We start from the raw sequence: 288,358 nt of genomic DNA, 5'->3' as shown, positions 1-288,358 counted from the left end.
CCCACTTTTACTCTGGAGATCTACGCAACTTCAAAGAGCACGTCATTGGCTTTAGAAAAACATTTAAGTCAATTAAATAACATTTTACTCTACAAAGTTTCTCAATCTGTGTTTGAGTCATTTCAGGCAATCGCAACGAAATAATTCAGGAAATTGGTTTGACGCATAAAATTGACTTATTTCTGCAACTTCTAACATGTCTTTTTTTTCTAATTAAACCAACAAAAATATTTCTTTGAGTGGGAGACGATGAAGAAATGACACATAAAACTCCCTTTTCTAAAACCACAACAGGCTCAGTCCGGCCGGTGTCATATGAGAATAACTGGTAGGTTAATGGACGATTAAGGGGAAGGCAGAGGCCAGACGTGGTGATTCATGGTTGAAGCTCAAACTATTATCCCGTCCGTTAATAACGTCGTTATGTAGCGTTCAAAATCGGGTTCAAAGGAAGCGAGTCCTTTTAAGAGTGTTTCAAACCCAATTTGCACCATAATTGGTTCCGAAGGCAAGAAAAGCGACCCTGCCTCTGTAAAGCGCACTCTGATAATATTCACGCGTCACAAAGATGCACTGAAAGTAATATCTGGAACACTTGCTATCATTGGGTAATGATTAACGAAGGGTTATTTCGCTATTAACGTGTAATGGGTTATATGGCCAAACTAACACCTCTTACCTGTAACTCACCGCTTATCATTTCTAGTGAAGGCGGAGGGTGAGCAGAGTTCTCCAGGTTTGAATTAAACAGCCAGCCCAGTTCAATCTTACTTTCTGCGTCGGTTGTATTTGGATTATTAGGAGTGTATTCCGTTCGTCAGACTAAAGTTTGGACCTATTGGGTGCGAACTATTTAAAATTTTCTCATTCTAAAAAGGTGTAGGGAAATTATAAAATATTATTATTTCTAAAATCTTGTGAAGAAATTAGCGGGTTTCCCAGACTTTTGCCTCGGGGGGAAATATTTATATATTTCCTTAACTAACCTTATTAATTGTCTTTCTCCTTCAACGTTTGCATCCCAGCGGGTGCAACCTGCTAAATATTACAACCCCCATACAAAGTTTATTTTCAGGATTTTTGACAATGTTCCATATTTGCCGTTAAAACTGTATTTGTCTCATTACTTTAATGTAAATCTTTGTTCGCCTGTACGTGAAACATGCAAAATACCAGAAACGGCACGAACAGCGTTTTAGCGACCGGAAAGTCAGCGATAGCTGAACGAATCTTAACTGAGCATCACCGTGAGATACAGGTTTTATTCTGAAGACAGCGTCTGACACAAATGTGTTTTCGATTAGTCGATTACCCAGCCTCTATTAGATTAAGTGTTTGAAAACAACCCTTCAAACAAATTCAAAGGACGGATGATGAACTCAAAACTACACATTTTTAAACCCTTTAACAGAATAAACACATTCCCCGCTTGAATCTGGAAACTTCAAAATATTCCGTCGCAATAGTCTCTGAACGTATAATTCAACCCTGAAATCGCAGTCTTCTGAACTGTTTTAAAAAAATGTTTGAGATAATTTCAGAAAACAAATCTAGGAGGGAAAAGTGCTTTCCCAGATTTTCAGGTCAATAACTTAATGCGAAGCGAGGCAATGTATTGACGCGAGCAGAAGCTGAATATTAAGTAAGAGCCTTTTTCACATTGAAACGATGCAGTCCCAATCAAAGTAGATCCCACTTTTTTTTTACAGATTGTAAACGTTTCGTGACCTGCATCATTAGTGATTTTGAGTTTATGAAAAAGCTTCAGGCTGATTTGTGAGCTAACCAGTAATTAATATTTAATCACAACCATCATCATGACCTTCTCCACCTTAAGGTGTGAAAAGGAATTTGAAACATTCTTTTCAAAGAGCAGTAATTGTGGAACAGAAAGTAAATACCAGACATTCTGCAACAATTTCAGTCAGGCACCCGGAGGTTTTGTTCGTTGTCGGGACAAGAACTGATAACACGATATTCTTCTTTTCATTCGTCAATTCTCTCTGCACTTTTTTTTAAAAATTAGAAACTTACCGTATTCATATCGACCCAGTCGCTAGTATTGTACACCTGTTCAGGAACAGTAATAGCACTATTGAAATACGTTTAAATATATATATAAACATTATTTATTTTAAAAATCAACAAATGTACACAAAAACTGTAATAACAGAACGAATCTGCTAAATATTAATTTAATATTCTTAACGTTTTAAATCTTGGTTATTTGTAGCATTTCACCATATCCAAAGTTTGTACCGTTTAGTACAATTTTTAAAATTGACAAAAATTTGCACTGTTTCTACTTGTGATGTTTAACTCAAATGATACGTCAAATATTTAATATGACCACCAACCCGAAGTAAATAGTATACCTCTTGTTTTAACAATTAAACCATTGAGAGGAAGTGTTCTCAAAGTAGTGAACACAAGGACTTTGGACCGCTTACGTTCATTAATAGCGGTTTCTCCGCTTCCTCCGGTGCCATCTCCTGGAAATTTGCGGCACTGCAGCCGCACTTAGCCACATCCTGAGGGGCTTAAAATACCCACAGCAAAATAGACCAGAGAAACTGCAACTGCTCCATTATGTTCCTGAATATACAAGTTATATTCCTCACAAATCAAAAATATTTATAGTTTTAAAAGCGCAACAAAGTAATCGAATTGAGGTGCTTTCCATTTTTATTTAACGCCGGATTTAGTTTGCTACCATTTACTAATTTAAAAAAAATAAAAATCGACAGTACCTTAAATAATTACCACATTCCCATTAAAAAATATTTATTTAGGAGGTACTGGCACTTATGAGGTTAGCTATCTAATGTAAATCCAGCAAATACATAAACTTTCACGGCTCTTTGACACTAATTTTAACTTCGTGTGACTTCCTGTTGTTAAAGCAGAATTAAAACTTATTGAAAAGATATCTGCTGACCCAGCTTCACAAGCATCGTTTCTGTTGGGAGCAGTTAAGATTGCCCTCGAGACTGGAGTGTGTTAAATCGGCACCATTTGGCTTAACTTAATTTGCAAAGAATAAATGAGAATATGGTAAAATGGGCAAAGTGTGAGAAAAGGGATTGACTTCCCACCTTTCCATAATGGCTGTTCAAACAAAACATCTGCAAAACCGCCTTACCCCCCCAGGGGGCAGTGCAGGGCTGAGTAGGGATTAATTGGAGTCCTGATTCAGATTATGCTTAGTTGAAACGAGATCCATTGATAACTATGCATCAATTGAACAAAACACTGTCTATTAAATCACTTGGAATTTACACTTTACTATTGTGCATAAATATTTCCACATTATGGACCACTTTCCCAGTATTATAAAGACCAAATGAGGTTTTCCTGTTTCCAAGTGATGTGTTCTCTTTTTTTAAAAAGTGGAATCCTACTGCCATTCCTGTGTCAGTGCACAGCAGTTTTAGGTGCACCTTGACAAAAAAAAGCTGGCAGTATAACTCGGCAGTCAGGCCCTGATCTGAATCCAAAGCGCACAGAAGTCAAATAGTCTTGAGATCCTTAACAAAACATAGCAAAAGCTGGAAACACTCAGCAGGTCAGTCAGCATCAGTTGAGAGAACGGATGAGTTAACTCTTCCAGTGTAGACCATTTGTCAGAACTCTTTGAATGAAGGGTCCATACCTGAAATGTTAACTTGTCTGCTCTCTCCACAGACACTGAGTATCTGCAACATTTTCTGTTTTTGATTCAGATTTAAACCATCTGCATTTTCTGTTTTTTGGTTGAGATCCATTGTCAAGAAGCCATCTGATACCAGTTTAATTTTACGCTAGGTGCACTCTAACTTCACGATAGTCCCAAACCTAATCCTAAAAGTGGGCAAGTGATCCAATGTATCTCCTAGACATCTTTAAAACTTTATTTTTAACATTTTAACTGTTAGGGGTTAGGAGAATGTAGATGTTCCCAACTGCACTCTTCTAACATTCCTCAGGGAATAGAATTCTATGCATCTGCTGAAGTACACATGCAATGAGCTCTTTTGTGGCTGATCGCAATACAACTCGCAGTCGACAGTATAACTCCAGTGTGCTCAATGACTATCACACTCCTCAGATACTGGACTGAGACTGATAGCTTCAGGGCTTCTAGAATTCTGAGGCCACTCAAGGCCAAATTCTGCATCAAGAAAATATAGTATAAAACCAGTTTACTTTAAAACAGTAAATGAGCCATGGGAGGCCTTCAAAGAGGAGATAGTTTGGGTATAGACTAGACACATTTCCCACGAGGGGGAAAGGAAGGGCATCCAAAGCTGGAGCTTCCTGGGTGATCAAATATAGAGACTAAAATGAAACAGAATAAGGAGGCTTAAGATAAATGCCAGTTTCATAATTCAGTAGAGAACCAAGCTGAATACAAGATGTGAAGAGGAGAACTGAAAAAGGAAATATGAGGGGGAAAGAGAATGTATGAGAATAGATTAGCGGGTAATATAAAAGGGAACCCAAAAGTCTTTTATAAACATATAAATAGTGAAGGGTTAGTCAAAGGAAGGGTGGGAGTGATTAAGGACCAAAAAGGAGATCTTCTTGTGGAGGCAGAGGGCACGGCCGAGGTACTAAATGAGTACTTTGCATCGGTCTTCACTAAAGAAAATTATGCTGCCAATGTCACAGCAAAGGAGGAGGTGGTAGAGAAATTGGGTAGGATAAAAATAGATAAAGAGGAGGTGCTTAAAAGGTTGGCAGCGCTCAAAGTAGAAAAGTCACTTGGTCCGAATGGGATGTATCCTAGGTTACTGAGGGAAGTAACACTGGAAATTACAGAGGGTTTGGTCACAATCTTCCAGTTTTCCTTAGATTTGGGAGTGGTGCCAGAGGACTGGAGGATTGCAAATGTTACACCCCTGTTCAAAAAAGGGGAGAGGGATAAACCCGACAACTACAGGCCAGTCAGCCTAACGTGGTGTTGGGGAAACTTTTAGAGACAATAATCCAGAAAAAAATTAATTGGCACTTGGAAAAATATGGGTTAATAAGTAAAAGCCAGCATGGATTTGTTAAAGGAAATCATGTTTGATTAACTTGGTTGAGTTCTTTAATGAAGTAACGGAGAGAGTTGAGGGTAATATGGTTGATGTGGTGTATATGGACTTTCAAAAGACATTTGATAAAGTACCACACAATAAACTGGTTAGAAAAATTGAAGCCCAAGTGATTAAAGGGGCAGTGGCTGCATTGATGCAAAATTGGCCAAGGGACAGAAAGCAGAGAGCAGTTGATTTTCAGACTGGAGGGGAGTGTACAGTTGTGTTCCCCAGGGGTCGGTGTTGGGACCACTGCTCTTTTTGATATATATTAATGACCTGGACTTGGGTATACAGGGCATAATTTCAAAGTCTGCAGGTGACATGAAACTTGGAAATGTAGTAAACAGTGAGGGGGATAGTTACAGACTTCAGGAGGACAGACAGACAAGTGAAATGGACAGACACATGGCAGATGAAATTTAACACAGAAGTGTGAAGTGATTCATTTTGGTAGGAAGAATGAGGAGAGGCTATAAACTAAATGGTACAATTTTAAAAGGGGTCCAGGAACAGAGAAACCTGGGGGTGTATGTACACAAATCTTTGAAGGTGGCAGGACAAGTTGAGAAGGCTGATAAAAAGCCATACAGGATCCTTGGCTTTATAATAGAGGCATAGAGTACAAGAGCAAGGAAGTTATGCTAAACCTTTATAAAACACTGGTTAGGCCTCAGCTGGAGTAGTGTGGCCAATTCTGGGCGACGAGGAAAAAAAAAATTATACACCAAGTTGTTATGATCCGGAATGCATTGCCTGTAAGGGTGGCGGAAGCAGATTCAATAATAACTTTCAAAAGGGAATTGGATAAATACTTGAAGGGGAAAATTTGCAGGGCTATGGAAACAGAGCAGGGAAGTGGGACTAATTGGATAGCTCTTTCAAAGAGTCGGCACAGGCATGATGGGCCAAATGGCCTCTTTCTGTGCTGTATCATTCTACGATTCCATGATTCTAGCTTCTGAGCCCCAGTATGTTGTATGGTGTATTCAGTAAAAACTGCCAATTTTCACCTAGCTGGGTGAGATGGCGAGGTACTCAGTGGCAGCTGGATGTAATAGCAGCAGATAAAAAATACCTGATGTATCAATACCAATACATGTTGTATGGAATCTAACTGGTATCAGGCAACATCAATTTTCTAATCCCTATACATTTACAATTCATTAATCTTCATGCATTTCACACCTTGATCAGTTTATCTACTAAATGAACTCTCAGTTTCTGAAAAGCCAGCTACGTAAGGAGGCCAGATCAATCAATCATAATCCCCGTCCAGTGTGCAAGGTGTGAAATGGCAATCAATGAGCTAAAATCAATGGGGATTAGAAAAGTGGTACTGCTGGAACTTTCAAAGAGAATCCATTACAGTAGAGAAAAATGAAAAAAACATGGCAGTGGTGAAATTCTGCAATTCGTTATGAAGCTGCTGCATGGTGGAGCCCCAGGGCCCAGAGTAGAACTGGACCCTTAATGTCTCATTTTTATAAATGTAAGGAATCTTACAACACCAGGTTATAGTCCAACAATTTTATTTTAAAATCACAAGCTTTCGGAGATTATCTCCTTCGTCAGGTGAGGAGTGAATGAGAGGTTCTCAAATCGCATATCTTAGGCTGGGACACCATCACACCAATCAAAGGTGTCGTTGGTGTTCAGACAGGTTAGCCACGGAAAACAGTAGGTCCCAGTATGCTGAATACACAATGTGTCAAATTATACAGACAGAGAGAAAGAGACCCGAAAGGCAGAGAGAGAGAGAGAGAATTTCCAGTTGTATTAAAAACAGATAACTTTTTTTCCCTGCTGGTGGGGTTACATGTAGCGTGACATGAACCCAAGATCCCGGTTGAGGCCGTCCTCGTGGGTGCGGAACTTGGCTATCAATTTCTGCTCGACGATTTTGTGTTGTCGTGTGTCTCGAAGGCCGCTTTGGAGAACGCTTACCCGAAGATCGGTGGCTGAATGTCCTTGACTGCTAAAGTGTTCCCCGACTGGGAGGGAACCCTCCTGTCTGGCGATTGTTGCACGGTGTCCGTTCATCCGTTGTCGCAGTGTCTGCATGGTCTTGGGTCCATGTCATGCTACACGTATTTTACGACGAAGGCCGCCTTGGAGAACGCAGAGGTTGCCGTGGCAGGGTTGTGTGGTGTCAACCTCTGCAAGACATGCCAGATCATCGACACAGATACCACCATCACACGAGAGGACACCACCCACCAGGTACATGGTTCATACTCCTGTGACTCGGCCAACGTTGTCTACCTCATACGTTGCAGGAAAGGATGCCCCGGAGCATGGTACATTGGCGAGACCATGCAGACACTGCGACAACGGATGAACGGACACCGTGCAACAATCGCCAGACAGGAGGGTTCCCTCCCAGTCGGGGAACACTTTAGCAGTCAAGGACATTCAGCCACCGATCTTCTGGTAAGCGTTCTCCAAGGCGGCCTTCGAGACACACGACAACGCAAAATCGTCGAGCAGAAATTGATAGCCAAGTTCCGCACCCATGAGGACGGCCTCAACCGGGATCTTGGGTTCATGTCACGCTACACGTAACCCCACCAGCAGGGAAAAAAAAGTTATCTGTTTTTAATACAACTGGAAATTCTCTCTCTCTCTCTGCCTTTCGGGTCTCTTTCTCTCTGTCTTTGTAATTTGACACATTGTGTATTCAGCATACTGGGATCTACTGTTTTCCGTGGCTAACCTGTCTGAACACCAACGACACCTTTGATTGGTGTGATGGTATCCCAGCCTAATATAAGATATGCGATTTGAGAACCTCTCATTCACTCCTCACCTGACGAAGGAGATAATCTCCGAAAGCTTGTGATTTTAAAATAAAATTGTTGGACTATAACCTGGTGTTGTAAGATTCCTTACATTTGTCCACCCCAGTCCATCACCGGCATCTCCACATCATCTCATTTTTATAGGCAGACTTCCAGAAAATCCAAACATATTGTGCCTCATATCCGATTTACCACTATGTAATGATAGTTCTATATGAAAACGCTACTAAATTAAGCAACCAGTAATATGTTCTGTTCTAAAACAGATTTCTCCATATTCCTGCAATTAAAAAATAGAAACCTGAGTATAAAAACAGAACCTATTGGAAACATACAGAAGGCCAATCAATATTTGAAAAGGAAAGAGGGATTAAGATAAGATAAAAAGTCTTGCCTGAAATGTTGGTTTATCTTTTTCAGATGTTGGATGATGTATTTCCATGCTGAGTGTCAGTATAACTCAGTGTTCACACTCTTACCTCTGAATCAGAGGTTCAAGCTTCATTCCAGGACATGAGTGCATTACCGAGGCTGACACTTCAGTGAGATACTGAAGGTGGTGGAAGGTGCAGTCTATCATCTGAGATTTTTAAACTAAAGCCTGTTCAGGTGGACGTAGAGATCCCAAGGAACTTTTTCGAAGAAGAATTCTCCCATGTCTAGGCCAATGTTCTTCTCTCAACCAACATAAGTGCAAAGATGCATAATCCTAGAATGACAAAGACATTAATTTGCTGTATTACTGAGTCACTAGGACTAGGTAATTTAATTCACACAGATTTAGATAAGTCAGTAACATAAGACTTCAACATCACTATATTTCACTCTTTATAAAAGCATATGTTTTGTTCTTGGGGTGGTGCATTCAGTAGTTGTTTATAAGTTACCTTAACTATTCTTCTTTGTTGCTTTAACTCACTGGAAGATTAATTATGTCCCATGTCAATCATTGATGTTCAATAACATAATCCAACTATTACTGAAGTTATGTGAGGCCCAACAACTGATGAATAATTGTCCATGGCATGATGATTTTGTCACGGAAAATTTAGAAAATCAATTTCCTGGTCATGTGGACAAATTTACGCAATGTTGTCATTTTTCTTTAAATTACATGAAAAGGAAAAATTCGCAGGGCTATGGGGAAAGAGCAGGGGGGTGAGGCTAATTGAGTAGCTCTTTAAAAGAGCCGGCACAAGCACAGTGGGCCGAATGGCCTCGTTCTGTGCTGGATGATTCTATGATTCCATTGAGAATCAGAAAAGTGAAAAGTAAGGGGATTGAGTATCATGTGGGTGAGCACACTATCGTATCACATCTGGAATCCAGGCTCAAATCCAGCCTGGAGTGATGGAATGAAAGTCTCCTTGCCCTTCTGGCTGTATAAATCCTGCATTTCATAATAGGAGAGCTCTTGGGCCAATTTCTCATAGGACTGGATCCATAGCACAAATTACCCGTAACTTGGCACTTAGTTGGCCGTTCAACATCACCCAACCAAATTATCTGGTCATTTATCACATTGCTGTTAAGAGACCTTGCTGTGTGCAAATTGGCAGCCACATTTCCAACATTACAACAGTGATTATACTTCACAAAAAAGTACTTAATTGGTTGTAAAGTGCTTCGGGATGTCCTGAGGTCATGAAAGGCACTACATAAATGCAAGTTCTTTCTTTCTTATTGCACAGTAAATACTAGTCTCAGATCTGCATAGTCGGATGCACAGCTCAGCAGACACGAGTTACCCTGTTGCAATGAGCTCAGAGCCAAAGCAGCTCCTCACTTGTACACTTGGATTCATGAGCGGGGCTCTGTTGTCTGGGTGGCTAATTTGTAACATTATAAGATTGATGGCAAGAGTGTTGCTTCTCGCCTAACATTAAAAAAGACAAGTTTAATATTGTTCCCAGGCATTCCAGTGGACTGTCCGGGGAGGTGTTAAACACGGACTGCACCAAGCTGGATTAATACTTCACTCCGAGCCAAACCCAGGTGAAGTGAAATTATCTACCAGATGTAGCCTCACACTTCCTGCTTTTATTGTGCTTGGGAGTTCAATTCAGACTAGACTCTTGTGTTATACCGTTACTCTCACACCAATACACATTGGAAACCACTTCACAGCAATATGAAAGGAGTCATATAATACGAACCTTATTCAGAGACCACAAGGATAGCTGATGTGTGAAAAGGAAAAAAAAAATCACACTTGGATGAAGATGCATGGTTGGAGCAGAGTGGAGAGGGCATTAATCTGCATTAGGCTCTGCTATACCCTTATCAAAAACCCGTGATGCTGACGATGTGTGCTAAACGTGGAACATGCTCCACTTCTCAACACTGACACCCTCATTTGGATGGTCACATCCATCATCAAATCATCAAGATATTACACTTAATTCAAATTCAATAGTAAATGATCAGTAATCGATTTCTGCAACATAGATTTGAGGGATTGGATGGTGCAGGGGTTTATGCTCTAACCTCTCGCCTCATGGGACCTGCACAAAATCAGGTTCAGATGGCAGGGATGCAAATCTCCTTTGTTTGCTGCCTGTAGGGGTTCTAAATTAGGCAGTCTTATCCAGTTATTGGTGGGCATGAAATTGCCCCTAATTTGCTTTAATAAGCACTGTGAGTCAAAAAAGTGATGTGTAAAATGGAAATTGTCACAGTGGCAGCTGTTCTTCTGAGATTGGGACTGAGCCACATTGCTGGGGCTGAATGCAGGGAGCTTTACTCTGCACCTATTTGTGCCATACCTGGTCCAGATCCCAAATTGAAGTGTTCGATTTTCCAGTGCTAACAACCTTCGCCTTGGTAATCAAAAAATTCACACATAAAAGGGCAATTTGGTCAACAAAAACTAACAAAATATGGATTTGACTATCTAATCTATTATCTCATCTAATTTACATCACCACTTACAGTAGGAAAGATATACCTATCATTATTGTAAATTAATCTTACATATTAAGGTTGCTGAAAAATTCCCATGAGATTGGACCCCTATGTAATCATAGAGGATTATAATCATTTCCAAAACATAATTTACAGTAATCATAACTAACCTGTGAATGAGCTTATGTAAAAGGATTAATGTTACTTCTTGATGGGAAATGATTTGAAATATGAACATAAGTGAATTAAAGTGTAATAAATAGAGATTCTAAAGTTACCACCCTTTTGATGTTGCTACACAATGGGGCCAGTTTTAAGGGCAACTGCTTGGCATAAACGGAACAGTAGCAGTTTGAAAATGACTTGGGGTCACTCAGCGCCCATTTACACTGGTGCTTTGACTGCTGCTATCTTGGGTAAGGTCCAGAGAAAGGCAGGAGGCTACTTGTGATATGCAAATCAAGGTCCTATAATGTACATAGGACCACGATTGTAATTTTGTGGTACAAATGAGCAGACTGTGCACGGCAGTATCTGCCTTCTCAGGTGGATGTAAAAGATCTCATGGCACTAATCAAAGAAGACAGGGGGTTTCTCAGGTGTCCTGGCCAATATTCATCCCTCAACCAACATTTCTAAAAAAAAACAGATTATCTTTTCACTTGCCTCATTGCTGTTTGTGAGACCTTGCTGTGTGCAAATTGGCTGCTGTGTTTCCCTGCATTATAACAGTGACTACACTTTAAAAGTACTTCACTGGCTGTGAACCTTTGGGACGTCCTGAGATCAAGACAGACACAAGATAAATGCAAGTTCTTTCTTCTTTTCATTGGAACAGCATGGAAGGCCAAAGACAGAGAGGTCACAGTGGGAGTGGGACGGAGAATTGAAGTTGACAGGGAGCTCAGGGCTGCACTTGCGGACAGGATGCAGGTGTTCAGCAAAGCAGTCATCTACCTTGCATTTGGTCTCCCTGATTTAGAGGAGACCGTTTTGTGAGCAGTGAATACAGTATAATAGATTGGAGGAAGTACACGTAAATTGCTGGGAGTGAGTTCAAATCTGTAATCTAATCTCAATGGTGGAGAGGACAATTATAAACCATTTGAGTTCTGGCCTTGTGGTTTGTGAGGTTATCTGAAACTTTCGTTTAGATTAATGCCTTGTAACCCACTCTCAAGTATCCATTATTCTCTAGTATGAATGAAGGCCAATTAAGTCCCTTTAAACATTCACTCCACTATAAATGACACATATAAATTAGATGCAAACTGATTCATATTTTGATAAATTTTAAGACAAGATTCCCCTGTGGGTCATTTGGATTGATTTCGACCCCAATACCTACCTGTTCCAGTAAGAATTTAGTTAATATGTAAATAGTGGTAAGGAGGCCAAACGAGCTCTCTGAATATCAGACAAGAACATATGGAATTTGGAATGGTGTAGCTGCTACAGGCCATTATCAATAATTGTAACTTTTCTGACTGATTTGGTACATCTGTACAAGACCATTCATTCACATAAAATGGATTCTGCTGTGACAGGATATATAGAGCTTGCACTGATGGCTAACAGATTTTTTTGTTGTTTTCAAGTCAGTTTCATCCTTTGTGCATAATATTTCTCTGTTGCAATTGGTGCTTTGTATTTTATGATGTTCAGTGCTGAGTGCAGATACAAACTAGATCTGGCTTAATCGCTTAGCTACTTACATCTGTTGTCTGGACAAATTAGATGCACTGACTCGAGAAACCTCCTTGACTCGAATCCAACCAGTTTTGGGAAAAATATAAATGAGCAAAAAAGTCACTAAATAATTAGACATTAAAATTATACCCAGGGTGGCAACTAGTAATAACCAACATGATTGTTTATAGGCATCAATAAATTTCTCCAAGTGGAATATCCTGGGAAGACTGGCTCAACTTTAACCATGGAAAAGAGAATTTAAAAGAAAAAGAATTTCACCATTAGTATATTCTTCTAAAAATCCAAAGATATCAAACATTAAGATGCATTTTTAGATTTATCTATTTCTGTTAATTTAAAAAAGTTATATTTTTGCTTAAACAGCGAGTATTTAAGACAACATCCACAAGCTGGCTGACAATGTGAGGGAGGTGAATTAGTGCAAATGCCGATACAGTTAACAGCTCAGGGTGCTTCAGCAATTGAGTGATTCCAAATTAATATGTTAACTTAAGTCTCTCCCACCCTGTCAGGACTCTGTAGTAAATGCACCACATGTGCATTACTCCCTGAAGCTTACCATACGCCTTTTTGCCTGGATATTGGTGTCCCAACCTTGAACTTATAATACCAGTCAAGTGACTCAGCCATGGCCAGTAACAGAAATCTAAATCAGAGGCTTTCAAATAGTGGTCTTACCCATAGGGGAATCCCAAGGTCATCAGATTTCTGTCTGTTTGCTGTGAATTTCTAAATTAGTTGACTGACTAACTATTGCTCACAAGCAGTTGCTCTGAGATGCTGGTGATACAACGGAGTGGCTTGCTAGGCAATTAAAAGTCACCCACACTGGTGTGGGACTGACGTTACATATAGGCCAGACTGACGAAGTATGGCAGGTTTCCTTCCCTAAAGGACATCAGTGAATCAGCTGGGCTTTTACAACAATCCAACAGCTTCATGGCTTTTTTTTTAAAGCAGCTTTTCTTGCAAATTCTCCAACTGCCACGGTGGGATATGGACTCATGTTCTTTGGATTATTAGTCCAAGCCTCTGGATTACTGGTCCAGTAACATAACCAGGGGGAATCAGGGGGAAAACTCTCCAGTGGCTGGAGTCATATCTAGCACAAAGGAAGATGGTAGTGGTTGTTGGAGGCCAATCATCTCAGCCCCAGGACATTGCTGCAGGAGTTCCTCAGGGCAGTGTCCTAGGCCCAACCATCTTCAGCTGCTTCATCAATGACCTTCCCTCCATCATAAGGTCAGAAATGGGGATGTTCGCTGATGACTGCACAGTGTTCAGTTCCATTCACAACCCCTCAAATAATGAAGCAGTCCGAGCCCGCATGCAGCAAGACCTGGACAACATCCAGGCTTGGGCTCATAAGTGGCAAGTAACATTCGCGCCAGACAAGTGCCAGGCAATGACCATCTCCAACAAGAGAGAGTCTAACCACCTCCCCTTGACATTCAACGGCATTACCATCGCCGAATCCCCCACCATCAACGTCCTGGGGGTCACCATTGACCAGAAACTTAACTGGACCAGCCATATAAATACTGTGGCTACAAGAGCAGGTCAGAGGCTGGGTATTCTGCGGCGAGTGACTCACCTCCTGACTCCCCAAAGCCTTTCCACCATCTACAAGGCACAAGTCAGGAGTGTGATGGAATACTCTCCACTTGCCTGGATGAGTGCAGCTCCAACAACACTCAAGAAGCTCGACACCATCCAAGATAAAGCAGCCCGCTTGATTGGCACCCCATCCACCACCCTAAACATTCACTCCCTTCACCACCGGCGCACTGTGGCTGCAGTGTGCACCTTTCACAGGATGCACTGCAGCAACTCGCCAAGGCTTCTTCGACAGCACCTCCCAAACCCGCGACCTCTACCACCTAGAAGGACAAGAGCAGCAGGCGCATGGGAACAACACCACCTGCACGTTCCCCTCCAAGTCACACACCATCCCGACTTGGAAATATATCGCCGTTCCTTCATTGTCGCTGGGTCAAAATCCTGGAACTCCCTTCCTAACAGCACTGTGGGAGAACCTTCACCACACGGACTGCAGCGGTTCAAGAAGGTGGCTCACCACCACCTTCTCGAGGGCAATTAGGGATGGGCAATAAATGCTGGCCTCGCCAGCGACGCCCTCATCCCGTGAACGAATAAAAAAAAAACACTGCACCACCAGTGGCGGTTATTATAATTTGTTTAGAATTATATTTACAATTTATAAAATTGGTTTTTTGTTTAGTTTTCACATTGAAACCTCTTACTGCCATATTTATTTTTCAAGACTCTAAAGCAGGTTCCAGGCAACTTGATATCATTTATCCTATTTAGTTAATGAATTTACCAAGTGCATTAATACACCAGAATAATCCCAAACATAACAGCTCTTGTATTACTGGCCATTGCTCATTTAATAGCATAAATATTTGTAGGTTAAAACACTTCAGGTTAAAACACCTCAGCTAGCTACAAGTAACCTGAATTTAACCCAGACTTGTCTAAATCATCTTACATTAAGCAGAGATATGTGACCCCATCATTGACCCCATGAATATACCAGGTGTTAAATATCCCTTATCATTGAGTTGAAGGAAAAACCCAGGTGTCATCCATAATTATAAGTTTGTTCTTGATTTTTATCTGTAAATGATACTGATGTCAAATCCTGACAGTTAGTGATGTTTGAATTTTTACTTGAGTAATGTGGTTGATGTAGATGTGCAAGTAAAGCACAGAGTCAGAGACAAGGGGCATGATTTTCAATGGAGGCGGGAAGGGAGCAGGAGCGGAGAAGATAACCGGACACGAAACCCGGGCGTTAAGTTGGCGTTTAATGAGGTCAATAAATTTTGCTTCCGGGCTTTGTGCCCAGTAGCCAGCCTGATTGACAGGGTGGCCGGCTGTCGGGCAGGAAGGCCGGGGATCGGAGAAGAGGGAGGATGGGATTGTGGGCCGTGGAGGACATGGGGCAGGGGGCTGACACCGGGAGAAGATCGGGTGGGTGGAGGGCTATGCCGGGAGGAGATCGGAGGTCGGTCGAAGAGGTTGCAAATCGAAGGTTGGGTGAAAAGTCGGCGGTGGGTGGGGGGAATCCAGCATCGGAGGGGGTCCACCATAGCGGGGGTCCAGCATCAGGAGGGTTCATCTTGGGGGTGGGGGGGAGCATCAGGGAGGGTTCGGCATCGGAAGGGGTCCACCATTTGTTGGGGGGGCAGCATCATGGGGATCCATCATTAGGGGAGGGGCCCAGCGACAGGGGGGTCCAGCATCGGGTGAGGAGGGGGTCCCAGCATCGGGTGAGGAGGGGGTTCCAGCGTTGTGGAAATCGACCGATTGCAGGGTCATGTCGCGCCAGGTGAGCTTGATAACCTGGAAAAGCACTCCTGCTCCTCCAGGCCCACAAGCAGTGCAATAAAGGCACTTACCTCATAGATCCGGCCCTTCCCGCCTGCTTTCACCTGACGTAAATTGGAAGCGATGGGAAACCCGAGCAGGTAAGGTTAAAGTTGTTTTACTTTTATAATACACAAATAATTAAGTACCTCAACTATTTCAATGAGGTACATTGCCCCTTTAAGTATCAGCCCACCGGCTTTAAGTGGGGGCGGGACTTCCGGGCGTCTGTTGCACGTGCACACCCAAACGCTCCTGGGTCAAACCCGGAAGTGGGCACGTTGGAGCCAGGATGCGGTCCCACTCTAAAAATCCACCATTTTTACATGCCCACCCGCCCCCAACACACCCGTTCTTGGGGGTTAAAATTACCCCCAAGGAAACTGCACAACGCTTCCTAAAAGTACGATGCCAAAATGCTTGGCGGTGGCTTCAGGAGCGAAAAAAAACAAATAAATTAAATGGCTGTCAGTAAGATGATGCCAGAATCTGCTCAGTGTTCGAGAGTACCACAGATTCTCAACAGTAACATCACCTGCTGGTGAAATATAGGAAAAACAAGGCTGGTAAAAAATTGCCTAACAGTCTGCAAAATAAAGTAAATTACTTGAAAGAAAGTGAAGAGGGAAAAGGTTTAGTGTCATACTTTTAAGTTGTATGTCATTTGTACTTTAGTTACTAAATGACATACAACTGTGACTTTTATTGATTAATAAAAAGATAAATGCAACACAAAATAAATAGGTTTATGACATCCTAAAGGTATTTTATTTCAAGATATATCCATAGGTGAATGAACTAACCAAGCTTTTACTGCCATTGACTGTGCCCGTACCTCTCCAAGTGTTCCGTGTATAGTTCTTGTTCTGTATTAGGTGACAGGAAAAAGCTTCCTTTACAATCTCACTTAGCTAAAGACTTAAAGTAATTGATTGAGAATTTATCCTCATTCTTTCTGAATACTTATTAGCCCTCATTTGCATTGTGTGTTATTTTTGTTTTATCGGGAATATTTAAGCACTGACACACTTTGGCAGCAGAAATTTAATCAATCGTACTTGTACCACTTGCTCTTAGTCCTTCTGCGACTAACCTTATCAAAATGACACACTTCGTAAGTCCATCCTGCGTAGGGTGTTTGAATAAGTCAATTCCGCCAGTACAGTACTGAACTGCAGAAAATGTTTGAAAATTACTGTACACTGTTACAGTAAAACTTATTTCTACTGTACATTAATATTTTAATAACCCAGTCACCTTTCAATTAAGATTATCTGAACACCAGAATTGTGCTGTTCACTTATCTGGAGGACTTATGCATAAAACAGAATGTTGCTTGGAGCTCAGCATGCCAATTTACCCTTTTAAAGGAATTAAAAAGAGGTTACATAAAGATCAGCATAGGCTGTAAATAAAGAATGAATATATCCTTCAATAATATTTCATTTAATTCCCTGTGACATTCAAAACAAAGATCCTACTTTCAGAGTTGTATGAATGTAAAATACTTAAGGTTGGAATATAAATTCTTCTCTTTAGCTCTGCATTATCTTCCTATGAACAGATATTACCAACACAAACTAAAGACTAGAAAATTTGGGTCATGAGGTTCCTGATGACAGATAATTATATTTCAACAAGCCATTAGAAAGAAGAGGCTGTTAGATTTCTGATAATGAAGTCCCCAATCTGCACAAGATGAGATCTTTTTATTTCTTTATGCAAAAGAAGGAAAGGTAGCACAGTGCCATGAGTGCATTACAAGAGAGTGAAACTAATGTCATCGTAAATCATACAGACAAATACTTTCTCAGGGTCATCCTAATCCTATTGAGTTGCTGCCTCGTAACAGACTTCTAGATATGTTCAAAATCTGGAGGTTTGGGAACACATTTATTTGCTATTTATTTCCAATTTTCCTTCCCTTTCTCCTGAAGGCATTAACTGTTGCCAGCTTATGTAAATTGGAGGGCATTGCAGACAAGCCAATCTCATTCTCATCTGACATCCACACACATGCACCTTCCATCAAGGGGTCCCTGAGTCGCAGTCGGGGGCAGTAATCTTGCCTGATTTAATTATTTTCTCTCTCCTTTGCTCAGGAGCGCTGGGCTCAATTGTAGTGCCCCAACTGTGACCAAGGCTGAGGCCAACTAACTGAGCAGTGACTGGAAATTGAACCATCTAGTCTGTTTGGGTTAGTGCTAAACCGAGCCAATGTGTCAACAGCAAAGCTGTTTGCAAATGGAAAATGTGTGTGTTATGTGTGTAAAATATATACGAACGCACAAACTTGCATTTATATAGCGCCTTTCATGTCCTCAGGATGTTCCAAAACGTTTTACAACCCATAAGTTACTTTGTAGTGTAGTTGCTATAATAGTATTTATCATTTTCCAAAAAATAATAATGAGCTAAGCAGCAACTTCCCCAGTGGCAGAGACCTATGAACATATCATGTGAATTAAACTCCTTTTGTACCATGGGGCTTGTACTGCACTACATGTTAAAGAAAATGGGTTTTGCATATTGGCAATAAAAATTGTTCCCCTCCCCCACCAAAAGCACATAAGTTAATCTATATGATTTAAACTGCAGCACTTTCATGAAAATCAGTTGTTTCAATACATAATATATTATTCAACTGCATAGCCAAGGGCTATAATTTGCATTCCTAACACAGCCATGTAACCTGCAGGAACGTGAATGTCCAAAGACTGCTTAAAGGAATGGCCTCGGTGGTGTTGGTAATTCTCATGCCTGGGCAAACACATTTTAGAAGGATTTAAGGATCTCTGTTGTTCATTCCTGTAGGAATATTCTTTGATGACTGTTTTACATTTTAACTTCAGAAATATGACTCACTCATATATTAAATTTCAGCATTATTTTTGAAATGATGAAATTACATCAGATATATTCAGTAATTTTTTTAACATTTTTTTCCTTTAATGCCAGATCCCTTGTCCGATACAGCCTATATCACTATAACAAATGCACACCTCAATATGGCTTCTTGGGTGTCTCTATATTTACTTGAAAAATAGTCAGTTTGCATTGGCACTATAGAGTGGCCAAAGTTAAAATTGCTTTTCTGGTTAAAATCACTTTTCTGGTTTTGAAGTACCATCTACTAAGTTACGTGTTGCAATCCCTTCGACCCACCATTGGCAGCTGTACTTTCAATTATCTAGGCTCTACGCTCTGAATTTCATTTACATATATTTATTTGACAGAGAACGCCTGGATGCCATAAAATCTGATTTTTCTTAAAATCAAGCAGTGTAACTTGTACAATTATCCTAAACCTCTCTGCCTCTCCATCTCCCTCTCTTTCTCTCAGATCCTTTTAAAACCCATCTCTTTGACCAAGCTTTTAGTCATCCCTCCTAATATCTGCTTCTTTGTCTGATTACTCTTTCTGAAGTGCCTTGGTATGTTTTTCTATGTTAAAGGCAATACCTAAGTGCAGATTATTGTTGTTGTTGTTGTTGTTCATTCAAAGATGACCCAGAAAAATACATACCAAAACAGGAAGCCAAGAATTGACAGGTAGGAGCAGAAGAAAAAGTAATTCCTACAAAAGAGAAATTGGTCCCACTGTTTACATAGAAATTGCAACATGGAAACAGGCCGTTTGGCCCATCCAGTCTGTGTTGGTGTTTATCCTTCACATGAGCAATAGCCTTATACCCATGTGCCTGCTCTGTTCCCATATCCCTTTATTCTCCTTTTCTTCAACCACCTATCTAACCTTGAATGTTGGCATTTAATCACATGGGAGAAAAGACAACCATATTCAAAGACTCAAGTTTTGGTAATTCTTTTTCTTTCAATAGTTTCAATTACATCAGGTGATTCATGGTTAAAAATATCAACCATACATAATATAAACCACCTGTAATATAGGCTAACATAATAGGGTGCCATATAGAATCATAGAATCATAGAAGTTACAACATGGAAACAGGCCCTTCGGCCCAACATGTCCATGTCGCCCAGTTTATACCACTAAGCTAGTCCCAATTGCCTGCACTTGGCCCATATCCCTCTATACCCATCTTACCCATGTAACTGTCCAAATGCTTTTTAAAAGACAAAATTGTACCCGCCTCTACTACTGCCTCTGGCAGCTCGTTCCAGACACTCACCACCCTTTGAGTGAAAAAATTGCCCCTCTGGACCCTTTTGTATCTCTCCCCTCTCACCTTAAATCTATGTCCCCTCGTTATAGACTCCCCTACCTTTGGGAAAAGATTTTGACTATCTACCTTATCTATGCCCCTCATTATTTTATAGACTTCTATAAGATCACCCCTTAACCTCCTACTCTCCAGGGAAAAAAGTCCCAGTCTGTCTAACCTCTCCCTATAAGTCAAACCATCAAGTCCCGGTAGCATCCTAGTAAATATGTTATTGCAACTCATATATTGCTATTGTGCACTTTTATTTGCATTCTAGAGAGTTTTAAAAATGATTGTTTAATTTTTATGCCATAATCTTTAATAAAAACTCCTCCGATAATGCAAAGTCCAACATCATCGGTTCATAAAAATGCTGTCCATATCTTTGCAGATGCTTAATCCACATTTTTATCCACCGTTCTTACAGAGGAGGAAGAGGACAAAGAAGATTTAGAAGATGACTGGATGAACTCCTCTGTCATCACAGATCCAACATCCAAGGAGTATAACAGTCAAGAAAGTAGGGACATGGAAGTTGTCACATCAATCACAAAATCCTCTACAGAGACTCTTCACATTAGGTGGGAATAACAGGATATAATATTGAGCAGAAATTTGGCAGCTAATATAACATCTTCCATTTGTTCTGGATGAGATGTTTAAGGCCTGAAAAGCCATTTAAAAAAAAGGCCAAATACAAATAAATATATAAAAGAGAAAGGACTTAGAGTTCCTGGCCTTTGTTCTACCAAGGCAGCTAAGCCATTAAATCTAGAGTCTCACACCACCAAGTCTCACTACATGCAAATAGTGCACACGTGTATGTCATCTAATGCGTTTACTTATTTTTCCTGAATTGTTTCTTCTAAGAAGATTCTTTGTAGCATCGGGTGACAATAGAATAAACCCAGTTTAATATGTTGTTCAGTAAGGACTTTTCAGCAACAAATAAAGTTTCAACTAGAAATGTATTTTAGTTCTATCTATAAGAATCAATATGTGTTACAGGGAATAAAATCTGGAAGGAAATTCTATCTGTTAAAAAAATCTAATTACCTGACAGAATCCAGTATTGACAACAATTCCTGCATTTAAATTTCTGCTTTCTACAGGTTCAATAAAGACATCACTTGGAGTTAGGTTTTCCACCCATGGATTGTTACTGGCCCTTGCAGTCTTCCCTTCTATGACAAGAACCACAGTGGAAAAAACTCAACAGGATCTTAAATAGTGAATGAGTTTGTACAAATAATAGGTTCCACGCATTATTACAGCACTCTCGCTGGTGATAAGGAGCACGAAAATGGATCCCTGCTATTTTGTGACTCGTCTTTGGACTTTATGGGGTAAATTTTCATCTTCATCACCTGGACGGTAATCCCACAGAGCAGATCACGTGCCCATTATGGAAATCACTGGAACGAAAATCGGGTGGGTTCTAGGACAGGTGGGCCATCCGCTCCGCCAAATTACCAACCAGCCGGTGAAGACAAAAAATTATTGCACTCTCTCTGTTCAGGAGACCTTTGAATAGTGTAGTTATGAGGATGAATTATTTGTGCAGAACTTCCCTCAGGAGACTAAGTAGGTTGGGTAGAGTTCATGATGAAGCAAATTGTATATGGGCTTGATGAGATGAATGGTTCGTCCATTGTTTTCTTATGTTCTTATCCAGCCCCTCATCTGCCTCCTAAAAATCCTTGCTGTGGGAGAACAATATGGGGCCTCCTTTGGACATAAAATTCATGATTCCAAAATGGAAAGCTATCCCACTGGGTATGGAATTCAATGCTGACATCCAGAGCAGATTCCTATTCAGGGCCACTTTTAACATTTGACACAAAACCGGCAATCGGTGGATGAAGTGCACTCATCCATTGTTGTGGCCATGAGGCCCAAACCATTTTAAGGCCCGGTCCTCATTTGCATGAATCTGGCGAACTTCACGCACCAAACCAACACTCCGATTTGAGTTTGCTGGTTGGAGAGGACAGAAAATCAGTTGGCACCTATATGGTGCCGGCCAACAGTCCGAGCCTGGAGGTGGGGAGGGTGATCTCGCGGTGATGGGGGGGACTCCGCGGGGGCACACGAGCTGACAGTGGGCTGGAGTACTTTTTATCAATTCTTTCTTAAAGTAGATCCTTAATATTCTGTAAAATCCAAACCAGTAAATTATTACGTTTGATGTACTTAGTCAGAGATTTCTTGGAACTCATGTGGCCCCATTTATCTAAAAATGTTTCTGAAGAAGACTTCATCAATTTATATTCTCTGAAATCTCACCATTCTAATCCACATAGAGATTACATAAACAAATCCCTAACCTGTTCCCTTTAATAACCTGTGCTTATTGTTTTAATCTCTAATGTTCCATGAAAGAGAGTTAATTAAAATCCATGAGTAAAGTTTAGTATTCATAAGGTGAGAGATGAAGTTACTGGAAGTATTAAATCAGTTAATGCAATAATAAAAATTCATGATAAGTTAACTTTCAACTTTGAAATCAATGGACCGAAAATTGAGTGAGTTCTATAAAGGGGTAATCATCTCCTCCAGGTTACTGCCCAGGTGACAATGCTGAAAGTTATCCCCAAATAGTCTACTGCATTACGACAGGGTAAATGTTTAAATTTGAGAAATCAGTGCCTGTCTTTTGTCTGTGTGAAGTTGAACATGTTCTGATTTGTATGTTGCCATGTGGGCTTGTCAATAATTATTGAACCTACCCCTCTGCTTGCTTAAAGAATAGTTGAGATGTCGAATTCTACTCAGGATATTATAGCATTACCTGTTCCTGTCACTGAATGTATGACAGTCTTGGTGATGTTAATATTAGCTGACGAAAACACAGAATTAATCAATAGCTTATTAGTGTCAAGGTGTACAAGTTGATGTTAATAAATCATTCAGATGCAAAGAGAGGGATCACTAGACCTATACACCGAGACACCATTAATTATCCAGATGCTTACTTCTGTAAGAGTTTGAAAAAGCATGTAATGAGAAGAGACCATTTGGCTCACCGACCCCTCCCCTTCCACATACCATGAGGCTGGTAAGAGATACTTCAAAGCCAGGCAGTGAGCAGCAGGATAGAACAAACATGCTCTCGTTTGCTTCTATCCCAGTGCATGCTGGTACTTTGTTTTCTCCCATCCCAGTGTATCCTAGCATTCCATTCCTCCACCCCCTCCCCACTGCCCATGATGGTATAGTGACCCCCCCACACCCTCCCCCAGTCCACGCGGGTACAGTGACCCTCCCCCTCCCCCAGTCCATGCTGGTACAGTGACCCTCCCTCCCCCTCCCCCAGTCCATGTGGGTACAGTGACCCTCCCCTCCCACAGTCCATGCTGGTACAGTGACCCTCCCCTCCCCCAATCCATGCGGGTACAGTGACCCTCCCTCCCCCTCCCCCAGTCCATGTGGGTACAGTGACCCTCCCCTCCCCCAGTCCATGCGGGTACAGTGACACCTCCCCCCCCCCAGTCCATGCTGGTACAGTGACCCTCCCCTCCCCCAGTCCATGGTGGTACAGTGACCCTCCCCTCCCCCAGTCCATGCGGGTACAGTGACACCTCCCCCCCCCCCCCCACCCATGCCGGTACAGTGACCCCCCCCCACCCTCCCCCAGTCCATGGTGGTATAGTGACCCTCCCCTCCCCCAGTCCATGGTGGTACAGTGACCCTCCCCCCCCCAATCCATGCGGGTACAGTGACCCTCCCTCCCCCTCCCCCAGTCCATGGTGGTACAGTGACCCTCCCCTCCCCCAATCCATGGTGGTACAGTGACCCTCCACTCCCCCAGTCCATGCGGGTGCAGTGACCCTCCACTCCCCCAGTCCATGCGGGTACAGTGACCCTCCCCCTCCCCCAGTCCATGCGGGTACAGTGACCCTCCCTCCCCCTCCCCCAGTCCATGGTGGTACAGTGACCCTCCCCTCCCCCAATCCATGGTGGTACAGTGACCCTCCACTCCCCCAGTCCATGCGGGTGCAGTGACCCTCCACTCCCCCAGTCCATGCGGGTACAGTGACCCTCCCCCTCCCCCAGTCCATGCGGGTACAGTGACCCTCCCCCAGTCCATGCGGGTACAGTGACCCTCCACTCCCCCAGTCCATGCGGGTACAGTGACCCTCCCCCAGTCCATGCGGGTACAGTGACCCTCCCCCAGTCCATGCGGGTACAGTGACCCTCCCCCAGTCCATGCGGGTACAGTGACCCTCCCCTCCCCCAGTCCATGCTGGCTTGGCGAGCTCTGATAGTGCGGGCAGCTGTTGACCAATGTATGCTGCCATTTCCAGCACATCAACAAAAATGTAAAGTGGAAATATGCCATATGCCCTCCACCACACCCCTGACTCTCTGATCCCCAAAGATTCTTAAGGAGAATTTCAGAATATTACTGAGCCTCACATCCCCTCCATCCTGGCCTGATGCCCTCCACAGATAAAATTCACACTCCCTGTGCTCTGCAGCACTGGAACTATTATGTTTTGTGAAGTATTTGACAATCTCAGTTCATACCTATCCCAATTACCTTCAACACAATTCCCGACCAGATACGTTCCAACCCCCTTTTCAAAGCAGTTAATCAACACAACCTCAAGTGTTGTTGCAGAGAGACTGTCCATACAGTCTACTCCTCTTAATTCAAATTACCTGACAATTCAAAATTCTTTTCAGCAATAAATTCCAACTTTGCTGTATTAGTTCAAGTTTTTGGATAATTCAAAGTTCTTAGTGCAAATAATGACTGAAATATCAGAAGTAAATTGCACATCTATTACTTGGGGAAAAAATCTCTTCTAAAGTTTTGTCTCACTTGAGGCACAGGATTTTTTAATCTGAATCTATCTCTAATGGATTCAAAAATTAGTTACTTGCAAAATAACAGCTTTTCGTGCACCTTTCAGTTCTGTTCTTACCATCCCAGCCTCTTTCCCTGCAATCTCAAAGCTATGTCTCCCTTACAAAACACAAAATTTCATTTAGCTTCATTGCAATCCCAACAGATATATTTATGGTGCTGATCATTCTCACCTTGATTAAAAATGAGGTATTATTTTGAATTTATCATAGGAGCAAATCTTCTTTGTTTTTAAAATTACTTGTCACTTTATTTTAACTGCTTTTTACAGTTTGGAACCAAGTCACTTTGATGCAGACTGACCAGCATTACTAATCTGCATCACAGGTCTGAGAGGTGAAGAACAAATAAGGACAAATTTATTTCTATTGTGGATTTTGAACTATGGGCACAAAACATTTTATTGAAGATGAAAGTGGAACTTTAATAGAAGGAAGGAAAATAACAGAGAGAATGTTTAATTGGAGCAGAAGAAAACTAAGAATAATTTGAGAAGTTACAGATATTTGCCAACAAAAATCCCAGAATATTTTAATTATCTACATTGAGGTAACTTTTCAAGGCAAATACTTTAGCCTATATACATTATCTGAAAGCGTTACAGATACAGTGTTACAAAGACAAACCAGTCGAGCAATCTTCTCAGACCTCCTTAAAATGAATCTAACCTCTACAAAAATGCTTCAAACATTATATTCTGCTGTTTTTTAAAAAAAAGTTATGTCATAATTTCTACCATATTATTGATACTAATAAGCATGGGCTCCAATGCAGGTATGGTTTTTATTAAGCTAATGGTACTCAGTAATGCTGTCTGATAGAGTCTTCTGTTACGCATTTCAGTTTGTAGTGTAACAATATATATCTTTCTCTAACACTACCACCTGTAAGGCTAATATGCTTACAATTTTTGATTATGCTACCCAAATCTGGTGTGTAAGTTTCCATACACCTCCAAGGAACAGTGATGTATCTCTCCCAAAAATACAACTAGTGGAATGGAATACATAACTCACCGCTACACTAGTTGGAGTCGGGCCACTTCCTCCTCTCATGAATTGGTCAGAGGAGGCGGAATAGACAAAGAAAGGGACAAATATACCCCACTGACAGCCAATGAGGATTCTAGTGCCCTCCACTGGACTACAGAAGAAAACAAAATGGCTACTCAGCACCAGACTGACAGAGGTTGGGTGTCCACACTAGGTAAGTTGGCATTTTTAAGTGAAATGAATTGGTTACAAATGCACCATACACATGGCATAACATCATGGGATGATGAATGCTTGGGCAGTCTTAACTTTTATAATGTTACGTCATTTTAAAAAAATATATGCTTACGCCCTGGTATAAACAATGCTATTGATGCAGGATGGATTCTTTGCACAAGTAGTGAATGGGGAGATAGACTACAGACATACTGTTAACAAGGTGTTAATGTATAGACAAACAAATGCATGAGAATGGAGATTGTGATGGAAGAAGAGGTTTGTGAATAAATGTGAGCCTGTATGTTTGAGAATAAAGTTTTGGTCAAAGTTAGAATCGTGAGAGACTGGCTTTGTTACACTGGGCAATAATTGTATGGTTGCCGAGATACATACATATGAAAGATGAATACCAACATTTATAATGGAAACTCTCCATGGAAATTCATTAGATAAAATCAAAATGAATGTTTCTGGCATTAAATGAATGAGCTATGTTGTAGCTGTTTGAGAAACATTCACAGTAGTTTTCCACAATTACTCTTTAACTGTATTTAGATATAAAAGTTTTGAGATGCCATGCATCATACTTCAGATATCACACTTTACACTTTGAATAAAACATTGACAAATTACAACAGCACATTCTCAAAAAAAGTATATAAAAAGAGAAAGGGAGCTAGTCATTCACCTCGAACTGACCTCAGGACATGTGTATTTACACCAATTGGACTTGTGGCCTTAAAGGAACAGACCAGGTCAAATATCTCCTATTTTAGCAGCGCAGCAATACATTACATGGTATCATGCTCCCATCCTTACAAAATACTGTAATCCTTTGACTGACAGTGAGCAATGCCTTGGGGAAACTGCTAGTATCTAAAAACATTCTGAAGTGCATACAAACATTCATTATAACAACAGCAAAACAACTTTCTATAAACCCCAATGCTCAATTTGGTATTTTAGTTGTGCAGAGAATTATTTGCATTCTGTGAAGGCCAATTATATTAAACTATGTATGGGTAAGGTGAAAAAATGACACAACATTATTAGCTTTTATTTACAACATCGCTGCTGGTGCTGGAAATTGCATGTAACATAACCAGGTTTTTTTGTCATTGTGATTTCCTTTTGGCAGGCAATGCACAGCAGAAAACAGAACATTTCTGTTGCAAGCACTTCCCTTGGTATGCAGGAACTCTTATCACAGCCGTTTCTTTCACATATTTGTATCCTAAGACATAGTTGTACTTCATAAATTTTACATGTGCAAATAATCAACGGTTCAAGTGATTACATAGTTTGGACTAAGTGTTCCCAATAAAGTGAATACAGATTAGACTAGAAACCTCTTGGTCACCGCTACACTATCCTGTCTAAATGGACAAATAGCATCACAGTGACCATTTTAAGTATTCATGGCACCAAAGGAAAAAGCTGGAGCTGCCAGGACAGTTTTGAAAGCAACAGCATCTATCTAACATCACCTTGTACTATTTTGTAGCACGAGTCAGGAAAGGAGGTGCAATAAAACATTCAGATAACATCCTATCAGTTAAAATCCATTTTCAATTTACAAGCTAACTAGATGTAATGAACATTAACCATCTTTAATGTGACCTTCCAGCTCATGTATTTAACTTCAGCTGCCCTTGTCAATTTCTTTTGCAATCCTTCACAGTACTTTTCTTCGAGGAAAGATCACCATCGTTACTTTGGGATTTGCTTTCCTAACAAGTTGTTGCACTTCAAAGTACAGTATTTTATTGTATGTGCTTTGGGATGTTTCTGCAAAATGTGATGAGGCATTATACAAAAAGCAAGTAGTATACATATATTGGTGGATCTTCCATGAAATTGCACAAGTGGAGTCAAGACCACGTGTAGTCTTCAGATGAAGTGGGTTTAGAGGGCAGGGAATAATTAGGCCAGGGCATGCAAGCGTATTCAGTTCCCATTCCCACTTTAATTTTAGATAATACTTTGATTTGACATTATTTTAAGTTAAACAACAAAATCTATGGCAACTTGGGAAGCAGAGAAGTATAATTGGTTGGAGCCTAGGAGTTGGATCTCATAAAACTGAATGACGACAGCACTACTATTGGTGGGAGGATATAATTAGTGTGACAAATTTTCCATAGGCAGTTTCATTCATAATGGAATGCATGCAGCCATATACTTTTTAATATTTTATATATTTTATAAATATATATATGTTCTAGAAACATTATCAGATTTTATATATAATAAGAGGATCTTATTAACACCTTTAAGTGGCATTGTCCTTCTGGACATGAAGAAAACTGAAGAGGAATACAAGGGCTAATTCTGTGCTCCCACAGGGGAGCTGCGCTTGCAGCAAGCATGGGTTGGAGAATCGGAGCTACAACGTTGTAGCCCTGTCTCCAACACACACATTCCCTTCAAGTGTAGTTTCCCCAATGGGAGTGCAGAATTATTCCTATAATGCACCTTGTTTTCAGTGTCTTTGATTAATGAACCTAACCACTGAAGCACAGTGGGCCATCAAGTGTAGTGATTCAAATATTTACTTTACCGTGGTGTGGTCTCTGTTAGTTACTAATATTTATTACCAAGTTATTACTAAAAAATGTATTTAAAAGAACTGGCTCAGATGGAATTCCTTCTCAGTCTATCTTGTGCCACTGTGCCATTGGAAAGCCATCAGCCAGGATTAGGCAGTGAAGATGGATAGATATTGTGGACTTTTGCTTTATTATCCTTGGAGAAATTTTGACTGAGTTTCCCCTCAGGCAATGAAACAGTGGTTTAGAGTTTGTGACGCGTACATTGTACGTAGTCTGTGGAAGGAATGACAGACTGATCATCTCCAGTTCCATGCTTTGTTGTAGTCTTAGTCTCATTGAAAGGTTGTGCTTAATGGACAAGATATGCACAGGAAGTGCAGCAAGACAGCAAATGTGACCAAGAGGGAAACAAGTTCTGCTGCTATGAGGTGACACCTCTGGTGTCCCAATTGTGAACTGAAGTTGTTCAATACGGCTCATGGATTCAAACATCAAGCAGCACTGGAACTCAAACCCACAAGCACGTAATTGTGAAGTGGGCCTCAACCTTGAGACTAGTGGGCCAGACATATTTTTTTCAACCTGATGGATGATGTGTCCCATAGTGGGGAAAACAGGCCATATGTTTGCATGGCTCTCATTGTTACCATTACCTTTTTGGTTACATATGGGTCTGTAACATGGCTCTTCAAACTGTAGGGATGAGGAGTCACAGATAAGGATGGAAAGCAGGGTGGAGTAAAATTAGATGTTTCTTCTCTTATTTACAGGGAAGTAAAGCATAATGAGAATGTTTAGACATTTGCTTAGAACTTTGTACTTCAATGTTAAATTTTTCCTTGGCTATGCATTTTAAAGGAAAGTCTTCACCGTAACTCTCTAAAATATGATCAAAAGTCAATCATACTTCTTTCCCTGCTGCTAATATTAAGAAGGGACTTCATGAGGTTCTTATTAAATCTGGCGCTCAAATGACAGAAATGCTGCCCTTAGCAGCATTTTGACATATTTAAAATTGAAATAAAAGTTAAGTTGAATCCTGCATATGTTTTAAATGCTCCCTGTATTTCATTTGCGTGCAGACTAGGTTTATGCCATAGAAACCACAGCTTCCTTTTGAGGGGAAATAAAAAAGTCCCGGAAGATTCAGTAAACATTGGCAGAGGTAGCTTGTTCAGACACTATAGCACAACTTCTCTTTTATATAACCAGCCACTCAAATGAACTACTGCATGAATTGGTATGGCATTTAATAATAATGAATTATTAATACAGATACCAACACCATATTTACAAGCACTTTCCAATGACTAAATATTTTATATTTTTCTTTGTTTTAATTGTTTCTCCTGCTTATAGCATTTTATCATTGAGACTGTAGTATGCTGATAAAAAAAAATTTAAAAATGAAAAGACAGAAATTTGTTTTAATTTATTCAGAAAACACTGCAGATAAGGTTGCCTGAATCAGCATAGCTCTCGAGGGCCGCCATTATACTACATTTGCTGGTCTGAGACTGGTATATGTACAGCGGGAGGCTCAGCCAGCAGAGCTGAGTTACTCTGCTGCAGCATCTCAACAACAACAACTTGCATTTATATAGCACCTTTAACGTAGTATAATGTCCCAAGGCACTTCACAGGAGAGTTATCAGACAAAATTTCACACCGGTGACCAAAAGCTTAGTCAAAGAGGTCGGCTTTAAGGACCGTTTTAAAGGAGAGAGAGGTGGAGAGCCGGAGAGGTTTAGGGAGGGAATTCCAGAGCTGAGGGCCTCGACAGCTGAAGGCACGGCCGCTAATGGTGGAGCAATGAAAATCGGGGATCCGCAAGAGGCCAGAATTGGCTCACTGAATGTCACTCTGTGAGTGAGAGAATCCACTTTCTTCCAACATTAAAATGTTCCACACTAAGTTTAAAACACTCTCAGGTGGTTCAGCAGAATGCCAGGGCACCTATTAAACTTGGCTTCACACCAAACTGGAGTTATACTGCACTCAGCGTGAAGCTGAAACAGTGTAAAATGGCTTCCCGCAGGTGGTCTCACGACTCTTTTTGCAGCAGGCTCAGGAGCCAGATCATTGACCTTTCATGCCAAAACGCACTTTAAATTGAAAGTGGTGCAGCGGTAAACGAAAATGACTAAGGGTTCAGTTATACTGCCACTGACTCACATTTTGGATGGGAGTCAATGTGAAAATGGCAGTACCACTTAGGCATTTGACACCCCAGTACATTAAAGCCAGGCGGTGTTAAATCCTCCATGAGGCAATCTCAGACTGCTTGGCCTTCACAGCGGGTGAAGTATAAATCCACTGTGGTGTGAAGCCTCTTTTATAAAGTGCTCAGGTGGTCCAGGGATCTCTTGGGGACTGCATAAACATAGCATGGAGTCTTTTTAATGTTGTGAGAAAGGAAACCCTGCCACTCACTCTTGCCTAAACATTAAAAAGTAGCCGCCAGAGAACTGTAACTGCAAGAAGTGTACATCTGTAGATGATCAAAGATAAAGCCATGCTGATTTTTAATATTCTCAATGACACGCAGCACTGAAAGGGTTACATTTTTCTTTTCCTATTTGTATTTTCCTTTATTTTGTAATCCTGCTCCCCCAGAGGCTAGTTTTTCCTTTTATTGCAGTTTCTGGTATTTGCTTTTTTTTGTTGCATAAAGGAATACCTGAGAACTGTTCAAACACTTTCCATGTGTTTTCCTTTATCTGCCAGTCCATAGTAAGGTCCCAGGAGATACAAATATAAGAAAGCATTAGGCTGTAAAGTTTTACTTTATTAAGCCAGGCGCACTGCACCATATACATACGGTATTCTCACTCTGGACTGACAATTGGTTCATGTGTAATAATAGGCTCTGGAAAATCAATAATGGCTGCAGAAATTATACTTAATTTCATAAAGTTCTTAAAGTGTGATGAGGAATGATTGCAGCGTTTAATAACAAGGTAAGTTGTTGCATTGTTCTTTGCTTGTTCTACTTGCCTAGCTGAATTTTCCGATCCAGTAGGCACTCAGCCTCTGTTTACTGTTTAAAAAGTCACAAAGCTTATTTTTGTGAATTTTATGTCAAAAAAGCAAAACAAAGAATTGAAATCCTCGTGGAGCTTTTATCTAATAATTGCAGTGGAGTGTGTCTGAGGGGTAATTATACTTTCTTTTTGAAGTGAAACTTTTTGTTGTAACACACCTGAAGCAGATCCTGAATTGCAACAATGATGCCGTTCAGCAGTACGTTTTATGGAATGGTAATAATGCATTTTTAAGACACAGGAGAATCCACCCTACTGTGGTCCATAGTCAAAATGTTTTGAACAGCTAATGAATCGCAGACCAGCTTCTGGGTAAGATTACTTTTGTTCAGACAATGAAAGGTACTTTAGGAATTAAATAACTATACAATTCACGTCTCTTCTAAAATAACATTCTGCAACATGCGAATTGAAATGCTCTTGGACACTGCGATTAGCTCTTTAATTTAACGATTAAGCTTCGACAACATTTGCAGGGGGAGAAAAAGCATTATTTTGTATTTACCCAGTTATGATGAAGAATAGGGAATATGATAACACATTGGAGAGATACTTAAAAAAAAGGCATGAATTTGTGGAATAGCAGACAGTTTAGTGCCCACAACATTTTTCAGAGTGTAATCACTTCAACAACCTTACAAGTCTTCAGTCATTATTGTATTTATTGAGAATCTTAGTCCAGTAATCAGAAAAAGCTGTTGTGAAGATATGTTTGAGATCATTGTGTTTTTTAAATAATAATGTTTTTTTAAAAAATTATTTTGTTAAAAGCTGCATTTATTTTGTAATGGGACATTTTACTTTTGGTGCAAAAAGAAGAATAATGCACACCAAATGATTGCTACTCTGGCAACAACTCATTCCGCCCGCCCTTTATACAGGTCTGTACTGGCATAAGTGTTAAATAAGTGTGACAATTTATACATCTGTTGTTCCAGATACATGCCTCAACAGCTAGTGTTGATCAATTGTTCTTCAAAGCAGCATTGTATTAAGGGCACATTTACACTGCAAGTTTAGTGTAGGTGCAAAGCGATTTCAACTCCACACCAATGCTAAGCTAGCAGCGTAAATCGGGAGTCAGAGCCTGACCCGACAAGTGTGACTCCCTGGAGGGGGTAATGTCACACTGTTTCAGTTCAACACCACATGAAGTGTAAATCCACTGGATCCCCATGTAAAACTACATGACCTTAATTTTAAATGGATAGAGAGCAGAGAATCTCCCCTCCCTGCCAACTAATCATTTGAATTTCTCACTTTTGGGAGACAACTCTACACATACATGTATTCAGGCACACAGAGAGCTCGCTCCTGCCCAGGACAGTTACAGTTCTCACCAGGCAGGATTCGACTCGTCCAAACAGAGTTCTTCCTGACTGGAAATCAAATCCAAATGCACCTCAATTTCAAACACATTTGTCCTTACTGAGTAAATTCTGCCAACCTTGATTAGGTTGCTGGACGCAACATTTCATGGTGAGAAATCTCCATCATGAAAGAGGAAGTAAAAGAATTAAGATTTTCGTTGCACAAACACATCTCCCAGTTGGTTCAATGTACGATTATACTGACAAGTCATGGAGAAATTGGAGGCCATGATTGTCCAATTTTTCAGTAGAAATTGGAAAGAAAGTGTGACAACTACAGCAGAGAAAGTGCAAGAATCATACAAATGAAAGTGTAACTGGTCATTTTTTCTAGAAGTCAGAAAAGAAAGTAAAAATGTTTGTTAAGTAGTCTAAGTAATTCCAATGTAACCATGCCTGTTCTTCAGATAAGTGTGTCCTGTGTGGAGTTCAATATGGTAAATGTTGAAGAATAATATTCTTGATCTGCTGTACATAAAAACACTGGATATCCATTATACACACTCTAAAGCTGGTGAGGAGAATTTTTTAAAAACTCCTCCATAATTAATGAGCGACTAACAGAATTGTTCTGTCAGAAATTGCAGATTCCATTGTCACACATTCCCACAGTTGCATTTGCAGGTCATTCACTTCGGAGAAAAGCTAGCATTCTCCCACTTTTTGTTAAAATACTTTAGACTCAGAAGATGAAATTCCTTTTTTAACTATTCGAAGCTTTCATTCTGTTCCAAAATATGCCACATGATAGATTGTGAAATCTTTCCAAAAAAAAAAGCTAAATTCAAACCGAAACAACATGGCCTTTCATTTCGCTACACCTTGTCATAAGGTTTAAAGTGTTGCAGTATGCTTCTCAGACCTATATAGGTGATCTATTACTTCACCGCAAAGACTTTGTGATGTTTTTCCCCTTCAAAACCACACCGTGTTTACCAGAAAAGTCCTAATATTGCTCTAACTTCTGACTGATGTAAAACTATATTTGAAGTTTATTTTTGTTTCTAACTTGCCTGAATATTTAACATAATTCTGACTTTCAAAATGCATCTGTTCTTCATTCATTGAATGCTGCACAGCTGTGAATTTCTGTACATTGCATAGTGAATGAAAGTAACAGTACAGGCTCAAATTGGCCTGTTTTGTTCAATATTCAAAATAACCTCTAATTTAAGAATAACAGCAAATATAACATATGTGGAGCAATGATCATGATTAGTGGGGTTCTGCAGTAACACAGAACTAAAATGGCTGAAACCCTGGACTTTCTAAGATGCAAGCAATGGCATATGGTGCAATTTCATAGAATCTTACAGTTTAGAAGCCATTCAGCCCATCATGCCTATGCCGGCTCTTTCACAGAGCTACCAATTAGTCCCGCCCCCTGCTCTTTCCTCATAACCCCACAATTTTTTCTTTTTCAAGTATATAGCCAATATCCCTTTTGAAAGTTACCATTGAATCTGCTTCCATCACCCTTTCAGGCAGTGCATTCCAGATCATAACTTGCTGCTTAAAAAAATTCTGCTCATCTCCCCTTTGGTTCTTTTATCTGGATACTGACCCAGCTGCCAGTGGAAATAGCTTTGCCTTATTTACTCAATCAAAACCCTTCATAATTTTAAATGCCTCTATTAAACCTCCCCCTAACCTTCTCTGCTCTAAGGAGAACAATCCCAGCTTCTCTGGTCTCTCCACATAACTGCAGGCAAATCTACAGAAAAATAGTGGGAGGTATTCGAAGAAGTATTTACATTGAATCTATGGCACAGAAACAGGCCATTCGGCCCAACTAGTCTATGCCAGCATTTATGCTCCACATGAGCCTCCTCCCTCCCTACTTCATCTACGCCTATCAGCATACCCTTCTATTCCTTTCCCCTTTATGTGGTTATCTAGCGTCCCCTTAAATTTAATACAATGCAAGACCAATGCATAACCCAAAAGAGCAAAAGTTCCACGTGTACAGTCAAGCAACCATATGAGATAAGAGCCTAAAACTAAAGGAAATGGCTTACACAAAGAAAATATGAAGAGCTGCAAAAAGGGAATACGAAAAAAACTTGGAAGTAATATAAAAGCTTACTTTTTTAACAAACTTTTCCACCCCATGATTTTTGTTTGACAAACCAGCCATTTCTTGCAACATTTCCTTGTTGATAATTTTGCTGAGTACAAGCAGAACTACATAGAGATAGGATCTGCATGAAGTCTGGTGCTTTCTGTATTTACAATTTGCCAGCGACTGGAGAGGCAAGTGGGATCTGAATATTTTAAGTGGCCAAAAGGCCAGAAATATTTGTTTCTTAAGGCTTTCAAGTTTGGATTATATTTTTCTGTATTTATTGACTTACCAGCACAATATTTCTATTGTTGTATATTAATAAAAAAAACAATTTTGCAATAATAACTGTTTTCTTTTACACAGCAGACACTGTATTGCAAGAGTTTGGATGGGGCTCCCCTGCGGCTGTGCCAATATTTGTGAGAGATTCCCACCAGAGTGTCAATATTTGTGAGAGGATTCTGCCGTGTGCAAATATTTGTGGGAGGTTCCTGGGAGTGTGCCAATATTGTGAGAAGTTCCAGGGAGTGTGTCAATATTTGTGAGAAGTTCCTGGGAGTGTGTCAGTAGTGTGAGAGGTTCCCGGGAGTGTGTCAATATTTGAGAGAGGTTCCCGAGAGTGTGGCAATATTTGAGAGAGGTTCCCGGGAGTGTGTCAATATTTGAGAGAGGTTCCCGGGAGTGTGTCAATATTTGAGAGGTTCCTGGGAATGGGTCAATTTTTGTAAGAGGTTCCCAGGAGTGTGTCAAGATTTGAGAGAGGTTCCTGGGAGTGTATCAATATTTGTGAGAGTTTTCTGGGAGTGTATCAATATTTGAGAGAGGTTCTTGGGATTGTGTCAATATTTGTGAGTGGTTCCCGGGAGTGTGTCAATATTTGTGAGTGGTTCCCGGGAGTGTGTCAATATTTGTGAGTGGTTCCCGGGAGTGTGTCAATATTTGTAAGAGGTTCCCAGGAGTGTGTCAATATTTGAGAGAGGTTCCCGGGAGTGTATCAATATTTGTGAGTGGTTCCCGGGAGTGTGTCAATATTTGTAAGAGGTTCCCAGGAGTGTGTCAATATTTGTAAGAGGTTCCCAGGAGTGTGTCAATATTTGAGAGAGGTTCCCGGGAGTGTATCAATATTTGTGAGTGGTTCCTGGGAGTGTGTCAATATTTGCAAGGCCCCCATACATAGATAGAGCATAAGAACATAAAAGATAGGAGTAGGCCATTTGGCCCCTCGAGTCTGCTCCACCATTCAATGAGATCATGGCTGATCTGATTCTGGCCTCAACTCCACTTTCCTGCCTGTTCCCCATAGGTTTGAAAACCATTGCCTTAAGGCATTCCCTGTTAGCTGCACTTTGTTAAATTGGCCAGTTATGAACCGGGTGCATTTGTTGAACATGGCCAAGCAAGTGGATAGAAAGAATGTTGCATGTGCACCAACTGAAAATAACTTACATTCAGAACTACACAAATGTCAATTTAAGTGCATCAGATGTGACTAATGGGCAAAATTAAGATTTTTTGAAAATGTAGAAATAATCCAAAACTTCCTTAGAAACAAATATTTAAGGACACTTAAACACTGGTTACCTAAACATGGAGTGACTTTGTGCTGTTTGTTAACACAGTTTGTTAAGGAGAGCTTTTTAAAAAAGTGTAGATTTTAATTACAAAAAGAACTACATACATTCCTACTTAGAGGGATGAGTTTTCAAACCCTACCAACAGACATAACTTAAAATTGCACCGAAGTGAACTTTTTGCGTCCCTAGTGGAATATGCCTACTCGTGGCTAATAAGGATATACTTAAACGATAAACCTAAGAATCCCAAGGTGATCAAGGCAATAAACAGCTCTGGTACACTGAATAAAATTCAAGACCGCTGGCTGAGGTGTTTATTCTGTGTACAGGAATTGTGTTTTTCTGAGAACACTTTGATCTTCCTAAGTTTAATAGCTGTTCAAATTTTGAGAGACACAGCAGTATAAAATAAAAGCCCTTGTAATTCTGATTGTTGTTTTCCAAAATCCTTGCAGTTGTTATTTTTTTTAATTCATCGTGACTAGCCACAAATTATGAATAGAAGTCACCATGATGAACTGTGTGATGTACTAATGATTGGCTGATGTAGAACCATTGCTGTACTGAAACCACCATTGAATCTCTGTTAAAATCAATGCAGCTGGTCATTGCTCAGTTTCATCTTATGCCAAAAGAATTGTTGGCGCAGTAATAAAGTTCAGATATACATAAGCATTGTTATTCCTCATTACTGAAACATATACCAGCGATGTTATGCTAGTCAGCTGACCGTTTTCTATTCATCTAACACTAGTTTCATTTATTAAAGATTTAAAACCAGCATTTACGGTTTCTTTAATGAAAGTTCTGAATTTTGTTTTGAACATATTAGACGTATTTTCAAGAGTGGCTGCATATTTGTTTGCCTGAGTGAGATTGCACAGGATAACAACTACATATTGACAAAATTTGGCAAACTGTTACAGCACAATGAAAAAGTCAAGTTCAATTCTGAGAAAACAAACTTTGGGAATGGTGATAATAAAAATCTCATTAAACAGATTATTAACAACTATTGCAAGTACATTGTGAACAATACATGTTATGATGCAACAGAATGCTCCTTCCACTTCATTGACCTTAGTCATAGTACAGTGGCTGTTGATGCTTAAAAACTGCACTAGCCTCACTCCAGATTGGCATCAGATTAACGTCTATTTTAGCTTAAAATGTAAGCGAAATGAGGATTCACTCAACTACCGCAACAATGGAGAGATAAACCATCAACGTGACCGACAGAATTAAGGCCAAGGACAAAAGTGCAAACTAAGAATGCATAAATCATCTCTGGTTCTGCAAAAATTGGCTCCCTCGCCATTAAATTCTCTGAAGGACATGAACCCATTGATTAGGAAAAAGCATTCTTAAGAGTTTAACTACAAAGGAAAACAAATACCACATTCCTGCACGCACAAAGAGGTACACCCTTGAATTTGTGAGCCTAGCCCTCAAAGAACAGCTGTAGAGGAGAGAAGACAATTGAAAGTATTCAAAAACACTGATAGGTATTCGGGCAGAGTAGGATCCCATACACCATCAGTATGTGTGAAATAGATGCATCTTGGGCACCCTTTGGACACAGAAATCATTCATCATATAGACCTGAGGATTAAATATTATTCATGGCAGTTGGGCACATTGTTGGGTATTTTAAATAAATAAAACATAAAATGTGATTTTACAATGTAAGTATAAAATCAATGTATAAAGGAACGCTGATGGATTGATATGGCATAGTACATATTAATGTCATGATATATGCACACCCACTTTCAGTCAAAAAGTAATTTGGGGCAGTGGGATTGTCAAGGCTGTGTTTGTTCTGTAACACACAATTTTCTGCGGTACATGGATGTGTTAGGAGCAGCTGTAGGAGTTTAAATCAGCAGGGTAATCTTGCATGGCAATATATTGGAGCGATGAAAAACCATAGCGCTCATGAGAGGGTGAACATGCAGCTAGTGGTATAATAGTGATAAGATTAATTTTTCAACTAAGAAGAAAATCAGAGTTCAAATCAGGTGAATGACATTTTGGGTGGATACATTTTGCCCCCCATTGGTGATTTTTAAATCAATTAATGTCTACTTCCAGTACAGTAATTAAGAGTTACAGATTCAGTCTGTTAGCGATTAGTCTATATAATTAGTGTCTTGTGAATAGACATAGCTGCTTGAACTCAAATCATTAACAGATCTGATAAACAAATATTGTGTTTAATTGCTTGAGCCAAAAGATATTTTAGATAGTTGTTTACATATATATAGTTAAGTCATGTTGGTTTTGACAAATTAGAATGAGGTGGGGAATTTTTGGTGCTCATCAAGTTAAAACAGGTCAATGCTGGAGTATGGAACAATTTTCTACCTTTTGCTACCAGTGTCAGTATCAGGTACTTCCAGGTACAGAATCCAATGTATGCAGGGTAAAGCTCACTCAATATTGCTCTAGCAATGTGCTTTAACCCTAATTTCCTGGTGTTCTGATCAAGATTTCTCCCTCAACCATTGGATTAACTGGTCATTCAAACTAATTGCTGCATGTGAGACCTTGCTCTGTGCAAAACGGTGACCATATTTGCCTATGCAACAGTCACTCCAGTTCAAAGCAATCCATTGCATGTGGTACTCGAAGAAGATTCCAAAGGACGTGAGAAGATGCTCTAAAAATGCAAGTCGTTCTATTAACCGTAAGGAGGTATGGCTGAGCTAGGCCAAAACTTTTTATTCCCCCCCCCCCCCCCACCATCCAAAGGTGGTGCATTCCCTTGCTGCAGAGCTCAATCTAATGATTTAGCTCATGAGGAAGAATAAACTGAAGTCACTTCAAGTGGGAAGCCAAACACTTCACCTCTTCCTGAAACTCCTGTTTAACAGGCAGTAGCTTTAACAGCAATACAAACTTTGAAAAATCACACTTAATTACTAACCAGTCTCAATCATACTAGTTAGTAAAATACAAGCAATATGCTAAAATCTTTTGTTTAAAAACAAAATGCTATTTTAGTTAATACTATACTTGTAAAAAAGAAATGCTGGTATGTAAAATATCATTTAGCTCAATTATATATTCTGAATTACACTCATGGGAGCTAAGTACGTTTGTATAAAAAATGCCAACAATTGAGTCTCTGAATGTCAGCAGTGGCTGTATCTGCAAACTCAATCTGTAGTTTTTTTTCAATTTTCCATTCCAGATATTAACAGAAAACTCATTGCCCAGATTAAGTGCGCTCAAACAGAAACAGTTCTGGTGAAAATTTTTTAAAACAGTACACAGAGAGACAAAAGTGAGAGCTTGGATAGATTAAGGAAAGATTTAGCTGTATACAGAAACAATAAAAAAAATGATATGGTTTGTTGAAAACCAAAGAACTTAAAAATTGTGCCAAACCACAGCAATAAGCTGGCTGTTCAGAATTTAATTTTTTTTAAATAGGAGTATCCCTTTTCAATGTCCAATTTCTCTAACAATTTCAAGTCTGCTTCATAAATTTATATTTAACCACAGAAAGATTAAATGTTCTCAGCAGACTGTAAATGGATTTTTGCAATACAGAACAACAGGAAACAATGATGGATGACAACATAGGTGGGCATTTTCAGAAGGATTTATATTAGTGAAGTCAATGGATGAAATAAATTTTTAGCCAAGGGATCCCTCACGCCTCAGCGAGTAGCTGAGCCATACAGACCAGGAAGGTCCCAGGTTTGATCCCCATTCAGTATTGAGTTAACTGATCTCAGCCGGGGCACTGCTATTTGCCTATTAGAGAGGAGTTAAGAAATCAATGAGAGTTCCTACTCGCAATCATATATTAAAAACTGGATAATCAGGTGGTGAAGGATAGACTACTAGAGCCTGGTCTTCAGTTGCTTCCAAGCCTTTATTCACAGAGCTCCACATTACACACCCAGCAACCCCTAGATAAGCTCCCTCCTATAAATGGATACAAGAGAGTCCCCAATTGATACCCACCACCTGAATATAATTAACACCAATTGATATAAATCACATAGATACAATTAACACTGCGATCCTTGCTCGTTTGGACATTGAGTGAAGAGGGGAATGGACTTGGCTGTAATCCCATACGAACTAATAGTGGCCACCATTCACAGTCATGGCTCATACGTGCATGGTGGCTACGTGAGAAAGAAACTGGATAGTGATCATCACCTACGGAACTGTACCCCAACAAGGAGTCTAGGCCTTCAGGAGAGGAAGGCAGGGGAGAAACTTTACAATGGAATAAAAAAAACAGAAAAAGAACCAGGATACAGGTAAATATATCAGGAATAGAAATACAGTAAATAGACATGCTGTGGGCAGCTGTATTTAAAAGTCCATTGAATTACCAACAGTATAAAAAGTCCAGTGGGCAGCATCAATAGATTGTCAGTGCGATTGACAATGGAGGATAAAAATCATTTGAAAAGTACAAAAAAATTAAGCACAGGAAACTGAAATCACTGAAACACTATTTGCTATGTGACAATTACAGACAAACAAATACTTTCATCAACTGAAATGGCAATCCTATTTAAAACAATCAGGACCTGTAACTTTCACCTATAAATGGTCAGTATGACAGACTTTAGACAAATAGAATCTGATTTACTGAAATTTCTGTCCATTTGCTTGACCTAATAGCCTGAAGTGGTTAATCAAAACATGCTCCCAATAATTATTCAATTCCCCCCCTCTAAAATATAACCATACAAAGTGCTGGGTAGCTACTGTACCTAAACATAAATATGCACTGTACAGTAAGGAATCCTTTTAAATTTAAGTATTAGAGGAAAAATATCTGTAAGCGTAAGTTTATATTAGTGACATACATTTACTAGTTACTAAGATTTATGTGTGGCACTGAATAGCCCTTCTTTCTTTTCTTCAAGGTTTACAGCCACCAAAGGAGCTAATAATGAACTGTAAGATGTGTGTTATCATGCCTTATGCCAAAGTATATCCTGTGGAGATAAAACACACAATTTATTATGTTGACCTTAGTCTTTTAACAGTTTTTCTTTCTTTCTTTTTTTGATGTGATAAATCATCCCAGGGAAGGTAGTTCTAAAACAAAGTAGCTTGTCTTATTCATTCGTACAATTTTTTTAAAATAAAAAGCATTTTGGCATGTGCAGGGACACAAATATGTTTAATTCTTCTCAGTGCTGGATTCTCTCTTCATCACAGCTCTATGTTGATACAGGTCCTTAAAATATTCAGTGCTTTGTGTTGTAAGAACATGGCAGCACAACTTTTTTTTCTAACAATTCAACCCTAAGCTCATGTGACACTAAATTCTTTGCGTAATTAAAAAATCTTTTCTTCAATTTTTATGTGTAAAATCTGTTGTTTAGATCAAAAGAGATGGACCATTATTGGTTTTATTACAAAGGCTGAGAGATCCCATATTACGTTGATTGCACCATTTGCAATGAACCTACAAGAAATTGCTGCTGCAATCCCAAGGAAATGAGAATCATGAAAACTGCCTTGCAAAGTATCATGTGTGCATAATAAGTATTCGAACAGCTACAGTTATTATTAACAATGCAAGATGTAGGGCTTTGATTGAGAAAACATTGCCTGGTATAAAAAATGTTAATATGAAGTAACAAGGGACGATTCTGGGTTGTAAATGATGATGGCTAACAAGGAAAAAAAATGCTTGCACATCAAAGTGATCTGCAGAAGAAGACAGTCATACTGTAATTAAAGGAAAAGTGAGCAAGATGTGAAGAAATCACTGGTGAACTGAGCACTTGTTATTTAACGTGGTGGAGACAGATGGGGTGAATTAGTTCAGTTTGACGTTGCCTGGTTAATGTCACTGAGAGAAAACCAGAGCCCTGCCATAAACTCTAATGAATGCATTAATAGATGCTTTCTGCCTCTCAAAGGAAAGGAATAATTTAAACAAAGTTATTAACACAGTCCACCTGGGCTTGTTGCTAGGTTTGTATTAATGGTTCCAGTTAAGCAATGTTTTCTTAACTCTTTCTGTGCAATTGTGTTGTCAACTTAAGGGGAAAAAAAGGAATGGAACTGGCATTCTTTAGTAAAATAAAGTATAATTTAAAGAGTAAAAATAGAGATTATTCTATAAATATATATAAAATGAGGTCTGGTGCGTTTACTGGACCTTGTAAACAGTACATGCAAATCTAATGATGGTGAAAAGGGGCCCAAATCAGCGCATTTACAATCACTTAAAAGCATCTGAACTTGGAATGTTGTGAGTTAACTGAAACCTAGTTTATTTCGCTCACTGCATAGGACAGAAAGCTTTTCTGTCACCAAGTCTGTATTCAGTATGTTAATTTTTTTTTAACCCTGGGACCACTTCAACTTTAATAAACATCTTTAAAAATATGCATCCCTTGAGAGGTACCATTAATTTCCCTAAAAAGCCCTCACACATGTAATTTTTCATTGTATGCAGGTGCTTCAAGAAAGGCAAGCACTTGTAATAAATGTCCCATAAAGAGTAAGTAGCACCTGAGAGGGGGTATCAGGTCAGTGCACCTGTCTTCAGATGGATCCCATGCACTTGTCCAGGATAACAAGAATGAACCACTTTAGTTCAGCACACCCTAAACTCCAAAAATGTTCAGTTTCCTTGATTCCACTCCAACTCTTAGGATCTCTGCATATTTTAGCACAGTAAGAACACAGCATCATTCCAATAGGTCAACAATTAGGCAGCACCTAATTACCTGATTAAATTATCAGCAAGCAGTTTCACATGCCTGGCAGTTTGCAAACCTTTACTTGGAGAAGATGACTAATGAAAGCTTTGAAACTATTTATTATTCAATTCTTAAATCTCTGGCATAGCACTGTTCTAATCAGTTCTGCAGAGTAAAACTGAGGCACGAAACAGCACGTCAAACAGTAAGCTGTTAAACTACATTTTTCTTTCTCCAGTCACTCAATCTACCCAGATCGCACACTAAGCGAGCAATTTTAATAAAAGCTCTCATACTCCTCAACACACTCTCATAGTTAGAAGTGGATTTTTAATTCCACATATTATCCACCCTTAAAAACAAATAAATCGAATTATGTGGCACATTATCTGACATACAGGAATTCTTCCATACATAATCACATGTTAAAGTGCACTGGTTTGGGTAAGGTTAGTGTATTGAGAAAATAAAAGGGCGATGGTTAGTTAGGGCACAGATCAGCCAGTGGTGAGTGGTAAAATGAGTGGATGTGTGCTCACCAGGACCACTTGTTGTTTCTCGTTTTAAGAATCATTAAGCACAGCAAAATCTTTTCCATCACAGCAATCATCGTAAATATGAGACACCCCACTTATATCAAGCTATTAGGGTTTATTATGTTTTCTTTTGTTTGGTCTGCTTTGCAAAACCTTCCCTGCTGCCCCACCTGCCCTGGAGTTCACACTGAGAACATCAGCGGGACCCATTCTCCAGTTTGCGCGCCAATTTCTGGAGCATTACAGACAAGAAAAAGGGATGGAGACCTGGGTTAAAGAATGCCCATAAAAACGGGACGTTAGATGTTGCTAGGCTGTGCCTCAAGCCGGGTAGCCAGCACTTTTCTCTTTGATGGGCAATAGTTGTTGGGACAGTAGGTAGGCCTTTGTTAAAAATTCTCAGGTACAGTGGGGCTGTACTCTGTGGTGGAGGTGGTTTTGCTGCTGACAGAAACATCAGCCAGCAAGGCAACATTCCCTTTCGGGTCTCCGGATGCACGCAACTTGCTCTCTTCCATTTGAATCCACACCAAAGCCAAGGCATTAGTCCCACCTGGACATTTAAATTAGTTAAACCTGGAAATACAGCCAGGTTCAGTGGAGTTCAAGTTGGGCACATGCAAAATGTGTGTAACTCAGTTCATATTGGTACAACTGGGGGAGTGAAGAAAATCAGCCCCATTGTGTACCGATGGTGAACAATGCACTTACAGTTCTCACACACTCAGTTAAATCATATTGTGCCACTTATTTCCCTCATGTTGAATTGCTAATGTCAGGCACATTGCGTGCTGATACCAGTTTGAGGCCTGTAGCCATCAACATTTATATGATAATGGTATTAAAGCATTTTCAGGATATGCCTTCAGATTTATACTTTTGAACCACTTTCATGCTGGCCTTTAGCTTGCACATGATTTACCCCAAGTAACTTTTTACTGGTTTGAGCTCAGTTTTTATTTCACGGATCATTTCACTTGGACAACAGATGACACACAATGAAGTTCGATTCTGTGAACTTCAACTTCTGTAGGATTAAACATTTGCAGCACACTTTGGTGACAGGGCTACTTGAAACAGCTATTTTGAATCTTTTTGTCCCTCAGTGCCAGAATTAATAATGGATAGGTTGGTCTTTATTGGGACTGGCATCTCTGAGCTGGTCTTGAATTGTGAAACCTACAATGAATACCGTTCCATTCAGTTACATTTTTGTCATGTTGCTTATTAATATGGCAATAATCATTAAAATCAAAGTTGAAAATCAGTTTGAAAAAGCTCATCTGGGTTATTTCTTGCATAAGAAAGAATATAAGAAAGAAAGAGTTAGCATTTATATAACTCCTTTCACAACCTCAGGATGTCCAAAAGTGCTTTACAGCCAATGAAGTATTTCTGAGCAAGGTCTCACAACAGCAATCTGATAATGATCAGAAAACCAGTTTTTTTGAAGTGGTGTTGGATGAGGGATAAATATTGGCCAGGACACTGGGGAGGACTCTCCTGCTCTTCTTCGAAATAGTGCTATGGGATCTTTTACGCCCTCCTGAGAGGGCAGACAGGGCCTCGGTTTAATGTCCTCGTATGAAAGACAGCACCTCCGACAGTGCAGCACTCCCTCAGAGTGTCAGCATAGATTTTTGTGCTCAGGTGCCTGGATGGAGCCAGAATCCACAACCTTCTGACTCAAGAGGCAAAAGTGTTACACTGAGCCAAGTCTGACACAATCTATCCCAAGATACCAACATTAACAGTTCTTGGCATAAGGTTTAAGGTTTAAGGTTTATCCACCATTGAGGGATCATTGTGCTGAAAATGGACCTTTCCAAACCTCCAAGCCTGTGAAATTCAAACAGAAGACACCAATGGAGTAAGAAATAGAGGCACAAATAGAAACGCAGTTGCCTGGGGCTTTATGGGCTGGATAGTCAGGGGTTGTGGGCTGCATTATGGTGTGGGAGCCATAGATACCTCACAACCAGAAAAAGCCCTTTGTAATTGTTTAAGCATTAAATAAACAGATCGTCTGAGGATTTTAAATAAGAAAATAAGAAATCTTACCTTTTGGAATTGCACTGGATTTTTTCAACTTAATATTTTGAATTATCTGCTCAATGTTTGGTTCATCGAATAATATCACAAAGTCAGGTGTTTAGTTTTTAAAACATTACCATAATATTTGGCACTGTGAAAACCACCACAGTACCGAAAGTCCCAAGCAACATTTATCATGAATTTATCATTTACCGTGAATTTTTATTTCACTGGCTGATCCAGAGACCTGTCTAGCACCCTCATAGTCTGCTCGATGTGGTCTCCCCACATGGCAGCTCCAATGCTGTAGGAAGTAGAGGGGAAGAAGCAAAAAGGAGAAGCCGGTAAGAAGGAGGGAAAGGAGGAAGTGAAAGGTATAAGGAGAGTAAAACACGTGAAGGAGGAGAGCCAAAAGTGGAAGAGAGAAAGAGATGAAAATGAGGGAGAACAGAGAAGTACAGAGAGAGAGGAGAATGAGAGAAGAGAGAGAGACAAAAGTGAGAAGAGTAAGGCAATAAAGTGGAGGACAGCAAGGGAAACAAAATTGCAAGGGGGAGGCAGCAACAGAAGTGGGAGGAAAGTGAGAGAGAAACAGAACTAGAACAGGAAAAAGATTTATTTTGCAGACTTACCACTACCAACGTTCTTAGCTAGAGGGATATGAAAGGCTGAAAGTTTACTGGTTGGGTCAAGACTGGAAAAAAATGAGCACCACTGAATCAAATAGTTTTGTTCAAATTAATTGTCAAGAATGACAAGTGACTTGATTGAAGGCTGTGGGTGGGTCTCCAGTACCACTGTCATAATGGGGCACAAATCACTCCCAAAATAATGGAGGAGCTCAACAGCACTCTCCGTTATTCGTGGCAAATTGAAGGAGCAAGTTCCGGCGTTCACATGTGCAGTGAAACGCAGAAATCCAGAACTCGCTCCTAGTGGTTCGCCGGCAATATGATAGCTTCGAATTAAAGGGCCATCGCACACTGCAATCAGAGAAATCATTGAAAAAGCACCAACTTGCTTATCCGCCCAGCTGGAAAGTAACTAATTATGCCACCAAACGGGTACGCTTAAAAATACAGGTCTAAACTAAGTCTTAATGACTGCCAAACAACTAAAAATTAACTTTTAAAAATGTGGAGTCTCATATTACTCCTTATTTTAATAGTAATTGGTCATTAATTCTTTTTTAAATTAAAAAATTAGAATTTTTTTTTACTTTTCCCTCTGTCCCTTTTATTTAATTCAATTATTTCTTTGGCTTTGACATAGAATTTGCAGCACAGAAACAGGCCATTCGGCCCAACTAGTCTGTGCTGGTGTACAATTACAGACAGAATACTAACTTTCAATGAATGAAATCTGCTTGTCTGCTTGAGAAATGCAACCTGATTCTGTGGGCATGACTTCTCTTCCTGACAGATTTTGTGGGCGCCTCTTCTCTCACAAACTGTTCCAGCCACGGCAACTTCACGCTGCTCAGAGGCTGGGTTGGCGCACAATTTTTTTAAAGTTCAAATTCAAGCAATTCGACGCCACAAAGCCCACAGTAAATAATTTTGTTAATTTAATTCGCAGGAGCGGTGGCACCGTTGCCTTGCCACTTTGCGCGATTTCTGGCCAAATATTGTTGGTGGCTGCACCTATAATTGAACAGGATCACAAACTAAGAGTAACGATCAACATCTGTAGGGAAGGCAAGGGCAGGGAATAGAAACAATTTAAAATCAGAACTGAAATCTTTATTATAATCACCATTTTTCTTTAACAAGATACTGTTATCTATTCCAAAAATTATCAAAGCAATTTTCAACATTTCTGTCAGTCGGCTTATTCCAGAGATTTTATTTTAGAATATGGGAAGGTTTGTTTTCTTTCCAATAATTTATTTATTATTGTGCTTTGCTGCAGATCCAGGATGGATAATCAAGTGCCTACGACTAATTTACGTTCTGTTGGCTACAATTCTAAACAGTCATCACAGGAACATTAAATACACTGTAGCTCTCGTAATTCTGCTGTAATGTCATAAGTCAAAAATGTTGCACAAACTGCTTGATTTGTTACAAGATGGTATTGAAGGCTCATCTTTCTAAACTTCACCCAAAATCATAAGTGTCGCCTTTAAACAAAAGTACTAGAATGCAGTATTATAAGGATTTCACAATCTCAGCAATAAAGGGGAAACAAAATCATACTCCCTTCGATGATTTGCTCTACAACTTTATGTGACCCATAAGGCAGTTTAGATACAAAGGACAATATTTGAAATGTGCATGAACTGGCATTAAGAACATTTTGCATAATCTTTCATCATTCTTGATATATACTTTGCTATTATTATACACGTGGAATTAAAAATCTTTATATCCTGAACGCAGAAACAGTCACACATTTGTGTAAATGACTGGGAATTGTACTAAACCAAGTTAGCTTTTCTCCTGTCAGCACCTGCATTACAGCATTCCAGAGTTTCATAAACTTGACTTTGGTGATGAAAGCTTCCCTCTCATGCTGGTCTGAAGTCTTCAAAAGTCAATTCTGAATGTGGCTCTTGATATGGCGAATAAGCATACTGATGTAGAAATAATAAGAAACACATTGGGTGGTATCCGGATGCTACATTTTACCACCTGATTGCTCCCCCCAGCTGGATATTTTCAGCTCCTTCTTCTGAGTTTTGAACGACCCAGTGTCGAATACACCAGGAAGTGCAGATATGAGGGTCATCATTGAGGAACAGTTCTTTTCATTTAGCTAGTAACTGTGCAGGAATAAAAGATAGGAACATGTATCATGTTCAAAATGCGAAGTCGCCTAGTGCTCGGGATAGTAAGGATCTGCATAGGAATAAGAATGACCTTTTTGAATACAAACACAATCCTTGAAAGAGAGATGTGAAATTAGTAGTAGATCCAAGAAACTACCAAGGAATGCCAGACAGTGATGATCAACCATAAGCCACAATTAGTAAAGCATGGCTGCGGGACTCACATATCAAGATGCAACAAGTCAAGTGGAAATGGTTAGAAACCAGTATCATTCATATGCACCTTAGGTAAGTAGGTTCAGGATATTTTTTTGAATTTAAACCTGTTCACAAGGAGAAACCTGTTCGTCATAAAAATATCAATAGGTTTTGAGTCATCATGTGTCATGTGAATTGTGTTCAACCCACTCATGACGACGGCAGCTGGCATTTACATACTGCTTTTAATGTGGAAAAAGTTCCACATTACAGAGGAAAACAAAAATGAATGGACACTAAGCCAGGGGTGACTGAATGTTTAGTTGAAGAGATGAGTTTTAAAAATATTCTTAAAGGCAGAGAGAGAAGTAGAGAGGTGAAGGGAGTTCTAGAGTGTTTGGCAAGGTAACTAAAGGGTCTGCCACCCATGTTGAGGCAACAGGATTAGGGAGAGGATACAGAGAAGACCAAAGAAGGACAAGAGGCTGGAGGAGGTTGCAGAGGTAGGATGGGGTGAGGCCATAGAGTGATTTGAAGATGAGGATGAAGATTTTATATTCAATGCATTGGGAGCCAGGGAGCAAGTGAAGGTCAGCAGGGATGGGAGTGAAGGATGAGCGGGATTTAGTGCGAGACAAGTTCTGTGTGGTGGAGTTTTGGATAAGTTGGAGACCAGGAAGTTGGCAAGGCGGGTGTTGGAGAAATCTATGGCTAATGAAAGCAAGAATGAGTGCTTTAGCAGTGATAGATGTGAGATGGTAATAGAGGTAGGTGATATTGCAAAAGTGGAAATAAACAGTCAGGAGAGAGTTTTAGCAGTGGTGGGTGTGAGGCAGTGATGGAGCAGGTAACATTGCAAAGGTGGAAGTAAATAATCTTGGTAATAGACAAGATATGGGGTGTGGAGCTCAGCTCTGGGTCGAACAGAATGCTGAGGTTCACACAGCTAGATTCAGTCTGCACAAACGGCTGGGGAGAGGGATAAAATGAGTAGAAAGGGACTTCAGTTTATAGTGGGGATTGAAAATAATGACTTAGTTCTTTCCACAAATGAATATCAGACTATCTGGCAGAACAAAGCTGGTTGTGGAGTTGGAGGAATGTGATGGAAGGGTAGAACTGCACGTCATCAGCATACAAGCTGATACTGTGCCTGTGGATGAGGTCACAAGAGGCAACACGTCGATGTGCAAGATCAAGGACATATCCTCAGGGATCTCTGAGGGTGACCATGCAGGGATGGGAAGAGAAGTCAATCCCAATGATGTACTGGCTGAACAACAGAGGAGGATGGCATGGTCCACCACATTATGTGGTGTGGTGCAGTCAATGAGAACAAGGAGAGATAATGCACTGAGCTTGCAGTCACAAATGATTGCATTTGTGATTTTGACCAGGATCCTTTGAGTACTGTGAACATGGCAGAAGCCAGATTGAAGGGATTTTAATACAGGAATTGTGGGAGATGTAAGCATGGAGCTGGGAGGCAATGATGCTATCAAAGACGTTGGAAAGTTTAGAGATGGGACAGTAGTTGGAGAGAATGGACAGGTCAAATGTGGGCTTTTTGAAGAGGGGGTGTTAATGCAGTTTTTAAAGCAAGAGGGATAGTACTTGAACAAAGGGAACCATTAACAATGATCAGCAAGCACAAGGACCAGAAAAGTTAACTGGGTGGTTAGGAGTTGGGTGGGGATGGGATCGAGGAAGCAAGAACTGGGTCTCATTTATGTTTTGCAGATTCCCTTCAATGGACATCTTTCCTTTTCAAGTTTTTGATCTCGCTCACATTTTATTTTTGTTGATTTTTCTAACTAATCCTACCATATAATTATGGTCGGTTCCAGTTTCACTCTGTTCAGTGTATGTAGCAGCATTTGAGTCAGTGTGCTCTCAAACCTCTCTGGCAGCCCGTTCAGCGGAGAATGGTGCAGAGCAGATCAAAGTTGTTTTATTTGGCACTGTTGCCACAAGTAAGTAACTAGCTGGGGCATAAACCTAGCCCCCTGGTTAGACAAAATCTCATCTACGAATCTGATTCAAATGAACATTTCTAATGATGCATCAGCCACACGTCTGCAGCCACTGACATGAGAACTACTATGCCTGGATACCTAGACACATAATCTACCGTGGTTAATATGTACTAATTCCCCGACTGGCTCCTGATAGACATGGGACCTACAATATCTCTGCCAATCCTCTTGAAATGTTCATTAATAATGGGTAGTGTTACAACGCTGACATTGATCACATATCCGATAAACTTCAGCCAACATATTGGGCCACTAAAAGTGCTGCCACAATCTGTCCCTCCTGTGTTTTATCCCTTGATGTTCTGAAAGAGGGATGTCACAGGTTACCTTTAATAAATCTGCAGTACCACTATCTCTTGAAACTCTTTTGGTTCCTATCCCTTGTCTGGCTTTGGTTTATATTTATGGACTAAAGACTTGTCCAAATAACTATCCCACCTTACTGGTTCAGATGGTGAGCTCATGACAGCTGGAATGACCTGAACTCATGCGCCCTCTAACATGAGGTTCGTCTGCCAGACCTCTGCCAGTTCACAGTGGTTTAGATCACCCAGATTCCTCTGGTTGATTGCCTGTTGCGAAAAATCACATGGGAGACTTCAGTCCCCTTGCATGCTGCTATATGGTCTGCCTTCAGTGTGTCAGCAGGAGCCTCCTCACCCCAGAACTTGACCGCTGCATCAATTGCTGCGTGAGCTGAGGTCACCACTGTGACAAGTATTACCACTACTTTGGTCTGGCTCAGCTCCACAGCCTTTTCTTGAATCTGAGTAACCACTCAAGCTTTCTCCCCCCCTTAATTATAATAACCATGATGTGCCCATCATTCAAATTGTTCCCCAGCAGACTCTTGAATTGTACGAGCATTGAAACTTCTATTTCTTTCACCTTTTACCACAAGAGGTACTATAATTGTAGTTTGGCCAGTGGCACTTCGGCTGACCTGATAAGGCCGTAAACGTGGGCTGAGTTAGCCTCCAAGTACTGGTCACTGCACATGAGGTAGGGTCGCACTAGTGGTAGTTTGCACCCTGTATTACCTAATCTGCAGTGGGCTACCTGTTCACAAAGACTGAGTATAGGAATGCTGTCATAATCTTTGTATCAGGTGTCAATGCACACTCAGAGGTGGGAGGAATCTGATCATTCATGTGATCACTGAGTTTCCAATTCTTGTGAAATCACAAAGTGATCAGCTTGCTCTCCTAACTGCCTCAGGGTCTTGCGCTCTGATCAAGCAACTATATCCTTCCATTATCTGCCACTTCCAGAAATCGATCCTTTAACATTAATTGACATAAACCCTTATAATCGGCTACATTCTCACTGTCTAGTTACAATTTTCAAACAGTTCTATGACTGATTCTCTAAGTACTTTATTGAGCTTTCTGCAACTGGTTAACTTTTTGCCTGTATTCTTGACCTGTTAGTTACGAGTAGTAAAAATAGCACTTTTATAATTTCAAGGCCTGCACTGTTCATCGGATCCACGCAAAGAAAATTCAGTGAGCACTTTGCTGCTAAGTGACAGTACGAGTCTCTCAGGCCAAACTTCTTTGTTCCAGTTATGGTAGTTTGCTCATGAAGTAATTCAAAAGCTCTTATGAGACATGTTGTCCCCTTTAAAATTTGGTGTCAGTTTGGGTTTAGTAAAATTATGACCAGATCATTTGTGCCCTTACTTAATGGGCTTGCTGTCATCACAGGGTTCTCTACCAGTTCAAGAGCATGTTGGTGCTGTGTCTCCACTTCCTCTGCCTCGAGTCTGTACCAGTGCTCCTTCTCATCGGCTACAGATTTGAAACCAGGCTAAAAGGAAATTTAAATATCTGTCTCTTAAATTCAAAGAGCTACCAATTAAACATATGTTCAAACAAAACCCACACGATACTTGTATTTTAATTGAATCGGATACCTAACCAGATACAACATCTGGGGCTATGGCGTATCAAAACAAGCTGGGCTATTTTTTGTGAGTGAACCTGGTTTTAACCCCATATGTACCATGACATAAAGAAAGAATACACCCTAGACAAAAATTACATCAAACAATAAGTATGGAATTCATTCTCGTGATTCATACTGTCAATAGAATCTTCAATGAAAATGGGGAGGTGATGAATGGAAACGTGAAGACAAAGTAACAACAGGAAAATAACATTTTAATACCAATTATTGTATTTTTGTTCTTTTTGGAAACTTAGTAACACACTTCCCATCCTCTATAAGGTTCAGATATTTTAGTTATTTGATTCTACAGCTTCTCAGACTGAACAATGTTTTACTACTGCAAAAAGAAAAAACACTGTAGAATATTTTAGTTCCAGTCATTTTCTGTTCACTATTTTTGTTCCAGACATAAAATGACTAAGCACAGATAGTAATTCAGGGAGGCTGGCACATGATAGTTATTCGAAGTGCCGTGGGACGTTTTTACAATGTTAAAGGCGCTATATAAATGCAAGTTGATGTTGTTATTCACCAGATGAGAGTTATGACAAGTGCAAAGAGCTTTGGATGTTCAGGCTCCTCCCACTTCATATGAATTTCAGAGGAAACGCTGATGTCATTTTGGCACAGACTTAAGTTTTAGTTTTAAACTTGAGGTGGAGTTAAATTTAAAACAAAACATAAATGGTGTGTGGCCATAGCAGCAGTGTTTACTGTCAAATTTTGCATTTTTTCTGTTAAATTTTAACTTTAGCGTCTTGATCTCATGTTGATAACCATTGGATAGGTGGGGTAAGGATTCAGATCAGGGTTGTAGGAAAAATATTTGTGTGCTACATTTAGTTAGTGACAGCATATGTTTCTGCAGAGTTTACAATGCAATATGTAGCTTGTGTGCGAGTTAAAAACTGAGACTACAACCCAAGCTATTTAAACCAAGTATGCAAACCACTTAAAAAAAGTACAGGCATTGGTAAATTCTTTTCATGTAGATGATGATATATCAGATGAGCTGCAACTCTGAAAGGAAAGGAAGTTTAAGAGTTTGTCTGTAAAGTTTGGTGGAGTGCTGAGAGATTACCTTTGGAACAGATAGACTCATGAGCAACCCAACCGTCACATAGAAGAAAAGGATAATATTGCATAGAAAATATTTCTGGACTTAGACTATGTAATCTCCTGATATTAATTAAAGTTCATAACCTAAATATTATTTTGCAATCTCTGTAAATTTGGATAAATTGCTACTGGGAGTTCAAAACATAACGAGAAGATTACAGTCTTGTAAATAATGTATGAAAAGAAAACATCACAGCTCGATGGAGCTCACTGCTAAAAAAAGTGTACACTTTTCACATGTTTATAATGGCTAAAAATGACACAGATAAAGCAAATGTCATTAGCTGGAAGAAAGTGTGAGATGGTTGGCTGAATTCCTTGATCATACTTGAACTGTAAATGCTTTTCAAGCCTGTCAAAACCATTCTGACTAAACTTGGCTCACTACACCTTTGTTTGGTAGTAGATAAGCAAGATGACTACGAAAAATAGTTTAATAGAAAAAATTATTTTTTCTTTGCTCATTACAATTAAATGTGTTTGGTCCTGAGATTAATTTAAAATGAAAAAAAACAATTTTTGTAACTAGTCCCTTGAGAAACTCATAACATATTGTGATTAAGAAATGTGAACAGCAGTGCAAGTCCCTGAAGAATGGCTTTTATGAAACATCTCTGCCAAATTCTAGGAAGCCGAGCTTACACTTGACCAGTAGTTTATTTAATGGTCCAACCTTTAAGAAATGTTTACCAATCTTACAAATATTATCTTCACAGATGTGACATGATAGAAAACATGTCTGCATTTTACAAGCTGCAAAGTACATCCAGTACCCAAACAGATAACTACAGCTTTAACATACGGTCAGAGACAGATTGGAACAAATACTGCTCGATGGATGAAATTTCACAACGCAGCAAAAAATGTTATCAGAAGTAATTGGCAGAAGTTATTGGAAATTCAAAAATCTTCACTTGTTTAAATTCTTTTGTTTGGACACTTGAAGCAGCTCTGGTGAGTATTTACACCACAGGGTTAGATAGATTTCAGATTGCTGAATACATTTGTGTTATTCTTTTAACTAGGATCAGGACTATTCTCCAATTCCCTGGTTTTAAACCCAAAAGTACCATGACAGAAAGAATCCCATGATACACAGGTAACTCAGGTGTGAAGACAATATTATTTGTCATTCCATGACCCTTTCTAGTTTTGTAATAAGTTGCCGAACTCCGTTTAACATCAATGGCTATTAGGGTTGCCAACTCTGGTTGGACCTATTCCTGGAGGTTTCATCCGATGACCTTCTGCCTCCAATCACCCGGTCCAGTCAAACAGCCTTCCCCATATTCCAATATTTTGATAACTAATAAACAAAATTGTTCAAAGAAAATGGAAAAAACACACAAGATTGTAATGCCCCTATGATTTGTCTACCGGATTGCTCACAGCAGCGTCCAGGAGATTAATCTTGAATTCCTGGAGATTCCAAGACAATCCTGGAGGGTTGGCTGTGTGGAGCCTGTGAACAGGGCCTGTCCAGGAGGTTAAATCAGCCCATCCCATTTTAACTACGGCAACATTTTTGTGTTGCCAAATCAGGGAAGTAGAAATTCTGACGAGCTCCATCATTCCCCAATGCTGCTGCTTTGGAGCCTATGCAGGACTCATGGGGGAGGGGGGAGCTTCTAAGGTGGCAGCAAAGACTTGTGGAGGGAGATGAAAACCATCTCACCCAAACTGGCCATGTGTTAAAACGCTTATCATGGCCTTCATAACCTTTATTAAAGTAAATTAAGGCATTTTAGTCACCGGACCATGATCATTTAACACTATTCTTGTGGCATTAACAGTGAGTCTAATCATGTGATGCACAACTCACTCATGGCTCCAGGGCTCATCGAGGATTCGCCACCATCCCCTTACAGTCAGATCGAGTTAATTCCATCCTCTCCACCCGGCTGCTGTTAAACTACAGCATTTCCACCGGATTAAGAACAAACGGTCTCCTAACCAAGAGAGGTACCGTTCCCAGGTCCATTGTTTCCCCACTGTAACTTCGACTCCATCTCACTGTAACCGGCTTGAAAGTTCAGGTTTCACAGTAACTGGGGCAGTCCAGTTGTCACCCTTACCGCACAAATGGCCTTTGGGGGTTCAAACGGCTGAGAGAATAATTAATTTAACTCTGGATTTATTGGTTTTCTCATCGCAGTGTTAACTGAAAACCAGTAAATTAACATCAAATCTAGGTTTTATTGAGAAATTGTACTTATCATAAAGAAGCACACATTGATCAATTGTGTGTAGATTGTGTGCAATAGTTATGAAAAATTAAAGTTAGCAAAAAGAGCTCAAAGTTAATTTGAAAGGGAGGGCTTGCTCGATTCAGTTGTTGGTCCATTAAAGTCCCGATGCCAGAATTGGAGACATTTTCACACTTCAAGAGCTTGACACTACATATAGCATGTTGCTAAATTATGTTTCAATAAATACTCCTACTCCACCATTCCCCAAAGTAAACAATCTGGTGACCAGCTGATATCAAAGTTATAATCAAAAGTGTTGCCAGTTGGCATTTAAATAAATAGAACAAATCACCCAGGTGTTTGAAAATACTCATCCCATGGTTTTGTTCAATAAATATACATTCCAAGAAACTTGAACTAAAACATGTTTTACTCATCACTGCGACTGCTTCGCAGTAAAATAAATGTCTTCCTTACAGTGCATTCCTATCAGCTCTTTGGAAACTCTCAAATGTAACTCTAGGCGGACATCTGAATAAATGAACTTTTCTTAGCAACTGATTTTTTTTTATTAATAAGCCTTGTGTTCACTGGCAAAAAGGTACATTTAAACTAAAGCACATCAACTAGAGAGAAGTAACAGATGGTTCTGCTCAAAACTATCAGAATTAATGGCCTTCTATACCCTTATAAATATTGGAAGCAGATGAGATCATTACCCATTAACTTTAATAAAGAAAACCTGTCTTATTTCAAACATGCATTAAAATACACGAACAAAAGCTTGTGGGAACAATTTTTCAGTTTGGATTTTAAAAAGTTTTAAAAGATTCATTAAGGTAAAAGTTGCGCCATCAATACATAACTAACAAGGTCTTATAAACTACAGTGTATGGTACAGATGTTATGGCTACAGCGACTAAGACAATTTGTCTGACTACGTTTCATAAAACATAACTAATTCTGAAATGAAAGACTCGGCATCACCCATTGTTTATGTTGTGGTCCAAGGAAATTTTCAATCATAAAACAAAGCACATTACACATGCAGAAAAATGAAACCATCTGAAAAGACATCTGATAGAAAGCCCTACCACAGCTGGATAATACTTGTGGTTTCTGTATCTGATGCAAGCACGTATACACGTAACTGCTAAACACCAACAGTCATTAACTATCAACTTGAAAAATCTTTCTGGATAATTAAAGGATTATTTGGAAGCGTGGTTTTTACGATGGGAATCTTTGTGGTCTCCAGGGATATCTATACGTATGTACACGTACCTCTACAACATCAAACATGTTAGATAATAGATCTCACTATTGGCTGCTAATTGGTGTTCCGAGGAAAGTCCTCAGTGAATCGTGTCGGCAGAAGTAGAACACCATATCCTGAAATCAGAAGCCTGCCTCAAAATTAACGTAGTCTAAAAGTTTGGGGAAAAAAGCACATACTAACCACAGTTTCAGCCTGGACACGAGTACCTTGCAGGTTAAAATGACCTGTAAACTAGTACCAGTTAAACGCAAAATACAGCAGATGCTGGAAATCTGGAACAAAACCAGAAAATGCTGGAAGTACTCAGCAGGTCAGTCAGCATCTGTGGGGAGAACGGACAAGTTAACGTTCCCCCCCCCCCCCCAATGGTCGGCACCCGAAATGTTAGCTTCTCTGTTATCTCCGCGGATGCTGACTGACTAGTGTGTCTTTCCGGCATTTTCTGGTTTTATTTTTCTAAACTGGTACCGTTCGGGTAAAAGTGACCTCTGCGCTTTGAATGTTAATTCATTTTCGACCATTTCTGTACCCCGAGTGCAATAGTTTACGGTTGTTGTCCGCAATAAAAAAAAACACATACACGCGCACACTAAACATTGAGATTGAAACTCCCATTTCTTGCAAGCACTTTAGGCATGAAAAATAACCACAGCCGTGCCTCGGAGTTCAGTAAGAACACTGAACCCTGACGTATGTGGAGTTTTCCTTTTGGAACTAAGCTTGGGTACTGTCTGGATACTGGTTGGAATGACAGAGAGGAGGCTTCGACGGACAAAAAAGGTGCTGGAGCAGCTTAACAGATGGGAGACAACAAAAGAACAAGGAGCAAAAATAATTCTAAACAAACGAGGGGATTTAAACATGAATCCCCACATTATTACAAACCACGAGGTTATATTCTATAAACAAATTGTAACCATTTAATTGAATAGACAAATCTAAACTATTCAGAGTCAGGACGCTTTTGGGCCAAGGAAAGCGTACGGCCAATGTTCCGATAAACAGAAGGGAAAGAGTGATATACGGAAAGAGTGTAAGTTTGTTTTATAACTTATCGGGTTACAGACAAATCTCCTCCTCCAGGTGGGTTATGGCTGCTGGAATCGCGGAGCAGACCGATAGCGCCAGTCATTTCTGATTTTAACATCTTACACAGAGTGGCTTTTGGTTACAGCTCGGTCTTTATACTTGATTATTGTAAACAATTTTACAACACCAAGTTATAGTCCAGCAATTTTATTTTAAATTCACAAGCTTTCGGAGGCTACCTCCTTCCTCAGGTGAACGATGTGGATTTATACTTGATGACATCCAGTTATCTGAGGACCCCTCCCAGGGAGCCAGTTGTCAACCAAATACCTATTCTGTAGAAGTTAACTCCAATTTACAGATTGGGCTGAAAGGGGGAATTAAAAGTAAATAAAAACATTTTTTTAAGAGAAAAGGGGTTAGAATATTTAGATTAAATCAAATTAGATGCAAAACAAAGCACAATTCAAGTCAAACTTGAGAGACTAAGAGCAGGGAAAAAGGGCGCCGTGACAATTGGAAGTGTTAAATGCTTAAAATCTTTTTTAAAAATTATCTTTGAAGTTCAGAGTTAATATTACAGTAATATAATTCCCAACATTTGAGTGACTTTATCAAAATATTACCGTCACAGCTTGTGAACGTACAAACTTCAGAAAAAGTCGGAGTTAAGGGTTAAAAATAAAAGACAACTGGAATTTACAAAATAAAAGTTTCAGTTCAAGCAGTGATTAAGTGATGCCATCACGAGCACATGCTCGATTTATGGGCAAATAAATCACTTTAAAAATATACTCCTGGCCGTTGGATATTCAGGGTTTGTTTCCTACATGATTTTTTACCCTGTATAATTACACATCAGAACATGTAACTTATCTTCATGCAGTTCTGTAGTTCATGTGACTATTAGCCAGTTCTACCTTCGTTACCAAAGGCCAGCTCACTCACGGGGTTAGTCACTTCGACTGATATGGAGTATCTTTCCACAAATAGAGATTTTAAAAATATCTTGTGCCTATTATATAAAATGATGGATGGTGAAGGGATGGATTACAGATGTCTACTTAAATACATGTGACCAATCAATTCTGGATATATATTTACACTTAGTATTTTAAAATACAGTTCTAATATTTCGTGTTTAAAAATATTTTTAGGTGTGACTTACCTGCAAACAGTGGATCAGTGTGCAACTATTAAGTAATGTAATCTATTTTAGATGAATACTGTGGCCTTTGATCAGTGCGATTTTGTAATATCCAATGGGTCCGCCCTTGAGGTTCTTTCGCGACAGAACATACATACACAATACTGAAGTTGGAAGGGCAATGCCGCCACATGTATTGGGGTCAGGTTATTTGCATCTCCAATGCCATTAGTTAACTGCAAAAGTGTGAACTTATATGTCAACGATTAACAGTGTATCGATTAACTACAGTATGAAATCAAATTTCTCTGGTAATTTGCAAGGGCTCTGCATCAAAACAGAGGATTACCAACAGAAACGCTGATCAACTAATTGTGTTTTGAACCAACCGTGTTCTGCCAAGTCTATGTAGGAGGATATAACTTTCTTTCATCAAGGTGGTTGTTCGTGGGTAACAAAATGTTCTCCTTTGTAAAATATTAACAACAGAAGGCACAAAGCTAGTGGAATTTATCACCTTCCATTCCTAAAATTCCAGCTTTGGTTTCTGCTTCCAGACTGAATTCAAGAAGGCGGGGGAAAAGGTAAGGGGGAGGGGAAGAGAGCGAGAGAGAATTTTATTAGCACCAATATTAAAAAGTAGACTTCAAAATAACAGCACGAGTAAGCAATAATAATCAGAATCATGAAATAGAAATAAAATCTGATGCAGAATTTTTGCAAATTTATTTTGTTTATTACTTTACCCGTTAAGTCCAATCATTACTTTCTCTTTCTGTGGAAAGTAGTTTTCAATCTGTATACATGCATATTCCTCTGTAACTAAAGATCTATTTTGTGCTCGACAAAGCCAGGATAAGTTTGGTAAGTTTGAATGAAAGTTTTCTACGATGAGTCATCCCACACTATACGGTCACAGTTTGAGCTGACAACGCACATTACAGGATGTGTACGGCACTCAGTCCCAACAGTCGAGCTAAATAGATGAATCGATCAATCTATGACCAAAAATCTACTCGAATTAGCAATCTGATTTTTATTTACATAGTTGGGGGGGGGGGGGGGGGGGAGGAAGAGGAAAGTTCTTCCCAAATTTATGGTTTACAGAGCCCTTCCCCTAGGGCATAAAAGAACCCTCAAAATACAGACCACAATCCATTATTTTCATGGAATTTAATTTTCTCCAGAAAACACACCTTGCAATCTATCCCACTACACTGGCATCAACACACACGGTCCAAAGGGATGTGGCTTATATCATGTGTATTCAATTTCACCTTTTGTTAGATTAAATGAAGGCGCCGTGGAGAGGCCATACAAATGGAATTATTCAGAAAATTCAAAATGCCCTGAGTTTTCTACACCATTAAAAAAAGTTGGTGTCTATAGATGCATAATCAGACTGTGAAAATAGGTCAGAAGTCCAGAAACTTGGGCTCCATGTAAAACATACTTAAAACTAAAATATCCAAGGAAAAGCACTTGCACCCAGAAATGTCCCACCAGACTATAGAAAAGTAACACAGGATTTATACCATATGGACTTCCAACTTTCACTCAAAGATTGCTAACCAGTATACCAAAATTGGATGAATCCATCGACTCATCCTTTCCTATAATTTTTCATTAAAAACTCAAGGCTCAGTGACAGAGTGTGAGTGTACTTTATTGGTAACAAGGGCATTCCATTGTATATGTTAGAACACTGGATATTCCATCCTGGAGCAGCACCTATATATTGCAGCCAGCATACAGTTCTGGAGCAGTACTTGTACACAGCACCCAATATACAAGTCAAATTTAGGTTGACTCCATTTGCTAAATGTCATGGAAACCACTTACTTCACACTTCTGTGCTTGTTAAATGCCTGTCTAATTATGTAAATTAGGACTTGAGGACATAATAGATTAACACTTCACTGCAATACTGAGGAGTGTTGCATTGTTAGAAGTGCCCCACTGCATTGAGACAATAAACCAAGGCCCTTTCTGCCTGTTGAGGTGGATGCAAAACAGTTCCGTTGATTAACTGGTCATTTGTCTCATTTGTGATTTATGGGAATATGTGCACAAATTGTGAGCGTCGTGTTTATCTACAAAATATTAGTAATTCAAAAGAAATTCATTGGCTAAGAAGTGCTTTAGGACTTTGAGGATGTGAAAGGTGCTATATGAATGCAATTTTTTTTTCTTTCTAATATGCCAGCATGAGCATGTATAATAAAAAGCCAGTTAAAACATATTTTATTTAACATGTTACATTATTAATACAGACTCAATAAACCAAATTGTAAACCTCCCTTTGTAAATACAGGAAATAAGTCTACAATAAATACAGGAAGATTTTATTTCTAAATATTTTAGAACAGTGGTTTTAATCTCCAACACAATTAAAAATAAAATTGAACCAATACAACTGTATAGCTGGGAGAAAGTTAAATGTTTTTCAATTTTTAAAAAAATGGTAACGTCAGGGTGGAAGTTCTGCAGCTTATATGCACAATATTACCATGTTCTAATTATTCAGAGCAAAAGGCAAATGGAAATGAATGAAGTGGAGATGGTTAGTGATACTGTCAATGCTTTTAGCTCTGTTCCGTACAGGAGTTCATCCTTGAATACACTATTGTTTCTCGAGTACCTTTCTGTAATCTTAGCTAAATTCACAGAGCTCCACTAGACATGTAGATGCAGCCAATATTAGTACAGAAATGGCAAATGCCTCGTATTTTTACAGAAATGACGACAGGATGCTTTACATTATCTCTCCAGAATAGACACAGAAGATAGAAGCACGCTTTCCTGGACTAAAGAGTTAAGCGCACACTCATGCAGGATTGAAGATCAGTTGTTCAAAGTCTTTGAAGCAGTTTGTTCATTTCAAACAGCGCCAATGAGTCAGAACACTTGTTTTACACCACAGGTTATGAGGTACTACGCTAAACAGGTTTTCCACACAAATGACAAACATGCAATTCTAAACACTGACATTATTAATCTGAACACCCAAGCCCTACCTGACATTAGGCAACATTTTGCACTGTTAATGATGAAAAATTTTAAAAGGAAAATTTATATACATAATTGCTATACATAAAGTGTGTAAACCTGCTAGCATATGTTGTTTTTGTTGATCAGCTGCCATTCATTAAAGCACTAGGTTCTTGTATCTGCTGCAAGTACAGTACTGAATGTTAATTTCTCCCAGTGTGGATCTCAAAGCCTAAAAGGAGGCTGCAGCAGTTGGGTTTATTGAGGTAAGGCTGGTAAATTAATGGCAGTGTTTAAAGAAAAGCTGCTACTTATCAAGCGCTTACAGTGTTACACAATCAAAAGTGTTTCATAGCATTAATTTAGAATCACAAACATGTTATAAACAATACAAAAGAGAGTTTCTGAAAGCAAAAACAAGAACAAGTTAAAAAAGAGCCCAATCATTTAAAAATGCAGTGCAAAGCAAATCAGTGCATTTACAAACCTACACTTTCACTCAGATTACAACCACAGAATCATACCTTATGCAACTGTAGAAAAACTGCAGGCAAATATTGCATTAGGATAGCACAGATGTCCCTTGTTAATGAGGAACCAAAAAGGAAGGCCAGTTCTAACTTTTGTTCACTGACTACAACATACTGTTTTCTCCTTAAAAAAAACAGCTTTAAAATATAGCAAGAGAATTTATAGGCTGGAAGGTTTTGCTGATGAAAATCAGAATCCCAACAACAGAAACTCTTCACAATTAGATCCACTTAAGCAAAATTGGAAATGGAGAAATAAATTGGAACAGAATACCAAAAACCCCTGAAGTTTTGTCTAATTCAGATCTGTTACCAAACTTGATGTATTTCAAGAGAAAAACCGATGGCCGTGATTTTTCTGGGAGAGAAATAATAGAAAACAACTACTGATTAAAAAGGGAAATGCAAATAAAACGGTGTAAGAGAGAATGTCTGTGCAGAAACATAGCTCAGCATGTCTAACATTTCCAGAATCCATGAAGTTCTCTAGTTCCCTTTCCTCTGATCTGAATTAAAAAAAGTTACTCCCACCTTGCTAAATTTTGTCTTAAATATCATTGTTAATTTCTCCCTGGGACAATAGAAGTTTGACTGATTAGAAGTAGGAAATAAAGATAAAACATCAGCTATCATGATATTTCAACACAATGTTATTTCCTTTTTAACTTTAAAAAATACATCTAATCCCTTAAAATGTCTTAAAACAAATGGCAAAATGTCTATTGACTGAAATGCTGCATAGTTTGTGGAAATGACTATTACCAATAGGATTTCTGAAGTGTGCAAAATTGTTTTGACAAAAAAAAGAGAAAGAAATAAGCTATGGCTCAAAAAAGCAGAAACATCCAGCCTCTGTTTAATAATTGTTAAAATGATTAACCATACTCAAGGCCAGAATATCGGCAATTAAAGGTCACATTAAACACTATTTACAAAATTCCATGTACAAAATCATTTTACCCTATGTTAAGTTGTAGGTAGACTGCTGGTTATTAGAAATACTGTCCTTTCCGTTATTACGAGAATACCATTTCAGTAGAAGGTAAAGGAAGCGAAATCTCCAACACTGCTTCTGATGGTACCTGTTCCAGTAGTTATCTGTCCCTTAGTTTACAACAGCTCCATTAAGTTTAGTCTTCAGGACAATGGTGACTGCTGGCATTTAGTGGGGCTTGGTGGAAGACGAGCAGCAGCACTGTGTTCTGTTCTAAAGCTGTAATCATACTGCAAAAAACAAAACTAATGAAAACTCGCCATTTAAAAAATTTTTCAAATACATAAATTGAATGACAAGATAAGATGAGAAAAATCATGAAATATTGATCAAAAATGATGAGTCAGTAAATAAAGTCAGGTTAAATTATAATTTTTTTACACAAAATATCAGATTTGCTGTTATATTGATAAATAGATTGTATATGAAGAAGACTATAGAAACTAGAAATGCTTACACTGAACTGAAGGCAGCTTTGAGATGATCTTACTGATTTATTATGATCCTGAATTGAATAGATAAACTTGGGTAATGTACAATATTAACACAAGCTCTAGGGTAAGGGGACGTGTGTTCAAGCTTAAGGCAGTAAAAGTTATAAAAACATTAGAAATAGGAGCAGAAGTAGGCCATATGGCCCCTCGAGCCTGCTTCGCCATTCAATAAGATCATGGCTGATCTTCGACCTCAACTCCACTTTCCCGCCCGATCCCCATATCCCTTGATTCCCCTAGAGTCCAAAAATCTATATCTCAGCCTTGAATATACTCAATGACTCAGCATCCTTTGGGGTACAGAATGCCAAAGATTCGCAACCCTCTGAGTAAAGAAATTCCTCCTCATCTCAGTCTTAAATGGCCGACCCCCCTCTAGTTCTGGACTCTACAGCCAGGGGAAACAACCTCTCAGCGTCTACCCTGTCAAGCTCCCTCAGAATCTTATATGTTTCAATATATCTTAACTTTTAACAGGTGGTGAATGTGTGGAATAACAAACTCAGAGAGGCAGTGCAAGCCAATGTAATAAATTTCACGAGGATGATGCATACATTTTTGGCAGACAAGACTATTAAGAGCAAAAATGGGGTTGGAAATCTGTGACCTTTGGGAAACAGGACTGCATAGGAGCAGAAGAAACTATGTTGCTAAGGACAGTGTGACATCTCGGCTATTGGTGGAGGGGAACTGTCAGTGAAGTACATCTAGGAGCTTGCTTGATTGCCTGAGTAGGAGAGAAATTTCTTGATTTTAAAGAAATTGGCCATTTTCCTTCTCCCCGTCATATTCCCCCAATGCATTAACATTACCAGCAATAAGGGAGGGTGGTGCACATTATTTGCATTGTCTAACAGATAGGGTGAGCATTGGTGAGATTTTCTCATTTTTTTTGTACGTAAAGGAAGAGCATCGCTTCAAAGTGAGAATATGCAAATATCTAAAGAGCTTTAAACAGGCCTATAGTTCAACCTCAGAGTTGTGATGAACATTTAAGAAAAACAGAAAAGAGACATGTGCAATACAACTTAGCAAAACTCAGAGTAATTTACAGAATAAATTGTTTGATTAGAATAAAATAGTTTACTTAAATCAATGATTCCGCTTCATCATTAAACAGTTTTACTTGACTCATGATCAGCTTTATAGCTCAAGTTAGTTTGTTCTGCTGAATTTTTGTTAAAATGTTGATTGTAAATGCAGGTAATTGTTTATAGAATATTGCAAGCTCATTCATGACTTTAATATACAAAAGGTGGTAGATAATCTATTTCAAAGCAAAAAAAAATAAGCTTATGAATGCCCCACCGGTCAGGATGATCAAGTTCATATGCGACAAGATCATATACTTACAATGTAACTCACTGACATAACCACACAAGGATTGGAGATACTTTGAACAGTGGTAATTCACTGGGAGAAGGAGGGGGCACTAGAGTAAACAGAATACAGGGTCATGCAGAAAGCTTGAACACTACTATTTCAACTGCAAGACCTGAATGTGAATCCAGATGAGAAGAAGAAACATCTCTTGTTTTTCTCCCTGGTGGTTGCAACTGAAATGACTCTGGGCAGTACAATTCCCAGTGGGTGTAAATGTACTAGAGAAAACTGGCCATAATTTATTACTAAAGCAGCAGTCTCAATTGGCTGTTTTGGGAAATGAAAGAGTGTCACACCGATGCAATGAGGTGCTTTATTGAGGTTGGGTTAACATACATTGTAAGAGCAATGTAGAGAGAACTTGACCTGGCATGTAATCTGCACCGTGTCTGATCTAGGAATGCTAGTTGCAACTGATGGGTGCATAAAGAGAGGAAATATTCTAATTCCCAGCACTTATACTCCAGATTTTGAGTGTACGAGATTCATAAAACTACATACATTCAAAAATATAGCTACTTGGCCTGTAATCAAACATTGTCTGAGTTATATGGCAGAGTCTATATTCCAATGGAATTGACAGAAATATGCTCTCCCATTAACATAACAAATACACACATCAAGATTTATAAAGATGGGACTTAAGGTTGAGTGGTTGAAGAAAATGTGGACAAGTTTATGCCAATGTGACTTAGATTCTCCTACGTATTTCCTTAATTTAAAGGCAATGAATGCAAGTGTAGGTAGAAGGGAGCCAAAAGGAAGAAACAAGCCTGGGGTTCTCATAACTCATACAAACCAGTTCTGCTTTAGATCATCATCTACACCTCTCAACTGAGTTACTGCTTGTAACTCCTCTCCACCGTGGCCATTATTTCACATTCACTGTTCTGTATGAAGTGCAGTTTTGTAGTCTCCCAGTACAAGTCGACTTGGAAAAGGACATTGCAAAGATGATGGGATAAACATAGTGAAAGAAGGAAATATTAAGGGGGTTAGCATCTTTGAAAGTAGATAAATCGCCAGGCCTGGATGAAATGTATCCCAGGCTGTTAAGAGAAGCAAGGGAGGAAATAGCAGAGGCACTGACCATTATTTTCAAATCTTCTCTGGCTACAGGCGTGGTGCCGGAGGATTGGAGAACTGTTAATGTTGTACTGTTGTTTAAAAAGGGAGAAAAGGATCGACCGAGTAATTATAGGCCAGTCAGTCTAACCTCAGTGGTAGGTAAATTATTGGAAACAATTCCGAGAGACGGTATAAATGGTCATTTAGAAAGGTACGGATTAATCAAGGACAAGATTTGTTAAGGGAAAGTCACGTCTGACTAACTTGATTGAATTTTATTTTACGAGGAGGTAACAAGGAGGGTTAATGAGGGTAGTGCTTTTGATGTAGTCTACAAGGATTTTAGCAAGGCTTTTGACAAGATCCCACATGGCAGACTGGTCAGAAAAGTTAAAGCCCACGGGATCCAAGGGAAAGTGGCAAGTTGGATCCAAAATTAGCTCAGTGGCAGGAAGCAAAGGGTAATGATCGATGAGTGTTTTTGTGACTGGAAGGCTGTTTCCAGTGGGGTTCCACAGGGTTCAGTACTAGATCCCTTGCTTTTTGTGGTATATATTAATGATTTAGACCTAAATGTAAAGGGCATGATTAAGAAGTTTGCAGATGATACAAAATTGGCCATGTGGTTGATAGTGAGGAGGAAAGCTGTAGACTGCAGGAAGATATCAATGGACTGGTCAGGTGGGCAGAAAAGTGGCAAATGGAATTCAATTTGGAGAAGTGTGAGGTAATGCATTTGGGGAAGGCAAACAAGGCAAGGGAGTACACAATAAATGGGAGGATACTGAGAGGTGTAGAAGAACAGAGGGACCTTGGAGTGCATGTCCACAGATCCCAGAAGGTAGTTAAAAGGGTATACTGGATATTTTCCTTTATTAGCCGAGGCACAGAATATAAGAGTAGGGGGGTTATGCTAGAACTGTGTAAAACACTAGTTAGGCCACAGCTTGAGTACTGCGTACAGTTCTGGTCACCATATTACAGGAAAGATGTGATTGCATTAGAGAGGGTACAGAGGAGATTTACGAGGACGTTGCCAGGACTGGAGAATTTTAGCTATGAGGAAAGGTTGGATAGGCTGGGGTTGTTTTCATTGGAGGAGGCGGAGGGGTGATTTAGTTGAGGTGTATAAAATTATGTGGTGCCTAGATAAAGCGGATAGGAAGGAGCTATTTCCCTTAGCAGAGGGGTGAGTGACCAAGGAGCATAGATTTAAAGTAATTGATAGAAGGATTAGATGGGAGCTGAGGAGAAATGTTTTCACCCAGAGGATGGTAGGGATCTGGAACTCATTGCCTGAAAGGATGGTTGAGCCAGAAACCCTCAACTCATTTAAAAAGTACTTGGATGTGCACTTAAAAGTGCCGTAACCTAAAGGGATACGGACCAAGTGCTGGAAAGTGGGATTAAGTTGGAAAGCTCTTTTTCGGCTGGCACGGACACGATGGGCCAAATAGCCTCCTTCTGTGCTGTAACTTTCTATGATTCTATGAAAGGCCTCTATGGCCAAGAAGCAGAAAAATGGATGAGGGAGAAGAACTAAAGAAAATCATTAAACAATTATATTCAATTGTTTTGATCAATTTTCTGCATTTAAACCTACCTATCTCATTATCTTAAAGCATCATAACAAACAGAACCAGATGCAGCAGAACACAATAGGGAATATTCTGGTTTGAAAGTGCTGAGATTTTTTGGTAAATGAGTATAAGCTGCCATCTGGTGGTACAAACATGAGGTGCAAGTCCTTTTTCAAGGCTGTAATAAAGGCTCATTTTCAAGAATTTGATTAGAGCAAAAAGCTTACATTTCCCCTCAGTCATGAAATTACATCATCAAAATTGTTCTAAAACCACTTTGGCTTTAAGGGAAACCATTAAATATTCATTACACTTTAATATGTAGAACAAAAAACAGTTTTATACTATAGTGGAATCCTTATTTTGAAATATCTAACACATTTTAAGTCTGAAAAGTCCCTTTTTAAGAAAACCTTCCCTACTTGGCATTGTATGTCAGCACTCTATTTATAATTCTATCAAATAGCATTCTTCTATATCATAACTATTGGAATGCATTCTTGCTTTAAATGCCATAGAAATAAAGCACATTCTTAACAGGTATGTTGCTTTTAAATTACTATTTCACAAATTAAAGTCTGAAAATCAGGAGAGTTTTCATTTTAAAAAAATTCCCTAGTTTTTTGTAACTCATCCCCAAAATAAATGAATCCCAATTACCAATATTTTGCCAAGACTGATTAATCTAACATTTTGTATTCTAACATTAAATCAATTTGACCTTTGTTAAAATACTTGAATCTCACATAAAAATACCTGACCATTTGAAATTAATTTTTAAAACAAAAAAAACAATTCAAATGGTTAACTGATGAATGAATGGCCAGCCCCATTTCAGTCACCATTTCTGAAGCTTGTGTGCAAAGATGAGATATCAGGTACCTAAAGCGCCAACTGGTTTGGGAAATGAATGGAGAGAGAATTCTCCAGTATAAATATTTTGGTTAAATGTGCAGGTTTCCTGAGGTCTTCAAATAAATTAGTAGCACAGCATACTTTTGAATGATCAATTGTGTCACTGTAATTTAATAACTAGCCATTTCAAACTATTTATCATAGAACTTACAGCATAGGAAAATACCATTTGGTACACTGTGCCTTCACAAGCTCAACTAGAGCCATCTACTCTAATTTCATTTCCCTGCCCTTTCTTCATTACCTTTTATATTCTTTCCTCGCAAATACTTATCCAATTCCCTTTTTAAACTATATTGTAGTCTCTGACTCAATAGTTACTTGAGGTAAAGAATTTCATGTTCCAATATCTCTCTATGTGGGGGGACAATCTTCTAACTTCTCCCTTCATTCTTCTCGTGACAATCATGTTTGTGTCCCTTGTTACCAATTCAATGTTCATAATCTTTCACTATTTACTCTCTCAAAACCTCCATTAGATCCCCCTTAATCTTCTGGTCCAATGAAAAAAGCTTCAGTTTTTAAAATCTTTCCTTCATAATTATAACCTCTCAGTCCTGATGAATCTTTGTTCTTCCACAGCTCTAATCCTATAATAAGATGCCCAAAATATTGTGCAATACTCCAACTGTAACCAAACCAACCTTGTACAAATTCAACATCACCTCCTTGCTTTGGTATTCAATGCCCCTATATATAAAAAAACACTGATTTTGTTTTTGCTTTTCCCATATGTTTCTCCTGCCTTTAAAGATATAGCCTAAATTGCTCTGTTCCATACTCTTAAGAATCCTGCTGTTTAGGGTATACTTCCTTCAGCTGTTCTCTAGCCCCAAAAATGCAGTACACTACATTTCTCTGCATTGAACTGTATTGGCAACCTACTTGCCCACTCTGCTAACAAGTTTGTGTCTTCTTGCAGTCTCCTGTTTTCTTCCTCACAGCTCGCTATGCCTCGAATTTGTTAACAACAAAACTCAGCATTTCACCTTGTACCCATGTCTATCATTTATATAAATGGAACAAAAAGAGATGCCAGCACAGATCCCTTGAGCACACCATTGCCCATATCCCTTGAGCAGTAAAAATAAATTCCCCCCCACCGTTAAGGCACTGGTTCCTTGCTGCAGCACGGTTCCATCGACAGCTGTACCTTGCCCAAGTTGCCACTATTTATGTGTGAGGCTTGCCAAAGAGTGTCGGCAGCAGCCAATTTGACCGTACGGCATTAAAGCGGAGTCCAATCCTGGTTATGCACAAAATGTTCCAGCAAGAGCAGGGACCTTGGCTGATTTTCTTCTCCCTAACCCAGGGTGCTGAAGCTAATCGTAGTGCTCCTATTACTGCACCAGGTGAGATCAGCTAACTTAGCACAGCACAGACCAAACCTGGGACTCTCCTGGGCTATGGGGCTCAGTTATTAAATGAGTAAGCTCACTGAAGGAACACGGAAAATAAAACTGTAATTATGCACATGTTTATAGAAATGCAGTTTTTCAGCTTTTTGAAGCTACAGTGCCCCACCATGGTAATTTTCATTAAATATCTCGACAGTGCTCTCTCAATAATAGCATTTATGTTTGCATAAAATGGTGATACACATGAAATAGTTCAGGACTTTGGACTCGACACTTGCAACATTTCTGGTTTTCCTTCCCATTTCTCCCTTTCCCTGAAGGTGGATACCGATTAGGAGCAGGAACCCTTACTGATTTTGGCCTCGAACCTTGCTGATCTGCATGATTCAGCTACGTACTTGATAAACTCACTGGACCACTGAGGATTTATTACTAGCATGTGTGACATGGGTCGCAAATTATCAGTTCAGAAGATTCCACCTATTTCATTTTTTAATGTGGCATAGCTACACCAGAAACTGAAGTTTTTGACACATTTTCAAGTATATGGTGATTCAACACTATGTCAAAACTAACTTATTCTGGAATGATTTGATATATATTTTAAATATTAAAAGTGATAGTCATGAGTCAGAATTGACTTGATTTTTGTACTTAGTGAGTATATTACAGCAGGTAGGTAGGTGTGTATGTATGTATGTATATATATATATATATATATAATAAAAGTATTAAAAGTAAGGGTAGACAAGGGTATATTTGGATTTTCAAAAGGCCTTCGATAAGTTGCCGCATTGTGGACTCATGACCACGGTCAGAGCATGTGGAGTCAGGGGACAAGTAGCAGAATGGATAGCAAGCTGGCTAAAAAAACAGAAAACAGAGTATGGGTTAAAGGTGGTTACTCAGACGGGCAAAAGGTGGGAAGTGGTGTTCTACAAGGATTGGTGCTGGGACAACTGTTGTTCACTATTTACATAAACAATTTGGACTCGGGAATCGGAAGTACACTTTCAAAATTTGCGGATGACAACAAATTGGAAGGTGTAGTTAACACCGAGAAGGACTGCGACAAAATACAGGGAGACATTAATAAACTTGCAGAATGGTCCTGTAATTGGCAAATGAATTTCAATATAGGTAAGTGTGAGGTATTACATTTTGGTAGGAAGAATAAGGGGGCCACATATTGCTTGGATAATAAGTCTACATGGGGGAGAGGAGCAGAGGGATCGGTGGGGTACAAATAAACAAATCACTAAAAGTAGCGATCCACGTTAATAAGGCCATAAAAAAAAAAGCAAACCAAGCACTGGGATTCATTTTTAGAGGGATAAAATTAAAAAGCAGATAAGTTATGTTAAACTTATATAGAACCTTGGTTAGACCCCACTCAGATCACTGTGAACAGTTCTGGTCTCCATATTATAAAAAGGATATACAGGCACTGGAGAAAGTGCAAAAAAGATTTATTATGATAATACCAGAACTGAGAGGTTATACCTATCAGGAAAGGCTGAACAGGCTGGGGCTCTTTTCCTGAGAAAAAAAGACTGAGGGGTGATCTGATAGAAGTCTTTAAGATTATGAAAGTGTTTGATAGGGTAGACAAAGAGATGTTCCCACTTGCGGGGGAGACCAGAACCAGGGGCCATAAATATTGGGTAGTCACCAATAAATCCAATAGGGAATGCAGGAGAAACTTCTATACCCAGAGAGTGGAACTTGCTCCCACAAGGAGTACTTGAGGCGACTAGCACAGATGCATTTAAGGGGAAGCTAGCTAAACACACGAGGGAGAAAGGAATAGAAGGATATGCTGATAGAGTTAGACGAAACAGGGAGGGAGAAGGCTCATGTGGAGCATAAACACCAGCATGGACCCGTTGGGCCAAATGGCCTGTTTCTATGCTATACATTCTATGTAATATGTAAAGATGCGATAGCTGAATGCGATAATGTAAATAAGTGTGTAAGCTTATTTACATCATAAAATTATTGAAATGAATAATAGAACTTTTTAATCCAAGAAGCATTGATGTAATGTACATAACAACTTGTATTTCTCTCGTGCTCAAGTGCATGCAGGAAGACGTCTAATTGCACTTTAAATTAAGGTGGAAGAAAACATGAGTCAATAATACTCTACCACATTCAATTCCCACCATCCCAGTTCACAGGCACTCCACCCTCTCCAGACCCACTTGATAAAGACATTGCAGCCTATCCTCTTCTCCTCTCTTTCACTGCTATCTACACCCCCACATCCATTTCTCTCCTTGCCATGCATTCTGTCCCTCTCCTTACCATACATCCTCTCCACTCCATTTAGCATCTATGTTCCCTTGTCTATTCCCATCTAAGTCGAATGACTAATGTACTGGACAGATCCTGCTCCTCCTCTTCGTGCAGGTTCTGGTGCTAATGGTCCAGACTGCTGCCTCAGAAGACTTGGGAGGCCTTATTTGTGATGTGTCTTGCTGATTTACAGAACAATGAGGACACCGTCCACAAATTCAAGTTGATTGTGGAAGATGTTCAGGACAACAACTGTCTAACCAACTTTCTTGGCATGAATTTAATGTGTGATAAGATATGCTCCATGGTCAAAAATGGCAAACTATGATTGAAGCCCATATTGATGTCAAGACCACAGATGGATATCTGCTACGCCTCTTCTGTGCAAGATTCACCAAGAAGCACAACAACCAGATTCAAATAATCTCTTACACTCAACACCAGCAGGTCTGAACAATCTCCAAGAAGATAGTAAAGATCATGAACTGTGAGCACAAGCCAATGACCTCAGAACCTTTCAACAAGTTGATCCAGGCCATTGACAAGGCTTGCCAGTCTATCTTTTCTCTGCAAAACATCTATGTGCGGACGATCACGGTGCTGAAGACATCCAAGTCTAAATTGTGCAAACTGATAGAGCTGCAAGATAGAGGTGGAAGTGGCTCAAGTAAAGTATCTGGTGAAGACTGGTGCTAAAGTAGATAGAACTGAAGGATATGTACCTCCTGCTCAAAAAACTGTCTTAAAAAAACTTGTATAATAAAACATCTCTTCTGAAATATATCCAGATTAGCAAGAGATATTTGGTTTGCAGCTTGAGAGGGAACATAACCTTGCAGAGTAAGAGTACTTTCAAATCCTGTAATTAATTATTATGATTTAGTACGATGCCGTAAGATCTTACCCGCTTTAGCACAAAACATTTGGTCAGGCACTGATTTCCTTTAACCAAAGCAAAATACAATCACAGGTTCTCTCTTCTATGCATGCACAAACTTAGCTCATGCAAAGAAGAGGTAAGCTGCGATGTTTTGCGGAGCGATTAAACTCTCCCAGGAAACGCAGCCCCGAAAAGGCATGCGAGTGTCGCTATTGCTGCACAAAGGTGGGCTCTAAAAGGCATTGTCTGCACTAAAAGCAGACATTGGACATCAATGCTGCTGGCTGAATTAGCAGCGGAAAATAAAAAACCAATGAACTGGTTATTGCTGGGCATATCATTGAAAGTTTTATTATCGCAAGACATAAACAGCTGAGGTATTCCCTTAATACTACCAACATAATAACAGTGCCTAATGACACCTATGTAGTGTATTAACTTTCTTGCTTGACCATGGGGAGCATTTTTCACACCATATAATAGTGGCTCAAAAGCTCAGGGGCGCAGTTCACTGACTTTGTAACCAAAGAAAGAGCAATGTTAGCTTCCAGAATAGTAAAGGAAGGCTTCATCAACCAAAGACCCATGTGGCATAAAGGTGAGGATACAGGAGCCACTTGCTAAACTTTACTTCTTGTTACTTAGCTCATCTGTGGAAGTTTCTATGACCCGTGGAAGTCACCGCATAGTTCAGTGTCATCCTCTAAATAGCCACGCTTTTAGCCAGGTCTTAGTATTCGTTTTATTTGTATGGTACAACAAGCTTATTCTATTTTGTCTTTGATGCTTTGAAAAGAAATCCCAGATAACAACAGCTTTCATTTACATAATCCCCTGAAAGCAGAAAAACATCCTAAAGTGCTTCAGAGGAACAAAGGAGCCCACATCAAACTTTTTTTTGGGAGAATAAGGAGGTGATTAAAAGTTTGATTGAAGAGATGTATTTCAAGATAGCTTCTAAAGTTGGGGAGGGAGATAGAGAGGTAGAGGGGTTTTGGGAGACAGTACCTAGGAGTAGGGCTAAGATGGCTGAAGGCTGTACGACTGAAGGTGCAGTGGAGGGAGATAGGATGCAGAGGGGGTCATGCAGTACAACATGGATAAATGTGAGGTTATCCACTTTGGTTGTAAAAACAGAAAGACAGATTATTATCTGAATGGTGATAGATTGGGAAAAGCGGAGGTGCAACGAGACCTGGGTGTCCTTGTACACCAGTCGCTGAAAGCGAACATTCAGGTGCAGCAAGCAGTTAGGAAGGTGAATGGTATGTTGGCCTTCATTGCAAGAGGATTTGAGTACAGGAACAGGGATTTCGTACTGCAATTGTACAGGGCCTTGGTGAGACCACATCTGGAGTACTGTATGCAGTTTTGGTCTCCTTATCTGAGGAAGGATGTCCTTGCCATGGAGGGAGTGCAACGAAGGTTTACCAGACTGATTCCTGGGATGGCAGGACTGACGTATGAGGAGAGATTGGGTCGACTAGGCCTATATTCACTAGAGTTTAGAAGAATGAGAGGTGATCTCATCGAAACATATAAAATTCTAACAGGTCTAGACAGACTAGATGCAGGGAGAATGTTCCCGATGGCTGGGGAGTCCAGAACCAGGGGTCACAGTCTCAGGATACGGGGTATGCCATTTAGAACCGAGATGAGGAGGAATTTCTTCACTCAGAGGGTGGTGAACCTGTGGAATTCTCTACCACAGAAGGCAGTAGAGGCCAAGTCATTGAATATATTCAAGAAGGAGATAGATATTTTGAATGGCGGAGCAGGCCCGAAGGGCGAATGGCCTACTCTTGCTCCTATTTTCTATGATTCTAGGTGAGTTAGGATAGAGGCGGCGAGAGGGGGTGCAGAGGTGAAGAAAGTGCCAGAGGTAGGGTGGGATGAAGCCTTGGAAGCAATCTGTAAACGAGGATTTTAAATTAGTTTGGGAAAGGAACATGGAATAACATCTAGCCTGGTAGGGAGGCTTGGGGAAAGGAGTCACCGCTTGTCAGCCAGGTTTCTGTCAATATCTGAATGTCAACTGATTCATTCACAATGAGGGTGTGGATAGCAAGGGCCTTGATTACAAGGCAGCAAATGCTCTGCACAGTGATAGAGTGGGTCAGTGGTTAATGAACTACCAGTGAGACAGAGGCTTTGGGAGGCTCATTGCAGGATGGAGAGGAAGTTAGAGAGATTAACCCTCAGAATGAACTTTTGCATGGAATGAGGCAACTGGGGTTGCTGCAGGGCATCAAGGGTGGAGCAGTTGCAGCATGTTGAGAAAAGATTCAAGCATGGGGTGACTGCATGAAATGGGGCTTGCTCCGATGGGGGCCTACGGGGACATGCTAAAAGAATGGGTTAAGGCAGGTAGAGGATGAACACGGCCAGTGCGAAAGAGGGGGCTTGGATCTAGGTGGCACATGCAGGTGGATGCAACGAAAAACCGTAGATTACATAGACAAGAGGCAGAGAATTAAGCATAGTAAGGAATTCAGTAAAGGAGCTGCTGGTGAACTGGGGTAACCAGTCCAAGATCAGCAAGGCGGGCAGAGGTTCAGGGGACAAAGTTACCGGGGGACTGCAAGGGAAGTTGGAGTGGATTGGAGTCTACGAAGGGAGCCAGTCATTCAGTGCCTGTAAAGAGACTGATGAAGTCCAGGATGACTGAAGAGGGCAGGGACCCCCAGGTGGCCTAGTAGTCAAGTCTCAGGTAATCCAGCAGAGTCTCTATGGCAAAGATCAGAAAATAAGGTCGGAGTACATTTCTGGTGGTGGAAGCATCATCTAGGTCAAGAACAGAGTCGCAGGGTGAGGGATGGACAGCGGTCTACAGCAGGTAGCTTTAACATATACATTAAATGAGAATATACCACTAATAGGAGGCAATCTCACTGAGGGAGACCAACAGATGACTGGTGTGACAAATGGAAGAATTTCTTAGTGGTGCAGAAGGGGTACTGTTCTGTGATTGGCGTAAATCAAATTGTAGTGACAGAGAAGGGGGAAGCCCTATTCTGCATTTAACCATGCTCGATCTGACTGGGGGTGTTGATGCTGGCAAAGAGTACCTGAAATGGAAAGATTACAAAATTCACAAAAACATAATAAAAAAGTTAAAATCATATTGCCACTTGGAGAATCCATCAATGGCATTTGTTAGAAAGAGAATCGATCAGCACAATTTTATACTAATTTCCTCATTCTAACATATGGAGGCACAGTCCACAAGTTACATCTCTATATTTGTTGTCCATCTGCAAGAGAACTAATTAACTTTGAAATCTGCAGCCAGAATAACAATAATGCCAAGATGCTGCCTTTAAGTAGCAAACCCATTTATATGATAGGTAGACTGAAGTCAAGACTAACTACTTTGGGTTCATTTGTTTCATATGTAAGTGTCTCCTGCCTTTGGAGAAGGCATCAATAATGATCAGATAGTTAAGTAGTTGTGCTAATGTGTGCTTGAAAGACCAGTGTGCCAGCATGTTGAGCTATACAGGCCTCATTTATTCAAATTTCCTTTGCACTTGGGTGGTAGGAGGGTTTAAAAAGGTGGCAATGTCCTTAAAAATAAAGAACATAACCCCTTGTTATGGTGTCCATGTCCCAAATGCTATTTGTGATCCTATGAACCCAAGTGGTGCACTCTCACTCAGATCAGGTGACATAAGTGGTGTAAAATCACCAATGGCCAATCTGTACAGGTGCTTCAACAGTTTAGCAGTGTTTACACGCCCTCCCCCACCCCTGCCATTTTAACTCCTGGGTTTTCGCTGCATAAATATTTAAATGTCAGGGTCCGATGATGTAATTCAGACCCCGATGCTATTTTAATTGTGAAATGAGCGAATAGCACAGAGTCCCAGCAAATGCTGGTGGCAAGCAGGATTGGGGGGTCTCCTCTGCTCTTCTCTTAGTGGGCTTTCCCCACTCCCCTGAAAGTGATCGTCCGGAACCCCCCCCCCCCTTACCCCCACCCCCACCCACCCCTCCTCCCTTATCTAACCAGGGACCATTTCCTTGGTTCCCTGGTAGCAGCCTGAAGCCACACTATTTTCCCTCCACGTCATCCCCGCTGGCTTCAGATAGCAGTCAGCACGGGACATTTAATGTGACCCCGGAGTAAAAACCACCCAGGCCCCATGCTGGTGCCATCATGGACACTTCTCTCTCGCTCGCTCCAGCTCTTGCATGCTGCACTCCTGTCCCAGGTTAAAATCGGGGCTTTTGTTTTCAAGTGCCGTATCTGCTTCCAGAGTAGGTGTTTATTGCTTTAATACTGTTACATACAAAAACAGGTGTGAGGAAAAAAAAGATACCAAGTCAAAGAGATTAGGAGGGGTCGAGGTAGGTTTGAACGAGTGTTTGGGAAGAGAATTCCAGAAAATGGGGCCAGGAGGCTGAAGGCATGGCCATCAACGGTGGGTTAAAGGGATCATCTGAAAATTCTTCCAAATGTGCTTTGTGATGTTCAGTTGTTGGAAAAAAATTGCTGGAACTTGCTCAGAAGTTTAAAGTAGTAGCTACAATAAAACACATTCTCCAAACATGACGACATTTTTTGGAACTTATAATAATGTCGTGAAGCTGATAGAAAAGTATTTCGTCGTGCATGAGAAGATCATGCTCAACCCAGTTTGAAAGGCTTCTTTAAAGACAAAATTTCCCTCTAATTGTCCCAATTGAATATTTTTGCCTATTCTAACCTATTCAGTTACACCTATATCTAACTGAAAAAAAAGTCCCCTAATATTTTCCTCTGTGTTCATTTTTATGAATCCATAAACCAGTCAAAATAGATAACAAAATATTGGCAGCACACTTGTAAAGCAGCTTCAAGTAAAATCAAGAATATGGGAAATGAACACAGAAAATGCTGGAAATGCTCAACAAGTCAGGCAGCATCTGTGGAGAAAGAAACACAGTTAATGTTTCAGGGTGATGATCTTCCGTCAGAACTGGAAGAAGTTGAATATTAAACTGTTTTTAAACAAGTACAGCGCCAGGGAAATGCGAGGGGGGGGGGGAGGGGAGGGAAGGTCTCTGATAGGGTGGAGGGCAGGAGTGATTAATTGACGGTTCAAGGCAAGGAGGGTGATAATGGGACAGGTTAAGAAACAAAAGATAGGTCTAGAGGAGCTGTAAATGGCAACATCAGAGCCATTACCAGCACCTGCGGTCTGAAAAAATGGGAGCAGTGGTTATGATCTGAAGTTATTGAAATCAGTGTCGAGTCCAGAAGGTTGTAAAGTGCCTAATGGAAATATAAGGAGCTGTTCCTTGAGGATATGGGAAGGCAGGATATGGAAAAACAATCCACCAAATCAATATAAACTGCAAGTGATTACATTCAAAGTTGGCTTGGAATGCTCAGCTGAAATTTTAACTTGGCATCAGGTATTCTATTCACAATATAAAAGTGCACCTAAATATCAGCCCAGTTTAATTTTGTACGGGTACTCTATTCAGTGGAGTCGTATTGGTAAGCAATCACAACATGGGGAGAGCTTGGATTCATATTCTAATTTTGACAAAAAGGTACTGTGCCAGATTTGGGCGATGAGCAGAACATCTTAAAAATGATTTACTATCCAAAATCAGCTGTAAAAGATTATTGCTGCACTTCTTTAATCTGCCTCAAAACACCCGTTCCTGTTACTACTACTCAGTGCCGACCACATCATTACTGAGCATTAGTGAGATATCAGTGCTGAGCTCTCTTGGATCTGTACTATCTCCAGCCACTCATTGTTTTTACACAATACTTATTAAAATATAACAATCATTGGGAATCACATTTCTTCTATTCTGGCACAAAATATTTGAAATTATGTTGGAAATGAGCTTGAGTTGTAAATAAAATGTACTGTGGGAGTTGTTCTCTCAAAGACAGGTAGGTATTCCTTATAAAACTAAGGCCAATTCTTTTTTAAAAAGTGGAATGTACATAAAAATGGAACAATCCTCATTGTTCAAATTAAAGGTCTCCTCCACACAAAAGTAACTACAAATACAAGAACTTTTGCAATTACCATTGTAAAAATACAAACTGGAATGCTCCAAGCCACTATATTATATTGCATAACTTCCTTTCATGCTTTATACACACAGCCTAAACACCAGGATTGGTGGGATGCCTCTCAATAGATATTAAAAATTGACATGAGGCAGTGCCTAGCTGATACTCATATCCACACTCCGTAATTTCAGCTATCAAGCAGGCCTGAAAAGGAAAAAAAAATCAGTGTGGCATGTACATACACACACACACATACATCTCTGGACAATCTTCAGAGAATAAGGATTCCTCTACTTTCTACGACTCCTTCACATACTACAGCCACCTATCCCAAAGCAGCACTTCACATAATGAAACAGTCCTATCTGGCTTTAAGTGAACATTTAGGAAGAGATGTCAGTGAAGATAGATTGTTCTACCAAACCATAGGTCTCTGGAAGACGACAAAGGGTGTTAAATATTTAATAAATGTTCAAGTAGCAGCTTTACAGGTGCCTTTGAAGCAAGCCCATGAGGTGGCCATTGTAAAGAAAATTCTTACAAGACAACTGCTGTAACTGCTAACAGTGAAGAATGGATCTCACAAACTATTTTGTCAGTTTCCACTTGGAAATAGACTACGCTAGACTATAAATCCTTACGAGCAACCTATCTGGACCTTCTACACACATCAGTGTAGTAGAACCACTGCTCCAATCTGACCCACAAGACACTGGAAAGACCCAAAGGGTGTGGGGGGGGGGGGTTCCCTCTGTGTAATGAAATTGTGAACTTATTCTTTATTGATGGGTTACAAATACATTAAACAAAATGGAGAGACAAAATCTTTTCCCATAACAGCAGTCTAGACTAGGTGGAACATGATGAGGCCAGGTGATTTACTTGTCTTGCACCATCTAAAGGCCCCAGAGTCAGGCAACTCCTTCACCTCCATTTGTCCAAAATATAAAAATATCAAAACAAATTCATTTCCTTTTTTTTTGAGTGAGGAGGGAGAAAACAAGCAATACTCCAGAATCTCTCATAAGGACTGAAATGTTGGTAGCATAGGTAGATTACTAAATGGAAGACAAATCATTTGAATAATTCAATAATCATAAGCCAACAAAAGAAATAAGAAAACAGCTCACACCTAACAATTTTACTAGAAGTCTTTGAGAATGGGTTTAAATGTGCTGCATCTCATATATGTAGATTATCACAAGACAAACAATAAAGAGTCTCCCAAAATACTTGTGGTTGAAGTGCTCTTAGGAAAAAGGGAAATGCATATTGGCCAAATAATAGGAAACAAAGACAAGTGATGAATAATGGTAGCTCCATTTGCACAGGTGTAACCAACTGAATGAGTGTTCAGTTTTGCTGGCTGTTGATTTGTAAATTACTTTGATGAAATATTTAATATGGAATATCTGAATTTGCAGATGGTACAAATCAGTGTGAGGATGCATGAAATTAAGCAAGTTCTGGTAAGATTTAACAACTGCGAATGAATACAAAAAATGCAATGTAAACAATGCTAAAAATGGGAAAATCCTAAAATGAAGATTAAATTGTCAACTAGAATGAAAGAAAAACATTTATATGTATTAGAACACCTGACTTTGAAAGTAACAATCCCAGTGCTCAGCAGCAGTTGCAAAGGTGAATATAATATTTAATATGTAAATAAATGCATTGAATATAAATTCAGGGAGGTGTTACTAACATTTTATAAAGTATTACAGTGTTCATTTGTGGTCACCATACCAGAGAAAAGATGTATAAGTAATGGAAAGAATTTGGGGCAGCGCAGAGAGATGAGTCCAGATTGTAGACGCATGTTGAAGAGGAGCTAAAGATGTAAAATCTATTTTTAAAAAAAGCAAAGGATACAAGTTTTTAAAAAATCATAGAGGTTACAAAAAGGTGGATGTCATCACATTTTGTGCAAAGGAGAATGGGGAAAACCATAAGATAAAATAACAAAGCATTTGATGGAGGGAGTGTTTGTAATCAAGATCTTTCAAAGAGTTACTTCCTAGTTCTAGTTCTGAAAATAGAGTTTTAATAACAAAAAATATTTCTATTCAAAACTTTAAGAAAACACTGATTACCTTTAAGGGTTGTTCTGTATCACATATGCCAACTGAAACAGAAACGTCACTGATGGCCCAGGGACCCAACTGTAAGCCTGTTGTTGGTAACGGCAACAATCATTTCCTCATTATCCCCCTTCCCCCTCCAAGTTTTTCAGAGGAATGTGTGCTAGCAGACACCTTTGTGTCCAAGATGATAGCCTAAGGAATCTTTTAGAAGAACTTGCATTTATCTAGCACCTTTCACAACCAATTAAGTTTTTTTTGAACTGCAGACATGGTTCCAATATAACGGTAGCCAATTTACACACAGCAAGGTCCTAAAAAAAGATAAATGATCAGATAATCTGTTTTGGCAATGTTGGCTGAGAGATAAATGTTGGCCAGGACACTGGGAGAATTTCTTGCTCATCTTCATACAGTGCCATGGAATCTTTTATGTCTGCCTGAGGGGGCAGTTGAGGCCTTGCTTTAACATTCCATCAAAAAGATGGCACCTCAGACAGTGAAGCATTCCCTCAGTACTGCACTGAAGGAGCTTGAAGCATCTGCACCTGCCCTAAAGATGTTTTCACGGCTGTATGGTACTATAGATGCGCCATGGGCATCATGGGCTTAGATGTGAGCTTCAAAAAGACTTAGATTGCAGGAGAGCCTAATGCTTCTTCTCAGCCATAAGGAATGCCATGGGGCTCACCAAGACTAATGCTCTATTAAAAGTACTGGTCCTTGCAATCAACTGTGATATCCTCCTCTTGTGCTGGATGAATCCTCCCATGATCTACAGTGCTTATGCTTCTTTTTAGATTTTAACCGCAGGCCTAATTCCAAAGGCTCGTTCCCAATGTGCGGAGGCGATATGCTAAAGTGAAGCAATTGTTTTCAGGGATCATTTCTTAGTGCTCCAGTCTTTCGCAATGTGTCCTTCTCAACATAAGCTTCAGACTTTTCAAAGTTGTGCCTCAATGAAGATGCTGTTTGTGACCATCAGTTGCGAGTAAAGCCAAGCCCCATAATGCAACACCCACTGTGGGCACACATTGAGCAAGTTTCAGCTCAACCAATGCTTGGAGACGAAAGGAGGAAACGCTTTGGAGTCAAGAAAAATATTGATGCTTCTTTTACTAACTCCATGGAAAGACAGAGCTGAAAACAACATCTTGTGAGACTATAATGTAGAACCAACCAATTCACAGCTCTGAAGAGGAGCTATTTCTGCTTGGGAACAACAGTATGACAATGCTGCTGATGAAAAAAGAAAAACAACTTATGGCATACGTCTTCTTCAAAGTGGGAGTTTAAAAAGCAAGGTAATAGAGCTGTAGGAAACAAAAGTTCTTTAATGGGACTCTCTCAATGATTTTTTTCCCAGTCAATCTACACCAAGGTAAGTGGAGGTAAAAAATGTAAAACAACCAGGTTCACATTATCGGGTTAAAGGTACAGTCCCATCCAGCAGTGCTCTTGGCAGCAGAATTATTAATATGCAACATCTTTACTGCCAACGTGTAAATCCCAACAGCCAAGTTAGGTTTAAAACTGTTCCCTTTATTTGCATGTCATTTCTTCTGGCATTATGCCATACCTACTATTTTGAATCTGCACCGAGGAAAGATCCCGCAATTAAGGGGGTTATTTTCACCTTCACCACTTGGGCGGTAAACTGGCAAAGCAGATCGCTTCACCGTTATAGAATCCACCTGATCATCATTGCCACTGAAGTCAATGAAAATGAAACTGAAAATGAAACTGAAAATCAGGTGGGCTCTATAATGGTTTACTGCCCAAGGTGAAAATGACCCCCAAGTGTATTCACACTCCCTGATGACACATATTGCATCTCTATTGTTTCAATCTGTACTGGACCTTGGATATTGTGTTTGTACCTGATCTCGATTATCCTTGGTCAAGAAGAATTGAGGGAGCACTCGTCTAAAAAGAATCCTCGCTTGCACTTAAGATAACTAATTATCTTTGAGCCTGCCAAGCTGCTGTTGCTGTGTGCCTTGGGGAAATGAATAGGAAAAAAAGAGTCTACTCTTCACTTTAATTTAGAGTTTAGCTTTGAGGAGAAAATGAGAAAAGTGCATTTTGAAGCCTCTTTAACAAGTTTTAATCTCCCTATTTTAAAAAAGTAATGAAAGCAAGGTGGTTAATGGTGGGTATTATTCTATCATTAATTTGGCTGTTCTAGACTTGATGATTCACAGCAGCATATTAGGAGTTAATATCTGCTCTGCACACCAAGTCAGAACAAATTAATGTGTCTAGAATATACAGGATATTGTACCAACAATGCTATGACTGTGTTTTTCTCTCACTGGAAAGACTTTTGTAACCACCTTATGCTTACAGTGCTCGTGAATTATGAGCTTTTAAAATTAGTGAAAATGGTAATGTCATACATTTGTAAAAAGCACTAAAAAAAATTAGGCATAAGGTACATTGAGCAATTCTTAAGCCTCTTACTTGCAGTGCTGCAATATGACAACAAAACACTAGGTGCTGCTGAAAGACCATGCTTCTAAATAACATTTAAAAACTGCACTTTCTGAACCTGTGAATTGTAAAACCTGAACCACCACTTTCTCAAGAGTAAATTAACAGTAACATTAACAGCACATGGCAAACACAGGGCATGCTCATTACTTCAGAAAGCAGATAATTGCTTACAAAAATACAAACAAAAGTATAATTATCATGATGGATTGCACAAAGCAGAGGCCCCATCACGAAACCCATGCATCAATGTCCGCTAGTTAAAAAATAATGAAGAAACATTAGAATATATGCAGAGAATGAAAGCAAAGATGATCAAAAATTCTTAATTTCCCTGCTTTTTTATGGTTGACAAGCATGTCTTCATCAATTTACCTCCTACTTCATGATGTCACAGCTAACAGCTTCAGCCTCAAGCTACGCAAGAAACAGGACTCATTTTTCAAAATACAAATACATAGAGATGTCAGCTAAAAATGTTTACTAATTAACACTTAAAAAGACACAAATTAGATATGCGTGACTACGAGCAATTATAATCAAGAAGTGTTTCTGTAGTCATTTGGGAATCAAAAGGACCTAATTGCTAGAACAAGCATTCAAAATTCTTGCCACTTAGCAAATATGTTTATTAATGTGGACCAGTCATATCAAGCATTGATACTGTGCAATCAGTACCTTGTGAATGTGGTACTGTGTATCAGTAATTACTGAAAAGTAAACATTCAACATTTGCTCTAATAAGATTTTATTTGGGGATATTAGCATTTTTTCCCTGTCCTATGCATACACCTTTAAACAGTCTGGTGAAGTAACATACATTTTGTATTAAAAGAATGTTGTTGATACATTAGGCAAGCCTAAACCATCATCTGGACATTTTTAATTCAAAATGTTAAAAGTTGACATGTCAGTGAGAGTAAGAACAGTCTCTCATATTTACATTAAGACAGCAACAGAAAGAATGGAAAAAGTGAAGGATACTGGCTGCATGGATTTCCACTGCAAACTATTAAAGCAAGTAGCATAAGGAGAGATTTTGGTTTCTTAAGAGTACGTGCATTATTTTTTGGAGCGATTAAATGATGAATTGTATGCCTTTAGATAAGTTTTTGAAATTAACGAATTGATAATATTTTAAAAAGTTACAAGTTCCTTCCGTGATTTATACTTAATTGGTTCTGTGTCTAATCAGGCTTTTTAAACTTAACGTATTTAACGTACTTAACTATTCACTCTTTTGCTTTATAAATAAGATCATGTGTAGTACAGTACGTTTCACCAATTTCACTGACATTAAATTTACACTGAATTCATTTTCTTTTCATTTAAAAAAAACTTTTAAAAAATTTCAATGTAGTCCACTTAATCTAAACGACTTCCTACATTTGCTGGGATTTCAAAATATTAATGATCACCCCTGGCATTCTGTGCCACTCAAGCAATCATATCATGCCATCTGCAAATGCACAGATTAACATTTAACAAACCCCTTGGTTGTACAAGAACTGCAATGTTGCTGAGCTGAAACCCATTCCTAAATTTACAAACAATGCTAACTCCAGAATTAATTTGCTTCTGTTGCATAAAACATTCAACATTGTTACTATGACTTGATTTATGGGGAAAATATCACCTTAAGCATTCTTTTTCCAGGAAAATGCACTTGGAAATGGTATTGGTGACAGGGTGAGGGGGGGGGAAGGAGAAAGTATGTTTAACTGTGATATTTTCCATAGGTATGTGGCATCAAATTCTGAGAGATAATCTGAACTACTATATAGAGAATCAAAAAATAAGAGTAATTATGGCTGTATTTTGAGTTCTGCTTTTACAAGGCACATATTACAAAATAACATTTGGTTTTGCTTTCCCTTAAACATCCTTCCATTAAGTAATTAGAATATGAAGCAATGACTGTTTCATCACATTCTGCATTCAGAGTTCATTTATCTTCTCTGCCCGCCAGTTCACTAAATACAGCACATTAATGCGCCTCAGATTTGCTTAATCATTTACAGCACATTTATAATTAATACCCTTCTTGATTTTATTGTAGCTTTATTCATCTTAGTTCCTGCATTATTTGTAGTGTCTGTGTTATCTTTCACCCCAGGGTCTAACCCACAGCCCACACAGGGGAGTGGTATTTCTGAAGCTTGGTCCTATGCCAGTTTATTCTGCTATCTGCTAATACAGAAATAGGTCTCAATCTGATTTAGCTCAACAGCATGCAAACAAAGCCCAATGGGAATGCAGAATACTGAAATGGCTCCTCCAATTCCAACTCCAAAAAAGATGTTAGTCTCTGAGGAGCTTTGCCTACAGACATGTGAATGTTCATAGTGTCTATGTGGGAAAAACAGATTTAATGGAACAGTCTTATAAACAAATAAACATTTTTCTGAGAATGCCATGAATACCCAAGTCTAAAATGTTTTATTTTTATTCAAAAATGATTTGCTGAATGTCAAATGTCATTAACGGAATACAAAAAAATCTTTAACTTGCAGTCACAGAGAATTTGTTTCTCTCGAATTGACTTTAAAAGGATTGTTGTGGCTGTTTAACATGAAACAACTAAATTGTTTGCCCAATTTGAATTTAGGCTCGAAATCACACTTACTGTAAACATTGAAGTGCAGAAACAAAAAATAACAAGACAATTTGTGGCAATGATGCAAGGATTTTGCACAGATCATATTGTGATGCTCAACAGACTAGTGACATTCATACTTGAAGTTCCATAATGAGGACCAATAATTTAGTTATTAGGAAAATTAATTTGCCAGTTATTAACAAGAAATCGATTTATGCAGAGGAGCATAATGGTTTAGTTGAAGCACTGATAAAGGAAATGGAGAGATTACAGATTTGCAGTGCAGACATAGCACCAGAGCAGGTGGGTGACAAAAGTGGTCTATATAGTTCTGAACAAGGTGCTAAGTGGATTGGACAAACCAAGAAGCCCAGCCTTTTCTGATTCCTATCCTATGAAAAAGGAGATAGTAACAGTGGCGAGAAGCACTTTCAATGTACTTACTACCACCCCACTAATGTCTCTCACAGCCCTGTGTTTTAAAAAAGTTATGGTAAATGATTTGGTGCAGTGCAATATCCCACAAAACACTACATTTGTATTTTCAGCCCAATTTTGCATAAATGTGTCAGAGATACTTAATTTCTAAATGACAACAAATCACTTATCTCACCTATATCCTGACCAAACCTTTTGTGGAGGGGCTCCTCCAAAACTGCAGCTAGAAAGTTTCACACAGATGTATCCAACTTCACTTGATCGCAAAAACAAATCATGAATGGGGAATGGGCACGTGTTTGGCAAATGATGTTTAACTTAAAAAAGTGTAGTGTTATGCATGTGGGCAGGTCCAGTGCTAAACATACACATATCCTACAGGGAACAAAATTGAAGCCAGGTGAAAGAAAATGATCTTGGTGCTATGGTGCATCACTTTCTAAAGGTTCATGATCAATGCCGTGAAGCTATAGCTTAAGTAAACAGAATTCTAGGTTGTATTCACAGGACAATGCATTAAAAAGCAAAGCATACCATTTTGTCCTTGTACAAAACCTTGGTTAGGCCTCAGTTAGAACACCATGTCCAGTTTCTGTCTCCTCACATGGTTGGGGATACTAAGGCTTTCGAAAAGGTTCAGGGAAGGGCCACAAGATTGATTCACAGTTTAAAACAGCTTAGCTACCCAGGTAGGCTCAGATGAGTCTGTAGACTCGGGGGAGATATGCAGGTTTATAAAATAATGAAGGAACTAGGGGTGTTCACATGGACCAATTATTTCAACTGGATAGGTTAGGGAGGACGGGGTGGGGGGGTGGTCACACTTACAGGTTATATAAGGACAGAACTAGGCTGGATGATAGGCGGTTCATCTTTTCCCAGAGAATAGTGGACAAGTGGAACAGGTTACCGGCTTGTATGGTGAACAATTATTCGCTGAATTCCTTCAAGAGAGCGCTGGACCAGTTTCTGGCTGGAGCGGAGATCACCTCGTACAAGAGGTAGGTACTCTATAGTATAAATCAGGGCCAATGTGATCTCCTAGACTAATTTTGATCGCCTAGTGGGGTCAGTAAGGAATTTTCCAGATTTTTTTTCCATAATTGATCTGGGTTTTTAAGCTGTTTTTTTCACCTCTCCCAGGAGATTACAGGCCTCCTGGTGGGTAGGGAGTGTCTGTATTGTGATGCAATATGGGAAAGGCTGGATGGACCAGTTGGTCTTATCCTGTCCATTGTTTTCGTATGTTTGGATGAATGAGGAAGGATATTCAGCCCATCATAGTTCATCCATCCAAAATCACCCTAAGGTTTCCTCAATGCAGTATCCAGTTGCTTCTCAAATGATTCGATAGTTTTTGCCTCCACTGTTATATCCTGGAGTCCATTCCGTGCTTTGATCACTCTTTGTGTGACGATCAATCCTAAATTTGCCTTTTACTAGTTTGTATTCTCTTAGCATACTCTCACAATTTAATTTGAAGTATAAGATCATCTCTCAGACACCTCCTTTCAAGGCTGAAAAGTTCAGGTTTTCTATTCTTTCCTCTTAATTCAGGCCTCTAACACTAAGGATCAGTCTTATGGCTCTTCTCTGCACTGCCACACTTTCAGACTGAGTGCAGCAGAGTGCGTGATGCTCTCGGTCTCATCGTAATGTCTCCAATGGGAACAAAATATCCTCAACCAAGTTTGGAAAAGAATCTAGAGGCAGTGAAAAAGTAGAATGTCTAAAGATATGATCAAGTACATTTTATGGATCATTAATCACCACCACTTGCTAAGATCAATTCACAGGAAGATACCTCTAGAAGTAAGAGTTCAGGATTCTACTAATTTACTCTCTCTTTCTAGCAGTAATTATGGTTACAGAAGATACCAAAACCAGCAGTTTATATCTACCCTACAGTCATGAAAAACACCAAGTTTAGTTTTAAAATATAACATCGATTGTTAAAGAAGAAAAAAATATAAACTTGTGAACCACAACGAATATAATATTCTGGGATGTCAGGAGTTCTATTTAAAAAAAAGTATTGTGTTACTCTGACCCGTTGAGCCTCTTGGTGATGTATGATTGCCCATTTTCCAGTCAACAAAGTACATCACCTTGTTTTGTAATGTGATTCACTTCACCAAACATTAAGAATTGTAGTAGTACTGTCTTTGAAACCAGGCTATGTTTACGAATGACTTTTGCATTTTCTTCCGAAGGCTGGGGAAGCAAAAAATTTCCAAGTGTCTTAAACTCCCAACACAAATACACAGGAGACCAACCAAAACCTTTTTAGGAGGCGAGTTAAATCAGGCGAATGTGGACATTCACAGGAGGAGCTTCTGAAGCCAATTTATGCAAACTCTACTTCAAGGGGAGTCAATTCTTGGAGGATCTCTGGTAACCAATCCCTCTCCGTTATATCAAGAGCCCCAGAGTTTAAAATAAATAATCCTAAAATCATAAGACGGAGGTTATCAAATGTTCTGCTCGAAGCTCTCAACCAGGAGCCATAAAAATAATTGCGCTATATCAGAGATAACATTAAGAAAAGGGTCAACTGTTTTAAACGATGACAGATCAGTAAACTGTTAGAGAAACCCATCCATCTATTCCTACATTTATTTTCTTCTGATCTATGTTAACAGACTGACTGACAGGTAGTTTCATGATCAAAGGTAAATCAAAGACATAATAAAAACCAAATGCAACAAAGTATTTCCACAATCCACCAAAGGCTTCCAGAATATTCTGTAGGAAATATTCTTTCCCTGTTCTATCACAGAAATATATGATGAATAGAGTGTATTCCCATTGAAAACCAGGAATGTGAACAGCAGCATCCTGCCTGGGGCAAGACAAATTTGTTTTTTCTGCCCTCTCATCACAGAAAATGTACGAGGGGAGATCATTAAACAACTTACAATCAAAGTTAGATCTCAGAAGCTAAAATCCCAAGCCACTAAGGAACTCAACTTCCAAAGAAGTTTGTTTTTTGTACTGTATGAGACACATACAGATAGGCAGTTGTAAAATATCCAAGTAAACAATTCCTAAGTTTATATAACAGCCTCCATGCCATTTCAGTTCAATTTCAGAAAGGCCCTACACTTTTCCTGACGCAAAATTCAGACTGAAATGCTAATATAGCGATGCAAAAAAAGAACTTGCATTGAAATAGTGCCTTTCATAACCTCAGGATGTTCCAAAGCACTTCACAGCAAAGTCACAAATAGTAATGAGATAAATGACCAGATAATCTGTTCAGTGGTGTTGGTTGAGGGGTAGATGTTAGTCAGGATACCAGGACAACTCGTCTGATCATCTTCAAATTGTGCCACAGGATCTTTTAAGTCCATCTGAGAGCGCAGATGGGACCTCAATTTAACTTCTCAACTGAAAGATGACACCTCCCAACAGTGCAGCACTCCCTCAGAATTACACTGGAGTATTATCCTAGATTATATGTCTCTTGAATGGGCTTCAATCCACAACATCCGAGTCTGAGGTATGAGTGCCCTCACTGAGCTAAGAGTGACCTAAATCAGCAACACCTGGAAGTGGACAGTGCACTTCTGTTCAAGATGCAATTCCTCAGAATTGTTTTCAGGTAAAGGAACCTCACTGTGATTCTGCAGATGTTGCAGTAACATTCTGTATATTTTAAGATACAGTAGGATGTAGATTTTAGTCAATTTAATAAATGTGACTATGATATAAGGCTGAATTGTTTACAGAACTATCCGTCAATCATGAATGACATTCATAATTAAGACATAATGGCATTACACACCAGGGGAGTTGGTGTTTCTTTCAGTTCGTTGCAACATTGTTTGTGTTTTTTTTTAAAAAGGTTCGATAGTGGACATTTTACTAACTACACTCAATGTACTTCATCATTCAGTTTTACTTAAAGAAACTGGCATTTCCCAACCTGAAATCATCTCTCTAAGGTGTAATGCCTTCTTGCTTTATTTCTTTGCTTCTCAGTCACCTTAGAATCCAACTCAATGAAACATACATGAATTTGGTGAAAAAAATTGTCTATTATAAGCATGACTGTAGAGTCATTTTGTTAAGTTGTTAATCATTCATTTCCTCATCCTTGTCCATAATCAACACCAACATTCCTATTTTACTGCAAGCCCGCTGTATTGTCCTCTTCAACTTGGAAAAGTGAGGCAATGTCAGTCATCTGCTTCTTCACAACTGGCATCAACACCATTCCATAACAGACTGAAATATATAAAATATATAATTCTTTCCTCAACCCCCCCCCCCACCAATCAATATTTGCTTCCTTTTACAAAGAGAGAGAGTATTTTGCTGTTGTGAGATATTGCAGATGTTGGTCCAGCCAAGACCTCAACTCACCCACTAATGATATACATGCTTGAATGGCAGATGTGGAAACCTGGGTTTTCCATGTGGAATTTCAATACTGAAGGTGGCAGGTGGGTGCTGTTCATGTCATTCAATGCAGAATGAAAGTCAAAATTGAATACTTTCTGTTCTAAATACTCCACCCCTGCCCAATCTTGGTTTGAAAAGGATATGGTAAAACATTACCCATCAGAAAATGTTATTACAGTAATCTTATTGAGGCACACCAATTTAGTTCTCTTTCTCTCTTCAGCTGCTTCTCAACAGGGAGATGCAACTTGCATCCTGGAGTGCCTCAATGCACTGCAATCGAGGCAGATATCTTGGGCCAGCCCGAGGTTAACCCGACTCCCCAAAGACACACTACATGCTGGTTATCTCTGCAAACAACAGTACATATTCAGTCAAAAGCGAAATACTGCAAATGCTGGAAATCTGAAATTAAAAAAAACAGAAAATGCTGGAGAAGCTCAGCCATTCAGGTAGCATCTGTGGAGAAAGAAAGAGTTAACATTTCAGGTCAAAGACTTTTCGTCAGAACTGGAAGATGTTAGAGTTCTGACGAAAGGTCTTTGACCTGAAAGGTTAACTCAGTTTCTTTCTCCACAGATGCTGCCTGACTTGCTGAGCTTCTCCAGCATTTTCCATAGATATTCAGTGACCTGCTGCCTTTCACTGAAGGATGAGCACTTGAAATGCCATAGCATACAAGGCTACGGACCAAATGCTGGAATATGGGATTAGAGTAGACAGGGCTGATGGCCGGCGCGGACACGATGGGCCGAAGGGCCTCTATCCGTGCTGTGTAACTCTATGACTCTATGAAAGGATTAGAACCCTGCTTGGTTAGATTGGTCTCTTCAGGGGCAAGGCTATCAATTTAAAAATCTGTTTCCTGCACCAAAAATGACCCTGTAATAGTTTGTCTGTGGAGATCCAAGAGCATTAATCATTGTTCAGAGTTAGAACCTCCAGAAACCTCATTTTCTTCGTTAATAAAGAAATAAATTGCATTTATATAGGACGTTTCATGACTTTGGGATGCCTCAAAGCACTTCACAATCAATTAAGTACTTTTGAATTGTAGGGAAACGTGGCAGCCAATTTCCACACAGCAAGGTCCCACAAACAGTAATGAGATATATGACCAGATAATTTGCTTAGTGGCGTTGGTCGAGGGATAGATGTTGGCCACAGCACTGGGAGAACTCCCCTGCTCGTCTCTGAATCGTGCCATGGGATGTTTTATGTCCACCTGAGAGGGTAGATGCGACTTTGGTTTAATGTCTCATCTGAAAGACAGCACCTCCGACAGTGCAGAAATCCCTCAGTACTTCAATGAAGTGTCATCTTAGATTGTGTGCTCAAGTCTCTGGAGTGGGGCTTGAACCCACAATTTTCTGAGTTTGAAGCAAGAATGCTACCAATAAGCCACTCCAAATAAAGAACAGGAAGCTCATGTCCCTGGAGATCGATAGGATGCAAATGTCTTTGCTCCTGTAAGAAAATTTCAGCAGCTGTTTATTCCAAATGGTGTAACATTATATCCTGTTGGTTTAAAAATGTTATGGGCATTTGATGTTTGAGGATGAATGCCTCTGCATTAATAACTGCTTTGAAATAAAGCATGGTGTGCTTGATGAACAGCAATCTGCTCTAGATTCATAACAGTGCAGCTATGGTATAGGATGACCTGACCTGTGCATCAGATAAGAATGTCAATACTTCTGAATACTTGGATCAGGTTTTCAATTTTGTTGTCAAGTGCATCAAAGTATCTGTAGAGCAGATCTGTGCTGGAGCTCAAAGAGGTTGCATGCGTCCCAGTGGCCTGAACACCTTTGCCGCAAGGCATAACACTGCTTGGCCAGTGTATCCTGGATCTCTACTTAAAGCCCAATTCTTCTCCTGACCTGGAGTTAAAGATATGCTTTTTAGAACATCTAGAGCTCATGGTCAGTTTGTGTTTGGAAAAAATTAAGTTTGACATGTGTCAATAAGACTTTTTTCCAGTGAAGAAGAAATTATGATCAACCTTTTTGCTGAGTCTGTAGCAGGCTTCACCGTTCTAGAAACTGTGTAACATCAGTAAATAACACCAACAAGTGTTGTGCACATCAATCACTGTGAAAGACTTATGACACTCACCACAGATCTTGAAACTCAATACTGGTATTGAATGGAGATGAACATAATTCAACCACAGCAGATATGCCCAAGGTAAGGCTCTGCAAACCGATAATGGGAATCCAAAAAGAAAGTGCTCATCAACTAAAATACAGCATTAATGATTTTTACATTACAGATGTTCTGGAAAAGATACTACTCCACAAGATAAACCTGATCAAAGGACATAAAATACCAAATAAGGAAATGTGTGACTGGAGCACAGTCAAGAGTGTGACTGACAATTGGAAAACAAAAAGAGGCGATTTGGAAGAAAGCCTACATACATCAGATTGGGTGAACACCAGTGGTTTACTCCATACTGGTTGATAGCATATTCCATTATATGTGGAGATTTAAAAAAATGAGAAACAAATCATGTTAAATATATATCTACGTAATCTTTCTATTGAAAACCATTTCCAACATCTATCTAAACATAAATTAGAAATAATATGGTCTCATGTGCATGTACCTTTTAATTATTTGTTTTACAACAAAAAAAAATGACGGCAACACATGCACCTGAAGGTTGAATCATATCATGGTCTTATGCTTTAGTTTGTCTTGAAGGACACTACATAGTAATATTTTTCCTTTCAGATGATTTACAAATAGATACTTACTTCTCTTTCTATTTCAGTCAACGATTTGATTGTAATGCCCATTAAATCAACCGGTTGCACCTGAAATCAAATTCAAAAATCAAAATTGAGGTTTTAATAAAAACAAATCCAAGACAAAACCCAAGAGTACAAAATTATAGCTAACATTAATTCTGATAAACCACCATTATTAAACAAGGGTTATTTGACAGACTAAAACCTATGATTACAGCTAATCATTTTATGCATGGATGCTTATCTTTTTCAGATTCTTTCACGACAATAAGCCTTTTATACAGTACTTTTGTTTTCAAAAATATCTTATTTATTTTGCTCAACCTTAAATGCTAATCTGAAATTTTACTGTACAAATAAATTAAACAAGAAAGATACTTCTTCAACTTTAATGCTATGTTATGCCGAATACTATCTAGATTTGCATTTATTTAGCACCGAAGTTGTAGAAAAATACCCCAAATGGTTCACAGAGGAAAAAAGGGATCAAGCCATTGCGGGAGTTAGGAGAATCGCTCAGAGGCTAGGATGAAGGGTTGGGTTTTGAGAAAACAAAGGCGGGAGAGCTAGAGAAGCAATTTAGCGAGAGTGTTCAAGAAAGTAAGGCTGAAAGAACTGAAGGCTCTGTCACAAATGGAGGAAGTGCATAGATGGCCAGAATTAGAGGACTGGAGAGCATGGGAGAAGATGTGAGGTTGGAGAAGATTGCAGAGATATTTTGTGGGTGAGGGTTTGGAGGGATTTCTGGATGAGGGCTAATATTTTAAATTCAGTGCATAGGGAGCTAGGAGGTCAGTAAAGACAGGGATGAAGGGCGAGTAGAGCCAAGTGCAAGGCAGGCTGTGGGCAACAGAAATTTAGATGAGTTGGAAATTGGGAGGTTGGTGAGCAAGGTGTCAAAGGAAATTGAGCCTGTGGATGACAAAAGTGTGGATAAGGGTTTTGGCAGCAGCAGGGTGAAGCAGGGACAGGGGCGGGCAATGTTGCAAAGTAAATGGTCTCGACGATGACTAGGATATGGGGTTGAACAGGATGCCAAGATTGCACACAGTCTGGTTCAGCACGAGTGAGCAACTAGAGAGGGGGTGGAGTCAGCAACAAGGAAACTGAAAACAATGGCTTTGGTCTTTGCGACATTTAATTAGAGGAAATTCAGACTCATCCATTACTTTATGTCAAACAGGCACCCAAACGATTGTGGCATTAAGGGAAATAGTGGAGAGAGGCATTATCAGCAAAAATATAGAAGCTGACCTTGTCCCTAGGCATGCTGTCACTGAGTAGCATGTAGATGAGAAAGAAAAGGGCCAAGAATGGATCTTTGCAAAACGACGTGAGGGCAGTCCCATGGAATGGGCCATATGTACTTTCAGACATGTACTTCAATAGATTCCTAAGCACAGTTTGGAAGCTTTAATTATGGTGGTGCAAAGCAATTACATTCATTGTGCCTATGCTTGAGTTGACAAGTAGCCTGCTGAAGCTGCAGTGTAATACATTGAGTTACTGTGATATTTTCAGTTCCGATTGACAGTTATACTGCTCAAGTTATGCATACATTCAGCATGAAATAATTTCTGGTAAATACAATCACCTCACCCCCCCCCCCCCCACCCCCAGCAAAGGTTAAGCAATTTATGTCATCTGAACCCAGAGATGGAATTTCAGCAATTAACAATATCACAGGCATTATTAATATGCACAAAGTAGTTTCAATAAAAAAGTTTTCACTTTCCAGTCAGTTGTGCGAAGTTCTAGTTGAGTTGGTATAAGCAAAGGACTATAGCTACTATTGCTAACTGGAGTGTTCAACGTGAAGGAAAACATCTCAAATACTATGAGGATGTTTTCATTTAGTTTATAGTCTACTGATTATATAGCAAATATATTCAAACCAATAAGAAGATTTTGTGAGATTTCTTCCATTCTAGTGTGGATAGCAGACAAAATTGTCTATTAACAAATTTCCCATGCAAGGCGTGCAGAGAGTATTTTTGTAATTTGCTTTATTATTTCCCCATTTTTCCTTTTCCTAAGCCTCCCTCAACGACACATCCTCCCTAGTTAAGAAAACAGGCTGGAGATGGCTCCCTAGCCACCTTTCAGGTGGTAAACAAGTATATTCTGGAGTGACAGGTTCTCAGATTTCCCCTCATCAATGGTGGGATGGTTGAAATGAGGAGCTTTCTGTGTGGAGAGTGAGTGATGTATTCTATCAGTGCACTCTGTGGTACATCAAAGCTCCATGGCACCCTCCTCGCTCTTTAACCACGTCATTCCAAATGCTATTTTTTTCATTTTGCAATTCTCTTATCTGTGTACTCAATATAAAATCGTGGGTACAGTGATGAAAACAAACTCCAAGAAGAACGGTTGTAATTTATATTCTTTTACCATCTTTGATTAAAATTATGCAAAAAAAATCAACAGTGGATTTTCTTGATATGCTACAAGTATATTAAAAAAAAGTTGAAATGTGAAGAAATGCACCTTAAGGATGCAGATTGTATGTGCTGGAAAATGCACGCACACTCTGTGCCTAAACTCTACCCACATTGAGAAACCACAGCAATCACCCGGGCTTTTCTGGTTTGGCACCAGACCATCTCATTACCTTTTTTTAAAAAAAATAAAGATGAGCCCTTTACATAGTAAGATAATTTATTGCTCAATGGAAACCACTTCATTAGTAGATACTATAAACAAGCAACTTTGCAGTCTAAAATATTTGCATTCTGAATATTTCAAAACCACTAAACACGCTAATAGAAATTTTTGTTTTAAGTGCTCCCTGTACAAAGATTTGCACATGTTGCCAACGATTTTCAATCCATTCATTTTCGTCGGTACATCAGTAGGACAGGTTTACATTTAGGCACTATTCGTCACAACTTTATGACAGCAAAATATTTGAGGTTGGACAATATTTAGTTAAAAAATACAGTAACATTTAATACTTTCCAGACAACTTTTCTTAGAATTATGTCTAATAAACTAATACCAGAAATGTAGTGCATACATCTCTAAAATCTCAAATGTTTGCCATCTCTTATAGATCCTACATTAATTAAAACTGACCCATAATTTAAGCTGAAATGTTCCCCCAACTCTGTGCCTTATGTTACCAACCACCTTAACAACTCATTTTGTTGTCTAAATCTTCCCTACTGTTAACAGCCCTTCTCACTTAGTGTTGATTTTGCTAAATTTCTTTTAAGCAATATTTGTTACTCTGGAACCCAGCAGAGGTGCAGCTGCTGTTTAATTAAGATTTAGCACACCCTCGGAACACTCCCAACTAGATTTGGTAAACAGTACGGAAAAAGGCACTGGACAGCAGCCAAAGCGTGCACATGGCAAAGTGAATTCACTCAGCCAAGCTAAGCTACTCAAAGACATAAACATATCTGAAAAATGCTTGGGGCATTTTAAAGTGGTCAAACACCGGTAATGTCAGTAAAAAATTAGAGGGCATTTTGCTTTGTGGCCTTTGCTATTGATTCACTGTATAAATGAAGCCAATGGATGCCAATTTATTGCTCCAAGTGCAAAATAGCTCAAATATGGTTTATCCACTGCATAAAAAGCAACTTTTCTCTAAAAATTGAACAGTCATACCTTCTTGTTTATCTTTAACGTACTTTGACATTCTTATATATTACAGCATATATTTGTAATGGACCTCTAATGAATGGAGAAAATTAAAACTTTATTTGTAATTTGTCACATAGCTTTGAAAGATGAAGAGCGCTTTAGTCGTAGTGATAGATACTTACAGCTTCAATTGCACTGGAGAATTTCTCTGAAATCGTGAAAGGCACACCGTCCATTGCTGAAAAAGACATAAAAAGGTAGTTAATTCTTAATGATGCTTGATTAAGGTCCTGTATTAGAGATTTACAGCATGCAGATCTATGCAACAGAACAAACAAATATTCTTATAAAGGCAGGAGCCCTCTCTCGTGTAGTATGCCATAAATGAACTCATTTCATACAATAACATCCCTACTTAAAATTTAGTGAGCTATCAGATAATTCATCAAAAAATATAACCTATGGCAGCTTCTGTCACACCCAAAAGGGGAAAGTTTCATTTATAACAAGCAATTACCTTTTTATTAATTCAAATCTTTATTCACAAGACCAGATTTAAGAATTCAAAAAAGTGCCAGGAAGGTCTATACATGTTGGCTTGATACATTAGAAAATATGTAAAATTAACAAAAAAGTTTGTTCTATTCAATTAATTATTCTCAGATGCAGACTTATTATAGAGAAACAATTAAATCTGGAGATGCAGCTTATGTAGTAACACCATCCTCATTTTGTTTAAGTGTGAAAGCTGCTGGTGTAACTTTTACAATGGTGCAAAGACACCAGATTTCAGGAGATTTGTAAATTTGTCAGTCACAAAAGCAGAAAGGAACTCTGATTGTTGGTCAAAATTAGAAATTCTGTATAGCTTAGGTTTTTAAAAAAAAATCTCAATTTTTCAATGATTGCTATTTATGCTTTCATCATTTTTTCCCCTAGGAAAGTCATAAAACCAAACAAAACATGATAGTGTCAAAACACTTAATAACTGCAAATTAAAAAGGTTAAATGACAAGCAAGCCTATTTAAAAAAAACTTCAAAGTCCAATGACCTTGATAGGCAGACAACAATCATAGTGCCCAAGTAATGCAAGTCCTATCAAAAAATTAATGATGTTATTGTAGAACACTGTATTAGGAGACCACCTGCATATGAAGCTTGTCCCTCAAGCACTCATTAGCCATGAATTTAATAAGAGTTATTGGGAAATGGCCAAACTTTTAGATGGTTAGCATGAAAGCTGGCATTGATGATTTATGAGTTTCTCCAATTTTTTTTAAAAAAATGGCATGAATGACAAGGTCCCAGAATTTTAAATTCAACAATAAGGCTGGATATCTGTAGCTATCTAAAACATCTCAATTCTCATATTAGGCTTCTAGCTACAGACAGGACACCCTGTGCAAATGTGCACGTTCAATGTAGCTGGTGAGCCAACTTGAAATAAACACTTAATAGAGCTATTGACAATCGAGTAAAGAGATACTTAAAATTTCAAACCCTTTTTGTTCCCCCATCTATACTTTTGTATGCACTCAACTCAATAATTTGAGCTGTTTATATGTTCCTGTTAAATATCTTGCTTAGATGCCACATTTTACTATCTTTACAGCACAATTATACACTGTTGCAGTGTTATTCCTACAATCTACCAATTTTAACATTAAAAATAGCAACTGTTTGTCCAAAATGGAAAACGTTTCAATCTTTCAGTTAAAAACATGCAAAAAATTATGCAATAGAAAATAACCATTGTTCTGAAACTCTTGATGTTGTCCGTAAGTTACTCACCTCACACAACTCAAAACAAATTAATAGTGCCAAGTGCACACGTTACTTATGGATTGCTTGATTTAGCCAGGGTAGGCAAAAAGGCAAAGACTAACCAACTTTATGATACGTGCTTACATAAAATATTATTTGCAGAGAGGAAATCTGTATGTTGAAAGGATACAAACACTCCATCTCCAAGTATAGATTTATGTTCCTGAAAAGTTCTATTTAATTCAAATTAGTTGTCATTTAAACTTGCTAATTCTGTTCAATACCTCATGGGACATATTTTTTCTCTACCCCTATAAAACAAGTGCAAACCACCAAACACGGCAGAATTTGAAACTGGTGATTTGGGAACATTCCAAGGTTCAGAGCAGGTTTATAGCCGATGACCTTTATGTAGTCCACAAAAAATTCAAACAGGGAACAAAGTGAGTTTAGAATATTTTGCTTAGTAGACCACAATGTATAGTTGATTAAAGTGACATTAGTACCAAATGGTACTTGAATTTAGTATAAAAATGTCAATAAAATGCATTGCTAGGTAATATTCTGATTTAACCAATTTTACTGAAATGGAAGTAACAGGCAATGGATGGTTACGCAATAAGAGTTTACGCAAAAATTAAGGGAAAGTTATCAATAACAATAGTTATCTGAATTTATTTTCTATACAATATGCTAACCTTAAGATCCACCTTACCCATATAAAACAATGGCATTAAATACTGAACTTAATGTTGAGCTAAAAATGTGGAAAGCAACACTTGGTGAACCTATAAACAGGGCAGAAGAGTGCAGTGATAAACTAAAAGTTTTTCACTTTTGGGACTTATCCAGCAGAATCCTGCTTGCACTTGTAATTGTTTTAGTAAAGCATTAATACATGGTGCATTACCGCTAGTTCATTCACCTAGCACAAAGGATGAAAATAAGGACGTGCCACAGGCTCACCACTTTAATTAGCATCCTACCAAACAAACGAGCTTCAACACAGCTGTAATTAAACAGGGCTGCAATTAAGTATATGCCCTTTATCATAATGATCATGGTTAAAAATGGCAAGTAGCATGAAACTGTATTATTAATCCTGTAACCTCACACTGAAATGAGTGTACATAGAAATCAGCATGTCAAGGCTGTCAAATTTTAACACTGCCTTTGTTGATAAAATACATACATTTAGGGATAGTTCATTGCTTTGTGATCAACAAATTCAGCAATTTGAACTTTTCACAAATGATGTACAATATTCAAGTATGATAGAAAACCTTTATTAGTCTTTTTAACTTGAATATGTCAGATTTCCAAAAGGCACTGATCTTTTTGTGCGGACGAAAACAATTTATTTCCAACCAGCTCAGGAGGTGCAAGAAAAAGATAAACACAGTATTTTTATCTTAAGAATCTTCCATTCAGATGGCTGCCCTTACTGTGAGCTAGCAGCACAGCTTTTAGTGCAAAGCATCATAGGGGAGTGGTAGAAGGCTGGTACTTGAGCAAGATTCTCCACATGGCAAGTTCATCTGCAGGGTGCTGAGTGGAAGCCAGGCGTTTTCCCACTGGGGCATTGGGTGGAGTTTGGGAGAATGCATGAACATGGCTCACACCTGCTGCTGTCATATATTTCTGAGTACTGTAATCAATTATATGGCTCTATTTAATATGACTGGAAATATATTTAGATAACCTTTCCAGTTTCAGAATCCCTTGTAAGGTGGTATAGCACAGATTCACCAGAATGATACCAGGGCTGAAAGGGTTAAATTACAAGGACCGGCTGCATAAACTTGGCTTGTTTTCCATTGAGTTTAGAAGGTTGAGGGATGATCTAATCGAGGTGGTTAAAATGACAAAAGGATTTGATAGGGTAGATACAGAGAAACTGTTTCCTCTGGTGCGGGAATCCAGAACAAAGCGGCTCAATCTTAAAAATAGAGGTAGGCCATTCATGAGTCAAATCAGGAAGCATTTTTTCCACACAAAGGTAGTGGAAATGTGGAACTCTCTTCCCCCAAAAGGCTGTGGATGCTGGGTCAACTGAAATTTTCAAAACTGAGATCGATAGGTTGTTGTTAGGTAAGGGTATCATGGGACATGGAGAAAAGGCAGGTAAAGGTTTCGATCAGCCATGATCTGATTGAATGGCGAAACAGGCTTGAGGGGCTGAATGGCCTAATGTTCCGATCTATAAAGAAATCAGTGAACTAGAGGAAAATCCCTATTACTCATCCTACTCTAACTGCAATAAATTAGAGAAGATAAACAAATTTACATAACAGAAAATATCAGGACTTCAAGGCAACTGCTCAGGTACTGTGTAAATATTACTCATCAAATACAGCCTCGCATAAACTCTGTGATGATCCCTCTAAAAAGTAACAGCAATCAGTTGACATTACTTGAACTGGTAACCTTTACATTGTAGTTTGGAGGTGGAGAAGGGAGGAGAGAAAGAATGTCTGTTCTGGAAGATGAAAAGTGATGAGGCCAACACACATTAAATCTGGAAACGTTGAGGTACTGGACTTCAATTAGCTCCTGTCAATAGCTTTCTCTATTGTAATTTTTTTACAACAGGTTTTTTAAAAAATATGCGAAGTACTTGCACAACATTAGAAGCACAAAGTTTCCATTTAGTGGCACACTCATGGAATCGGATATTAAGGTCACATTGGTGATCATGAAGGCATTCACAGCTCAAACAAGTCTTATGTGCATACCTTCTCTACTTTTCTGCTTTATACAGTATAATTATAGTGGAACACAAAAGATGTTTCCACTTGTGGTGGAGTCAAAAACTAGGGGCCACAAATATAAGAAATCCAATTAAGAATTCAGGAGAAACTTCTTTATCCAGAGTGTGATGAAAATGTGGAACTTGCTACCACATGGAGCAGTTGAGGTGAATAGCAGAGATGCATTTAAGGGGAAGCTAGATAAGTACATGAGGGAGAAAGGAATAGAAGGGTATGCTGATAGGGTTGGATGAAGGTGGGAGGAGGCTTGTGTGGAGCATAAACGCCAGCATAGGCCAGTTGGGCCAAATGGCCTGTTTCTGTGCTGTAAATTCTATTTAATTTTATGTAACATTCATGCAGCTCCAACAACACGCAAGAAGCTCGACACCATCCAGGACAAAGCAGCCCGCTTGATTGGCACCCCATCCACCACCCTGAACATTCACTCCCTTCACCACCGGCGCACTGTGGCTGCAGTGTGTACCATCCACAGGATGCACTGCAGCAACTCACCAAGGCTTCTTCGACAGCACCTCCCAAACCGCAACCTCTACCACAGAGAAGGACAAGAGCAGCAGGTACATGGGAACAACACCACCTGCACGTTCCCCTCCAAGTCACACACCATCCCGACTTGGAAATATATCGCCGTTCCTTCATTGTCGTTGGGTCAAAATCCTCGAACTCCCTTCCCAACAGCACTGTGGGAGAACCTTCACCACACGGACTGCAGTGGTTCAAGAAGGCGGCTCACCACCACCTTCTCAAGGGCAATTAGGGATGGGCAATAAATGCCAGCCTCGCCAGCGATGCCCACATCCCATGAACGAATAAAAAAAAACAATTTAAGCCAAGTGAACTTACTGACATTAAAAGTGAAAACTTCAATTTTAAAGTACTTTTAAAAAAATCAATTTTTAAACTTCAAAATTATCAGAAATTAGTTTCCTTAACTGTGCTAAACAGGAATTCAATATAGTTATTAATATAACTAGTGCTTTAAATGTTAGTTTTCTTTTGCCTTTGTTAAATTTAGACAAAATTGTTTGTACAACTATTCAATAGAAAAATGGAAACCTGCCTTACAGAGCTATTAATGTTTTTGAAGCCAGTCTTAATTTCAAATGCTGTAAAGCTCTGATGCACTTCTTTAAACTTGATTACTGAACATTGTAAACAATGAAAAGCAAAGTGTTTTCCTTCATTTAATTTAAAAATGATGCAGTGCAAAATTATAGTCATGAATGATGGAAGCGAAGAACAGACTCAGCAAAGCTACTTTTGGATCATTGCTTTATTAATGGTAATGTCAGTAAAATGAAAAATGCTAACATTGTCATGTTTAGCTACTAGGTGTAGATGAATTGCTCCTTCAGTACTCAGAGGGTTACAATTCCACACAGCACTGAACACTTCTATTGTTGTACATGGAGAAATTCTACACGCCTACTGAAGGAATCCAAGTGTAATGCATCACAAATTCCTGCACTCAGTCTCTTGTGCAATGATGTGCAAAACACAGAGTTGTCATCCAAAAGTTAGGACCTATTAGCTTTTTGAGCTTTGAGCAAAATTCTTGTACAAAGTTACACTTTCATTGATTTTCTTGCCTGTAGATCTCTGTATTTACAGCATTTCATTAAAAAAATTAAAACAGCTAATTTAACACCAGTACTGTTGAAAAAAAACAATCCTGTGTTTTGAAGTTCTTTAAATTTGACTTTGTTCTTCTCCCAAAATATTAAGACACTGGTGTACCATGCTTTAAAGATAGCGCAAGGACATCAGTCCTAAAATTAGATTTTGGGATACTAATGTATGAATGCTTAATCTGTTAGTTTGAAATTCCCCTCTGCACTATTTTAATGGAGGTGTAATCAGTTTAACATAAATGGGTTAATGCCTCTGTTAAAATAGCAGAGAGGATTATTTCAGACAAATGCATTAAACACTTGTGTGCTGGCTTCCTACTGCGTAATTCCAGGGTCAAAGTTCTAAGTAACCACTTACTGCACAATTTCCTACATAAAATTTGAACCCAGCGTTCTCACTAATCAGGCTCATTCTTTACATTATCTTTAATGAACATATACTTGATTGGCTTATCAAGTAAAAGGGTCTTTTCTCCAACAGAGTTCAGTGATATAATGGCTTACTACATCACCACTACATTATACAAATGTTAATTTTGAAAGTCAACTGTAGTATAATATTGTAAGATGGAATAGGTTCTAAATGGGGGGAATACATTATGCAATGTTACATGCCAAATTGATATTCAGCACATAAACCACCTATTAATATTTTTAATATTTATAATGTATAATAAAAAAGGTAGAAACTTATTACAGCCCAGTGTACAGGTGTCTAATAATCTGTATGAAAGTTACAAGCTCAAAGATTGAAACAGAAATGTTTACCACAGGCCATCCAGTGCAACAGATACTCTGGCTTCCAACAACTGAACTGCAAATCAAGACAAAATGAAGGAATGTTTGCCCCCACAAATATTTTTTTTAAATAAAATCCAAATTCAAACTTGTGGGTGGTGAATGTTATTTCACAAATCATACAATATTCCTGCTGAGTACAACCTTGGATATTAATATCATTGCACTTTGGTTACTGCAAAGTGCTTCTAATACTAATCCTATTACAATCAGCAGAAATCTAATTAAACCTTTTTTTAAAAAAAGAGGCATTACTTCAATAATCTAGAAAGCTATTGATTGGAGCTTTCTAAACACAAAAGTATGTTAACAGGCAGTTTACTTAGCATCAACAAGCCTGCTTATTTAATAGCTCCAGGAGTCCCAGATTGAAATTAGTTTATGTACTGCATCCTGCCACTTTGCATATAAAAATTAAACCCCTTGAAATTATAAGGGCTAATTAGTTAAAACCATACCAAAGAACCGGTTTATTTTTTTCTCGTTGCTACCCGTTGGACCTGAAGCACAATGCTGTAGAAGTTTTCAAGGCCCAGGAGGGGAGCTGCTACTCCCTAACCCAATAGATTGCTGTGACATGACAAATAAGCTCTGGCCTGACAGCAGCTCCAAGACATATTGTAGTTTATTTTGTCGTTTGGGCTTGCCATCTGTGCCATTCCAACTGAGGCCGTCTTTACACACTGCTCCAAGTGCCTTACGGAAGACCGTGGTCCCTGAATAGCTCCACAGCCAAAGCTAGTCATTAGTCAAATTGTCTAATGAGAGGGAATAAAAATTGCCCCCTATCCTGACAGGAAAAATTTTGGTGTTGCTGAAGCTTGTGACCCGTGGTATGAGAACTGATGATAGGAAGCTTCTATTTTCAGATTAGTTTAATGACTCTTCTGCTCCTTATGATAATAATATGGTGCAGTGGACATGTATCTTTTGTACAGGGATGATAATGCACAACTAACCAGCACAATACCATGTAATCAATTCAAGAAACACAAAAGGAAAAAATAATTATGCCACACTTCAGCCATGCATTTGAAAGTTGAAAAGGTAAGTGCAGCCCCCATGAGAAAATGAGTATTAAAAAAGGTCTACGTAAATTAAATCTTGGCATGACTTGCTTAAATACCACCTTTTTGAAAATTATTTAAGTGTCTCTAAATGCACATCCTTAAAATTTGATAATTATTTTTGGTAACTGAAATATGCAGTTGCTGGATGACAAACTTGCCAGTTTCTGAATACATTGAGTCACGTATTTGAATCGACATTTATAAAGTATTTATGTTCAAAATTTTCAGATGGAAATTAAAAAGCATAACCTTGGTTGTTAAAATGCAGTGCTTTATGAACCCAGAAATATATTGGGAGAAGCATTTGCCCTGGAGTGTAGTGTACATGCAATGGTATGAGCATTCAGATTAAAGCAAACTCTGCAGCAAAACAGAATCTATGATCTTTAATACAGAGATTGGTCTGCAACAGGATTTCCAATCCCAATTGCAAGGACCAATTACCTGTGACGCCAAGTCCGACATTATGTTTAAAATAAACATAATACTAAATTAGAATAGTATGGTTTTTGATGGGACCCTGATTTTTCAGCCTAAAGTAGTCACAATGGTAACTTCCTTTCCCCCAAAAAATAATTTTATCTAGGCTTTCTAAATTCAATCTTACGTTTTCTCCTTGTTATCTTGAGCAATTAAGTGACTCTTTAACGATTAGAAAAAAAATTACATTCTGTTGAGAAGTCTTGCAAGAATATCAGTCCAGTACCATAATGCACTAATTGCATATAACTGTCTATTCAATTTTCCATTTAATATCAGAGAGCAGCCCAACCAACCATGTTAAGCTATAGATTATGAGAAAAGAATATTTTTGGTAGCATGTTGCTATTACTTCACTGATGGCGGCTATCACATAAAAACCAAATTGTACAATCCAATTAAGTCTTGCCTGCAGTTCACATTAACTTGCTTAAATGACAATGTAGAGTTCAATGCTACGCATTCTATTTAGTTTAAGTCACTGTGGTTCATATCCATAGTCTATGTTGTCTGAGTAGCCTATGTTCATTCACTGAAATCACAGCACAGAAAAGGCCACTCAGTCCATCAATCCTGCATCAATGCTAGCTCTTAAACAGGAGATATTTACTCTAATCTCTGCCTTTTCCCTATATCCTTTTCAAATGCTTATCCAATCCCCTTTTAAATGATTTTATTATCGCTGCCTCAATAACCACGTGATAAGACAATTCATATCCTAACAACACTAACAAATTTGTTCTAACTTCCCCCTTCACTCTCCTAATGACAATCATGAGACTATGCCCCTTGTTAAAGAAGAAACTATTCCATTGTGCTTCTGGCCGGCCTCCCACTTTGCACCTTCCATAAACTTGAGCTCATCCAAAACTCTGCTGCCCGTATCCTAACTCACAACAAGTCCTGTTCACCAATCACTCCTGCGCTCGCTGACCTACATTAGCACTCAGCTGGCAAAGCCTCAACTTGAAAATTCTCACCCTCGTTTTCAAATCTCTCCATGGCCTTGCCCCTATCTCTGGAACCTCCTCCAGGCCCCACAGCCCTCCGGGATCTCTGCGCTCCTCCAATTCTGACTTCTTGCAGTTCCCCGATTTTAATCGCTCCACCATTGGCGGCCATGCCTTCAGCTGCCTACGCCCATAGTTCTGGAATTCCCTCCCTCAACATCTCCGCTTCTCTATCTCTCTCCTCCTTTAAGATGCTCCTTAAAACCTACCTCTTTGACCAAGCTTTTGGTCATCTGTCCCAACACCTCCTTATGTGGCTCGGTGTCAAATTTTGTTTGATAACGCTCCTGTGAAGTGCCTTGGGACATTTTACTACATTAAAGGCACTATTTAAATGCAAGTCGTTGTCACCAATTTACCAATCAGTGGGGCACAATCTTTCACTATTTACCTTCTCAAAACCTCTCATTTTGAAAACCTCTATTATATTAGCCCATTACCTTTCTCTGTTCCAGTGAAAATAGCACCAATTTTTCAGACTTTCTTCATAACTGTATCTGCTCATTTCTAGTATCATGCTAGTGAATCTTTGCTGTATACTTTTCACCATTCTAGTCTTGCTATAGTGAGGTGCCCAGAGCTGTATGCAATACCCCAACTGTCTTGTACAAGTGGTTTTCATTTCACCAGCTAATATTATTTTGAGATACAGCTTTCACCAAAGCAGATGCTTTATGCAATAAATTGTGCCTGCATCACTGGAAAGGCATCTCAAAAACCTGTACCTTCCAAGTAGTTTATTTAACCTTTTGTGGATGCTTTTAAACTTGTTGCACTTTATAACAGATAAATCAATCGATGTAGGCACCTATGAATTATGTTCTTCTGATGTAAAATGCATTTTATTTTATAACAACTAAGTTCTTAGGAAAAGAACATAAACCATTAGTTTGTTCCCATGGGAGCAATTTAAATACAAAAATAAAAATGTACCCAAATGGCTAGAAACTTAATTCCACAAAAGAGCAACTTCAGGCAGAAATGCTTTGGTTCTGGACCAAATGTCAACAAGCTCACCCAAATTGCTGATTGACAATCATTAGAGATAGACCCAACTCTAGTAGCAAAGAGCAAGGCCATACGGTGGCTAAAATACATGCAGAAACATTTACAACAATCAAAAATATTTCAAGAGTGAACAGATTTCAAAAATGATTTAACAAAACAAAACTGCAGGGAATGGGTTTGCATTTTTTAACTTTAATTCAGGTCTTACTGTCAATAATTCAAAAGCCTTGGCATCATTAGGTAATCAGTAAAGTCCGACAGTATTTAGAACAGTTTTCTAGCTTCATTGTGAAGTAAAACCCCCGTCATAATCCCATATGGTATGCTGACCTCACTTTTTTATCCCCAGTTTTATTTCAAATTTTTTATCAGTCTGAATTAATAATTATGATCTTTTTGTCAAAATTCCAATTAAAATTCACTGACTTCCTCTTCAAGGCTGTTGCAAAATAGTAATTACTAGCTCCATTTGAAAACTATATTTTTTTTTAAAAAGAGTTTTCCTGTCTTTCAGCTAAGTAATGACTGCCGGATTCAGATAATTCTTTCTTCAATACCATTTATGAGTTTTCCCTTCCAGATCATTACAAAAGGTTAATTGATTTAAAATTTGCACTTACACTTTGCAAAATTATTCTACTACTTTGTTCTTTCAAACTCTGTGACCTTCAAAATTCAGCCTGCCATGTGCTCACTAACACTTCCAAAGTCGCACATATCTATTTTCTCTTTACTTTTGTCTCCTCAATCTTCAGAGTTGAGTCACCAGCACTTCAAGGCTTTTGCTGATTTTCAAACCTGTAGTTCTTCACCCTCTTTCCCCACACCCCCAGCCCCTGCTGATGCATATTTCCATGCACTGCTGCTCTTTGAATATTGTTCTCCATCCTTCCTCAAATAATCTGTGAAAAGAGGGGACAACACTACCCCATAAAATATGTTTCAAGTGGAGAGTCCAATGTTATAAAATTGTAATTATTATACTTCTTTCCAAGAATTGCTGTCTTTTTATAATTGAAAATGTCTGCCTGTTATTCCTATCCCTCTGCTTCCAGACTCAAATAAAAACATAACGCTAGTCTCCATCACCATTAATATGGGAGCGAACGATACTTTAAGCTCTTTTTAACCTGCAGCACACTGAGTTCAGCAACACTTCATTCCCACAGCAACTGTTCAAGTCTAAAGCAAAAAAGTTAGTTTCTATGGACTTATTCACAAGTGCTGTGTAGCTGATCAGGGCTCAATTTATATTTACTTCACACACAGCAAGTGCTTTGTTAATAGTTATCCGGCTATCACTTGAAAGATATTACCAATGCCACTGCCCGTTTACCTGCTCACAGTTTAAGCTTACCTATCTACAAAAGAAACAAGAAAGCAAAAAAGGCACAGTAAGCATAATGCAGCACACTTTATATCTCTAAACTAAAGTGAACAGGGCCAAGTTATGAAAGAAAATTTAGATAACCACAATTAAAATTTTGCCATTCTTAAAATTAGATATAATAACCAGAGGTGTATTATGCTCACTGCATATCAGCAGACTTCTGTTTGACTTCTCACAATACATAGCATCATAGAATGGTTACAGCACAGGAGGACACCATTCGGCCCATCAAGCCTGTGCCAGCTCTAAGCAAGAGCAATCCAGCTAGTACCACTCTCCTGCTCTTTCCCCATAGCCCTGCAAATTTTTCTCCTTCAGGAACCTATCTAATTCCTTTTTGAAAGCCACAATTGACCCTGCTTCCACCACCCTTTCAGACAGTGCATTCCAGATCCTAGCCACTCGCTGCGTAAAAAGGTTTTTCCTCTTTGGTTCTTTTGCCAATCACCTTAAACCTGTGTCCTCTGGTTTGTGACCCTTCCGCCAGTGGGAACAGTTTTTCATTATTCACTTTGTCTAGACCCTTCATGATTTTGAACACCTCTATCAAATCTCCTCTCAACCTTCTCTGCTCTATGGAGAACAATCCCAGCATTTCTAATCCATCCACATAACTGAGGTCCCTCATCCCAGATATAGCAAATCTTTTCTGCACCCTCTCTAAGGCCTTCACATCCTTCCTAAAGTGTGGTGCCCAGAATTGGACACAATACGCCAAGTGCGGCCGAACCATTGTTTTATAAAGGTTCAACATAACATCCTCGGTTTTGTACTCTATGCCTCTATTTAAAAGCTCAAGATCCCGTTTGCTTTCTTAACTGCTTTCTCAACCTTTTCCTGCCACCTTCAACGACCTTGCACATATACCCCCAGGTCTCTCTGTTCCTGCAGCCTCTTTAGAGTTGTACCCTTTAGTTTATATTGCCTCTCCTCATTCTTCCTACCAAAATGTATCACCTCACACTTCTCAGCGTTAAATTTTATCTGTCACGTGTCTGTCCATTCCACCAGCCCCACTATATCCTCTTGAAATCTTTCACGAACCTCCTCGTCGTTGAGTACACCAAGTTTTGACTCATATGCAAATTTTGAAATTGTGCCCCATACACCCAAGTCCAAGTCGTTAATATATATCAAGAAAAGCAGTGGTCCCAGTACCGACATCCAAGGAACACCACTGTAAACCTCCCTCCAGTCTGAAAACCAGCCGTTCACCACTACCCTCTGTTGCCTATTACTTAACCAATTTTGTTTGCATGTTGCCACTGCCCCTTTTATTCCGCGGGCTTTAATTTTATTGACAAGCCTATCGTGTGGCACTTTATCAAACGCCTTTTGGAAGTCCACATACACAACTTCAACCCTCTCTGTTACCTCATCAAAAAACTCAATCAAGTTAGTCAAACACTATTTGCCTTTAACAAATCCGTACTGGTTTTCCCTTGTTAATCCACACTTGTCCAACTATTAATTTTGTCCCAGACTATTGTTTCTGAAAGCTTCCCCACCACAGAGGTTAAACTGACTGGCCTGTAGTTGCTGGGTTTATCTTTACACCCTTTTTTGAGCACGGGTGTGACATTGAAGGACAACACTCCCATAATAGGTTTAAATTATCACCTTGAGCCAATTTTTGGGAACTTCAACAAAATATTGCTACTTGCAGAGAAAATCAACCTGGAAATCTGCATCAAATCCTTGTTAACCCTTCACTCCAGGAGAGTCAGAAGTATCTCATTTCAAAACAATTCTATTCAAACATTTGGGCTGATTTTTCCTCTGCCCTATTCCCAGTGCCTTAAAAATGGGTGAAACTAAGGGAGAAGAGAGTGCTAATCCTTTGCTCCCCTTTTGTTTCTGAAAAGCATGGCACACGAATGCCCTCTATGGCTTTTCTGGCATCTACACTTGAAGGTTCAGCTATATAAATTTCATGCAAATAAACGTCAGAGACCTCTTCTAAAATTTCCTCCAATAGCATTGGGTGGGCAGTTCAGTAGAAAACGCTCAATGAACAGGCTGGTTTTGCCAAGAAAGATCTATATTTTTGTGTTTTTTTAAAAATAAAAGAATGCTTTTGCTGCGACAGTACTTGTTACGGAATGCAGTTAGTGCTTTACACTTAGCGATGGAGCCTGTATTCAATACTGTGCCACGCCGGCTTTTATAATATGGCTTATTTGGATGCAGACAGAAGGAAAACCACCCCAAACCCCTTTAACAGCTGGAGAAATTTGCCTGACCCACTCCAGAGCCACGTATAGCTGATTCCCCATCACAGAGCAAGAATTCCACCTCCCCCTGACCATACATCTGCTCCATGCTGCCTGGAATAAGAAGAGAAGCCTCAGTCAAACTAGCTCTCTCCTCCGTTACCATAATGCTTCACACCCACATTCGTTTTCCCAGCTTCTCCAACCTACCGTTTGGCGCAACATTGCCACCCTCTTAATAGCTCTCTCCAATGCAGAATGGAGGGGTGTCCAGTCTGCTGCTACAATCATGGCCACGGCACAGCAGCACAAAACCATTCACAGGGGACTATCTTCTAAATAAACGTGAAGATCACTGACATTCAAATCACAGCTTCCAGCAGGCATAAATAGATTTAAAAGCTTGCCATTAGTCATCAGCAGCTGTCCACATGAAAATCCTGCTCCCATTACCTGTCAAATTCTAAGTCGTTCACACTTTCTCATGAGGCTTCCATATGACCTGCTCCTTTAAGGTTGCTGCTGCCTTTAAGCCACAGGCAATACCTAGAATTGCCCTTCGGTATTCCAATAGAGTGCCCCGAGCATTCCCACGATATTTAAAATCGGGCCCAATAGGACAATTGGGCACTGAGGTCACGGTCCAGGCACAACTCACTTGCAGTGATCCGTGCCCAAATTGCTCCTGGACAGTACCTGGAGAGGAATTTTGATCCTATTGTCTCATTCTATCAAAGAAAAGCAGTCTCTAAAAAGATGTCATGGCACTGATCCATCACTATAAGGACAACAGATGTGACCTCATACAAAATGTACACCTCATGATAGATGTGAGCTATGAAACAGCCAACATTACATTTGTGTCCTGATCAGATTGAGCTGCAATGCTATTTTGCAACTGCATACCAAATCTCATTTAAAAATGAACCAAGAATATTTGATTGTGAAACTATAGTCCAGTTTTACTGTGGAGCATTATATCAAAGGAATTTTACTGGAAACTAATAGGGCTTGCCCCTTCAACTGACACTAAGAGGTAGTTTTATTAAAAAAGTGTTTAGTAAAATATTCACTATCCTATATATGTGCTAAAAGTAACCAAGCTAAACATTCTTCTTGTAACATTGCTGCTTTGCTATTCTTTGCATTAAATGCTCGATGATTCCTAGTAAATTACACTTCTTTGAGATAAAGTGGATAAAAAATTGATGAAGCAGAAAAAAAGTGTTAAGATCGAATTCCAGAAACCGGGAAGCCATATTTGTTCACATTATTAAGTTCTCAGTGCTCAAGACACCGACGAATAAAAACTGGCATCTCACACGGTGACTAATGAGATCTACCAGTGAAATAACATAAGGGCTGACAGCCAGCTAGGCCAACTTGGCAGGTTCCAACCTAGGCATTGACGCATTCATCATCCACTAAACCAATCCACCAATTCTGCAATGCCATTTGTCATTAATTATGCTAATCAGCATACCATTACTCTCTGATGACACTGTAGCAGTTATTAGCTAGTTATGGCTTTCAAATGCACAACTTATTGAGTATGCAAGAGATGTGCATACATTAGCCTACAGGGAAGAAGTGTCCAATTATAAAGAGAAGAAATTCTCTATTATCTTGCTCTAACAAACCAATTTAGCAATTATAGAAGCCTATGAACTCATATGGGTTTAAGAGCAAGAGCTTAGCATATGAAACAAGGGAACTTTGTTCATTATTATACTCATTCTGATGAGAGGAAATGAAGTGACAAAGCCTAACTCTGTGATTTCGTTAATTACAGGCTTATAACAAGAGGCACAATTATCAAGCAGCAGTGTTCCAATTCTCAAGAGCCCAAATTTCTTTCTACAAGTATCGCCAAACTGTGTTTTCATTTCTCCCATTGTATTTTTTTTAAAAACACACTGGTAGAACAATATATTTTTTTAAAGTTATCCTTGACTTTGCCAGAAAAGGAAAGCACTTTACGGTGTTATCTACAGCAGAGTAAGGAAATTAAAGTTAAACATCATGCACCGTACCTGAGAATTACTCTGTAATCATAAACATTAGCAGAACACAAGGAACATAAGATGGATTTTAGTTGTATAGTGTGTGCAATGTATATGAGGTGGGGGGTGGGGGGGAGGAGTTTCAAAACATCAAGAACATTCTCCCATAAGAAAATGTTTAAAAACTGTTTATAACGATATAGTTTCCATGAATTTAGACTCTGAAGAACTGTGAAGAAGAGTTTAACAAATAAGCAGAGCACAAACAAATGGCTATTATTTCATATTTTTCTTTTAAAAAGTCCAAGGCTAATGTACACATTTTCTATGTAATATATATACATACATGTATTATAGCATTAATTTCTAGTCTTCAAAATTCACCCATTTTTCATTGGTTCAGCAGGTTCTCCTCCTGCTTGTGAACGAGTCATTTATAACATCACAGCATGACGACAGAAGCTATTCTGAATTGAAAATGGCAATACCTTCAACTCAAATCAGATTTCAATATTCAATTGATGTGACTGAATTTGTAGAGAGGACCTGAATAATTCTCTTTTTTAAAAAAAAAACAAAAAGACATAGCATTCATTCACTGACAAACTAAATCCTTTTAGGAATATGAAGCAAATTTAAGAGACACCAGGATCACAATTTTTAAAAATGATGTTGCTACATAGGAGTTGGAAATTGATGTGTTGGTTAGAAAATCTAAACCCTCCTAAAATTATGAAATGTTTTCAATTGGATCAAATCTCATACATGAATTTGAAGAGGTAGACGAAATATATAAACGAAATTCAGTGCTGAAATGGTACATTTTTCCACCTCCACCCCCACCCCAAAAAAATACGTACATGAATCTGGAATGTCTGAAAATTTACTTTGCACTAAGTTGCATCACTTGAGAGAATCTACTTATAATCTAAATTGCTAACCTTCCTTTATGCTCTATGTAAATATAACCTGCTTCATTGTTTTTTTGTCAAATCTGTTGGAAGCATGAGGATCCATGCTGCATGGTAGCTGTTTGAGAAACTGACACAGAAAACATGAGGCTAGAAGGCTGCTTGCACAATTATAAAATATGGAACCTTTTATATCAATGGTCTGCAACTTAGTCATTAATAGCATTTTTATATGCAGGCACGGTTTGGTCTCTTGCTCTAACTGCCGCCAACTGATAGGGGGCAGCATTAATTATATTATAATAAGCGTATAATAATCTCAGCCGATGAGTAAAATGTTTTCTTGTTTCATTTACCTTTTTCCTTATTTTTTTTTTTAAATAACAATGCAAAGTGAAATTCATCCATTGATTCCAATTGAAATGATTTATCTGCATAACATGGTCACGAGAGAGAAAATATGAGGGAAAAAAAGGAATGTTAGTTAGATATATATGGGGTATTAAACGGGGAAGTATTTACAATGCAAAGGTCTTCCCTTTAAAAAAAATTCTAAATGCCAACATAAATAGAACTTCCATACACCATAATATTTCAGGTCACATGGAGGCCATCAGACACAATCAACTGGATTCAGCTACATATTCAGTCAGCGTTTATTCAGAAGATTAGTATTCTTATCTAGATTCCAGCCAGCATTTATTCAGAAGAACTGGATTCTCATCTAAATTCCAGCCAGAGCTTTCAGTCTTTCAATAATTTGGCTAAATGGCCAAGTACATTGACGTGCTTAACATTCATGTGATTGATAATAAATGAGTGCATTTTACACTGCAAGCACATTTCCACAAAATATTACCCATTAACTGAACAAAAGTCTCCAATCTTGACATTACGCAACAGAAAGGTACTTTTAACATTTTAAGAAGCAACAACTGTACCTATGAATAAATAATAAAGCTACATTGAGCTACTCTGTCCCCATTTTCAAACCCAAATAAAAACTCTCACAGGTAGTGCACCCAAAACAATGCAAAAGCAGCATTTTCACCCCTAATGTGCAGTGTCTTCATTGTATGGCTGCTGAATGTTAATGCACACATTTCAAATCAAATTCCTATTCCAACAGTTGTAATCACAAATCCTAGAGAGCTTTCCCTTGTGATATTCCACCCTACTGTACACAACGGTAATTAAAGTTAAAATCTAATCCAGTATGCGTTGGTTCATAAATATGCAAAGCACTGTTCAAGCTCATTTTTGTAAAAAAATCTTTAAAAAGGACTCATTGTTCATTTTCCATAATAATATATTCACTGGATGACAACTCACAGATTATAGATCTTTGAACAATTCTAATTGTCCATCATTCTGATGTTTACTAAAATTATTTACAGTACAGTATCTGTTCCTTTGAGTAAAAGGTAGCTAATGTAGGAAAACAATTAAGACTGTACTTAATTTAATTGAAGTCCATTTCTAAAGCTTGGTACTAAGGGAAGAATGCCCCTAAACAGGCTTGCACCATTCACACAAGAAAATCATCACACTTTGAGAGTTCAGTATGGATTAAGTAATCATTAATACTGCTGGAGTAAATGGGCCTATTAAAAAAATCTTCAAAAAAAATTAAATGTCTGCACATAAATCTCTTTAAACTATATTTAATGGGTCTATTTAATCTGCATATTAAGCATTAGATCAACAAACCCCTAATGAGGCCGTTGCAAGAGGTTTCAGAGAAAAGTACCTTTTAAATTCAGTATTTTTGGGTTGAATTTTCCTGGCTCTGTGGTTTATCTTTGGTAAGATAATAGTTACATTTATAAATTTGTGAAGTGTCCACAATAACCATTTTTTCATTACGAGATACCAGCCTGTGGTTCAATTCACCATTTTTAATCTTCTTGGTAAAACTCACTAATAAAATGCCCTGATCCATGTAGCACTGCATTTGTAAACGTGAATCATGGTTACTGTAGTTCATATTGGGAGATGAAAATTTGTGAACCATTAGATCAATACAAATAAAAATTTAAATTTTAGATCATTTTGGTCATAATTGCTTCCGACTTTGTTGTAACATTAATACAACAGCACACAAAAAATTCAAAGAGGGAGCTATTGACATCATAGATTGGCAATGTTTAATGAATAATTAGGGCAAGCAAAACTACAACAATGATAATCAGCACATAGGCCTCATTATAAACTGGCAATAGACTAGCTTCTTCTACTGGTTGAAATTGAAAGAACTGTATTAAATATAAGAATTTGAAAAACTGTAGAACCACGAAGGTAGATTTTCAAGTTGGGCATAAAATGGGCAGTGCACCACAGAGCCCGCCCAAGGCCACAGTTGGAAGGTCCAAACTATTTTCATTTAACTCATTTAAATTTCACTGGCAAGCTGCGGGCACTGAGAGAAAGTCACACATTCAAAAATTAAATTTAAAAATAAATTGAAAATTAAAGAGAAATTGCTCATGTTAAATTACTCAAAAATGTAAAATAAAGATCCAAAATCAAAGCATGTTCTATAAAGAACATGCCTGTCTTTAATGAGTGGAATTGAGGACATGATTGGGCAAGGCTTGTGGAGTTCAAAAGAAGTGGATTTTGTTGCTCGCCCGTTGAAACCAACTGCGGTTAACCAATATTTATGCTCTCTTCTACATTCTTAAAAAAAATGCAATCTACGACATTTACCACACTCACCATCAAATGGAGTGGATATAGGCTGATTCCTAGTGTCTACTTCACGGCTGAATACTTTTAAGCATTCAGTGCCATGTTTATGTTGTTCTGAGTAAATAATAGCGAAACATTCATGCTGATCTTCTCAAAAATATTCTTAAAAACAATTTGATTGAAACACGCCGAGTTCTAAAAGTTCCGACAACATAGAGAACATGTTAGGTGAGCAAGCGAAAAGAGACAAACGGAAATCCCGGAGAGAAGAGCAGAACTTCAAGGCGGGCATTAACTACCTTGAAGAAGTTCTGTTCTTCTCAGACGGGATTTCTGTGTGTCTCTTTTACCTTGTTCACCTTCATTGCTTTCCGTTTCCCTTCGCGTTCCAGGAATAAACAACATATTGCCTGATGTATCCTTAAAGAATCATAGAATGGTCACAGCACAGGAGACCGCCATTCAGCCCATTCAGTGTGCCGGCTCTTTGAAAGAGCAATTCAGTTAGTCCCATTCCCCGCTCTTTTCTGGAGCCCTGCAAATTTTTCCCCTTCAAGTATTTATCCAATTACTTTTTGAAAGCCACGATTGAATTTGCTTCCACCGCCCTTTCAGGCAGCGCTTTCCAGATTATAACTACTTGCTGCGTAAGAAAGTTTTTCCTTATGTCACCTTTGATTCTTTTGCCTTAAATCCGTGTCCTCTGGTTCTCGACCCGCCAATGGGAACAGTTTCTCTTTATTTGCTTTATCTCAATCCTCATGATTTTGAACACTTCTATCAAATCTCCTCTCAACCTTCTCTGCTCTAAAGGAGAATAACCCCAGCTTCTCCACTCTATCCACGTAACTGAAGTCCCTCATCCCTGCAACCGTTATAGTAAATCTTTTCTGCACCCTCTCTAAGGCCTTCACATCTTTCCTAAAGTGCGGTGCCCAGAATTGGACAAAATACTCCAGTTGTGGTCAAACCAGTGTTTTATAAGGGTTCAACGTAACTTCCTTGCTTTTGTACTCTATGCCTCTATTTATAAAGCCCAGGATCCCATATGCTTTTTTAACCACTTTCTCAACCTATCCTGCCATCTTCAAAGATTTGTCCACACATACCCCCAGGTCTCTCTGTTCTTATACCTACTTTAGAATTGTACCATTTTGGTTATATTGCCTCGCCTCGTTCTTCATGCCAAAATGTATCATTTTGCACTTCTCTGCATTAAATTTCATCTGCCATGTGTCTGCCCATTCCACCAGCCTGACTATGTCCTCTTGAAGTTTATTACTATTCTCCTCACAGTTTACTATCCTTCCAAGTTTTGTGTCATCTGCAAATTTTGAAATTGTGCCCTGTACACCCAAATCCAAGTCATCAATATATATCAACAAAGCAGTGGTTCTAGTACAAACCCCTGGGAAACACCACCGTTCACCACTGCTCTGTTTCCTGGCACTTAGCCAATTTCGTATCCATGCTGCCACTGCCCCTTTTATTCTATGAGCTTCAATTTTGCTGACAAGCCTATTATGTGGCACTTTATCAAACGCCTCTTGAAAATCCACATACACATCAACCCTCGGTTATTGCATCAGAAAATTCAATCAAGTTAGTTAAGCACAATTTGCCTTTAAGAAAAACGTGCTGGCTTTCCTTTATTAATCCACACTTGTGCAAGTGACTATTAACTTTGTCCCAGATTATCATTTCTAAAACCTTCCCCACCACTGAGGTTAAACTGACTGGCCTGTGGTTGTCAGGTTTATCCTTACACCCATTTTTGAACAATGGTGTAACATTTGCAATTCTCCAGTCCTCTGGCACCACCTCCATATCTAAGGAGCATTGGAAGATTATGGCCAGCACCTCTACAATTTCCACCCTTACTTTCCTCAGCAACCTAAGATGCACCCCATCCAGATTGAGTGACTTATCTAGTACCTATCAATTTTTAGCCCATCCAGTATCTCAACTACCTCCTCTTTTACTGCGACTTTGGCGACATCTTCTTCCTTGGCAAAGACAGATGCAAAGTACTCATTTAGTACCTCAGCCATGCCCACTGCCTCCATGAGCAGATCTCCTTTTTGGTCCCGAATTGGCCCCACCCCTCCTCTTACTACGCGTTTACTATTTATATGCCTTTCGAAGACTTTTGGATTCCCTTTTATGTTGGCTGCCAGTCTATTCTCATACTCTCTCTTTGCCCCTCTTATTTCCTTTTTCACTTCTGCTTTGTACTTTCCATATTCAGCCTGGTTCTCACTTGTATTATCAACCTGACATCTGTCATCCGCCCTCCTTTTCTGCTTCATCTTACTCTCTATCTCTCTCATCATCCAAAGAGTTCTGGCTTTGGTTGCCCTATCTTTCCCCCTCGTAGGAATGTACCTAGACTGTACCGGAACATGAAAGGAACTAATAGTTTACAAATTCTGAGGGTAGAAACCAAGATCGCAAAATTCAAGCAGTTTATCGATGTCACTTCAATGGAGAGATGGGTGATGACCTTTGAACACTTTGGCCTACATTTCATCCTAAATTTAAACAGATGGAGTTTGTTTGGGTAGGAGGGTGGGGAATGCAAAGTTGTCGATTTTGTTTTGGCCAAACTTTTATTGCCAGCATTAGGTATCATGACCGAGAGCAATAAACAAGCTCCCACAACAATTTATGAAATTTAAACTGCAGTGATAATCAGGTTTTATTTCACTGCACATTACAGGGCATCATACCTGCAATTACATTATAAACTCTTCAACTGTTAAAATAGTAATCAATACTACAACGTACTTAATACTCAGGACCTACAGCATGATGTCTCAACCCAACAAGTCACAGCTTAGTGCTCCCACTGAGTAACACTATTAGATGATATGAAGAGACCTGGAGGTTAAACGTTGCAATTTAATCACCAGTATCTATTATACTAAATTAAATGTTTTAGCCAATCAATCCTGTTAAAAATGGTCACCTGGCAGAGTCACCACGATTGATTGACCAATCAAAAAAAATAGAATTCACGACCTGTCAATTAAAATTCTCAGCTTCCTGAATACACCATAGTTTGACTACTCACTGACACCACATTGCAAGGCACAAGACAATTGTCTCGGCATAATTTAATCAACTTTTTTAGCATTTCCCACAGTGTTGATTATGTTGCACAATTTTTATTTTTCACATATATAGAACAAAATAGATTCCCAAATCACCATTTTGACATACAAAAAAAATTCATCACTAGAAATTTTTTTTAAAAAAAAATTCAGTGGAGCAGAAGTCAGATTCACAGCTGTGCATTCAAGGGAGGGCCTGAGAAAAGATGCTTCCTCAGGAAGGAGGGCTTTTGTTAATATAAAATTTAAATCCTGGGCAAGAGTCATTCCAGTTCACCCTTACCTCCCAGCACAATCCCACTTCCCAAACCCAAACCATGTCTACAGATTATTTTTTTCTGTAGGAAAAACCCTGATTGATAGGAAAACCATTTCCCAACAGCTTGTTGGGAAAGGCATTGGCAGAACATAGGAACTTGGTAGTCTGGCTACTCTCTTGGCGGGCAAATGGTGTGTCACAAGTATGTCCCAAAAAAGCAGTTCAGTTATCCATGGTTTAACATGCAATCCATTCTGTGAAAAATCAACAGAAATAATCATTTCCTTACTGACAACTGTTCACGTTCATTAACGGCTCCGAGCTGGTTAAAACAATTCAGAAACAGCAAAACATTATAATTTATGTTTTGAACACTTTTAAATAAAAAAAACAATGAATGAGAAAACAGACTAGACCAGTGTAGAAAACAGAACCATAGATCTTAGATATTTAATGAACCAGGGAGGGGAGGAACTTGGGTGAAAATTAATTTTGAGGTTACAAATGATGTACCTCTGTAGGAGAGATAAAAGATTGCATGGGAAAATTAATTTTATTTGAATTATATGAAAATAACAAAACCAAACAAAAAAAAAATCAGCATGAAAAGTAATTTTGCATAATCAGAATGCACCATCTGGAACAATTAGCTGAATTCCTTCAATTCTGTGGAACTATGAAAATCAGTCATATCTTCTTATTAAAGATCTGGAATTATACATGTAATAAATCCTCAAAAAAATGAAGCATGCCATTGCCTGTCAAGGCTATTTTTACTTCAACTACTGAAGAAAGCCTGATAAGCCTGAAAAGAACAGATTAATATATGCAAATCACATCCTGCATTTAAAAGCCCACAACTGTCTACACTTTCTGTCCCTTATTGCTGCCTTTATGTTTTATTCATATAACAGCTCACCTGTCACTTCATAAGCTATAATATTATGGGGGTATTATTAAACAGCATAAAAGCAGTGCCTTAATTGGAAAGCTTCATTGCATTTTCCAATTATTTGGAGTAAATTAAAAGCAGATGCACATACTTTAATAAGGACTCTAATATTGGTTCCAGGAAATCAAAATTCATTGTCATCTTGCTGCTCTGATATTTTCCGAACTACCCTCAATTTTACTGGTTTAAAAGGAAAACCTGTCTACACAGTCTGTTAATTGTCAGTCATGTAACAGCTATTAAAATAATTGGATCTCATAGTAGGTTCCATCCACATTAAAAGCCAAGATATGAATGCTTTGCAAGATTTTTTATGTTACAGTAAAAATGCTCAAATAAAGTTTTATAAGCTTATGGTTCTCAGTAAACTTGCAATATTGTAAAATCATTAAATTATTCAATTATTTCTCACCTAATCTAAAATGTTTTGCTACAACACATGAAACAGTACACGTCTACTCCAAAATGCTTTAATCAATTTGGGAAAACATAATTCATAAGCAAAGTGAATTTTCCTATACACAAACTAGAGTGCTATGTTGTACAAAGTTGGTTTTGGAACAAGAACATGATATCATACTTGCAATTTCTGCATTCAGCAATGTACTTTCAGCAGGGTGCAATTTCGTAAGTTAGGAAGTGTGTAAATTTATCCCTTGATTCCAAGAAAAAAAATGCAAGTAACTGAGCGAAAACAATTTGATGATTAGTGTTTTGAACTACTGATCTACTTAAGATCACAAGATGAAACAAGCCTGTACTTAAAATCTGCATCTTTATATGGCTTTTTTTTCTTGCAACACAAATGCTATATCTGAATGTTACTCCCTGTATCAAGTATAAATCAGCATTTCAGCAATCTGAGACTTAACGGAAACATTCTCAAAGTAAACCATGTCAGACCACAAGCCAATGACATCCAAAACCTAATGCTGAAATTTCAGCTTCAGTATAATAGTGGGCAAAAAGGAGTTAATATTTCCTGATCTTTTGTTTTAAAAAGTCTTTTAACATTTTTAATCTGAAACCAGCTTTGCTCCACCTTTAGCAACACCTATCCTTCAAGTAACAAAAAAAGGCTTAGAGGACATGAACAATTTTTTGAATGCTACAAATATGTACTTTTGTATAATTTTCTCAAGTAATAACATAATTTGCAGAATATCACAAGATAAACTTGTCTAGTACTGATCAATATACATATTCTACTGAAAGAATACAATTCTGTTCACAACCGTGGTGACAGTGGATCCAGCAGTAAACTGTACTGCATTGCGATGATAGGGCACAGTTTGTGGTCCTCACAAAGTGATAGGATGATCCCAGATGAGACCATCAGGAAAGGGAGGGAGAGAAATCAGAAAGTATAGAACTTTTGGGCAACACAGGCAGAAGGCCCTGAAGCAAGTCACCCAATTCCACAGGCAGAAGGCCCTGAAGCAAGTCACCCAATTCCACAGGCAGAAGGTGCTCCTGGCATGGGGAAAAACAACTGAAAAATTAGGCTGGGGATGAAGGGTGATTGAAAGTTTGAAATGCTTGTACAAACATTAAGGTATAACAAGCATGATTTATCCTCATCTGCATGTGGACACAGTATGGCCACCACCAAGGCCTGTGGTTTGTTCCCTGCAAGCAGCAATATATATATATATTATTCCTCCAACTCAAAGAGCTGGTTGTAGGGAACTAATACATGGCGCAGAAGAAAGTCAACAGGATATGTCTTATCAAAGTGACAATCAGTGCAACGCTGACCTGCAACTAGACAGTTGAGATTCTACATTAAATTGAATCCTATTACATTCAGGTTATCAAAAACTTAGGGAAAAAACAGACCAAGTATTATTAAGTTTGACTCCACTAAAATGAGAACTAAAACGTTTTGAAATCTCAATCCGTCTAATCCATATGCAAATAACTGACCAGAAAATGCACAATATTGACCCAGTTTGCTCGTACATAGCTGTACCATTAAATGTCATGTCTGGTTTATATGTAACTTTTTTGTCCATCCTAACCTTCTGTAACAACATTCGAAGGTAATCAATTCTAGGGCACTACTGCTTTTAATACAAAAAATATGCAAGGTATTTTAGACAGAATATTCACAGCCGGGGTGACCTGCATCATCCAGTTTGTAACCTCAATGTCACAAAGCTTTTTAAATCATCACTAGATCATCTCTACAGACAAACATCATAAAATTGAGCACATCTTGGGAATGGACTCTCAAGTAAGCTTCTGCAATTCCAAAATGTTTTAATCCATGGTTGTGAAGTGTGAACAGCTATAGGGCAAGAGCACAGAACACTAATCCCATTCTATCAACCTAAATCTGCCCATTAGCTTCTCCCCCCACAGTGAGGGAAACTATTTTCTATCTTTTCACAATGAAAAGTTACTACTATTGCTTGAATATTATACAGGATCAATTACTTTCTCCATTACTTTATTAGTGGAATAAAGTACTGAACAATAAAGGTCAGATATCAAGTGAACACAAGCAAAATAAGCTTTTATTTATTTGCATTTCATCAGAGGTATCCCAGTGTTAAAAATATTTAAATTATAAGTAGACAATATAATCTTGTACGGCATATCTAAATATTCTACATCACAAGTTGAAGATGATGGAATTTCAGCAGATCTATTTGAACTTATAAATCATACCCATGAGTTAAATGCAACTCCTCTAGCATAACAGATGATATAAAGTGAACGTCCACAATTGTGTGCCAAATATTACTATTTCAGTCTCTCTCACTGGATTATTTTGTGCCGAATGAGGGGACATTGGTGATAAAAATCTTCTGCAGTTTCAAAACTACCACATCATGTGTGGTCTTTTTGAAAGATATATTCTTTTACTGGTTGCAAACTGCAACTTGAGCAGAACTACTGCGAGTGCAACAATTTGGATCTCAAAGATTGTTTATTCAAAAATGGAAAGGCACTTCTCATATGTATAGAAATTTCCAGCAGAAACAAATCAAAGAATTATTGCAAGAGGGTAATCATTTCCTACTTAACCATTTGACAATTGCAGCAGTACTTCTGGAACAATAAATATGGTCATGTTATGAGTGCTCATTAATTCTGTGAAAATCCTCTAATTAGCACCTACCTGCTGTTCCCATCATTTTCTTCTCCAGCACCCCGTCTTCCCTCTCCCAATCCCTTGAAAAACTCTTTTCAGTCTTTCTCAAAAAGTACAGTCAGTTCTTTCTAAATTTTAGGTTGCGGTCACAGTGACTACGCTCTTTAACCATTCCTACCTTCAGGGATCATTGATTTAAAAAAAAAGCTTTGAGTTGCACAGTTTAATAACAAATGCTCCCTGAAGATAGATGGATGGATAGATATATAGATAGATAGATAATCTATCCAAGACCGAGCCAGAAATCCAAAAATGCTGGGCAGATATTTCCTAGACACTTATACATTCTATGCAAAAAAAACTGTCAATGTTACCCAGGTGAACCATATTCACTGCAAATTTTCAGCTGTAAATTTCGAGAAATTACATTACCAATTTGCCCATGATATTAACACATCAACTGACCTAATTCAGACATTCTTTTCTCAAGGGCAATTGTCAATGGTTCCCAAATCTGGTAGTGCTGGTCAGATTTATTAGCAGGTGGAGTTACAGCACACAGTAAATGCTGATTTGAGATTTTACTTGTCTTAGAGGTAGGTTGCCACTTCATTTATAACATGTCTTATAATTGAAGTTTCAATGCAACTAGTAGCTCCTTAATTGAAGGGTCAGCATACTACTACTAATTAAAAACTGCAGATTTTTTGTGATAAGTGTTTTGAGTAGTGTATATTTCCAACAGCTTCTACAGCACAAATAATTAGCCATTTTATTACTCCATAAATTATATATTTTTCAAAGGACCAAAATGACACAAACATATATTGGTTTCAATGGCTTTTTACAACCAATAGCTAACAGCTGTCCCATAGTCAATCAATACTAGACATTAAAGCATTATTGCTCACAGAATTTATTAAGAAATGCATTCTGTACTGTAAAATGTCCCAGAATGATACACATAACCTTCTGCACTGCTGAGTTGAGCTCAATATATTCCAATTTGCTGAAGACCCAGTTTTAAAAAAAATTAATTGTATAAATCTATCAGCTAAATCGTAGGATATCAAGAGGGTTCCTATGTGAAAACTGCTGAAATTGTGCAGTTTGTGCACAAAACTATCTGGCCAAAGACCCATTGGTAAGAAGCACATTAAGAGGATTTACATTGTACTGGAGATAGCATTAGCACATTTTGCAAATTGTCTTCTTTCTTAAGGCATTACATCGGTGTCAGCTTATCTATTTAATTAACGAAATGTTACTGGTCACATGACTGGTGAAAAGAACGACTGCCTAAACTTGCAACTTGTGACAGTGATCTGGGCTGGAGATGACGTTTCTCTGCAATTTTCTCACCCTCTTGGGGAAGAGAAGTTCGCCTTTCGCTCAGAACCCTGGCTCAGTAGAGATTGGTTTAGCAGAATTGGACAATGAATTTGTGTTTCCCATTGCGATGGCACCTGCACTGGTGCTGCCAATGTATTGTGCATCAAAACACTTTTTAAAAAAAAAGAATCTTACAACACCAGGTTATAGTCCAACTGTTTTATTTCAAAATCACAAGCTTTCGGAGGCTTTCTCCTTCGTCAGGTGAGCGAGTGACGAAGGAGAAAGCCTCCGAAAGCTTGTGATTTTGAAATAAAACAGTTGGACTATAACCTGGTGTTGTAAGATTCCTTACATTTGTCAACCCCAGCCCATCACCGGCATCTCCACATCTTAAAAAAAAAGTTTGCATTTTAATTATATTCACAAAGTAGAAACTTTTTTTTAAAGAAGTAAAGCAGAGAAAGGTGCACTGACTGGTCATGCAGAACTGCAGTAAGATTAAGGATATCAGTGGGTCGAAAGACAATGGAAAATGCACACTGAGAAGCATCCGAGACTCACCACAAAGAGATGTGGAGCAGCGTTGAGGAAGTGTCTACTTTTGCTGCTTACAGCGATTCCAGGGAAGAAGGCAGCGGTCTAAAGGGATAGTGGTCATTTAGGAGAAATTTTCCGCAAACGTTTGAGGAAATGTCACACTGTGCACAATAACCTGTCTAAGCATGGTCATTTCAAAAACTGTGTGTTGCTTTCAACTGAGAATCAGCCATGGTGGATAGCATAGCAAGAATAAAAGGTCTAGTCTCCCTCAGAGGAACTTTCTGTATAAAGCCTGGCATAAGTGCAACCGCTGACAAAATAACGTTAGGGGTGGTGAAGGCCTGCCCGCTTAGTGCCATGCCTTTAAGGCTGTCTCAAACCAACTGGCAGTCTGCAAAATAAATTAGAACACAACCATCTGATTCAGTGATTCTCAAACTTTTTGTGGAATGGATCCAAGCCTCTCTCCCCTTTATCTAAGAATACGGATAGTGGCAACACTGCAAAAAAAACACCCTCCCTCCTTCATTTCTGTTTTTCACTCATTTATTTTTTTTTCTCTCCCAGTCCTCCATTTCTGTTTGTTGCTCGCCTCCACTTTGTTTGTCTTCGTGTCATCCTTTATTGTTTTGCTCTCTCGTTCTCTACTTTTGTTTCCTAATTTCTCTTCCACTGCCTTCCCTCCCTCACTTTTCACCTTTCTTACCTTATTCACTCCAAAAATGATCTTTTCAAGCCATTTCCTGCAGCACTGGAACTGGTATCTAGGGAACAGCATGAAGAGGAGGAAGCCGGATGGCAAGGTCTTTCAAATCAGCTGGGGAGCCAGACTTTAACAAACAGCAAGGCTTTCATACAGATTGAGGAGCCACAATGTAATGTGCAGTAGAGAGTGAGACTTGAAGACACAGTCCAGAAAGGGGCTTCAATACAGTGCAGGGAATGGGGCTTTCAAAAGGAGCACATTGGAACAGGAAATTAACAAGTCATCTTTTAAATGTTAGCTGGGACTAAGACTGGTGGTTGCAGCAGTGAAGGCCGAATTCACTTGCTATATAGCTAATTCAAGCTGCAGACAGAATGCACATTACACATAAGTGCCAGGTACATCACAACTTTTATTCCAACAGCTAAACAGTTCTGATGGGACTGCTTAAAATTTTTAATTTAGGATGCTTCTTTAAAAAGCTTGAGAGTCATACAGATTCCTAAAGCAGGAAAGAGTAGACAAATTCTTTTCATTATAAAGTTATAGTGCATACCTGGTACTAATACAATACCTACTAAAGATAATTCTAGCAGAAAATGCCAGTTTTAATTATAAAACACAAAAATAAAAAAAGTGAACACAACTTTGAAAACTTATTAGCCCTTCCTCTCATGATACAATCTTTGTCTTCCAGTAACTACAGAATCCTAAACATGGCTTGAATCAACACATGACATAAATATAAGGTTTCAATATTTTCCTCTTTGGTTGTCAATAAGCAAATAATGCACAAATAACAGAAGTGTCAGAATTCACATATTTTGTTAATACATGACACAAGCTGCAACATCTGCAACAACCCAGAACCAAAGGAATTTGACATATTCTATTCAAAATCCTGTTTCTGATTTTTCTGTTGCGAGTGACTGAAGGTTTAATCAAGGAAGCAGGCAATTCATCAATCCCAGCAATCATGCTCCCTGATGCCTGACAGCACCCACATGTTTTTTTCCCCCAAGAGCAAACCTGCCCACTTGTCAACACCACCACAGCAACCAACATAAAATGTATGATTAATGGTAAATGTGTTAATTTACGAGTTTTGGCTATCAACAATTCCCCGAATTAAAAGCAGAAAGAACCACGCAATTTAATGGGTTTAAAAACATAATGCTGTTTATTGGGTTAAGTTTTCACCAAAATGTTATTCTACTTATTTTTTAAAACTGATCATCGGGTCAGTGATTTTTTTTTTAAAGTGCAAGAATGAATGTTTCAAATAGAATTGTCAAATTTGCAACTCAATTCTTGATAGCATTTGGTAGCTTGGAGTAAAACTTGGTAACAAAAAGGTCACAATGACCAAAGCACTTAAATAACTGAATAAATATAATGATGGCTTTAGAAGTTCAAAAGTCAGGTCAAAATAGAGCTTTACTTTTTTGCACCTACACTTTTTACCACTCTGCTAGTTACACATTAAACAATTTACCCTTATACCAGCTACAAGCAATCCAAAAAAGAATCCTTGTAATCTAGAGCTCATACAGTTTACTTGCTAGTCTTGCAAAAAAAAAAATGAAGTAATTCTTTAGTTTCTTCTTAACTTCATTATTGTTTCATGAACCTATGAAAAATAGACAATTTTCACAGAGAAAGATATCTAAAATAGTCTTTTGCTTTAGAGCTAGAAATTTCAAATTAATGAAATGGTGTGGAATGGATCAATACGAAATATTCTGAAAATAAGGCAGAGGAACTCCATACAGTAAAATACCAGCTTCTTGCCAAGAGTCTCCTTAAATTTAATGTAGACAAATATTCCCTAGAAATGTGATTAGATAGTACAAAAAACTCCCCTGAAGCACTTTTGTGTAGGTCAAAAGGGTGAGCTGTTGAAAAGAAAGCAGCTGGATATCATTTGCATTACACTAATGTCTTCAGGTGACTTCATGGTACCTGGCAACTTTAGTCACCTAATTATACTGTGAGATTATTTCTTGTTCCGTGGAATTATCAAACTGTATTAAAAACAGTACTTGCACAAATAACACATGCTAATATGGCATACAATAACATTTAACTTGAGAGACATTTTGTTACTGGATTCCCACGGATTGTAACACTCACCTGATATGGCGTATAGGTTGGAGGTCTGGTGTTCAAAGTCAGGTCTGGTGCCGTGCATCTTACCTCTGAAACTAGCAGGAAGTGTCAAGGATATGTGCCTGGAGCAAAACAAAATAATATTTCCCATCAAAATAGGAGACCATTTCAGACTACACTCTTCCTGGCCATTTATTTGTTTTTAAATATACATCAATAAAATACTTATTTCTTGGTAACTACTCAAGGTCAAAAAATGGTACTGATAGAAACCTGCTCTTGAAAACTGAAATGTGCAAACAGCAGTGCGTTAAATCACATGCTCGTGTAATTAATTATTTTACGTGATAATTATTATTGACAAAAGTTTTAATTAATTGCTTTTTCTTAAAAGATAAATTAAGAGCCAAGATGTCAGCCTTTCGTCAGTGGTAGTACTCTCAATTTTGAGTCAGAAGGTTATGGGTTCAAGCCCCACTCCAGAAACTTGAGCACATAATCTAGGCTGACATTTTAGTGCAATACTAAGGGAGTACTGTACTGTCGGAGATGCTGTCTTTCAGATGAGATGTTAAACTAAATTCCCATCTTCCATCTCAAGCGTACGTAAACAATCCCATGGCACCATTTGAAGAGTGAGGGAGTTCTCCCAGTTTCTTGGCCAACATTTAGCCCTCAACCATCACCACTAAGCCAGATTAATTGGTTATTTACCATATTGTGGTTCGGGACATCCTGAAGTTGTGAAAGGTGCTATATAAAAGCAAGTTCTTTCTTATGTCATGTATTCTAAAGAATTTTTATACTATTCAATATTTGTGAGAGCAGATTTATAGACATGTCAGAAAATGTATTTAACTTTTAAAAAATTAATTTCACTTATACAGAAATTATTTGAAGAAACACTGACCCATGAATAAACTAGCATTGTTACTTTTTGTGTGCTGGTGTCACTACACTAACAGAAAAATCACATCTACACCTCCTGTGTGATAATTCACCTCAAATTGGTCCATCGCTAGCAGTGGCAGACCTAAAATGATCAATACTTCACCCTAATATTGTATAGCTTAAAATGCTCTCTCCAGACACAATTCACATTTGAAGAAACAAAATCTATAACTTCTGTGCTCGATGTTTTTCCACATTTCAAGTAAACTTAGCACCAAAATTTCACACATTCATCAATGCAGTCTACTGAAATAAATGTGCCTGCATGAGAATATCACACCCCATCATTACACTAGTGACATCACTACAAGACTAGCCAGGACATTCCTGTAGATTTGGCTACCATACACAACATGGTCCTTGTTACATCTGGTTAAATGATCATTAGAACCAAACTGGATGCTTTCATGACTGATGGCTTGCATTTATAAAGCATCTCATCACCTCTCAGATATGTCTCAAAGCAGTTCACTTACAATGAACTAATGTGACGAGTATGAGAGAATCAAGGCAACCATTTTGTGCGCAGCAAGATAATACCAACAGCAATAGACAAATGATCACCTCATCTGTTTTTGGTGGCATTGGTCAAGGTAGCAACATTGGTCAGGAGGCCGACACAATGCTAATACTTTGAATAGTACCATGAGATCTTTAACGTTCACCTGAACTACCAGAATAAGTAAATAAGGACTCAGTTTAAATGTTTCATCCAAAGACAGTACCATCAATAATGTATCACTCCCTCAGCACAGCACTGGAGTGTCAGCTTAGATGATTAAGTCAAACTACTGCTTTTGGGCTCAAGCACAAGCCTTCTGGTCAACTGAGCCAATCCAACACACTGTCTTACAAAGGCTGACTGTTCTGAAAATGCTTGGTTGGTTAATTACTAGAAAGTACAAGTCCATCTTTTTTGCAGTGATCAATACTGGCATAATATAATAAACCTGGAGATGAGAGTAGAATTTTTATTAGTTTCCTTGAAAAGATTGCCAGATAGCTGCTTTAAATACCATGAATCATTGCTGGAATTACAATATTTCTGTCTTAGTGTTGTTTTATTTGAGTACAATAATTAATAGCACACTAGCCTCCAGTAAAAACTCATGTATTGTTTCTCACATGAAAGAGAGCTGCCTTTTTTTCTACAAAAGCTTCATTAATGTGACATTGTTTGTGTCCTAAGGAAAGTCACAACAAACTGAAATACAGTAAATAAAAAACAGTTTTGTCATATAATTATGTATTCAATAGAAAGTAATTTAAATCTACAGAAAAAAAGGCCCGTAACAGACACTAAAACTGGTGGGTTAGTGTAGTAAATGATATTCTCCCAGAACAAACCACTGGAATATCAAACTGGCAGTAATTTGCAATACTTTCAAGTCAGTGACAAATACATTAACGGACTAGTAGCTGGGAATTATAAGGCAGCAACACAAATCTAGATGATGGTTGTAAATAATGGGAGTTACAACCCCTGATAGAAAAATAAAGTTTAATAGTCAATCCTTTCCGAAAACATTATCCAAATAAAGCCAAAGGTTTATGCACATATTAATGAAGTACATTGGAAGCGTTCACCTTATATATATATATTAGTTAAAGTTACTTCAGAAGCCTTTCTGGCTCAAGTTCTAACCAGCTTCCGCAACATTTCACAGGTAATCAGCTCAATCCTAGGCCTCTACCAATATCATTCTAGATATGACCATTAACAACTGCTAACCAAGGGAAGTCACCATCCATTTGTTCCTCCCTCACCGTAAGAAAACAATAGCATTCTGCTCAGCCTGTCTTGTTCCCCCCTTCACCATCAACACTGGGAGCTTACCACATGGCGATGACCATCTAAACTAGAGCACTTTCATGACATACTACATTTGGTTATTTATCTAAAGGATATTCTGGTCAGTAAAATAAATAGCTACTTTTGAATGCATTTGTTTCTTTGCTAAATACCCAAATAAAAATCAACTCTTGCTCAACTGGAAAGAGTTAAACCAGAATCCATAACCTACAGATCAGTCCTGGGTAACATCACCAAAAGGGACCAAGTTTAAATCTTCGTCAGCAGTTATACTACACTACTGTTGCAAGACAGGTAGTTGTAGAGTGGGAAGTCCAGCACTCAGCTTCCTCCCATGCCTCCTTTTTAACATTAAGAAAGCCCATGCAGCTGAATCTGCTTGATCATAACATTATGACTCAAAATTAACATTATAAAGTCCTCAAAGATCCAATGGACCAAGGGAGCATTTAAATCTCAGCTTCACGCCAAACTGCAGTTATATTCCAGTTGGTGTGAAGCCTAAACGGTATGTGATGGCCTCCCGGAGGCAATCTGACACAGCTTGCTTTTACTGGATTTAGAAGTCAGATCAGGACCTTAACTCCTGAATTATAGTGCCACTTTGCACTGATGTACATCCAAAGCCAGATGCAAAACTGCTATTATAACTGCAGCCTTACAGTTAATACACATACACACTTAAAGTAATCTGTAACATAGGCATGTAAAAGTAATTCAATCTACTACAGCCTTTATGTGCCAAGTGAGGATTTTAAGGCAGGATGTAAAAAAAATAAAAAATTGCCTGCCACAACAAAAATGAACATTACAATTAAAAATTCCCAGAGTTCTTCAAATACACATCTTCTAAATACCTGCACTTGTGCAACATATGGCAAATCAATTACCAGTCTAAATTCTAACACAAAAAATATGGCAAGCATTGCACAGAAATAATCAACAGCAACGGTTTGCCTCAGATTAGAGCAGCCACTAGAGTTTTGAATACAATTAATCATCATTCCCAGGCTATAGGAAGCCATATTGACACTTATTCATAATTTGAATATTTAATTACAGTGAACTTCCTCATCAAATTATCGCAAACTGGGAGAAAAGCCTGAAAGATTTCAATAATTATAGGTTTTAACCCCTCAACTGCTACTCCTGTGAGGGTTTAATTAGCATATTGCATAATGGGCTGAAGGGAAAATAACAATGTGCAGATAGAGTAATAAGGTACTTCTGATTACAGCAGGTTAAAAGTAGAATACTACATGTTCAGTCAAGTCAAGAAGCCAATTAGAAAGGAAACTGCAGACCATCGTCACATAAGCTACTGATAAATCTGTAGCTCACTAAGCCAGGAAATCAATATCCCTATTTTCAGGCTTTATTTTTTGTTGGGTATTTAAATCAAACAACTTTTTAACAATATTTTCATAGCTCTGATTTTTTTTTTAAATGATGGCTACGTCTGTGTCTCAAGACAATCTGTTTGCATCTTCCACATACAAAGTGATGTTAGCGTTACATTAAGTTAGGATTACTGATGACCTCCAAGTTGACATTGTCAGCAGACTCACTTACAGTGTTCAAAATCAGTAAGTTTGGAGCAAACTAAGGGGTTGCAACAACTCCACGAACTGCAACGACTGAATAGAAAATCACCTATATTTGTCGATCATGAAGTTATGACAGTTATGCATCAGGATGCTAAGACATAATTCCCCTTAATGTTGAGCTCAGTATTTCAAATTAATCCTGAGCCTTCACTTTGGTCTGCAAGTCTGAAGACTGTTAAACTGAGCTGGAACCAACCCCATCACTCAGACTGATTGCAGGACCAGTCTGAATATAAAAATCAGTGGACCAGGCAAACAAAAAACTCTTCCTGGATAAACTATACTCAACCCCCTGCCTTCCACTCTTGAAAAATTAAAGATGAAAAAAATGCATATGAAAATAATTAAAGAAAACTTAAAAAGTTCAAATGAGTGTACTAAATCAAAAAAAAAATCACATGCACTATATGCCAGTACAAAATTAAGTCTATTCAAAAAAATTGTTACAGTACAATGATTACAAGGTAGTAACTTGTTTTACGAAGTCAATTTTCCATTTTATATACCAATATTAGAGGTGGAAAATCTAACTGGGTATTAGAATAGTGAAATCCTAGATCTATCATTCCACTGACTTTTTAAATCAGTTGCTACTTAGTAGCTAAAGTTTAAATCTCAGGTACTAAAGTTATGCTACTGGGGGAAAAAATGCCATTTTAGACAGGTGCTGCATTCCAGATGCAACTAAAACTAAATGTTCATATTTTCACTGCTAATGCTGATTTAATGGTCTGCCACATGCTAACAATAGAGCATTGCTGTTTGTGACTATAAGTGGTTCAAAATTATGATTAGACATTAATATTTGAACAGGTCAATAGCCTTTAGGACTGTGAATTCGACCACACCACGGAACAAAATAGCAGTTCATATTAAAAATTTTTTAGCCTGTTGGCTGCCAAAATTGGTTAAAGTCAAGTATGCATCATGCCAGAAATGAAATCCCACTGGGCTATAACAGTCACTGATAACTGCTGCTTTACATTTCTTGCCACCAACACAGGATGCATTCACGTAGGTCTCAGAGCACTGAATTCCCTTTGCACCATTCAAGATATGCACACACTTACCAACGTTTAACGGCTTCAAAAACTAGAAATGTGACCAACACGCAGAAATGCCATCTCCTTCCAACAAAACTGAAAAGATTGCAGAAATCATGCAAAAGCCAAACAAAACATTGCAAGAACAGAGACATGGAAATCCTAGTGTGAATTAAAAGCTTTTAACTAGTCCTTCCACACAATTTTATTGCATATTTTTACTGCAGTTAAGGATTTGAGCATGTTACATATTTTTTTTAAATGACAAACTCATTTGTTGGTGATAAAAAAGTACTTTTGCAGGACTGCCCATCACTGCAATTTTGCGATGTACTGTTTTTAACGCAAAGTTATTTCCTACTACTTTGTTTTCTGTCCACTCTTTTGATCCCTAATCTCCAAGGTACCATCCAGGGCCATGTGATAAACTAGGCAGAGCTGAAACTTGCGCAGTGTTGCTCGTCAGCGAGAATTGACCTAAGGTCCTGGTGCACCTAACCATCATGGCTGGAAGTGTGGTTAGGAAAAACTATGTGGAGATCTATGAAGCACAATTTAGGGATATAGTAAAGGAAAAAAAAATCGACTAGGATTCTGGCTCCTGATTACGATATAGTGACCTGGTGGAAGCACGTGTAAGTAATTCCAAGTTCACCATTATATCTTAAAGGATCCCACTTCTGCAGCAAATAATCCCTATAATGCTATATTTTAATCTTGGAGAAACATTGAGAGTTTGCATGATCATTTGGTAAAATAACTATCTGCGGTGTAGGAAAACTGTTGGCAACAGATATGACTATCACAAGCCATCATCCCATTTTGTTAAGGCTGTTTTTTGCTTGATCTACAATTTTCAATCAAATTTCGTAAGCAGGTTGCAGGTTGCTTATACATTACGATAAAAGACTGTAGCTTCAAGAGTTTGTCTGAAGGAGATGAGAGAATTGCAAAATCTTCTAAATGATCATTTTTGATTAAAAGCATTTTAAATGCTACTTGTGCTGTAAGGTATCTATATATTTTCATTTCTGTAGAATTCAGACAGTAAATTCAATCAGCACTTTCAGCTGGTATAACATTTGATATTGATTGCGGCTTTTGGATGGACAAGAGTTCTAGTAGGAATCGTACCGATGTTTCAATGCATAATGTTGCTGCTGAATAAGGGCTGTGTTAATCTTGGGCTCCACTAACTCAAGTATTTCTCAAAGAATTTAAATCAAAACTAAAGATACAATATGCATCTCCTGACTTTTAAAAAAAAAACTGCAAATCATAGAATCATATAGCACAAAAAGAGGCCATTCAGCCCATCGTACCTGTGCCGACTCTTTGAAAGAGCTATCCAATTAGTCCCACTCCCTTGCTCTTTCACCATAGCCCTGCAAATGCTAAAAATGTGAAACAAAAACAGAACTGCTAGAAATACACAGAAGGACTATTAGCATATCAATGTTCTAAGTTTAGACTCTCCTTGTCAAAACTGTAGCAGAAGGTTTACACCTGAAGCATTGGCCCATCTTTCTCTTCATAAATGTGTATTTCCATCATTTTCTGTTTATTTTTCACTTTCCATTTATAACTTTGCCATTTTTTTCAATATAGGTTACTTAATTTTAGATTTTTTACAACAACTTGCAAGTAAGTTATTTTTTCACGTTGATCCACAAAATATCACAGTAATTGTTTCTTAATAAGAATCTATACTGTTACAAGATCTCTAGAGCCATAATTAGAGAGAACTAATTGAAGCTGTGTTTTGACACTCTTACCAAATTCACGGATGCAATGTGACACATTCTCAACACTGTTACTTCATAACCATGGAGACAGTGAAAGCATTAAACTAATAAATCTCATTTGCATTCCCATCATGCAATTATGACTGAGCTAAATACTATCTCATGCACTGCTATTTCACACAAAGTTTCTAATCTAAAAAAGATATGAACAATGAAATTTATCTGACACTCGAGAAATTCAGATACCGGTATAAATCTAGGCTTTTCCAAGTTGAGCAAAAAATACAGTGCACTAATTTTCATAATCTTTTCACAGACAAATCATTCTTGTATTTAAACAAAAAGGAGGCAAGAACCATCAACACTAACAAATATTAGACACTATTCAGTGTTGTGATGCATTCAGAACAAGACAGGCTAGATCTAAAATCAGTAAATTGGATAATAGTTAGAGTGTTAAAGATGCTAACTACGTTAATATTCGATGTGCCGCATCATGATTGCATTCTGAGTATCACTATCTTGCCAGTAGTGTGCATAAGGCAACTCGTTCTGTATTAGCTTGACTCTATTTCAATCTACAAAACTGTATTAAAACTAGATCTGGTTGCATCAATGGCAGATCACGTCAATTGTTCAAAGTTCCAGGCTTCAACTGATCGAAAAAAACAGATTTTGGAACTAGTTAATCCAACCTCCAAAATAAACAGCAATACCCAGGAGGTACCAAAGAAAGGTAAACAACGTTCTGGGCACTGCACCTCAAGAACATATTGCCCTTGATGGTGTTGCACCGCAGATTCACCAGAATAATACCGGGGGTTAAATTATGAGGACAGGTTGCATAAACTTGGCTTGTATTCCCTGGAGAATAGAAGATTGAGGGGTGATCTAATTGAGGAGTTTAAAATGTTAAAAGAATTCGATAGGTTAAGTAGAGAAACTGTTTCCTTTGGTAGGGGATTCCAGAAAAGGGGGCATAATCTTAAAATTAGAGCCGTGCCATTCAGGAGTAAAATCAGGAAACATTTCTTCACACAGAAGGTATCATAAACCTGGAACTCTCTCCCCTAAAAGGCTGTGGATGCTAGACCATTGAAACTTTCAAGACTGAGGTCAATAGGTTGTTAGGAACATAGGAACAGGAGTAGGCCATTCAGCCCCTTGAACCTGTTCTGCCATTCAATGAGATCATGGCTAATCTGTATCCAAACTCCATTTACCCACCTTGGCTCCATATCCCTTAATACCCTTGGCTAGCAAAAATCTATCAATCTCAGATTTAAAATTATTCACTGAGCTAGCATCTACTGCATTTTGAGAGAGTGTTCCACACTTCTACCACCCTTTGCATGAAGAAGTGTTTCCTAACCTCAATGTCCTGGCTCTGATTTTAAGATTATGTCTCCTTGTCCTAGGTTTCGCCATCATCAGAAAGAGTTTTGATCTATCCTATTAGCTATTTTCAAAATTCTAAAAACCTCAATCCACCCTTTAACCATCTATACTCCAGGGAACACAAGCCTAGTTTATTCCTTCATAATTTAACCCTTGGAGCCCTGGTAACCTTCTGGTGAATCTGCGCTGCACTCTTTCCAATACCAATATATCCTTTCTAAAGGTGTGGTGCCCAGAACTGTACACAGTACACCATATATGGTCTAACTCGAGCTTTGTATAAGCTGTAGAAAAATTTCCTCCCTTTTATATTCTAGCCCTCTAGTTATAAAGGCTAACATTCCATTAACCTTTTTGATTATTTTTGGTACCCAACATTTTAATGATTGTGTACATGGACCCCTAAATCTCTTTGGACCTCCACTATTCATCATTTAAAAAACTCAGATCTATCCTTTTTTGGTCCAAAATGGATGACCTCACACTTACCTGTGCTGAAATCCATCTGCCACAGTTTTGCCCACTCACTTAATTCATCAATGTCTCTTTGTAATTTTATGCTCCCATCCACACTACCTACTATGCCACCAATTTTTGTGTCATCAGCAAACTTAGATATACAGCTCCCTATTGTGTTATCTAAGTCATCAATAGATATAAGTGAATAGATCCTTGCGGGACACTACAAGTCACTTCCTTCCAATTCGAGTACATACCCATTATCCCTCCTCAATGTCTTCTACCTCCTAACCAGATTAATAATTTGCCTTCAATTCCAGGGCTTAGGCAAGAGTATCAAGGGATATGGATCAAAGGCGGTCAACTGGGGTAGAGGTACAGATCAGCCATGATCTAATTGAATGGTGGAACAGGCTCAAGGGAATGAAAGGCCTACTCCTGTTCCTATGTGCTATTGAGGAAGCCAACCTGAATCCCAGATCTCAAAAGAAAAAGCACGATGTTTCAGGAAATGTGAAAGTACAATATTATTTGCACAAGACCAAACTCAAACAGAACCACTTGTACAAAGCATAAAAGCACAGCACATAAGTGCTTGATCACTGCCACGAAGATCAAAATGACCTTGAGCAGTAACAACCAAATATTATTCTGTACACATTAAACTGAAATCATTCAACTCTCAATAGGAATACCCCAGTTCAACAAAAACTACCTTTAATCAATCCTATTACAATTTTCATCCAACAACTCCTTGTAGGTTACTTGACATAATTTACTTTCTAACTTGATTTTGTAGCATTCAACTGATAACCATAGATGATACTGCTTCTCAAATCTCTAGAGCAACTGCAGTGTGTAAACGATCCAGGTTCACTGACTCCGGTGACCATACACCACACCAAAAGAGGGTGTGTCCAGATGCAGCAATAGCAGCGTAAACGTTTTTTTTATATGTTTGAGATGTAGGAGAGTGTGGTAAGGCTGCATTTACTGCCCATCCCTAGTTGCCCTAAGTAGTTAGGCCTAGGCTGCCTTCTTGAACTGCCTGTTTAAACATCCGAGTGGTTTGCTAGCCCAATTCATAGAACATTAAGAAATAACCATGCAGGACATCAGGTAACAGATTCCTTTCCATTTGTTGCGTTTTTAACAATTTGGCAGCTTTCATAATAATTTTTCTGGTGTTAGCCCACAAATTACCAGATTCATGGAATTCAATATCACAGCTTGCCACGGTAGGATATAAGCTCACAACCTCTGGGTTGCTCGTTCAGTCCCATAACCAACACTCTACCATACAAAACAATTATTAGTTTTACTGCTGCAGTGGCCATGTTTTAGAGCCATTAATGGGACAATTGGTGGCTAAGTACCTTCTCTAGCTATTAGCTGCAAACTGTAACCTAAAAAGAAATATATAGTTCTTTTTAAATGTGTTGCACCTCATGTGGAATATGTCCAATATCATAAATGGGGTGGTTTCTACAGCACTCAGGGTCTATGTCTCAAAACATGGCAATATAAACATGCCATAAAATATGGAGAACTCAGCAATATGCTTTTGTGTCACAATTCCACCTCACTTAATTAGTAGCGCATTTGCTGACAATTTTGAAGCAGACCATTCCTATCATCAGCAATCATGTTTATTAAAAGGGAAATATATTCTCCAGGATTGTCAATAGCCCTGAATGTGTACAAGAAAGGTACCTGTACACGAACAACATTTCAGAGTTTTATGCTTTCAACCTGCTGTACAAAGGCAACCTTGCAACAGGCATGTTGTATACAATCTCCTGTTCAATGGCATCGTGGTTCCTCTCCAGCAACATCATCAAAAAAAACAAGAAGCTCTAGGCAGCATTCATGTCACTGGAGACAACTTCATGTAGTCATTGACAAGGAGATTTTATACTGAAAGTTTGTTCCCAGACTGCCACTGACCTACAGTTTGAAAGCATAAAAACAAGGGCAGAACTAAGACACGCCAGTAAGTGGCATTCAGAACAATGTGGAAATTCAGTAAAATGCATTTCTCCTTTAACCCTACATTGCAGGAAGCTTTCAAAAGAATAGAACTTAAAAGCTTTATTTGATCCAGGATATTTTGAGTATCTAAATGAAAGCTACCTTTCAAAAGTTGTCAGTGCATTTTCCTATCACGAGAAGCAGTAAACAAAATCTACCCAAACTGGCTGAAGAGCAGCAGCCATCTGCATAGAGACAGATACGTGGATGTTTTTGAAGTAAAACATTTTCAACTCCACTTATAAAGAGACATGTCTTTTTCAAATACTTTGCATTATTATACAGGACATATTACTGAAAGGTTCTGAAGACTTGTATTTAACTTTTCAGTCTTCAAGATTATGAAAGTATCACCAAATGCTGACGGTGAACAGCCTGTTACCTTTGCATGTTGGGAGCACCACCGAGAATATCCATTTGGAATAGCATTCTGAATAGTAATTTCAAAGCAACTAGACAGAGCACTTCGCAGCTGGACCAAAATCTGCCGGAATCAGTCGAACCCACACATCATCCACAAAGGTGGCCATCGTCTAGGCTATCGCATGCTCATGAAAGTGGAAAAAGCAGGCAACAGTGGGACCCTAAACAGGGAGCAATGGGTTTCTTTTTGCATTTGTGTTTTAAATCAAATGTGCAGTTTAGTAAAGGCTTGGTTTCTGATTTTGCATTCTTTATTTACTCTTTAAAACTTTCACCAAAACAATTTAAGACAGAATATCAAAAGATGGTCATTTAATAAAGAATTGGAAAAAACTTGCATTTATGTAGCAATTTTCACAAGATTCCCCAAAGCACTTTACAGCCAATAAGTTAATTTTGAGGTGTAGTCATTTTTTTTAAGGCAAACATGACAATAAATGTGCACTTAGCAAGGACCCACAAACAAATGAGATGAATGACCAGTTAATCTGCATGTCAGTGTTGGTTGAGGAAGGAATGTTGGCCATTTTGTTATAGAATCTTTTTCATCCACCTGAACAAGCAGACAGAGCTTCAGCTTAAAGTCTCATCCAAAAGACAGCTCTTCTGAAAATGCAGCACTTCCTCGATACTGCAGTGAAGCATCAGTCTGGCTAATGTGCTCAAGACCTGGAGTTGGGCTTGAATTCTCAATTTTCTGATCCAGAGGTGAGCGATTACCACTGAACTAAGCTGACAACCTAGTATTTAACAAGGGAATAGTGAACATGTAACTTCTGTATTGTATGGCAAATGCTTCTCAGAGAAACAGGAAACATATATAGTTAGGACAAATGTCTCAAAACTGGTGGTTGCTAACTGTATAGTTCAATCTCTTTAATTTCTCTAAAGTACCAATATTTAACATTTCTAATCACCGAAAGCAACCCTAGCTTAACAAATGGCAGTGAACTTTGTATTTATACCCTTGCTTACAGGGGACAGAGTTCAACACAACAATTCAATGTGGGAGAAGATTACACACAGATAGGAGAAAGTTTGACCATCAGTAAAACATATATGGACATGAAGGAAAGTAACTTTATATAAAAACTATGAACAGAGAAAAGTTAGTGAGAATGTATCAAATTATAGTTAAATATGATCAATGCCTCCACACAGTGGCTATGCACGTGTAAAATGGTGGCAAATGGATAAGTGGATTTATTTACTCAACATACCATTCGCTCTTTTCACAGAGAAAGGAGAAGCCAGTCTTTCTCCAACCAAACCTGAAGGTTTCTCACCAAATCATCAACCCTCACCACACTTGAAGCAGATACCAATACAAATGTATACATTATGGGAAAAGCATCTTAAGAATGAGGTACAGGTGAGTCATCAAACACTGGTGAGGAAGCGATAGCAGCGCTGGTGGTTGAGGACAGTCCATTTAGTACATGCAGAGTCACAACATCCCGAGTACCCCTGTTGGGGCTATAGAATGTAAGTCTGCTTTCCAATAGAAGCTGGCAAAGCACCAATATCAAGTGGTTACTTTCCTCCTTTTTGTTTTATTACTTGCTCTTGGTATATGGGTGATGCTGGCAAGGCTACATTTATTACCCATCTCTAAATGCCCTGAGGTGGTGGGGCTTCTTGAACTGCTGCAGTCCTTGTGCTGGTAGTACTCCCAACAACTGTGTTAGGTAGGGAATTCCATGATGTTTACACAGCACTGATGAAGGAATGGTGGTCTATGTCAAGTCAGTATGGTGTGCAACTTCAGCAAGACCATGGAGGAGATGCAGTTCATCTGATCCTGCTGTTATTTTTGTCCTTCTTGATGGCAGAATTGCAGAGCTGTGTTGGCAAAGAAAGCTTGTAACTACATTAGAAAATGGTCTGGGGTGCTGTGGAGGAGTCCATCATCCTGATGTACACTGCCAGGTACCACGATTGAGTCACAGAGCACATGGCTGCTTTAGTAAGTCATCCATGGAACCATAACCTAGCAAGAAGTCAATGCCTTCAGAAGAGGAACAGAGAAAATTGGCAGAAATAGAGTAAGGAAAAAAAGTAAAATTTTAAAGCACTTAAAAGAACCACGGGGTGGCCATTGTTTACAAGCTCTAAAAAGACTCTTTGCTATTCCCCTTTTGACCATCAATATTCAGTCAGTCAAATTTACTCAGCAGCTAAACTTCAGTTGTGTCAGGCGTGGCTCAGTGGTAGCACTCTCGCCTCCGAGTCTAGCATGAAATCTAGGCTGACACTCCAATGTATTACTGAAGGAGTGCTGCACTATCGGAGGCGCCATCTTTCGATGAGACGTTAAATCAAGGCCCCGTCTGCTCGCTCAGGTGGTCATAAAAGATCCCATGGCACTATTTCGAAGAAAAGCAGTGGAGTTCTCCCTGGTGTGCTGGCCAATATTTATCCTACAACCAACATCACTAAAACTGATTATTTGGTCATCATCACATTGCTGTTTGAGAGCTTGTGCGCAAATTGGCTGCCGCATTTCCTACAGCATAAAAGTAATAACACTTCAAGGTACTTCATTGGCTCTAAAGCGCTTTGGGACGTCCTGAGGTTATGAAAGGCCCTATATAAATGCCAGTTCTGTCTTTCTAACATTCTAATTAAGAACCAAACCATTTAGTATGCCCACTGGATACAAAATAAAAAATGCTAACACTGTTCATTTAAACAGCTCAAAACAATAAAAAGAAATGTTTCTTGTACACATACCTATAATTTCAGTAACAGTTGCTAATCCCATTTTAAAAGAATAAAATGTGTCTGTTTACTTCCTCTTTCTGTGACTGAGTTCCTGTTATGGGGTGCAAGGTAATCAAAACAAGAAGTTCCAGCTGCAGTTCTATCCCACTCAGGAGCAGAGGTTGAGATTCCGGTCAAGTCAGAGTGGGTGTGGAAGCAGGCCAGAATCTGGGAGTAATGCCAGACTAGGGAATGAGTAGCAACCCAAAAGGAAGTGTTTACATGGGTGATGTACTTTACAACCTTTTCATTTACACAGTTTACAAATTGTGTATATTGTAGCTTGGTTAGTGAAGTAAATAGATTTCAAAACTGTAGGAAGCTCCTAGACTAGTGCAGTGATAAAAAAAAACTTCAAGCATGATGCTGTCTAAGAATGTTTATTATGGTATGTCTTGTAATGCAACGTCTCGATTAATTTAATTTGCAACTGTTGAAATTATCCAGACAACTGGATTTCTGCTTCTCTATATTTGGTTGGATAGTTAAGATCTGCATATATAATTAGAAGAAACAATGCAGAAACCTGCTGCTGGGTTACAGCATACTGATCATGAACTTTGAAAGCATATGTAAAGTATATGAATTTTAAAAAATATGGACTGATCATTTTTTTTTGCATGTACTCTGAATAATTTTTTTTAAAGAAAAATAAGGCTTTAATAAAATTCTTTTGTCGTCCAGAAAGAGTAATCTTGCTGAATTCTTTAGTACTTGATCAGGAAACAGTATAGAGAAATTACAAAATAATTTTGCTCAAATTGGAATGTCCTTAACTTCTTTAAAGTTTGTGTGTTTGTGTTCGGGGAATGAGGGGAGGGGAAGAGAAATGAGTCACATATGTTGCAACTGGAGTTTCAGATCTATAGCTTTCACAACATTAAAGGGGGTGATCTCTTGCACTAGATACATACGGATAGCACAAAATACTATTGATACAGGTGGCAAAATTTTGCAGTCTATAATTTTTTCCAACACTGAAGTACCACAGCCACAAATCTTTTATCAGTTGTTGCCTTTTTCACTGCATGGTGTTTGAAGGATAAAAAGACAAAGACAGCGACTTTGATGAGTGATACCTTTTTCATGTGATAAACAAGCTTTGACTGCCTTGACTGTTTGCATTCCCCTGACATAGTCAGTCAGTGGGGTTAGATACAGAAACTTTTGAAGTCCTGTCTTGCTTCATGGTCGTACATTATTACTGATATAACCAAGGAATCTTACTTCCGCGCTAACTATCATTTTTGAAATGTAAAAGTGTCAAAATGGCAGAACACAGAACAAAGGAGCTGTGGGTTTCCACAATCATAAATTGTATTCAAAGCCAAAGCCCTATTATCTAAAAAGGATTAAACGGTTATTAAATACAGTTTTTGTTTGGAAATGGGAGCATGGCCAAGTCTTTACAAACTTATTAACTTTAAAAAAAAAATTGTTGTATATACTCCACCTCCTTGAGAATCGATATGCAAATGAAGACAAAAATCAAAATTACAAATACTAAAATAGCATAATCAGTCCAACATCTTCAAAAAGACGCAAACATTTTTGCACACTGAAAAATAAATTGCATTCCATAACTAAATTTTTTCCACTTAAAGTCAAGTTTTCAAAACAGGTTTGGCAGCACAACACATTTTGTGCTCCAATACATTGCCATGGATTGGAAGAATGCAAACTTCTAACAGTAAGTTCACTCAATGCATCTTCTGAACCTCAGCTGGGTCATAAGGCAGATGCAAATAAAGTGGAGGGCTAGTCGATTGGCACCATAAATGCAACTCCGAGCAGTCAACTCAATAACAACAATGGACTGGGAGCAGATTACCTATCTGTCCCCTCAGATTGTGGACTTTGTTTAGTGGGGCAAAATTTCTCAGTTTTCTACAATATTAAAAGTATGCTACAATTGGTGAAAGTGCAGCATAATTTGTTTGCATTCTCATTTCTGGAAAATGTTTTGTGCTTGACTTTTAACAGACCCGATGATGTTCAAAGCACACACAGATGGTGTGGTGATGCATTTTGTTGACGCTTAAATGCACTGAGGCATAAAGTGACAGGATGTGGGTACATACCATGATTCCCCACACATGGTCCCAATGATAAGCATATCATGAATTACTGAATTAAAACTAGCTTCTTTCCTATTGGCAGGGGGGAGGAAAAGATACCACCTCTGGACACTCAGATTTCCAACAAACCAACTCATGAGTACCACTCTAAAAGGCCTGGAGGAAAGTCCATGACATAGTAGGCTAACGCATCTGTACTTTCACTTCTGAGAGCTGGGTTCGAACATAGCCCAAATGAATAGTGAAAAGTTGCTCTCTACCAAATTTTAGGATCCTGCACAAAATGAGTTTGGCCACTTCCAACATAGTTTTGAATCGGCTTAAATCCACCACAAAAGAACTGCCAATAATTCAGAACAAACTGACAATCTCAAGAGGTCCTGAGTAGTCTTTGGAAGCCCCAACCAATTAGGCTTTCATAATTTTAAGAGTGGGGTCAGAAAAATGCACAAGACATGCAAACATGTTTGTTTTCTGTAACTTGAAAAAAGTATTTGTGAAACCAAACTGGTCACAATATAAAAAAATACACTTTTTTTTGATTAAAAAAACAGAAAATGCTGGAAATACTCAGCAGGTCAGGCAGCATCTGTGGAGAGAGAAACAGAGTTAAGGTCAATGCGAAAGGTCATCGACCTGAAACGTTAACTGTTTCTCTCTCTTCAGATGCTGCCTGATCTGCTGAGTATTTCCAGCATTTCTGTTTTTATTTCAGATTGCCAGCATCTGCAGTATTTTGCTTTTTTTTGATTATGAAGGTTTCCTTTCAGATTAGATTAACCAGTGAAAAAGTTCAAGTACGCAAGTCTTCTGATTGTGTTCATTTTTCCACTATTAAACAGCAAAAATCGGATTTTAAAATAAACATACACTGATTTTTTAAAAAACCACATACTTTTTGCAGATTTAACATATGAAACAAGGGAAAAAGGAGAACCAGGGGATGAGGATAAAGAAACCTTACACAACAAAAACCCTGTTAAGATGCAACATTTTTGAATGAAAGCTAATTCATCAGCAATGTTTAAATTTTGATGGTTTCATAAGTTCATTCTTGACTGATTCACTGAATTACATTGATACCCGGGACTTCTGCCTTGGCTATGAACAAAATCAGGTAGCGGTACAAGCTTTGAAACAAAGCTTCTTAAACGGGGAAGAAATCAGCAAGATTTTTTTTTAAAACGGTGCGATCTACCTTGCAACTACATTTTATATACACAAAAGAAACTGGTCCGGTACTAATCGAAAGCAAGAGTTTTGTTTCTAAGTTGATGCAACTAATTACTCCCAGTTGCTAAACTGAAACTTATAAATCCTTTGCTTTGACAAAAGTTGCTCTGGTTGCTTCATTTGCGGAGTAACGCTGGTTAAGAAAGCAGGCAAATCAAGTTAAACATTTAACTTTTTACATTTCCCTCAATATCTCCAAAACTGAAACTACCTTTTCCAAAAATATCAACACATCAGCAAATTTTGTAAACATGGGTGAACTACTATGCCTGCAATCGACAACAATTACACTGCAACAGATGTTCTGCGCAGACAGTCCATGCTCAAGCACTACAGTGGAACCTACTTCCTCCAAACATGCAAGTGAAAATCATATTGATGGTTAAAAAATTTCTAATGTTGCCGTTCACATCAAGAAGGAAAGAAATTGCATTTATATAGCATGTTTCACATCTTCAAAAATAATTCAATGGATGTGAAGCAATTTAGGATTGTCCTGAAGTGTAGTCATTGCTGCATAGTAGGCAAATAACGTACCATGTAGCAACCCGATTACTACAATGCCTTCGTCAAAACTCAAAGTGCTGTCTTCCATAATACCAGTAGAATGCACTATAATGTACAGGAATTGTCACAATTCAAATGATAAGTTGATATAAGATGTAATTAGTTATTGTAAATGTATTACTGTAGGCTTAGTATCTCTACACAAAGTAGAATTCACATTCTGTAGATATGGCTAGAAATTGCATTGCAAGGCCGACCAGGTTCAAAGACAATGCAACTGCATGCAGCTGTCATGACATTAGTTGTCTTTGATATGTTAATACCTTCAAAATGCAAAGTCATTGCTGGTAATCTCAACAAAAATACATCTTACTAACTATTTAAGCAAAAAGCAAAAAGCTGCAGATGCTGAAAATCTGAAACAAAAACATTAAATGCTGCAGTCATTGAAGAGGTTGGTCAACAACTATGAAAAGAATTCATGAGGTAATGAATCAAATGTGGATCCTTCCTCAGTTCTGGCAAAGGGTCCACACCTCAAATGCTACCTCATCTGTTCTCTCCACAGAAGTTGACTGACCTGGAGTGTTTCCAGCATTTTCTATCATAGTTCCTGATAATGGATTGATAACTGTGCGGATAGTTAATTGTCAGTTTGTCACCTTGACTGGCCAGAGACAGATCTGAGGGGAGGAAGCCCTAATACTTTCAAATGCAATTGACAGACAGCTGAATAGCCAGATGCTACATCAGTATTCTGAGTTCCTTGAGATAGAAATGAACACCTAAATACATTGTGGTGGTTATCTAAAACCTGGAGTATAAATTTTAGGTTTCCAACGCTAGACCAGGTTATTGCAAAGAAAGCTAGAGAAACGTTACACCATTATTTTTTTTTGCACATCATAGGAAAACCAAATTGAAAGGTTCTGTAATGAAGTGAAATCTGCTATATTGACTTTGTACTACAATTTAACCTTTTCTTTTAAAAATACCCAATTCATGGATTATAACACAAGTCACATTATCAATACTATTTATTCTTCATCGAGGAAAGCACAACAGGGCTCCGAACAATTCAGTAAGCTACTACAGTAATGAAGGTTTCTGTTTGGCTCCTAGGAAATGCTACATTCCTAGATATTGTGTATATAAAGTCACACTCCAGTAGGAAGCAAGTGATCACTTACAGGGTTGGTCCTCGGCATGGAGTATAGGAGACATATTGATTAAAGCCTAAAAAATGTTATGTTCAACACACGTTATGGATCTAGCAGTTTCAATGCAGCAAAAATTGAATTGCTGGTTTCATTCACTGAAAGATCAAATTCTGTCTTTGATCAAATTTGACTCATTTCCTTCATTTAATTAGCAACATTGTTCTTTTGATTGAAAAATAACTGGTTTGTTTCATACTGAAGATTTGCAAATTTGACACAGGCATGCAAAGTGTTCATGGATCTTCACGATTGTATTTATGACACCTGTCACCTGTTTCATGCTGTTAATTAGATAGGTATAAAGTATGTCTAGGAATCTCTACCTCAAGCAGTTAACAGAAATATTGATTCTAGAATGTGAAAAAGCACGAGAGTTCTTTCAAAAAGGCTACATGAAGTTAACAACAGTCCTAAGTGAAAACAAGCCTGCTTTCTCCCTGTTGCTAGTTGACTTCTCATTCTTTGAATCTGTTTCCGTATTTCATTCCATTTCTTACTATCTCTGTTTTAATCTTTGTATTTCTCCCCCTCTCTCCTGTTTTCTATTCCTATAGAACAACTTGTACATATATACACACATACATGTTAGAAACAGGCCATTCGGCCCAACTGGGTAAAGAAGTAAAGAGCCAGTGTGGGCTCAATGGGCCGAATGGTCTCCTTCTGTGCTGTAACCATTCTATGATTTTATCTCTGTTCCTTCCTCCTTCCCTTTTCATCTGTCTTTGTTTCACACTCTCTCCAGCTCTGCTGCTGTCTACTTTTTTCTCTCTGTTGCTAGTTGACTTCTTGATCTCTTCTCGGCATCTGTTTCTGTATTTTGTTCCATTTCTTTCTATCTCCGTTTCAATCTTTGTACTTCTCCCCCTCTCTCCTGTTTTCTATTCTTCTCCTTGCTTTCTATTCCTATTCAACAACATGCATTTATATATAACAACTTGTATATAGTTTACATAGAATGTAAAGCACAGAAGCAGGCCTTTCGGCACAACTACTAACAAGTCCCCATAAGAGCTGTGGGGAAAGAGCATAAGGGAAATGGGACCAATTAGATAGCTCTTTCAAAGAGCCGGCACAGACACGATGGGCCGAATGGCCCCCGCCTGTGCTGAAGCTACTTTGGCACTATACTTGAGGGTGAACGAGGATGAAAAAATAAGGTTGAATTCATAATAAAAAACTTAGTGTGACAATTTAGACACAAAAGCAAATCAGAAGTTATGAAGTGCAGCTGACCCATTACAGACTATCTATTATACAATGCATTTTCATGTCTATTGTACTTCTAATATATGAAGATTGATTTTGAAATTACTGTTAACATATTAGTTTCTTTAGTCTATAAAATTCTGATTTTTGTGGCCATATTTGCCATTTTGAGATCATCTGGTAGAGTGGCACAAGATTATATTTAAATGTATTTGCAGATCACTGCATTTGGGGTCACCGATTACCTTTGAGTATAGGACTCTGCAAGGGCAAAGTAAATCAAAAGGTACTACTTAAACATTGTAGGGAATAACAATATGGTTACGGGAACAGCTGTTCGACTGCAGCATAAAAAATTACTTTACAATCTGGTGTGAGTAAAAAATCCAGAGTATTAATTCTTAATTGCTTAACCCATAGCAGCAGTGGAAGACATCTCATACATTAACAGTCCTAAATATGTCTACATAAAGACAATCGTACAATTTTAAGAGCACTCATTTCACTTCACTTCATTTGTAGTCTTGACATCTCAATCTATTTTGCAAAACAATGTTAGATTTAGCTGTGATTCATATACAGAGTATTGGAATTACATTCTTAATTGATGATTCAAAGAGTAACAATTTCAAGTTGAACTGTTAGTGTAACTTGCTTATTTTGCCAAACTCAGTCAGTCAAGAAAAAATGTGCCTTCAACATTCAACGGCAGTAAATCCCACTGGGGTGAACTGCGCAGTATTCTACCACTCTATGGCATAATCAAGAGCACCAGAGACATCCAAGAACATTAAAAGGCTACAAGCATAAACTTATCAAATCTGCTCATGAATAGAGATCGCAATATAAAGCAGTTTGTGAGGATAATTGATCAGGATCTGATAGCATCAAACAATTGCTGATACTGCTTCAAGCATTGGGCTTCTGCCACTAGAGGTCACACATGAGCCACCGAAGGTAAAGCTTAAATGAATTGATTATGCAAGATTTTGATATACCTCTGCAGGTCCCACTGGTTTTTAATACAGAAATTTTCTACAGATATTGTAAATCTTGGATCAATGCAATTTGTTTTACATAAGAACATACGAAAATTACAAGACAGGAAAAGATCAGCTGGTCCATCGAACCCGGCGCACACACTTGTGGTGCAGTTATGCATCATGATCCCAAGGCCTCCCACCAACCAGCAGCCACAATCACCATGGAGAGGCAAAAAAAAAGATTTTTTAAAAACCCTTGGTCAATTCAGGCGGAATAAGTATGGGAAATTCCTCTACGACCCCCCGGGGTAAAAACAAGTTCCAAGAGACCACAGTGACCATGAGGCACATCATCCAACATCCCACCTTCCTTTTGTACACAGTGATATCAGCCTCAGCCAGGAGCTCATCCAGCTCCTTCTTGATCATTTAGAGCAAATCCACACTCACTGCATGAGCTGGCAACTTGTTCCAAAGGTAATGTCCTGCTGCGAAAAGGAAAACCTCCTGACATTTAAGCTAGTTCTACACTGATGTAACATATACAAATGTCCCCAAGTTCTCTCCAGCTTATCTAATTCAAATAGTCTATCCACATGCACATTGTCGAGTCCCTTCGTGATTGTGAAGAACTCAATCTTCCCGAGGTCTATCCTTTTCTAGAGTAAAAAGATCTAGGTCTCTAAATTTATTGTGGTAACTAAGGGCTTTTCAACTAGGTATCAATCTAGCAGTTCTCCTGTCAATCTTTTCCAAGGCCTCCATATCACCCACCATATGAGGGGACCAAAACTGGACATTGTATTCTAGATGAGGTCGAACCAAGGACAATACAGTGCTTTTTATTTCATACTGGACCGTCCGAGCAATACAGTCTAATAGTCTATTTGCCTTGCTATAGCCTTGCAGCACTGGTCGCAAACCTTTAGAGATTCATGTAATGTAACAACTAGGTATCCTTCTTACTTTACAGACTTTGGTTCGAAACCCTGCATGGTACACACATGCTTGGCATTAGCCCTATCCATTTGCAAAAATGTATAGATACATTTATCTATATTAAATATTAACATACAATGTTTAAACTTTTACAAACTTAAACATCATCCAGAAATAAAACAAAAAGGGACTCAACTGGTCCAAACAAAAAAGGCTGCATTTTCTTGTGCAACATACCTGAAATTTACCATCATACAGCATCAAGCAACACAACAATGATATGCAGCACATATCCTGGCACCTTTAAATAGTAAGGTTTAAAACAAACATGTTTGTGAAACATCTTTGGGATGGATACCTGACAGAAAGGAGAACGTATGGACTCCACCTGAAATTTGAATACCAGGCAGTCTGGAACCCATTCCTGAAAGCCCACACAAACTTGGGCACCCCCTGAACAGTGCGCAATGCCAAAGAATGTCACAGTCAATGAACAAACTATTAACCCTCACATACAACTCCACAAAGCATAATGCCTCACACCTACATGGCTCCTCACCATACCCGTGATAGCCCCTGATCCAGCCAAACCTCAGGGACAGTTGCCAAATTATTCTGACCCCTATGATGTACTGTTGCAATGTGTGCACAATGTACTGACTGTCCATTTGTATCCATGTATTCCTCTTTAAGTACATGGTGCCAAACTTCATAAACTATATGGATGTAATTTATTTTCTTAAAATTAATTTAAAGATTCTGAAATGAAATAGTGTTGAACGAGTAGACTGTTATACTGTCAGTACTAGATTTAAGGCATTGTTAAACTGATATCTAAACTTCTTTCTACAACCTGGGAGAAATGGCAACCAAATATTCCAGCATTAAAATGCCGGCACTGATTTAGGAAATAAACAACCTCAAAGAGGAGATGTGAAAACTAGGTTGTGTGCTTTTTCAATAATTTTGAAATACAGTCCATGCAGACAAACAAAAGAGCCTTGCATACTTTCAAAGCCAAAAGGATCAATATTTTCTCCTTTATCACCTTCAGTTTAATAACCCAGTTTACAATGTCAATCCCAGGTGACTATACACACAGCAAAAAATCATTCACTAATTCCTTTTTTCATTTAGTAGACAGACCACAAACTTCTAGTCCCTGTAGTACATTTACAGACATTTCTGCTCTAGTCAATGACAAGGTTTTTACAAGACTGAAAGCTAAGTAGAATTTCATAAGGAACTAAAAATTATCAGCATTTTCTTCAATCCTTTGGGGTACAACACATTTTTAGTAAAAAACTGGAAGAACTGATCTGTAGCTCATGAAATCTTTATTGTGACCCTACTTGTGAACACAAATGGACTTTAAAGTTTTTTTATTCCAAACCATAAAGTCTAAAAGAGTAATTTATTGCCTGAACTACAGCATTTCCATAACATTATTCTGGGTTTTTACAAATCACTGCGCTGAAGTAACAAAAATAGGGCTTTGGTGATACATTTTTGCTTTGGAACACTAACAATTAAGATTACACAATATTTAAACTGTAATCTTTGAAAGTAGTTGAAAACCAATTAACGAAACAGACGTGCAAGTTGAAGGATACAAAGTATCAGTCTACTCCAAATCAAACTTTTGCATGCCTACTAGTTTCTTAATTTCAGTTCTAAATTAGTTACCAAAATATTCCAATTTTTTTTAAAAACCATATAAAGACTGAGATACAATCATTTGTTTGCCATACAGCTGCTTAACTATATGAGAATGCTTAAAACATGTTGCTGCCAATATTTCCAAATTGTGAAGAAAATGTAAAGATGGGAACAAATACAGCTTACACAGAGAAATTTGTAATTTTAATGTTTGAATTCATTGCTAGTCACCAGCTAACCTCAAACCTCTGATTATAGTAGTACTGAAGTGAAAAATTAAACACCTTAACAAAAACTGTGAGGCAGACATTTTAAGAAAAATAATACTAAAAATTTACAATTTGAATTCCTTCTTTTCCATTTGTGGTCTCAAATAGTTCTAAATGGCCCCAAACACAAGGCAATAAACAGAAGCACCAAGTCGAATATGTGCAGCCAGGTTGTACCTACTTACCTGCCAGTGTGCACCAAAGTAATACCTAACAACTCACCATCTACTGCCCTAGAATGCTGGAATCCAGTAAGCAGATGTATGGCGTCCCCAAGACTCTAGTGCACTCCAGCTCTAGAATGGAGCCAAAACATCACCTTACTGCTCAACAACCACGGTGTTAGATGTGATAAAAATGCAGTAGCAGTTAAGAATTTCGCAGATTTATACTGCGATTTCTGAACAACATTTACGCCACTGTTGTGGTGAATTCAAATGAAAATCACAGTGCATCAGCCCTGGGGTGATTAATTCCTCGGTATACACCTCAAGCGGAGTATAGAAAAGTTGGTTGAGAAGACAAGGTCCAATTAGGGACACACTGACAATTAGAGACAAAGATGAGAATTTTAAATTGGAAGCATTGGTGGGACTGGGAGCCAATGTACGTCCAGCAAGGATGAGCGATAGGTGAGTGAGATAGGATATGGACAGCAGAGCTTTGGACAAGCTGAAGTTAACAGAGGCTGGCTGGCTGGCTAGGGGAGCATTGGAATAGTTGAGTATTGAGGTGACAAAGGCATAGATGAGGGTTTCAGCAGCAAACAGGCTGAGGCAGGGATGGGGACAGGTGATGTTAGAGACAGAAGCAGGTAGTCATTCCAATGGAGAGGATATGAGATTGAAAGCTCAGTTCAGTGTCGAATACAATGCCAAGGCTGCTAACAGTCTGGTTCAATCTGACACAGTGGCTGGGGAGGGCAAGATGTTTGTTGCGAGGGCAGAAGACAATGGCTTTGATCTTCCCAATGTTATGCTATAGAAACTGTGGCTCATCCAAGACAGGATGTTGAACAAGCAGTCTGACATCACAGTGGCAGTGGAGGAGTAAGGATAAATGGTGGAATGGTAGACCTTACACGTGCATGCTGACCTCATGTCTTCAAATGATGTCGCCAAGGGCAGCATGTAGATGAGGAAGAGGAGAGGGCCAATGATAGGTCCTTGGGGGACTGCAAAGGAATTAAAGACATTGCTGATGTTCTGGCTGCGATTCGATAGGAGAGTGTAGAACCAAGCAAGGGCAGTCCCACTGAACTGGTCAACTGAGAAGAGGCACTGGAGGAGGATGGAGTGATTGACCATGTCAAAGGCTGCAGGGAGGTCAAGGAGGACATGTATCATGGTGACAGTTACAGTTACAACTCTGATTAGTGCCATTTCGGGAAGCTACAGAGGCACCTGAACAGATGGTCTCAATTTTAATGACAAAGAAGTCAATGAGCTCCCTGCACTTGTTGCTGGAAGCGAGTGTGGAAGGGGGAGGAGTGAAGATTTATGGAGAAGGTTGGCAGTGGAAAAAAGCTGGGACTATCTTTGCTGTGCAGGATAGTCCTGGAGTAGTGGACGGAGTTGGTAGAGGAGAATGAAGCTCGATTGCACTTGATTTGGACGACAACTGAGCAACCAAATCACTCATTCCTTCCCCACCCCACCCCAAAGCTACAAATCCCAAATTGACAACTGGCAGAAACAATTCAATCAAATATTAAAATAAATTTGTCAATTTGTTTTGAGCAGCCATTTAAGGTGGATGAAAACAATCCCATGTAAGTAACATTTGAAACAACTTGCAATTATAGAGCATGTTTAATGTAGAAAAACATCCCAATGCATTTCAGAAGCATAATCATAACAGGACATTAAAAATATCAAAGAACTCGTTAGGAGCCTAGCCTTGATATTGCTCGTCTATGGCTCAATTGGGACTACTTGGGTGGTGCTTAAATTTGGTATTAATTGTCTTTTTTTTTCCCTTTGCTGATACTTCAATTCCTCCTGATTGGCTACAATCCATGTCAAACACAGAAATGTTTTCAATGGATACATTATATGTTGCTTCCCTTGGCAGTCAAAGAGCAGGACAAGGTCAAGAATAAAGAAAAAAAAAGCACAGATGCTGGTAGATGAGTTGGCTCATGGCAGTCTTTGCCTCTGCCCCCACTTCACGGTAATTTGTGTACAAAGTCCAGCATCATACACAATGGCAGGAATCCCATATTTAGTTCACTTGGGGGGAAAAAAACAAAACCCACATTGTCGGTTTACCACTAGAAATAAAGCAAACTGCTGGGCAGGCTCCTATAGCAGCAAAATTTTTAAGGGAAAAAATTAGGACTCACATCAGAAAATTCTTCCCACAAAAGAGTGATCAATACATGCAGTGGACCTCCCATCATTTTTATAAAGCAGTACCTGGGGAGATTAGGAGCAGGACTCGGTGAAGATGAGGATGTCAGGGCTGTAGTTGTCGCTGTAGTCGGTGTTGACATCTCCTGTGTCCTCGGAACCCTTCCCATTCTGTACCAGATTCCCATATTGTTCAATTCCCTAAGAATTACACAAAAAGCAAGGTACACTTTTTTAGAAATAAATTTGTTTGCTAAAATGATTTAGTATCACTATCATTATTGCAGCCAAGAACAGAGTACCATTGAATCCAGGGGGTGCAAGTTCCAAGAACCAGGATGGGCCAAAGCTCAAAACTCCCACTCTCTAGTTATGTGGAATTTTTGTATTCTCAACCAGGCTTCTAAGTGGAGTACTGGTAAAAGGTCACATCTGAAACATTAACCTTTCGCTTTCAGATGCCAATTTGCTCGCTGTGCATTTCCAGCATTTTCTGCTTCCATGCTAAGTTCAGTACCTCGTGATGTCGCAGTGCAGCAGGAAAATCTGATGTTGACCCATGTCACATGGGTAACTCCATTACCTCTCCCCACCAAATACAAAGCAGATTTATGGATGGGGTTAACTATCCTACCCTATCAGGTCAAGGAACTATAATTTTCATTTTCCCATGACAGTGATGTTGAAATTGGAGGAATATAAATACACATGTCATTTGGAGTCAACATACAAATTTCTGTTCAAAGTGTGCCTTAAAAGATTCAATTATCAGATTACACTAACAACTCAGTGTTAGTGACCAATAACCTCGGAGTCTTCCAATAATCTTGCAAGATTTTAACAGCCATTTGGAATAAAGAAATCCAAAATTATTTTGTTTTAATTATGCATTTAATAGGCATCCATCTTCCTGCTCAGCAATATAGTTTCACAAAATATGATCTGAAGAAAAACACTTGCAACTAAGCCCTTGCTTCAATTCCACAAGTACCATAAGCTAGTTGATTCAGTGCTAATGTTCACTCAAGACATACAAAAAAAAATTGTGAAAGTTGATAATCTCACAGAAAAACATTTAATTACTGTCTTTCTCAATAGGCCTCTTGCAGTCTCCTCAGAAATTCTCTATCCCCGTCACAATCCAATTTCCGAACACTAAAGATAGATTTTTGCACCTCTTAATACGCTGGTATTTTTTATTTTCTAACGCCATTTTTAATTTTCTTTTGCTGTCCCCACTTGTGGCTTCCACAACATTTCTTCCCCTTTGTTATCCTCATCAGCAATTGATTAACAAAAAGGCACCTTTACCAGAGGAAAGTGGGCATAGGGAAAACTTATAGTATTTAGCCAAAGTGTGACAGATTTAATTTGTGTAACAGTATTATTGGAGGAGGGGGAAAGAAAGGATCAAAAAGAGAAAAATGATTGGCAACAATAATTTATGTCAGAATCTATTTGAACGTCAGTCAGTAAAGATAACCCCAGGCTCCTTTTTCCTACAACCAACCGTCTCTAAACTCCTCTCCCCTGCCCCCCTCCTCTAATCTCCCTTGCCTCCTCTTCGAGCAAGTGCAAGGAATTCATAGACTTTTTGGTTACCAAGAGAGACCAACTGTTCAGCTGCTGTTTCCTCCATTTCCTCTTGCCAACAAAGCCAAGCCTCCTCCCAGCCCCTCGCCTACCCTTGCCCCAAATCCCACTTTCACTAGTTTCTCTGCTTGTGCCCTCACCAACACATCTTGTCCATGAAAACCACTTCCTACTCCCTTGATCACATTTTCACTCAACTCCTTACCACCCAATTTCCCTTCCTAGCCCCCATGGTAGCCGACAGTGTAAATGGTTCCCACTCCAGAAGCACCATCTCCCCTCCCTTTCAAAACCACCATAATCGCCCTCCTCCTAAAAAAAACCACCCTTGAACCAGTTGTCCTCGCTAATTACCACCCCATCTCCAGTGTCCCTTACTGCTCCAACTGAACGTGTGGTCGCTTCCCAAATCTGAGCCCATCTCTTCCACAAACACCTGTTTGAGTCCCTTCAAATCAGAACTGTACCCATCCAACAGCACTGAAATGGCTCAAACCAAAGTCTTGAACAACCTTCTCTATGACTGTGACCATAATGCATTCTCTCTCCTCAACCTCTCTGCAGCTTTTGACAATCTTCATCAAACCATCCACCTCCAACACCTCTCCTCCAGTATCCAGCTCAGTGGGACAGCCTCACTTGGTTCCACCATCACCTATCCAATCGTAGGTGGAGAATCTCGAGCAATGGCTTCTCTTCTCACCCCCCACACCATCATCTTGGGAGTTCCCCAAGGATCCATTCTTGGGCCCCTCCTCTTCCATGTCTGGATCCTGCCCATTGGCAACATCAACTGCAGAGATGGGATTAGCTTCCACACTACACTGACAACGCCATCTCTCCCCCTCCACCACCTTTCTTCACCCTCCACAGCCTGTGCGGTCAGTCAGCTTGTCTGATATCTAATCTTGAGATGAGCTGTAATTTCTTCCAGCTAATCATTTGGAAGACCGAAGCCATTGCCTTCAGCCCCAGCCAAACTCCAATCTCCACCCTCGTCGTGGTCTCAGGCTGAACCAGACTGTTCACAACCTAGCATTCTACTTGACTGAATTGAGTTTCTGATCCCATATCATATTCATCACAAAGATAGCCTATTTCTACCTCCGCATCACTTACCTCTGGTCCTACTACAGCCAATTTGCCAGAGAAACCCTCATTCATGCCCATCAACTCCAGGCTTGATCACTTAAATGCTCTTCTGACTGGCTACCCATCCTCCATGCGCTGTAAATTTTTAACTCGTCCAAACTTTGCTGATTGTATCCTATCCCACGTCAAGTCTAGCTCCACCATCATCCCTCTTTACTTCACCAACACTGGCTCCCAGTCCCCCAATGCTTGAAATTTAAAATTAGTGTTTAAATCTCTCCAAAGCCCCACTCGTCTCTATCTTGGAACTTCCACAAACCCAAAAACAATCCTCCCACCCAAATTTTTCATTCCTCTGACTCATCTCTTGTGTAATCATCCCTCATTTCACCCCACTCTTGATGGCTATGCCTTCAGCCAAATAAGCCCCATGCTTGAATTCCCTTCCTAAAACCTTGAACCTTTCCACCCCCCTTTCTACTTTTAAGGCCCTCCTTAAAACCCACCTCTTTGGTTACCCCTCCTAATCTTCCCTCCTCTGGTTCAGCATCCATTTTTCCTTATGTCCCTGTGGCTTGGGAAATTTTTCTACATTAAAAGTACAATATAAATGCAAGTTGTCGTCATCTTACAGAAGTAGTACAAGCATCTGAACAGGCTACTTACCATTGAAAGTTTATGTCCTGATGTTATACCACTTAATATCAAAAATATTTTTAAAACATCTTGCTATCAATGTGAAAACAGGCCATATACACGGGCTGTGCTGCAGGTGCACTCAGAGGGGATGCAGGTTGGCTCAAGTCAGTGGAAGCAATCCACTTGGCAAAGGGATTATCCTAGTGCTCCACTAGACAGATGTAAAATAATATTTTATGATTAAGCTTTCAAAGAGGTGGTAGGAGAAAACAAGTGGAATATATTATGCATTGCTGAATGTCAATTTTTTTAAAAAGGCAAAAGCCCATTAAAAAACACTCCCTACTGCAGGATTACTGGACTTCATACAATGCGAGAGGTCATGTCATAGGTTACCATGACTTACTAAAACAAATACTAAGGCTTAGGTTCAATTGCACTGCACATCAGTTCTGCAGGATGAAGAACTAACTGCTACACTGCTTATTCAGTACTCCTGTAGTAATAAGGATGGATATTTAACTAAAGCATGTCCTCCTCTTGGTACCTGCGCTGCTATAATTCAGTCAAGCCCCACGAAGAACGGATTTATTGAAGCACGGAAATATAAGTGTAAGCATATTGCTAAATTTTTCTAACTGTTGAAGCCACTTTTCTCACCAGACTTCCACTTAACTGGAAAGCTAGACCATTACTTTCTGTGTAAGCAGCAAATCTAGGAGCACAGCCATTCTGGGATAGTACATACACTGTATAATATTTTCCCTTAAGTGTTTCCTAATCCTTGGAAAACTACAATGTGATAAACAGGACCTTTGACTCACACTATCACATTCACCAGGTTCTTAGACTGTAATTTAATACTACTTCTCACCATAATGCAAAAGCAACAAATGAAGAAATGAAAAAGAAAATAAAGCATTGAAGGTTTTAGAATTCAGTTTACACAAGTCAGAAAGAAAACACAAATGATGCATAAAAGTTTAAATTTTAAAAAAGTTAATTTGCAGAGTAAACAAAGTAATGAAAAATGGAGCTGAAAATGAACAGCTATCATACATCCAGACACAGTCCAGTCTTCATAAGTACAACCTGCCACATTTTATTGAGTACATTTTACTGCACTGCAATGCACAAATTAAACTTATTAAAAATCATTCTGCTATATTACTATAAGATCACACTTACACATTTTTCACAGTATGATCATCAAATTAAAATCACTTACCCTATGAAGGTGTACTGAGGGGGAGCTTGTTTAGATTTGCCAAGGATTTTTACATCACAAATGGCAGCTTCAGTTGAGTCACGAGGAATGAATTTGATGCACAACCTTCTCTTCCTGAAAGCTGGCTCTTCTATTTAAAATATAATAATTTTAATGGTATAAATAGGTACCTATTGTCTAAATTGCTTTTAAGCATGATTCATTCAATGGCTGTTGAAAATGGAAAAGGCAGTTTCTTCACTCTTACCCTGATTATACATACACAATTGTACACTTTTATAATACATAACATAAGCATTCTAATGGTTAATTTATTACAAACAGGTTATGAAACAGGGCAACCTATTACACCAACTGGAGAAAAAGTGACTGTTCCTCCCCACCCCCAGGGTTCTTATAATTCTGATATTCTTGTCAAAGTCTGATATTTCACCACGACTATATAGCAGGCAGTTCCTTTCAAATATTGTGTATTTTTGTCTAGAACTTAATTTGAACCTTAATCCGCTATAAACAAGACACAGTACCAAAAGAGTCAGAGAGGACTGGCTTAATTCCAGTTGTGAAAGAACATAATTTACAACCACTGTTGTGCTTTAACAACCGTGAAATAAGAGATAAACTTTTCCTAATTCAAAACTTTAAAGCTACATGCCTTCATCTGATAAAATCCAATACTATTTAACCATGTCTGCAGCACGTAAAACCCATAACTTACGTGTGTCCACTGTTTCCTGAATAGGAATAAAGCCCACCGGTAAAGTATCCTTTAAATCGATCAGCTTCATATCCACTAGCACATTCCCTAAATGGCTCTTTAAAAGCCGCAAGAGAGAGAAGAAATAAGGCGTCACACATGCTACAATATTTTGGATAGCCAATGTCATAACATTCCATTATTTCTCTGACACAGAAACAAATAACCTCTATCTACCAAGCAAACACTAGAAATCAATTGGACGTTCTATAAAAGTTTCCCAGTCAAAACCAATGAGAAAACAGTGTGGTTTCTGTCATAAACAAATGTGCAGTAATAAGCCTGTCAGCTGGGTTAGCAGCGATTCACACTGCCTGCAACTGGGAAAGAACATGAAAATTTACACAAATATGGTTCAAGTCAAAAGTTCTCCCACCCCCTCAACAATTTTCCTTCTTAGATCTACACTACTTTTTCAGCCACATTTCCTCTTTTAGACTTATCTTTCCGTACCATCAACATCCACCAAGCATCTACCGGCAGGAATACTTCTTCACAAGCAACAAATCCTACAAGTTCTACCAGTCCTAACCTGGAAATGGGGCGGAAAACTTCGATGAAGGGATGGGTTTGAGAAGATTTTTTTTTAAATATTAGAGGTGGAGAGGTCGAGGGAGCGTGTTCTGGAAAGCAAGACTGATGCCATGGAAGGCTCTACGACTGACTGTGGGGCAAAAAGAGGGAAGGAATAATAGTCGGCCAGAATCAGAGGTGCAGAACATCCAGGAGGGGTAATACAGCTGGAGGAGTCCATGAAAGTAAGGTGGGAGAAGGCCATAGAGGGATTTATAGACCAGCAATTTGACAGCACAGAGGTGATCGAAGGACATGATGCAGGGGCAGAGTTGGATGTCACCAGTATACATATAGAAGCTAACCCTATGCCACTGGGTGACCAAAAGCTTGGTCACAAAGAAGTGGGTTTTAAGGGGTGGGGGCTAGAGAAGAGGGAGGGGTACAGGCAGAGGGCTTTAGCAGGTAATTCCAGAGGGTGGAGCCTCGGTAGTTGACGGCATGGTTGCAAATGCTAGCAGGGATGTAGAAAAGATCAAACCAGAAGAACGGAGATTTTGGGGTGGGGGGTGGGGGCAAGACCATGAAGAAATTTAAACATGAGGATGAAATTTTTTTAATTGGAGACATGGGGGGATTTGGAGCCAATGTAAAGCAGCAAGGACAGGAGTGAAGGGTGAGTGGGACTTGGTGCAGGATTGGATACAGGCAGCAGAGTTTTGGATGAGCTGAAGTTTACAGAGAATGGAAGATCAGCAGGACAGCACCGCAATTGTAAAGTCCTGAAGTAGCAAGTTAATGAGGCCCAGCGGTTAAAATCACCATAGCCTCATACTGCCACAGGTGAGTTGGAAACCACCTGAAACTAGCAGTGTCCTGCCGAAAATCTACTGGCAGTTAAAATCCCCCCCCCTTAGAATTGAGCTCCAACCTGGCTGCCAAAATGCTAATCCACATCTTTCAGTTTTTCCATCCTCCATACATAACTCATTCAGAACACTGTGGCCTACGTCCTCACCCTCATTATTCTCTGCCCCTGCCAAGCTCCACCAGCTTTCTGTGCCTTAGCACACTGTCCTTCCTTTCAAAAGCCTTCCAAGGCCATGTGTCATGCTACCTCAGCAAACTCTTCAAGTTACACACACCCACTGACACTGGTACATTTCTAGTTACCTGCTTCAACATTGGAGGTTGTTCTGAGTCAGAAACCTTCCTAAATCCCTCCACACCTTGCCTGCTTTTAAAAGCCACGTTAGAACCAGTTTCTTTAATCATGCTTTTGCCCCTGTAACTTTGTTGCTCTTTTCCCCCTCCTGGCCAAGGTGCACTTTTTTTTTCCCCACCCTGAAATATCTTTTTGTAACCAAGGAATGCTACAGAAATGTAAGAATGATTTGGTTTTGTGTTATTCTTCTATAATATTTCAAGGTTTGCAAAAAAAATATTGCCTTTACATTGTGGCATATTCGAACATTTGCGTATTTGCTTATCTAGCCTGAACAGAGCATAAATTTCACTTTTATTATAAAACCGGCAAAACAAAAGCATTTGGGTACTTCTGACTAAAACAAATAGCTTATCAATAATATGTAAGCCAACATAACTGCACAAAGACTACACTTTTAAGTGGTGTGGGAATGGGATGTTGAAGAGGACCTGCTGACGTTAGAGTCACTTGAATGATCATAAATGGCTACCAGCAAGACCTGCTGAAGTCTATTTCTGGGAAAAGGCCCAAGCTATCAAAAGGTTAAATAAAGGTGATGCCGCCAACAACTATTAAACAGTAAATGTATCCATTCAGGCGCCCAGTCTCGAATTCTTGCTGTTCATCCAGTTTGTTCAAGGTGTCATTTAAACAGATTTGTGGCCTCATTATACCTTTAGGGAAAATGAGCTAAAAACTCATTGAATCAAAAATAAATTCTCACTAGTGACTTTATTGTTGGGATTGTACCCTAAATTAGATAAAGGCCTACATGTACCTTCAAATACTTATTCCTAATACAAGTTTATTATAAAAGATTATCTGGTTGAGCAGTTCAAAAGCAGGTAGCAAAAATACAACTGACTGAATGGGTACAATAAACCTGAAAGGGAGGTCCTTCAACAACAGGCTGGATTTAAATAGCACCTTTAAAAACAAGTCCCAAGCCACTTCACAGAGGCACAGAGATTCGGGGCAAGTAACCAAAACCTTGGGCAAAGTGGCAGGTTTTCAGGAAGGTCTTAAAAAGGAGAGGGAGGTGAAGAGGCAGAAGGTGTTTAGGGAATTCGAGTGCATCTGAAGGCACAGTCACCAATGCACAAGAGGCCAGAGTCAGAGGAACTGATCATTTACAAGCCGGGGGGGGATGCTTGCAGGGCTGGAGGAGGTTACAGAGAAAGGGAGAAGCGAGAGCAAGAATAGATTTAAACACAGAGGAAGAGAATTTTAAATTAGGAAGGTTTGGGAGAACCAACAGCCATTGTGGGTCAGCGGCTACAGGGATAATAGGTGAGCTGGACTTCGTGTAGGATAGAATATGGGGAGTAGAGTGTTCAATGAGCTGAAGTTTACAGAGGATGGAGAATAAGATGCCAACCAAGAGAACAATGGAATAGGTAAGTCTGAAGATGACAAAGGTATGGATGAGGGTTCCAGCAGCAGATGTACAGAGGTAGCAGCAGTGGCAGCCAATGTTAGAGAAGTGGAAGTAGGCAAAGTTTGCGTTGTTGAGGATATGGGTTGGAAACTCAGCTTGGGACCAAATAGGATGCCAAAGTTCCAAACACCCAGGCCTTCATAGTCACTTACATGGTCAGAAGTTAACAGACAATTAATGATACTGAGCATACAACAGATGGAAATTTGAAATAAGAACTTCATTCTTGAAGTGCAATTAAATGCCTCACAATTTATTTGAATTCATTTACATTTTAGCTATTTAAATCTTGATTTATTTTGTTTTAAATATAAAAGGGTCATTATTCTTCAGTCCAATACATTGAGACATGTGGAAAGAATTACTGTACCAAGTACATCACATAATTTTCACGTAAACGTGAACTGTGAGACAAAGGTTTGTTCTCCAACTTTTCCAAGATGTGCATGCCCAGGAAGCACCAATAAAAATTAATGATAATGACTCCTTCAAATGAAAGGAGAATGTTCCATAGGGGATGTTTTTTTTTGCAGTTGTAGCTGTTCCAAGTCAAGAACTTGTTTTGTTCTCACCCTTGCCCTTCTCAGAAGTTGTCATTTAAAAGAAGTACAGAAAACAATGGATGTACTTGTACATAGAGACTAACGGGCATTTTTTGACATTCACTCCAGTTTCATTAGCTTTTAACTCTGCACATAGAATTGGGTTATTGTACAATATATGGTTTCAAATTAAGCCAGTCATTAGGGCAACATACTGCAACAGTTCCAACATGCCTTGCCTCTACGTAGTACAGTGCAGGCTGACTCCCATGCTGCGAGATTCCAATCTCAGCCATGGCGAGGGGACGCACTAAGCAGGAGCCAGGCACTTCCCCACAGCAGAGAAAAAGTATAAAGAGAATAAAAAAAGTCAGAGGGCCAGTCAATAGCATCTATCTATAGAGAAGCTATGGACCTAAAAAGGCTAGAACAGAGTATTTTCTAAACGGTGAAAAGCTCGAAACAGAGGAGGTCCAAATAGACTTGGGGTCCATGTACATAGATCATTAAAATGTTATGGACAGGTACAGAAAAATAATCAAAAAGGCTAATGGAATGCTGGCCTTCATATCTAGAAGACTAGAATACAAGGGGGTAGAAGTTATGCCACAGCTATACAAAACCCTGGTTAGACCACACCTGGAGTACTGTGTTCAGTTCTGAGCACCGCACCTTAGGAAGGATATGTTGGCCTTGGAGTGAATGCAGCGTAGATTTACTGGATTGGTACCTGGACTCCAAGGGTTTAATTATGAGGAGAGATTACACAAACTAGGGTTGTATTCCCTGGAATTTAGAAGATTAAGGGTGATTTGATCGAAGTTTTCAAGATATTAAGGGGAACTGATAGTTTCTCGCTATCTACCCTATTTCTGCTGGTTGGGGAGTCGAGGTCCAGGGGACATGGCCTAAAAATTAGAGCCAGGACGTTCAGGAGCGAAGTCAGAAAACACTTCTACACGCAAAGGGTGGTAGACGTTTGTAACTCTCTTCCGCAAACGGCAGTTGATGCTAGTTCAATTGTTAGATTTAAATCTGAGATTGATAATATCTTTGGTTAACAAAAATCTAAGTGATATGGGGCTAAGGCTGGTATATGGAGTTTTCACAGATCAGCCATGATCTCATTGAATGGCAGAACAGGCTCGAGAGGCTAAAGGGCCTACTCCTGCTCCTATAAGCTGCAGCAAAGGCCTGACACCTTTCAAATGAGGTAGTGAACGGTACATGGAGAGGAAACCTTTCTACTTAGATTTACTGCTTTTTATGTACTTTTATGTTACCACAGTACTACAGATGTGTGTTCAGTGGAGTATTACTGCCCCCTCCAACTATTTTTAATAATATTTTCTCCCCTTCAGACACTCCCCAACAAAGGGGGCAAAGGTGACTGTTTTAGGCCACTCCTGATGCTACCTGGTACAGGAAAATGCACAAAAGAATCTCAGATCTTCCTCTATTTTTGTAGGGAAAGTGCTTCCTCTGAAAATCTAGAAAGATCAGGACAATGGTGTAGAAAATCAGAGGCAAATCTGCACCAACCCACACCATGACAGCACTTCAGCACATAAATGCACTCTGCTACCATTAAACCTCACTGCATTTACACCAAAATAGAGTAATGAAGTCATGTTGTGAATGTTATGGCAGGATTTCTGTACCGAACCAAAAACATGAAGGCTGATACTCTTCATTTCAACATACTATTGATTATACTTCAAGAAGCTAAATTCTACAGCACAATTTTACTTACTAAAATTTGAAGCTACAGCAACAAATGTACATGTACTGTAACATGCAAAGCAAATTCAGTTTAACAGTGATTTCACAATTTGTCCCTCACTTTAATAAATTGGATTTAACAAAGTATCACAAGGAACTCCACCATCTTATTGAAACCACCACATTTGCAGGAAGGGTTCCTAAATTGGCTACTGAAATGTACTCTAATACATTTATACAGGTTTCCATTTTTCATAACCAAAACTGATGGCTTCAAGAACACAAGCAGGAGGTCATTGATTTGAACTTACATTCTCCTTAGAAAATGATCTCGTAAAACAGAGATATCTAGTGACCTTGGATTTAAATAAGCCGTCCTTCCAGAGGTCAGCATCCAAGCCATCTGCCGTTTGAGAAATCTGTGAAAACAAGACAGCATGTGCAAATGTGAGGTAGAATAAAGCTAATTCATGTACAGTGAGTTTTGCTACTTTCCCTAATTAACACCGACTGTACTATCACAGCATCTCATTAGATCATTCCACCAGGTACTGTATAAAAATATTTACAAAAATACTTCAAAAAATACAGTCTCCAAGGACACAACTGATTAAAGATACATTGCAAATGGTTTTGATAAGGAATCTGCAAGTTTTAAAACATTTGTGGATAAGTAAGATGGATGGCTTTGGGCTGGGGCGGGGTGGGGGGGAGGAAGAGGGAGGAAGAGAAAAGAGAATAATTATCATACACTTAAAATTCAAGCCACGTCAGTGAATGCTTATATTGTGTTATGTTGACAACTTATGAAACAATGCAACAGAAAATAATGAGATGTGCTAAAAATGGTTTCGCCTCTGACTATTGTTAGTCGCCTGCCTCTAAAGCACGGTTCACACAATTGACAGTGATAGTTTCAATTTACACACATCAGACTGTTCATGTTGAAATGGAGCAGCTGTAAAACGGGAACAAATCTGAATTTACAGTCATAGCGCAATTAACACTGCCCTCTACTAAAATGAAGATGTGACATGTGTTCTCTCTATTCTGGGGAAAAAAAGTGTTTCATTCAGTTTAAAACCTAGAATTAGTTAATAGTCATTAGTTAATACATACAGCAGAATTATTTGTACTTATCTCTATAATTAAAATGAATGAAGTGTTATGCAGCTCAACTGTCCAAGGAACTGGTTTCAGGTATTCTCCTTCAACTACAGGTTCACATCACTGATAGTCACTGGCTAGCATCACAATAAGTGGAGTTTTGACACTTGCAACACAAACAGGTAAATCTCTCAAAAAGTATTCCTCAACATAGTGATTCTGTTACACAAATTTATTATCTAGTAGAAAAGCATTTTAACTGTGTTTGTGTATTACTCCACTCCACTCTCAAAACAGCTTACTTTCACACATGCTCTACCTGCATGAGGCTCTCCTTACAGCTCCTGACTGGCCTTTTTCACAAATCATCCAACATGACTTACATATTTTAGGGTGAAACTGTCAAAGCAACAATATGACAATCACGCTAATGAAATTCACTACCTGTTGGTGTACAGTGACATGAAACAAGCATCTAATACACAATACAACCCTAACATTTCTTATGAAACCAGGTCACTGGTATCATTTTCATGTGCTGACATACAAAATAGCAGCAATGGCAGTTTTCAAATGTTATCTAGAATACTGCATTCTCATTATTTTTTCATTTTTAAAGTGGTTTATCTTTGTTATAAGCCTTAAAAGAGACAATGTGTATCGATTTACAATAGTTGCAAATGCTGCAATTTTGCCATTAAAAGTGCAAAAAAAAAATCAAACATCAACATGCTTATTAAGGGAGGACACTATGCTTTAATGTTGTGCACTATTCCTAAGCCACTTCAAATAGTTCCATTTCTATCACTATCAGTTACAGACCTGGAACCATTATTACTTCACGAGTGGTATGCAGCTTAAAATGTTTCTCTAGCACAACCCAAGTTTAGAAGAACAAAATCTGTAATAGTTCCTCGTTCTTTACAGCTCGTGGAGTCCACTCCAGATAATTCAACGTCAATTTTGCACTAAAAAAAATCCAATGATTTGTAAAGCGCAAAACAAGAAATACAGCAAGATGGGAATTTTAAAAAACTGAATTCAGATACATTGAATTAAGCGACTGAGTAAGCTGCAGTCCAAATTTTATAAAAACACACTCACCATTATGCTTTATTCTAATCCCAGTAGCAAAAAAAACTTATACTGTCTTTGTGAAAATTCACATGCCAATCCAATGTAATGAGACTTAGCAATCCCATCTGACCAATTTCCCAAGGACAAAGCTATATAAAACTTTGGGGCAAAAAGCATACTTCTCCAGCTTTGTGGGACTGCCCTCACCTTGCACCATTCCTACATTTCCAATCACAATCAATGCATCTCCAGCAATGGCTTTTCTTCTCTCCCCCAAATCACCACCATTGGAGTCCCCCAAAGATTCATCTGTGGTTTTCTCCACTTCCCCATCTACACAGTGCTCCATGAAATCAACCGCAATGCACGAGGTCAGCTGCCACTTGCATGCTTATGACACCAAAGTGCACCTCTCCACCACCTCTTCTGAACTTGCAACTGCTTCCGTGCTGTCAGATTGCTCGTCGGTCATCCAGTTTCAATGAGTCAACTTTCTTCAACTGAACAAAAAAAACAGGAAGACCAAAGTCATCACCTTCAGGCCCCACTACAAATTCCGCTCCCTTGTCACAGATTTCTTCTCCCTCCCCACCTGCTGGCTCAGCTTCAACATACCGTTCACAACCTCGATGACCTTTATTTTAAAAATTCGTTCATGGGATGGGAGCGTCGCTGGTGAGGCCGGCATTTATTGCCCATCCCTAATTGCCCTTGAGAAGGTGGTGGCGAGCCGCCTTCTTGAACCGCTGCAGTCCGTGTGGTGAAGGTTTTCCCACAGTGCTGTTAGGAAGGGAGTTCCAGAATTTTGACCCAACGACGATGAAGGAACGGCGATATATTTCCAAGTCGGGATGGTGTGTAACTTGGAGGGGAACGTTCAGGTGGCATTGTTCCCATGTGCCTGCTGCCCTTGTCCTTTAAGGTGGTAGAGGTCTCTGGTTTGGGAGGTGTTGTCGAAGAAACCTCGGCGAGTTGCTGCAGTGCACCCTGTGAATGGTACACACTGCAGCCACAGTGCGCCAGTGGTGAAGGGAGTGAATGTTTAGGGTGGTGGATGGGGTGCCAATCAAGCGGGCTGCTTTGTCCTGGATGGTGTCGAGCTTCTTGAGTGTTGTTGGAGCTGCACTCATCCAAATAAGTGGAGAGTATTCAATCACACTCATGACTTGTGCCTTGTAGATGGTGGAAAAGCTTTGGGGAGTCAGGAGGTGAGTCACTCGCCACAGAATACCCAGCCTCTGACCTGCTCTTGTAGCCACAGTATTTATATGGCCGGTCCAGTTAAGTTTCTAGTCAACGGTGACCCCCCAGGATGTTGATGGTGGAGGATTCGGCGATGGTGATGCCGTTAACGACAAGGGGAGGTGGTTAGACTCTCTCTTGTTGGAGATGGTCATTGCCTGGCACTTGTCCGGCACGAATGTTACTTGCCACTTATCAGCTCAAGCCTGGATGTTGTCCAGGTTTTGCTGCATGCGGGCTCGGACTGCTTCATTATTTGAGGGGTTGCGAATGGAACTGAACACTGTGCAACCATCAGCAAACATCCCCATTTCTGACCTTATGATGGAGGGAAGGTCATTGATGAAGCAGCTGAAGATGGTTGGGCCTTGGACACTGCCCTGAGGAACTCCTGCAGCAATGTCCTGGGACTGAGATGATTGGCCTCCAACAACCACTACCATCTTCCTTTGTGCTAGGTATGACTCCAGCCATTGGAGAGTTTTCCCCCTGATTCCCATTGACTTCCAATTTTACTAGGGCTCCTTGATGCCACACTCGGTCAAATGCTGCCTTGATGTCAAGAGCAGTCACTCTCACCTCTGGAATTCAGCTCCTTTGTCCATGTTTGGACTAAGGCTGCAACGAGGTCTGGAGCCGAGTGGCCCTGGCAGAACCCAAACTGAGTGTCGGTGAGCAGGTTATTGGTGAGTAAGTGCCGCTTGATCGCACTATTGACGACACCTTCCATCACTTTGCTGATGATTGAGAGTAGGCTGATGGGGTGGTAATTGGCCGGATTGGATTTGTCCTGCTTTTTGTGGACAGGACATACCTGGGCCTTTGCTGTATCCAGTGCACTCAGCTGTTTCTTGATATCACATGGAGTGAATCGAATTGGCTGAAGACTGGCTTCTGTGATGGTGGGGATATCGTGAGGAGGCCGAGATGGATCATCCACTCGGCACTTCTGGCTGAAGATGGTTGCAAACGCTTCAGCCTTGTCTTTTGCACTCACGTGCTGGACTCCGCCATCAATGAGGATGGGGAGCCTCCTCCTCCCGTTAGTTGTTTAATTGTCCAGCACCATTCGCAACTGGATGCGGCAGGACTGCAGAGCTTTGATCTGATCCGTTGGTTGTGGAATCGCTTAGCTCTGTCTATAGCATGTTGCTTCCGCTGTTTAGCATGCATGTAGTCCTGAGTTGTAACTTCACCAGGTTGGCACCTCATTTTTAGGTGCTGTTCCTGGCATGCTCTTCTACACTCCTCATTGAACCAGGGTTGATCCCCTGGCTTGTTGGTAATGGTAGAGTGAGGAATATGCCGGGCCATGAGGTTACAGATTGTGCTGGAATACAATTCTGCTGCTGCTGGCCCACAGCGCCTCATGGATATCCAGTTTTGAGCTGCTAGATCTGTTCTGAATCTATCCCATTTAGCACAGTGATAGTGCCACACAACACGTTGGATGGAGTCCTCAGTGCGAAGACGGGACTTCGTCTCCACAAGGAGTGTGTGGTGGTCACTCCTACCAATACTGTCATGGACAGATGCATCTGCGATAGGTAGATTGGTGAGGACAAGGTCAAGTAGGTTTTTCCCTTGTGTTGGTTCGCTCACCACCTGCCGCAGACCCAGTCTGGCAGCTATGTCCTTCAGGACTTGGCCAGCTCGTCAGTAGTGGCGCTACCGAGCCACTCTTGGTGATGGACATTGAAATCCCCCACCCAGAGTATATTCTGTGCCCTTGCTACCCACAGTGCTTCCTCCAAGTGCTGCTGAACATGATTCATCAGCTGAGGGAGGACGGTAGGTGGTAATCAGCAGGAGGTTTCCTTGCCCATGTTTGAACTGATGCCATGAGATTTCATGGGGTCCAAAGTCAATGTTGAGGACTCCCAGGGCCACTTTATATCACTGTACCGCCACCTCTGGTGGGTCTGTCCTGCCGGTGGGACAGGACATATCCAGGGATGGTGATAGAAGAGTCTGGGACGATGGCTGAAAGGTAGGATTCTGTGAGTATGGCTATGTGACGCTGTTGCTTGACTCGTCTGGGGACAGCTCTCCCAATTTTGGCTGATGTTCATGAGGACTTTGCAAGGTTGACTGGACTTGGTTTGCCTTTGTTGTGTCCGGTGCCTAGTGGTCTGTCCGGTTTTATTCTGATGACTTTTCGTAGCGAGATTGTACAACTGAGTGGCTTGTTAGGCCATTTCAGAGGGCGGTTAAGAATCAACCACATTGCTGTGGGTCTGGAGTCACATATAAGCCAGACCGGTTTCCTTCCCTAAAGGACATTAGTGAACCAGATGGGTTTTTACGACAATCCGGTAGTTTCATGGCCACCATTACTGAAACTAGTTTTTTTAATTCCAGATTTTGTTTAATTAATTGAATTTAAATTCCCCAGCTGCCGTGGCAGGATTTGAACTCATGACTCCGGATTATTAGTCCAGTAACATAACCACTATGCTACCGGAACCGGTCCTGTTAAACCCTGAGCTTAGTTTCAGACTCCATATCTTCTCTAGCACAAAGACTGCTAATTTCCATCTCCACAACACTGCCTGCCTCCACTACTCCCTCCTTTCAATCAATGGTGAAACTGTCATTCATGCCTGTGCCAACTCCAGACTTGATTACGCCCCTCGCCTCCTTTAAAAAGCTTCTCAAAATCCATTTCTTTGGCCAAGACTTCAATCATTCCCTCCTAACTTCTCTCTTCCTAGCTCAATCTTCACAGATGTTTATAATTATAAGATCACCAACTAGAAGTGAATATAGTTTGAGTGATAACCACGCCTACATCTGATTTCAAAAGTTACTGATGGAGGACATCTCATTGTGGAACCAGTTACAAATATGGACAAAACAAATAATGCTAACTTTAAAAAATAAAATGATTTAGCTAAATAAACCCTTGCCTCATACTTCACCAGCAAAAAAGTCTGTTCTTACTAAATCAGTTTAATATAATTAATGAAACTGAAGCTATTAACACACATTTATATTAGCCAGATTTACAATTGGTATAAAAAGCATACTTAGTCATCCATACAGTGTACCTGGATTTATACAACTGGCTCAGAGACAAAATAAGCGTGAGAAACCAATGTCACCATACAGCTGAGAAACAGAAAATTTTATTACAACTAGAAATACTTCTCTCTTACCAACCAATCTGTTAATTCTGCCATATCCTGTTACTTACTTTAATGCTGACTTCAAAAAGGTCTTCACATAAAACAGTGAAAAACATGTGGAATAGTCTTCCAGGCAGGGTTGGAGGTAAAAACTTTGAAATCATTTTAAACAACAGATTGATGCTGTGATGAGTGGATTGTAGGTTTAATTTCTGAATTGATGAGCCAATGTGGGCAAAATGGCCACCTTCCTCTGTACCTACATTGTTATCTTTACATTGCCAGAATCACACTTGAAGATAACAATGGCATTTCTTTCAGCACATTAACAGAGAGAATTCTGTTTCAAATTTGCAATTTTTGTCTATCTTTGTATGGACTCATGAGTGAAAAATTAACAGCTCCACAGCTAACTTACAAAATTGTAACATCTGCCTACAAATTTAATACTGCTTCATCACTAAGAGGATTTCCTTAGAGCAGTTACTTCTGGAGAAAGACAGAGGCAGCTTATATGACGCAACTGGTAATATTAAAAGGGCTTTCTAAGCTTGTAGTAATCCCCCATGATAACCATTCATCTGAAACAAAATGAGATCTATACTGTAATACAAACAGAACAAATAACAGGAAACAGCATAATACCAAGTTTAGTCCATCCATGAGGAAGATCTTGTTAACTCAATCGTGAGATTGGTCCTTGCTTGTGAATGATCTTAGAACTCCACAGTCTTCTAGTGCTTTTCTTTTATGCACTTCATATTGTGATCCCGAAAAGCAAAAACTGAAGCTTGTTCATATTTGGTTTGAATTAGAATAAAAGACACTGATCACGTACACCAGAGCAAACAAAAGAAAATCTATGTGGAGCACTAAACGTTCCAGACATTAGTGAACTTCAAAACTCAACATGGAATCAAAACTGACTTGCAGCTACCTCACTAAGTACACAGGTTCCACTTTGAAATCGCATGAGAACGAGAAAAATAACTGCTGCTTACTCCAACCACTCCTGCAATCCTATAGCCACCACCCCACCAATAATTTTCCCCCTACATACTTTATTCACCATCAATAACTTGCATTTATATAGTGCCTTTAACATAGAAAAACATCTCATGGCACTTCACTAAAGTGTAATCAGACAAAAATGATCGCCAAGCCAAAGGAGAAGATATTAGATGGGGTGACCAAAAATTTGGTTGAAGAGGTAGGCTTTAAAGAGAGACTTAAAAGATGTTAAGGAAGACAATTCAAGAGCATAAGCCACTGTAGGACAAAAGTAGGGGGAGCAGGGGAGGCCAGAGTCAAAGGAGCACAGAGTTCTCGGGGGTTTGTGAAGCTAGAGGTGATTACAGATATAGAAAGGGGCGAGGCAAAAAAGAGTTAAACTTGAGTGTAAGAATTTTAAATTGGAGGCATTGCGGAACTGGAGCCAATGTCGGTCAGCGAGGGCAGGGTGAGTGGGGACTGTGCAAGGCTGGATACAGGAAGCAGAGTTTTGGATCAGCTGAATTTTACAGAGGGTGGAGGATGGGAGGAGATGCAGGACAGCATTGGAAGAGTCAAGTCTGGACATGACAATGGCATGGATGAGGGTTTCACCAGCAGATGGACTGAGTGGGGGCAGAGGTGGACAATGTAACGGAGATGGAATTAGGCAATCATTGTGATGGAGCGGATGTGGGGTTGGAAGCTCAGCTCAGGGACAAATACAGTGCCGAGGTTGCAAACAATCTGGGTCAAACGGAAACAGTGGCTGGGGAGGGTACGGAGTTTGTTGCAGGGCTAAAGACAATGGCTTCAGTCTACCCATTGATAAACTGGAAGAAATTGTGGCTCATCCAAGACTAGATGTCGGAGAAGGAGTCTGGCAACACAGAGATCTAGATAAATGGTAGAGAGGTAGAACTTGATGTTTGCAGCACACACGTGGAAGCTGACCCCAGGTCTTCGAATTATGTCACCAAGAGGTACTATGTAGATGAGGAAGAGGAGGAGGCCAAAAACAGATCCTTGGGGGACTGCAGAATTAACAGTGGGAGAGCAGGAATCAAATCCAGTCGGAATGCTCTGACTACGATTGGATAGGTAACAGTTGAACCAAGCTAGGGCAGTTCCACTGAACTGGATAATGGAGAAGAGGCATTGGAAGAGGATGGTATGGTTGACTGTGACAACGGCTGCAGAGAGGTTGATAAGGACGAGGATAGATAATGCACCCTGGTCACATACAGAGAGGATAACATTTATGACTTTGACTAGGGCCGTTTGTGTTGTAGCAGGGATGCAAACCTGATTAGAGATTCAAACGTGGAGTTGTCGGAAAGATGGGTACAGAGTTTGGAGGCAACATGTTAAAGGACTTGAGGGGAAAGACAGGTTGGAGGTGAGGTGGCCGTTTACAAGGAAGGGATGATGACAGTGGTTTTGAAAGAGAGGGGGACAGTACCTGAGGAGAGGGAACCACTTATAATTTCAGTTAGCATGGGGGCAGGAAGGGAAGTTGGGTGGTCAGTAGTGGAAATTGCGTCAAGGGAGCAAAGGTGGGTCTCTCGGACAAGAAAGGACATGAAAGGAGATAGGAGAAACTAGAGAAAGACATGGGTTCGGGTCTAGGTGAGAAGGGAGCATTAGGGGAGGTTTGGCTTTGTGGGCAAGAGGAAGGGAGGAAGCAGAAACAGTTGAACAAGTGGTTTCAATCTTAGTGACTAAGAAATCCATGAGCTCCTTGCATATTGTTGGAGGGGGCAAGGAAGAAGGGTTTAAGGAAACGGTTGGTAGTGGAGAAAAGCAGCCCAGGGTTATCTTTGCTTTCCAGGATGATCCTGGAATTGAGTGGTTTTGGCAGGAGAGTGAGGCCTGATGGCATTTGATGGATAGCTAAACCAGTTGATACACTCAAGTCTGCACCCCACAAACTTTAGGAAGTGAAGATGGGGACTATATCTGAGGGAGTGACCAGGATAGGAGAAAATAAAGGTTTTGCTGGGGAAAAAGACAACAAAGGTGGAGAGTGGTTGAGCAGATCGACAGCTGCAGAAGTATCGTGCTGAATGGCGGCTCAAAGACTAGGCAACTTCAAAGCGCAATTCTAGTGACTTAGGGGAAGAGTTATTTCCAGAAGCAGACACAGACAGAAGTAGGGTTGGAAAAGGGAAGGAGGATGTAGGTGGTGAAGGATACAAGGAAGTGGTCAGAGATGGTTTTGTCTGTAATTGAGACCACTGGAGTATAGGGGCCACGTGAGATGGAAAAGTTGAGGAAGTGGCCATAAGCATGGGTCAGATAGTTTACATGGAGGGCGAGATTAAAAAGAGAACAGGAGAGAGGGGAAAGCGAGGTGAAATCATGAATAAGGAGTCCCTCAGTGCAGAAGCTGAGGGAGGATCTCTCAATGAGAAACTCAGGGTGGGAGGGGGGGATTCTTGGGGTCTCACGTCACTGTATTCCAAAAGGTATGTAATTACATCAGGTGTTTACTTATACAATAAATAAGTGGATTTCAAAAATGAATAGTTCAAATCTGTAATGAGAGTTCCAGGCAGAATGTTCACAGGTGGACAGCACAGTTAAATAATCTACGATATTCTCAATGGCCTCACCATAACCCACAGAAGAATACACACTTGAGAAGCAGATTGAGACTGTAATTTAAAAGAAAGGTTTGCACTCATCAAACGTGGAAGTGAATCTAAAGCAGCTTATAAACATCACCTGGAGCACTCAAGCAAATTATAGCCTTGTAATTTACTCCACAGATATCCATTATCATATATACAAATACATGCATTGTTTAGGGAAGTTAAAATGTAACTTTTTTTCAAACAATGAAAGTTCCAGGGATTATTGCTATTTCTTGGGAGTTTGCTGGGTATCTGAAGTCATACTAACTATTGTTCACAGAAGGGAGTTCATTTTCCTTGTGAAGATGTTACTGTAGGTCCAACAGAAAATCTTTTTGTTGTAAATTGCAAAAAAAACTTTGTATAAATTAGAAATACTGAGAGAAATGCTTATTTTGTCATTTATTTGGATTAAGTGGAAGCTTGAAAAAAATTCAGGGAAGCTGCAAAATAATTGAAATGGCATAAGAGTCTGAAAACCAATCAAACTGTCTCCCATCTAGTGATCTTCAAACACACAGTGAATTCGATGATATAATGCAATTTTTGAACAAACATCATGAATAAAGTAATGCAATTTAAAAAACAAAAAACTTCCAGATCTAATTTTTAAAAAAAATAGCAATAAAGCAGTACCACATCAAATACAGAAGATGGGGTTAGAAGTATACATACAACTAGAAATGATAGGTGTGGGGAGGGGCAGGGGAAATTGTCAAGCTGGCTGGACTGCATTTCCTGAAAAAGTCCCCATCATTTTTGGACCCGTTTCATACTGGCTTTTTGGGAGGGGGATTAAATTCAAGTAAATATATTCTACTTAAAAATACAATTAGATCCGAAAAAGGACTTCAAAACATTTCAGAAACTGATATTTTACTCACCACATCATAACTGGTAGGTGCCCGACTTCGAGACGCAACCACTCCAACACCAGTAATTGGATCCATCGACCAATCCGGCAAGGCTTCTGACAGATCCCACATTTCAGGCATCATTGAGCGACACTGAAAAGAGGAAAGAAAATCATACAAACTTTCCTGCATTTGAACTATCAAAAGTACACAAACAGCAATACAGCATATATATTACCAATCATACAATACTACTAGACATCTAATCACTTGGCTGCAGGGAAAATCTTAAGATGCTATAATACATGGATTTAACACAAACAGCAGAATAGCACTGAAGTGGAAAGTTTATCATAAGAACATAAGAAATAGGAGCAGGAGTAGGCATATGGCCCCTCGAGCCTGCTCCGCCATTCAATTAGATCATGGCTGATCTTCAACCTCAACTCCACTTTCCTGCCCGATCCCCATATTTTCATGTTGTAAACTACTGTAATAATTTTTTCAAGTGCTACTTTAAGACAATTCAGTATTGTAGCTTTGATCCAGAATATTTAGAAGAGATTTCCCTGAATAACTCAGTTGTGTAAACATCAAGTACAATTGTACTGGTCCGGAAGTCTCATGTTACTAGTTCATTAATTAGGGCAGTAGGCTGCTATACAATGTACTGCCAAAGGCAAAATACTGCATTGCAAGTTGGCACAAAGCCTTCCATTTTTTAGATAATATTGGCAGGTCTTTGTGTCCAAATTACAGCTGAAATCACCCTAAATTTTAGCCAAGTATCGCGCTCTCTTCTCCTTCCAATTTTATCCACTTTTGTTTTTGGATACATTTCTTACAGGCCCTTTGTGTTGGGGGTGGGGGGGTGAATTGAAGTAACTGTATTCTACCTAAAAATATAAATAGACGCAAAAATGTACTTCAGAAGATTTCAAAAACAGAAACATAACCAAAAATGAAAAAAGGGATGAAATAGGAAGTGAGGGGGGGGAGGAGAAGAGAGCAAAGCTTGACTATGTAAGTTGTACGCAGTACATATTTACTTTGTTCCACAATTTGTTTGCACACTGTCTGTAGCCAACTCAAAAAGGCACTTGCATTCTCTAGAGGTGCATCATAAAAACAGGTATCATTTAGCAAAAAAGGGAGTACATTACTACAAGTGCTTTTGGAACAAGACATTCAGCCATAACATATTATTGGCATTTCACAGTTTTAATAAAAAGGAATCAATATTCTCATAACAGATTTGCCAGACTATTCAATAACAATGAAATTTAAGGCAAAGACTGGAATTCTTCTGCCAACAGAAAGGTGGTGCTTAGCAGCAGAGTAGTGCAGTTCACCAGTTGCACACAGCAGGAGTTTCAACAGCATAAAGTCTAAAATAATTCCTTTCAATGTGCAAAAAATTTCGAAAATAGTACTGGATATAAAAATTTGTTGAAGACCAGAGTTGCTTTAATTGCAGTTTTGACACCAGGGCTACAGAATTGACCTAAATCAACCAGGTCTCATTAAAGAGCTCAATATATTAATTATCGAGCAGCAGTAAAGTCTCTTAATATAGATTTGCCATTTTTTCCCTAAAGAATAAAGCTTCTAACATTCGTAACTGGAAGCTTTTCTTCAGGAAGTGGTTTTAAACCATATCCGGAGAGTGAAGAAACAAACAAGCCCCAGAAATTATTTTGGCTCAACATAAAGTCTGCCAAAATAATTACACAATAAGTGCAAAATAAAATAATTTCACCTTAGGTTGCGGTAGGGGGGGGGGGGGGGTGGTGGAGAAGGAGGCAGGATGCAAATATCAATTCTCCCTTCTATCTGTACACTTTAGTATAACATTAAATGCATTTTTTTTGGAGCATTCAGTTGCAAGTATAGTTAAACTTGATCATATTTCTGGATTTTTTTTTTAATTTCCAAGGGAGCTGGAAAAAGTTACTTTTAATGGTGAGTTTTTAAAAAGCAATGTATATCCCCACATGCCTTTTTTTTAAAAAAAGGAACCGTAGATGAAAGGTAGCTAATATGCTGATCGGAAGTTTCTTGCCCCAGAATCCAAATAAGTGATTTTCTAGTTTGACCTAGTACTTGGAAAGACACCTCTCACCGCTGTGTTGGAGAACACTTTGAACTCTGTCGGTCAATGAGAGGGATGGAGTTTTTGACACAGCAAGAGGTTTTTAAAAGTCAGAAGACATCAGAAAGGCTGTTAGGCTTTTGCAAAAGACATGGGACTGCACGAAGAGTGATTCTATAACTGGACTGTAGGACAAGATGCAAAAGGATTCTTTTGCTTAAGTTAAATAAGACAACCCACCAAAAGGGGTGACATCACATGTTCTTTATATCATTGCACAAATACAAATTGAACTACTGTACTGATTGAACTAAGCAATTCTGATCTATTGCTCTCTATGTTTCACCTTACTTTGAAATAAAGCAGTTTACAATCCGAATCAAACTTCACCTCATCTCGTGCTAACTTGGTCTGCCTTCGGAAAGACTGAAGATGTACATGTGCGAAATGCGATTATCCAATCCAGATAACTAGGGGATATTATTCTTACATCCCCAGTTTATGCTACTGTACAAGTAGAGAAAGAGCAGCACGAGTCAACTCCCATAAAAGTAAGTCACTCAGACGGCTTAAACGAGAGACTGATGCCACTGAACCGGAGACGTTATCTACAACAGACCCAAATTCTTAACACCTCATTACAAATTTCTCTACAATTCATGACAATTTAGTAAACTGCTGAGCTTTAACACCAAGAAGTACAGTTTTTAAAAAAAAATTGGGAGAGGAAAAAGAGAACTCACAGGTACCATGAAAGAGACTGAAGAAGGAAGCAGCAATACCATCAGTGTACATATATATTCCTACCCTTGGAACAATTAGTGATATCCATTACACAAATTTCCTGATTTTTAATTTTTTTTTAAAGTTTATTGACTAACTTTTTTTTCTACCTTCAAAAGTCTATCTAGTTCTGTTGAATATTGTTTAGAAATATGATGGATGGCAACTTTGATTGAGTTTACCCAGGTAGCCAATTCAATTGGCAGAGCACTGCAGTTTAGCAGTTTGACTTAAGTGCATAGCCAAATTGAGCAACACCACCAAAACCAAAACAGGAAGAGGAATATAAACCAAATTACCTTTGGACAACTTCCAAAATAAAATCACTTGAATGAAGGGAGCATTTTATCTTGGACTAAATGTTTTATATGTTAGAAAATGGTTAGCATTTCAATCTCAACTATGCAATTAGAGGGGGTAAATATGGCTCAGTCAAGAAAGTAGTTATTTCATTTTTGACTGATGCCATAAAAACAGTTTTCAATACATTAACAGTCTATTACTGCTTATAAACATGTTGAGACCAGAAGTGCTCCAAGTCATTCTTAGAGTAGAGGGCCACCTTTGTGAAACACTTCCCCCAAACCTCTTACAGAATTTTAGATAATAACAATGAAACTCCCTGAACTAGAAATAAGTCTAAAATTACTCTGTCATAATTAACTAGCAATAATGAAATAACAACTTCACTGCCCATATTATCAGAATGTATACTACTACAGCAGATAGCTGTCCACATGGATGACGCATATTCATCTCCTATAACTACTGTCATTATGTGTACAACTATCAGCAGGAAAACTGGCTCTTCAGATATGTAATAAAGGATGTTACACAATTCTTCAATTATTTCATGAATCAGTGCTTCAGTGCATCCTGGCAGTTTAACATTAGGCCTACTGTATGCCCTTTCCATGGCATAAGATAGAACCCAATATACAAAAGGGGCATTCAAAACCATGATATCACCCTGCTCTATTCTGACCATGCCCTTCAGACATTGTACAAGTCTTCAGTCTAAAACAGGGATCTACATTTATTATCTATACTAAACGTATAAGCCTCGGAAGTTATAATTGCTTTTCAAACCACAAATATAAATCTGAGTTTTCCAGCATTTATGTTTATATATTGTAAGCAATTTTAAAACAGCTTAATATGGTATACTACTTGTATGTTTGAAATCTCATTTTACCATGTCCTTGAATTTTAAATCTTCAAACCAGCCACTGAGTCATATTATTGTCTGCATACTGTATAGCAGTGAACAGAACTGGATAGCTTTTTGGAGCTGGGAAAAAAAACCCTAACTGGTAACTGTGGTGGACTTTCTAAACCTTCCTTCATGGTATTCATCGATCATATAAAATGAAAAGCTAAGTTAGCCACTTATTGGCTGGACAATCAGCTTTCGTACAACTTCACATGGACTTGTAATTTATACTGAAAAGCTGCAATGACTTCATAAGTATCCTTACACACAAGCCAACTGAAACAAAAATACATTCCCCTTGTTTATTGGGACAGGTCACAAAAACAGACTAGGTAAGGGATCATTTATTTTTACACATTAAATTATATGGGGTATATAGAAAATGCATTTCTTTTCTCCTTCCATATGGTTTTTCTCTCCCGTTCCAATTTTATACATTTCTAGTTCATTCTCTTCTCCCCTTTTATCTTTCTTTTCACTCCACCTTCATCTGACTTTTTTCATTGTTACTCTAACAAATTTTTCTTTGAACAATTCATTTTTCTTCCCATTCCTTATCACAATACCTTTAGATGCACGTAGGCTTGAAGAAGAGAAAGTGCCTCGGAAGCTTAGTGGCATAAATAAAAAAGTGCAGAAGACCAACGTCTTGCTGGATAACAGCAGAAACTGATCATGGTGTAAAAGAAAGGCCAGGGTTACCCCAGGGTCTTGTGGAATCCAGTCAGGGTGGGTGGGAAATGTTCAGTGCGGCATGGAAAAAAACATTTGATAGCAAATGGCAAGCTTTGCTGTAGCCTGTCTTACACCATGATGAAAACACTGCAACATGCACAGAAGAGTTCAATGCAGATGATGCATCATTGTGGTTACCATCAAACACAAGTCACATTCCTTTGATGATAAATCATCTGGGGTGGTCCACTGGCATTGGCTGACTGTTTATTTCTGCCTAAAGCAGGAGCTTTAGATCTACATTACAGATTAATTGTTTGAAGTAAAAAGTAAGCACTCTTTTTATAAATGATCTGTCTATATAGGTGATCCTGAAGACAGGTTTAACTGTGTCACACTCCTCTAAAAAGGTGCTTTTGGGTTTGCAGTGCCACTTTACTGCAATGCACTACCTACAATGAATGACTTTATGTATTTCAAAAGTCATTTATAGATCTCAGGCCACACAATATTTTGTCCTGTTCCTAACAATGCCCTGTGGTTAGTCATTTATTAAACACAATCAAAAAGCACCATGCAGAAAAATGAACTTTTTTCCCTAATGACTATCAAGCAACTACAAAAACAAAATAAAATAAAATAAAAAGGAATATTCAAATGCAGCACGATGCTTGCCTTCATTTTTCAAATGAATTATGAAGTTTCCCCACTGTATTTGAAGTCAGCATTACAAAATTACCACATCTCATTTCCAGGGACTCCACGAGTTATACTAGTCTATAAAAATAATGAATAACTTTGTACAGTACACAGCGTTCACTATAGACAAAGATAGCCGAGCACCTGACACTCCCACCCAGGTAAACTATCTGTCCAACATGATTGATGTACAGTCTGTAGCAATATCAATATACAGTAGATGACCTAATCACTGGAACAGCTGCAACACATAGGAGACCTTAGAAGAGGTGGCATGGTACTTATTGATCCACTAGTTTCCCAGAAAAAGTCTACTGAAAAGAAGCTAAGCCAGCCATTTATGGCCACCTCCCACAAACACAAGAACTATAAAATTTCCTAAAATTAAATTGCAATTCCAAATTAAGACAGCACCTCTAAAACACAACCAAGACCACCAATTTCACTTGTAACACTTTCCAAATTTAACTGTTTGCTATGGAACTGCAGAGCAGTACATGGTACAGTAATTCGAGCAAATCAATTTAAGCATTATGTCTCAACTTGAAATCACAAATAGGAATGAATGGGTAACGATTTGATACATCTGGATACCTGAAGAAGTTGAATCTTTTTATAGCACACTTAAAGATCTGAAAAAGATATCTGTATTATCTTCATACTTGCGAGGCCAAGAAATAACATTTATTTCAATATGTTTTGTATCAACAGAATAGCTTACGTTCAGCTATGTGACAATCAGTATTTTCATGCAGATTTAACATAATTCACAATTTCTGGCACAGTCCCATAACTTATTAGGGTTTCCGCTAGCATACAGGAAATATTACATTTAATTTGTAATTTCCTATAATGAAATTCAATCAAATAATTATTTGTTTTTAATGCCTATTATTTATGGGCACTTGCATTGATGTTTTAACTGAAGATTAAATTCTGGTCTACATATTTTTGCTGACCATTAAGTATACTAGGACATAGTCCTCTCCGAAGTAACCACGCTGTTTGAAAGAACTTTACTACAATTATAAATAGTGAGGCATTTGGTGAAGTACCAGAAGGACTGCACAAAATGTTGTAATATATTTAGCCCAGTTCTATTCTAAGGTATGGAACTGGGAACACTACAACTGGTCTGTCATGGGATAGATAGATACATATAAACATACATACATACATAAACAAGCCATAGATCCTGCTCTTAATCACTGCTTAGTGGCCCCTGTTAGGAAACAAATATGTATGGATGCAGGCTGAGGACACGATATGAGCCAACCCCTTTGGGGAGGAGAAAAAACTGGATCCCAGTTTAGATCCCTGGTATGTGTTGAGTTAGCTCATCTCAACAGGGGATGCAGCGGGGATGCTAAAAATGGCTTCAGTTCTCCTAGGCTATGGAGGGAAAAGAAAAACAAAAAAGAAAGGTCAGCATTCTCCACTCCCAATTCCTATCCAGCATCCTGTGCTGGAAACGCATGCATGTGTAGATAATGTGCAAGGCTAGGACTGCACTTGGCTGCAACTTTCAAATAGCCCACTAAAACTCACCATTCACGTTCACATTAGGGAAGCATAATCAGACTCAAATTGACACCAAGCCAGTGGTAACACTTCGGGGACAGGAAAAAGCATTGCAAGAGATTCTCTGGCTACAATTGGATAGGTAAGAATGGAACCAAGCAACCGCAGTCCAACAAAGAATGTATGACGTACTGGAGATCAAACTGTAAAGAGCAAAATGCTAATACAAACATTCTACAAGAGCGATGCTTTTCTTCTCCTGCCTCAATTCTCCCCGAAATTTTCACCATCTGTGGTTCAGATGAGAAAACATTTGACTTGCTGCCATGTGTCCCTCATGTCACTCTAATCCAGTGGCTGCAACGTGTACGAGACACAAATGACAACTTGCATACAAATTTTCACTCCTTTCCTTTGATAAGGGACTTGCCATTGCCAACTTAAGCTGCTTCTTACTACGAGGCTATCAACTAGCACCCCAAAAAGTTACTAAATTCTTTGTTTTTTTTTAAAGCATTAATTAGTAACTACTGGATTTACATCACAATATCATTAACTGTGCTGCCACTAGGATTTTAGTAAAACATTAATGCTAATTGGGTGAAATCTTTGGACTGTGTCCATTTGAACTGAAAACACCCAATAGTACAATTATAGATTTTGTCCTTGCAAGTTAGAGTTGTGTCTGGAAGAAGCATTTTAAGCAATCTAATTCCAGGTGACAGGTCTGCTACTACTGGTGCTAGTAATGGCAGCAATTTGACTTGATTAATTAAGCACACTGGCTTAACTGTGACTTTTCATACTGCATACTGAAACCAATGCACTAAATATGCCTAATGGCAACACTAATTAAACAACAGACACACCAATTAACTTTATAAATCCAGGCTCTGAGATGCTAGAAAGTTTGATCAAACATGGTTCCAGCCAATTTTGATTAGGTCAATGCTCTTCTCTTCCAGAAGCTTGAACTTCTGCTGAAAACACAATACCGCTCAGCCCTCAGCACTGACAAGCTATTACACTGGGCACTTGAACCATTTGCACAAGAGGTTAATCTAGCGACTATAAATTCAGAACCAGCTCTAACTAAGGTGTTCAGTCTCCTGACTGGAGAGCAAAATTTAACCTTACTTGGTTTTCTCAATCTGTGTATGGGCCAAGAAAAAGACAGGAAAAACGTATTTGAATTTAAATAAATAAGCAAAAACCAAAATAAAGAAAATGGGATAAATGTACAATAAAAGTTAAAATATAAATACAGAAGAGAGCAGGGGAAAAAAGGATTGGCGGAAGTTTTTAAAAACGTGTTTTTATTTAAAATCAAAATATAATACGTTAGGATACAGTTAAAGTAATATAGTTACACCTGGCATTTAAACAGCTTTATTTATGTGGGTCTGTCTCATCACCATACTGCATGAGCTAGATTCTTTTTTTAAATGGCTGATCTAGGGGAAACCAAACCCTGTGAATCTGCTGGCAGCATAAACGTTAAAACAATTGTTCGGTCCATTGAAAATTTAGGAAGAATACTGTTTACCCTCTGGCATTGAATTAATACACACTACCAGTCTACTGAAAATCCTCCCCAAACTGTTACACAGGGATGACCATCACCCTTCTTCAATTTGTCTGTTGAGCCATTTCCTGAAATATGTATGTATTGAATATCTATTACAGAATGGCTGCAGCCTGCAGAGCAATGTGATATCACTTTTTCCACAGATTACTTACAGCCATCCAGAATTGCCACACGTCTAGATTTCATCTTCCTCTGCAGTCAAGTTTTATTTTTATTTTATTAAAAAAATTAAACTACAACATATAATCATTGCAGCACAAAACACTAAAGTTTAACATGTGAAATGTGTAAAACCATCTCAGGAATAACAAAACTAAAGCCTCAAACATCTATCTACGCGCAAGGACCCAACCCTAACTGCCAGTGTACCAAATCACCATGTTCAATTATGATACTCCTTCGATGTTGTATATAAATGTAACTTATAAACCATGTTTTCCCCCAAGTGTTAACAAATATCAGCATGCATAAATGGAATAAACACATAGATCCCATTTAAGTTGCGATTTCATATTGCTGGCCTGAATGGATCTACATGACTGTCCACAACCAGAAATAGAAAGCCACAGAAATTATTAGAGCAAGCACAAGCCACAATGTTGCCAACGGTGCTTTGAAACTAGCTTGCAAAAATGGGTGAGCATCCAGCAATCTCATCACAATGCAGAAGTCCTACGAGAGTATAAATGTATATTCATTTTAAGATCAGTGGATCCTATTAATGTATCCAAGTTTTTTTTCAAGTTTTTATGCAGACTTTTAAAATGTTCTTCATTATTCTCTGAAATGGAAATCTAGACTGTTCAATACAAGTCTCTGTATTGGGGGAAGGCCAAAGGGGAAAAGGGGAAGGGCAGAATAACATAATTTGCTACCTGTGAATAATGTCCGCTACAAGCAAATTAAGCGCTCACAGCAAACTTCCAAGTCAGATTGGAAATGGAGCCTTAAACTTAATCGAAGCATACAACAACAACTTGCATTTATATAGAGCCTTTAATGTAGTAAAACATCCCAAGGCACTTACTGCACAAATGGCCATTCTAACTTTCAATGCTGGACATACAAAAATAAAAGCAGGTTTCCAAAAAAATCCCGAACTGTTAAATGATCTGACTTAATCATAAATCAGATTAATTTAAACATGATTTACTTTATTTTTTTTTACAGGGAGTTACACAGCCTCACCTGCATACAATAAATAAAAATTCTCCTATTTACAAAGGTTATCAACTGCCAAGCAGTTGTAGAAGAAAACTTGGTTTAATATTCAGTAAGAATTTTGGGACTACTTATTTTTAACCTAATAGTCATAGAATCGTTATAGCACAGAAGGCGGCCATTCTGCCCACACTGGCTCTTTGTAAGAGCAATCTCGTTAGTCCCATTCCCCCGCTCTTTCCCCATAGCCCTGCAAATTTTTTCCTTTCAAGTATTTATCCAATTCCCTTTTGAAAGCCACGACTGAATCTGCTTCCACCACCCTTTCAGGTAGCGCATTCCAAATCACAAATACTCGCTACGTAAAAAAGTTTCTCCTCATATCGCTTTTGGTTCTTTTGCCAATCACATTAAATCGGTGTCCTCTGGTTCTTGACCCTTCCGCCAATGGGAATAGTTTCTCTTTTTTACTTTACCTAAACCCTTATAAAGCAATATTCATGCTACAACTATATCTATTATCTTTCTTAACTCTTCAAATTTTCTCTCTTCAACCTGCTGCCTTGAAGGCAACAACACATGATGTGGTACAGGAGACAGCAGTGCTCTGATACACCTTGTGAAGCAGCCTGGACAAATGACATCGCACTGCTTACTCTAATCCTGTCACTCCCAAAGTCCAAACCTGCATACATACAGCAGCGATCAATGGACATTGATCAGCAGCAAGAATGATATGGATATGAAATTATAGAGTGGGCATCGTAGTATTCTGGTACTGGACTAGAAATCAAAATGTCATGAACATGAATCCCACCATGGCAACTTGTGGAAATTAATTCAATATATCTGGTCATTTGTGGGCCAGCACCAGAGAAAAAAATACCAAGAAAGCTGCTGCATTTTGTCAAAATAACAAACTGGTTCAAATTACTCCTATTGCACTTTGGCCTAGCAAATCACTCAAATGTAAAAACAAACAAACAATCACCCTACCACCTTTTCAGGGCAACAATGGATAGGCAATAAATGCAGCATCACCCACATTCCTAGAATAATTTTTTTAAAAAGCAAGAGTCCCATAAATTTGCCACTTCCCAGAATGCTAAAGGCAACTATCACGTCCCCAGCTAAGATTGGCTAATGTAGCAAAGATTACAGATAAACCTCAGGATACTTCTGGTTTTGTATGGCTCAGTACTGGAACAAATGTATATTTATCCACTGAAATCATAGGAGCGAAGGAAACTTTCACTCTCTTTTAATTAACTTACTTTATTCGTTAACTGACACATTTCATATCGACCAGTGGTCACATGCAGAAAATATGTGCATCTCACAGAACAGTAAGTGATCATAGATACAACCAGGCACTGTACTTCATGTTCTACTCAAAAGATGTTTGCGCACCCAACTTGTTGGCAAAAGATAATTTCTCCCACCCCCCCACTTTAAGCACTTAGCAAAATGGCACAAAGGTTTTATAAAGGCATGGAGAATTACTCTACTTTGATTCCCAATCTGTGCTGAGTTAGGTGATCACAGTTGGGACATTAGAATTGACCCCTGCACCTCAGGCTGGAGATGTGAAAAATCCACCAGAGTTCAAGTCCCAATTACCTACGCTGAAACGTTCACGTATGGTCATCAGATGACAAAAGGATCAGACTCAGTTGTGATGCCCTCTACAGTAAAATAGCCCCACAACATTCACGATCTAGGTTCACATATGAAAAATGGGCAATTGCGATGGCTGCCAGCACACGTAGAATGTGTTGCAGCAAGAGTCAGCGTCTTCAGGGAAAGGAGGAAGATTTACTCTGAACAGTCATTACATTTTATAACATCAGTTCTTTCCAACTCATTATGTGAAAATGGGTAATGACCTAAATATTTTGTTCATGAGCCTGATCTGAACAAGTGTTTTGTAAGGATCGCATAATACTTCATAGACTGAGATGCTTCGAGACTTTAAAAAAACCAAAAGTTCTAAAAATTGGATGCCATCAAACTACCAAAAAAAAAGTTTACAAACCAAGAAATTTCTATTACACTTTAAAAGGTGCTCATGAAAATTATTTAAAAGGACATCTCCCACTGCTGACACCACTCTCAAAAATACACAGTAAAATTCTATTCATGCGAGAGGCAATCATGACCAAACCAAAGTTGCATAGCACAGTAGCTGTATGATCAGAAGCAAGTTGGGCTTATACCAGAAATTTGCAATTTTGCACATACATCAATGAAGCGCATGATCCCTGTATTTGTCACAAAAACCATACTGTAGATCACTGAAATATTAAGTGTGATAAGAAAATGCAGAAATTTACCCCAAAGCAAATCTATCATTTTACAGTAAAACAAAAAAAAACTTTAGTGCACTGTGCAGGGTTTAATTTAATTCCTAGACTTCAGTAAGCTAATAAATGATGTGATAACCATTTTTGCAAGTATGGAATATCAATTCGTAAATTGCTCCAATAAAGCAGGGCTTTCACAACCAGAGAAACAAATCGAATGTATTCCAATATTTAACTTGTAATAAAGCCGCATATCTGAGGCTCATCGGGTTCAATATGAGCTAACAGTAAAGATACAGTGTGGCAAATATTGCGATAGTACTACATTAAAATGCTTCCTATTGTCAATAAGAACCACAATGGGGGGAAAAAACATTTAATGTAGTGGTAGCTGTGGACAGGACGGGTGAAACTGAGACGATAAATTGATGCCATTAAAGCATTAAAGGCCCGAAGGCCTAGCTATCCCGCATTAAACCAACATCCACTGTATTACAAATATATATCAATTTTAAAAATCTCTTGAAAATGCTTCAACTTTACAGTAAAATTCCCGCCCGGGGTAGTCCAGTGAAACGTTTTTTCTTTAAAATTAAAAAAAATTAAACTTAACTGTTAATTGCGGCACCTCGTCCCTCCGTCTGACACAAAAGCAGCTTTTCATGGCCACCACCCCCCAAATAAATAATTAAGGGGAAAAAAACAACACAAAGAAACAAGTCACTGAACGGGCAGCCCTCCCCCCAACCCAACCTCGTCCGGCGCCAGGCCTCGGACTCGCGTGAAGCCGTGCGACGGGCGACAAGCAGCGGTGAAGCGGGCCTCAGGGGCGAGCCGCCGCCCGGCCGGCCGGCCGACCGACCGGCCGTCAGAAGAGCACGACGCAGCAAAAGGAGGAGCCCAGCATAATCCTTACCAAATAAAAAACGGACACTCGCAACAAGGCTAGCGCTGGCTACCGGGGAATGTACGGGGGGACGTGGGTTATCTTCCCCCCCCCAACCCCTCTCTGTCACTCTCTGATTCAGCAACACGAGCGGCGGTCGGCTTGACTTTTAACATCCGAATTAAAGGAGCCGGAGCCGGAGGCTGAGCCCGAGCCTCCAGCGTGCCCGCGCTCTCCGCCCGTCCGTCCGCCCGTCCGTCCGCCCGCCCGCTCCCTGTGCAGCACGAGCCCAGCTGTCAATCTCGCTTCATCAGCACGAGTGTCGAGATCAGGGGACCCGTTCAAGGACTGAGGTTCAAAACACGCCCGGAGAGGATGAGACTGATCCCAGATTAACCAGACATTCATCTCATTTTTTTTTGTGTGTGTGGGATGTTGCCTTCGCAGACTGGCTTTACCAGCTTACATAACTGTAAGGAATCTTACAACATCAGGTTATAGTCCAACAATCTCTGAAAGCTTGTGATTTTAAAATAAAATTGTTGGACTATAACCTGGTGTTGTAAGATTCCTTACATTTGTCCACCCCAGTCCATCACCGGCATCTCCACATCAAGCCTACATAACAGCAGTCACTGCACTCGGAAAGTAATTCTTTTGTGTGTGGGTAATAAAATACTATATGTAAACATGAATTTTAAGCTGATTTAAACACATGAGGTTATGTTTATTTTAAAGAAGTCAAATATATCAAGCTAAATGACATTTTCAAGCCAAAGTGAATGAGGCTTGGCAGGTACACATTGGGTTTAGAAGTTGAATTTAAATATCACTCCTAAAAATAAAGGGAGCTACAATTTTTTACAGCTTGCAATGGGTCTCAATCTTCTTGATCGTGTATATAAATCTTATTAGTAGCAATCTCCTTGTTGTCAGGTCTGCCTTGTTCCCGACCAAACAACTGATCAAAGGAATCCATAAGAGCTGAATACAAACAAAAAAAATCCAAAATCAATGAGATCTCAATTTTTTTCCAATTGCATCTTTAAGTTGAGAAATGCATGTAAACTTTGAGTAGGCATGGAGAGCTGGCAATGCCAGTGAAAATTGTGATTAAATAAGAAACAGATCCCAGACAAACAAACGCACAAAGCTGCGCTTAGATAAAAACGGGTCAATCAGAATCTGCAACGGTCGGCCCAATTTTAACTCTGGGCCAGCTTTGGGTTAGAAACTCACAAACTGGCTGGAAGAGAGTGATTTTGCAGTCTGTTCCCCCATTTAAAATTAATGTTTGCAGTCTGCAGCAGCACCCCAATGTGGCTCCAACATGGAGTACAGGCCTTGAAACTGAAAGAATGACAGGGAAGAAGAAGGAGCAGGAGCAATAGAGAGCAAAAGAGAACAGAACTACTCCTGAATACTGCAAGGGACAAGTGAAGTTGAAGCCGTTCAAGTTAGGCCTCGATGGCAGAGAGCAGTGCCAGAACTGGAGGACACTCTCTCCTGACTGTCAAATTCAGTCTAAACTCTCACTGCTGATTCAAAATCAGAGAAAGCTCAGAAGGATAGTTACAGGGAGATGAGATTTACAATCAGTGTTGGGAGGGAGAGTTGCTGGAGCAGCAGAGTAAGTTACCAGCAGCTGTTGCTCCAATTATATATTAGACCATAAGACCATAAGAGATAGGAGCAGGAGCAGGCCATTCGGCCCCTCGAGCCTGCTCCGCCATTTAATGAGATCATAGCTGATCTGATTTTTACCTCAACTCCACTTTCCTGCCCTTTCCCCATATCCTTTGACTCCCTTGCTGATCAAAAATTTGTCTTACTCAGCCTTGAATGTATTTAATGACTCAGCCTCCACAGCTTTTTGGGGTAAAGAATTCCAAAGATTCACAACCCTCTGGGAGAAGAAATTCCTCCTCATTTCCATCTTAAACGGGCGACCCCTTATTCTGAGACTATGCTTCCTAGTTTTAGATTCCCCCATGAGGGGTAACATCCTCTCAGCATCTACCCTATCGAGTCCCCTCAGAATCTAGTATGTTTCAATAAGATCTCCTCTCATTCTTGTAAACTCCAATGAGTATAGACCCAACCTGTTCAATCTTTCCTCATAAGACCATACCCGGAATCAACCTCGTGAACCTTCTCTGAACTGCCTCCAATGCAAGTATGTCCTTCCTTAAATAAGGGCACCAGAACTGTACGCAGTACTCCAGGTGTGGTCTCACCAGCACCCTGTACAATTGTAGCATGACTTCCCTGCTTTTATACTCCTTACCCCTAGAAATAAAGGCCAATGTTCCGTTTGCCTTCCGGATTACCTGCTGCACCTGTATGTTTACTTTTTGTGTTTCATGTACGAGGACACCCAGATCCATCTGTACCGCAGCATTTTGTAGTATTTCTCCATTCAAATAATATTTTGCTTTTTTATTTTTCCTCCCAAAGTCGATGACTTTACATTTTCCCACATTTTATTCCATCTGCCAATTTTTTGCCCATTCGCTTAACCTGTCAATATCCCTTTGCAGACACTTTGTATCCTCATCACAACTTGCTTTTCCACCTATCTTTGTATCATCAGCAAGTTTGGCCACAATACACTCTGTTCCTTCATCCAAGTCATTGATATATATTGTAAATAGTTGAGGCCCCAGCACTGATCCCTGCAGCACCCCACTAGTTACAGATTGCCATTTTGAAAATGACCCTTTTATTCCGACTCTTTGTTTTCTCTTAGTTAGCCGATCCTCTATCCATGCCAGTATATTACCCCCAACACCATGAGCACTTATCTTGTGCAGTAATCTTTTATGTGGCACCTTTATTGTTTAAAGAAAAAGTTGATACTTAGGTTTCATGGTTGTATTATTCAGATTAAAACTTTATACTGCATATATATGGTAATGCCCACCTGGGAGTAAATGAGAAGGCAGTAATCTTATCAAGAGATTTCAGTTATGTCATAAGCCACAAGAACAAAGCTTGGTTTATAATAATTTTCCAAACCTAACAATGAAATTACAGCTTTAAATTTACTTCCATGTAGCCTTTATTTGTATAATATAATCCACCTGTAACATAATATACAATGTACTATGAAGTTCGTGGAGGCAATTTCATTCCATTTATGTTCTGTTTTGTTGTAAGACATCAGGTTTAAAGAAACATTGAGAGCCAGGACTGCTTATCCAACATCGAGTTATGGAAGGGTCAGACATTCTCCAGTTGAACATGGTGAAGACGGACCTTTGTCCTGTTTGACTATGAGCTGAGCTTCAAATCCTATGTCCTATCCATCAGTAAAACCACTTACTTCCACCTCCACAACATAATTTTCAATCTACTTCTGCCTTTACTTCAACCCTACTGCAGTTGAAACCATTAGCATATATTTATTGACTCCAGGCTTTGCCTTCCACACTGGCTTCTCAAGCTCCATGCGACACAAACTCTTAAGTTATCCAAAATTGCGCCATATGCAACCTGTCCCATAAGTTCTGCTTGCCCATCGCTCCATCGTTCTTAGACTTTGTTTTGTTAAGTGTTTGATGTTTCCTTTGAGTGTGTGGCTGTATTTATATATATAAGTGTATTATATACTGATTGTTATTTCACCTAATGTGCAGGTTTTATGTGTCAAACAATGACCTACAGTGTGGGTATCATTGTGTATCAACTACAACAATAAGTTGCATTTACATAATGTAGTAAACATTGCAAAGTGCTTCACAGAAAAGTGGACATTGAGCAGTTGTAGAATAGTTGGAGAGATGACAGATAGCATGGTCAAAAGGAGACATTATGAGGAAGCTTTTTAAAGATTGAGAGAGAAGCAGTAAGGTAGGGCCGATTTTCAAGGACACTCACATAATTTTAGATAAATATGTTTTTATGTAGTGAAAGCAAGTCCAGCCTTGTGGGCTTGCTTACCTTAGTGCTACATTCATTGTTAGTCGCTGCTGCGTCACTGATCCCCTTTAATTTCCTGTCCCCCAAATCAATTAATCCAAATCCTTACCCTCATTTACAAACCCCTCTAAAGCCTTGCCCCATCACATCTCTTCAACCTCCTCCAGTCCTTTGGCCCAGCCTGTGGCCTTCAGTTCTCCGACTCTGGCCTCCTGTACATGCCCTGCTCCCTCTGCTGCACCAACAGTGGCAGAGCCTTCAGCAAAATCAGCCCTACCTTACTGCTTCTCTCTCAATCTTCAAAAAGCTTCCTCAAAACGTCTCCTTTTGACCAGGCTTTCTGTCATCTCTCCAACTATTCTACAATTGCTCAATGTCCACTTTTCTGTGAAGCACTTTGCAATGTTTACTACATTATGTAAATGCAACTTATTGTTGTAGTTGATATACAATGATACCCACACTGAAGGTCATTGTTTGTGACATAAAACCTGCACATTAGGTGAAATAATGATCAGTGTGTAATACACCTATATATATAAATATAGCCACACACCCAAAGGAAACATCAAGCACTTAAAAAGCAAAGTCTAAGAACTGTTTACATTTTTACATTCATGATGTACAGAGATTGCCAAGAACGCAGCAGTGACTAACAATGAATGTAGCACGAAAGTAAGCAAGCCCACAAGGTTGGACTTGTTTTCACTACATAAAAACATATTTATCTAAAATTATGTGAGTGTCCTTGAACAAGAAATCCTGCAGACCTGTCTTTCCCCTTGGTGACAAAGTATGCTCAATAAAGACACATATTTGTTCATTTGTTTTAACTTGTTCAAAAAAAGGTCAATTTAAAGCAAATGTGAACTTAATACAAAAGTAAATCAATTATTAAATAATTTTTTATTTAAGATTTTCATAAACCAAGTAAGTATTAAAAACAAAAGAAAAAAACCTTTGCAATCAAAGCCACTAACATTCTTCAGGTAATTATGTCGAGGTGCCAATGAGTTCTCGTCAGTATTTTCAAGGATATAATTATGCCGGTATCATTATTCCTAGATACCAAGATGAATGGTGTACTTTAGGGCGTTGTTGACTGCATTTGGGGAAACAACAGAAGCAATGCCTTGATCTCTGGAACAAAAGCAGTCAGCACACCTGGTGCTATTTTTACATTCATGATGTCATGTGCAGCAAGCACAATGATGTTTTGGCACAAAATATGTCACCATGTTACTGTTTTACAAACACAGATATGAAGGGTTTGAAAAACACTTTTCAATAAAGAGTGCCTCTTCAAAGCCTTTGTATACTTTATTTTTAAAATGGATTTAGCATTCATCCATTAGTAAGAACATAAGAAAATTCAGACCATTGAAGCTTTCTCTAATGTATTGGCTCTCAAGCTTTTATGTATGGGGAGACTCCCTGCAAGTATCAACCACCTGTGCATACTTCTCAAAAATAATGTCAGCAATGAACGAACAAATGAACTTGCATTTATATCGTGCTTTTTTACATCCTCAGTGTGTTTCAAATCACCAATTTGTGCACAGCAAGGTCTCACAAACAGCACTGAGATAAATGATCATTTAATGATGCTTGAAGGATAAATGTTGGCCAGGACACCAGGAGAACTTCACTGCTCTTCTTCTAATAGTGTCATGGGATCTTTTATGTCCAGCTGAGCAGGCAGAGGGGGCCTCGGTTTAACGCCTCATCCAAAAGATGGCGACCCAAGAGAAAGTAATGTTATGATTGTAGAAACATGTTAATATTAGGACACAGCAACAAAAATAACATGCTGGTATGTCAATAAATCCAGAAATTGCAAAGTTTGATGAGAGATGGGCAGAAATCTGATAGCAATGGGTACTCTCAGATCCTCTTGCATCCCTTCACGGACTCTTTAGGGACAGGGAACCACAGTTTGAAAACTTATGTTCTAGTACATTCACTCTCCCATGTTGACAGCTTATTGATAGTACTGTTTTTATTTTAAAAACCACGAACAGTATAAGAATCAGCTTCTACTACACCCAATCTTGCAAGGTTACAGATTAGAAATAAAGCTCTCTTCTCCAGTAGGATAATGGATATGTGGAATAAACTCCCAAAGAAGATAGTTGATTCAGGGTTAATTGTCTACCCTATTCCCACTCCCTTGCTCTTTTCCCATATTGTTGCATATTTTTAAATACTTATCCAATTTCCTTTTAAATGTTTTTATAATCTTTGCCTCAATTGCTACTTGTGGTAAAGTATTCCCAGTTCCAAAATCACTTGGTGTGAAAAAAAAATTCTAACTTCCCCCTTCATTCATTTAATGATAATCCTAATTCTATACACCCTTGTTACCAATTTGCTAGCCAGTGGAAACAATCTTTCACTATGTACTGTCTCAGAACCTATCATTTTGAAAACCTCAAATAATAATGTTTTACTTACCAAGTAGAGGGTAAAGGATATTAAAAGGTGAAGCTGCCATTTCTTTTTGCTTAGCATCCTGACAGAGCAGTGGACCGGGGTGCCTGTGAAGATTTAGAAGACAAAGAGATTAAACTGGGAGTTCCTATTGACATGTTTTGCAACTTGTGCGGAACAGGAAAGGAGGGAAAAAACCCAACTAAAGCCCAACAACAACGGTACAACAATACTGCCAAATATACAGAACAAATATGTCATTACACTGGCGGTATATATTTTTATTTGGCAGATAGCTGGTGATGGAATTTTAGTGATCTTCCCAACATCATTCCTTTAATAACTAAAACCGAGATAGCTATTTCATTCAGTTGCAGAATGTTGAAGTTAATTGTAGTCTGATCATCCAAAAGAATAACCAATAACTTCCTGAGTTTAATTGCTTCCCCTGGGTGCTATTAGGTGGATACAGTTGTTTATATGATGCCCATGTGTTTGTACTTTTGGGAGTATATACTGGAAGGTTCGTATCCCAGGTGATATAAAACCTAGTGCTATCAGCCTAAAGTGTATGAGCTGACTCGTAGAAAAACAGAACATTGCTGGAAATCTTAAAGCTGAAATCATCTTGATCTGACTTGGCAGTTATAAGATACTCTGTGAGGCTGAAAATTACACTTAGTGCATATTAAATGGGAGTTTTTTTTCTTCCTTTTTGAACACATTCAAGAATGTATAACTACTTTGTGTGCTTTCAGCTAAATTGAGTGTGTTACAAATAGCACTCAAATGAAGAGTCACTGAGAACTTACCTCAGTTATGGTGATAACTGGCTCAGGATCCACCTAACCATGTTTGCTTCAGTAGTTTTATAAACAGTATAGTTAATCTGAAATTATCGAGTAACCTGCTGGAGTTGCATAAATGATGAAAATTGAACCAATCCAGCTGTGAAATCTACTATTTTTGGAAGGGGAGCAATAATTGTGAAAAGTTAATTTCACAGAAGAAACAATGCAATAGTTGATGGAGTCAGGTACAGGCAAGTGAAGGGTCAACCCACTAACAAGTAGAGGGTACAGCTGCTTTGAGACAATCATACAGATGGTGAATTCAGCTCCATGCATCTGGAAGGTTATTAGTGTTTGCCTTGCAGGAAAAAATGGTCGTCAGTGAGACTCAGTCCCTCAGGGTAGGTGAGAACACACAGTAACCCTATACCTACTTTGAGGATGTTCTAATGGAAATTATAGGCTGAGAATCCATAGGGGGCTCAGGTAACCTACCAACTGCAGGAGGCAAGAATGGACCAGTTGGTTTGTACAATTACTTGCGTAATATAACTGTGTCAATAAATGATTTTCAGCAGCTGTAAAACAATGAAAAATAGCATGTACTGACCATGTGGCAACAACACGCATAATTATGTGCATGTACTCGCCATATGCCATCCTGTCTTTCCACAGGAAACCAGAAGAAGCAAGTCAATCCCTAGGGATGTCATGACTCAGCATTGCCCTCTGTACCACCAGTACAACATGAAGCAGACAGCAGCTCATATTCTTGACATGTAGGATGGCTTCTGTGATTCAGAGGGACACAGGTAGAGGAGGAAACACTCATCATGGATGCCAAAGAGGCAGAAGGGGTAGTTGAAAAAAGTCAAGTTGCTGCTCAGCAGAACCCTACAATGACTATGGACCCTGTTGAGTTGATTTGGAATATCAACTTCATGTGGCCAATAATCAAACAGCAGATACTTCATGAGCATGAATGAGTAAACCATTCATGATGTTAGCTGGATCTAGGTATTATCATGGCTTTTCCACTGTTGTGGAGCAACAATTACCTGCCCTGCAACCAACACCAACTGCATCTGCAGGAGAGACCTCAGACATGCAAACGGCTAGCAGAGTTGCAATAACTTTTACCAACGGTCCCACTAATAACGCCAAGTTGTTGTAGACCACATTCCAAGAAGTGATTAAAAACTGATTTAAATCAGGGGCAACATTGGGGAGGCTTTCACATATCTCATTGAAAAGCCAAAGTATCTGCTCAGTCACTGTCCTTATGTAAGGAAACACAGCAGCCAATTTGCACACTACATTGTCCCACAAGCATCAATGAGATAAATGATCAAATAATCTGTTTTTTGATGAGATTGGTTGAGAGATAAATACCAGCCAGGAAACCAGGAGAACTTTCAATAGTGCCATGGGATCATTTATGTCCAGCTGAGCAGGCAGGCAGTGCCAAAAGATGCCATCTCTGACAGTATATATCTCAGAATAACACTGAAGTGTCAGCCTAGGTTATGTGCTCAGGTCACTGGAGTGGAACTTGAACCCATGATCTTCTGACTCAGACTTGAGAGTGCTACCACTGACACTTTTTACTTGGGAACTGAAAGTATTCAGCTATATGTCGGAAAGACAAAACAGTGGGATTTAAAAGGTAGAGCCGTCATAGTTAGCAAAATGGCAGAGCAAGCTTGATGAACCAAATGGCCTACTCCTTTAACATCCACCTCAGCCACTGGGGGCTTGGTTTAATGTCTCCACTGAAGAATGGCACCTCTGACAATACAACATTTCCTCTTCACTGGTGAACATCCAATGGTAAGTACACACTGCAATTAATTGTAAGACAGTTGGTGAGGCCACATGGGTAGATCCTGCCCTTTCATTGTTGGATGACATGAGTTTATCTCCTCAGTCTCTTCAATCCCAGATGTCCCTTTTCCACCACACATAACCGGTGACAGCATCTGAGGACAGGACAGATGGAGGAGGTCACCTACACAGTGACCCTTGACGTTTAATCCAGCCTGAACCTGGCACCTGACAGTGAATTGAAGCTGAGTGGGCCTCCGTGGAGGAGGGAGTCTCAATCTGCTGCAATTCAGACTCCACTGGGCTTTGGCACCCATTTACACTCTTAAGTTTAGTACGCAGAGCAGTTTAAGCTTTGCACCAACACCAAACTTGTGGCGTGTTAATATACTCCCAATGTCATTGGCCCCCTTTTCAACATAGACACATATTTATGTTCAAACAAGATGCCTCCTGAACAATATGGACCTGCAGTAGATACTAAAGCTACATAAAAAGAACCAGCAGAAAGATCAGGAAAGTTCACAGGCAAGTTATGAAGGTCTGCCCCACAAATGGAACAAACTGTTAATAAGACATATGGGAAAGAATTTTTAAAAATAAATTAGTGTACAATTTTAAAAATTTTGCTTGAACGAGGAGAGTTACAGTCACAGGAGTGTGCTAACTTCCACATTATTTCACCTCTCAGCTAATTACAGAAGTAAATGATTGATATTTTGAACAGCTAGGTGAGAAATTCCCATGGCTTTATTAGTTTCTTCTACCATTGAGCTTGTGTGCATATTTAGTTCTACATTTCAATATGAACACAAACAAAATTAGAATCGTTAGTTCCCATGCAACGCCTCCTCACCTGCCAGTTTCTCTGGTTGTGTTTAGTTATGGAGGAGGTTGCCCTTGTAAAAAGTGGCTTTATTGAAATTATTCATTTTTTTTATTTTTGCTTCTGATGGTGCGAGGAGTTCTACATCAGTTCAACATTTCATGTAAAAGACGGCATGTCCAGCAATGTAGTTCTCCTTCAGTACTGCACTGAAGTATCATCTTCATAGTATCATAGGAGGTACAGCAAACGAGGAGGCCATTCGGCCCATCATGCCTGTGCTGGCTCTTTGAAAGAGCTATCTATTTAGTCCCATTCCCCTGCTCTTTCCCCTTAGCTCTGTAAATTTTTTCCCTTCAAGAATTTATCCAATTCCTTTTTGAAAGTTACTATTGAATCTGCTTCCACCACCCTTTCAGGAAGTGCATTCCAGATCATTACAACTCGCTGCGTAAAAAATATGTTTCCTCATGTCGCCTCTGGCTTTTTTGCCGATCACCTTAAATCTGTGTTCTCTGATTGCCGACCCCTGTGCCACTGGAAACAGATTCTCCTTATTTACTCTGTCAAAACCGTTCATGATTTTGAACACCTCTATCAAATCTGCCCTTAACCTTCTCGGTTCTAAGGAGAACAATCCCAACTTCTCCAGTTTCTCCACATAACTGAAGTCCCTCATCCCTGGCACCATTCGAATAAATCTCTTCTGCACCCTCTCTAAGGCCTTGACATCCTTCCTAAAGTGTGGTGTCCAGAATTGAACACAATACTCCAGCTGGGGCCTAACCAATGTTTTATAAAGGGTTAGCATAACTTCCCTGCTTTTGTACTCGCTGCCTCTATTAATAAAGCCCAGGATCCCATTTACTTTTTTAACAGCCTTCTCAACTTGCCCTGCCACCTTCAAAGATTTGTGTATGTGCACTCCCAGGTCTATCTGTTCCTGCACCCCCTTTAAAATCGTTCCATTTAGTTTATATTGCCTTTCCTCATTCTTCCTACCAAAATGCATCACTTCACACTTCTCTGCATTAAATTTCATCTGCCATGTGTCTGCTCATTTCATCAATCTGTCTATGTTCTCCTGAAGTCTGTTACTATCCTTCACATTGTTTGCTGCATTTCCGAGTTTCTTGTCATCTGCAAACTTTGAAATTATACCCTCTATACCCAAGTCCAGGTCATTAATATATATCAAAAAGAGCAGTGGTCCTAATATTGACCCCTGGGGAACACCACTGCATGCTTCCCTCCAGTCTGAAAAACTAGGTTATTTGCTGAAGTCCCTGAAAGACGGCTTGAACCCTTGATCTTCTAACTCAGAGGCAAGAGTCTTCCAAATTAACCAAGCGGAAATAATGGCTATGGTAGTGGCAGTCTAGCAGCAAACGCATTTTGATTTCTGACAGTCTGGTGGTGATTTCCACCCTCAAATAACAGCCTATTTTAAATTCTAACTTCAGATTTGGATTTAGAGGTTCAAGATTTTGAATTCTCTGATTTCAAATCCATAGTCAGAACACACATCTGAAGAATCACTCTTAGGTTTCAGATCTTTACATATTTTGTAAATAAATTGCATGTAAAAAGATAGGATTCATACAAAAAAGAAACAAAAGATAAAAAGTAAAACTCAAATGAATGGAACTCTTTTCAATGATACTTTATTTGCCACGACAAAGTGTTGTTGTAAGTTTCTCTTTATGAGGAACCAATTAATTGAGCATCACTGACAATTTTATGAAACAGAAAGGGCACCAAGCTTCAGTCCTGAAACTGAGTCTATAATGCTGCTGTTTACATTAATTTAAAAAAGCCCTTGCAATTCGGAGATGATTTTATGAACTGTGGTTATACTTGAATTTCCTGTATTCATTGCTTTTCCAGGTTGAGGACCTGACCTCAAACTAATTGCACACGTTGACATGTGCATTACAATTCTTGGCAGCCTGGCGCACCGACATGATAGGCCATTAAATGGTAGGAAGTAACTCATCACCTGCACTTCTGCACAGGATGAATTCCTGATCTTAGCTTGGTTGATGTACATATCGGTGGGAGATTTAATCCAGGTCATTTTCATGCGCCTTACAGCAGCATTGGCAGAGGTCAACTGCCAGCCTTCTCAACTCAGGCCTCTAAAAAGAAGGTATAAGTAATTTTTCCAGCATTTTTCTAAGGATGGAGGCTGAGGGAGTACGCAAAACCGGCTCGACCTCGGCAGCGTGAGTCCCGGGAGATTTTAACACTCAGGCCCTACCTGCAGAGGCCCATTCCAGTTCCCGCCCGAAACCAGCGGGAAGCGGCAGCTGGCCGGTGAGCAGGAGTGGAATAGCAACAGTCCCTGCCCCTCAGTCAAGGAGGGAGTTCCGGAGGTCCTTGCGATCAGAGAGATGGGAGGGCGGGGGGGGGAAGGGGCGGATGCCCAGAGCAGGGGACACCTCAACTTTCTTCGTGGGACCTGACAACTGCCTCCCCACACAGGCCTCTGGTTAAAATAGCATCGGAGCCCAATCTACATATTTAAAGAAGGACCCTGCCGGTTTCTGGCGGGTGTCCTTCCCGCCTGCTCAGAAGAGTGGAGTCAGCAGGAAAAGAGCGTGACCTTGGTGGGTAAGTTCCTGCACCCGATTTTAATTGCCCGCCTGGTTTCGGTTTCCACTGGGGACGGACAGAGTTAAAGCCGCCCCTTCCAGATGAATTGAAATGAAGACCAGTTAAAAAATATAATTGAGCAACTCAGTCAGTGTAGTGACAAAGACTAGAGAGGATATCGCTGGAGAAATATCACTTTCCATCGATCTGTGAGCAACATTCTATTGCTTTTTATGGAACAAAACAATAAAAGAATAGCGCATTGATTTTCATGAGAAGAGGGAGCTCGTTTCTTTACAACAGCACTATTATTCCATTCATCCATTGACATGGTAGTTGAATTGTTACATGATAAGAATTTTCCAAAATACAACTAGCAAAACCAGTTTCCTCCTCACCAAACAAAGGCACATCCCGTCAGCTGATTTTGGAGCAGTGTGACGCTGTGATTTACAAGCACCATAAATTCACAAATATTGATCCTCTCGCTTTCAATGAAAAGAACACGGCTGCATTTAGGGCCACTGTTATTGGCCGTAGTGGATCCACCTAGTGGCACTGGTAATGGCGGTAGGACATTCTTGTAATGCCACCGACAGGATGTGGAAGGAGACTGTTCAACCAATGTGTAATTTGATCCAGTCATTGTCAGGCAGGCTACAGAGTTCAGACGAGGTACAGTACAAGATACTAAATATCTACTGCACATACACGACACAACTGCGCATGCGCGAACCAGAGTTTCTGGTTGCGGGCCCTGCAGCTTGTATGCATGCGCGGCTATATATCGAGAGTTATTGGTTTAATTAATTTTGTCAACCAATCCTGTGAAACCTTCACTGTGGTGCATTAGTATGCTTTTAACCAATACCAAGGGGGAAAAATTGGATAGGGGTCGTTTTAGGGCGTAGGCAGCATGATGTGCTATTACCCCACGCCCAATGGGCCCTGCGCAGGCAGGACACAGGTTTCAGCCCGCCCGAGGACTCACCTGCAATCAGCGTACCATTCCAGACTGTGCTCGTGGAATCAATGCAATTCACACTTTCCACCACCAGGGTAGCTCAATCTCTTAAAGGGAGGCTGTTTCTTAGAAATCTCTTAAAGGTAGCTGGTACCTGTTATATGCTGAATATAACAGTCTACTGTCTGCACGGAGTCTGTACGGAGATCAGACATCGCACACAGATGCAGGTCCCATCCCTATGGTTACACACTGATGAGTTACGTTAAAACATTGAATAAAGGCTGCGCACTACTAAATCCCACATCCTCCAATCTGCACGCCAGACCTCACCAATCTGCTGATCTGAGTTTGTACCAGGTCTGTGAGAGTGCGTGCACCGAGGTTCTCTGCTGATGCACCAGAGGCCTTGGTGCAAGAGCTGGACAGAAAGAGGGACATCCTATATCCACAGTGGCGGGGGTGGGGGAGCGGGGGTGTAGGGGGGGGCAAGAGGCCCTCCGGACATATATCCAAAAGGCAGTGGGAGGCAGCGGGGGACGAAGTCAATGCCAGGCGCACAGCATCATGAACAGGGATGCAGTGCAGGAAGAAGTTCAATGCTTTGACATGAGTGGTCAAGATGAGTGAGGTCAACTGTCAAGTGGCGTCTCCTACCAACTGCACCACACACTACACCCCCCATCACCCACATGCCAACAAATTCTTTCCATCAGATCTCAAATCTTCCAACCAAATGCTTCCTCTCACCCTCACACATTACCACTGTTGCAAGCCACCTGTCCATAACTCAAAGGCCACACACACTGGCAGCTATTCATACATAGGAACACAGGAACATTGGAACATAGGAACAGGAGTAGGCCATTCAGCCCCTCGTGCCTGCTCCACCATTCAATGAGATCATGGTGGACCTGTGACCTCACTCCATATATCCGCCTTAGCCCCGTATCCTTTAATACCCTTGGTTCACAAAAATCTATCAATCTCAGATTTAGAATTCACAATTGAGCTAGCATCAACTGCCGTTTACAGAAGAGCTTCCCAAGCTTCTCCCAACCTTTGCACGTAGAAACATTTCCTAACTTCACCCCTGCATGTCCTGGCTCTAAATGTTAGGCTGCGTCCTAGCATTCAAGTGTAGGAGACCTCCAAAAACCGTTTCAAATGTCTCGGCAGCCAGAAGCAATAATCCAGCCACTAACCTGTCAACCCTGCATGGTCCCTTTAAATAGCACCGGTGGGGGGGGTCCTCCAGGCACTGTAAGACACGTTCAGATGGTCAGGGTTAAGAATGTGCATTGAGTTGAGCGTTAAATCCCAAAATGGTGTCTATCACTTTAAATCAGTGTTACTCACTGATTGAAGCCATTTTTTCCCTACTTTACATGATTCCAGTGCTCATTATCTGCGCCTGCGCTAACTCCTATACCAAGATGGTGTCCGGCACACGTCACACTGGGAACTTGCGTGCGCATCCATGACGCCATCTTGGACGTCAGAGAGGCTGTGTAGTGCCAAAACAACGGGTGCTACATGGCCCAATTTAGCGCCCCAAGCGTTTCTAACTGTGCTAGAAATTACATGTTAAGTACTATATAGCGTTTTACTATTGCCACCAAATTTTAAAAATTATAAGTAAGGGAGATGTCCTAAGTTATATTGCATTGGTATATCAGCCATATCATGGCATGATGTGGGTCTCCCACCTCTACCATTTGTAACCAGTTTTTCAGCTAGCATTCTAACACGCTGTGCCAGGCAGTGATGACTTGATCTCTCCACCTCCACTCTGTACACGATTCCTCGATGATGTGCCAACACACTGCCATGGAGTGGCGTGACGTCGGCCAGCACCCTTTGTATACATGTTTCCCATATGGTAAATAGCCTGTCTTGCCTATTGGTGAAGCTACAGAATAGGGCCCAGGTACTTTTCCATTTAAATATGTGTCAGATGTGGCTCAGTTGGTAGCACTCTTGCCTCTGAGTCAGATGGTCATGGGTTCAAATTCCACTCCAAAAACTTGAGCATAAAATCTAGGCTGACACTCCAGTACAGTACTGAGGGAGTGCTGCACTGTCAGAGGTGCCATCTTTCAGATGAGACATTAAACTGAGCCCCTTCCTGCCCTCTCAGGTGGATGTAAAAGATCCCATGGTACTATTTCGAAGAAATGCAGAGGAGTACTCCCAGTGTCCTGGCCAACATTTAACCCTCAACCAACATCACTAAAACAGATTATCTGGTCATTATTTCATTGCTGTTTGTGGGGCCTTGCTGTATCCAAATTGGTTGCTACATTACAACAGTGACTACATTTCAGAAGTACTTCATTGGCTGTAAAGTGCTTTGGGTTCCCCTGAGGTCGTGAAAGGCGTGATATAAATGCAAGTTCTTTTTTCTTTTAAGCCTTGCATGTTACAGAGGGCCATTGGCAGAGTCAACAGCAGTGGTGTGGATGGAGAAGCTAAAAGATGGGGAAAATAGTTTTTAATAATAGAAGATAAAATAGAAAAGATAAATAAATCATACTGATTTAAATTAAATCTGGCAGAGACTTTGATTTATTTCAGAACAATTAAAATAGTCTAAAAATGATTGACCAGCATAGCAGACAAAACTCCTGCAATGTTCATTAAATCAGCTCTACATTTGGCTTTTCCTTATCTCTGGGATGCGAGTCAAGAACATAAAACATTATCATAATCGAGAGCCATAGCATCAAAAAGCATTTTTACAAATCTGCAATGTTTTCATATTGAATGATTTATAGGGTTCTTGAGATTGACAATAGTTACATAATCTTTATTTCCTTGAACTGAATTAAAGCATAGATAAGTTAAGCAATTTACTTAATTAATGGTAAAACAATTAATTAGTTTCATGTTTCTCAGGGACTAATTTAATCATTCTTGCCACTTTTTATCCCTTTTAAATCGTGTGGCGAGGTGTATGTGTCCTTTGGGCCAATCAATGCTTCGAATCTTTGCCTTCTCTAAACACCATCTGTCGCAGTGGGAGGTGTGGGGTGAGGAAGTGAAAGTATTTGAACCACAACCTTTATCTCAGTTTCATCTACACCACCCTCAAGAATCAGTTTAGATCTTTTTGAGTAGAATTTTTTCATGGCGTTTTGACGTGTGAAAATATCATTTAATTCAAAATACAAACTTTTCACCAGACTTCTGGGCATGATTTTAACTCCCCCCACATGGCTGAAACCAGGCGGGAGGACAGTTAAAATAGAGCAGGTGACTTACCCAATCCTTTCCTGCCCTGATCTGACTGACTGCAATTTTACCAGCCCCAAGCCAGCGGGGTCCTCTTTCAATAAGTACATCAGGTTCTGATGGCATCATCTGCCATTTTAACCTGAGGCCTGAGCAGGGGGTGCTAGGAACAGGAATCACGGCCAGAAGAAGCCCTGCGAAGTACGTTTTTCATTTTCTTTAGTTTCCTAGTCGGCCAAGAGGAGCAGGAGTGCCCCACAAGGTAACCTTGGGCTTTCCCAGCCCTGGGCTTCTTCCCCCTTCCCCTTCCAGAGCATTAACCTTGTGCCAGGGACTGTACCCCTGGGTCGCTGACGGGGGCCTCCTGCTTTACTGTGTTCCCACCTGAGAGTTAAAATCAAGTTTCTCTACATAGGGATTTTTTTTTGAAAGGGGTGAAGTACTGTTCAGCCATTAACTATAAATAAAATCTATTAATAGAGAAAGCTAACATAATCTCAGAGCCTCAAGTAAGTGAACACATGGATCACAAAACATTGACATCAGTCTTCTTTCAAGAGCTTTTACATTCTGCAAAAATGTTTTCTTAAATGTTTCTAAAGCAATGAGAATTCCCTTACTTGCATTTTCTCAGTCAAACTTGGTAGAGTTTGAATGAGCAAATTCTACTAATTTGTTTGCAAACCTTTATCTTTACATCTGTAGGTTTAAATCCAATGCTTCGAAAACATGTTAGTGCCGCCAGTATAATCTGTGCAGGCAGGGCTGGCCAGGTAATGTGAAGTTACAGGTGACAAGGCAAAAGTGGGTTGAACAATCCAGTGATATTTAAAGAAGGTAAGGGCCATTAAAATCAGATTTTACCAATTTCCAATGATAAATTGACAGGTTTTTTTGGGGTGATGAATCAGTAAAAAGTGATTTTCTCCTGAATTTGAGAAAAAAAAACACAAAATGTCCCCAATGTTTTCTTCAACGTTTTCAAAAATCAGTTTGAAGATGCAAGCACGTTGCATAAGTAAGACGAGGACACAAGCTGAAAAGCCTCGATAATGACCACAGTGATGTTATTAACAAAATGGATACACTGCATACAATGATCGAATAAACAGCAACATTAAATTTCAGCATCAGCTACTTCACATTTCAGTCGGACTTTACAAATATTTGTGCTTCATGATACCACGGTGGTGATGTGCTTTTTAAACACATTTTAACAGTCAGCATTTTGCAGTGCACAGTCCATTCAAATACTATCAATGGATTTTAGTGCTGAAATAGCTTGACAGTATTTTATGATCACGGAAACTTATGTTACATCACTTTTGGAAGTGTCACTGAAGCCCATAAAAGTGGAGTCTGTGAGCTGTGTACATAACTGGCGATTGTCATTTAGCTTAACTGTTTCTGGGTAGTCTCTTCTTGTTGTCTTGAGGTTTAATGATGTTCAAAATAAAAAACTGATTTTCTGTGAATTTATCCTTTTTTGGGCTTTAATTTTCTCTCCTGGTTTTTGATGGTAAAAATAAAAACTGAATAACGGCCCTCAAAAAAGCTGAGGTTTTTAAATCGACAATAAAATCTGATTTCAAAGTTCCTTAATTAAGGAGGATAACAAAAAACAATCATGCTACTTTACAGAGAGTGAAATAATGGGCCGAATCTTCCTGGAGCAGGGCATCTTGTGGCGTGTGTGTTCGTTCGTCTCTTTCCTGCACTCTTCAGCTCAAATATAATTTGCGCCGTAACTTGCCGGAAGTGTGAGCTGATAACAGCGTGGCGAGGCCATCTGGGAGCTTGGTGAATGATGGGACCAACAGTATATCTACTTAACCAATGTGATTCAAGGATTGAGAAAGAGAGGTACAACCAAGAAGGAGGGTGAATTAGAGTCAAATCAGTTACAGAAAGAGAAATTATCAGAGGGAAAGAAAGATTGGATTAGAGAGAGAGAAAAAAAAAGAGACAGAAAGGAAAAGTAAGAAACAAACTTGACATTTTTTAAATCTCGAAGAATTTACTACATGCAGGAATAAGGCAACAGTTTAAATTGTTCCCTTTCTGAGCTGGATCGGTCGACTGCCATTACATTAACTATTGTCACGACGGTGAAAAGGTACTTGTGCTGTTAATTATGAGCCCTAACTTTTTGCAGCGAGTTTAATGGGCAATTAATGTGCAAATCCAGCAAGTTCTTAAAAATAACGAGGAGGTTGAGGGCGAGCTGATGTTTGTGCGTGACAAACGGCAGAGTGGCGCAAATCGACCAGCAAATTCTGGAGATCCATAACTCATGCCGTATCAAATCTTCTCCTGAACTTGCTGGTTGATTTGCACATTAATAACAGTGTGCGTCATGAGCTCATCATTATTTTTCCAGCAAGATTTGGCCCAATGTAAACACAGGCAATATTTACATCACGTAGAATTGGTTAACGCATTTTGATCTTCTGATTCATTGAAAGATTATTTCAATCTATCAATTCTCTTTGTTTTAGATACTTATAAATGAGAGACGATTGGTTATACTCTTGGAAGGTAATTCTAACTTGGAAATCTTTTTTGAAATATCCAGACCATATTTTATAACAGCAGGTCTCGCATCTTTGAATTAATTTGGTGAGGATATTGTGACTTCAGTCCGGGCGACTTGAGATATAATTAGACTGTGATGTTGGAAGGTGATGTGGCCGATTATGTACTTAGCTACACTAAATATCAGTCTAAGAATATTACAGCTGCAAATGTTATATATGTCATATAGGTACCACTACGATTAACTGAGGTTTACTGAGAATTCTTTAATTATCCTGGTGCTGTAAATCTGATGTGCAATTTTAACTGCATATAGCATGGTGATGCCCTAGGATTTTCACCATTTCAGAGATTGTTAGTGCGATTGAATAGGTTACAGCAGTAGCACATAACCTGAGGGTTATGAATTATTCTGGTAGATTTAAGCCAAGGAAAACCACTGATGGTTATGATAGTTTTACTGGTGGCAAAACACAGGGTAACTTCCACATAGTTTTCCGAGATCCCTTAATGAGAGCAAAATGAGCTGATGCCTTGATGGATATGTTAAGCCTGCAGAAGATAACTGATCAGATACCAGGCAAATATCACCTGTACAAAGGGATATGCTGCAAAAATATCTGTTAGCAGCTGTATAGAAAATACATACCTTTCATTCAATTTTAAAACAGAGAATATAATATTATGTTATAATAATATGCAACATTATTCTCTTGTTCATCCCCTGTTATAAATCTGTATTAAAATGATGTAAGTACAAATTAGTATTATATTTTTTATTTAAGTAACAATATTGGAAGGAACAAATTCTTAGATTATAGTGGACAACAGGTGAAAACAGGCTTGCGAGCAGCTTCTTTTTTATTCATTCTCGGGATGTGAACCACATTTATTGCCCATACCTATTTGCCCTGAGAAGATGATGGTGGCCCTTCTTCTTGAACCACTGCAGTCCGTGTGGTGAAAGTGCTCACACAATGCTGTCAGGTAGGGAGTTCCAGGATTTTGGCCCAGCGACAATGAAGGAACAGGTCCGAGTCAAATGGTGTATGACTTGGAGGGGAATTTGGAGGTGTTCCCATGCCTTTTTGGGTGATGGGGGTCACGGGTTTGGGAGGTACTGCCGAAGAATCCTTGGCGAGTTGCTGCAGTGCATCCTGTAGATAGTACACACTGCAGCCATGGTACATCAGTGGTGGATGATGCTCCCCATAGCAAATAGCCTGCCAATAGCAATCATCAAGGATCACAGATAAAGAGTGGTCACTTGGGTGAGGTATGCCAGCATGAGGCAATGCTTTCAACAGAGGATCGGAGAACACTTAAAAAAAATCCTGATTTAGTGAGTGATTTACATTCAATCTTTAGATTTATTAATTTGTGGCATTAAATTTTAGATTTAATCAGTCCTGCATTTTACTATTAAAATTTAGTAAATCCTTCATGTCAACATTTAACAACCTCAATTTATGGCTCTGGGATGCCAATAAATGAGTGCAATCAGGGTGTAATGGAGTATAAGTATGGGCGGAGACCAGTTATGCTCAATTTGTATCCATAATGTACAGGAGATGCACTTCTGTTCAGGTCAACAGGAAGTGAAGGAAGCTGCCACCAGAAATATTCTGATAATGTAAGAGAAATTATGATATTTAAATGTCAGTGCTATTTGCCGCCCTTTACACCAGAATTACATCCGAGCATACAAAAATGACGGGCAGGAAAAGACTCGCTGGTCCATCAAGCCTGCCCCAGGATTACATGGTTTCTTAATTCCACCCATATAAATTTGGCATCTAGGATTGCTGTGCCTTTGACTATTATTTTTTTTAAAGGGAGAACCCTCAGGTTTAATGTGTGCTTTTGAATGTGGTCTCTGCAACTCTTTTTTTGTATTTTCCTTTGTTTGCCAATTCAGTAGTTGAAGATGATTTTTGACATGGGTTTTAACCCATCCAACTTTTGTTTGACATCTACAAATTGGGAAAGTGGGTGTCTCAATGGATATTTATGCTAGTTAGAGAAGGAGGTGGAGGAGGAATAGAGGGATGCCTGGCACATTAGTTTGCACCAGAGGAGGATTGTGCCCACCAATCACTTCCCAAACTGCAGGTAAACTCTAGGACACTGTAAGTGACATCAGCAACATGAGACAATCTGCAGTGCTCAAATGTATCAAGCAAATGACTGATGCAATGATTGCCAGAGCAAGCAACTTTCTTTATTTGTTTCCCCAGTTAAAACCAGCAACAGTATAAGAGGGCAATGATTTTTCTTTGTCCACGTAGCAGGATTCCCAAAGCCCAGGACATTACTGATTGCACCCCTGAGCACAACATGTTCTTCTACACAATAACTGCACATTCATGAACTGCAATCAATCAGTCAATGAGTAGCAGTGGAAAAAAGTCAACTTAACATAACTCAATGATGGAAGCTCAAGAAAGCACTTCTGATTGAGGACCAGGACCCAACGGGGGACAAGGCTACTACAGAAACATGTTTTCCAAGGATTTACAACACTGTACAGACAACTCTTTTTGTCAGAGTAAGTATTTTATTCTGAACTGTTAATTTTTTTATGGGTTTCTAACATTCTAAGTATTACTTACATGGTAATATTTGCTCGTAGCTGAAAAATCAAACTGAGTTCACAAAATTATTTGAACAATTTGAGTGGTCACTCTCTGTAAGTTGCCATCTTGGGATTGGTAAATCCAAAAATAAAATTTAGTAATTTGATTGCTCACTTTTCTACTGCCTACTTGCTCCTCAAAAACTGAATTTAACTGTTTTTGATTTATTCGTATTTAGTTAATTGGTAACTTAACAGAAAAATGTGCGTTTTAGCCAATCACTAGTTCTTGCCGTAATAAACAAGTGACAATTTTTGAGGTGGGACACTGTGAGCTCTGATGCCCTGTATTGTGACACTTTACAGGTGTGATAACCCTGAGATCACTTTTTCAGATGTGGCATCTTTGATGACATGACATGCCAGACCTTTATGTGAAATTGTTTGATTTATATCAATGAGTGTTAATTGTATTCAGGGGTGGGTAACAATTGGGGACTCTCTTGTATCCTTTTTTAGGACAGCTTAGCTAGGGGGTCCTCTTGTGTGAGGGGAATCTCTTTGAATAAAGGTTTGGAATCAACTAAATACCAGGCTCTAATATTATTGTATCCTTCACCACAGGGCTATCCAATTTTAACATGGTAGCAAAGAATGGTTGCCTAAAGGTGAAGGTTGGTAACTATGATTTTTTTTTGGACTTAAAGCAAAACTTGAAAGCCTAGTGGCCATTGTGGAAAATGACAGAAAGCAAGCTTAAATTGTGGAGTTACAATTTCTCTTCCACGTTCTCAGAGTTTGAACTATATGACCAGTAGAAGAATGAGGTTGATATGTGGACACGGGTTACTATTCTGCCAAAAAGAAAACAAGGCATGGCCTTGGCATTGTCGCTTCCCGAACAAAGTAAAATCAGAAGTAAGGTATTTTCTGAGATGGATGCAGGTCTTTCGGATAATGGTGAAGGTTTTACCTTTCTAATAGAATTTCTCGATCAAATCTAGAAGAGAGGTGACCTGTTTAGTGCCTATAAAGCCTGGTCAGCATTTGATAGATTTTGGAAACCGGACTGTCATTCAATGGAGTATATCATGGACTTTAACAAATTGTACAAAAGGATGACAAAGTTCAAATTGGAAATCCCTGGATCGGTACTAGCGTTTAAATTACTAGATTGTGCTAAGGTGTCTCATATGGTCAGGCAACTGGTCCTAACTGGCGTCCAGTTCTTGGAAAAGGAGACTCTGATGGATCAAGTGTCTGCTGCCTTTAAAAAATTCCAGGGGAAACAGTCATTCCCTTTTGCATTCATGGAACAAATGAAGCCTTCCACTGTGACACAAAGAATAGAAGATTCAGTGGTTACCAGGTTTCAAAATATTTCAGATACTAAACGCAGACGCCAGAACAGGTTTCAAAATTTTCAAGAGACTGGATGCAGGCGTCAATATGACGGAAGCATTGGAGGCAGCTCGATTGGTGATGAAAGCAGGTGCAGCAAATCCAGTCATATCAACAGAAGACAAAAGTGGAACAGTAGTAACGGGTGATTGAATTCCAGGAATGCCCAAGGAAAAATCAGGAGATGCTTTAGATGTGACTCTAAGTATCATTATGAGGTGAATTGCCCAGAGTGAAGGCGCAGGGTCTTTGAAATGACGCATGAAGAAAGTAGTTCCGAGGATGAACATGAACAGATTATACTGGTCACAAGGAGTTTTAATCCTGTGATGAATGTATTAGTCACGGATTCCTTTAGTTGTGCGGTGTTAGATAGTGAATGTACTTCATCTGGATGCAGGATTGATTGGTTAAAATGTTTTCTTAATTCACTAAGTAGTGAAGATTGAGGAAAGGTTAAGGAATATAAAAGTTCGACATATTTTAGGTTTGGAGATGACAACACCTCAAAGTCACTCAAGAGAGTGGTAATTCCATGTAAGATGGCTGGAGTAAGTACGGATGTAGTCTCTAGTGAGATATCTATGCTTTTGGGTAAACCTTCCATGAAAAAGGCAAAAATGAAACTTGACATGGAACACGACAAGGCAATCATTTTTGCCAATTCGGTTGATTTACCAATCGGCATTATTATAGCCCCTTATTAAAACCTGACGTGTCTCATCAGTGTGTTAGGCAAGTATAAATGGCATCAGGCGATAAGGATAAGAGAGAAAAAAATTGTCTTAAAGTTACATAGACAATTTGCCCACCCTACTTGTCAATAGTTAAAGATCCTGCTAAAAGATGCAGGAGTAGTTGATCAGGAATATACAAGGCTTATAGAAGAGATTAGTGAGAACTGTGCAATCTGTAAGAAGCATAGACAGATGCCCCCACATCCTATTATAAGTGTTCCATTTGCACGTGACTTTAACGAGGTAGTTGCCATGGATCTAAAGGTATGGGACAAAGTCAGAAATGTTTTCATCTTACATTTTATTGACCTGGCTACAAGATTTATTATTTCTAATATATAGTAAGGAGAAATTTATGGAAAATGGATAGGGACTGGGCTTGGGACACCAAGAAAGTTTTTGACCGATAATGGAGGTGAATTCGCTAATGCGGAGTTCAGAGATATGTGTGAGAATATGAATATAATTGTCATGAATACAGCAGCTGGGAGCCTTTATAACAGTGGTCTTTGTGAAAAGAATCATGCTGTGATTGATAGCATGGTGCATAAAATTTTGGCTGATCACAAGGTGTAAATTGTCAACTGCCCTAGCATGGGCAATTCATGCAAAGAATTCTCTTCAGATGGTTGGAGGATATAGTCCTTACCAACTAGTCAATCCCAAATTACCTTCTATTCTTTGTGATAGTCCTCCTGCTCTAGAAGGTACTACCTTTTTTTCTAAGCATTTAAGTGGTATGCATACAGGGAGATAGGCTTTTATCAAGGCTGGGGTATCAAAGAAAATTCATAGAGCAATGAGGCATCGTATTAGACCATCTGAGACAGAGTTCAATTCAGGAGATTTGGTATACTATAAAAGAGAGGGCCATAGGGAATGAAAGGCCTGGTAAGGTAATGGGTCGTGATGGTAAGACGGTAATTGTCCAACATGGCAATCAAACTGTTCAGGTTCATTCCTCACAATTAATTGGAATTAATTATAAAATCTCGTACTCTGAGCAGATGATAGAAGTAAATGATGCACCTTGTGCCTCTGATGTTCATGATTTTTTTGATGAGGTTCCTGAGGTGCAGAATGAGGTAGATCAATGATCAAGAAACACATGACGAGCTATCACATCCAAACTACAATTACCCAAAGTAGGTACATGAATGACATATGTTCCAGAAGGAGCTAATGAATGGAGGGATGCAACAATTTTGGGATATGCAGGGAAAGCTACTGGTAGATTTAAATTTTGGTTGAGTGTTCAGGATGATGGCCATGAAGTGAGGTCCATGGACTGGCAGAATGGGATAAAAGAGTGGAGAGTATGAAAGTGGAGTACAAGCAGTGATAGGGAGTCTGGAAATGAATCTCATGTTAGGAAATGATCATGAATTAGAAATGAAAAAGGGAGATCTCTCAGTAGTAATCCCTATAGGCATAGAAGTGGAAGTAGAGGATGTAGCTTGACTAGGTCAGACAATGAAACAAAGACAACAGAACAGTCATGTACCAGAACTAGAAGCAGAAGTCCTCATGATCGTGGAGTTTTAGTGGCTGCCAATAAACTTGAGGATAAAGAGTAAGAGGCAAAACAAAGGGAGTTAGATGGTTGGAAAGAATTTGGAGTCTATTCTGAGGTAACAGAAAAGGGTCAACCAGCTTTGTCACATAGATGGGTTTGTCCTGAAAAGTCCTTGCAGATGAGACTTATAAGCCGAAAGCAAGGTTGGTAGCTTGGGGTTTTGAAGAGAAACTGGGTGATACAGATGTTCGAGTGGATGCTCCCACTGCTGGAAAGGTAATCTTAAAAATCTTCTTGGCTCTTTTGGCAACATTTTCATTGGAATGCAGGTCAAATTTTTTGAAATTTTTGTTTGTATTGTGTATATATAAAGTTTATTTATTTTTTATTTAAAGAGAGAGAAGGGAATCCATTAATTATATGATTTATATCCCTGAATTTTAATTGTATTCAGATGGTGGATATTCTCTTGTATCCTTTTTATAGAAGAGCTTATCTAGGGTGTGGTGACTGTGTGTGTGTGTGTGTGTGTGTGTGTAGGGGGAATCTCTGTGAATAAAGGCTTGGAAACAACTAAAGTCAAGGCTCTAATATTCTATCCTTCACCACATGGCTATCTAATTTTATCACTTCAATTTTATATATATATATGTGTGTGTGTGTATGTTATTTAACAAACGTGCAATCCCTCTGGTGAGCTTTACTCAACGGGAGTGTGATTTGGAGAATTGGCACCAGAGTTTTGGAGGCCTATCTCCAACCTGATCTCCCATTAAGCCAAGTTCCCTTTTATGAGTGCAGGATTACTGAACTTACTTGGTTATTTACACAGCTATATGTTCAGGTGGTTCAAAAATCAAGATAGCTTTTTAAAAAAAAAAATTGAATCGAGCGATGTGTTTGATTTAAATTGCATCATTTCAATTTGTTATTTTTCTGTCGATCTCTATACGGTCAATCAGTATGATTGAGTTGCTTATCTAAGCCAGTTAGAAAAGTGTGTCACTTAATTTTTTTTTACTGTGGACACATTTAATGTGTAATATGCTGTGGTAGATTTTAACTTTCACCTATGGATGGTAATCGGTAGCGGATCGGCCGCCCATTACACATCCCGCTCGATTTTCCTTCTATTAACTTCATATATAACGTATAGATGGGCAACCAATCTGCAACTATTAGTTTTCCACCCGGCACCCGAGTGCTCCTCCGAGCCCCACAAGGAAAGTCGTGGTCTCCCTGAACTCCTGCAAGATCCTCCCGAAACCCTCTCCCCACCACTTACCTGTAGGCCGATGGGTGGACGAGATCCGGCCCAGCTTCCCCTGCAGCAGCCACTCTGAGCCCTCTTCCTGCCCGAGGCAGCATTTAAACGGATCTCGGCGGTTAAAATCACCGTGGCCTCCTGCTGCCTCTGGCGGGCGGGGAATTAACTCGCCCGAGCAGTTTCCCACCGGAAAATCCGCTCCAAGTTAAAATCCATCCCAAAATGTCAGTATTAGAGGGCTCGAATTTAGCAGGCCTGCGGGTTCCCAGCGGGTGGTCCTCCGGGAGCGTCGAAAACGCGGACGGCGAAATTAGTGGGTTGCCCACGCGATCGTAGCAGGCAACACACTAATAGGAATCAATTACCTGCTCCTCCGGGGTCCACGGCGCTGGCCTGCGCGTCGGTCGGGCTGCGCATGCGCAGTACGATCTGTCAGCTGGAGGCTCTCTAGTTAAAGAGGCAGTCCTCCACTGACAGATGCTGCAACCAATGGGACAAATTGCAGCATGGAGCAGCCCAGGGGGAAGGCTGCTCCCAGTTTAATGATGCCTCACCCCAGGTATCATCAGATGGGGTGAGGAGGAGGGGGAGGACACAGATCTTCCCCCTGGCGGGCGGGAGGGAGGCCTGCCTCTGCCACCAAGAAGGCCTGGCTCGAGGTGGCAGAGGGGGTCACCTGTGCCACCAACATATGGCCCACCTGCATACAGTGCAGGAGGCGCTGCAATGACCGCAGTAGGTCCGCCACAGTGAGAACACGAAGTCTTTCCCCTACACTCCGTCTGCCACAACACTGCCCCCACCCCACATATCCTTCGGCACCGCCAACACTATTCTGTCACATCACCCTTCATACCCACTCACACCCCATCCTCATCTTACCTCCACCTACTCACCTCGCCAGTACTCATCCTGCCACTAACACGCAACCCAATCCTCATACAATCTCATGGCTCCATCCCATACTCACCCTCTCGTGCATCTCCCTCACGGCCAGCCTCACTCAACCTGCCACCACCTGTGCTGCAGCCACAGGGCATGCATCACATATGTGCAGTAGGCAGCGTAAGGCAAACGTCTCGTCAGCATGAAGGGGGTGCACAAGGGTGTCTGAGGGTTTGTCATGGGTGTTACCCATATTGAATTTCAGAGCAACAAACAGCACACATTATATTGACACCACCACTGCCATGTCTCCGCGAATCCTGTCCGTTGTGTCCAATAATGGCCGCTCCTGGGTATCACTATGAGGACCCACCACTGATGCCACCCATCGTGTTACTGCAGAGTAGGTGCAGGTGTATTTGCAGGGCTCGTCTGCGCAGACGACTGAGAGACATCGGCGGTGTAGCCGGCTGCACCCTGGAAGGATGTGGAGGAGAAGGTGTGGTGGGCAGTGGTGACTTTGCCAGCAACAGGTAATCAGTTGGTGCTGGGGCCAGCCAGGAGCAGCTCGGCATGAAAGAGGCTGCAGATCTCCACGACTACATGTCAAGCGAATCTGCGCCTCCCTGTGCACTGCTGCTCGGAGAGGTCCGGGGAGCTGCGCCTCGGTCTATGGACCCTGTGGCGAGGGTAGTGCCCTCTGCGACGCGTCTCTCTCTGCGGTAGCCCTCCCTCCTGCTGTGCAGGTGGGCGTGCAACAACACCGTGTTGGGGGGATCCACGTCTCTGAGGCGGACGGCATGGACTGCGAGGCTGCTGGTGCTGGTCATGCTCTTCGTCCTCCGAGGGTGTCCACGCACCACCCAACTGGCAGGTGTTGGTCTGAGGGGTTGTGCAGGGTAGGTGTGTGGTTCCTCGGACTGGGGCTGCGGTTTCGTGTCGGTCTGTCCTCTGGCTTGGCGGGGGGTGGTGGAGGGCAGGGGTTGCCCTATGTGACGCGGTGGCCTCCTGCGTGGGTGAGGGCTCTCCCCCGTGGAGCGCACCTTGGCACCTGCCACAGGCTGCTGGCTGCAACACGCCTGGTTGGAGGGAGACTGTTTCTCCCAGTGTGGGAAACTCACTGCCTTGAACCTAAAATCCCACACTTCCTCTTTTGACAGCTGCTTCAGCTCATTAACTGACCACAACGAGCAAGTTAAGTACTCTCAAGTGGAACCCCGCTGGCTTTAATTGCCTGCGGGATTCCCACCAGCGGGGCTTGCGCGCGCAGCCCCGCACGTCAGCGCGGTACCCGGAAGTGGCCGGGATTTCGTCGCGATCCGGTCACGTGACCGGAGATCGGGATTTTCGGGGCCACCCCGCTGGTAACCCGCCGAAAACACGCTCCTAAAATCGAGCCCAGAGTGTCTCTATTCAAAACATCAACTTATTTTTCTCTTTTCAGAGGTTGATGGACTTGCTGTGTATTTCCAGCATTTTCATGCTTTTAATTCATAGCTGTAGCTTTTTTTCTCTTTTTAAGACTTCATATAATTTCCAAAGTATGACGCAGTAAAATTTTACACTCGACACACAAACATGTTCATGTACTTTATATGATTTCCTTTTTAAAACTACAATAAAGCCATTGATCTGTTCCATGAATTGACTTGTACAGACGTGCGATACTAACAACAGGACTGTATTCAGAGATATCCCTCTTATCATTTCCACCAGCCTGGTGTGCTCTTCCTATAACCAGTCTCCAGCTGTCTGCACACACTCCTCTTCTATGAACACCATACTGAGCACTCCCCGCACCCCACCCATTGACTGCTCTTACTTTACTCATTACTGACTTTGTAGCCTAATATGATAACTAGGCGACTACAGAACAGAGCAATTTTTAACTAGCAGCTGTAGGTGCTATATAGTTGTGCCTGATGTTGAGAATAGGCGACAAAAATTAGCAAAGTTTCACTCCCAAGCACTAACATCCTTGCTGAGCACAAGATTTTCCAAAAGTTTTATTCTACAAAGTCAGATTTTTGTAAAGAGGTTGTAAATTGAAAATCAAAATCGGATGTAAAATTTATTTTTTCCAGTAATTAATATTTTTACACTTGGCACCCCATATTTGCCGGTTCATACTTTAATTGTTAATATTCATTGTCTAATTCATTGTTGCATGATTTTGCTTGCAAATTTGATCTTCCGATCAGGAGATTTTACTCTCTCGTTTTAAGAAGTTAATAACTCCTGACTTGTAACTGTGACTCAGCAGGGAGACATTTCAGAATTCCTCAGCGAGTGCTTTAGAAGTTGTGAGCTGATAATCACAGGCTCTGAAGCAGAGCAGGATGACGTTTTATTCTGTTGTGGCAGGAAGGAGCAGCAATCATTAGTATTTATAGGAATGAATAGCATTCCCTGGTTAGTATAATTAGTGAGTAATTCCTTTGTCCATAGTTGTGGGCTTGGGCCCTCAATTCGAGTTCTGTTTCTGTTATGCCAGTGGAGTAAGAATTAGATGCTACCTCAAGATCTTCCAAAATAATTGCAATTGGTTTTCAAGCTCCCTCTTAATTTTTTTTCTCCCTTTCTTTCCAGAAAAGCACTGGCAGCCATTTGACGTCATTCCAGAATGGGGGCGCTGACGCTAAACCTATGGATTGTAAATGCAACTTGAATCCAATTTAACACTGAAATGAAGTGTAGTAAGGAGGTGGCCTCACTCTGCTTTGCTTCATAGTCAGTTTGGGCCTTGGCACCAAATTTACACTCCGAGTTTAGCATTGGTACAAAGCGGTTTTGGATTTTCCCTGACTTGTGTAGTGTGAATGCACCAGAGGCGACAGGTTAGTCCACAGTCATTCCAATTTGGAACCAAGACTGGTCAACGGAGACCTGCTTGCAGGAAGCTGAGATGCATTGTTTTTAACATCTGCATGATGGAAGCTTTGCTGTAACCTGGTCCACCTAGTGGTCAGTCTGAGAACTGACTAACTCATCAAAACCACTTTCCTGCCTCTGAAAGGAGAAATCTGCTGAGCTTTATTTCATCATTGTATGTTGTACCTTCTTCTCTCTGGAGAATGTTTTTTTGTGTGCATGTGATTAGAGTTGATCCAATCATCTGTAACTCAGCTGGTTGCTGTTTGCTGTAGATTTGTTGTAGCGACAGGCGTAATAGTGAGCCCATCGCATTCATTATTGTCGGTGAAGCATAGCCTGGTTGTTCGGTGGGCAGGAATGTGCAACCAAAGCTTGCTGGGCTCACCCAACATCAAGAATGGTGCCCTCCGTAACGGAGTTGCAGTGGCAGTTTGCTTGAAATTAATTTTAAAATGTGTGATTTGCAGATTGTTAGTGGTAGAAACACAACATTGACAATTCTACTGGAAACTACACCAGTTGAAGAACACTGCTCCTTTAAGTGTTTCTATTGGGAATCATTACATAAGTCAATTCAATATAGGACTATTCCTTCTAACTAAATCCACTATTCTAAAAGTGGAAGGGAAAACCTCTAATTAAATTTCTGTTATTCATTGAGATTATTAAAATCATCAATTACCACTAACTTAGGCTGGAGTCTGTATGGGTTGGGGATGAGTACCTTATAATCATGCCCCAAAGAACATCTTGAATGGAAAATTTTCCTGTATTTTTTTCTAATGCTTCCCCTTAATTTCTGCACCTCCCGTTAGTCTGATGATGAATGGTGTTAGGTTGTAGAAACAGAGAATTCAGAGTTCATTATCTTTTGGATAGAGATTGAAAAAACTGAAGGCCAAAAATAGGTCGACAATATCGTAAAGTCCTTGCACAGGACGGGATATGATTTGCCGAGCAACTGATAGGTGTTGGATAATCTATAATGGGAAACATTGAGCCGAAGACTTGTTTGCATTAATTAACCAGGCTTTAATCTGAGTTCAATATATAAATGTATATAGGCAGATAGTGGGCAGCTGTTCTGTTTACATCACTGGTTCTGAGTACATGCTTATTTGCAGCTGCTACATGAAGCATAAACCAGGCGGCATACAGCGGCATACAGAAGGAAAAAAAATGTTGTTCATTAATATATCACACAAGTGGTAAAAGTTGCTACTTCCCCAAACATGCAGGTGCTACAAACCTATCGCTCAACTGTATACCTCGGGTAGAACAAGGAATAGACCAAATAGTGCAAATAGAGCAAGTACAGCAGGGCCAAAGCGAGTTAGTGGGAAAAGGAGCTGCAGCCACAAATCAGGTGACCATTTACAAATTTCAGAATCTGTTCTAGCCTGAAAATTACGGGAGAGATGAATTTCTTTTGTGTCCAAACCAATTCAGAAAGTATAATCCCACAAGTTTAGACTTGCAATCTGATTTAGGTAGATATTTTTCTGACTTGATCTCTGATTCCCACGAAAATGAGGTAAGTGGGAGGTTAGACAGGATGATGAAAACTGAAGTCTAGTTCTGTTTGAGGTTTCAACGGGACTGAACAAACATGTTTCTGCTTCTTTACAGTGAGGCTAGTTCTGTTGCTTACATTTGTGATTTTATAATGCACTAGCAGATCACCTGCAAAGTTGCTCATGATAAATTAGAAGATATGAGGGCTGATTTTAACTCACACTGCCCAGCGTTTCGTGGTGGCCTGAAAATGGCATTGGATCACTTACCCTCCCATTTACGTTGGCACTCCGGCCACCGCCATCTTGGGTAGGGTCCTGAGACGGGTGCCCAGAATGCTCGCCTGTTTCAGGCAGGAGGCCACCTGTAATAGGCAAATCGGGGTCCCATGACATATATAGGACCCAGATTGCAATTGTGAGGTACAAATGGGCAGGGGTACTCCTCCCGGGCCCGTGGGCACCTTGTCCGAGGCCTCCAGCAGGATTGGCAACGTTTTGGAGAACAAATTCCACAGCTGTATTTTCCTGTGAAAATAGTAAATCGATATCCTTGATTATTGTTATATACTTTTGTGAAAAGAGTGACTGTTGTAGACAATGCATGTTTAACGGTAAGCAAATAAGAAAATAGTTGAAGGATTCTTCATCACTATGGTATCACGTTGATCTATATTGAGCAACACAAGCAGGTCAATCTTTACACTGCCATCTCTGTTAAATTAAACCTGGTCCAAATGGCATAAGAAGTACCTTTTAGTGAACCCTGGCTAATTTTATACTGTAGCTTTGAACATTTTGCAGACATTCCTCAATAAAAAAAAACATTGTCTGACATGAACTGTTAGTGCGACAGATTTCTCACACCACAAAGAAAGGAAATGACAGCTGCGCAAACTTAAAAAACTCCTACTGCCATATGGTTATATTAGACATTCTTGACAAACCAGAATGAGCAAGGACCCAATCTATTCTGTATTTATCTCCATTTTTGTGTCAATGGCTCGGCATTACACCTTCGGTTTGAATAAGTGCAAGTAGTCCTCAGGATTGGGTAAAGTTGCAAAAACCTGAAGTTGCTTCATTAATCCATAACCAAGCAGTTCATATAGGTAGATCATTTATTTGTTTAATAGTTCTTGTGGGATTAAAAAAAAACTGATATGTTTTTTATGCCACATAAAAGTAGAAACTCAATGAAAATGTCTAGTCTACATTAGTAACTGCACTCTATGTATATACCCACCATGCTGCGATTTCAAATGAGCATTTCCATTCCTTTTGGGTCACATTAAGTCTTGGAGAGTTCAAGTCATAGCGTAAAGGAGCATGTTGCGTGTAAGATGTTGCATTCAGCAATAGTGTTAAGGTAAAGGGTCAGTAGTGGTTTCTGTTTTTTTATTACCTCCGTCAGAATTTTCCATCTCCTTCAACCAGGAGCACAGAGTGAGAACCAGACTTTTCCTTCTTGGTCACAAATCCCGCCTTATGAACCTGCGAGGGGTTTGTACAGCAGCAGAATGGCAATACAGACAAAAACTATTTATCTGTATCTAGAAGCAGTTGTGGTGCAGATTTTACCTGGTGACCCTGCCTAATCCCAACTGTGACAAGCAGATTACTCTTTAAAACTGGCTTTCATTTTTAAAATTATCAACATATTCAATGCAAACCTGTTAAAAGCTGCATTCTTTTTGGGTCAGAGCCAAACTTATTAAGGAAATGCAAACTAAAAGCAGACACCATGGGTCTTTTCTCTGCATCTCTGGTACCAAGAACGAGAAGAATTCACAAGTAAATGTTGAAATAGAATAATGTTGAAAATATAACCTTCATAACAGGAAGTAGAATCTAGGCTGAGGGAATATTGATTGTTTTGTTTCGCTTCTTTTCGCCTTTTTCCAATTTTCTACCCTTCTCTCCTAACCATTGTGGTGTATATTGGGGATGGTTCCACAGACATCAGCAGCCCTCCAGGACCTCACAGAAGCGGACATTCCTCATGTGTGATCTTTGACAGTGAGTGTCAGCAACTTACTCGACTGTGGGGTGGTGTGGGGGGAGTGGGGGAGGAGGCATCGCAGCCGAGCTCAATTCATTCTGCCCCTGTCCTGCATTTCCCTGACTTTCATACGAGCACACTTTCCAGCAGTGGCAATGGGCAGTGATTAGGAGTGGGAACTAATACTGATTTTTATTTTGGTAATACTTGGACCCCATCGATTTTCAGAACCTCCCACCCCCAGGGCCACTCACTCACTCATTTAGATGCTTTATTTCTCCTGGGTGAGTGTCGCTGAGTAGGCCAAGGATCCCTGTATAGTCCCAGTGATGAGGTCAACCAATAGCTTTGATGGCAGGAGTTAGTTACTGTCAGAAAAGATAAAAAACTTTCAGCTTCTCGGCTGTGTGATACTCTCACGTCCTCGATGAGGAGTGATGGCATTTATTTCCAAATACGCATTAGGGAAATTGAAGTGTTGGCTGCTTCTGGGTCTGGACCCTACAACCAAAGCGTTGTGAAGCATTTGTCTTAACCGGAACATTGCTGGGCCTGATTTTATCCAAATTTTTGAACTGCAGTGAACCACAATATTGACTACCGTAACAATCATAATAATTCCACTTACCATGATAATCGTCAGATCTGCCAATATTTATATCAATCTGGGAAACCTGTCTAAGTCTCAGCTTTCAACAGCACAAGGATGCAACTGTCACCTCGTCTAAAGTCATCTGCAATTCCCCACACATAACTTGCTGACAGTCTGAGTGCTTGCATTCTGTAGAATAACTGAAATACTCCACTTACAAAGCATCTAGAGACTCTTTAAATATTAAAATTGCAGAACTATTCTTTTAACAGATGATCTTCTTAAAACATGCTGTCGTATCATGATATATCAAAAAGTGACACTCAAAATGATTATTGTAGTAACTTTTATACTATTACAGCTCTAAGCAAAATGGATTCATGTACATGTTCCACACTTAACCACTTGGCTACTGACTTTGGGGCAATTCCATTTTTACCCCATATGTACGTAATTAAATTATTCCTAAACCCTTCGTATATATGTTTTAAATTTGGGATATAACAGCAAATGTAGACCTAAAGTTGACACTGTGGGCACAAATTGATTGTGCAGACTCTAATGGCATTGTCTAACCATTGGAGATCTGCCCACAATTTGAAGAGAAATGTAATCTGCTCTCTAAGTCAGTGCTCTGCCCCTTATTCAAAACTTTTCTATTCCTGTGTCTCAACACTGCTCACTGTTACCCATTTACATGAGTCTCATGGCTGCAGACACACACATGCAAACAGACATAATGTACAAAGCCTTTAAAGTAGTCCTTAAGAGCTTAATGATTTTTTTAAAAGTTCATTTTCCATTAGCTTCCACTATCTCAACCGATGTCTATTAGAACCAATTTGAACATCAAACATATACTTTAAAGGGTAGATCAAACACCACTAATAATTTTATAACTCAACCTTTAGAATTCAATGTTGTTCTAAATATATTTATTTGCACCTCATACATCAATATTTTTGGCAGGTGGTTCTTCATTTTTCTCCTATTAGCTGGGTTACTAAACTGGTACATCCGATACAATGTCCAGAAATTCAGTTTTATTCAGAATTATTGCTATCTATGGTCCTACTTTCAGACAGATCCAAATATTAATCATAGCAAAGCAGCCCAGTTTGCTCGTGGTTAAGGCATTTGCCTCAGATTCTGTGTTTGTGAGATCTCTTGACACTTGATTCTGCCAGTCACACATTGCATGGATTTAACCAGTTCTCAGAGGAACCACTAGTTGGCGTACCTCCCTCAGGAGTTGAGCATTCCCTCCTCAAGGGGAAAGGCTGGCATGTTCCTCTGGGCAAAGTGCACCTCCTGGCAATTGAATGAAGACCAGAATTGATGATGGTACTCGTGGAAGAGCCCTGTTGGCTGAAGAAGGATGGGGCGAGAGGGAAAAGAAAGTCCGAAAAGAAAATGATAGAAAAAAGTATACCGTTACCAATGTGCAGCATCCCTCCGTAAAGAACAAAAATTAAACCAGAAAATGCTGGAAATAATCAGCAGATCAGGCGACATCTGTGGAGAAAGAAACGTAGTGTTCAGTTCTGACGAAAGGTCATTGACCTGAAACGTTAACTCTGTTTCTCTCTCCACAGATACTGCCTGACCTGCTGAGTGTTCCCTGCATTTTCTGGTTTTATTTCAGATTTCCAGCATCTGCAGTATTTTGCTTTTTGTTCCGTAAAGCAGTTTATTTGAGTGCTATTTGCAAATTAAACCTGATTGGCTTTATGTACAGCAGTGGCCTATTTACATATGTTAATTTAGGTCAACTGACCCAATTTCATATGCAAATGTTCCTTGTTTTGAGAACAACTTATTCCAAAAATTTGGAAAAGACAAGGGCGCCAATAGTAACGCAGGTGCGGGGAGGGTCCGGGGGGAGCCAGACAGCGGGCAATGAACCCGGCAAGGCAGGGCCCCATATAAATAAAAGAATGCAGAGTCCCACCCACAGGCTGGCTGGCGGCTGTGAGTGTGAACTTACGGCAGAAGGCCGCAGCCGGGGACCCATGGGAACAGCGGGAAGGAAGCAGGATTGGTGGAGGTAAGTGACTCCCGTTACTTTAACTGCCCCCCTCCTTGTTTCCGCCAGGCGGGGAGAGCAGTTAAAATCAGGCCCGAGATGCTTTCTTTTGTGAGTCACTGAGGATAAATTTAGTTAAATTCATTAACACCTGAACAAATTTGAGCAGCCGGCCAGTTCCCTTTTCAGCAATCAGCAATCTCCGAGGCCTGAGGCTCATGTTGTGTGAAGAGATAGGCCGCTTCGTTTTTTGAGAAATTGCTAAGACGAGCATCGCTGTAGCCACCAGCTGACACCCAAAGTGCTTTGTCTGTCTTTTACAGACGTGTTAAAATGAACTTTGTTTGTGCTACTTACAGCATTTTAATAACACAGGGAACATGGAGAAGCAGAACCTGATAAATACGTAGGCAGTTTTTCTGCTCTCGTGACTCGCTGCTGTCATTATCATTAAATGTGAAGTGTTGAGTTTCTGAAAAAAGTGTGAAGTATGCTGAAAATATTCAACTAATTAACATACTGGTAGTGATAATAAAAAACCTCACAACTGAGCTTAAACTTGGGATTTTTGCCAACACAGCCTTTTCTTTGTAAAACTTACATGCCAAAAAAAATGTGTGCGTTCATCAAGCAGATTAATGAACTGAAATTCATATTAATGTTATTAATAACATAATAAGGGTAGGAAACAACAAGTACTCATTAGAGGAGTTATCTCAGAATGGGGGGATGCACTGAGTGGGTGTTTCAGGACTAGGATTGCCAACTCTGGCTGGGTGTATTCCTGGAGGTTTCACCACATGACCTCCCACCTCCAACCACCCTGCCCCATCACCCTCGCCATCAGACTCCCGGAACGTCCATTCTCGTGGTGCATCGTCTTCCCACGCCATGTGGAAAGCGAACAGACTCTTCGTTATCCAATTGGATGATTCATGACTGTCAGTTAAACAGCCATTTTTCACTTCTCCAATATTTTTATAACTAATGAACGAAAGTGTTCCAAGAAAATGGGGGAAGAAAAGGACACCATTTTTTTTAATGCCCCCATGATTTTTCTCCAGGGTTGCTCACAGCAGTGTCCAGGAGATTAATCTTTAATTACTGGAGACTCCAAGACAAGCCTGGAGCGTTGGCAACCCCACTAAGGGTTCAGTACTGGGGCCACTAGTGTTTCTAATTGATATCAATGACCTAGATTCAGAAACTCAATGCAAAGTGGTCAGATGTGCAGATGACACCAAACTAGGAGGGGCAATGGAACTGGTAGAGACAGCTCAGAAATGACAGAATGGGCAGAACAATGGCAGAGGAAAGTCAATACAAACAAATGTGAAATGCTACACATAGGAAGGAAAAACAAACAACACACATACTCCATGAATGCAACTGAAATAGCCAATGACGAAACTGAATGAGACCTGGGAGGTTGAGTAGACTCAATGCTAAATGTGTCCACCAATGCAAAACAGCAACCAACAAAGCCAATAGGATATTAAACTATAACACCAACAACAACTTGCATTTATATACCACCCTTAACGTAGTAAAACATCCCAAGGCGCTTCACAGAAGCGTTCTCAGGCAACATTTGACACCAAGCCACATAAAGAGATATTAGGACGGGTCAAAGAGGTAGGTTTTATGGAGAAACTTAAAGGAGGCGAGAGAGGTTGAGAGGCAGAGAGGTTTAGGGAGGGAGGTCTAGAGCTTAGGGCCTGGGCAGCTGAAGGCACAGCCACCAACATGCAAGTTCTTTTTTTCCATAGGCAAAACAAAAGAATTGAAGTCAGAGGAGGTAATGATCAAACTTTACAGTGCTTTAGTCAGACCGCACCTTGAATATTGCATCCAGTTCTGGTTGCCAAGAAACAAGAAAGATGTTCAAGCACTAGCGTTAATGCAGAGAAGAGGCTAATCCCCAGTGTCAGGGGGATGAGTTACAAGAAGTGACCAGAGCAACTTGGGCTTTTCCGCCTAGAAAAGAGGCAGATGAGAGGTGATCCTATAGAGGCATACAAGAATGTTAAGGGCATAGGAAAAGTTAACCTGAAATATTACTTTTAATTAAACTGTGGGAGTAGAACTAGGGTTTACAGGTTCAAACTAGAGAAGGGTATATTAAAGCACAAAAAGAGCAATTTTAGTCTGTGCTTATGGTCAGTGAATTTGCTGGCATGGTACCATTGAAAAAATAGTTAATCTCTTGGGGCCTCATTAACCTTTACTCATCCCCTCCTTAAATATTTAATGAGCTTTCGTCCCAAGTTGAGCAAAAAAATGTAAAAATCACGATCAGCCATCAACACAAATAGTAGTCGTTGCCACAGTAGGTTCTATGGAAGAAGTGAGTAAGATACCTTTCAATTCCCAATCCTAATCAGAATGTATCCTCAAATTCTCAATCTTAATCATAAAATATTCTTCAATTCCTAACCCTAACCGTAAACTATCGATCGATTCCTAATCCTTACCTGCAGGTATTCTTCACTTCCTAATTATGATCAAAAGTTATCTTACAATTTCCTATCCTCGTCAAATAACATGAGACATGTAATATTTTCAAGTAGTGTACTGTATCCGTATGTAAATTCCAAGCAGTACATCCCTAGCTCAGCATATAGCATATTTTTTTAAAAATGAAGACTACCCTTAAAAATAAGTGAGAAGTACAGTTTTCATTATGAAGATGTTGGGAGCCTCATGCTTCCATCACCATCTCTGATTGTGACATTGTGTTATACGAGCAGCTTTAGCTGCTGCGAGCTGTTAATGTAAGAGTTTTGCCTGCCTATCAGGCTGACAAGGAGGCAGTAACCTCTGGAGTAGGAGCAATACAAGTTTAGAAGTTTTTCGGTGGATCAGGCTCACAGAAATTGAATTCCATCTCGCTACAGCATATGCATTGATCAAAATGTATTCAGAGATCAGAAAAGTTTTACAATTTTAAACACAACATGTTCAAAGAACAGACTTAACATCTGTTGATATCAGTAGAAATCAGCAGTACTTCATATGAAGTTTTATTCCACCATGATTATGTATTCTAGCTCCGAGAGAGATTATTACTCCAACCTATTAACTATTCATCAGTACTCAACCATAATACCTAATGGGAGTGGATTTCTTGCTGCACATATAGCTTTAGTTGAATGAGGAGTTGTTGGCCCAATTTTTCAATTGGAGGACAATTGTATGGTGGTTAATGTGCATGAAATAGACATTTTAAAATATTTTCATTTGAAAAAATGAAATAATTAAAAGCATCAGGCCAATTTTCCAAAAGATTTGCATCAGGGCACCCCAGTTTCAAATTTATTCAACTGTCTCCTCATGGAGGATTTATAAATGTAAAGTATTTTCAGTTGGGTGATTGCAAATTTTCCCTCGACTGACAGTGGGGAACAAACACAACAGTTTACCAACAAGTGAAGTGATATATTATCACAATTCATTTGTATCTCATCTTTCACTTCCCATCTTCAGTGTCTGTGGTTTTTTTCACAATTCACATTCTTTTATGAAAGCGCCCTATGATAATTTTCAGGACATCCACAAGATAATTATTCTTCAAGCATTTTTATGCCAGAAGAGTAACATATGGTGTGATTACTCTGGTGCATGAGCCATTTCCCTAGCTTAGGATGAACAGTGCCTTTTTCTGGTCCAGTAAAGGCACTGCTCACGGTGAATGTCCTGGGCACAGGTTACACTGTCTTTGGTTGATATTTCATTGACACAGGTCTTCTGTTTTGATAGGCGATCAATAAATGACCTGCGTGAGGATCTCCCAGATTTATATGGCCAGGAGTCAAATGCCAGCTCTGGCGATTGTCTCACTGTAACTTCTGTACCACTGACACTTGGCTAATACCAATTAACCATGCCTATACCGCTTACATTTAAATGTGCCAGTTGGATAACCAGTGCATTGGTTTGAAGAGCAAGTCATTACATCAGTTTTTCCCATCAGAAGCTATAAACCAAGTGTTATACTTTAGCTGGGTTTCCAAAAGTTCTGGAAGTGATAGCCTGCACACATGTATGCCATTGAGTAACTTCAGAATGAGGATATTTACCAGGGGGAAAAAAATCATAATTAATATACAGCAGCTGTCACTACTGTTGGTCCTCAGGCTACTGCTGGTAACTTTGTGCTTCATTGGTGTCATACTCCTGCACAGCGGTTATTGCCTCTTACACAGGGCCTGTGAAATCCTTTCTTCATTCCCAGTTCGCATTCCTCATTTTGAGACCCAAGGTCATATCATCATTTGTGTCTATGAAATCCTTGTTTACTATGGATTTGTCCTTAGGGTAAAAAATGGCCCTCGCATCAACACATCAGACTTCAGGAAGCAAGCCCTTTTTAGGGTCTGGGGCTATTTTACCCACATCCTTTCCCTCCTGAATGTGGTAACTCGTACTGGCCCATGGTTCCCCAGGAACTAGGTGGTCTCTGCTGCCTTGCTCAAGTGGTGATTCTTCTTTGTGAGCCTAGACAATGATTGCTGGCAGATTATTGGACTGTGCAATTTTGTCAGGCCATACGAAAAGGAATGAGACGGGAGTGTCAGGGCTTGCTAATGGGGACGAGAGGGGATTGTCAGGGCTTGCTAGAGGGGACGAGAGGGGATTGTCAGGGCTTGCTAGAGGGAATGAGAGGGGATTGTCAGGGCTTGCTAGAGGGGACGAGAGGGGATTGTCAGTGCAGGTAGAGGGGATCTGTACAATGTAACGGTCCAGGTCAGAGGGGACCGAGTGTAACGTATCCAAGTTTGCTGATGATACAAAGCTAGGTGGGAAAATAAGCTGTGAGGAGGACACAAAGAGTCTGCAAAGGGATATGGACAGGTTAAGTGATTGGGCAAGAAGGTGGCAGATGGAGTATGATGTGGGGAAATGTGAAATTATCCACTTTGGTAGGAAGAATAGAAAAGCAGAATATTTTTTAAAAGGTGAGAGAGGAAGAAATGTTGGTATTCAGAGGAATTTCGGCATCCTTGTACATGAATCACAAAAAGTTAACATGCAGGTACAGCAAGCAATTAGGAAGGCAAATGGTGTGTTCGCCTTTATTGCAAAGGGGTTGGAGTATAAGAGTAAGGAAGTCTTGCTGCAATTTTATAAAGTTCTGGTGAGACCACACCTGGAGTACCATGTACAGTTTTGGTCTCCTTACCTAAGGAAGGATATATTTGTCTTGGAGGGGGTGCAACGAAGGTTCACTAGATTGATTCCTGGGATGAGAGTGTTGTCCTATGAGGAGAGATTGAGTAGAATGGGCCTATATTCTCTGGAGCTTAGAAGGATGAGAGGTGATCTCATTGAAATGTATAAAATTCTTAGAGGGCTTGACAGGGTAGATACTGAGAGGCTGTTTCCCCTGGCTGGAGAGTCTAAAACTAGGGGGCATAGTCTCAGGATAAGGGGTCGGCCATTTAGGACAGAGATGAGGTAAAATTTCTTCTCTCAGAGGGTTGTGAATCTTTGGAATTCTCTACCCGAGAGGGCAGTGGATACTCAGTCGTTGAGTATATTCAAGATTGAGATCGATAGATTTTTGGACACTAAAGGAGTCAAGGGATATGGGGAAAGGGCAGGAAAGTGGAGTTGAGGTAGAAGATCAGCCATGATCTTATCGAATGGCGGAGCAGGCTCGAGGGGCATATGGTCTGCTCCTACTTCTATTTCTTATGTTCTTATGAAAACCACAACATACATCTTGCAACTGTACCACTGCATCAGTAATATCATCACTCAGGCACGTCTGACCACAGAAGGGGAATTATTTCAGTCTCCTACCTGTTCGGGCACTTGGTATAAGTCTGGAAACAGTAGATATATAAACAGGTTATTTTAAAACTTTGCTTTTTTATGTTTGACTGTAACATTAATTTATTTTTGATATATTATCGAGTGATTTTACACATGACTTTACTAATGTATTTTTGATTTGGAAACTAATGTTTTAAAGCATCATACTTTTTCTTTTCCTTTTTGCTGCATTGGTCACAAACTTTAAATTGATGCCTCTGTATTTACCACCCACACCCCCACCCAACTTCTTCTGTGACTAATCTTGATTTTACATTGGACTTGTCCCCCCAGGACCTGTATGAGCAGGACAGTGTAAAAGCATGAATCCGTCACTGTTAACTAGTACAACGCATCACCTATTGGCACATGACATTGTTGCCCATTCAACTGCAGGAAAAGTAATTACAGGTGACGGTATCACAAATGTCCCTGGTGGCTGCATGGTCCAGACCTTGTGCCTTTCCTTTGCTGCTCAGCTCCACCATCTGCCTATCACTTCTATGCTGCGACAGGTCAGAGTCAGTACTATAAAACATGCCCACGTTCAAGTTGCAACGAACAACAGATTTTGAGGTTTATACTTTGTGAAACCCAAACATCTGAATGTTGTGAAACCCATCATACGTCATAGCTTAGGGTGGGAGATTGACCCGAGAATAATGAGCTGGAATGTCAGTCCATAATCTCTCCTACCTGAGAGATAGAGGGAGAGGGAGAGAGAAAATGGCATGACACAGAAGTGAAGTGTGCACACAGATACGCACACGCATGCACGGGGGTCCCTGCTTGATATTTTACCTAAAATGCTCTGACCCGTTAATTGTCCTTGCATAAATTTCCTACCTCACCCTGAACTGTCGGGGGTAAATGAATTCACTGGCTTACACATCCATAATGATGCTCTTGGCATTGGGGAAAGTAAACAATTGTAAAACTGCCTCTTTAGAAACATTGGGAAGCTGATTACGATGTAATCTCTTGAACAAACAACTCCAGAAATTACATTTGGCATTGTTGATGTCCATGATTCCTCTAGTTGGGGTCTGAAAGGAAGCAGAGACAGCGGAAGGGAATAGAGTTGGGCGGTTTCCCAACAGTAGCCAGATGTTGCTGTATGAGTCAGACTTAGCCCTCTGGTAGCATTCCCGCCTCCAGATTAAAAAGTCATGGGCTATGAGTCCCACTCCAGAGATTTAAGCACATGTTCTAGGTTGGCACTTCAGTGCAGTAATGAGGGAATGAATGGAGATTAAAAATTGGGCAGTTTCAATAAAGGGTGGACATTTTTTTGCAACATATTTGCAACGCCAGTTTTATGCCAGTGCAGCAATGAAAAATCTATTCTGGAAAGTTTTGTTTCTACATACAGACAAGTTGTTGTGTTGACCAGAACAAGAGTTGTGATGTTAGTTTTGCATTGGTGTCATGATTACCTCATTTAGGATGGAGCCAATTGTAAGTGTCAGAACTTGTATTTGAATCTGATGTCTGTTTCCTACTGGTTCATGAAAGTGACGCTGTCGATATGATGAAGCACTTTCATAAGGCAGCAGGTGGTAAAAAAAGGGTCTGCTCCCAGCCTCACATCACCAGCACTCCTTCCAGAATGGCAAGGTGAGGGGCTTCCATTTATTTGCTTTCTAGCCTTACATGAGTACTGGTGGGGAAAAAAAATCACAAACAAATAACTAGCTCTCCAAAAAAGCTTCTGTAATTTTCAGTTTATTTTTATTTAGAGCTTGTTCTCCCATTACTGATGCAGCCGAGCTGGTAATGAAGGGGATTCCTCTGTTGCGGATTGCACTGATCAACCCTCCGCTGCCTAACAAATTTCCAGCACGGACTCCCTGTTCCAATATACAGTGAGCTCAGAGCAGCACCAGATCACTGCCAACATCCAGTAAATAAAAATCCCCCAAATGGCTAATTTTAATAACTGGCAGCAAAGCTGTACTTAACAATGATGTAGAGTTCAAATTCCTAAGTACCTGTAATTGGTTATAAAATGAGAAAATAAAACCAGTGTGACTGCTGGAAGCCATCTCGTGCCACTGTTGTGAGATGGTGCGAGGGCCGTTTACAAGTCTACTTGAATGTGTGTTCAGGGGAAGGTAATTAAGGGTAGAATGTTTTCTCTTAATCCATTTTAATTTATTTTTCTACAATAAAATGACTGATACCAAAATACTAAAATATTTTTCTTTGGTAAATATCCTGTGGAAAATTAAATAGTGACCATATTTATTTGAAACGGTAAAAGCACGTAGCAATTGGGATATTTGCGATTCTGTTGCTAACCACAGTGAGGTTCTGTTACATTGTGGTTCCGGACAGCAGAGCAACTGGTTGAAATCAGCCTGGCACTTTCACATGCTTAACTCACATTATATCACAACACAGCCTCTTTCATCCCACTAATAGGGTCATAAGAAAAGGGTGACTTCATAGAGAAGCCCTTTCTACACTGGAAGACTTTAATAGAAAAAAAATTAAGAGAAACATTTAAACCCCTGTTTAAAAAAGATCACTTTATTGCAAGGTGGCATGTAACAAAGGAGAGCATTATTGTAAAGAACATAGTTAATACGTTATAAATCTATACAAATATAATACTACTATTAAAAGGTCATCTTTTTGAGTCATGAAAAATGCATGTCATAGTGAGTGAGTTGTTATACAGAGGATTTATGTGGTTTCTCTGTTAAAGAGGGAGTACATGATGCATTCCAGGTATAAATTCTGTGAGAGAGCATTAGAAGTGAGGATGTGTCATAGATAAGGCTGATTTTCTGAATTTGTCCTCCCGTTGCAGAGCCTCACCCATCGGGAGTGCAGGAAATCATATTAATTTTAATAGATGGAAAATCATGGGGAGAAATGTACCCTCTGTTTCCATCAAGCAAGGCTTCACTCCAAAACAGGAGTATACCTTTGGAATATCGGCCCAAAATATTTATATATCTTCACTAATAGAGAGAAAATTGTAAACAAAGTATGTTGTACCCAAGGTCACAAGGACAGCACTGAAATAAATCTGATGTTTTCAGAGGGTCTGCTTTTAAAAGAAAAAATCTGCCTAGTTTGTCTTCCTGGAAAGAGGGGCAGTTTTGAACACTCCAGACCAGTCAGTGCTGCTTTGTAATGGGTGACCAGGATATGTACTTACAATACGATGAATTTAAATGCACCACTTTTTCTTTCCCACTAACCGGAACATTTCACTACAGGCTCCCTATTGACAACAAACAAACCTTCCTCCTATTAGCTCTCGTGAGACTGTTTCCAGGGCACTACATTACCTGTTACCCAGTCAGGCCATGTGCTCTTTGCCCGAGGAAACCACCCAACACTTAAACTGTTGTACAAATGGCCCCAGTGGACAAGTGAAGTTACCGCAAATTGTTAGCGGTTTACTAGTTCAGAGACTTCTGAAAATCCCAATTTTGATCAAGCTATCAAATAACCGTCACTATTATTTTCCAGAGTTCTTGGATTCCTATCAAGTACATAGTAAACACTAAAACCTCCAGGCATCTAGATGTTTACCTATCAAATTTTGATTGCTTGTTCCATTAACTAAATACAAACCTTCTTGCTTTTTAAGTTTCCAATTTTACCAGGGCATGGTCTTTATGAATAGGTGTTTATCCAAAAATCTTTTCTCTTTATTTGCCAATCAATGCAAATCGACAACAGAAATCACATTACATTGTCACTGAGTTGTGAAACATCATTATGCCACTTGTACGCAATGTCAACAGTACAAAAATTGGACGATCATTGCCTTTGTTCTACCTCCTCAGCAACCAAGATGAATGTGTCATTAGTTATTGGTTAACTGACTGGTTAGTTATTTAACATGACAGAGATTGATCTGATTTGCTAGTCAAGTAATATTTCCAGTGGGGGGGCTGGTGACCTTTTGGACCTTGAGGTATACCCAACCATGACTAAGTAAGCCAGCTTGTACCCATGGCAACAGGCACTTTGTGTTTGGGCCTATATCTTGTGCCACAGTCCAGGACACAAGTCGGTAATCTGCCTACCATTTTCAGGTAGTTTCCGCGATGAAACAGCGAGAAAAAAAAAACAAATAAAAAACTGACTGCACTGGAAGCTACCTGGCCATCAAGAGGCGGAACTGTCAGCCAAGTCACTCCCTGTCCACGACACAACTATAAATTCTACACTGGAAGTCTAGGTGAGGCAATGCCTCGCCTGACGAGCAACCTCTGAATATTTCTGTAGATAGGCATGTAACTTTGTGATAATTACTTTGTCCACTTGCCCCAAAAGGGCAGCCCAAATCATGAAAATGGCCCTGATCTGGTTGGAAGACAGGCATTCTACGACCATGTCACAAGGCTACTGGGGACATAAAGAAAGTTTCTGCCATTTTCTCGTCTAAAATGGGCAAGAGAAAAAGATAAAAATAATTCTCTTTGGTGCCGTGTCACAAAGAAACAACTCTTTGTTATTGAAAAAGTTGAATAATTTTCCAGAATCTTTAAGGTAAAAGATACATGGAAATGTAATTAAATTCTTATCTTCCGCATTGATGCAAAAAAATCCAAAACATCACTTGGTGCATATGGAGCTCACCTGTTTATTATTCTGAACACATTTACTTAGTGCTCTTCTGAAGGCAAGAATTCATAGAACATATAAGCAAGGCAAATTAAAGCGCTTATTTTTAGAAACTCAGTCGTTCCATGAATCTTTTTTACATTCAGCAAAACCGGGAAAACCCCCTCCCACAAAAGCAAAATACCCCTAAACCCTGTGAAACACCTCAAGAGTTAATGCACTGGAATGTAGGAACTATGCTCCAGCTGCCTAACATTGCTGCCCTTGTGCAGTTGTTTGCCAGTTGTGTCTGCGGATTGCTGTGAATGCCACCATCTGTTGTGCCACGTGGACATCATAATCTTTTCTTAATTACATTAGCAGTGCAATCAGTTACTGCATTACAAGGCCGGGGATGAGCTTCTAAATCTTGGTGGAAATCATAAATAATTGCACTAAGTACCCAGCACCAGATGTGAGTGCCAACTTTGGTTGTGTTAGATGAATAGTAACCTTAGAACAGGGTTCAGTATTAGTAAACCTACTGTTTTCTATCAAACACTGTTTAGGCTTTCTTTCAATCTATGCCAGTTAAATTAAAGACTTCTTCACATTTTGAAATGCACTTATTGTAGCACAAACAAGGAAAAAAAATCTCTTTAACAAAGGTTAATTCACTTTATTGTTCAATGTCGTGTTTGGAGTGGATTATGGGAAATACTGTGATTAATTGCTTAGAATCTCTCGGTTTCTGCAATTATTTGGATGTTGTGAACAAATAAAGGACTATGGTATTCATCATATTCAAATGAGGCAGTAAAATAAATGATGATGTGTGTTTCACATTGCTTTGTGAACAGAACCAACCTGCATCCCTGTACAATATGAAAACGTACTAAAAAAAATACACACACACCAAAAGGGCTACAGTCACTGTGCAAGGTCCATTGATTAGCCATTCTACACGGAAAGCCTGTGATGCTGACCTATCAGTTACCTGTTTTTGAATTATATTACAGCTTCTACCTTCGGACTGCATGATTTACGAAAATTAAGAGGCAATTTGTAATGAAGACTGTCAGTCAATAAACTTCATGTTTGGATTTTTTTTCTTCTTTCTATTAGTGCCTGTTTGACTGAGACTGCAGAAGGATGCAGGTAGAGTCTAAAAATGTAAGGTCATTTATCAAAATTTTTCTTTACACTTTTGTGCAGCTTGGGTATTTAAGGAAGATAAATGATACAAGATGTTGTCTTCTTTTCGAGCTCTTTATGCTCTGTTAAGTGTGTCCAATGCAGAATTATTTTGCCAGTTTATTATTTCCTAGTAACCGTTTGTCAAATCAGCGTGCTGCTCAGTATGCTGCAGTTGTTTTCTGCCACTCATGAAAATTCCCACTGACTGCATAAACCAAGAGCATTTACAGCACTGTGTTTCATCAACATCTCAAGCAAAAAGCAACTACAAGAGAGGAAAAGGGCTTCCAGTTAACCCTTTGAAAATGAGGCTTCCCGTAGAAACCATTTATATTTTTTAGACAGGTTTTGAGATTTTTTTTTCAGTTCCCAAGGGCAAACAGATAACAAAGGTAATGCTGCTATTTTACAGTATTGTTCACTATTTTTATACTAGTTTCAATCTCCACATGGGTCTGTTTTAAATGAAGGATTGGTGGGATTAGTGCCTTTACTGTTCCAGTTTCAATCTCTTCCAGCTTTTAGAATTAAAGGGGTGCATGAGTTTCATTTTATTTAGTTATGTCGCTAAATGGCTAAACCTTTTTTTTGTTAAGACTCCTAGGTGAAGGGCCAAGGCCCATAGTCTAGGACACCACCAAGGTTGAACGAAAAGAACATGCATTTATGTAGCATCTTTCGTGACTCAGAATGTCCCAAAGCGCTTTACAGCCAATTAAGTACTTTTGAAGTGCCACTGTTGTAATGGAGGGGAACACAGCAGCCAATATGCACACAGCCAAGTCCCAGAAACAGCAATGAGATAAATGACCATAAAATCTGTTTTTGGTGTTGTTGGTTGAGTGATAAACATGGGCCAGGACATTCTCGAATAGTGCCTTGGATCTTTTACGTCTATCAGAGAGGGAAGATGGGGCCTTGCTTTAACATCTCATTTGACAAACAGCCCCTGCAACTGTGCAGCACTCCTTTGGTAGTGTCCTGAAGTGTCAGTTTAAATTATGTGCTCAAGTCTCTGGAGTGGGGCTTATCACCTAAATGAGGTAAGTACGGTAAATTAAGTCGTGGTTAGGTGATGCCAAGCAAACCTTCCAAATGGAAAATGAGGCAGGAGGCTGGGAACGCCACCTCGCACCTCATTTAAAAGGTTTTATTGGACTTGCGCCTATTTTAGCCACAGGCAAGCTCTCCACCCCCACCCCCAACCTCCCCTTCCAAGAACCACAGAAATTCCAGGGCAACATTAAAGGGACAATCATTTGGTGCTGAGTAGGGCCAGGGTATAGCTCACCTTATAGCACCATCCCCCCTCCTCCCCCCAGCTCCACACCTTTGCCCCAGCGATCCCTCTACCTACGGGTATGTCGCCTGATAACATTGACCATCCAAGGTCAGATATGAAGAACGCCCACTCGAGCAAGTTACCAAAAAGCACTGACACCCCTAGAAGTGTATCACGGGCTTGAACACCACCTTTAGGAAAGGAGGGGCATCAAGAAAAGAGGGAAAACCGATGAAAGCTTAAATAATATAAAGTAATCCATCGCATTATGTGGGACAAGAGACAGGCTGGCCCAAAGTGGGGCTGACAGTGACTGCAAAGGACTCCATTTCCCCAGATCATCCCTCACTTACCTGAATGAGGATGAATGATTGCAGGAAGGGGATGAGGAAATGAATCTTGAGTTATCTTTCATTTTATCCTCATTTTGTTTTTGACCTTGACTGAGCTTACAATAAATGCTGTATTTACACAAGCAACTTTGTATATTGGAAAATGAACTGAGACATTTACTGAAAATCATCAACACACAGCCCTGAATACAGGTCGCAGGAAAGTAAATTTTCAGAGTTGAAGAAAATGGGACTTCCCCGTATATGATGGCATCGGAGAGAAAGAGGAAGAGTGAAAGAAAGAGAGAGAGAGAGAAAGAAAGAGAGAGAGAAAAAGAGAGAGAAAAATGCAGGGAACAGTTGAAGAAATATATCAATTAAATACCTTTTATTTCATTGCAACCATTCATTCATTGAACAATTCCCTTGCAATCAGCTGCAGTTATATCTGAGTAAACCTTCAGCAGTAATGTCGTCAAAAACCCTTCTGTAAATGTCCTCCACGAGCTCTACTCTCAGCTGTTAGTTTAACACAATCACACAAGGCACTGAAAAAACAACAGTATCTTAAAATACAGGCGAAAGACAAAATGACCTCAGATCCCTTTTTATCTCCATATCTGACAAGGAGAAACATTCTTTATCCACAAATGCTAGAAACCGAGACACCCTAATAACAAAAGAACAGCTATAGCCCTGGTTCACACTGAATTAAAAACTTGGGATGAGGTGCTGATGGTGAAACCAGACTCCAGCAGGGGTCACCATCCTCAGGAGGGGACGAGGAACAAAAACCAGAATGACAAAACAACAGCGACTGACTGCCAACATGAAAGAGGTCTATAACTTCCATGCCTTCCATTTGGAATGGTCTGAGGAGCCTGAACGGGATAAAATGTTCAAAGTCTCCCAAAAAAGAAAGCCATAAAAACTAAAATCGTTCTTTATTGTCTAATTGAACACTAAGAGTTTGCTGGCAATTACAGGATGTAAAACGTCTTCATTGCTTTGTGATTTCCATTTAACAAAATGCATTAAATTGTATCCATATTTACAAGTATTAGAAGATAGATGGGACGCCAAACCTTTCAATTAACTTACAGCCCTGGCTATTGCAGATGGTGAAATCCCTCGATTGAATTACAGCCCAATATTTGCTCCCTGCTATCTATCTAAACCATATGTATCCTTCCCTTACATGTGTTCCATTGTTCTAACCACACAAAGGTAAGATGCCAGAAGCAGAAATAAAGTAGAACTTAGTGATATCTGCAATTTTTTAAAAAAGAAAAATAAGTTTGGTCCTTAGAGATAAAATGGGTGACACCAGGGAAGATGCTTGCAGATTGAGCAAATACTATAAGGAAGAGAGAACTTGCAATTATAAAGCGCCGTTCATGACCTCAGGACACCTCAAAGTACTTCAAAACCAATTAATTACTTTTGAAGTGTAGTCACTGTGGCAATGTAGGGAAACGCAGCTGTCAATTTGAGCACAGCAAGATCCCGCAAACAACAATAAGACAAAATTAAACTGTTTTAGTTGTGTTGACTGAGGGATAAATGTTGGCCAGGGCACCTGGAGAACTCGCCTGCTCTTCCTCAAATAGTGCCATGGGATCCTTTATGTCCACCTGAGAGGGCAGACGGGACCTCAAATTAACATCTCATCCAAAAGGCAGTAAGCTCCAAAAGCAGCACTCCCTCAATAGTGTACTGGAGTGTCAGCCTAGATTATGTGCTCAAGTCCTGGAGTGGGATTCAACCCACAACCTTCTGACTTGGAGGTGAGAGTGTTACCACTGAGCCAAGGCTGACACCTAAGATGATATATAAAAGGATACTGATCATAGGATACGTGGAATGCTGCTGATGTTATAGTGGCCCAGAAATTGCACTGAGCAGCGAACGAACCTTGCCCACCGCTCGTTAGTTCTAAACTCACCCACAAACTATTCATGGGCTTCCGGGCATCAACTTGCTTCAATGGTGACCTGCAAGAGGTGCAGTGGGCTTTCCTGGGCTCCTGTCAGTTGTGAGAGTGGGGAAAGGATCTCTCTCTCCCCTCAACGAATCTGCTTGAAGCATCCATAACAAGCCGGGTAGTCAGAACCAGGAAGTGAAAGCATCCTTCACAAGCCGCGCAGACTAAGAACCAGTAAGTGTCAGCTAGATTAGTAAATTCACTATAAAATCAGTTAGAGAAAGCAAAATAAAGAGGGGGTCTAATGAAAAGACAGAGATAAAAGAGACAAAGAAGTAAAAAACTAAAAATTTTTGATTAATTCTTTTTTAAAAAAATGTCCAACAACAATTAATATCGAGAGGAATGAGACTACACATTTTTAAAAGTTAATTTTCAGTACCAGAGAAGTTGTCTGGCAGTCATTAATACTCACCACGCCATTAAAAGTTAGTTTAGACTTGATATAACTCAGTGTACCTTTCTTCTAGAAAGATTAGTTAGTTTCCAGCTGGGCAGTGCAGCAAGTTCATTCTGGTCCATTCCCACGCAGCTTTCGAACGAGCAGGGCAAATGGTAGAGCAATTTCTGGATTTCCATGTTTGACTGTGCATGTGTGCTCACTGGAACTTGTTCTTCCATTTGCCCTGAAATAACGGTGAGCCCCGTGGCTTCGCGGTTATTTTATAAGCACTTTCCAGGCCAATAACTTGTTGATGATACTGGGCACTGATAATTTGATTATTAATCCTGTATTCAATTAGTATATGTTGAAACATGACTATTGTAAAACTCAGAAACCATGAATTAGGAAAAGATAAAACTGTACGTTTCCACCAGCCAGTTAATCTGTATTTTTAATTAGAATCATTTTTAAATGTGGTCTCACAAATTTACATTTACAATGAAAATGTCATGGAAGATTAGTTACTCAGCTCATTGAAACATTATTTCTACACTCAGTAAATAACATAACAGCACAAAGTCAGATTAACTGAATTTGAATTTAAAATTGACTGAATGTGCTGAGGGGTGTAGCACAATCTTGGAGCATCTAATCACTGGATAAACCACTCAGATTTGGCTCTCACCCTTCACACATCATCAGAACCCCTTAAATGTGCTGCAGCTTGAAAATCCCACTCACTTGAACGAAGTGGAAGTACAGTATAGTACAGTATGTGTCTGTACATAAAGACATAATAAAAGCTGGGTTATTCTGCGGGCTAATGAAGGGGAAAGACAGAATGTTTAAATATCCCATTATTCAACAAGCTAATAATAATTATTAATAACTTAGATTTATGTAGCTCCTTTTCACGTATGAAGTGTCTCAAAGTGCTTTACTCAATGAATTATTTTTATAAAGTGCAGTGACTTATGTATGCAAACAAGCTACGGCAAAAAGAGTTTAAAAAGTATTAACAATAAGAAACTGAAATGCTCAGTTTTTCTGTAATGTTATTCACATATATATATATATATATATATATATTCATATATGCACATATGAGTGATTTTCCCAAGTGCTTTGGAGATAGATCTAAGTGTTTACATTTAAAGCTAGTATAATCTTTTTTTTGTTGCCCTAAGTAGACCTAATTCAAAACTATCAAGGAAAAAAATCCCTTCTCTAAACATAACCTAGTTTCCTTACATTATTCAAAGTAGTTTTTGACATCTTTCAAACATGGCATTCCATTCTAATGGCTTATATAACTGGCAAAGCTATTTAGCATTATTTAAACTCACAACTACACAATAATCAGCTTTTGCGTAAAAATCTTTTTTGAATATATATACATATATCGCTATTAAAATATCAGTTTTAGTGTGAAATTATCGTTATTAATGGTTTGAAACCGGCGGTGGTGGGGAGGTTGGGGGGATTCTCTGTTCACTCTATATAACAAAACCATAAACCTGTTCTTTATAACTGTGGTTGTTATTTCCTCGCACACAACGTACAGGAATATCCTTCCCCCTGTGTTTTAAAGGCAATCATGGAGATTTTTCTTTTAAAAAGTCAACAGCGCTACATTAATTAAAGGTCTTTCCCAGTTTAGTTTTAAAATATGACATAGACTGTTGCCAAAGCAGGGGTGGGGGAGAGGGTGGAATGCGAAGGTAGCAGTTACTGTTGGTTATGTTATTGAATGAACATTTTGCGCAGTCCAACCAAACTCATCTCTCTGCTGTTTTAACATCAATAACTTGCATTTATATTTTGCCTTTATCATAGTAAAACATCTCACGGCACTTCACAGGAACATAAAGAAAAGAAAGACTTGCATTTATATAGTGTCTTTCATGACCTCAGGACGTCCCAAAGGACGTAATCACACGCAAATCGACACCGAGCCAAAGAAGGAGACATTAGGACAGGTGACCAAACACTTGATCAGAGTGGTAGGTTTTAAGCAGAATCTTAAAGGAGGAGAAAGGTGGAGAGGTGAGGAGGTTTGGGGATTGAATTCCAGAGCTTAGGGCCTAGACGGCTGAAGGCATGATAACCTGTTTAAAATCCATGGGTGAATGCTTTCTTCAACATAGCAGAGAGGAAACCGATATGAGCGCATTAAGCATTCATACTATTAACATCACTGAGAATAACTTCCACCCTCCCATTTTTAAAAAAAAGATTGTGCGCAACAAAAAACAAGGGATAATAATACAATGTCTAGTGATTGTCTCTTACCTCAGGTAGTCCATATGGGAAAAAATATGTAATTCAATAAACATTTATTTTTCTAGATCCACAATACAATTCCCTTTTTTCCAAAGCTTTTGCTGAATGGCAATGTAGTGTCAATGTACTGGTTAAACTGCATCCTACGTTGAACAACAAGAAATGTATTGCACACTCAATATGCCACGGTACTAACTTTGTAATAAACTAACGCTGTCATTCTGAATTTAGTAATGTGGTTTAGACATGTTGCTAAAGCCCTTTGAAAGGTTATACTTTCTCTGTTGTCTAACTGTAATGAAAGGTCTTTACTAAAGCACCATATGACAAATGAAGTCACATCTTGAATTTATGATGTGGAACTGAATTAACTCTACACCTGCACTTAAAGAGATGAAGTATAGACTGCAATCATACAAAGATTTATTGACTGATTACAAATCTTTTAGCTAATTGATGCTACATTGAACTACTAGTAACAAACTGTAAAATTATTGTATTTTGTCTTACTGTTATGTGACACTCTTTTTGAAACATTGATTTTTCAATTCTTTATATTTGCCCCAAAATTGAAAAGAACACACGTTTGTAATCTCTTCAGTAAGTGTGCTGGAATATAGGTGATGATCACAAAATGTTCTTATTTTTCCTTCTCACTGTATTGTGATCTTTCCCTTCATTGTTCCTACTTTATTCCTTCCTTTCTCTCAGATTTCTTTCCCTTATTTTAATGTTAAACAAAGAGAGAAAATATGCTTTGTCCCTTTTATTTTAAAACTTTCCTTTTATAGGATCATTTCCTCTCATTTCAAATGTATTTTATTTTGATGCCTATATTACAGCTGTTGGCTTTTAACGTTTTATACTCTTCGTGCTACTCTCAGAGACACTTGACTGACAGCAGTGGTATTTTTCACTACATTTCACAAATAATATAAGATCAGAACTTACATTGTCTTTAAAGTGTCCTATAAATAGCAATATGTTGCCTATCACAGAATCTCTTCCATGTTCTGCAATATTCAGATTTTTCCTCTCAGAATGCCATTTGAGAAGCATTGTCTGATAGAAAACCTGCATCTAGTTCCGAAACTAAAGAAAGACTTTGCTTTTCTGAAAGGATAAATGGTCCAGCATCCTGAACCTCACATCCGAGTAAGCCTGATCGACAAATTAACACTCCTTGTAGAAACGCTGCAAAAGGCCACAGTAGGTTCCAACCATCACAGAGACATTATTGTTCACTTTTTATGACACGGCTTACTGCTATTACAATGAATGCTGCAGGAGTTTTTATTTACCTGACATTGCCAGACAGGTGGAGTTGCTCTGGACTGACTGCACATCATGGAGATCAGGCGAGCCTTTAAAACCATTAAATAGAAGAGCCCGAAGGCACTTGTTTCATTCCTCGGTTGCAGGTTTCAGTCCCAGAGAGGGCAGTACTTTTAACTATGCATCAGTACTGGCATTGTAACTGAATTGGCAGTTGTCATCTTGGGCTGTATTGGGGATAGGAATGGGAGAAGGGGGAATAGAACACACACTCTGTCTGTCTGCCCCTCGAGTCTTTCGCTGGTCAGTTCATGAAATGGGCACAACTGCCCATTTTCATCACTGCCCTGGCTAAAGAAACATGAATGTGAACAACTGTAAAAGGAAGGCAATATGAAAAGGAGAAAATGGGTTACAAATAAATAAAACAACTATCATCTGGTTCAGGAAACAATCTGAAGATATCTTGCTGCTTTAATAAAACGACACACAATATGCCAACATCATCAAATTTTTTAACAAAACTAGTCCATAATGTTTCTATGTACCATTGTCGCAGTTTAACATAAATTTTTAAGAGCAATAAACAGAAAATTCTCCAGAAAATATTGCACCTCGTTGTGTGAAGATATTGTTGCTGTAGAGAAATCTATGGTTTTGTGCCTACCTTGCGGGTAGTAAGTCAGGGGAGGTCTCAATCACTTACATTGTTTAATTATTCCACAGCAGAAAAAAGCTCTCTCTAAAGGCATCTGCAGGCAATTAGAATAATCATTCATGATAGCATCCAGAGCGAGTCTTTGGGCTGCTGTTTTGAGAGTCAGGATTTTTGTTGGTGACCTACGACTAAAGGCAAAGGTTTGTTGAAATATTAGTTTAATAAGAGATGAGAATGATATTAGGAATATGAGTCTGTGTTATTTATTATTAATTTTTGTTTTGATTTACAGGAGCTGCTCGGAAAAAAAAATAAGGCCGTGCCGAATGGCAATATCTGCCTGGAGATTTCCCCTCATCGTATTCTGAGTTCTTTGATTTAACATGGATCATGTTAACATCGAAATAAATAATCCATATATGGGGCCAGCCTTAAATTATAAATAATATGGGTTTTGTGGCTGCGATGTTTCAAAGCAAAAACATAAAAATCCTCAAAGTTGCAGGGGAAAAAAAATGACAGAAGTGCAGCGCTGAAATAAATGGGAAAAACAAACCATATTTTAATGTGTTTTTTCAGGCCGTTGGCGCAGCTTTTTAACAAGACACGGCTTTCAATCTCTAAATTAGGGGGACATTGAATAAATTAGCATGTACTTAAGAAATAGGCTCCTTTGCCTGATCAGCTAGCCAGGGGTGGCAGTTCAGTCTAAAGGAGGCCTGAAGTGCAAATGTCAGTCAAGGTAAGGACTCAAAATCAGGTCTCCAATTGTTTTTTTTAATCCTTTGCTAAACACCATTAGAATATAATATTTCTGGTGAGAACTAAAAAAGCAAGAGCTTCTTCACCTTAATGATCCTTTTATAGTAAATGTACAATTTTCAAAATATGTATACATGTATTGTTAGCAGTTTAGAGATTTAATCGAGGTACTCAAAATTATGAGGGGTTTTGATAGTTTCTCCCTATGTACTCTGTTTCCACTGGCAGGAGAGTCGGTAACCAGAGGACACGGATTTAAGGTAATTGGCAAAGAACCGGGGTGGGGTGGGGGGGTTTGAGGGGAATTTATTTTTTACACAGCGAGTTGTTTTGATTTGGAATGCACTGCCTGAAAGGGCGGTGGAAGCAGATTCAATGGTAACTTTAAAAAGGGAATTGGATAAATGCTTGAAAAGAAAAAAATTGAAGGGCTTTGGGGAAAGAGCAAGGGAGTGGGATGAATTGGAAAGCTCTTTCAAAGAGGCACGATAGGCTGAATGGCCTCCTTCTGTGCTGTACAATTCTATGGTTTTATAACAACTGTTTGACCTAGTAGAATTAGTACTGGTACGATGTGGCATTTTACAGTTCATTAGTTGTGGGTAAAGCTGATGGATTGAGTTAAGCTATCTGGCCCAAATATGGTCTTTCACTCAAGAGTTACGTTTTCACCAAAAAAAGGCCACCTCCCTTCCAGGCTGTAAATGGTCAACTGAGATGAAAAGCCATGAAACTCAGTAACAATACATACCCCAGTCAAAGGCCACACTCATCAGGTCTCCAGTTATCAGCACGGAGAACATTGTGAGACAACCAAGTAATGTGAGGTTGGTACACACAACAGAATGAATGCATCTGTTTAGATCGCATCAGTCCTCAATGTACAATTGTTTCAGCTGCTCCACCAAAAAATTATATTATAAATAATGGAGTTCGGAGCCAAATGAACTGAATGCCCTTTCTCATTCTTATACTCCTGATATTGCAATTTCCAGAAATACGATTAATATGCTCCCATTAACCGTAGAATAACAACTGATGAAGGAGTGCAACAGACCACCTGTGAAGTCTGTTATCCACTCACTGACCTTCTTTCTGTGTCCCTCACTCTCCCAAGCAAACTTCGCTCTCATTGGGAGAACCTTTTGACCAAAAAATGAAATGAAGCTTCAACCTTCTTTCATGCCCGACACCGAAGAGCTAACATGCAGAAGGAATGTGTGACTACTGTCAGTTTAAGGTGCACCATTAGAAAGCAGGTGGCAAACAAATTACTGTGTTAATGACAGACAGATAAAGGATGAGCATGTCAGCCACACAAGAGGTGGCAAATACTTGACACAATGAGCAAGTATTAACAATTCAGCCACATTGATGTACATGTGTTACTTTATGGCTAGTGTTCATCTCAGTGTTAACTCTTGCACACAACGTACATGTACTTTGTAAGCTGAGCAGATTGTATGATCACAAAAGCAAAACAAGAGCCTAAATTTGAGAGAGAGAGAGAGATAGAGAGAAAGAGATATGAGCTGTGTTGGTGATGTAGGAAACATGAACTAACTAAGAGCTGCGGAGGCTGTTTTGATGATGGAGGAATCCATATTTGATGACCCAGATGATATATATTCACTATATAGATGTCACTGTCTCTTGTACAAACAGCATATCTAATGTTAAGAATGTGCCAATATCAGCACAATGTAATTTAAAATATTTTTAGAAAACTGCAATGATTTTCTTTTCTTGTGATTATATTGAAAAGTGATGAGTCCTTCATCATTCCAAAAGTTAAAATGATTTCACTGGACAAGATTTAGTTTGAAGGAAAAGTAGTAAAGATTTGTTTCAAACTTTTTAAGGTTGTTGCTACCTAACTCTCATCTTTTATTTAATGTTGTTCATTAAAGCATCAGCTTCATCTTCTTAAGAAGGTATCTGTAAAATTATTTGTTTGAAATACAAGTCTCCATTTTCCCATTTGTAAGATGCAATTCTACAAATTCGTGCAGTTAAATAGAGTTATTTACTTATTTAATATCTACATTTGGAGTATCTTGATTTAGCTTCTTAATGGCTATTTTACAGCAGGGACTTGCTGGCAAGTGATAAACATAATGATTACCCATGAAACTTGAAGCAGTGGTGCAGCACAGAATAATGGAAACAGTGAAATGCAGCTACAACATAGGCACTTAAAAGAGGCTGAATAAAATGTTTACAACTGTACAATCGCAAATGATTTCCAAAAAGAAAACACTTCTTCAGCCTCTTTGATATCAAGTTGAAAGGGTTCGATATGAAATTGCAAACTTAAGAAATGGGGAATAAATTCATAATTCACCATCAGTTGCATACCTTTTACGTAACTTCAAACTTCAAGTTCTGGATGTATAAGCAGCATTTTCTGTGCATAACCACAGACAACAACTCCATGAATCTTATTCATCTTAAAAATGCAGGTTCTGAGTTATGCGATCACTTGCAAATTAAAATTCCCTGATAAAACTGCTATTTTTTGGTCGTGCATCATTACAACTTTTGCTAATTAATTACATTCCAATTTGCAAGCCGAAGCACAGGTCGGCTTTTTTTTCATGTCCTCTGCTAGATTCCTGATGATTACATCTTTTTGTCATCTGCACAATATTTGGGGGACTTTACTGTGTGGACTAAACTGCGATCCCTGCCTCTCCCCCTGCCTTATTTGTCAACAAAGTTAGTTGAACTCAAAATGCTCAGTCTAGTTGTTTCCTTGCCTCACATTACCTGTGTCATTGGATCGCATTAGATTGCATATATGGTTTCTGTCAGTACAATATTGCAGCAGTGCAGAATTTGAGACACCTTCGTCAGGAAACAGCTTAGAATTATATATTTTATTAAAAAACTGTCCTTGATTGACCTGCTTTTTGTTTACTGACTCTACCCTCCAGTTTTCTCAGACCCACTGGATGCCTGCTCTGAACGAGTGATTGTAAATCTGATTAAAAGGTCACTTTTAATGTGAATCTGTAATGGATAGAATCATTTTGCATGGCATGGTTGGATATGTGTGTGCGTGTGTATACGTGTGTGTGTGTTTGTGTGTGCATATGTGTGTGTGTATATGCATGTACGTGTGTCTATGTGCGTGTGTCACGACAACAACAACAATTTGCATTTATATAGTGCCTTTAACGTAGTAAAACGTCCCAAGGCGCTTCACAGGAGCGATTTTCAAACAAAATTTGATATCGAGCCACATAAGGAGATTTTAGGACAGGTGACCAAAAGCTTGGTCAAAGGTTTTATGGAGAGAGAGAGGGGAGGAGAGGTTTAGGAAAGGAATTCCAGAGCTTAGGGCCTGGGCAGCCAAAGGCACGGCCGCCATTGGTGGAGCGGTTAAAATCGGGGATGCGCAGAGGCATGAATTAGAGGAGCGCAGAGATCTCGGAGGGTTGTGGGGCTGGAGGAGGTTACAGAGAGAAGGTTACGAAAACAGAAATTGTTGGAAATACACAGCAGGTCAGCATCTAAATCTATGTCAGGTTAATGTTTCAGGTCTTTCTCTTCATAGATGCTGACCGATCTGCTGTGTATTTTCATCAGTTACTGTTATTATTTCAAATTTCCAGCTTTAACAGTTTTTTTTCTTTTTATTTGTGTGTGTTGTATGTTTCCTCCTGTTGTTTATATTGAGAAAAGAATTAAGAAATACCTTGTTAAAAGTGCAGTGGGTAGACAGACAACACTTTAGTAATTGTCAGTATTAAATACTTAGGTGGCATGTTATAAAATGATTCATAAGTTTAAATTCCCATGTAAACAATGAAAAAAGCAATTAAAAGGTAAGTAATGACATTCCTTTAAATTATGACAATGCTGTTTTCACACTGATACACCAATTACTGCTCCTGCTGCTCAATTAGGTATTTCAGTTCATTGTTTGGTCTCAAGCTCCGTCTGAGGTAATAACTGATTCCCGGTAGTGCCCCCTCACCATTATGAAGTGTCTGTGCTGTTGAGATACCGCAATCCAGACCAAAATTTTAAAACTGAGTTCCTGTCTGCCTAACCCGATGGATGATAATGACCCCATGACACTTCTTGGTATCCCATTGTAAGCATGACTTGCAATTTCATTGGGCAAACCTGGGTATGTCCTTTACTTAAGTAATGCTTTGGCTAGAAATTGTGTGGTCATCATCCATTTTAAATTCTGACGGTAAAGAGAAAGTTGTCAGAAATGCGGATGGTATCCATGGCAATTTGATCCAGTCTTGTCCTTCTTATATTGTTTTTGAATTTAAGAACTACTCATTAAAATAAATGTCCTCCAAAACATCAGGAAACACATATGCAACTTTCTCTACAAGTTGAGAGGCAGTTTGTCACAAATCAGTCACATCTCCTCCTCCATCTGCTATTTTCAGAAGTTAATTATTGCACGGATCACAAACTAACATCGAAACGGTTTACAACTTTTTCAATGTCTCCTGAATCATTCACAGAGGGTACAGGAAGGTATGAACCAGACAGAAGAGAATTTCTGCACAGAGTGGCTGCCAGCATTCAATTTGTTAGAATAATACAAAAGAGGAGAAAAGAATACCCTGGGGGCAAGATCAATCACCAGAGAGTAACAAGACCAGTCCAAGACATTGGTCTTGCCTGGATACCGTTTTAACAAGCAGACAATAGACAACTTGTGCAAGGAGAATCTGGGAACAGTTTTACAGCCAGGAGCCACATATTGTGTGCAGGAGTCAAACTCAGTGCTGCCCTCACATTTTATCAACCTGGCACTTTTCAGATTCCAACCGGTGATGTACCTGTAATGTGCCAGTCTCTGTGTCAGTCAGGTTACCATTGCATCGGTCAGGAGAGCAGCCTATTACATCTGCTCTCCAGGGTCCCAGATGCAGCAGCAGCAGGTCACGCAAGAGCTTTTATGCATTGTGCTGATTCATCAGCTTCTTGGAAACAATAGACCTTGTGCATAAACACACACCTGACAACCTTGGTGAAGTGAAACATTTACTGGAGTTGAAGAAGTTAACTCTAGAGAGACATCCAAATTTCTGCACCATGTTAAGCACTGCATCGTGAATAGTGTTTCAAAGTTCCCCGAGTCTTGAAAAATTTGAATATTAGTTTGACCAGTCTATTCAACAGAAACATGGTCAGAGGATGGAGATTGTGTTTCCAGCTCCAAGGATCTCCGTACAGGTCATTTACATAGAATTACATAGAAGGTACAGCACAGAAACAGGTCATTCGGCCCAACAGGTCCATGCCGGTGTTTATGCTCCACACAAGCCTCCTCTCTCCCTACTTCATCCAACCCTATCAGCATATCCTTCTATTTCTTTCTCTCTCATGTGTTTATCTAGCTTCCCCTTAATTGCATCTCTGCTAGTCACCTCAACTACTCCTTGCGGTAGCAGGTTCAACATTCTAACCACTCTCTGGGTAAAGAAGTTTCTCCTGAATTCCCTATTGGATTTATTAGTGACTATCTTATATTAATGGCCCCTAGTTCTGGTCTCCCCTGCAAGTGGAAACATCTTCTCTATGTCTACCCTATCAAACCCTTTCATAATTTTAAAAACCTCTCTCAGGTCAGGCCTCAGTCTTTTCTTTTCTAGAGAAAAGAGCCCCAGCCTGCTCCATCTTTCCTGCTAGGTATAACGTCTCAGTTCTGGTATCATCCTAGTAAATCTTTTTAGCACCTTCTCCAGTGCCTCAATATCCTTTTTATAATATGGAAACCAGAACTGTTCACAGTACTCCACATGTGGTCTAACCAAGGATCTAAACAAGTTTAACATAACTTCTCTGCTTTTCAATTCTATCCCTCTAGAAATGAACCCCAGTGCTTGGGTTTTTTTTAATGGCCTTATTAACCTGCGTTGCTACTTTTAGTGATTTGTGTATCTGTATGCACAGATCCCTGTGCTCCTCTACCCCATTTAGACCCCATTTACAACCAGATACCTCAAGGAGAGTCAGTGTCCATCTCTTGTTAAATAGTTGAGCATCTATGATTTCCCTTCCTAGATCGCTTAGGTCCTTTAGGTGTTGTAGGACACATGAAATTAGCATCTTAAAAATCTAATGGGAAAAAAGGAAGACTTGCATTTATATAGTGCCTTTTATGTCCTCAGGATGCCCCAAAGCACTCCACAGCCAATGAATTATTTTTGAAGTGCAGTCTTTGCGTTGGCAAATGCAGCAGCCAATTTATGCATAGCAAGGTTCCACAAACAGCAATGTGATGAGTGGCCTTTTAATCAGTTTTGGTGATGTTTGTTGATGGATGAAGATTGGCCAGCACACCAGGATTATTCCCTGCTCCTTTTTGGGAAAAGTCCCATGGGATGACATGAACAAGCAGAACGAGCCCCAGTTTAATATCTCATCTGAAAAGCAGTATCTACAATAATGCAGCACGCCCTTAGTCCCACACTGAAATGTCAGCTTAGATTACATGCTCAAGTCCTGGAGTGGGATTTGGATCCACAACTTTTTGACTGTAGGCGAGAGTGGTACCATTGAACCAAGCTGACACAAACACTTAACTTAAAGGCAGATCTACTGCACGGGTCAGTATGTTTCAGTAGCTTGATCTGTGGCTGTACCTGAGGTCGTTTAGAGTTCAGTAAGGAAAAATGGTTTCTATTTTAATTCCATGGACATTTTTGCCATTTGATGCAGGACAAAAACTCTGATGATGATTTAAACTCCGGGGCCTGTTTTCAGGGGGTGATCAGTGGTGTGAGGTCGAAACGTCTGCTCCAGAAATGAGGTCTGTTGTATTTTAACTACCTGGCCTAATTTAAAACCCACCGGCCAGCTTCCCACCCGTTCCAGGCTGGAAGTCGGTGGATACAGGCAGAAAATCACATGCTCAGAGGCCGCCCACCGAGACCAAAGAAGTGGTGGGATCGACTGAAGGGTCCATTCTGTGGGGGTCTCATGATCGGGATGGGGGGTGGTGCAAGTCCAGAGCAGGGGAGGCATAAGCTCTCCTTATGGGGCCCGGAGGAGCACTCCTGCTTCTCCTGGCCCCATGAGAAAAATTTAACATTTTTTTCTATAAACTTACCTTTTTGGACCTCTTGTGGCCGTGAACTACTTCGCTGCTGGGTTTGCCTGGCGGGAAAGTCACTGCAGCTTCCCTGCTCAGACCACCGAGTTAAAATTGCAGTCAGGTCCTGATGACATCATCAGGACCCAAAATGCATAGGTAAAAAAAGGACCCCGCCGGTGGGTGTTCTTGCCGCCTGCTCAGTATAGCAGGATAAAATTGTGATTGGTTGGCTCCTGAATGCAGCAGCGTAAATAACCTGGGTGAGTTTACTGACCATCCGCCCAGTTTCTGCTGGGTTGGTAGGGTTCAAATCATCCCCTATCAATTTGTCACTTATAATTGCTAGATTGCCAAGAGCTCAGATGTGTATATTCATTAGATGGTTATGGAGCTCAAATGTGCTACTTTTAGAACACAAAGTGCTTGAACTCATTTCTACCTTCCAAAACACCAGCAATCAGGTACATACCCACACAAGGCTGTCAAGGAAAATTAACTCAATACAACCCCCCTACATGGTGCACCTGAACCCACCATGCAGACAGACTATTAACTAAAAACATGGACTTTCTTTTGATAAATTTGTCCCATATTCAAAGCTAGCAGTAATTAGATAAGCAGCAGAGAATGCTGGAATTGTGGCAGGAATTGCACCTGCCAAAGAGATACACCACTGAACTTGGCTGATTTTCTCTGGCTTCTTCAGACGGCAACTTCAGGCAAGAGCAGATGCGCCATTAAATGTGAAAATCTGGAAGTTGCTGCCTGAGATTTGCCGCTCCGCTGTTAGCTTTGTGAAAAGGGCATCTCGCTATCTGACTCACTATTAAATGTATTGAACGGCGTGAAGTTCCTGTACTTGCATGATGGATATGAACTAAACTCACCACAGAAAGTTAGGACACGTTCATTTCAGTCTAAGTACCCTTTTTAACAGCATGATAAGGTGTTAATGACTGTCAAACATCTCTGGCACTGAACATTAACTATTAATCTTTCTTTGTCTCTTTTTTCTCTGTTAATCAAATCTTTCTTTCCCTCTCTATTTCTCTTTCTGTACCTGATTTGACATTAAATCGCCATTCTAACTTACACTTCCTGGTTCAGACTCTGCACCTTGCATCGAACAATCCTTCAATCTGATTGGTTAAGGAGATAAACAGTTGCTTGCCCTGTTCTCACAGATCCCAGATGCCCTGTAGAGGGCACTGCTCCGTTTCCATCTCCCACTTCCAGCAACTTGTGGTGCAAAATCTCATGGAAATTATACGGACAAGGCCAAGTGTAAATAACAGCGGGCACTGATCTAAGGCCGGTTACAGTAAATTCTGGGCCATTGTACGATGGCCAATTTTCATCTACAATATTATACTGAGTTATCACCAATTGATTTTAATATTTATTTTTCAGGAACTGAGCAACTGTAAGGAGAACACATCTTGCCAAACATGATGTCTCTTTCATTAAGACTTTAAAGTCATAGGAGGCTATTTTAACCTAACTCACCTGGTGGGACACCAACGGGATTGGGTGGAATGCTGGAATTACATCCCGCCCGATTTTATTCCGGACTCAACATTGATTTCATGAACTTTAGATCATAACCACTGCTCCCATTTTTTCGGTCAGCTAGTGCTGGTAATGGTTCTGCTGCTGCCATTTACAGCTACTCCTGATCAATCTTTTGTTTCTTAACCTGTCCCATTACCACCCTCCATGCCTTGCACCATCATCCCTTTTGTCATTTAATCACTCGTGCCCTCCACCCTTTTGTTCTTTCCTCCCCTCCCCCCTTTCCCTGGCTCTGCACTTGCTCAAAAACTTTAACTCTTTTAACATCTTCCAGTTCTGATGAAAGGTCTTCGACCTGAAACGTTAATTCTATTACTTTCTCCACAGATGCTGCCTGACTAGCTGAGCTTCTGCAGCATTTTCTGGTTTTATTTCAGATTTCCAGCATCCGCAGTATTTTGCTGTCGATTTTATTCTTCATTGATTTAACGAGTCTTTTTGAGACCCCAAATAATATGGTTTTTCCCTTCTCCATCTTTAAACATTCAGTGCAAGTAGATTTCTGTGTCAGGGGATAGGCCATTTGAAACAATGTTGAACAGATTTATTTCAGTGTTGCCTGTCTACACTATAACACTTCTGAATAATTCCATACTTTTTGTCAGAACATTATAAAGAAATACAAAAAGGAGAAGTTCGAGCCCAGATCTGAGAGAGAGCCAACATCACCAAACCGAAGCTCGTCACATACAATTCTGGGTAATCATCCAAAAGTCAGTGCTCCAGAAAGCTTCTACTATAATGAGTAATAGTGTAGAAAAGATGAAACATTCAGCCTAACAGTAGCAGCCCATCATTGGAGAATACTCTCCCCCTCCCCCACAATGCCCCTCTCCCCGCCTCAGTTTATGTCCACTTTAAAATCTATTCCAAATAAAAGGCTTAAGAAAAAAACATTCTCAGTTGACTGGATGTTTAGACATGTTTAAATTGGTGCCTTACTTCATTGTCAGCCATTTTATGCAGTATTTATAAGATCAACAAAGAGAAAACAGGGGCCACTGGAGTATTATTTACATTACATTTCCATGGCAACTAAAGTATATATGTGAACCTCACTTTTTACGAGCTGACTGCCCTGGGCTTTTCTTTATTAAATATATAGTGTTGATTAAAAATATTTCAAAACAATCTTTAAAAACAAAATCAACTTGTAAATTATAATTTTTCAGAAAAAGATTTTGAAAATATCACAGTTATTACTTATTACAATATTACAGATCAGAGCCCACCCACTAGAAGATCACATGTCCCAGAGCCCCAGACATTCAGGCTAACCTATCACTGGTTCCGTCAGTTCTTAACTGGGCCATTGGATGGAGCAAGGTGTCTTATCTTGGTGGGAGGAGAAGCTGACATCATCTGTCTCACCTTGCTGGATCCGTCATTTCTGTTGATCACGAAGCAGTTACAGAGAAAACTGTATCCTAGAGGATAAATAAAGAACAGGTAGGTTAAAGCCCTCTGTGGGAAACCCCTTCACAAACATACATACATACATACATATATATATATATATACATATACACACACTCCTTAATATTAGCTAACCATATGAGATATACTCAGGGGAGAAATAATAATTTGCCTCTTACAATCCCAAGATATTTTTCAGAAATGCTGATCGGGAGAGTGAATCAGAAACAATGGAAGAGAAACAAGGAAGTAGTAAGTAAGGCAGACTGTATCCAGTGCCAAAGCTATGGTGAACAATGTGTGAAGTATTTCCCATTACTCTGATGTCGAAGATATCTTGGTATTATTAGTCTTTGCTGCCCCATCCCTTCACATTTACGTCACTGGCACTTTATTACGTAGTGTTGCCCTGTGTGGCCACACTCAATGCCCTTTCCAATTAATGATAAGAAACTTCAACCTCTTGGTTGTGTTGACATTTGTAGATGGACACCACCTAAATAAAACCGAACCAAACAAATCCCCCACCACAGCTATGTCCTAATAACCATCGCAGCATTTGCTTCAAGTGCTGAATGATTATTGATGTGGCCGTGATCAGCACAAGTTCCATTCACTCTTAGCATTCTGGGCTGCCACTACACTTCTCTACAACAGAGTGTGGAAAAATCCCCCAAATCAGATTAAAACTTTAACCAGAGTTTAAAGGGTAAACGTTGGGCCGCGTTGCCGTAAAACGGGTGCAATGAGACTTAATTTCAGGGAGCAACATAGTGCGCCCCAAGGATCCTGAAAAATGCCCAACCTGAAATTGGGTAGGGACATTTTTCAGGTGTCCCGGGGCGGCCGGTTAGAACAGCCATTAGCCCCCTTCTTTTTGCTAATGAGGAGCCTGACGCCTGTTTTAGGACCCCTCTGGGAAATTGGGCAGCCCTGAAGTGTTGAAAAGGTAAGTTTAACGATATTTTAAAAAAATTCACGTGGACCTAAAAAGAGCAGAAGTGCTGCTCCAGCATCCACAGCAGTCCTGCCAGCCTCTAATGGCTGCGATTGCCCCCCCGCCCCCCAACTTTCTTGCTGTCCCCCATCCCCGGGCCTTACCTGAGGGTCGTTGCCGGCAAGAAACTCGATTCTTCAGTCGGGCGAGCTGCCTGTGGAGGCAAGACAGGTCACTGTGATTATTTAGATATTATATATATCTTAATTATTTATATATCTCAATGAGTACTGGAGTTAAAGATAAGTTACTCATGGAATAAGAACATAAGAACATAAGAAAAAGGAGCAGGAGTAGGCCAATCGGCCCCTCGAGCCTGCTCCGCCATTCAATAAGATCATGGCTGATCTGATCCTAACCTCAAATCTAAATTCAGTCCAATTTCCTGCCCGCTCCCCGTAACCCCTAATTCCCTTTACTTCTAGGAAACTGTCTATTTCTGTTTTAAATTTATTTAATGATGTAGCTTCCACAGCTTCCTGGGGCAGCAAATTCCACAGACCTACTACCCTCTGAATGAAGAAGTTTCTCCTCATCTCAGTTTTGAAAGAGCAGCCCCTTATTCTAAGATTATGCCCCCTAGTATTGTGTTCAACAAATTCACATGCACGGGGTGGGGGCATGGAGGAGGAATTTTTTAAGTCTATGATTTTGGCAGAAGGCGTTCTCCGCTGGGAGTGCAGATTGGAAATTCGGGGGTGCATGGCCCTCGGTTTTCTGACCATCCAGTTTAAATGGTCAGAAAATCACGGGGATTGCACGCCCAAATTTCTGTTATATGTTCCCGAGGTGTGTTGCTTCCCTCATGGAGCATGGAACGATAAAGTCACATAGTACCGTTTATTTATGACACTGTCAGAATCAACTCAGTTGACCTACCACCTTGTAGCTCGCTATCAGCCATTTATTATGCTAGATGTAGTTCAATAATCGCTTAAAAATGCTCATGATGTTCATGATAGCATATCTGATTGCTTAACAGCTGCTTATTATCATAAAGAAGCTGAACTGCCTTCAGTGTCATTGTTTTTATGTAACCAAAAGGACCCGTAATACAGCAGTGGCAGACTGAAGACATGAATATATAAATTTAGTCCAATCTGAACTGTTTCAAATTCATCTTGCTCTGTCCATTGCTATTATTAAAAGTCTTCCATATAACATCTGCTTGTAGGGTGTGGGAAAGTGGGCGTCGTACTTCAAAGTGACAGATATGCAGAATGCCTGTCACACTCACCAAAAGCAAAATTCTGCGGATGCTGGAAATCTGAAATAAAAACAGAAAACGCTGGCAACACTCAGCAGGTCAGGCAGCATCTGTGGAGAGAGAAACAGAGTTAACCTTTCAGGTCGATGACCTGTCTGATGAAGCCGTTCGGATGAAAGATCATCGACCTGAAACGTTAACTCTGTTTCTCCCTCCACAGATGCTGCCTGACCTACTGAGTGTTTCCAGCATTTTCTGGTTTTATGTCACATTTACCCGACTGGTTCAGTAACTACTATCTGTTGAGGTAACCACGCTGATTCGCTCAAATACAGACAGGAAGCAAATTCCCACCAATTACAAACTAGTAGCAAGGTTGGAGAATTTATCAATCTCAAACCACCAACCCACCGAAAAAAGCCATTCAAATCGCTTAAATAATCTTCACAGCTATCAATCAGAAACCAGCATCTTTTGCAAAACGAATTAAATTATTCCAACAATTTTTCTGATTTCTTTCAGTTGTCAGGTTGTTTACTCAGCCATTCATCTATATACAGGTTTAAAAAAAATCAATCTTAACACAACCAACACCAAAAAACTTAAATAATTCACAGAAATATTTAAACCTACCCATGAGATGGAAATCCATCTAAAATAGTTTACCTCCAGAGGCCTACTGTTTCTCAAGGGCCTGGGAATAGAGTTTAGCTCATCTCCTTCCACTTCGTGCATGCCTCTCAGTTGGCCTCCCATGAAACTTCCAGATCGTGTAATGAGTATTTCAGTGTAACCATCACCAAAAATAAATGAAGAACAAATCTTAAATGGTTCGGGGACAGCAACCTTCCTGAGATTTTCTTCACTTCCATTTTTTTGTTCCTCACAAATGTGAGGCTGCATCCCTTGCCACTACTCTCATCTCTGAATCCACCAATAACACAGGCAGGTGGGACCTAGTTTTAACATCTCATTTGAAGGACAACCTCTCTGATAATGCAGTAATGTGTCTAATGGTTTGATATTCTGCTTAAACCTCCCACATAGTTTCCAACACGAGCTGATCTGGACTCCATAGCTGGTAGCACAGTTAACTGGATAAATTAGAGAAGTCATGACATACTCACTATTTCAAACCTTGACAGAACATTTTTTCTGCTTTCAAAAGCAGCCAGTTCTTTATTATTCATGGCTCCGTGTGACAACGTAATAAACAATTAGGGGTGTAGATAATTCAGCATCACTTACGAACAGTCGAAAGATTCTGCAAGGATACATTTTGTAAATTTAATGGCCAGGAATGTACTGGATAATTTATAGTTAGACAGTTTTGGATAGATGAAGGTTAGATGGAGAGAGGATATTTAAGAAAGAAGGATATAGTTGGGAAGGGCTGCAGTGTTACAAGCAATGACTGCCTTTGATTCATTGAGGTGAAAGTGCTCAAACAATGTTTTACTAAACCCCAAATAGACTTCGCCAAATGGGGAGGCTCAAAATTGGTGCTAAACAGACAGAGAATAAACTCCTGTACCTACTCTGGGTATGTCCCAGGAAGAGATATTTCTGGAAGATTATTTATTTTCTGCATTTTCCCCTCTAAATATCAATCCGATTCTCTCTATTACTTTGAATTCCGCACCAAATTGAAGGATCAGAAAAATACTTCTTGGCTTACTGAATGTTGAGGAGATTATTTATACTCACAGAAGGGATTACTAAATACTCTACGGGCCAGATTTTGCTGTGAGCGGCGAACAAACAGAGCCAGCCGTCCGTTAGACTTGAACTTGCCCACAGACTTGCCATTGGGTTTTTGCACTGCAAGTTGCTGTCGTCTGGACATCTAAACAGGGTGGCGCCCTCTACAGGGCATCTGGGACCTGAGTGAACAGGACAAGCAACTGTGTATCTCCTTAACCAATCAGATTGAAGAATCGTTAATGCGTCTGAATTTGGAAGTTTAAGTTAGAATAGTGAATCCAATGTCAAATCAGGTGCAGTAAGAAAAATAAAGAGAGGGGAAAAAAGATTGGATTGGGAGAGATAAAAGAGAGAAAAAGTAAAAAAAAAATTATTTAAATTTAAAAAAAAATCTCCAACAATAATTATAAGCTGAAGGAATGAGTAAAAGTTATTGTTCGGTGCCAGAGAGGTTGTTTGGCAGTAATTAAGACTTACAACACTGTTAAAAGTGTACTTAGACTGGAATGGACAAGCCCTTTTTGTGGCAGTTTAGTGTGTATCTACGACGTCAATAAAGGAACTACATGTCATTTAATACATTTGAATGGGGAGCCAGATGCCACTTTCACACAGTTTATGGAGGAGAGGCGCATCCCAGACAGCAACTTCCAGATTTTCGCGTTTAACTGTGCAGCTCCGTTCACCAGAAGATGCTGTCCGGTTTGCACATAAACAATGGCGAGCATCGTTAGCCTTACTGTTATTTTCACACCAAAATCTGGGCCTACATGTTTCAGAAAAATAGGTAAATTGAGATGTTAGAAGTTGCTTCTTTTGAAAGATTATTTTTAGCTCGAGAAGAGGTGATAAGGACCCTGCATTTTGGGGTCCACAATTTAATACTCTCCAGAGCCGATTTATCTCAGCCCACCTGGTGGAAACGGGACTGTAGTGGAGTTCAAATAGCTGTGGTGAACTTACTGCCCCGTTCCAGCTCCACTGCCATATTTACTGCGGCCTTCCTCCGGGTGGCCTGGGTGCTCGCCTGAATCAGGTGGGAGCTTCATTACCCCATGCAAATCGGGGTCCTATGACGCCTCAGGTTCCCTCCCTTTCGCAGTTGGTACCCCCTCGGACCGACCTTCCTGCTGGTCAGATCGGCCTCTGGGTCGGAGCTGGCGAGCTGCGACGGGACACCTGTTCAGGAGGTGCAGCACGTCGTAAACACTGGCTCTCAAAAATTGAACGGGCCTCCCGCTGGCCTGTCTCCGTGTTTTGCTAGTCAGGCGCCCGAGATTTAAAATCTACCCTTCTATCAGAAAAATCACGACTGTGACATGTCATGGAGTGACTGCACATTTACAGTAAAGTAGAAGACAACCACCACAGGGAGGTGAGTTTAGCCAAAGGTTAAGATCTTTCCCTCAGCCCCTTCTATTTTTGATTGTAAACAATTTTACAACACCAAGTTATAGTCCAGCAATTTTATTTTAAATTCACAAGCTTTCGGAGATTTTCTCCTTCCTCAGGCAAATGTTTCAAGAGCTCCTTGAAGCCTACGCATTTATACATATTGAACAATACATGGTGTTTACAGACTGCCCCTGCAACTGCCCGTTGCCAAGGCAATCACCGTGTTCAGACAGAGAGGTGTCACCTGCAGAACCCCCGAATACACATTCAACAAAAAAACAAACAGGGAAAAAAAACAGAGAAAAAAAACACAGAGAGAGGCAGAAACATCCGGAAGGCAGAGAGAGCCAGCAAATGACCCATTATATTAAAAACAGATAACATTTGTTCGCTGGTGGGGTAACGTGTAGCGTGACATGAACCCAAGATCCCGGTTGAGGCCGTCCTCATGGGTGCGGAACTTGGCTATCAATTTCTGCTCGACGATTTTGCGTTGTCGTGTGTCTTGAGGGGAAGGGGCACTGATCTGTGACTAAGACATATTAACACAGGATGCACGAAATTGAACATCCTGATATTAACTCGCTTCTCAACCGCAAAATAATTTCCTCCTCATATTGTCCTGTGAATGCAGGAGCTGATTATTCTTCAGAATCTCAGCCCTACTGCCATCATTCCACAGCGCAGCCATTCCAGCCTCCCCTCGAGTGTCTCCCCACCACTGCAGCTCACCCAGTACACTCTCACCTTTCAGAAATAGCTTTCTCATTCTTGACAATGGATGGCTGGGAGTGAGGACGAGGCTGTCATTTCATCTCTGGGTTCAAATTGTGTTCATAATCTGCTCCAGTTACACTCTCATATTTTATAAAATGATGCGAAACCCCTTGATTAATTCATATCCCTGTTATTTAATTCCACTCATCCATTTTTCTCTATACTCTCTCCCAGATGGGATATGCAATAAGTGCTTTTTAACCCCTTGCCCATTTTTTTTTCATGATACCATTGCATTGGAGAACTAAATACATCTTTTCTTGGTTCGCAATATACATTTGATGTATGCCTCACACAACCAGCAAAAAGATACAAAGAAAGCAGCCAAACGTTACAGTATTTCATGCAGAGCTATTAAATACCCACTTTAAACATCAGCAACATTGAAGGAAATAGAGTAGCGTTTGAAAATATTTGGTAACTTTTTTTGTGTGTTTTCACAGAACAGTCAGAATTGTTAAGCAAATATAATGAAATAAATGAATAAAGATGACAAGAGAAAGATTCCACTGAATGCAGTGTTCATGCTTTATTCCAGCAGTATAAAAATGACAAGCACCTGTGGGTCTTGGATCCACATCAGCACTGTATCACAGAGTCACAGTGTTGATTTCCATTAGTATTAATTTCTGTCTATTTAATTTTACTGGTGTCACTGCTTCCCACTAAACTGCAAGAGACAATTCCTTATTGATTGCTTTCTCGCTCGTCAAAGCATCCCTGGCTGATCATATTTTACCCTGAAGACAACTTATACATTTCAGATAATAAGTCGGCGCTCAGAGCAGGAAATGGATTACATGTGCAGTCACTAACTGTCCAAGTGAATCATGTTACTGTGTGTCAATATACTGCATCTGCCTATCATTTCACCTGGACTTGATGCAAGGAGAAATTCGCCTTGCATTTCAGGGGCTGCATAGCCCAGCAATCAATGGCCACTACAAGCTCAACTGCTGCGAAATCGATTGCTAGCACAGGATGGATTGATCTCATCGCTTTGCCTTATCATTGTCCACATCATATTTGATTTGCATGAACCTGGAAGGCTCCAGTAATGTGGATTTTTTTTTTCAAATTAATTTACCAAAGGTTGAACACAGACATTTTAACAGAACGGACTAATGCTGAAAGGTGGGAAAAAAAATCCATGGCAGGTCCTGGTGGTAATAAAGGCTGCATTTTTCTCTCTGTGATATGATAGAAGTGTTGTTGTCATGGCAACAGTGTCTCCAGAAAATGGCCTTGCCCATGCTGTCTTGCATTGTGCTCCCTTGAGGGCTGTGCTCAGTGCCCCCTGTTGGCTCTTGGTTTATACAATTACAGTGCCTCAAGTACACTGTCTATCACCTCTCACATAAACCCATGGCAGGCCATCGCACAAAAGGACTGCTTTTAAGGTTAAAAAAGGGCCGCTCCAGTACAGTTAATAGGTCAGAGATTTAGTTGTAGGCCTTGAAGCTTAACTCCATTGGCCACGCATTCCAGCACTGCTAAGAAACTGATATTCTGCCCTTAACACTCTCTCAGTAGGCTACTTGTCATCTGTATCAGGCAGTGTATAAAACCACAGGAGTCCGTGCGCTCCAAGACAGTCACATTATTTTTCAAAGTGCTTTCTTAGGAGTCAGTTGCTAAGGTGTTTTCCAGCAGAGGTGTCTGGTATTTAACTTTCTTTGACTTATGACAGTTCTGGCTTTCTGCACAAGATGAAAAACAAAGAACAGTAGCTTTCCAGTCACTTTATTCAGCGTTCAAACAGGTAAGGACATCAAGACAGTACAGAGGCAGATTCTCAACTCACTTACCTTCATGTGTCAGTTAAAATCAACAACGATTTTTTTGTTGTTGCTTTGAATGTTTGTTATTTAGTGTAAAACAATATTAAAGATTTTATTTTAGATTTGGCTGCTTACACTGTAGATGGTATTTAACTTCCCTTCACTGTTATCTGAAAGATAAATGAGCAATGTAACAGCGTACAGCTCCAAATATCTAAATTTTTTTGAAAAGGTCTCCGTCGCCTTTTTCATTGATGCATAGTTGACGCAGACTACGCCACTGTGAAATCATTAAAGTCTGGGCCCCAATGATTTGTTTCTAACTTATTAAAAACAGCTAAACAAAGTAACATTTTTCACAAGCTGCTCTTATAGATTGTGGACAATTCAAAATTTCATCTGTGAGTCAACACTGCTACGTTTTTCATGGATTTTTGAAGTGCTTCATCAAAACAGCATATGTACCGTGAAATGTACACACGTTCAATGCCAAAGAGACCACTTGTAGGAGCCTTTGTGACTTTGACAGCTTGTGTATTCTGTATTACATATGTGTTAATGTAATCCTACTAATATAATGTGGTCTTTTAATTCCAAGGAGAATATTGTGACAAACTTCTTTTAATGCTGCCATGAATTTTAAGCGTTTATCTTCCAAACTTGGCATGAACACTGAGGTACGTCAAGGACAATTTCATGAACAATAAGCTGCGCCCACACTGCAGCACTCTCTGTTATGCCTCTCCTCTCCTATATCATGCAACGCGCATCAATTTCTCCATAATGGAGAACTCACAGGAAATGCCTTCTCTATAATCCATCCCCCACTGCAAGGGCTCTGACACAATATAAAATATAATCTTCCTCTCCAATCATTAAAATACACAAGATGTGGAGATGCCGGTGATGGACTGGGGTGGACAAATGTAAGGAGTCTTACAACACCAGGTTATAGTCCAACAGCTTTATTTGAAATCACAAGCTTTCGGAGGCTTCCTCCTTCGTCATCCTGACGAAGGAGGAAGCCTCCGAAAGCTTGTGATTTCAAATAAAGCTGTTGGACTATAACCTGGTGTTGTAAGACTCCTAAAATACACAAAACATCTTTTCTGCCAGGTATATATACGTTTACTTGTAGCATAGTTAGACGCATTCCTTTCCACTCCATATTTTGTGACAGTCTGGTGATTGAGACAGGAAGGAGTACAGAGAGGGTGTGAGTTAGAGCTCGGACGACACCGTTGAGGAAGATCATGTAAAGAACAGAAAGTGCAACACAAACTGAGGCCTGCCCTGTGCCCTTTAGCCATTGGACTCACCAACAAATCCAGCACCAATAACACCTTCAGCTTTGGAAACAACTGGGCAACAGTTTAAGGAGATAAGAACCTCTTGGTGAAAACTGTGATGCTCTGCAGTGGACCTGCACCATGTCACTGCTTCTGAGCTGCTATACAACAAACACATTGGGCTTGATTTTAAAAGGGCAGCGGGATGGCAGCGGGGGAGTCAATGGTTGCGCGGCAAACCCGAAAAATAAAATCTCACCGTTCCCCACGCGATCGCGACTTAATTGGTGGCCATTAATCTAGTTTCCGGGTTTGCCGTCCGAAAGCTGTGCAGTGGGCGGACTGCGCACCCACATGACATGTTGTCAGCTGGAGCATCTGGATTTAAAGGGCCATTGCTCCAATAGATTTTGCTGGAGCAAAGAGCAAGAAGACCCAATGGAGCAGCACAGGGGCAAGGCTGATCCAAGATTCAGCGATGCCTCACTTCAGCTGCTACTGGCCGGGGTGAGAAGGAGGAGGTGGGAACTATTTTACCCGGCCGGCAGGAGGAAGCGCACTGCCTCTGCCACCAAGAAGGCCTGGCTCGAGGTGGAAGAGGAGTTCACCGGCAGGGGCAACATATCCCACTGCAGGAAGCGCTTCAATGACCTAACTAGGTCAGCAAAAGTGGGTACACTTACTGATTCTCCTGCATTCCGTGGTGCACATCACCCTAGCCACCCCCCCCCCCAACTCATTCCGCACAGCCAAGACTACTCCATCACATCACTCCTTACACCCACCTAAGGATCAACCTCAATTTACCTGCACTTCCTCACCTCCCCATTTGTGACCCCACTACTACCACTCACCCCAATCTTGATCCAATGTGATGTCTCTGTCTCATACTCACCCCCTGATGCATCTCTTTCACAGTCAGCCTCACCCAAAGCAATGCATTCATCGGCTGACCACTTCACCATCACTCACTCAGACGTCTGTACTTTCTCCCGTTCTAGGAGAAGAGAGCGCAAAATGCAGGCGAGAGGACGAGGACTGGAGGGGGGCCACAACAAATAGTGGTCCTCACAGACACGGAGGAGGAGGCCCTGCAGATCTGCCGCACCCTCGAGTGCCTATCCATTGGGGACGCCGAGACTGGCACCCCACAAACATCTGGTGACACAACTTTAACATTCATCACACACAGCATGAATTGATGTTAACAAAGCTTGGCATGCTAAACACCTCAGTATGCTCATCGTAACATGACACATCTGTGATGATGCTTAATATTGCCTTATGTTCTCTTACAGGCCCTTCAATGACTGCAGTGACGGCAGAGGACGATTCCTCAGAGGACCTGCCGGCCTCTGAGAGCACACCATCACATCTTAGCGAGCCATCCACCAGCAGATACTCACACCTCGGTGGATCCTAGTAGTCAGTTAGCTGGGTTGGCACCTGGTGAGTCATTACATACAAGGGAGCATGAGCAGACACTGGTGGCAGGGGCAGCTGTGGAGAGTCCACATCGATGGGCACACTCCTCTCCAGGCTCTGCACAGCTGGACACGGATGCTAAACCCCGGGGGCCATCCTTTAAAAGGAGAATGATCGAGAGACAGCAGCACATTTGCGAGGTGCTGGAACAGGTGCCACGCACACTCTCCACAATAGCACAGAGGATGGAGGAGTCCAACTCCTGCATTAGTGGAATGGTGGCACAGGTACGTGAGGGAATCTCTGAGATACTGTCACAGGGACGTGAGGGAATCTGAGATAGTGTCACAGGGATGTGAGGGAATCTGAGATAGTGTCACAGGGACGTGAGGGAATCTGAGATAGTGTCACAGGGACGTGAGGGAATCTCTGAGATAGTGTCACAGGGACATGAGGGACTGTCTGAGATAGTGTCACACGTAACTACTGAAATGTCTGAGATAGTGTCACAGGTAAGTGCGAGAATGTCTGCAATGGAGAGAAGGCTAGCCTCCATTGAGCTTCAAGCACGGCTCACAAATGAGTCCATTCAGGCCCTGACAACAGCCGTTCAGACTCATGGTGAACAACATTCTGCTGCCTTAAACAGGCAGACAGGAACTTTACAACTGGGCTTCCAAGGCATCTTATATGTCGTCCAAACTGTTCTCCAGCAAGGTGGTAAGAGTGATGTGGGCCTGGTCCAGGAGAGGGATGATGGTGTCAGGGGACATGGAAGTGGGGACGCCACTCAAAGCACTCCCATGTCTCACCCGTTGCCCCTCTCTCAACCAGTATCCGCAATGCTGCCTCCTCTCCAGGTGGCCAAGTCTGCCCTTGCACAGGTGCAGGTGGAGCAGTCTTTGGCGGGGCCCTCACAGGCTCCAAAGCCCAGAGGGTATAGGCTGAAAGCATTTAAGCAGTCCGGCCATGGACATGAACAACCTGCCACTACCTTTGCTGCAGCCATAGGGGATGCAGCACGTAGAAGCGGTAGGAAGAGAGAGGCTAAGGATTTGTGATCACGAAGGGTATGCACAAGGGTGACTGACAGACTGTCATGTTTTTCATTTATATTTGGTTTATGTTAAAGTCACATTAAATGTTATCATTCTCACCACTACTGCCACATCTTGCCCATTCTTGACTGGCTTTTATGTGATGACACCCTTTCATGTGCTTCATCATGAATGGCGACACTTGATACCACCCAGTGGGTCACTTTACAGTGGGTGTATGTGTTGTTGCAGGACTGTTTTGAGCAGGGAGGGGGTGGTGCTGGTGTTGGTGTTGGTTCTGGTCTTACCAGGTGGTGTGAGGACTGAACTCTTCTCACTGTCTGGTCTTATGAAAACCGTTCACATATGAGTGACTCCCTGGCCTCACGAACAGCCAGGTGAGCTGCTGCTCTGCTCATGGGTTTGTCCTCCTCCTCCTCCTCCTCCTCCTCCGGCTCCTGCTCCTGCTAGTCCTCAATGTTGATCCAGATGTGGATGCTGGATGAGGGCATGGGGCCTCCTCAACCGGTACCCCTCTCTGTTGCGCCATGTTGTACTGGACACAACACACTACTATAATGTGACCCACTCTCGCTGGTGTGTATTGAAGCGTTCCCCCAGAACGATCGAGGCACCAAAATCGCATATTGAGCAGCTCTATCACATGTTCAATTATAGACCTGATGGCGATGTGGCTGTCATTGAATCGACACTGTTGCTCACTGATGGGGTTCCTCACAGGTGCCATGAGCCACGCCTGCAGGAAGTATCTCTTGGCCCCGAGGAGCCAGCCCTTAAGGGAGTTCGGTGCATGGAAGAGGCCCAGAATGTTGGATTCCTTCAGAATGAAAGAATCATGGCAGCTGCCAGGGAATCTGGCACAGACGTGAAGAAATCTTTTGCGGTGGTCACAAACAAGCTGAGTGTTGATGGAGTGATAACCTTTTCTGTTGATGATCAGTCCTGACTCGTGTGGAGGTGCTCAGATCGCTATATGCATGCAATCGATTGCCCCCTTTACACATGGGAAGCCAGCCACAGAGTGGAATCCCACTGCCCTCTCCGTCTGGCTGAGGTTGTCCACGGGGAAGTTGACGTATTGTGAAGCCCTGCAAAACAAGCTGTTGGTGACCTGCCTTATGCATTTGTGTGCAGGCGACTGAGAGACCCTGGCGATGTCACCGGTGGCACCCTGGAATGATCTGGAGGCGAAGAAGTTGAGGGCAGTGGTAACTTTAACAGCGATGGGTAATGAGATTCCACCAGGCGCAGCTGAGAGCAGCTCAGCATGAAAGAGGCTGCAGATGTCTGCGATCAACTGGCAACTCACTCTGAGCCTCCGTATGCACTGCTCCTCAGAGAGGTCCAGGAAGCTGAGCCTTGGTGATTTAGACCCTCTGATGAGGGTAGTGCCTCCTGCGATGTTGCTCCCTCTGTTATTCCCCTCTGTGCCCTTGTGCAGGTGCCTGTGGCACAGCACTGTGTTATGGAGCTCCAAGTGGCAGAAGTGCACGCCGTGCCTGGTGAGGCTGGTGATGTTGCTCGTCCTCGGATGTACTGGTGAATGCAGCCATCGCGCCCCCCCATCCTAATGGTGTCAGTTTGAGGGGGTCCGAAAAGTTGGTAAATTTGTGTCAACAGAACAATTCTGAGTGGAAGCTAAGAATTTTCAGTCTAAACACAAAGATCTCCCAGCCAAAAGTTTGTCTGAAAGAACTGAGTGCCTTGCTGCAATAACTCACCTATTATCCCCATCTGTCAAACAAACATTTCAATGTCCAACTGACTGCTGGCTGAAACACGTCTTCTAAAACATGGAGTGTTTCCCACAGCACGGGAGACATGCTGAGGCTGAATGAAAATTGGTCCCCTACCTCAATCACCATGAAATTAACTACTTCAAATACTTAAACTATCTAAATAACAGTGTTAACTATCATCTCGCCGGTTTTAATTGCCGGTGGGACTTCTGCATTCATGAGGCGCGCGCACCCCCAGACGCCTCTGTGGGAAACCAGGAAGTCGGCAGGTTAGGGACGGCTTCCTCACCTGCTTGGGATTTCTCCGGTTTTCGGAGCCACCTCACCCCCAACGCACCCGCACTTCAGCTTAAAAATCGAGCCCATTGTTTTGAAGGGTCCTAGACAGAGTAGATAGAGAGAAACTGTTCCCATTGGCAGAAGGGTCAAGGACCAGAGGACATAGATTTAAGGTGATTGGCAAAAGAACCAAAGGTGACATGAGGAAAAACGTTTTTTACACAGCAAGTGGTTAGGGTCTGGAATGCAGTGTCCGAGGGGGTGATGGAGGCAGATTCAATCCTAGCCTTCAAAAGGGAACTGGATAAGAACGTGAAAGGAAAAAATTTGCAGGGCTACGGGGAAAGGGCGGGGCAGTGGACTAGCTGGATTGCTCTTGCATAGAGCCGGAGCGGACTCGATGGGCCGAATGGCCTCCTTCCGTGCTGTAACCTTTCGATGATTCTATTCTATGACTGGTTCATCATTGTCGATACTCACTGGTGGGCTGAGATAGTCAGGCTGTGGACTTCTCCACAGTCAACATTGGTGCTGCTCCAAATCTGGCAATAGGAAGTGTGGTTCATCTGGATGGCATGGACCGGTCCTGAATATTTTTGCTCCTCTTTGAAATGGGGCACTTCACTTATGTGAAACAGCCCAACCCAGCAGCCCAGCAGAGAACTGATGGGAAACACAACTGGTGAACTTCCATTGTCACAGGTTCTGGTAGAACTACTGAAAAAGCTTCATATCACCATTCTTATGGTCTTTAGGTCAAACACTTGGGAAAGGTCCCCTCTCCCAACCAACTGCAAGTAGCTTTTGTTGATTGTTGGGTTCCCCTCCACACTACAGGAGGTTGCACAAATAGGAGAACAGGTTGGGGGAAAGGTGGGGGGATGGGGGGTGTGGTAGGGAGAATGTAAATCAAAGATATCTGAATTTTATTGCTACTGGGACAATCTATTTAATGACTACCTGCTTTTAAATCAGGCCCAGCACACAGACATCACTGCTTGGTTTGAATTTATGGGACAGCCTCAAAAATTAATCATTCAAGATGGTTGGAGAAGGGATACTGGAAACACAGATTGACATTTTTTTGTACAGATATGGGCCAATTTCACGCATGTAAATGAGGAGCCAGCTTTGGACAAACATGATTTTCTCACATTAGAGGCGGTTCCTCAGAGAACGTTTTCGTCTCCATCAGAACCTACTTTAGTAAAAACTAAGCTGATTGGTTTATTATCATTGGTTGATACATATGCATGAACTGGTTTCAATCTATGCAGAAAATGATTCCTGTTGGCCTGAACTTCAAATTAATAATGGGAATATAGAGAAAGGAAAAGAGGTTTGAGTTGGTCCGTAAATAAACTATTTCATTATAGGCTGCATCAGGACATCCACAGAGCTTTAAGGTCTTTTGTTCAGCTTTGTTGGAATGCCTGAAGCAAAGTCACTCTTCGAAGTGTCAGCCCCTCAGTCTGTAGGGGTTCACACAATTTCACTCTGGCTAATCTTAACACCATGTAAAGGTTATTCTGCACCACAATAACTACTGGACTAGAACTATTGGTACAGTTCCAAGAATGAAGAGATACCTTGCAGTGGATAATTCTGCAAATCGATATTGTGAATGGTGCACAATGCAAGTCTCACTCCAGTCAAACTGTGTACATTCACACCTCAAACACAGTGAAAAGATGTAAGACTTTTTTTGCTTTGTATAAATTTTCTGGACTACATTTAAAATGCATTAGAAATATCTATATTGGCACCTTTGGGACACCTTTTGGCACACTTTCCAAGCAGGCTTGATACCTGGATAAGGACAGGCTGCAAATCTGCCACGTTGGTCACTTGAGGAAGTTTGTGCTGTGTCAGACTGCAGCACATGACGTTTCTCAAGCATTTTCACTTGTTGCTTTCTTCAAACTTTTTTTTGTGAAATCCTGCAAGTCAAGGGTGGACCTAGCTAGATGAGCAGCAGGAGGCTGAGTTCACCGGAAAGTAATATCGGACGGGGTGTAAAATGGGCGGACGATCCCATCCCGTCAGTTTCCCGGCGGGTGGGTTAAGGTTAAAGTTACTCCTAAGTATAAAAGTAGAAAACTGTTCCATTCCCTGTGCCTGTATCCCTTACCTCATCAAAAATTCACTAAAAATATATACATTTTAAAAAGGCCTCGTCATTGTAGTAAAGCGAATTGCAGAAACATCGGAACAGGAGTAGGCCATTCAGCCCATTGAGCCTGTTCTGCTGTTCAATTAGATCATGGCTGATCTGTATTTAATTCCATTTACCCACCTTGGTTCCATATCCGTTAATACCTTTGCCTAACAAAAATCTATCAATCTCAGTTTTTAAATTTTCAAATGATCTAGGCTCAAAAGCTTTTTGGGGGACGAGTGTTCCAGATTTCCACTACCCTTTGTGTGAAGAAGTGTTTCCTGACATCACCCCTGAACGGCCTAGCTCAAATTTTAAGGTTATGCCCCTTTGTTCTGGACTCCCCCACCCAAGGGAATAGTTTCCCTCTATCGGCCCGATCAACTCCTTTAATCATCTTAAACACCTCAATTTGATCACCTCTTAATCTTCTATATTCATGGGAATAAAAGCCTAGTCTATGCAATCTGTCCTCATAATTAAATAAAAATTCAGATTAAACCAAAGAAAACAGTTCACACCATAGGACAGGCAGTACCCGTATCCACCATAGGAGAGGCAGTACCCGTATCACCATAGGAGAGGCAGTACCCGTATCACCATAGGAGAGGCAGTACCCGTATCCACCATAGGAGAGGCAGTACCCATATCCACCATAGGACCGGCAATACCCGTAACCACCATAGGACGGGCAGTACCCGTATCACCATAGGAGAGGCAGTACCTGTATTCACCATAGGAGAGGCAGTACCCATATCCACCATAGGAGAGGCAGTACCCGTATCACCATAGGAGAGGCAGTACCCGTATCCACCATAGGAGAGACAGTACCCGTATCCACCATAGGAGAGGCAGTACCTGCATCACCATAGCAGAGGCAGTACCCTATCCACCATAGCAGAGGCAGTACCCGTATCCACCATAGGAGAGGCAGTACCCGTATCCATCATAGGACAGGCAGTACCGTATCCACCATAAGACAGGCAGTACCCATATCCACCATAGGAGAGGCAGCATCCGTATCACCATAGGGCAGGCATTACCCGTATCCACCAAAGGACAGGCAGTACCCGAATCAGTTTACCACAGCAGCCGGGGTGATGGCTTCGGAGCAGATCCATTGAAACAGGCTGCCTCTGGCTGTTCCAGGAACTAAATCTGTCCAAAAAAGCCCCTCATGGAGGAGCTAATGGCCTTTTAATATCTTCACTTGACTAGCATATGCACTGCAGTAATGTGCACAGCCTCCGGAACCCACAGAGCCTCTTTACTCAGGTGCTGCAGCGTGTTAGCACTCGCTGTCATTTAAACAGTATGCGAGCTTGGTTAGATAGCCATTAGTGAGCCGACACAAATTGTTTAATGCAACACATGTAAGTGTTTAAACTAATAATGGCAGCAGGTATTGTTTCCAGAGTGGGTGACGAACTATACAAATTCCTTTACCCACCCACGCTCACCTGTACACATCTTCTGAGCAAAAGCTGCTGGGGATACGAAACAATCTAGACGACCTAGACACTGTTAAGTATCACTAGGGAACAATGCCATGTGGAAAGCAATGCCTGACATGGAAATCCCACCTCCTCTTCACTTCAAGAGTTGTAAATTTCCAACGCCAACCAAGGCAATAAAATAAAATAAAAAGGATCATGCTCCTGTCAGTCAGCCAATGGGGTGTATGATACACGGACATTTTATTGCAAAAATTACAAAAAAACAAAATTGCACTACTGCCACTTCTTATTTGAATAACCTCTAGTAGTTCATGTGCTTAAAAGCTACCTGACGAAACCTACGTACTTCATAAATTACAGCTTCTAATGCACAGCGCCACTTGCAAAGAAGCATCAGTGACTCTGAAAGCTTGTTTTATACATTACTGGACAGGTGCTACTTTAATAAAGGCATCAGCCCGTGCTGACTTGCATACTCATTCTGAAAGAATATTAGAACGGGTTTTCAGAATCAATCTTCAGGCATATAAGACGGCCCCATCCAGGACAAGGGCTATTGTGACCCAAAGCCTCCAGAGTTAAGAAAGTATACCAAAATAATATGAAGGGGCTGCAATGAGGCATTCTTCATCACTGGGTCAATATCCCGAAATTCGCTACCTAACACCACTGTGGGAGCACTATCGCCACAAGGACTGCAGCAGTTCAAGGAGAAGACCCACCACCAGCTTCTCAGGGCAACTTGGGATGGACAATAAATGCGGCCTTGCCAGCATCGCCCAGATTCCAAGAACAAATAACAAAAAATGTGTTTGCACAGATCTTGCTTTGGCACTGATACTTGGCTATTGTAAAATTATCCTTGAATATGCAAATATGTGAATTTAATATACAACTGCAAAAAAATGAATAGCATGCACAATAATAAGATTTCTTCTTGAGATTGGAGTGCCTCATTTTCAAGGTGTTGCACAGCATTGGATTGATGTTGTGCCTGCAAGGTTTGCTGGGCCTAACCCTGCAACAGATTGTTTGAAGGCTTATTTAAGTGGTTACTCAGTAACCAGGTTAAGAGAAGATGGATCGAATGAGAATGCAGATGTGTCCACTGAAAACATCAAGAAAATGCATGGTTTCAGCTAACATGGAGGTTCCTATCATTCAGGCAAGGTTCACAGGCTCATCACTCTGCTCTCTTTCACATTGTTCTGTTTGGTTGTTGTGACTCCGCAGAGGATGTTTGAGTCTCTACACGATCTCTACAGCTCACCTTACAAGCATCACATCACCTTTAACAAAAGAATGTAAGGAGTCGTACAACACCAGGTTATAGTCCAACAGCTTTATTTGAAATCACAAGCTTTCGGAGCTTTGCTCCTTCGTCAGGTGACAAAGGAGCAAAGCTCCGAAAGCTTGTGATTTCAAATAAAGCTGTTGGACTATAACCTGGTGTTGTACGACTCCTTACATTTGTCCACCCCAGTCCATCACCGGCATCTCCACATCTTAACAAAAGAAAGTTGTAACTTCTTTATCAGTAAGAAAGATCCCTCCTCACACCTTATTCTTGTACTAAGCTGCTCACTCTTGCACATGAATATTTATTTGCGGCCATTTATAACGCACAACACAACCTCTAAAGAGACAATCAATCATTTAGCAAAGTAAAATCTCACCAAAAAGAAACTTCACAGGTTCCTTTCAGGGGTACCTGAAATGGCAGCATTCAGAGTCCAATGTGAATTTCATAATGGGATTTCTGAGCAGTTTCAAATATAAACATTAGCGTGCATTTTTGAAATGATTCAGGATCACAATTGATATCATAAACATTTATTTCTTGAGGAGACAACTGTACTTCATCAATATGCATGGTGGAAATGAAACGTTTGATGTAAGCACACTATTTAGCAAAAATAAAGGTTGATACTTTCGGCACAGATTTTATTGCCAGCAGAAGTTGTGGCATTTTACAAAGGTAATGCCTCAGAAACAATTCCGATTCCAAAGAAGATGATAACTTAGGCATATTGAATCAAAAGGGATTCTTATCAGGAGTAACGAATCAGAGGATTCCTGTATGTAGTTGATGTTTACACTGAACATACAATCTTGCATCTTACAATCTTAAGTCCGATATTGCATCACTATTTTTCTACATTTATCTTGCTTGAAGCTGACTGCTTGTACCTCATTTAGGAGGTTTTTAAATTTACAAAAAGATTCATAAAAAATATTCTGTCTGCCAAAAGAAAGGAAGAGGAGATCAGGGGATGAATTAAAAAGGCAGCTGGTGGCGTCTTTGGGTTTGGACCTGTTGATGCCCGATGGGTGAACTCCCCCAGTGTAGACTCTGGGCACTTCAGCTTTTTGAAAACTACTACTTAACACAAATCAGGAGCTCGGGATACCTAAGCACTGTAGCAGCACTGCGTGCATTTCACATGAAAGCACAGACTTCACATTAATAAATGGCCCACAGACGCGTTTAGTAGCACACAACAACAGGCACATGGTGTCATCAGTGGTTTTGATCTGAATTTGCCAACTCAACTCCCATCATCATTCCCATCCCCAGTGAATAAATGGCTGTGCTGCTTGCACCCATGCAGACAGACTCTGAACTAGATTAAGGCCACATGCACCCATGGTGCCATCCCTTCAGCCATTCACTATACTCAGAAAAAAGCATTGGTGGACTGAGTATTTAAGGGTTAACTATGGATACTACAAATAATTACCAAATCAAGGTAAGGCCTCTTCTGCTAGTGGTATATTTTGGTGAATTATTTAGCTTATTTTCATCATTCAACAGGGATAAAAATAGTCCTGTATTCTAGAATGACAAAGACAATTTCACTCAGATCTAAATATCTGTTTGTGAAAGGGTTGCATTGGAGTTGCTCGCTTAGAATTAATAATAAAGTGGTGCTCGTGTCTCTTTATGAAAAGGAACGTGTCAGATGCAGTGCACTGCCATAGTCAATGCTTCTGGTCACAAGGGGGTAGCATTGGTACAGTTCTGTATTCCCATCAGCTACTGTCACTACTATCGGACAGAACAGCGAGATGTAATTGAGGTCTGGGCCCTGGCAGGGTACTGCGTACGAATCTTTGTATGAAAAGCCAAAGATCCAACAATGGATCGCACAGGCAGGGAGAAAATGTCTCCAGTGCTTGTTGGTCAACTTAGATTAGACACAAGCGGTATGGCAAAGGAGGATTCTGAGATGGGGAAGTGCTTGCATCTTGTCACAAGGCATTTGCTGACCTTTTATAAAATGTTTATTGGGAAAGGCTAAATGCCTGGGTCAGTTTAGAGTGTACTCAGCTTTGATCAGTGTTTCGCTCCAGGCTGCGGACTACAGCTCCTCTTGACAAATAGCAATGGACCTGACTAACTTCAGGCACAGAAAGTCACATTGAACGGCAGCACACAGGAACACAAAACAGGATGCACGCACGCCTAATATATTTTTTTAAAAAAAAACAATTTTCGCCTTAATGAAACAGGACTGAGAGACATCATAGTAGGCAGCTATCTGATTCCTTTATGAAATTATTGCCAGTTATCAGTAACAGCGTATGATGAATTACAGCCATCTCCCTGGACGATACGACAAAAACCATTAGAGGAAATGAATTCGTCTGTTAAAAAAAAAACAAGAATCAAGATTCTTTCAAGCTTTGTGAGTTTTACTTCATTTTAGAGATGTGTTTTTTGTCTCCCCTCTCCTGGCATTAGGTAACGCCTTTTGTAAGAATCCCTGTCAGAAATATCTTTTCCGCTTTATTGTATTAGAATGATGTGATCTTTTCACTGCCCTTTGTCTTGGAAGAAAATTAATTCTCATTTGCATTACCGCATCTAAATGTCACCCAGAGATATTTTGTTAGACATTGGTAATGCTGGCAGAGAAGGGAGCAGGATAATTGCATTCTGCCTAGCAGAGGGATTTACATAATTTCAGACAGCAATTAAAGATTCCCTGGGATTTTTTTCTATTCTGAACCTCTGCTACAAAGACACTGTTCGTTTACATTTAGCTCTCGGATCCTCGCTGTTCATTTGCATAAAATTAAAGGTTTTTGTGATCTGGAACAGCAGGCTAACATTTAAAATTCTGTTTTGAAAAGCTTACCTTGGAATAATAAAATGTTAATACCATTTTATAAACTCAGAGTGCTTGCCACCTGTCTTTCATCTCTAAGCTTTTTTTTCCTTGATTCAAAGCCGATTGCCAGGGACTTGACTGAAAGACCCGCTGAAGTAACTCCATCGACAAAGACAAGATCATGTGGAAAAAAAACACACACACAGAATGGTTCGACATATAAGCAGATGGGGTTGGGATTCCCAATGTCATAAAAACTGACAAAATGGGATATGTTTACTTGGCACTTGAAAAACCTAGAAACCTAAGGGTTACAGGTTTAAGAGTATTACTGCATCATTAAAGAGACACTGATGGCTGGAATTGTTATTTGGTAATAATGTATTGGATAACACCAGGTACTGATACTAAATGTATTAAATCAATCCAGCCACAGTCAACCCCATTTAACTGAATAGAGCTAGCTGTTAAGTGAATAAAATATGGTGGCAATTTCTGTTAAGCGAATAAAACATGGAGGCAAACAGGTTATTCACTTAAAAGGAACTGACAAAATGTGTAGTGTGCACTGGCTGGTCTCTCTGAAGGTCACAACCAAGTAGCACAATGTTGAAGCAAAATTTAATCTTTTACATTTTTTTTTTACTCAGGCATAATAAAAGCCATACCCAGCACTGGATAATAAAAAAGATGATTCCTCTATGATAGTCTATTATTTTCAGACTGATTTTATATCATTGCGAGACATGGTGAAATGCAGCCTGTTATAAACATTTAATTCAACCCCTCAAACTCTAATCTCACAAAAAGCAGGCACCACTTTATAGCAGTGTTTTAATGGTTTTTTGTTTCAGTAAATAAACCTGACAATTTTATCACATACAGCTGGACATTTATATGGTCAGTGTTTACATGCTCAAAAAAAAATTAAAAACACAGTAATTTGCTCGATTTTTTTTTTGCTCAAGATTTCATCCAGCCTTCTATTTTCTTGACAGGAACTCACATTTTCACAGCCTAAAATTGCTCCATTATTGAAAACTTTTTGTATTTGTTATACACAGATACATCACTGAAAACACACAAGCAACCTCCTACAATTTTCCTCTTCTGATTTTTGCTTCCAATTTAGGAAATAACTAAATCACAATGAAGGCAAAGGCAAAAGAAGTGCCGCCCAATCAGGAAGACAGCACTCTTGAGAAATGTTTACAGCCTTCAACTCACACTCTTGCAGGCCTCAGGCCTCAAGCCTACATTACAAACAGCCTTCCACTCAGGTATTAGGCACTCATTGATAAAGGGACATCTTTGCAGGAAGTTTGGATCCCTCAACTCTCTTCAGAGGTGGATTCAGCCCCTCCAGTGACTGAGCAACGGAGAGTCTATGAAGGATTCTCTCACGTCATAATTCAGTTTCCAGACCAATAATCACATGACTGTATCAGCAATAGGAAGGGGAGATGAGAGACCGAACCTTAATGATTTAGTAAAATAAAGCTCCATATTCACTCTTGCTCTTCTCATACACTAAGGAGCCCACAATGACCCCAGCATAGGAGACCGAGGCAGGTTCATCGGTGTTAGTCACAGATATAGGTTCTGTATTCCTTACGGCTCAGCACTTGTGCAAGTAGCCACCTACCAGTGTTACTCCTTCAACTAAGAAAGACTTGCACTTATGCAGTGCCTTTCACAACCTCAAGACATGCCAAAGCGCAATGAAGTACTTTTGAAATTTATTTGCTGTTGTAACATAAGGGAGTACATTGGGGTGAATTTTAACCTGGAGCAGATTTCGGGTGGGCGGGGGCGGGGAGAGTGCAAAATGCACCCACTGCCATAAACGTTAGCCCAGCCAGGCCTTGTTTACATTCTGCCTAAAACAGAAGGAGAGACACAGCTGGCCAGCAGCCAACTGGTTAAAATTGCCTGGCCTGAGGCCATCCACTGGCTGAAACGTAACTGGCAGGGTGGGGGATTTAGCAAGGTCTCGCGGGTGGGAAATTGCTCTGGATAGGGGGGTGGGGGAGGCAGGCGGTGGAGCTTGGAGCTGCAGAGCCCGAGACCATCCTTGTTGTCTGGAGGAGCACGCTTACATTCCGTATATCTCACAGTCTTATTCTTTCATTGTGCAGCAAACATTTGTCCAAAAGACAAACAAACTGGCTCCTGTGGCTGTTTTGCAAGGTCCCTGTGACATTAAAGCTGAGGGCAGTCGTGACCTTCATGGCCACTGATAGTGCAGTGCATTGCAGATGCCTGACTGTCCCTGCAGGTCTTTATGGGCCAGGTGGCAAACTGGGGTCAAAACCTCCCTGGTGAGCCCAAGTTTCCTCGTGGAGCTCCACCTCCATTCCCAGATACGACCCTTTCATGGTTGACCCCTGCCAGGTCACATCACTTCAGTCAGAGACGGTTTAGATGCACTGATTTTGGATTTGCTGGTGTTATGTTGTGAATTTGGCAATGAATTTACACCCAACACCAGACTGAATTTGGCACCAATGCAAAGTGCACCAACTGCCAGGGGAGCAGCCTAACATTTCACTGCACAAGGGTGTAAACTGCCGCTCGGGAGGCTGGTCTTGTGCTCATTGTCTTTATACTCTGAACACAAGGATTGTGTTTTTTTCTTCTGTTCTTGAGGGAGATCAAGAACTACAGTTTTCTTTCTTTTTTTTTAAGTTTCCGAATAATAACAAAATGTCTTCGTGAACCTGTGCACCGTTTTCCCAAACATAAATCTGCAGTAAAGTAAAAGCTGGTGAAGAACATGAGTGACCTTGATGATTTACTCCATTCCCACTAGTTTGTTCCTTGCAGTAGAATCTAACAGTCACCAAGTGCCCTGGGATGACTGCTTGTTAATCACACATGCCTGCCACTCGCAAACAATGCTGCTGGAAATTAAAACAGGTACACAATGCTTCTTTTTCTCTGGCCTGCACTACACATTTATCGTCTTTTGCTTTCCCCTCCCTGCCGCCATTAACTACTGTCAATAACATTGCTTCCTGTACCTGCTGGTTATAACACTCCTTACTCTACTTGCTGGTTATAACACTCCTTACCATACCTGCTGGTTATAACACTCCTTACTCTACTTGCTGGTTATAACACTCCTTACCATACCTGCTGGTTATAACACTCCTTACTCTACTTGCTGGTTATAACACTCCTTACCATACCTGCTGGTTATAACACTCCTTACTCTACTTGCTGGTTATAACACTCCTTACTCTACTTGCTGGTTATAACACTCCTTACTCTACTTGCTGGTTATAACACTCCTTACTCTACTTGCTGGTTATAACACTCCTTACTCTACTTGCTGGTTATAACACTCCTTACCATACCTGCTGGTTATAACACTCCTTACTCTACTTGCTGGTTATAACACTCCTTACTGTACCTGCTGGTTATAACACTCCTTACCGTACCTGCTGGTTATAACACTCCTTACCATACCTGCTGGTTATAACACTCCTTACCGTACCTGCTGGTCATAACACTCCTTACCGTACCTGCTGGTTATAACACTCCTTACCGTACCTGCTGGTTATAACACTCCTTACCGTACCTGCTGGTTATAACACTCCTTACCGTACCTGCTGGTTATAACACTCCTTACCGTACCTGCTGGTTATAACACTGCTTTCCGTGTCTGCTGCTTATAACACTGCTTACCGCGCCTACTGCTGATATCACTGCTTCCTGTACCTGCTGCTCATAACACAGATTTTTGTAATTGTTCGTGACCCACTTGTTCTCCATACCCCTCCTCTCCTGGAGGTTGACTGCTTTCTGGGCTCTGTTTGTTCTCTGGCGCCTCACGGAGGAGGCCATTATTCACAAGTGAGTCTGTGCGGTGAACTTTGACAGATTATTCAGCTACGAAGAGCATCACAGATAACCCAGATCCTGACATCACATGATGTCCAGGCACATACGTTTCAAGCACTGTGTACCAATCAAGAGAATGATTTTCCCTGCCTACCCCAGGGTACTGAGCACTTCTTGTGGCACTTGTACCATCATCTTGATGGAGTTCGGCTCAGTACAGACTAGGAATTGAACCTGGGACCTTCCCAATCTGTATGTTTAAGGTTTAGGGATAAACCTGCCGAGGCATCGGAGCAGCTTATTTGCCCTATCCCTCATCTAAAACAAAGAGACATTTATATCAAATGTTCATCATAGGTTACCTGTACAATGGACACTAAGTTGAACACTAGATGCTCAATTGGAGCTAGTGCATTGAAGTTTCTTCAATATCCAGTAAATCCTTGATGCCTCTTTTTGGGGGGAAAAAACTAAAAAATGTTGAACTCTGGTTGACATCAGGTGTGACTTGAGACACCAGACGTCCATGAGGTTGTTCCAGGCCGGGGCACCCTGTTTTTCTCGAAATAAATGTATCGATTATAGTGAAAATCTGCTTATTGAACCCAGTGATGGGAAAATGTTGAAGTTATCCAGTTCCATTGGGACAACGAATCAACAAGGACAGGAGCCATTCCCTGTGCCCATTTCTACATAAACACACTGATTTGCAAAGACAAAATACAGTTTCAGAAAAAAAACCTCATGCACAATACGATCTTTGGCTTTTTAGAAACTGAAATGGGGAGAACAGGCACAATGTAGGAGGAGATTTCCCCTGTGCAATGTGTCACAAAATCGTAAACCCTCTCAGGTAGAGCCCATTTATAAAGAACACATCTCCAATTTCATTGTACGTAACGCACAGAGGAAATCTTTCCCTGTGGGGTTTTTCCCTCGCAGGAATACTAAAAATACAGAAAAAGGTTCAAGGATGTAAAGATAGAATGATGTAAGCATTTCCCAATAATATTATTCCAAGGAGATGAGCTCAAAGCACTGAGAGCTTTTTAAACTCAGCAACAAACTGAAACAATCAGGCAGCTCAGAGATGGGCCAATTCCCCTCGATCTGTGTTTAGCAGTTTGAGGAGACACATTCCAACATGAAGAGAAACAGATGTTTAGCATTTTCAGTGATTGTATCAATGTGGTATTTTTGGAGGAGGGGAGACTCCAATTTTTTTTAATACAGGTAAATGGCAGAATACCATCGATGAGCCTTTCTCACACGACAACACTGTTTTTAACCCCTAAACGTGTCTAGGCGAAGTCACAAAATATTTCCTTGCATGTCAACAAAATATACTCACATCAACTCGGTCATATTTTAACCTGCCTTTGACATCGATGTTCCCAGATCTATTCCAATTTCACTCTTGAACTAGCTGCAAGGAGGTGCTTGAGAGCGATGCAAGTTGACTTCACCTCCTATTTGCCCTCCCTCTGGGGAAGTACTTTGTCTCCACTTGGTGCCTCCCCCTGGAGACTGGGAACTCACCATGTGGGGAATTGAATTATGGGAGGACTCACATTCTGCCACTCCATTTGCAACCGTGCAGCAACACTCTGCCTCATTAGAAAAGCTTTTCAAATGATAGACAATAATGTTACAAAATTTCTACGGAAAATTTGCTTAACAGGGACTGGTTAGAATGTGGAACTCGCTACCACATGCAGCAGTTGAAGCGAACAGCATAGATGCATTTAAGGGGCAGCTAGCTAAGTACATGCGGGAGAAAGGAATAAAAGGGTTTGCCGATAGGGTTAGATGAAGTAGGGTGGAAAGAGGCTTGTGTGGAGCATGAACACTGGCATGGGTCAGTTGGGCCGACTGGCTTAGGAACATAGGAACATAGGAACAGGAGTAGGCCATTCAGCCCCTCGTGCCTGCTCCGCCATTTAATAAGATCATGGCTGATCTGTGATCTAACTCCATAAACCTGCCTTTGGCCCATATCCCTTAATACCTTTGGTTGCCAAAAAGCTATCTATCTCAGATTTAAATTTAGCAATTGAGCTAGTATCAATTGCCGTTTGCGGAAGAGAGTTCCAAACTTCTACAACCCTTTGTGTGTAGAAATGTTTTCTAATCTCGCTCCTGAAAGGTCTGGCTCTAATTTTTAGACTGTGCCCCCTACTCCTAAAATCCCCAACCAGCGGAAATAGTTTCTCTCTATCCACCCTATCCGTTCCCCTTAATATCTTATAAATTGTTTCTGTGCTGTAAATTCTATCTAATTCAATGTAACATTGGCCTATTTTACTTCTGCTTTTGGAGATGTTTTTAATTTTCCTATTTCTAACTGTAACTCTAAATCAGAATTTGCATTTTCTATAACATCAAGCGCTTCCGGGTCAGATTCATACACCCTTTTGGGCTACCTCAGTAATGTGCCAGCTCCACCATTGTACCAGCCTGACAATTCCATTTCCCACACCAGCCATCCTTACGACCTCTTTGAATAATCTTACCCCAATTAGTGCCAATTTATGGGCAGTTTGTGCTGTGGACTCAAATCCACTGGGAAATATGTTGAGACTGCCCAAGCTCATTTCACTTAGTACCCCTGTAATAGTTGTCAAAGTGAGAACACATCTTTTTCCTTCCCGCACCCTCCCCCCACCCCCCGTAACCCCTGCATCTGTTTCGGCTGGGACTCAATCCCAGGTCCCAGAGATGAAAGATCAATGTTGTAACCCACTGTGCCATGTAGTCTCTTAAAGGTTTTTTTTCCCTCGCCACAAAATATTATGAACATGAAAATGTGAGGACCAGTAAAGTTCACTGCAGCCCAGGCCCCTCTTATAACATCGTTTATTTATCAGCCAGGCTCATTATAAAGATCTGTTTTAAAAAAAATTGTTTTACAAAAAGTAGTCAAAGGCTGTTAGAATTTCAGTGGATGGAATACTAGTGGTATCTATAAAGTGTCTGCTCTGGAGTTTTACAATAGGAAGTCACAGGGTGATAAATAGCAATTTCCAAGTAAATTTCATGCAATTGCCCTTTGGTTAAAGCTTTTTTTTCCTCTCAGCACTGAAGCCTCAGCCTCACCGAGCTAATAGTATTCCAGAACAAGTGCTTTCCAATGTGACAGCTGATTGCACTTTTTTACCAGTCAATTGCTGATTTTATAATTGCTATAATTTTTCACAAGTACCTAAATGTCATATGGATAAAGAATAAAACAACCTGGTCGTAATGCAGTAGTCTTTCCATTGCAAAAAAAAAATCAATAATGTATTTAAAAACCTCTAAGAGCTAAAAAAAATATGATGCTGGCTTTCAGAGATCTATGGGAGAGAGACAACTGTCTATTGTTTCGAGGCTGTTTCTTAAATGACAATCAATGTTGGCAATTTTTAAATGTATAAGATTTAAATATCTGATTTGGAATTTCAAATTGATGAGCATAAAAAGTAATCAGAAACATGCAGTTCCCGACTAATTATCAGCCATGATATATTCACGTGATTATAATTGTGTCTTTTCATCATATAGTATTAATTTACATGTATTCTGAGGAATTCTGTGCCTTGATGTTACACCAAAATGAAAGAAAAATAAATGTGGTTGATCTGCATTTCCGACCATTTTAAATGAAGCAACAAAAACACTAAATTTTATTTTTAAATTATTTAATGGTATTTTATGGAGGGTAGGCATCTTAGCTTGCTGATGTTGGCCCTTGTATTTATTCTTACACACTGATAATATTCAATGATTGTTGCAAACATCAATTCCTATTCTTGCCAGCATTGTAGCAGTTAAAGGTTAATTCCCTAACCCCAATTCCTAATGCATTTTAACCTGGCCTACATACACCATTATATCTTACATGATGTGCTGAAAACAATTTGGGATTTGTTTCAAATACCTTGGTGGTGATCTTATAGCAATTGCTGAATAGGACATCCTTAGAATATTTTTTATTTCAGCTTCTGTGATATAATTAATTTGCAGAGTGAAATTCAGAGGGTTTATAAAAGACTGACAGCCTGTTCCTCCCATGAACCAGCCGTGATAGCATTAAACAGACAAGACATCCTCGCAAGTCAGTTATCAGCCGAAAAATAATGAAGAACAAGCCGACAGAGCAAGAGAGTCACCCTAACCATCCAAGTGAAGAATTTAA

At 39.9% G+C, this 288,358-nt stretch overlaps 1 protein-coding gene and 1 pseudogene across 2 annotated transcripts; one reads left to right on the top strand and one right to left on the bottom strand.

Moving 5' to 3' along the window:
• Window positions 1-61,374: 61,374 nt before the first annotated feature.
• LOC137300575 (multivesicular body subunit 12B-like) lies at window positions 61,375-192,128 on the bottom strand. Of its 2 annotated transcripts, none has more exons than XM_067969739.1 (10): window positions 191,869-192,128; window positions 178,948-179,070; window positions 168,195-168,302; window positions 162,423-162,519; window positions 161,705-161,834; window positions 157,219-157,353; window positions 130,496-130,593; window positions 98,796-98,851; window positions 95,026-95,085; window positions 61,375-64,474 (listed from the first exon to the last, which is right to left on the bottom strand). In XM_067969739.1, exons 2-10 carry the CDS (start codon window positions 179,059-179,061, stop codon window positions 64,388-64,390), a joined length of 885 nt encoding a protein of 294 aa, XP_067825840.1. In that variant the 5' UTR covers window positions 179,062-179,070; window positions 191,869-192,128; the 3' UTR covers window positions 61,375-64,387. The 2 variants fall into 2 exon arrangements, with proteins under 2 accessions (XP_067825840.1, XP_067825839.1); XM_067969738.1 differs by lacking the exon at window positions 191,869-192,128 and adding an exon at window positions 191,566-191,862.
• LOC137300314 (small ribosomal subunit protein eS1 pseudogene) lies at window positions 64,776-74,100 on the top strand (annotated as a pseudogene).
• Window positions 192,129-288,358: the final 96,230 nt, after the last annotated feature.

Source organism: Heptranchias perlo, chromosome 31 (assembly GCF_035084215.1).
Source record: "Heptranchias perlo isolate sHepPer1 chromosome 31, sHepPer1.hap1, whole genome shotgun sequence".
NCBI lineage: Eukaryota > Metazoa > Chordata > Chondrichthyes > Hexanchiformes > Hexanchidae > Heptranchias > Heptranchias perlo.
The sequence above is the reverse complement of the archived record's forward strand: the minus strand, read 5'-3'. Positions and strand labels throughout refer to the sequence as shown.

Excerpts from the sequence above, each read along its gene's own strand:
- LOC137300575 (XM_067969738.1), bottom strand. The coding sequence starts at position 191,616 with ATGAAAAGCTGCTTTTGTGTCAGACGGAGGGACGAGGTGCCGCAATTA. Across the intron at positions 162,520-168,194 it reads GATCATTTTCTAAGGAGAAT|AGCCATTTAGGGAATGTGCT; the intron begins GTAAGTTCAAAT and ends CGGCTTTTAAAG. Across the intron at positions 98,852-130,495 it reads CAACCTATACGCCATATCAG|CAATGGACGGTGTGCCTTTC; the intron begins GTGAGTGTTACA and ends TGTCTTTTTCAG.